At 41.7% G+C, this 288,358-nt stretch overlaps 1 protein-coding gene and 1 long non-coding RNA gene across 7 annotated transcripts; one reads left to right on the top strand and one right to left on the bottom strand.

Moving 5' to 3' along the window:
• Positions 1–20,532: 20,532 nt before the first annotated feature.
• LOC138755098 (uncharacterized) lies at positions 20,533–115,931 on the top strand. 2 transcript variants are annotated; one of them, XR_011352024.1, is made up of 4 exons: positions 20,533–20,814; positions 51,432–51,694; positions 55,495–56,242; positions 113,753–115,931. It is a non-coding gene; the product is annotated as an uncharacterized lncRNA (long non-coding RNA). The 2 variants fall into 2 exon arrangements; XR_011352025.1 differs by lacking the exon at positions 113,753–115,931 and adding an exon at positions 59,392–63,649.
• Positions 115,932–126,614: 10,683 nt separating this feature from the next.
• Positions 126,615–190,095, bottom strand: LOC138755096 (suppressor of cytokine signaling 6). 5 transcript variants are annotated; one of them, XM_069920387.1, is made up of 4 exons: positions 189,870–190,095; positions 141,702–141,814; positions 138,484–138,593; positions 126,615–130,125 (listed from the first exon to the last, which is right to left on the bottom strand). In XM_069920387.1, exon 4 carries the CDS (start codon positions 130,003–130,005, stop codon positions 128,392–128,394), a length of 1,614 nt encoding a protein of 537 aa, XP_069776488.1. In that variant the 5' UTR covers positions 130,006–130,125; positions 138,484–138,593; positions 141,702–141,814; positions 189,870–190,095; the 3' UTR covers positions 126,615–128,391. The 5 variants fall into 5 exon arrangements, with proteins under 5 accessions (XP_069776488.1, XP_069776489.1, XP_069776490.1 ...); XM_069920388.1 differs by lacking the exon at positions 141,702–141,814; XM_069920389.1 differs by lacking the exon at positions 138,484–138,593.
• Positions 190,096–288,358: the final 98,263 nt, after the last annotated feature.

Here is a 288,358-nt window from a genome sequence, read left to right on the forward strand (position 1 = left end):
TGGCCAGTCTGTGACATAGTCTCTCATTTTTATGGTGATGCTTAGGTCACATGACCTTATTTGCCTAATCAGCTTCTTCCTGCTGAGTCTGAATTTTTTAAAATCTTCCTGCCACTACTTTGGTCACCTGACCTCAATTGGCCAATCAGTTTAAACTGCAGGCCAAATTCTATCATATTATGATCACTGCCTCCTCAGGGTTCCCTTATCTCCAGCTCCTTTATCAAGTCTGGTTCGTAACACAATTCCCAATCCAGAATTGCCAATCCAGAATTGCCAGAATTGCACAGTCATAAGTTGTTCTAAGAGGCCATCCTGACAGCATTCAATTAACTCCTTCTCTTGGGATCCAGTACCAACCTGGTTTTCCCTGTCAACCTGCATATTGAAGTTGTTCATGATAATTGTAATATTGCCTTCTTTATCTCCTGCTGCAGTTTGCACACCACATCCTGGCTACTATTTGGAGACCTATACACAACTCCTATCGGGGTCTTTTTTTTTTTACCCTCACAGTTTCTTAATTCTACCCACAGGGATTCTCTATCTTCTGATCCAATACCTCCCCTCTCCATTGTTTTCTATTTTTAAACAGCAGAACTACCCCACACCCTCTACCTTCCATTTTGTTCTTCTCATACACTATGTATCCATGGATATTGAGTTCCCAGCTGTGATTTTCTTTCATTCACAACTCAATGACCGTCACAATATCATACCTGCCACCTTCCAGCTGCCCTACTAGATCATCAACCCTCATTTCTTATACTGTGGGCATTTAAATACAAGACCCTCAAGGCTGCATTCACCACCCTTTACAATTTTATTTCCAAAGCCCTCACTGGCACGTGGAACAGACAACAATCCAGAGATGACCTCTCTTGAGTTCTGCTTTATAGTTTTTTCGTAACTCCCTATATTCCCCCTTCAGGACCCCATCCCTACTCCTATCTATGTCATTGGTAGCAATGTGGACCACAACATCTAGCTGTTCACTCTCCCTCTAGAGAATGTAATGTACACCATCTGAGACATCCATGACCCTGGTACCTAGGAGACAAAATACCCTTTGTAAGTTTTGATTTGGTTCACAAAACCTCCTGTCTGTTCCTTTAACCATCGAATGCCCAATGAGTATAACTCTCCTCTTCTCCCCCTTCCCTTCTGAGCTGAAGGGCTAGACTCGTGCCAGAGACCTATTATGACTTGTCCATGTTAGATCATTTCCCCCTCCCCCACCCCGATAGAATTAAAAAAACAGCATACTTATTGTTGAGGAGAATTGTTAGAGGGGTGCTCTGCATTGACAGCCTATTCCCCTTCCCTCTCCTAACAGTTACCTGCCTCTTGCCTTTTGGATGTGACTGTCTCCTTATAGCTTCTGTCTATCACCTCCTCTGCCTCCCGAATGATCTGGCGTTCATCCAGCCCCAGCTCCCTAAGACGGTCTGCAAGGAGCTGCAGCTGGATGCACCTCTTCCACGTGCAGTCATCAGGGACTACATCTGCAAGAGGTTGGCTGTCCCAAGGTGGATAAGAATCCTTGCAAAATGGTAAGAAATTGTCAGTTGAGAAAGGTGTTGATTGAGTTTTGCTACTACAAGCTTTGGGACTAAATGATTGTTCTCAAGGGAAATTAAACTATTAAAAAATGCATACAGAAGATAGACTCCGTTTCTCACTGTTTGGGGTATAGCCGTGCAGCAAATAGAGAACATGACCACATTCTTAGATACTTTGAATAAATTGCATGCCAAAAGCATTCTTGGTGGAAGTATCATAATGATAAAGTACATGCAAAGATGATGAACATGCAATTAATCAGCACACCTTCCTGGGTCAACATCAGCAATACCCCTTCGAAAATATACATTCCATCCACCATCCTGTGTTAGGCTCACACAGATGAACTGGTGTCTGCAAATGGGAAATGGAGTCACCATATCTGCAAACATCACACTCTTGTGATGTCTTGTAGATAGAGAGAGGGGAGGGGGTTGTGATTCGATGCTGCCTTTCAGATATCCTCCTTTGTTGTGGTTCACTCATTTGAGGCAAGGTCCTTGACAGGAGCTCCCTGCACAGTGCCTGTTGGCAACATTTATGCTCTGTTACATATACCACTTTTTAAAAAAATGATACAAGATGAGGATGTGTAAAAACATTTCAGAATCCACGTCAGAGTTGAAGAGATAGAGTAGCGTAGGATTTTATGAATGTGCCCATCAGAATCAGATTTATTGTCATGAACAAGTCATCAAATTCGGTGTTTTGCGGCAGCATCAAAGTGTAAACATTCATATTATAACCATCTTAAGACATTATATATATAAAAAACAATAATAGTACATGAAGAGTAAGGCAGTGGCTTTGGTTCATTAATTATTCAGGAATCTGATGTCAGCGGGGAAGGAGCTGTCCTTGACCCGCTGAATGCTCATCTTTAAGCTCTTGTACCTTTTCCCCGATGGTAGCAGAGTGAAGAGGGCATGGGCTGCATGGTGATGGGGGTCCTTAAGGATAAAGGCAGCTTTTTTAAGACACCGCTTCATGTAGATGTCCTCGATGGAGTGAAGTCTGGTGCCTGTGATGTCGCAGTCCGAGTTAACAACCCTCTGGAGTTTATTCTTGTCCTCCATACCAGGCAGTGATGCAACCAGCCAGAATGCTCTCCATGGTACACCTGTAGAAGTTTACGAGAGTCCTTGGTAACATACCAAATCTCCTCAGACACCTCGCAAAGTATAGCCACTGCCGTGCCTTCTTTAAGATTGAATCGATCATGTTGCAATACAAACATGGAAAGAGGAAGAAGTGGATGAGGGCAAAATCTCAATCAAGAAGGGAAGGGAGAGAATTGGGGGAAGATCACATCTGGAGAGAAGTGAAAGCTCAAGCACAATATAGCTTTGTAAAAACACACCAAAATCCTGGAGGAACTCAGCCGATCTTTTCAGCACCTATAGGAGATCAAGATATACTGATGACATTTCGAGCCTCAACCCTTCTTCAGGGAATAATCAGAAGCAGGAAATCTCAGAGTTCAGACGATGCCGTCTGGGGGAGGAATCCACACCAACAAAAGGTTTTGCAATACAGCCTTGGGCTAATTAGGCACTGCAATCGTAAAGGATCAAAATTGAAGATTAACTTGTAAAGGAAGATCCCATGGGAAAGGAAGAGTTTTCTTTCTCAAGGGTGTTCATGCAAAATTACAAACTGTGCTGTTGGATTATGTTTTTTCTATTGTGCCATATAAATTCAAAGATTAACATTCTAATGTTCCCATTTGCTGATGTATTGAGTCAATGTATTGACATTGAATAGTGTTTCTTATTATGGCTTAAGTATAATTGTCAATATGTTTTCATGTACAGTAACTTCATGAATGCCACTATGTCACTTACTGCATGTCAATCATCTATTACCATCGAGAATTTATGTACTGCAGATCCATGAGGTATTGTGTCGCTGCATGGATTATTTGTACCATGTTGTAACTACCAAGAGTCTCCAGAACTCCGATGAGCTCTGGCTCTCTCCCAGATTGGGTGTACTATCACTAAGCTACATGCAAAAAGTCACCATCCAGGATCATTCTTTTGTAATCCTACTTTTGAGTGTAAAATGTATGTATGATCTTTGGAATATCATCTCCCCTATTCTGTTCAAGAATATTGTATTGCTGGAAATCAGATCTATTCCAATGAACCGAAGTCGATAGGAAGCTAAGCCATTGAACTATATATAGTTCAGTGACTAATTCAATCTCAATGACTAATTTTATGCTAGGTATACAGAATAATTTGCTCCAGTGCAAGAAACAAACTGCCAGACAAGCTCTGCATGGTGATCAGCATCTGTGGGGTGAAAGGAATCTTCAATATTTCGGGTCGAGACTCTGCATTAGGGCACATCGTCAATGATTTCTACAGTCATGTCTGATTTGATCTGTGATTTAATATATTATTATATTACGTGTGGTTTCATTGAAATTTAACAACCAAGTCAGTCTGAATTGTCTGAGGAGAGCTGAGTTCAAGTTCCTCAAGAGTAAGTGGTCAGCATCCTGATGAACCTTAATTAAAAGAGTAAGTCAAATAGGCACATTCAAAGGAAAAACGTTTCTTCACATTGCCTGCTTTGCAAAAGCTAAATAAAACAGACCTGGCAAAGCACACCACAGTTCTCAACTAGACTGTTTCCTCGAGTCAAATTTAAATTGAATCTATAAAGCAAATTAAAAGAACTAATCACTTCACCATCTGGAGTTTCCAACTGCTAGAAGTAATTTCCATGAATCTATGAGACACTTTCCGGGTGGGCTAAACAATTAGAGGTTAGTTTGAGACCTTCCTTGATTTATTTCTCTACACAATCTCCTTGCAGCTCCATATTGAAGGTCTAAAAGCTCTTTGTTTCTTTCTCAACAACGGACCCAACCAGTCCCCCACCCCTCTGCCAGACAGAACTTGTTTTTATCCTCAATAATTTCTCTTTGATTCATCCCACTTTCTCCAAGTCAAAGGGGTAGCCATGGGCCCTAGCTATGGCTGTCTTATTGTTGGTTGTGTGGATTTGTAGCGTGAATAAAAGCTCTCACGACTGGAGGGAGAACATGTGCTTTTATTAGCTTATAACTGAGGGTAGGGTCTTCAGAAGGGCTTAGGGTTTAGGCGGGAAACCAGGGTTATATATGGGTAGATGGGGGTGGAGCCAGGAGGCAGAGCCAGCCATCAGTATAACACACCACCAGTGAATCTCAGTTCAGTGCAGGAGTGTTCCATGCTAACGTTCACAGGCGAGGCTCCTCAACTCTTCCCCCACTATAATAATGATACCTTGCTCCTGCCTCTTCCACCCATGATGAGCTCTTTATCAACGTTATCCACTTTGCTCTAACTTTCACCACAACCACAAATTCACTTGGTCCATCTTTGGCAGCACTCTCCCCCTTCTTGATCTCTTTGTCTCTGTCTTGGGGGACAAACTCTTGACAGCCATTTTCTACAAACCCACAAACTCCCACAGTTACCTCAACCTGCCCTCTGTAAGGATTCTATTCCTTTCTCTCAATTCCTTCATCTCCATTGTCTGTGTCCCAGGATGAGCTCTTCAATTCCATAACATCTGAGATGTCTTCCTTCAACAAAAATTGTGGCTTCTCTTCTATGCCATCAACTCTGCCCCTACCTGCATCTCCACTATTTCCTACACATCTGCCTTGGACCCCACTCCACCCCTAGATGCAACGAGGACAGGATTCCTCATCGTCTCCTACCACTCCAACATCCGACACATTATCCTCAACAATTTCCACCTGCTATAGCATGATCACACCACCCGACACATCTTTCCCTCTCTCCACTTTCCGCAGGGACCACTCCCTCTGTTATTCACTCGCCCACCAATCGCCCCCCTCAGCACCTCACCCCATAACTGAAGGAAATCCCACACATTTGCCCACACATCCTCTCTCACCACAATTCTGCAAGGCTTACCTACTGCATCTCGTGCTCCTCTGTGGTCTCCTCCACATTGGAGAAATTGAACGCAGACCGAGAGATCATTTCACTGAGCCCCTTCACTCTGTCTGCTGCAATAATGGGGACCTCTCAGTGGCCAACGATTTCAATTCCACACCCCATTCGCAGACCAACATGTCTGTCAATGGCCTCCTGGGCTGCAAAAACAAGGCAAATTGGAGGAAGAATCCCTAGTGTTCTGCCTGGGCACTCCTCCTACCTGATGGCATTTACGTAGACTTCTCCAGTCCCCTCCCCGTCCTTCTCTCTCTTTCCCTATCCCTCTGTTTCCTTTCCTCCAGTTCCCCACACCTTTCCCTCTGCATTATCACTTCTCAGCTTTTTTCACTTTTACCCTCCCAACCACATCCACCAATGACCCATTAGCCTGGGCTCTTCCCCCTCCACCTTCATCCCTCTTTGCTCCATCTTTTTATTCAGGTGTCTGGCTGCTTTCTGCTCATAGCATGATGAAGGGCTCAGGCCCAAAATTTTAGATATGTACTGTTACGAGTCCAGAAGACCCCAAAACCTAGCAGCAATAGATATTCACCATGACAAAAGGTTACTTAAACAAAAGTTGCTTTTAATTATCTTTGATCATGAAAATAGAAGCAAACTTTAACTTTTCTCTATTGACTCACTTAATTTACTTAATTCCCTTCTCATTCTAAGCGCACATGTGTGTAATGTGTGTGTAAGTTCAGCAAAGTTCTTTGGTTCACAGTCCAATCTCAATGGTTGCAGGCAATAGTTATACTGTGCACAGAATTTAACATTAATAAAGTTTACCAGGCTTTGGAGCTTAACAGGTAAATGGTTACCATTCAGAAGGGTTCTTGTTGGTTTTCAGAGAGTTTTTTTCTTGTTCCAGGACATCCACAACTGATTCCTTTTTAATCAGCCACTCCAGTGTCTTGCTGACAAAACTTGCCCCCTTCAGGGTTATCCAGATTATAAGCTCTTTCTTTCAGATCATCACAGAGTTCCTTTCTGTTTCTCCTATTCCAAGGGAAACACCAGACAGCCAGTTCTCTCCTCCTGTATGAACCACAAGGACTTTGACCAGGCTGTCTTCCAAAAGCTTGCCAGCTTGTCCTGTCCAAATCCCATCTACTATCTGCTGGCTGTAACACTCTGGGACCAATGTCTGTGTCTCTCCTCTCTCCCTCCGACACTCTGAGAGCAAAGCCTGCTTTTTTCTCCTCTCTGCCTGTAAAGATCACATGTCCTTCCAGACAGTAAATTCTCTTTTTCCAGTCAGAGCTGCTACTGCCTGTTGTTACATTTGTTGCCTTCTGCAAACAACACTCCATTATTGAAGTCCCCGAACACTCTGCAAAAGCTCCTGGAACAACTCTGTGTTTTTAAAAAATATTTGTGTGTGACCTGCTCTCACAAACCTTTTCCAATTTATCTCCCAAAACACATCTATGTACTCTGTTACAGTATCTTTGCTTTCTGTGGATGCTGCGTGACCTGCTGAGTTTCCCCAGCACTTTTGTGTATTGCACTACAGTCACAACATCTGCAGACTTGACTGTTTAACCTTCATTTTGTTTCATTATCCCTTGTTTGCATTCTTGATATTTTTAAGTAAATGCTGACTAATATTTTTCAAATATATTTAAACATATATTGTATCCTTTGAAATAGAATTTAAGAAGTGCTTTGAAGGCAACATCATCTTTTTAAATAACATTTCTGTTTCTGGGCATCATAGGCAAAGCCAGCATTTTGTGCCTGGGCCTAATTGCTTTTGAGAAGGTTGCAGTGGCCCGCCTTCCTGGTTCGTAGTACTCCTTCTGGTGGAAGAACTCCCAAAGTGCTAATCATTAGGAAGTTCTAGCATTTAATCCCGGCCACAAAATGAAGGATCAGAGATAATTATTTCAGTCAGGATGCCGGCAAATTTGGAGAGGAAAGTAGAACATTCAAATTTATTGCCAGAGTACATTCATGACATCTCATACAACCATGAGATTCTTTTTTCCTGCGGTCTCGGCAGAATTTCTACTTGTCAGTAGGGCAAAAAGTCTGTACTCAAGAAAAGATGCAGATGCACAAGAGACAACTGTAAAAAAAAAAGCTGTGCAATATAGAAAATAAATATTCCGTAATAAATAATGTGCAAAGGAAGGGTCCTTATATTTGGAACAGATCCATGTCGCCTACAGGGACCCACGGGTGATGATGCTCCTCTGTGCATCCTGCCCGTGTCATTCTTGGCAATAGAGGTTACCAATTGTGAGGAACTTTTGCAATGGCCTAAACTACAGGTCATCTTGTAAATGGTTACACTGAATACATTGAATTGAATTGACAGGGATTAATAATGAAAGATTGTATATACTTATTATCACATAAAAGGAACTGATTCCTCTCATCAAACCCATGCTGGGCCACTCCCAGCTGAGCAATTTTATGATCTAATTTCCTTTGTCCTATTCCATTTATTTTTTTCTCTCTCTAATGCCACTGTCTTCTCCCTTCTGATCCTTTTGCCATCTGCCATTTCCACTAAAAGCCATTATAGGATGGATGCGGGTAAGATGTTTCCCTTGGTGGGTGAATCGAGGACAAGGGGTCATAGTCTGAAAATAAGAAGTTATCCATAGAAAGCAGAGATTAGAAAGAACTTCTTTAGCCAGTGGGTCGTGGATCTGTGGAACTCGCTGCCACATACAGCAGTGGAAGCCAGATCACTGGGAGTAGTTAAACAAGTATCTCATTAGTGAGGGCATCAAGGGATATGGGAAAAAGGCAGGAAATTGGAACTAGTGTAGAGCAGCTTAGTGTACATTTACAGAACAGACTCGATGGGCCTAGTAGCCTATTCTGTTCCTTTGTCTTGTGATCTTGTGAAAGGTCACCAATTAACTTCCCAGTGTGTCGTTGAGGTTCAGGATCACCCAGAGGAGTGTCAGCAAACTGCATTCAGACAGCATACGAGGTCAGTGTTCAACCCAGGTCCCTGAAACACTGTCAACAGCACTACTGGGTCACTCACATTGAGGTGCTAAGTTTCGAAGCAGAAATCAGAGAGCAAGATGACAGGCAGCCAAAATATCAATGTGTTGTCCATTCAATAAACCTACTTAAAGACATATTTTAGAGATTATTCCAAAGTCAAAGTTCAAAGTCAACATTCAAATTTATTATCAGAGTATATATACGGCATCACATACAACCCAGAGATTTTTTTCCTGCAAGCCAGGCAGAATACTTGCTTATCAGTAACTATAAACTGTACTCATAAAGAAAAATATGCATACAAAAGAGAAAAAGAATCATGATCATGTCACAAAATTTGTTGCTTTGCTGTTGCATCACAGTACAAACATTTATATAAACCAGCTTACAAAATAAATAAAAATAGTGCAAGGAAAAGAATAAGCCAAAGTGAGACAGTGTCTGTGGTTCATTTTTCATTCAGGAATCTGATGGCAGCGGGGAAGAAGCTGTCCTTGTGCTGCTGCGTGCTCGTCTTCAGGCTCCTGTACTTTTTTTGTGATGGTAGTAGAGGGAATGGCGAGGATGGTGAGGGTCCATGAGGATAGAGACTGCTTTCTTAAGACACCGCCTCTTGTACATGTCCTCAGTGGAGTGAAGACTGATGCCCATGTTATCGCAGGCCAAGTTAACAACCGACTGGAGTTTTTCTTTGTCCTGACCATTGACACTTCCGTACCAGTGATGAAACCAGCCAGAATGCTCCCCATGCTACACAGGTAGAAGTTTTCAAGAGTCCTCAGTGAGATACAAAATCTCCTCAAATCCCTCACGAAGTATAGCCACTGGCAATCCTTCTTCATGATTGCATCGACAGATCCTCAGAGATGATGACCCCAGTAATATGAAGCTCTTGACTCTCTCCACTGCTGACCTGTTGATGAGGACTGGGTCATGTTCCTTTGAAATCCACAATCATCTCCTTGGTTTTGCTAATATTGTGGCACCACTCAATGAGCTGATCGATCTTCCTCTTGTATTTTTCTCATTGCCATCTGTGATTCTGCCAACAACCATGGTGTCATCAGAAAATTTGTAAATAGCATTTGAAATGTGCCTACTCACAGTCATAGGTGTAGAGTAATGGACTATGTTGATCGTCAGTGAGGAGGAGACATACTGACTGCGGTCTTCCAATAAGAGATATGTAAACAAAAAAAGAAATGAATACAATGGAGCATCACAGTTAGCACAACACGGTCACAACCTCAGTGACTGGAGTTTGAAACCGGCACAGTTTGTAAGAAGATTGAACATTTACCCCACATATCTGTGTGGATTTCCTTTGGGTGCTCTGGTTTCCTCCCACCCTTCAAAAGAAATGTAGTTCAATTGGGTGTCATTGGGTTGCACGGGCTTGTGGGCCAGAAGCGCCTGATACCATGCTGTATATTTAAATTTAAAAAGTATTTTTTTAAACTAACAGTGTACAGAGAAAAAAAAATCAGTAATAAATAATGTGCAAGGTAAGAGTCTTCAAATGAGTCTCTGATTGAGCCCGATGTTTAGGAGTCTGTTGGTGGAGGGGTAACAATTGTTCCTGAACTTGGTGCTATGTCTTGTGCATTTATACCTCTTCCCTGAGGACAGCAGTGAGACCAGAGCATGTCCAAGGTGGTGTGGATCTTTGATGATTACTGCTGCTCTCTGACGGCAGCATTCTTTGCAGATGCTCTCGATGGTGGAGAGAGTTTTGCCCCCTCAGGGGTTTTGGTGTTCCCATACCAGGCGGTGATGCCTTCGGTCAGTGTACTTTCCACTACACATCTGTGGAAGTTTGCAAGGCTTCCAATGTCATAGTGAACCTCAGCAAACCGCTGAGGAAGGAGAAGTGCTGACATTAGGGTCCAGGATAGATCCTCAGAGCCAGAACACATGAAAGAGTTCCTTGAAAATATATTACGAGTGAATATTTCACATACAATAAGGTTAGGTTCAATTTAATATTTCAATAAATATAATTTATATATTTTTTTTATATGTATGTGTTATGTCTGTATGTGTGTTTGCATGTTTTTGCACTGGGGACTGGAGAACACTGTTTCGTCGGGTTGGACTTGTACAATCGGATGGTAATAAATTTGAACTTGAACTTGATCTTGAACAATAAAGCCATCCCTCAAAATTCCACAGTTATGCAATACTTTGAGGAAAATGTTGATTGATGATACTGGACAACAAAAATTTTGCTTCCTGAATACTTTTGGTTGTATTTTATTGAATTTGGGCTGCTTATCATGAAAATCACTTAAAATTCTCCTATTTTTTAGATATGACCTTTTATTTGTGATTTTCTATCATATTTTTAACATGATTCAAGCATACAAAACTATGAAGTGCAACATATCATTGAAAATTGATTTTCTCCATTCACCCTTGGACTTCTTCCCTGCTGATCTTGGAGCAGTCAGTGATGAACATGGTGGAAGGTTTCACTTGGACATTGCAATGATGGAAAAGCGGTATCAGAGCATCTGGAATCCATTAATACTTGCTGAGTATAGTTGGACACTGACATGAGAGGCATCAGATGCTAAGTACAAATGAAAATCAGCAGCAAAACATTTTTAGGTCAGTTAAACTAATGCCATGTGTCAACATTATGCAATTAAACATGTTAAATTCAATAAAAGTTAATTTAATGTCTCTCCAACTTGCTACGTAATACAGCAAATCTTTGTGTTCAGCTTGAAGTTATATCTATCATAATCCCTAATTTTCTTTTAAGGAAGCAAACCTTTTGAAAAAAATTGTCACCTAGTGTAATCCAATAGTAATGTTTACCATGGAGAGCAGTCAGCACTTTATACCAACTGATCGATTACAAGAAATATAGTTACTGCCCAATTCCATCCATCCTTCCAGGTTTCAAGGTCAGATGACTGGAGACAACCCCTCTTCTGTTTGTGTGCAGTGAGATGAGGGGGCCACTGGCAAGGCATGCATCTATTGCACTTGAGAATTGGGCTAGTGAGCTCTGTTCAGCTGCAGTGATAGTTGAGTGAGAATCAGGCCACTTCAGAGGGCAGCTCAAGGACAATGTCATTTTTTAAGCCAGCTGGGGAACAAACTGGCCAAACTGAGTAAGTCCACAGATTTTCTTCCTAAAAGAAGCAGTGAATAGGTGGAGTTTGATAGCAATCGGGTGACTGCATGTGTACCATTACTGATACTGCCTGTTATTTCCTAGCTCAATGTCTGGACCATAAATTCAACTTGAGATTTCTGCAATAATAGAACATAGAACATTACAGCACAATACAGGCCCTTCAGCCCACAATGATGTACCAACCTCTGTAAACAATCTAACTTTTCCCTAACACGCTTCCATTTTTCTTACATCCATGTGTCTATAATGCTGATGGATAGGAGGACTCCTCACTGAAATTCCAAACACCAGTTAGAAGCACTCCAGCCCTGACTATCCAGAGGATAAAGGAAGCACTTACCTTTTTTAAGGCCCCTGGACCTTGCACACTCATACATCTGCAAAAGATGGCAATTATTGGATGTCAGAAATAAACCAGAAACTCTTCAGTCATTAAATTGCATCTATCAGCCTTTAGCTGGGAACAATATTAGTAGTGAACTGAGGGGAAAAAAACTCACTTTCAAAAAATGCTGCCACCTGCCAGTGTGAGGACCAAACTTAAACCTATAACACTGGACAATGGAGATTTTGCTTCCTAAACAGTTTGGGGTGTATTTTATGTATTTTTGATTGCTGATCATGAAAATCACCTTAACATTATCCTATTATGTACTGCTTTTTAGATATAACCTATTTCCTGTCATATTTTAAGTCTTCTTCAAGCATACAAAACCATAAAGTATAACATGTCATTGAAAATTCGCACTTGGACTTCTTCCCTGCTGATCTTGGTGCAGTCAGTGATGAACATGGTAAAAGTTTTCACCAGGACATTGTGACTGTGGAAAAGCAGCATCAGGGCAACTGTAATCCATAAGCACTGGCCAACTTTTGTTGGACCCAGCCACAAGAGGCATCAGATGCTGAGTACAAATGAAAATCAGCAGCGAAGCATTTTGAAGTTGGTTGAACTAACGCAAAGTGTCTGCATCATTATGCGATTAAACATGCTGAATTCAATAAAAGTTAATTTACTGTTTCTCCAACTTACTACATGATCCAGAAAATATGAAATTATCTGTGTTCACCTTGAAGTTGACTATCATAATCCTCAATGTTTTTTTTTCAGAAAGCAAACCTTAGAAAAAAAATTGCTAGTCCATGGTATTCAGGTTTAAAAGAGACATCTGCATTATTTCAACTTTACTTGCATTGAAGTTCCAGATTCTGGGACATTTTTGTTTTGCTTTTTCAAAGGCGCTCTCCTTTTTTTTAGTTAAGTAAATATGCAGGAGAATGCTACATCTAATGGGATAAATTGTGTGGGATGTCATCCAGTCTAGTTTTAATTGAATTAAAGTTACAGCGATTTTACAGCATAAAATATATATTCGTTATTCCAGGATTCTTTAGTTTCCATGAAATATTAAAATGGCAAAGCCTCAAAAATAGTTGTAAAATCTCGATGATGAATGCTGTACGTGAATTCAAAGTACATAAAGGCAATCAGGAAGAATTATAACTGTGACCCCAATGACCAGACTATCGATACAATGTCAATTTAAATTCTTTTCTTTAAGGAAGACAACCTTGTATGTGAAGCAATCAATGGAAATCAAATACTCTCAGACACCTTGAAAATTTAAACCCTTTATAAATAGATATTAGCCATTTAATCACCTGTCAGTATCACATTGCTCCTTGACATTATGGTTTAAATACCCATTAATATTTCATCGCTCCCATCAGCTTCTAATCTCCGGTACAATGTAGGGCAATGTTTTGCTATTTCTCACACATTTCGTGCAATAGACACGATAGGAAATAATGCTAGGATAAATGCAAGCAGGCTTTTTTTCCACTGCAGTTAGGTGAATTATAGACCAGAGGTCATGGGTTAATGGTGAAAAGGGAGAAGTCTGGGGGGAACATTCGGGAGAATTTCTTCACACAGAGAGTGGTGGGAGGATGGAATGAACTGCCAGCTGAAGTGGTGACTGCTGGCTCAATTTTAACATTTAAGTAATATTTGGTCAGGTACATGAATGAGATGGGTGAGGAAGGCTATGGACTGGGTGCAGGTCACTGGGACCAGGTAGAATAATAGTTCAGCACGCACTCCGAAAGGCCTGTTGTCTGTGCTGTAATAATCTAACAAGCATGAATTATTGTAAAGGTAATGATAAACTAATGTAATGGAACTCTCCAAGTTTTGTGGAACAAAAAGTCAATACCCATTTCATTGAAAAGGATTAATTTAGTGTGTGGGGAAATGCTTTTGTGGACATATTACACATTGCAAAGTCACCCTCATCAAAAAGCTGATAAGTGCCAATGGAAGAATTTCATTTCATCTTTCTGAAATCACAGTTGACTAAATGGAGCAAAATTTTGAAGGTTAAGTCTCTGCTAAGGAGAGTGATGTTAGAGGAAATGTGGAGGTATATGGTTTCACTGTCATGGGCTGTGGGAGACGGTGTAAGAATGAAGTTTTGGCTTGAGGATAACATTATTTGTGCAGTGCCATTCTTATCACTAGCCACGTGCACCTCAAAGGTACCCATCTAATTACACATACCCTCCTCTGCACCAGCAATAGTGGGTGGTTCCTGCAGGTTAGATCATACAGCCATGCCTGTCCCAATGCTCTTGGGTCAGCTGCTTCTGCGGCACAAAATTCTTCCCATCTGCCATCAGATTTCTGAATGAACAATGAACCATAGACCTAACCATACTTTGCCTTTTCCTTTTTCCTGCACTGATGCACCATCAATGCCTCCCCCTTGCCAGAGGGAGACTGGAAGCCCCTTAGACCGCAGGGCTAAGAGGACGGCCATCTAGACCATAGCGATCTCCCTTTCCACCTGCCCGTTCCCTTGGGGTTTGCAGCTGGTGATCCTGCTCGTGACAATGCCCCTGGTCAGCAGGTACTGGCGCAGCTCATTGCTCATAAAGGAGGACCCCGGTCGCTATGGGGAGGGGGGGGCACGTGTCAAGTTTTGTGTATGTATTAATGGTTATCCTGTTCTTCTCCCCATTCCTTACTGCTACCACTTGTGCTCTCCAAAGGCTTGCGCTGGCCTCAGTGAACCTCTCATTAAGTAGATGCTGCACCTCTGCCAGCACTGTACCACCTACTTTTAGTGGTGACGGGTTTACGGATGGGAGGAGATTGGCGAACAACAGAAGGGGGTTGATTTTGAGCATGGAGACTCCACAGATCGTTCATGATGAGCTATTGGGGTTGCTAGCTGTGTGCAATTGGTGGGACGGGTTGCTGGAGGATGAGTGAAGCATAGTGGGTGATTTGAGAACTGCTGGCTAGAGACAGTGAGGGGTGGATGGGGCCGATCGAACTCCGTCGTCAGGCTTTTAAGGTGACATTGAAAATCCAAGTCCCAGTAGCACGGCAGCGCAGAGCTGTGGCATCACCAAAAATTTAAAGTACCCCGCACAGTCAGAGTCACTACGCAGTAGCCACGGACATCCGCCATGAGGCTAAGAAGACCTTTGGTTTACTGGCCAAACAACAAGGGAGTAGCGCTGCATTGTGTCAGGTTGAATAAAGCACTCTGTACCCCCACGATTTAACAAGAAACTCACATTTAACTTTTACTCACCTGACCGGTTACCTGAATGTCCATCACTGACCTAACGAGATGAGGCAGGTAGTCCAGGTCGGGTGTGATGGAGGCCAGTGCCGGGGTTTATCGCTGCAGCAGAGAGATCGTGCGCTGTTTTGGAAGATGGCAATGTCCAAGGTGGCGGCCACCATGGTAACAAACGGCACTGTTGAGTCCCGAAGATGGAGCCCAAGATGGTGACCCCCATGACATAAGTGGCACTGCTAGTTCCCGGTGATGGCGGCCCCATGGTCCACACATGGTGGTGCAGGGAAGGGTTTAGATCTACACACCTTAGCATAGTGTCCCTTCTTCCCACAGGTGCAGCAGACCGTGTCTTTCACTGGACAGTGTTTTCTCAGGTGCTTGCCCAGACCACAGAAGTAGCACTTCGGGTGCTCCCAGAGTACAGCGCCCGTGGTTTGGTCACTGATGGAACCTGGCGATAGTGGTAGAAGGTGCTCGCGGAGTACTGCCACCATGGTCAGATCATTAGCAAGATGAGGGGGTGGCAGCGTGTCCAAGATGGGAGTGCCTGGTGGAAACCACAAGGTGGCTGCCTTTTTGGCAGAGTGGGATTGCATATTCTGAAGGGCCACCTCCATTGAACCTGGGGGGTTGACGGTAATCGGCGGTGGCCAGCACTTTTTTGGTGAGAACTAAACTTTAATGCTGAAAAACCCTTCCCTGATTGTTTAAACACTGTTACAAGTGATTTTCTATTGGTACTGGGCTGTTTTTTAAAAAAATGATCAGTTCTACGAGAAAACAAGGGCCCAGTCCCAACCATTTCAGATAATCGGAGTTACATTGTATTTGCTATCAAGACTGGTTCTTGGAGCAGCAGCAAGAGGGGTGATTGGATAGGTTGTTTGGTTTAAACGAGCAAGAGTTGACCTCACTGACAAGAAGTTCTTCACAGTGTAGATACAGGGAAAATGATTCCACAGTTTCAAAGTAAGGACTAGACTATTTAGGATTGTAATGGGAAGAAATTTAGTGAATCTTTGCAACTCTCTATTCCAGAGGAGCATATTTGCATTCCAAGCTGAGATCAATATATTTCTGGATATTAAAGGAATCAAAAGAGGTATGGAGATAGGGCAGGAAAATGGTGTTGAGGAAAAGATCAGAATCTGATTCAAAATATATTGTCATGAACATTTGTTGTTTTGTGGCAGAATTGCAGGGGCACAAATATTAATTACAGGAGCAAATATTAAGCACCTGTAAATAAATTTGTGCAAACTGAAGAGAAAGCCTGTGGTTCAGTGTCCAGTCAAAAATCTGATGGAGGAGGGGAAGAATCTGCTTCTGTTCCATTGGGCGTTCATTTTCAGGCTCCTTGTTCTCCTTCCTGATGGTAGCAGTGCGAAGAGGGTGGTGAGGGATTTTGAAGATCGAGGCTGCTTTCTTAAGATACCACCTCTTATAGATGTCCTTAAATGGCAGGAAGTCTATATTATTGAAACATCACCTTATCTTGCACTAACTGTAACTGAATATTTATCACACAAATATATATATATATATATATGAATATATATTAAATGGATAGATAGATACAGGAAAGACAGACACTCTATTTGTAATGTATATACTTTGTGTACAGTATTATACAAAAAAGTACCTACTTGGCAAAAAATGGTAAGAATATTCGTGCATTGGACGTGCGTCTGACAATAAACTCATTCTCCATTTCCCAATGAAAGACCCATCACACAAAGAAAAAGGTAAACAATAAAAGAGTCAATGAAAACCCATTATTTAATTATCTCTCTTCGAGGGGAGTTCTGTGAGAGCTTCTCTCACTGTTCTCTATAATTCCTGCTGCTCTCAAACTCTACAATCATGTAATACCTCTCCCATCCTCCTCCCCCCCCCATCCCCGCTCCCTTTTATTTTTATTCAGACACTTTCCTATCTTTTGCTCATACCTTGACAAAGGGAACATTGGTTACCCTTTACTTCCTATAGATGCTGTGTCATGCCGGTCCTTGTGGTCACGCCAGTTCTTGTGTAGGCAGTAGAGCACCTGGAGCCAGATGGGAGACTGAACCCTGTGTAAACGTTTTAAGCTAATTAAAGCCTGTAGTATGGCCTTCGTAGTTTGAGCTTGTTTGCTTGCATTGGGAACAAGGAAAAGCAATAAATGAATGCAAGCGGGGCACCCTAGGTGACTGCCTTACATTACATTTCACAGCATAAATTCCTTTTTCATGGGTTGGAACAAATTCCTGTTGCAAAAATCTGTACAGGGAAGAGATGGGAGGAATCTATATTCTCTTTCACTTCCTCCCTGCTAGATTCAGATCCCATGGTAAACTATCATGCAAACTCAATTGGAAAATTGGTCCTGATGGATCCAAAATCAAGCAGAGGTGCTTGCCATTATATATTGTGGAATTGGAGTGGAAGTATCTCAGCTGCAGCTGCCAAGGAAGGCAGGAGATATTTTATAATGGAGTTTGTCCTGCAATTTCCCCATGAGACACACACATAATGTTCATAATGGTAGATTTGTAGAATTTAGTCCTTTTTAAGGCGAGCTGTCCAATTTAATCCCTCGATGAGCAAAGACTTGAACAATGTTGTACTGAGGCACTGTGCAAATAAAAGGATGTTTGTGTTAAATTGAGAATCAATATTGTTCAGTCATTGGCGATGTCCTGAAGGCATGACTGTGTACAACTGTGCTGTCTGAATTCTTAATGATATTTGATATTCTATCATAGTAATGAGTTCGGACAAGGAGTCCATAGATGAAAGGTTAACTTGTTGCTTTCTCAGCTTCTGATTTTTTTTTTAAAGTTAAATGAATTCATAGCCTTGGCTACCTTTAATCACTTCATTTCACACTATTCTCCTGATAATCTAATCCCTTCTCCCTCACATACGAATCAAGTCTCCTTCCACTAAACACATCTGTGTCTCCTGCTTCAACTACCCCAGAAATCTTCACAATCTCGCCCCTCTCGCTTTGAAAGCACTTGTACATGCTTTTTTTTTAAATTTGATCTGTTTATAATATCTTTATATTCCTCATTCCAGACCCACACATAATTGGAAAAAATTTTTAAAACATGTAAGTGGTAGAGGTCTTCAAATAACTTAAAGATCATCTTAAAACCATGGGGCGACACAGTTAACGTAAAGGTTAGTGGAATGCATTTACAGCACAAGCGATTGGGACCAGGGTACAAATCCCATGCTGTCTGCAAGGAGTTTGTACGTTCTCCCTGTGTCTGCATGGGTTTTCTCTGGGGGCTCCTGTTTCCTCCCATTGTTTGAAACATACCGGGGGTTGTAGATAAATTAGGTTTTGAGGTGTGTATTAAACCCTGAAATACACTAAACAGTTCTCATTGACCGCTCCCGGCCCGGGGCTCGGCTGCCAACAGTCAAGCTGTCTGGGCTGCCGGGGTTTGCCTGGCGACGGCGGCCTGTGTTCAGTGCTCGGGCAGCGGTGCAGGCAGGCCCAGTCTCGGCTGGCTATCTCTCCCCGCGATGCAGCCGTTACCTCAGGCGGACTCAGGCAGGACCTCGGGCCCCCCTGGGCGGCGGCGGGTCCTCGGGCCTCCGGCGCCGGCAGCAACAGGACCTCGGGCCCCTCGGGCAGCAGCAGGACCTCGGGCCCTTGAGTCTAGAGCTGGATGAGGTCCTTACCCGGGAAGAGACATATAAGGCAACTGAACAACTGAAAAGTGGCAAAGCAGCAGGTATGGATGGAATACCCCCCAGAGGTCTGGAAGGCTGGCGTCCTGTTTTGGAAACTGTCAAAATGTTTGGCCTGGAAGTCAGCCTGAAGAAAACTGAGGTCCTCCATCAGCCAGCTCTACACCATGACTACCAGCACCCCCACATTTCCATCAGGCACACAGAACTCAAAACGGTCAATCAGTTTACCTACCTCGGCTGCACCATTTCATCTGATGCAAGGATCGACAAAGAGATAGACAACAGACTCGTCAAGGCAAATAGCGCCTTTGGAAGTCTATACAAGAGTCTGGAAAAACAACCACCTGAAGAAACACACAAAGATCAGCGTGTACAGAGCCGTTGTCATACCCATGCTCCTGTTCGGCTCCGAATCATGGGTCCTCTACCGGCATCACCTATGGTTCCTAGAACGCTTCCATCAGCGCTGTCTCCACTCCATCCTCAACATTCATTGGAATTACTTCATCGCCAACATCAAAGTACTCAAGCTGGCAGAGTCCGCAAGCATCGAATACATGCTGCTGAAGACCCAACTGCGCTCCACTGGCCACCGAGACAGAGGTGCACCAAAGAAGAGGTACAAGGACTGCTTAAAGAAATCTCTTGGGCCTGCCACACTGACCACCGCCAGTGGGCTGATATTGTGAGAAGTGCCTTCACGTTCACAAAATATGCTCAAGACAAAAGTTGAGAGCAAAGAACAGTTATTTACATTTACAACATTGTAAGGTTGGGTACTCTCCCCCTATCTCCGACTTTCTCCTATCCCGTACTCACACCTCCTTTCCCCACCCCCTATTAAACAAGCTCTTCGTGTGTGTACGTGCATATTTCTTAAATTTCTGTTATCTTGTTTACTCTGTTCTGTTGTTTTTCATACGCTATTTTACACAAAGAACATTTTAGCTTTTTTCTTGCTTTTTCTTTCTTCCTTCTTTAACTGTTTCAGAACTCCTAACATTAAAATAATAACTGTTTCTAAACTCCTACAATATCACCTCCAACCGTGCATCTTGGGGCCTCACAGTTCGGCGGGCAGCAACCTCCTTTGAAGAAGACCGCAGACTCCACCTCACTGACAAAAGACAAAGGAGGAAAAACCCAACACCCAACCCCAACCAACCAATTTTCCCTTGCAACCGCTGCAACCATGCCAGCCTGTCCCGCATCGGACTTGTCAGTCACCAACGAGCCTGCAGCAGACGTGGACATACTCCTCCATAAATCTTCGTCCGCGAAGCCAAGCCAAAGAAGAAAGAAGAAAAAATGAAAGAAATTGGGCAGCAAGGACTTGTGGGCCAAAATGGCCTGTTACCATGCTGTAATTTAAAAATCTTCATTATTTCCAATATGCTCAATATTGGATGATGGCTGTTGTGGCACAATGTGTTAATTAAATATATGCTTATAAAAAGAGATTAGAATTGGGTTAGCTGTTAGGTTGCATGCATTTCACAGAACAGAAGGTTCTGGGCTTTAGCAACATGTGCAAGCAAAGCCTGGAAATTGCAACATTTGCAAACTGAAACCAAAAAAGTAATAGTGCCTGGAACATCAGGCAGAGAATGAGAGAGAAGAAGTTAGCAGGAGGTAGTCTGAGGAAAGGCTGGACAGAAGAGGAGCTGCTAAAAAGGCTTCCTTTTTCAAGACTGGACAGAGTTCTGATCTGGTAGCCTGAGTCCATTCTCTGTGGAAATCAGGAGTGGCAGCTTGTGTTCCCGGTATGGCGAAGAGGAGAAGAACTCTGTGAGGAGAACCTGGAAAGAAGACAAGTTTCTCCTGGAAGACACTCCTGTTTGGGGTGTCCAACAAGCAACAACCATCTCCACAGCTTTCCTGCCTGGTAATTCTAAGTTAAGCACTGAAATTTGCTCGAATGTAATGTCTGTTTGATTCTGTGCTCAGGATTGAAGATTAATGGAAACTGTAGCCTTGGAAACATGGACAGTAGAAGATTGGCCAGTAAAAAGGACCCCAGTAAAAAGGACTTTCTTGAAAGTAAATCACACACACTTGTGCTTAGATTAGGTTGGTGTGGGGGGGGGGGGTGAAGGAGGAGGGATTGTGTAAATAACTTAGTGTTGATAAATTAAGGGTTGATCTTGTTCTAAACTCAGAGATTTCAACTAATTTTGTTTAGTTTTGGTGTCTTTCTATTGCTGCTGGTATATGGGGTTCATTGAACTCATTACACTGTACACCTTCAGTTCCATTTTATTGTTTATAACTGCTCCAGTCAATACCTTTTTATTAAAATGAAGAATAGAATTACCAACAGTACTCTCTGCACTCTATCCATGTGGCCATTTACATGATCTCCCTGTTTTGATCTGTTGGCTTACATACTTTTTGAACAAATTTATTTAGCTTGCAACCTTTGTCTCCCTTACTTCCCCACCTAAACTATTGACTTCCCCTCTCCATAAGTGAGTTTGCTTCATTCTTGTTCCATTTGTCTTCTCACTCTGCAAAGCCCAATTATGCCTTTTATTGTACATTGGTTCACTTCTCCATATTATTCCTTTTCTTACCTGGGCATCTTCAAAATCTCTATGTTAAAAGAAAAGTCAAAATTCTGGCCATTCACAGCATGGGTGTGATAGGACCCTGAGCTTCGACTTTGTTTTTGATTTCAGAAACAGAGACACCTTTCTTTCTCCTTGATTTCTCCTTGTCATGTCTCTTAGCCATCTGGGCACCAAATTATATATCCTGTACTTGAAAATATAACCTGAGTTAAGGAGGCATAGAGTTGCAGAGGCCATGAAAATAGGTCCTTTGTTCCAACTTGTCTCGCCTGTTCCTTAGGATCATCGGTGGAGTTGGAATGGTAGGGGACGAACTCCTCTGGAACCACCAACGGTGCGCAGTACACGAGCTCCACAGATCGAGCTTGGAGGTCCTCCTTTGGAGTTGTTCTAATGCCCAGTAATACCCAGAGCAGCTCGTCAAGGCTGACTTGAAATGTTGATTAAATCTTTCCACCATTCAATTGGCCTGGGGATGATAAGCATTCATATGATGAATTGTTGCACTGAGCAAGCGAGACAAGGCCATCCACATCAAGGAAGTAAATTGTGGTCCTCTATCCAAAGTAACATGTTCCAGTAAACCAAAACGAGACACCCAGGAACTGAGGAAAGCCCAAGCACAAGCGTCTGTAGTAGCACCTACCATAGCCACAGCCTCGGGCCATTGCGTAAACCTGTCTATTACTGTTAAAAGATAACGGTATCCTCTTGAAACAGGAAGTGGACCAATGATGTCCAAGTGGACATGAGCAAAATGCCAAGTAACTGGCAGGAAGGACTGCAATGGTGCCTTTCAATGCCACTGAACTTTTGCTTTTTGGCAGGCAATACAGGACCTCACCATTTGTATAACCTCTTTTTTAAGACTGTGGCACACAAACCTGTCATAAACCATATGAACGGTCAATCTGATTGATGGGTGTGAGAGACCATTCAGAGAGTCAAATGCTCGACGTTTCCATGATGCCGGAACTACTGGGTGTGGCTGTCCCATTGATACATTACAGAGGAGTAGTTTGTCATTAAACCAAACTGGACATCTTTCAATTGCGGGTTCGTGATTGCTGTCCGATAAGCATTTATCTCAGGGTCATGTTCTTGGACCTCAGCCAAAGCTGTGTAGTCAATACCTTGATCTATAGACGAAACCTCGAGTGGAGCAGAGCGATAAAGTGCATCAGCTACTACATTGTCTTTTCCAGAAATATGTAGTATTTTTGAGGAAAAATCTGAAATGAATGATAATTGCCATTGTTGTTGAGCTGACCAGGCCTCCGCAACCTTGGAAAATACAACTGTTAAGGGCTTGTGGTTGGTGTGCAATAGTAAAATCTTTGCCCTCCAAAAAAAGTAACACAAGTGTCAAATAGACAAGTAAATGGCCAAAAGCTCCTTATGAAAAGCATTGTATTTCTTCTCTGCTTCATGAAGATGGCAGCTGAAGAATGCTGATGGTTTCCATTGCCCTTTGACATATTGATCAAGTGCACCTCCTACTGGAAATGTCTATAGAAATGGCAGTGCCTGTGGCATCGTTTCCCTCTTCAGTCCAAGAGATGGTTCTGGCATTTCCAGACAGGAAATTAAAAAGAAGCTTCATGATACAAGCTGCTCCCGAAGATATCAACGGTAAAAATTTACCATTCCCAAGAATTCATACAGGCTTTTAACTGCAGCAGGACTTTAGTATTTGGTAATGGCCCCAACTTATAGGATTAATATAGGATTAATTACTTGATGATATGCACAAGATCATGTGAATGATGCATTTTATTAGTTTGGATCCAAACCAAATATACTGCAGTACATCACATTCTTTTAAAAATTGAGACTTGAGTTCCAATCTTCAGTATGCTTGCACATTTTAAACATTTAGTTGCGTGTGGGGCAGCACAGTTAGCTTACGGGTTCGCGCCAGTGATCCAGGTTCGAATCCAGCTGTCATGGATTCTCCATGGTTTTGTGTGGCTTCCATCCTCTAAAACATCTGGGGTTGTTGGGTGTAATTGGGCAGCATGGGTTTAAATGCTTCTACCATGCTATAAATAATTTTTAATTTATAAATTGTACTGCATTGCAATATTTGAAAAGTACTCATATTCAGTTGAGCACAGAGAGGTACTAACCTAAAACATCATTCTAGAATCAATGTAGATTCGTGCATTACATCAAGATATGCACAGCTCTCTTGAAAACGGTTAAATTATTGATGTCCAAAAAACACAATTTTTAGAACTATGCTATTTAGACAGTGGTTCAATAAATCTCACAGATATTAGATCACCCACATACAAGAAAATCTGCCAGGGTGAGCTAAGTGCACTGTTAACTATTCCAAAGAGTAGACAGAGCCGAGATGGCTTCCATTTCCACCCACAGCCCCTTGTGTGGGGAGTCAACAGTGAGCTATTTCACTTCAAGTTCTGCAGTGAAATAAAATGGGGACAAGAAGTAACTTTATAATCATTGCCATAATTATGGGAATGTGGTAACACTCAATTCTGCACTCGGTTTCCCAACATTTCAACAAGCAAGGCTCCCTAGTGTAAATTAAGGCCTCCTTAAAGGGTGATGTTTGCTAGAAGATCGATATTACCCAAAAGATTTAAATTAGGCCCCATTGAGTTGATTCAGTAATATGTTTACAACCATGTCTATCATTTTAATGCCTTTTATTTTTTCCTTCATCTTTCAAAAGTAATTGTTTTGAAGCATTCTTGTCCCCAAATAGCTCCACAAATGTGGCCATCATCTGTATATTGTTATTAGCTTTGAAAGAAACAATATTTTTGTTATTTACATCCCCAATTTAGATCTTGCGAGCAAAAGATGCATTAGTCATGGGATGTCAAGCCTCAGGTGTCAACTAATTGTCAACCTCTTATCTGCACAAACAGATAGTAAGGATTCATTGTTATGTGAAAACATTTGAATTCATGTAATAGCACAGCACAGATAGAAGTCGTTCATCTGTCATTTTCAAAGAGCAATCCAATAATTCCACTTCCCTATTCTTTCCCTGTATTTTTTCAGTATTTTTCTCTCAGCCATTCCTTTTGAAAGCTACTGTTGACTTAGGCACAGCATTTCAAATCTTAACCATTCGCAAAGTAAAAATCGTTCTTTATCAAATTACCTTAAATTCAAGGTCTCCGTCCACTGGAAAGGGATTCTCTACGATTTTAGGCATTTATATTGAAGTCATGGCTGCTCCATTACAAAATGAACTGATCTTCTCCAACGTTCAAATTTATTGTCAGAGTACATACACAACATCATCTGCAACCGTGAAATTCTTTTTCTGCAAGGGGGCAGGCAGGATTTCTAATTACTGCTAACTGTAAACTGTACTCAAAGAAAGAAAAACTAAAAACAAATTGACATTGCAAATGCAGGTCTATAAATGTACAGTCATAAATAATACGAGCAAAATACGAGTCCTTAAGAATCTCTGAATGCGTCTATTGCTCAGGAGTCCGATAAATTAGGAGTAGCCACTATTCCCGAACCTGGTGGTGTGAGTCTGGTGGCACGTAGACCTCCTTCCTGATGGCAGCAGCAAGAACAGAGCTTGTGCTGGGTGCTGTAGATCCTTGATGATTGCTGCTGCTCTCCAATGACAGCGTTCCCTGTAGATATCATTGAATGGTGGGGTGAGTTTTGCCTGTGATGTCCTGCGCTGAGTCGTCTACATTTTACAGTATTTCCCTATCAGAGGTATTGGTGCTCACATACCAGGCCATAATGCAGCCAGTCAGTACACTTTCCAAAACATATCTGTGGAAGTTTTCCAAGGGTTCTAATGTCACCCCAAACCTCTGCAAACTCCTGAGGAAGTAGAGGTGCTGGCATTAATATAATGTGTCCAATTTTCATTAATACATTTAATTGCTTGTTCCAGGAACAATCCTTGTCAATCTATACTGTATTGTCTGAAAAGCCACTGATCATTCTTAAAATGCAGTATCTGTATTGAACCCAGTGGAAATAATGGCACCAATCTGCTGATTTACCATGAGTCAGCTTCTCTTTTTGAGAATGAGAAGTTTTAAAATATTATCTCTGTTTCTCATTCCACAGATTCTGCTGAAAGCTTCCAGAATTTCCTGCTTTCATTTTATTACGAGCTCCCATTTTAGTAAAATGGGATTATTTCTGTAAGGGATAGTATAGACAGGAGGGACTGAATGGCCACAGTTGGCATTTAATATTTCATATAAGCATAACACAAGTCACAGTCCAGTGATAATTTGATATATTGGAAGAAATGAGGGAAGGCTTGTCACTATCTGTTCCAGATTTGAATCATTTATATAACCATATAACAATTATAACATGGAAACAGGCCATCTCGGCCCTTCTAGTCCGCACCGAACCAGTACTCTCCTCTAGTCCCACCTGTTTGCGCCTAGCCCATAACCCCCAATTCCCCTCCCATCCATATACCTAACCAATTTTTCCTAAATGACAAAATGGACCCTGCTGCCACTACTTCTCTCGGAAGCTCATTCCATACAGTTACCTTTCTCTGAGTGAAGAAGTTACCCCTTATGTAACTTCTAAACTTTTGCCCCTTAACTCTTAAGACATGACCTCTTGATTCAATCTCTCCAACCCTCAAGGGAAAAAGCCTATCCACATCAACTCTATCTATCCCCCTCAATCCTAAATACCTCTATCAAATCTCCCCTCAACCTTCTACAGTCCAAGGAATAAAGACCTAATCTGCTCAATCTTTCTTTGTAATCTAGATTCTGAAACCCAGGTAACATTTTTGTAAATCTTCTCTGCACTCTCTCTACCATGTTGATATCCTCCCATAATTCGGTGACAGAACTGCACACAGTACTCCATATTTGGCCTCACCAATGCCTTGAACAGTCTCAACATCGCTTCCCAGCTCCTATATTCTGTGCTTTGATTTATAAAGGCCAGCATACCAAAAGCTTTCTTCACCACCCTATCCACATGAGATTCTACCTTCAGGGAATGATGCACCATTATTCCTAGATCTTTCTGCTCCACTGCATTCCTCAATGCCCTCCCATTTACTATGTATGTCCTGTTTTGATTATTCTTCCCAAAATGAAACACCTCACACTTATCAGCATTAAACTCCATCTGCCACCTTTCAGCCCACTCTTCTAAGCAGTCCAGATCCTTCTGCAATCTTTTAAAATCTTTTTCATTATCCACAATTCCACCTATTTTAGTATCATCTCATATTTACTAATCCAATTTACCACCCCATCATCCAGATCATCCAGATCATTAATGTAAATGACAAACAGCAAGGGACCCAATACAGATCCCTGAGCCACACCTCTTGTCACTGACCTCCAGCCTCACAAAGTTATCCACTACAACTCGATGGCATCTCCCTTCCAGGCACTGTTGAATCCATTTAACGATCACAAAGTTAATGCCTAACACTTGAACCTTCCTAACTAACCTTCCATGCGGAACCTTGTCGATGGCCTCACTGAAGTCCATCCACTGCTCTACCCTCATCAACATTCCTAATCACCTCTTCAAAAAATTCAACAAGATTGGTCAAACATAACCTTCCACACACAAACCCGTGTTGAGTGTTCCTGATCAGACTCTGTCTCTCCAGATACTTACATATATATATTATCTCTAAGAACGCTTTCCATTAACTTACCTACCAGAGATGTCAAATTTACAGGCCTATAATTGCTAGAGTTGCTCCTTGAACCTTTTTTAAACAAAGGGGAACCACATTAGCAATATGGCAATCCTTCGGCACTATACCCGTCTCTAATGAGATTTGAAAAATCATTATCAAAGCTGCTGCTATTTTCTCACTAACTTCTCAAGGTCCTGGGGAAAATCCTATCAGGACCTGGAAACGTTTCCACCTTTATATGCTTCAAAAGCTCCAGTACTTCCTCTTTCTTAATCACTATAGTTTCCATAATGACCCTTTTTGCTTCCTTTACCCCGCACAATTCAATATCCTTAAATTCTGAAGAAAAGAACTTGTTCAAAATCTACCCCATCTCATTGGCTCCACACTTTGATTCTCTAATGGACCAATTTTATCCCACACTCTCCTTTTGCTATTATAGAAACATTTTGGATTTATTTTCATCCTGTTTGCTAAAGCAACCTTGTACCTTTTTTTTAGCTTTTCTTATTTCTTTAAGATTCTTTTTACATTCAATGTATTATCCATGCATCTCCTTTATTCTTTGTTTCTTATATTTATTGTAGGTCTCCCTCTTTTTACGAACCAAGTTTCCAATATTCCTTGAAAACCATGGCTCTCTCAAACTTTTATCCTGACAGGAACAAATGTTTTGTACCCTCAAGATCTCACCTTTAAAAGACCTCCATTTCTCTACTACATCCTGCCCATAAAATAAATCATCCCAATCCACTCCTTGCAAATCCTTTCTCATCTCCTCTGAGATAGCTCCCCCCCCCCACTTGAAAACCTCAACCCTAGGTCTTGTCCTATCCCTTTCCAAAATTTATTTTCTTTTCTTTCTTTGGCTTGGCTTCGCGGACGAAGATTTATGGAGGGGGTAAATGTCCACGTCAGCTGCAGGCTCGTTTGTGGCTGACAAGTCCGATGCGGGACAGGCAGACACGGTTGCAGCGGTTGCAGGGGAAAATTGGTTGGTTGGGGTTGGGTGTTGGGTTTTTCCTCCTTTGCCTTTTGTCATAATTACATTGAAGCTAATGACACTATGATCACTGGATCCGAAGTGCTCTCCAACACATACCTCCGTCACCTGACCTATCTCATTCCCCAACCGTAGATCCAACACTGCCCTTCTCTAGGCGGTACCACTACTTGTTGCTTTAAAAAACTATCCTGCACACATTTTACAAATTCCAATTCATCCAGCCTTTTCACAGAATGGGTTTCCCAATCTATATTTGGAAAATTAAAATCTCCCACTATCACAACCCTGTGCTTATTACAAATATCTGCTATCTCCCTACAAATTTGTTCCTCTATTTCTCGCTCCCCATTAGGTCATCTATAATACACCCCTATAAGTGTGACTACCCCTTTCCCATTCCTCAATTCCACCCATACAGCCTCCCTGGACAAGCCTTCTAATCTATCCTGCCTAAGCATCGCTGTAATATTTTCCCTGACAAGCAATGCACCCCCTCTTGCCCCTCCAATTCTATCACAGCTAAAGCAATGAAATCCAGGAATATTTAGCTGCCAATCACATATCTCCTGCAACCATGTTTTACTAATCGCTACCAAGTAATACTGCTAAGTGTCTATCCACACCCTCAGCTCATTAACCTTCCTTACAATGCTCCTAGCATTAAAGTATATGCATTTCAGAGATTTCCTACTACTTATACTGTTTCCCCCTATCTTTAACAACTCTTTTATGTTCTTTTTCTTTCATCTTCCCTCCATCTTCGTAGAGAATCTTCCTTCTCTATCGGCTGCCTATCCACCCCTAAACTTTGTCTACAAACTTTCCCTGTTTACAATCTAACCTTCTCCTTGCTGTTCTCCTTCGCTTGGTTCCCTCCCCCCAACCATTCTAATTTAAAGTCTCCTGAGTAGCCTTAGCAAATGTCCCTGCCAGGATCCTGGTCCCCCTGGGATTCAAGTGCAAAGACATTGTGATTTTGCAATGGAGAACCATGCTGATGGCTGAAGAGAAAACAGCTCTTTGAAGCAGTTCTTGTGGCCAGCCATTTCTGTGGAATTCAGAGCAAAGCAGGCTCTGTGAATGACTGGGCCTTTTCAGTGGATTGACCTGTGCCAGGAGGGTCCTTTTGGGAAGCAAAGTGCTTCATTTTGATTGTAATTAACAGTGAAGGTCACTTGGAGAGACCCGTGCCAGTGTCTTGGAAGCTTCATGGAGGCCACCCAGCTTAAGTCTTGCCTATCACAGGACTAGGAGTCTGATGACCACAGCTCGTGTGGATGGACATTTCTTCAAAGGCAACGCCAACAGAATTTGTGAATGTATAGCAGCCACAAGTCCAGTCTTCCCATCAGTAACACTGTCTTGTTCATTGTCTATTGCTGGTCGGTATGCACGGTTTGTATCAATTTTTATGTTGTATCTCTATAAAGCCCTGAATCCAACATATTTTCAGAATTTTTTTAATGTCTTGCCCTGTCACCCATCAAAAAATTTTCCTTGAACATCCTCATCTTTGAATTCTTCCATATCCTATAAAGTGAGATTTCCTAATTTTCCTACCAAACTATATTTCTTTGCAATTTTCTCCATCATGTGTTTTCTGCCAATTTCTATCCTGAACTTAATTTTCTTGCTCAGTATTTACTGATCCTCCATGTTTCGTGTTACAATGCAAATCCTGAAACGCTGTTCCACGTCCCTTAGTGTCCAATTTCTACCTTTGTCTTCCACTGATAACCATTTGCTCTTTGTATTTAATCCTCCAACTATCTCTGCTTTACCAGTCCTTTCATCCTTTGGTTTTCAACTCCATAATAAAATCTATTGTGTAGTCATTTATCAAGCACCATCCAAAAGTGTGCATGCACATCAATGACACTGCTCTCAGCCTGCCCAGTTGCAAAGAAAACAACCCTAGCTTGTCCTCATTGCTACAGTTTTGTTGTCCCAGCAACAGCTTCATGGATCTCCTTTGCATAATCACAACCTTTTTCCACTGACGGCTCTCTGCCACTCTGGGCTATGTAGCACTGAATCCCACGCCAGCACAATTTCCCTGTTAATTCTACCTTGGTTAATAAAAAAAAATAACATCCTTTGGGCTTTTTATTAACCTGTCCTACTACTTGTAAATGACCTTTTCACATACAGTCCAATTCTTCTCTATTTCTGCATATTATTCAATACCTTCCCATTTATTGCCCTTGAAGGCAATACCTTTTAATTCTCTCAATTAAATCCTGCTTTGATATTTTTCTGGGTGCCCGTGAAAACCATCCAATTCCTTCTTAAATCTTAAGCTTCCCCCGCGTGTACAAGCACAGCATGCAACAAAAAAAAGGTAGAATTACACAGTTCATTTATCTTAGAAAATTTTTAACGGCTGGTGTTTTTGACCCAGTTCTTGGCCGTTCAGAATCTCAGAAATAATGGAGCATCTCCACGCCAAGGAGGTATTAAATCAGCAAGGCCAGCCAGTGACTTCAATGGAAGATGAAACAGCGAGGACAAGGTCTGAAAAGACCCAATAGGCAGAGTGCAACAAAATCAATACTGTAAAGAAAGGTTGCTTTGGTGCTCAAAGTAAGTTGTGTTAATGCAGTGTCATTGTTGAAAGATCAACATAAAATGTTGAATAAACTCTTTTTCACTTCTGAGTGAAACACAAAAGTCTGCAGATGCTGTGATTGTCGTAAAAACCCGGAAATGCTGGAGGAGCTCAGCAGGTCTCGCAGCGTCCATAGGAGGTGAAGATATATAACTGATATTTCTGGCCTGAGCCTTTTGTCCAGGCCTGCACAGATGCTTCTTAGTGTGCTGTGCATTTCCAGTATTTCAGAGATTCACTATCCTCAGTAATTTTCCTCTGTGACAAGTATCTCCTCAACTTTTTGTGCCACCTCAATTTTCTGGCGCAAAATAAAACACCCACACTCTTGCAGCTAATAATACTGCATCTTTATCTTTGACAGACAAGTCAAGGCCACAAGCAAGTTTACTGTGGAGTATGACTTAAACTTACTTGGACTTGTAGACTCAGAGGAACATGCCTGTATGCCAGCCAATTTGCGCATCTGAACTGAAGCATGTGACACACGACTGAATTAACTACGTGGAGACACACAGGAGACTGCAGCTGCTGGAATCTGAAGCTAAACAACTAGCTGGAGGCACTCAGGGTCGAGCAGCATCTATGGGAAAAAGAGAATAGCTGATGTTAGGGGCTGAAACACTTCATCTTCTGTCATCGTCTATATATGTCGGTGCTGGTTCTAGGGAAAGATGCAGTGAGGAAAAGACAACCACGCTCACCTGAAATCTGAATCAAACTCCTATCTCTGTATCGAACCAAAGACCCTGCAGTATATTTTAAATGTTAGCCTATCAAAGAATTTCAGAATCCTGCAGACAGACCAGGAAACTAACTTCAATTCAGAAGCAACTTTCCTGCCAGTTGACCAGACCATCTTCATCACCAGTGAGTGGATATCTTTCTCCTATTGGTTTCCACGGCACGGAAACTCCTTTGCTCAACTCATCCATACCAACCAAGATGTTAATCTAAAATAAACCCATTTTCCTCGATTCTCTCTCTAAATCCTTCCTGCCCATGTACCCATCCAAATGTATTTAATAGCTGTTACTAATTGGCCGGTAAAAGCTCGGGCTAGCCCAACCACTGCTGACACTTTCACCTGGACGCCTCCCCGGGACCCAGGCCATAAAGCTGCTTGTCCCTTACACCAATGTTGTGAACTGGAGAAAAGCAGTATTATATATTTTGTTAATGTTGCTTCAAAAAAAAAACACCCATGGATCACCCATTCTCAAATCCATTCTGCCCCCAACCCCTCTGTACTCTGCTCAAAGTTCATAGGTTCAGCACAAAAAAAATTTCAAAATTGTATTCCTTACTTCAGGCGGGAACCCCTAAACAGGGGCTTGATAAATCTAGAAAAAGATGGGAATCAGATTTGGATATAGAAATTGATCCATTTTGCTGGTCCGACTTATGTTGATTAATACAAGAGATCGGCTGGTGTAATATAACTTCTTGCATCAGCTATACTTGACTCCACAAAGGTTACATAAATTCAAATCAGAAACACCAGACCAATGTTTTCAATGTAGTCAAGAAATAGGTACTTACTTGCATTCAACCTGGTCATGCCCTAAATTGAGGCCTTTTTGGGAAGATTTAGGTAATCTCCCAGAAAAAAATAATTACTGAAATTCGATACCCTCAGGCATTGGAATTATTTTTATTGGGGAATTTAGAAGACGCCAAGACCTAAAATGAGGCTGTCAAAATATCAATTAAAATTCATTCAGCTCGCTTTAGCAGGAAATGCATAGCAGTTACTTGGAAATCTGATTCCCAACTAGGTTTAGCCCAATGGAAGAAAGACATGCATAATTATGTTCCCCTCAAGAAGATCGCCTATAACCTCAAACAAGATTATATATTTTCCAGAATATTGAATTCATACCCAAGGTTCATCAGGGTAAATCTTTAACGATCCCCCCCTCCTGTCTCTCTCTCCACACCCCTCCCCCACCCTGGTGCTCACAGCGTCAAGGACCCTAAATAAGTCAAGTTATTTGTCCCTTGATGGGAATGGGATTTATCCTGAGTGAAGCCAATCTTTTCTTTTTCTTGTTCTTAATTTTTCTTCTTGGTTCTTGGGCGGGGAGGGCGGTGAGAGTTCCTCTTATTTTATCTTTCTCTCTATTACCTTTTTCTCCCTTTTGTTCAACATGGACATTGAATTTGCATTTTTGTAGTATTAGTGTAATTTTTATTTATTTATAATAATTGAATAACATGTTGATTATTTTCTTTCTTTTTCTCACTTTCTATAATATCGACATGCGGATCGATATTTGCATTATTTTGTTAATATTATGGATATCATTGCTTCTCTTTTTGATTATTCTTTGTTTTGACTGCACGCAATACAATTTTCAAAAAAGTCCATTGGCTCCCTTCCCTGTGAAGCAGTCAAGTTTTGCTTTCTGCACTATTTCTCTCTACCCATGATATAAAAAACTTAAAAAAAAAATAATTTATGTTACGCGAGGTGAGAAGAAAACCAGGCTTTAAATGTGCCATGGCCCCACAGGTGTGAATGGCTGCCAGAGATAAAACACAAGAAACATTGCCAAACAATATTATTTTAGTTTATCTGGAACTCTAACCCCTTTTTATTTCGGAACGCAAATTGCTGCTCTTGTGACAAAACTGCTAATAAAGCCAACAATGCCAGATAAAATATGACAATTTAGGAATGGATTGTTGTAATTGGATGTCATTTATTTTATTACAAAGCAAAGGACTGGGGCAAATATAATTATATTTCTTTTTGTAGCAAACTGAAATTTGAAAGCACAATAAAAGTCCACCATGCAGTTTGAGGGACATACTTGGAAATTAGTTCTCCTAAGGGAGATTATAAAGCAATGCTGAAGATATTATGTACCTGAGCAAATGGCATACAAGTTAACAAAACACACTCATGACATTCGGAACCATCTTCGTTCTAAAGCTCTCCCTCTAGGTAATCTTAAGTGCCATGCTGATTTAATCTGTTCATAGAGAGCACTCAGTCAAAGATTAGTTCATATACAAATGAGGTCATAAACAAACTGCATTTTATAAAAGGAGAAAAGAACATAAATCGAAGTTAATACAGTTTCAAATCAAATAATAATAATGTTAACTGAGAATATTACACAGCAAGTCCTTCCAGGCTTTGTGAAAGGGAAGTAAAAGCGATGACAGTTTGTGAATCCTATTCTGTATTATAGCATCTATTCATGTGATGTTCTCACAGGCTTTTGCAAAAACCGGCTGTATTTTGTATGAGTTATTTGAGAAAATTGGATTGATTTGCTAAGGAAACAGCCAGTGTTGGCTAGCGGTCAGCGCCACGCTGATACAGTGTCAGCGACTCGTGTGGAATCTGCCGCTGTCTGTAGGGAGTTTGTACACCCTCCCCATATCTGGGTGGGTTTTCCTCTGGGTGCTCTGGTTTCCTTCCATATTCTAAAATGCACAGAGGTTTTCAGGCTAATTGGGGTGTTTGGTGGGGGGGGGGGGCAAAAGGGCCTCTTACCTAAAATCTCAATAAGAGGTTGCTGCAATAGCAGGGAATTCCCAGTGGCAATCCATTCCAATTCCCTGCCCCATTCTAACACCAACATGTCTGTCCGTGGTCTCATGCACTCCCAGACTGAGACCACCTGCAAGTCGGAGGAGCAACACCTCATATTCTATCTGGGCACCCTCCAACCAGATGGCAATAACGTAGACTTCTCTGGTTTCCAATCTCCTACCCATCTATCCCCCATCCTTATTTCTTCTTTCCTCAAGCTCCATCTCTCTCTCTTTCCCTCTGTCTCCTTTCCACCAACTTTGCATTCACACAACCATCCCCTCACCAGATCAGTTCTCACCAATTTTGCCTATTGGTCTGTGCTCTTACCCCTGCCCTTTCTTCCCTTCTCTCCCAGCCTTTTTATTGAGGTGTCTGAATTTGCTCATACCTAGAAGGGCTCAGGCCCGAAATGTCAGTTATATATTTACCTCCTGTTGAGTTCCTCCATCATTTTTCTGTGTGTTTTATTAAAAAAAACACAGTCAGTTTAGTGGTTCATATTTGGGCACATCAGGGTTCCATTCTCACCCGAAAGATCTGACAAGGAGGCGCGATGCTCTTTTCCATTAGTTCTGTCAATTCAGTGAGGTTACTTGAAGCCACCCAGAGTCCAGTCCAAACCATTGGCAAACTGAGCTCCCCATCTGAACCTCCGACATGGTCAGGGAACCTTCAGTGCTCTCAGCACCTCCTTGCATCCCAGTTCTGATACCTGGTACCTCTCTGGCCAATTCGAGCCGGTCTCCAGCAGTCTGCAGCCCAGTGTGAGTCTTCCCCCAGCGGTCTCCCACTTGAGCCCACACCTCCTTACTCGCCACCATTCAGGGGCCCCTGCAGTCCTTCCAAGTGAAGACAGCGGAGAAACTGGACACAGACCAGAAGATCACTTGAGTGAACACCTTTGCTATGTCCGCCGTAATAGCAGTTTCTCCCAGTGGCAACTCGCTTCGATTTCCCACCCCATTACCATGCTGGCATGTCAGCCCTCCATGCATGGCCAGATGGAGACCCCCTGTAAATTGCAGGAACAGTACCTCGCATTCTGTCTGGGCACCTTCAAACAGATAGCATTAAGGTTGACTTCTCCAGGTACTGTTAGCTACCTCCCATCCCCCCCCCCCCCCCACACCTTCCCCTATCCCTTTTCCCTTCAGCACTGAATTCACAGAGCCAACCCCTTCCCTGATCAATTCTCACCTCTCCTGCCTTCCAATACATGTCGCTTTTTACCTGACTTCCCCCCTCCCCCACCTCAGTCTTTTCATTCAGACACCTCCCTGGTTTTTTTTTTGCTCATACTTTGAAGGAGGGCTCAGGCCCAAAATGTCGGCAGTATGTCTTTGCCTCCTACGGATGTTGCAAGACCTGCTGAGTTCCTCCAGGACTTCTGTGTTTTAACTAACATCAGTGCCTGCAGACTTTCATGTTTTATCGAAATCAAAAGGTTGCGCTTGGTGTAAATAATATTCTCAGGTGCATCTATTTGAATGCAAGGAGTGTTGTCGGAAATGGAGACCAGCTTAGAGCATGGATTGGCGCATGGAATGATGATCATTAGTGAAATTTGGTTCCAGGAGGGGCAGGACTGGCAGTTCAGCATTCTGGGGTTCCATTGTTTCAGACACGATAGAGCAGGAGGAATGAAGTGGAGAGTAATTCCATTGCTTGTCAGGGAAAACGTCACCGCTCTGCTCAGGAAGGACAGACGAGAGGGCTTGCTTTTGAGGCTATGTGGGTGAAGCTGAGGAATGGGAAAGGTATGACCACATTAATAGGGTTGTATTGTAGACCACCCAATAGTCAGTGAGAATTGGAGGAGCAAATTGGCAGAGCGATAGCAGACAGCTACAAGAAACGACATACCGAGAGAAGGTTATTTGAACCTTCCACATATTAATTGGGACTCCAATACTGTAAAAGAGATGAATGATTTAGATCTTGTCAAATGCGTTCAGCAACATTTTCCAAATCAATAATATCGAGGTACAACTAGAGAGAATGCAATACTAAATCTCTTATTCGGCAAAACAGAATATGTGCTATTGAGGGGAATAGCCACAGGGGTGCCCTGGACTGACCCACCACCATGTCCCTTTTCCTCTCCTGACTGTCACCCAGTTACCTGCCTCCTGGGTATAAATGATTCCTTGTAACTCCTGTCCATCATCCTTGCAAATGACCCAGACTTCATCCAACTTCATCTCCAATTCCTCAACACAGTTTTTAAGGAGCTGGAGCTGAAATTGTAGCTGTAGTGAAAATCATCAGGGATACTGTTGGTTTCGCTGACAATCCAAATTCTGCAAGAGGAGCTTGTCCCTGCCCTGGCTGCCATTCCCACTGTCTACGTAAAAGAGAAAAAAATTAAGAAAAACATCCTCTTACCTATACCTCTTTGCTGACCCACAGAATTCTTGCTGAATCCTTTTTGTTCCTCGACAGGGTTGTCCTTGCCTCAACTCCTGCACCACCCTCTGCGTCCCAAAGCCTCCGCCCCTCTCTCACACCGGCCGCTCCCAAAGCCTCCCCCCAACTCTCACAGTGGTTGCTCCATTTAAACTCCTCTTCCCTTTATTGGCTACAGCTAATTAGCCTATAGAGAAATTTAAACAAGCACCTGCCTGTCCTAGTGCTTTTTAAATGCTCTTCTCATTCCAAGTCCCACAATCACATATTGGAGGACCTCCTCTGGGGCCAGCGCATTGAGATAATCATAAAGGAGGCACATCAAAGCTTTTTACTTTCTCAGAAGTCTGAGGAGATTCAGCATTATAATCGAATACTCTTTCAAACTTCCCATAGGAGTACCCTGCTCGGGGAAAGTACACTGACTGGGTACACTGTGGTCTGCTTTGGTAATTCAAGAGCCCAGGAATGCAGAAAGCTGTAGAAAGTGTCTTTGAGATTACTGAAAGTAGTACAAATTAACAGTTTTAAAACTGCATGCATGAATAAATATTGCATTTAATATGATTTTCTTAAAATTTATATACATTTTTTGTAACAAAATGTGCATGTAACAATAAAAACATATGTGTGAATTTTGTTCTTGTCCTGCGGCTCTCAAACATCTGAGCTTTATCGTTTGTGACTCTTACATTAAGCAAGTTTGTCCACCCTTGGTGTATAACATGAAACTCATGATCACATCTTAGGTTAGAATCTTGATGAGGTAAATTCCAAAAGACTATTGCCCCTCATTGGGGAATCCTGAACCAGGTCATGGTGACTGCTGTGATTCAGATTCAACAGCCATCTGTGGCGAGTTGGCACATTCTGCCTGTAAGCAGGTGGCTTTCCTCCTCAGTTGCCCTGGTCTTTCTCCACATTTTAAAGGTGTGCTGGGTGTTAGTTAGCTTGGTTGCTGTGATAACTGTTCATGGGGGTGAGAGAGGTGAAAATACTGAGGTGTTAATGGGGAAACAGGGGAAAATAAGGTGCAGGGAGTGAGGTAGAAGATTGTTCGGAGAGCCAGCTGAAACTCAGTGAACCAAGTGGCTTCCCCGGTACAAAGAAGACATGAAGCGGTGAGCGCAATGCTATTACGGTGACCCGGGTTCAAAGCCAGCACTGACTGTAACGAGTTTTTATGTTCTCCCCGTGAGCTGCGCGGGTTTCCTCTAGGTGCTCGTATTCCTCCCACCCACCAAAAACATACAGGGCCAATCTGTTAATTTGTACGTTTGGGTGGCTAGGGCTCGTGGGCCATAGGGCTGCATGTCTAAATGTTTTTAAATGCAAAACAAAATTCTGAACAGTAAAAGGTGAAAAATATTTCCAGAATAAAAGGTAGTTTAATTAAACAGAAGGATAGAAATGTCTTCTCTCAGAGAATCGTGAATCTTCAGAGATCTGTACTGCAGTATATCCAAGACTGATATGGACAGAATGTTGGACTCCAGAGGAGTCGAGGCCTATGGGAACTGGGAGCTGTGGTTATTGATCAGATCACCCAAGAGAAAAATTAAAGGCAAAGCTGGCTCATGGAACTGTTGATAATGGTGGGTTAAAAAGCACCATATGTTTCAGTCAGCTGGACGTTGTTTCATTGCCCAGAACGTAATGAAATCTGCTTCAATTCGTACGGACACTCACAGGTCGAGGCCACTAGAGGGAAGAGTTAGTAGCATAATCTTCCATCTGCGCCAAAGAAGAAAAGGTAAATCACAGAAATCTGTAGACACCGTGGTTGATGTAAAAACACTGAATGCTGGAGAAACTGAGCAGTTCAAACAGTGTCCCTTATGTTCAGATGCCTGCCGGCATTCTCTCATGCTTTGATGAAGGGCTCAAGCTCGAAACGTTGGTGATGTATCTTTACCTCGATACATAAAGGGCACTGTTTGATCTGCAGAGCTTCTCCAGCATTTTATGGCTTTACCTGCGCCGTAGTAGAGGCAGTTTTGTTCCTAATGACAGATACAAGCCTCTTTCACATGCCCGGCAACGTTGCCAAGTAACTCCAAGTGACACAGGAAACTAAAGTAACAGTATGGTCAAGAAAGTGAGGAAACCACCTAAGTGGTACTGCTGGCAATTCCTGCCAATTGAACAAAGATAACACAGAACAATGAACATAGAATATCATATCACAATACAGGCCCTATGACCCTCGATGTTGTGCTGACCTAGATATTCCTACCAAAAAATACTAAACCCTTCCTAACTACTATTTATCATTCATTCCTTTCCCAGTCTCTTAAATGCTCCTAATGTTTCAGCATCCACCACCATCCCTGAAAAGGTATTCCAGGCACCAACAACTCTCTGTCTTAAAAACTTAACCCTGATGTCTCTCCTAAACTTGCCTCCCTTCACTTTATACTCATGTCCTCTGGTGTTTGCATTTCCCTCTCTGGGAGAAAAAAAAGCGCTGTCTGTCCACCTTATCTATGCCTCTCGTAATCTTGTTCACCTCTATTAACTGTCCTCTCATCCTTCTTGGGTCCTAGCTCTGCTAACCTTACCTCATACGGCTTATTTTGCAATCCAGGCAACATCCTGGTAAATCTCCTCTACACCCCCTCCATAGCTTCCACATCTTTCCGATAGTGAGCACTGAACAAAATAAAGTGTGATCTCACCAGAGATTTGTAGAGTTGCAATATGGCCTCTCTACTTCTGAATTCAATAACCATATTAATGAACCCCAGCAACTTGTAGGCCTTCTTAACTGTCCTATCAACCTGCATGCTGACCTTGAGAGATGTATGCATGTGAAACCCAAGGTCTCTCTGTTCATCCACACTCTTAAGTATCTAACTATTAACTCTGTACTCAGCATTCTGGTTTGACCTAACAAAATTCATCACCTCACACTTATCTGGATTGAACTCCATCTGCCACTTTTCCGCCTAACTCTCCAATCTTAACTATACAATTTTGTAGCCTACAGCACTATCCACAACTCCTCCAACCTTCATATCATCCGCAAATGTACTGACCCATCCTTCTGCTTCTTCTTCCAGGTCATTTATAAAAATCACAAGGAGCAGGGGTCCCAGAGCAGATCCCTGCAAAACTCCAATCATCACTCATCTCCAGGCAGAATATTTTCCATCCACTACTACTCTTTGTTTTCTACATGCAAACAAGTTTTTCATCCACACAGCCAAGGTTCCACAAGATCATGAGAAAATCATTGCAAGCAAGACTGACATATAAGCACGCAGTATCAACACAGAAACGTGCAAAAGACATTGGTGGATTGGTGTATTAAATCTTTCTAATGCAGCAATGCTGAAGTTCAGTCCAGTAACCATAAGTGTTACAAGAAGATTCCTTTAATTTGAGAGTAAGCTCTTCCTCATATTACCAGAGCAACACCTCTCCTTACCACGTGAATTTTAGAAATAACATCACAGTATTCGAACAAATTTGGGAACCGTACATGGAACACAACAGAGAAGTCCTACCGCGGACCTCCACCGCCTAAAATGACAGAAGGAGAAGAAGACGAAATGAACTGACCCAGTATGTAAAAGTAGAAGACACAAATTTCTGGTTTATTTTCATTGTGTGATGACATTGTTTGATGGGTTTAATGTATCATATAGGTTGAACATTGAGTGGGTAGGAAGGGGGGAGGTGAAGGAGGGAGGGAAGAGAGGGGGAAAAAGGGAGAAAATGATTGTGTATATTCAAGAGGGAAATGTTTGTGTGTATTTTGGTTAATATGGTTCATAGTGTAAAAAAAATAAAAATAAATAAGTGACTTACTTTGAGTTAAACAGTAAAATCACTAAACAGTTTATCGGTGTATTCCAAAACTTATTGGGTAAAATCTTGATGAGTGCGGATCAGTGCAACAGTGATATTATTAGCTGTAATAAAATCCACTGTATCATATCAATCACCATAATCAATCCATGATCTGCACTGGATAAGCAGATATACACTCTGATAACAAACTGGAAAGTCTTTGCCTCAAACGCTGCCACCCACTCCAATCCCCACCCTAACTCCGATCCCCAGCCCAACTCTATCCCAGCCTAACACCAATCCACAATCCAACTCCAATCCCCATCTTAACTCCAATCCCAAACCCAGCTCCAATCCCCACCCTAACTCCAATCCCCAACCTAACTTCAATCCCAACCTAACTCCAATCCCCACCCTAACTCCAATCCCAAACCCAGCTCCAATCCCCACCCTAACTCCAATCCCCAACCTAACTTCAATCCCAGCCTAACTTCAATCCCCACCCTTACTCCAATCCCAAACCTCTCCAAAGCCCAGCCTAACTCCAATCCGCAATCCAACTCCAATCCCCACCCTAACTCCAATCCCCAGCCTAACTCCTTCCCAGCTAATGTAAGACTGAACCAGATCATTTGGAATCTTGCTCCTTGGATGAGCTTCTGATCCCACATTCTCTCCAACACTTCCAAAGGCCAACATTCCCCATCTCTAGGATTAAGTTCTCTCAGGATCTGATATTATTTTTATTGTTATTAGTATTATAAGACCTAAATTAAAATTAACTATGTATCGAACTGAATTTCTACAAATTGCCTTAGAAGTTTCTAGGAAATGTATAGCGATATCATGGAACTCATATACAGATTTAGGCATGGAAAAATGGCATACAGAACTTCGTAGATGTATTCCACTTGAGAAGATTACTTACAGTTTAAAAAATAAATATCATGGTTTCTTTTGGAAAATATGGTGCCCCTGTTTACAACATGAGGGTATGTATGTTTAATAGACTCTCTGAATACCTTATTTCTTGGTGACCTCCAATATTGTCTCAACTCATCTCAACATTACAGCAGAAAACAAGAAAAAAAAGACAAGCAAAAACAAGCCATGTTTCGAATTGCATTACTGTGGAGTGATGCATTCAATGATATTGACCCTCATGGACTGACCTTTTCTCTCATGGAAACTTCTCATTTATGCTTTTTACACAGCTGCTGCATTCCTACAAATTGTTCCAAAAATTCTGGAACGCAGTCTGTGTAAAAGGTCCTGAAGGTCAAATATCGTTCCACTATTTTACCTCCTGGACCCCGAGAGAATTTCACGGATGCCTGGGGTCTAAACACAATGCAAGCATTCAGCAGAAAAATGGGACATTATTGATGACATGTGACGCTATACATCACACATAGGTTATACATCGCAGTTGACGTCGACACGGGGGCGTCCCACGTCGACTGAAAATAATGCATCTGAGGAATTGAATGTAAATGCGCTGTGAGATCTGAATTTTTGGCATTCTTGTTGTTCCAGTGCGAATGGCCACTCCAGAAGGTAGTTGTGACAATTGTTGGTGATGGCAAAAATACGTCAATTATATGTAAAAAAACATATTTGTTAGCAAATATGTTGGGCTGAGAATAGGCTGATGGAATTTAATACAGATAAGTGTAAGGTGTTACATTTTGGAAAGGCCAATCTAAATAGGTCATATGCATTAAATGGTAGGCTATTGAGATGTGCAAAGCAACAAAGGGATTTAGGAGTTGTGGTAAATAGTACCCTCAAGGCTGATACTCAGGTAGATGGTGTGGTGAAGAAGGCATTTGGAATGTTGGCCTTCATAAATCGGAGTATTGAATTCAAGAGTAGGGAGGTTATGATGAAGTTGTACAAGGCATTGTTGAGGCCAAATTTGGTGTACTGTGTACAGTTTTGGTCACCAAATTATAGGAAAGATATAAACAAAATAGAGAGAGTGCAGAGAAGGTTCATGAGAATGTTGACAGGATTTCAAGGTTTGAGTTACAGGGAAAGGTTGTGCAGACTAGGGCTTTTTTCTCTGGAGTGTAGAAGATTGAGGGGGGACTTGATGGAGGTGTTTAAGATTTTAAAAGGGACAGACAAAGTAAATGTGGATAGGCTTTTTCAATTAAGAGTGGCGGAGATTCAAACTAGAGGGCATGGTTTAAGGTTGAAGGGGGAGAATTATAAGGGGAACATGAGGGGAAATTTCTTTACGCAAAGGGTGGTAGGGATGTGGAATGAGCTTCCGGCAGATGTGGTCGAGGTGGGATCATTGGTTACATTTAAGGATAGACTGGATAGTTACATGGAGAGGAGAGGACTGGAGGGGTATGGACCGGGTGCTGGTCAGTGGGACTAGGAGGGTGGGGATTTGTTACGGCATGGACTAGTAGGGCCGAACTGGCCTGTTCTGTGCTGTACGTGGTTATATGGTTAAATGTCTTCAAACAGATTTATTGCTCAGGTTTCTTCAAACAGCTTTCAGGAACTTTAAGACTGAGCAGGGTTTTATGAGAACGAGACTCTATTTTAAATTTAAAAAGTGGCCTCCAACTGAGATTCCAGCTCATCTCTGATATTTGAACTGGCTGCACAATACTTATGATAGAGGACAACTCGTGCATTATTTCCAGTAATTTTGGTTGCATTTACAGAAGTAACGTGAAAAATTTAAAATAAAAATTTCTTTATTCCATGGTGCTCTTGCAGTGATAATCTGTGCCATTGAAATCGCCCCCCCCAAAAATTGAAAAATAAACTTCAATATTAAAAGTCTCCAAAAGACCCTCAGTTTAGCCATTTTGTTCATTTGGGTAATTTAATGAATTTCATTAGCTAATTCATAAAGCCAAAGGATTTTAGATGACTATTATAGATGGATAAATGCAGAATACCACACACACTAACGTGGCAAGGAAATGGAAAAGAGAAGCTTGATTGCGGCATTGCTACAGCTGCAGTAATGGCACAGAATGGCAGAAAAATTGCTCTGCAAAGCCATACAGAGTTGGATATCATGAATGCATTGCCGTTGTAGAGGCATGGATAGAAAGGAAACCATGCAGCTACATTAGTGAAGCCAGATTCCAGACAAGAGTGAAACATGGAGGTCTGCAGACGAGGTGATTGTAGGAAAAACACACAGAATGCTGGAGGAACTCAGCTGGTCTCGCAGCATCCATAGGAGATCAAGATGTATCACCCTCGATACAGGCCTGAGACCCTCTTTTTTTTTCCAAACTAACCTTTATCACAAATGTTACAAATAATAAAGAATGTTCTGCATATGTACAAAAGAGAGCATATTGCAAAACACTGAGATTTTCAAGTATTATCAGATTGCCACTTAATTCAGATGGTGATTCCTCTTGCCAATCTGTTCATGGGTTAGGCTTGTCCTTCCAGTAAACTCAGTCAGACCATCCACGCTACCATGCAACATTCAGGAGCGTAAAGAGAGCAGGAGGTTCCTCAAGAGAAAAGTAGAAGAAGAACATAAGTAGAAGAAGGACTCAGACCCGAAACATTGGTTATATATATTTTCCTCCTGTTGATGCTTCGAGACTGGCTGAGTTCCTCCAGCATTTCTGTGTGTTTTTACAGATTTCAGACTAGCTTGGGAAGGTCAAGAATAGAGGTAGGGAACATCTACTTTCATTTTGCTGCTAAATATAAGATTGCTATAGACGCCTTGGCTGCAGGAACTTAGCTGGATTTTTAAAAATCTCCATCAAGGACATCTACATGAGGCGGTGTCTTAGAAAAGCAGCCTCTATCCTCAAAGACCCACCACCACCACCACCACCCAGGCCATGCCCTCCACACTCTGCCACCATTGGGAAAAAGTACAGGAGCCTAAAGCTGAGGCCTCAGCAGAACAATCAGGGCAGCTTCTTCCCCGCTGCCATCAGATTCCTGAATAATCAATGAACCAAAGACTGCCTTACTTTTCATACACTATTATTATTTTTTAATAATATTCTGACCGCCACCTATGACCTCTTACCTGTTAGCCTATGCTTTTCCTCCGGCCTCTTCCTCCTTCCTCTCCATTTCTCCCTTACTCTTCTTCTGTTCTCATCAGTGTAATAAAAAAGTAACCTGGCCAAGCAATAATAGTGTAAGATGGAGACTCTTGTCACAGAGATGCATTCCATTGACAAGATGAACAGAATTCAGCACCTCGGAGACACAAAAGCTACAGATACTGGAACAGAGTCTCGTTCTCATAAAACCCTGCTCAGTCTGAAAGTTCCTGAAAGCTGAAGAAACCTGAGCAATAAATCTGTTTGAAGACATTTGCTAACGAATATGTATTTTTTACATATAACTGACGTATTTTTGCCACTGGAACAACCAAAATGCCAAAAATTCAGATCTCACAGCGCGTTTACATTCAATTCCTCAGGTGCATTATTTTCCGTCGACGTGGGACGCCCCCGTGTCGACGTCGACTGTGACGTATAACCTACATGTGATGTATAGCGTCGCGTGTCATCAATAATGTCCCATTTTTCTGCTGAATGCTTGCATTGTGTTTAGACCCCAGGCATCTGTGAAATTCTCTCGGGGTTCAGGAGGTAAAATAGTGGAACGATATTTGACCTTCAGGACCTTTTACACAGACTTTCTCCCTCCCCTTTACGTTCCTGTTTACTCTGACCTTGACGAAGTGTTCAGGCGCGAAACATGGGTAACCCTTTCCTTCTTTTGCCTGCTGAGTTTCTCCAGCACTTTTGTTGTGTATTGCGGAAAAAAAATTAAATTTCCAATTATTAACTACCAGAAAAAAACTTCATTTTCTGCATCAGAGGACTTAACTTGCAGTCATTAGTATCACATTATTAAAAGGATACCCACCTTTATCATCAAGAAACCTGTCGAGCTGAGGGAAGTTTAATGGGCAATTAGTATGGAAATGTAGCAACATCATGAAACAAGGAGATTAATGCTGTGAATGCCATTACAATGTTAATGACTGTATGGCAGGAAATGTCCAGAAACATGACAGCAACTAACATCTTATGGAGGAATCCCTTCAGGATGATGTGCTTCATTTGCACACTATTACCTCTCCAGGGAACTGATTGCCAACCGGAGAAACACTCTGGGACAAGAAATTTTTATGAGAAGCCTTTATGTGCCTAAATGCAGATTGGGTAATCACTGCCGTTGGTTGGTGTAAATCTGTATCCAATGAGTTTAACATCCCTAACCATTCTGACAGCAAAATCCGTCTAGCCGCTTTCAGGTGCATTCTCCGCCAAGAATACGCCTGCGGAAGTGGACGCAGAGCTTTGGAACTGTCATTCAGGTGGCAGCCCTGAAAGCCTCAGAGTGCAATCTAGCTCCTGTCCACTGTAGCTTTCAGGCAGTTGCATTCAGATGCCTCGGGGGATTTCAGTGCTCCGGCGATTATGCCTCCCGGAGGAGGGTTTGAAAGTGCGCCTTGGAGGCGCCTCCTGCTCTTTCAAGCCGATTAAGGGTAGAATATGTGGCTTTACCTCAGGGTATTCTGGCCACCTGAAAGAGCCTTATGTCTCTCTCACACACATACACTCCCTCTCTCTTTCTAACCTCTTCTCTCCCCTTTCCAAATGGTTTCTCCATTTTGCTGTCTCTCTGCCTTTCATGCCTTCTGTTCAATATCACCTCTGCTCTCTTCCCCCTGTTTAAATTTAAATTTAGATATACAGCACGGTAAACAGGCCCTTTTGGCTCTCAAGCCAGTGCCGCCCAATTTACACCCAATTGACCTGCACCCCTAGTACATTTCGAAGGGTGGGAGGAAACCAGAATGTTCCCCCCCCCACCAGGGAAAACACACGCAGACATGGGGAGAGCATACAAACTCCTTACAGACAGCGTGGGATTCTAATCCCAGTCCCGACCGCAGGCGCTGTAAAGGTGTTGCGCTAATCGCTATGGCCGTTGTGCCGTCCTTGTAATTATATGTGTCTTAATCTTGATAAAAGGTTCAGACCCAAAACGTTGACTGACATTTCTACCCATGGATGTTGTCTGTCCGGCTGAGTTCCTCCAACAATTCTTGGCCTGCTTGAGGTTCCAGTATCTGTAGCTTTTGTGTCTCCGAGGTGCTGAATTCTGCTCATTTTGTCAATGGAATGCATCTCTGTGACAAGAGTCTCCATCTTACACTATTATTGCTTGGCCAGGTTACTTTTCATTACACTGATGAGAACAGAAGAAGAGTAATTTCACAGCAGTTTAATCATCACTGAAAATAAAACAATAGATTCTTGTTTTCTGTAAATTAATTTATCTTTGCAATCCAAATTTTCCAAAACTCTGAGAAATCTCAGCCACGTGAAGGTGCTTGCTTAAATAAAATTATATCATTTCTCTTGTATGTTGGAAGTGACTCAAACATGTTATATTGGCCCCACTTTTACAACTCTATGGAGAGGCAGACCAGCAGCACAAAAATGCATTGGTGACGAGGGCAATGCCTTAAAGCAGACATTCCCAAAATGGGCCATGGAAAGATTCAAGGGGGTGGTGGGGAAAAAGGGGGCGCGCCACGACATAGCCCTTGGCTGCCAGCACCTTCTTGAGAATGGCCGCGCTGCTCCTTGCCGCCACCGACAGGACGCACTCGATCACTGTGGGGCCTTTAGCTCCCTTGTGGCTCTGCTCCTGGTCGCCTCTGCTGCCACCCACCCCCCTACCTCTGCTGGGATCACCGACTTCTAGAGCCCTGGGGGTCCTCAGCCATGGCAAGTCCCTCTCTCTGTCTATCTCCTCCTCACTTGCTCTTCTCCCTGCTGCAGCCGAAAGCGATGGGAACTGGAGGAGAAAACCAACACCTTTATGGCCGGGAAGCAAATGGAGAGGAGAAGCCCTTCCACCATCCCACCCTCGCACCTTGGCCACCCAACTCATGTTGTGTTTCTCACTTGGAAAGTTGGAAAACCCACCCTCCCTGACCCACCAAACCTGCTACATGCCGACCTGTCAACCGCAGAGCATCGGAAACTCCACCTACATTTGCCAGAACTCAAACCAATCTCCGTCCAAAAACTCTTTGGGCGCCTTAAAAGTTTTATCCATTCCTCGTCAGAAATTGTACTCAATGCTTATTAATTATGTACCGTTGTTTATAGTGTTAGATTAGTTGTTGTCTTAAATTTACACATGGCCTAATACCAAGAAAGGGCTCTGTGTGTGTGTGTGCGTGTGTGTGCCAAGAGCACAGAGATATGCCTAGGACTGCAGCTGCATCTGGCTGCGGGGGTGGCGGTCACAGGGGAGAGGGGCTGGAAGTAGATGCAGTCGAGCTGAAGCCTTGGTCAAGAGTCAGATCATTCTCAGTTGGGCATTGGGGGTTTCAAATCGTGGTCCGTGATTAGGGGTCATGATGGGGGGCTGGTTCCCTGGTTTAAAGGGATTTAATTAGTATGATGTGCATGAGACACCAGTGAGGGACTTGGCTAAGATATTTGGTGCTAACCCAGCCTTTTCTCACTTGATGCTGGAACAAAGGCTTGTTGTTTTCTGACTATAGATTTTGCAGTCAGTCAAATGATAAGGACAAAATATGGAGATGAAGGACCATCTCTGAGGACACAGTAATATTCTGCTTCAAACTCAGAAAGATACCGTCGAAAACAGACTTCGTTTATTGATCAACGTTTGCATGGATCACCATGCAGGCACAACGTCAGGAATGCAGGACGTCCGCTTCCAACAGAGATCCACAGCAATTTCTTCAGCCATGTGGAATTTGTTGCCACAGGCAGTTGTGGAGGACCAGGTCATTGGGTGTATTTAAGGCAGAGTTTGATAGGTTCTTGATTAGCCAGGGCATTAAAGGTAATGGGAGAAGGCCGGGCAGGGGGCTCAGTATAAAAATGGATCACCTCACGACTGAATAGCGGGGCAGACTCAATGGCCTGAATAACATATTTCAACTCTTATGTCTTATAGAAGCAGATGCATTAATAGGTCCAAATAATCACTCAGGCAAAATAACTTACAACTTTCATTTAATATCACGCAGGAACATTTTAATTTGGTTAGGGACTTCAAGCCAGATAATACATCTGTTTGTCCTCTTAGAGCTATCAAAAGATTTAAACAATGTTCATGTTACCACTCCATTTAGCCTTTTACACATTCAGACGAGGAATGGGAAACAGATATCAGCTGCTGTCCTTTAGGACTCTGGTCTATTGAAAATGTTTTATAACATGTGTCGCAAAGGGTGTGCTTGTTTCAGGGGGACTGGCCATTAACTATCCTAGACACATAATTTTATATCCAAATATAGCATATAGATTTACACCGACCACCCAGAATCAGCTCCAATAAGTGTGTTAACAGTATAAATACAAAAATACTGGAGGAGCTTGGCAGGTTTCACACCTCTATAGAAGGTAAAGATATAGGAGTGACATTTCGGGCCTGAGCCCTTCTTCAAGGTATAAGTAAAAAGAGATAGGTACTTTCTTTCATTCAACATGGACTTGTCCTAAGGTTAAAAGTTTTTGGTTGCAAATTCAATTATTTTTAGAGCAGGTATTAAAAATAAATTTACCTTTTGACCCAATGTTGTTTTTACTAGGAGATATGAAATCAATAGCTTTAAGATTCAAATTGAATGTGTATCCATTTTTTGCACTTATCATTGGCGGTTTCTAAAAAAGTGTTTAGCTATTACATGGAAATCGGATTTGAATTTAAGGATGAAAAAATGGCATAATGAAATGAAAGCTTGTATTCCTTTAGAAAATATTACATATAATTTGAGAGATTAATATTTTTTTCTTTGCTAAAGTTTGGAGCCCATACTTGAAAACTATTGATGTTAAAATGTGAAGTCTCGGTCCGCTCCTGTAGTTGTCTCCGCTCCTGCAGCCAAGAACCTTTAAAGTTGTGGTGCGCTATCGAACAGAAGTAAACACACAAAACATAAAGTCTGTTCTACAGGCTTTATTCAACATAACCTTCCACAGAGCTGGTTGTGAGAGTGTTGTGCTGGCTCTGAGACTGTCCTTGAGGGGCCAGATGTAGCTTATGTCCTGGAGGTTGATTGGCAGCCGACTGGGTGGGGCTTGGTCCATTCAGGTCAGCTGATTGACAGCCGGCCAGGTGTTGCCTTGTCCTCCAGCGCTCTTCTGCAGGTACACAGGTTGCCCCCTGCAGGAGGCTAGTGGTGTACCACCACAAAACTTTTAAAACTGTTTGTATTAGATAATGATCTCCTTTTTCTTTCTTTGTAGTTGGGGGAGAAGGGAGGAGGGAGGGTATTAGTTGGGTGGTTGCAGAAGTTGGGTTTTTTTATATAAAAATGTTTAATCACATTATATATGTCTTAAATTGTAGTAACGATTGTTATGTTTTGTGATGTTCAACTTTAAATAAAATATATTTTTTTAAAAAGCTATGAGTAAAAAGCAGGCAGGTGCCTGAATTAAAAGGCTGGGGAGAAGGGAAGAAAGGGCAGGGGGAGAAATATGGACCAACGGACAAATGGGATGGAGAGGACAGGAGAGGAAAGGTGAGAAGTGATCAGGGAAGTGGGGTGGAATTTCCATTTTATGAATATGTTTGGCCAATGGATCGAACAGGAGTCTGTGCGGCTGCAGAGGCTGTGGGAGCACTGAAGGTGAACCTAAGTGATTCTGGGGGGAATCTCTTTTGCTTCTCTTTCTCTTATTGTAAGGGGCACTGGGCAATGCTAATGGCGACTCTTTGTCTGTCTCCTGGAAGGCTAAAGGAAATTTAGTGTAATATTACATTTTCTGTTTTATTACATGACAATAAAAGAATCTTGATCTTGAAGTCTTAAGCAAGCTGAGATTCACCATGAACATTGCCACATTTGGACATTGCAAAAACTAACTCATGATGGAAAAGACGTGCCAGAAACATTGTTTTGTAGGAAACAGATTTTCCCTTGTGTTTCACAGACTGGGTAGGGAGTAGGTTATGTTCAGTACATTTTTCTACTTGTAATATTAGCCATCAACTATTCTGTCCCAGGATACATTGTACTGCAGAAAGCAATAAGCTAAGTACAGGAAGTAATAATGAAATGAAAACCAATGTGTGAAAGGAACAGGATTACATACAAGATGTGAACAGCTGGTCTTAGATTTATGACTGTTGTGCCTGTCAACAAAACTTATCAACTAAGTCCACTGGCCTCAGTTATTATATTTTACAGTAATAATTTCCATAGCGCGTAATAATTTAATACAAAACCAAAACCTTTCATCTGCTGAATATTTTCAGCAACTTTCCTTTTCAGAATAATTTAATAACTTGGTATTCTGTATTTAAGATGCACGTTGGGGACAAAGGTATCAATATTAGAGCCCTAGCCTTTTCCTTCAACAAATTTATAAATTTCCCTTGGTCTCTGCCTGTACTGACGCTTCTAGGAATAACAAAGGCTGCTGTGACTCTAGATAGTGGATGGACCAAGGTTGCCAAAAATGCAACCTTTCCTTTCTCATTAAGATTCCAGCAAAAGTCCACATTTTACCATTATCAGACTTTATCTCCATCAAAAAAAAACAGAAAATGGAAGCATGACAAAAGTATTAAGCTTTCGACTCTGTATTTACCTTTGATTTCATCCAAAGGAAGTGGGCTTTTCCACCTCCAGCTGCTCACATATAACCCTGGTTTCCCGCCTAAACCCAGAACCCTATCGAAGACTACCGTGAGACCCTACCCTCAGTTATAAGCTAATAAAATAATTTGTTCTCCCTCCAGTTGTGAGAGCTTTTATTCACACTACAATTTCATTAGCTTATTCCCTAAACGATGAAAGCACTACTCAAGCCAGGTATACTACTGATAGACCCTCTGTCCCCCGACGCAGCTGAGTTCACATACTGGCTTGTCTGCTTCCAGGCCTACCTGAACTCGACCAGAGATGTCTTCCACACCAATGAACTCAGGAGGTCCACACTCGCTTTGAGAGTAGGAATGAAAGGGTATGCAGTCATCAGGGACTGCTCAACATATGATGCTGCTATTGAGGTGTTGAAAGCACGGTATCTGAAGCCGCAGAACGAGGTCCTAGTGAGGCATCAACTCGCTCTATGTTGCCAGCGGCCAAGAAAGACCATCGATGTTTACCTGCTGGACCTGTGGACGCTTGCCAAGAAATGCAGGTACGAAGCAGCTACGGGCCGTGTTCATAAGGAAGAACATATCCAGGACACTCTAGTTGTAGGGGTCCGCTCGAGATACATAAGGTAGCGACAGCTTCAGTTGGATAAGAAGGACTGGCTAGACTCGTCGAGCTGGCCAAATCGCTACAACAGGCCAAGCTCGAAAATAACGAACTCGAAGTTAGTGAGTTCACTCACCCAGGTGACCACTTGCAAGGACCAGATGCTCCTGCTACCCCTGCCCTGAAGCTGCCGCTTTCCATGCTAGGGAATGCTCCGCGCTAGGGAGTGCTTTTTCTGCGGCAAGAGCCAGCATCCCCAATCTCATTGCCCGGCAAGAAAGGGCATTGGGCGAGGGTTTGCTGTGCGAGTGAAAGCCTGGGGAAAGCCCATGGCCTGTACTGCTCCCGGATCCAATCTCAGCCCAAAGCCATCTGCCCCAAATTCCCCCAAACCCACTTTCTGCGCTACACACCGACAGAGGGTGGCAGTGAAGAAATGGCACAAAAAGGCTCAGCGGCCATCTTGTTGTGACTCATATTCAAATATGGCGCCATCATCATCAGAGGGGGAAGGAGGGCGGCCATCTTGTCGCACCACAAAGTCATCGCCATCTTACCCACGGGCAACCCAGGACGGTGGGGGCTGCTTGAGTGAGGAATATGGAGTCTCTGGGGTCCTAGCCTTGATGGTCCTAGATCAGGACAGACCTCACCAGCTCAGCAACTCCATTGTGACTGTAGAGGTCTTCCTTTGGCTTGGCTTCGCGGACGAAGATTTATGAGGGGGTAAAAGTCCACGTCAGCTGCAGGCTCGTTTGTGGCTGACAAGTCCGATGCGGGACAGGCAGACACGGTTGCAGCGGCTGCAGGGGAAAATTGGTTGGTTGGGGTTGGGTGTTGGGTTTTTCCTCCTTTGCCTTTTGTCAGTGAGGTGGGCTCTGCGGTCTTCTTCAAAGGAGGTTGCTGCCCGCCAAACTGTGAGGCGCCAAGATGCACGGTTTGAGGCGATATCAGCCCACTGGCGGTGGTCAATGTGGCAGGCACCAAGATCGTGACTGTAAAGGTAATATTCTACTAAATGCCTAATTGACACGGGCCCTACTGAAAACTTCATAGACTCACGGACTGTGCAAGAGTACAACCTAAAGATGTATCCTTCCAATTACCCCATATTCCTTGCATCTCATTCACACTCTATACATATTCAACAACATTATATAGTAAATTTGTTGTTTAAAGGGGGGAATTCTGTAAGATTCGCCTGCATGTACTTGATAAATTGTGTGCTCCAAAGTTGTTGGGTCTGGACTTCCTGTGTCGCCTTAAAAACGTGACCTTGGAGTATGCTGGTCCCCTCCCCCCCAGTAACAGTTTGGAATGGAGGGCCGCTAAAAACAGAACCCAAATGAAGCCTCTTCACAATGAATATTGACCCCCCCCCCCCACCTCTCTTCCTGAATCTGTCCTCAGACTGCAAAGCTATTGCTACCAAGAGCAGGAGGTACAGAACAGCAGACCGAGATTTCATGCTCTGAGACACAACATCTGCTCAATGAAGATATCATCGAATCTAGCACCAGCCCGTGGAGAGAGCAAGTGGTATGGTAAAAGGGGAGAACAAGTCCAGGCTAGTAATTAACTATAGCCAAACAATTAACTGGTACACACTCCTAGACACATATCCATTCCCTCGTATTTCGGACATGGTGAATAATATTGGGCAGTATCGGGTCTATTCGACCATCGACCTGAAAGCTGCTTATCACGAGCTGCCAGTCCATTCTGAGGATTGTCCATTTACAGCATTTGGGGCTAACAGTCATCTCTATCAATTCCAGAGGGTCCCTTTAGGTATCACTAACTGGGTTTCTTTCTTCCAGAGGCAGATGGGCAGAATGGTGAATGAGTGTGGATTGAAGGCTACCTTCCCCTACCTCAATAATGTCACCATCTATGGCCACACCTTGGAAGGCCATGACGCCAACCTCCAGAGTTTTCTCCACACGGCGAAAGACTTGAACCTTACTTATCACACTAACAAGTGCCTGTTCAGGAATAAACAGCTGGCTATTCTTGGCTATGTGGTGGAGAATGGCATAATTTGCCCCGATCCCAATAGTATGAGCCCCCTGTTAGAGTTCCCCATTCCAAGGATCACAAAGGGTTTGAGAGTTTTTCTCATATTACGCCCAGTGGATCTCTCAGTATGATGATAGGGTTCACCCTCTCTTAAAAGTCACTAATTTCCCCCTCTTGGCTGAAGCCCAAATGGTTTTAACTACCTCCGGAACCTCATTGCGAAAGCTGCTATGCATGCGGTGGATGAGAATGTACCTTTCCAAGTGGAAAGTGACACTTCGGGCCTAGCCCTGGCTGCTACCCTCAACCAGGCGGGTAGGGAGGTTACATTTTTTTCATGGTCATTACAAGGCCACGAGTGGAACCCATCTGGAAAAGGAGGCTCAAGCCATTGTAGAAGCCGCAAGGCACTGGAGACATTACCTGGCTGGAAGGAAATTCATGCTCCTCACTGACTAGCATTTGGACACATTCAGCTCTCCATCTACAATTATGACTTTACCTATTGGCCATGAGCCCATAATTATCCTCCAGATGCCTTATTCTACCTCTTCACACACCGGCCAACTGTGGTCTCTGCATAATGAGCTCTGCATCCGGGGGTCACCCGCATGGCTCATTTTGTCAAGGCACGCAATCTGCCCTACTCCATGGAAGACATCAGGGAAATGACCAGGTCTTGTCAGGTCTGCGTGGAGTGCAAGCCGCACTTCTACCGCCCCACAAAGGTGCACCTGATCAAGTCATCCAGGCCTTTCGAACGGCTCAGTGTTGATTTTAAGGGACCTCTCCCCTCTACAAACGGGAACACCTTCTTCCTCCCTGTCATTGATGAGTATTCCCACTTCCTGTTTGTAATTCCTTGCCTAGACACATCCACTTTGTCAGTTATGAAGGCCCTAGACTCCATTTTCACTCTGTTCGGGTATCCCAGATATATTCATAGTCACCGGGGCTCATCCATAATGAATCCATAATGAATGACAAGCTACATCAGTACCTGCTAGCGAGGGGCATCGCATCCAGCAGGACTACTAGCTACAAACCGCTGGGGAACATGCAGGTTGAAAAGGAGAACACCACGGTCTTGAAGGCTGTCAAACTGGCCCTGAAGTCAAAAGGCTTTCCAGACTCATGCTAGCAGGAAGTCCTTCCTATGGTGCTCCACTCCAACTGTGCACTTCTACATACCGCAACCAATGCTACTCCACACGAGCTCTTAGATAGAAGGTCGGCATGGGGAACTACACTCCCAATTTGGCTCGCCGCTCCTGGTCCAGTCCTTCACAGGAAGCATGTGAGGAGAAGCAAGACTGACCCCCTGGTGGAAAGGGTGAAGCTGTTCCATGCCAATCCCACGTAATCCTATGTGGAATACCTGGATGGCAGAGCGAACACTGTCTCCATTAGAGACCTGACACCCACCAGAACAGAGATTCCATTGACTCAAGTGCCCTGTGAGCCTCGGAGCTCATTCTCACCACCCCATTCAGGGCCTCGGGGGATCTGGTTCAGGAGAAAAGTGCATCCTCCTCCACTGTAGAGCAGGAGACCCAGCCCGCCCCTTCTCTCTCACAAGGGGACCAGGAGACCCAAGGAGTCCAAGACCCCCTGGTGCTAAGGTGCTCCACCAGGATCTCCAGACCCCCAGACTGCTTAAATCTGTAAATTTGTAAATAACTATATTTTTTGATTTTTTTTCTCTGTTTTCATTCACAGACCCTGAATTCTGCAGGAAGGGGTGAATGCAGTCAACTGGGATTCACTGGTAGGGTGTGGTGCTGATGGCTGGCCTCGCCTCCCAGCTCCACCCCCATCTGCTCATATATAACCCTGGTTTCCCATCTAAAACCAAAACTCTTCTGAAGACTACTGTGAGACCCTACCCTCAGTTATAAGGATCCATGGAGTAAGTTTTGCCAACCAAAATAGCCTACTTCAGAAGCTGTCTGAACAACCATTGGGAATTAATGAACATCTCATGACTATGAATCCATTTCATTAAAGGAAAACATGCCTATGCTCCAACTCTGGATGCTGAAGATGAAACCAAGATGAACTTCTATGCCCAACTTGATGACATCCTTTCTTCTGTTCCCAACAACGACAATATAATTCCCTTGGGAGACTTCAATGCCAGAGTTAGAAAAGATTATAGGCTCTGAACTGGAAAAATAAGCAAAGAAGGAGTTGGCAAGGTCAACGCCAATGGAACACTTCTTCTTGCCTAATGTTCTGAACACTACCTGGTGGGTTTGCGTATTGGAGTTTGGTTGATGGATGAGCGAGCGTTAAAGGTAAGATTTCAATATCATCAGGGCAATTAACTCTTGCGCATGCGCTAACCGTACTCCAATATGTGAACCCACCGAAGGCTCGTACATGCGCCAACCAAAGACACGCATATGCGCACAAGAATCAAGATGGCTGCGCCCAGACCCGAGAACCAGGAACACTGACTAACAAGGTAAGCATCGACCAGAATGTAGAAAGATTTGCCAAGGTTGATCGACATATTCAGTAAGCTTTAAGTTGCTATCATCAAATATGCGATGAAAAAAAGATTTAATTAAAAAGTTTGCTTTAAGACTCCATACCTGGGGGTACAATTCCGATTCAAATCCATTCCGAGATACAACTCATTTTTCAGTTCCCATTATAGTGGAAAGTCAATGGGTCCCCAACTATACCGACAAGATTCACCCATTGGTCAAAACTACCATGTTTCCCCTGCCAGCAGAAGCCCAAGCAGCCTTCAACAGCATGAAAGGCGACATTGCCAAGGCAACCATGTGTACCATAGATGAGTCCACACCATTCCAAGCTGAGAGTGATGCATCTGACTTTGCCCTGGCTGCCACACTCATTCAAGTGGGTAGACATGTCCCCTCTTTCTCACGAACCCCTGAAATTTGCCATTACTCCGTCGAGAAGGAGGCCCAGGCCATTGTGGAGGCTGTACGCCACTGGAGGCACTGCCTCATCAGGAAATGGTTCACCCTCCTCACAGTTCGCATTCATGTTCAATGATAACCAAAGGGGCAAAATTAAGAATGATAATCTCCTCAGGTGGAGAATCAAACTGTCCACTTACAATAATGACATTCTCTTCCAGTTTGGCAAACTTAATGAGGCCCTGGATGCTCTTTCCTGAGGAACCTGTGCTCGTGTTCAATTGGACAAACTGCAGGCTCTCCACTTTGATTTTTCCCATTTTATCAAATCTCAGAATTTACCATACTCTGTTGAGGAAGTCTGGACAATGACTAAAAACTGCCAGGTCTGTGCCAAAAGCAAACCCCAATTCTACTGGCTGGACAAAGCACATCTGATCAAGGCTACCCACCCCTTTGAGCACCTCAGCATTGATTTAAAGGGGCCCCTCCATTCCTCCAACCAGAATGTCTACTTCATTAAAATCATTGAAAAATACTCCATTTTCCCCTTCTCCATACCTTGCCCAGATATGAACTCAGCCGCATTTATCAAGACCCTCTGGAATATCTTCACTCTCTTTGGGTCCCCGGCTTCATCCATCATGTCCATGGTACATCACTCATGAGAAATGAGCTGCAACAGTACCTTTTGGCCAGGGGCATCACCATGAGCAGGACCACCAGCTATAATCCTAGGGGTAACGGGCAACTAGAAAGGGCGAATGCATCAGTGTGGAAGACCATCCTCCTGGCATTGAGGTCATGGGGTCTTCCTGTCTCCCAACAGCAAGAAGTCCTCTCAGCCACACTTCACTCCCTCCTGTCACTTCATGTATGGCCACCAACAACATTCCTCATGAACAGATGTTTGCCTTCCCCAGGAATTCTGTATCAGGCACTACACTGCCCACCTGGTGTTCCTCCCCAGGACCAGATCTGCTACAGAAGCACATCAGGCAATCTAAGAGTGACCCACTGGTCAAGATGGTCTGCTTTCTCCATGCAAATCCCCAATATGCTTTCCCTGATGGGCGCGAAGACACATTATCTATCTGAGATCTTGCTCCATCGGGGGCCTCCCTGATCACAACTGACTTTCAACAGAACCCCCCCAGCCACGTCAACCTCAGGGGTCCCAGAGCCTGCAGCTGACCACCCCCTACCCTAGGCCACTGTTGTTGCCAACAATGTACTTAACCTGTAAAATGTAGTTATCTATAGTTGTTTCATTTTCTCACCCCACAGGACTCTTCTTAAAAAGGAGGGGTGAATGTGATAAACCACTGTTGTATTATGATTGGCTGCTGCCAGTTGGACATGCCTCCCAAGACCTCCCCTTTCTCTTTGCTTCGATCAGTCAATGAGGTTGATAGTTGTTCCAATCTTAGTTAATAAAAGCCTGATAGTTTCACAATATCAGCCTTGCGTGATTATTGATGGTTCATCAACCTCATTACCTTTTTTAAATGAGTTAGTGGCATAATATTTAATCTCTTGTATCTAAACATCTGTGAAAATAAATGTATGAAGAATCATATGGCAAGCCTAAAGATGTCAGGGTTATTCCCATTGGAGGAGAGGACATTTGAGGGAGATGGAATTGTGTTGAAATTTATGAAGAGCTTTGATGAAGGAGTTCAGGTAAAATTTTTTCTAAGACAGGACAAATGGCAAATGGCTTGTGGATGGTGGGGTGTGGGGGGGGGGGGGGGGGAGGGAATATCCAGCAGTTATTCATCAATTTGGTGAGATTTGGCTCACTTTATTTATAGACAAGGTTGTGGAAGCAGATGCAATGATAACTTGCAAAAGGGAATGTGGTAGACGCATGGAAAAGAGGGAAAAGACAAAAGGGAATGAAGTACCAAATGAATAGTTCTTTCAAAGAGCCAGCATAGATATGTTGGGCTGAAAGGCTGCCAACTGTATGATATGATATAATTAAAATGAGTTATAACATACAGTGGTTCTCTGAACTTTGGCCTGTGACAAAATAGATGGTGAGAGCTGAACCTTCAAACAATGGGGAGAATCAAAGTGAAATTGAATGTATTGTGGTTGTAAAATTTTAAATAAGATATTCCAAAAAAAAGTGAAATTTGTGGATTTTTCTCCTCAAAACAAGCAAATTATATTAAATACATGACGCCTAATTATAGATTGGTGCAAGAGTCAAAACCCCGATGATCAACCCCACTGTACTTCCATTTCTGTTCTGACAATCTGGTTGTAATGTTCAGAACAGTGAAATAAATGTCCAGCTGTTGGCTTTGGCAGCTCGTGGATTTAGATATTCACAAAAACAAAAGACTGGGCCTGATAAGTCAAGACAATTCGCAACCCCCACTGAGATCGTCAAGCAAGCATACTCACACTCCCTGCAGCCCTGGTCCACGCCCAAGAAACCCGCACCAGATCACCAGCAAACCGGCCAACAATCAAATCTTTTCCTTCACACAAAACAGGCATTTTCTAGTGCTATAAAATTCAAAACTTGCAATATTTTTTTCAAAAATTAAACTTTATTCACAATAAAAATAATTTGCAAAAGACACCCCAGCAGAGCTTTATCACATCCTAAGTGTCATATCCGGACATTTCCATCGCTATGCTTTATCACATTCATTAGCGCCATTGCCATTGTAGCTCTGATAGTTTCTGCTCTTTCTGTTTTTTTTAGGGATATTCTCCTCGGTCTCAGCCCCTCAACGCCTGGCAGCAGAAAGGTTCTACACTGTGGTCCTTAACCCACACCCCACTTGTGTTGGCTGCACCAAAACTCCATGTGTCCCTCAGCGCGCACTCCTGCAGCCTGGAATGTGCCAGCCAGCAGCGTTCCCTCACCGACATGGGGAAATGAAGATAACTCTATAACAAACTTAATTTGATCACACACAGGATATTGTATCTGGTTCTGCTGTCCAGGTTCCAGAAAGGCTATTAAAGTAGTAGAAAGACTGGAATAAAGGACACTGCCACGACTGAGATTGTGCAGGGAAGGGAAAGTCCTTTAAATAGGGGTTTTTTTTGTGTTAGGATGAGGAAACCCTATTTTCACCTATTAGCCGTAATATGGGGTGTGATTAGAAGGCAGCTAATTAAAACAATTTCTGGGTTTTGCTGCCTCACAACTCCAATCTTGACCTCCAATAGAGTCTGCATCTATAACCTAAATCTTGTCACCTTGCATCTTGAATTAAATAAACTGAGTAAAGTAGGCCAGAATACTTAGACATATTTATTTTACACTATATTTCTATGTAAGTATGTGGTTATTATGTGCCGAGTGAGAAATGTACTCTGTATATGTGTGTACACTGTGTTCCAGAGAGTGACAGAATGTGTTGTGTTTCTTATTGTATATAGGTATGTTTTTGGGAGATAAATTGTGGCTGCTTTTTTTTTAGGAGTAGGTCACGTACAAACATTTCAGAACAGATCTCATTTAAAATACTGGAGCTCTACTCAAGCCAGACAGGGTCAGCTCCGAGTGTCTTTGCAAAAACTTTGAAGAGTCCCCAAGGGACTTCACTAATGGATGGTTGCTTTGAAAAGCAACAGATGAAAAAAACTTGGAGGATTACATTCGGAGCCACAGGCTGTCGGAGGGAAGCTTACTATTCTAAGGGGGTCATGTGGTTTTGCAAGCAGAGAGAGTAAAACAGGCTTTTCTCTGGGAGAGAGAGAGAAAGATAGAGAATTCAGTTCAGCAGCAGCAGCTGGGACTGGAGCAGGACAAGCTGGCAAGATTGTGGAAAAAACTCATTTTGAAGACATGTTGTGTGTGCTTAGTTCAGCCTGGTTAAAGCCCTTGTGGTCCATACAAGAAGAGAGGTTTGGCTCTTTAATGTCTCACTTGAAATAATGGAAACAAAAAGGAACTCTGTGATGACCTAAAAGAAAGAGGTTATCATCTGGAGAACCCTGGAGGGGGCAAGTTTCTTCGGCAAGGGATCAGTTTGTGTCCAGGAACAACAAATCTCTCTCTGAAAAATGACAAGAACCTTCTTGAGTGGTAACCATTTACCGTTCAAGCACCAATGCCTGGTGAACTTTATAAATGTTAAATTCTGTGCACAGTATAAGAATTGCCTGCAACTAGTTAACTTGGAGTGAGAAGTGAGATTGGATTGTGAATCAGAGAACTTATCTGAACTTACTCACACATTACATACACGTGTGCTTAGAATTAGAAGGGAGCTAAGTTAGGTTAGTTAAGTTAATAGTAATAAGTTAAAGTTTGATCCTGTTTTGATGTTTAAAGATAATTAAAAGCAACTTTTAAGTCACCATTTGTCTTGGTGAATATCTATCGCTGCTGGGTTTTGGGGTCCTCTGGGCTTGTAACAAGAGAAACATTGTTTCGTCTGGTGAAACAGTATATATACAGTCAGAAGATAGTGCACTTGAATTGAACTTGGTACCTTCTCTCCAACCACATGACTTTCCTTCGAATGCCTCCCACATCCCAAAAGACAGGCTAGCTGGTTGGTTAATTTGCCCCTCTATATTGCCACTTGAGTAGGTGAGAGGTAGAATAAGGGCAGAGTGAATGAGAGACAGGAAGAATTACATGGAATTGCTGTTGGATTAATGATTGATATTCAGTGTGATTTAGCAGGGTAAAAATCTAGTTTCTACACTGTTTGATGCTGTGATCCTTCACACAAGTGGCAAGAATCTGACAGTTCTTGGTCTGTATTCCTTGGAATTTAGGAGAATGAGTGGGGAATCTCATTGAAGCATTTTGAACGTTGAAAGGCATAGACAGAGTAGATGTGGAAAGGTTGTTTCCCCATGGTGGGAGAGTCTTGGATAAGAGGGCACATCTTCAGGATTGAAGGGCATCTGCTTAGAACAGAGATGTGGAGGAATTTCTTCAGCCAGAAGGTGGTAAATCTGTAGAATTTGTTGCCACAGGTCATTGTGGAAGCCAGGTCAATTGGTGTATTTTAGGCAGATGTTTTAAATTTTAAATTTGGACACGCAGCATGGTAACAGGCCATTTCGATCTAGGGGTCAGTGCCATCCAATTTACACCCAATTAACCTACAAGCCCTGGTACGTTTTGAACAGTGGAAGGAAACAAGAGGACCTAGTGAAAACTAACGCCGACATAGGGAGAATGTAAAAACTCCTTTCAGACAGCACAGGATTCAAACCCTGGTCCCGATCGCCGGCGCTGCAAAGGCGTTGTGCTAACCGCTGCGTCAACTGTGCTGCTAATCAAGAACCGTGGCAGGTTCCTGATGAGTGATGCATCAAAGGTTACGGGGAGAAGGCTGGGCAGTGGGGCTGAGTGGGAAAATGGATCAGCTCATGATGAAATGGCGGGGCAGACTCGATGGGTTGAATAGCTTCTTTCTACTCTTCTAGTGTCTTCTAGTCAATGAAGTCGTTGATGCAGATAGTTTTAATGCTGCTCAGGAAAGGTTTGATGCCAAACTAAGGGAAAGGAAATCTAAAAGTATGGAAGATGTAATTAGAGGAGGAGGTAGCTTGTGCAGGAAATAAATGCTGATGTAGATCAGAATAAAAATGGTTCATTCTGTGCTCTAAGACATGTAAAAAAATTGTATTCATACAAATGGGACTACTTTTCACTTAGATCACAAAGGAATCTAAATCATATGATAGTGAATGTTACATATGCTCATGTTAAACTAGGGCATGACACAACCATTGCAAATTTTCCAGTGATTGTTCTGCATGAGTTAAGAAAATCAATCAAGGGTCTCATAACCAAAAACTATGCAGTTGGAAGAAGACTTGTGTTTATTTTGGGATGGAGATACAATTGAGCATAAAATTACTCAGTTCCTCTGCTCAAGCGAAGACAAAAACAGGAATTAGGTCATTTTAAATGAATCCAGAGAATCATAGCATTAAGGGAAAGAGGAGAGAGAGAGAGAGAGAGAGAGAGAGAAGGCAGTGCAGGTTAGAATAGCAATAATGCAGCGCAGCGACCTGGATTCGGGGGTCAATGTCAGGACTTTGTACAATCTCCCCCGTGTCTCAGTGGGTTTTTTTTCTGGGTAGGCTGGTTTCCACCCACCCTCCAAAAGCGTACATGGTTTGTAGGTCAATTGATGTATTTGGGTGGCATGGGCTTGTGAATTACTGTGCTGTATCTCTAAATGTAAAAATAATATTAAAAATTAATACTTTGCATATATAAAAACAATCCTCAAGGAGAAAGGAAACATTCAGAGAAATAAAATGTGTATGTCACATTATTTGAATTATACAAATAGACTTGCATCTAATCCAATTACCTTCAGATATGTGGAGAAGTTGACAGGAACTGATATCCTTCAGGTTCCATTGTATTAAGAATTTTATTTGCCATTCACCGTTAATCAGAGAAAGTGCTGAGGCAGGAAGGGATCCCGGAGGTGGGCCTCGGGCGCGAGAGTCTTCCTGACCATGTTGGAGGTGTGGACCTGGAGCTCAGGTTGCCAAGTGAATCTGTGAGGCTGCAGAGGTTACAGGAGTGCTGGAGGCAAATCCACAGGCACTCAATGACTATGGGAGAGCTCCCTTTTGCCTCTCTTTTTTTTGACTGTAAGGGATGCCAGACAAGATGGTGAATCTTTGCCTTACATCAGACTAAATGCAATCTCATGTAATATTACATCTGTTTCATTACATGAAAATAAAAGAAACTTGAATCCAAAAAGGGTAACCTTCCACTTTATCTGCTCTGTGCAGAGATATTATTCTCCTCTGCTACTTAATCAATTGGCTATAATTATTGTTTCCTTTCCAAACATTTTTGTTTCTTTCATAACATGGTGCGCTCACAGTTTAATTTATTTAGCCAAACTTATTCTGCCAAAATGAGCCACAAGAGATGTCATTTATTTGATTTTATTTTCATTCTGTTGAAGTCCAAGTTCAAACTAAATCCAAAATAACAATGTCTGACTCTTTAAATCACTAATATGTAAATTTGAGCCTAATTGAAACAACCTGCATATTTCGACCCAGTATTTAGCTTGTAAAACAAAATGTTCATTGACATGAAAGATTGGGTAGACTAGGTCTTTATTCTTTGGAGCGTGGAAGGTTGAGGGGGCATTTGATAGAGGTATATAAAATTACAAAGGGGATAGATAGAGTAGATGTAAATAGGCTCTTTCCCTCAAGGGTAGATGAGTTTGGAACGAGGGGTCATAAGTTAAGGGTTGGGGGCAAAAATTTAGAGGTAATATAAGAGGGAGCTTCTTCACTCAGAGAGGGGTGGCTGAGTGGAATGATCTTCCGGAAGAGGTGGTTGCAGCAGGGTCAATGTTGTAATTTAAGAGAAGGTTGGATGAGTTCATGGATGTGAAGGGGTTGGAGGGTTATGGACGGGGTCAGGGAGGTGGGACTAGTGGAGTTCACTTAAATCGATGCGGACTAGAGGAGCCAAGTTGGCCTGTTTCCGATCTGCAATTGTTACATGGACATGCATTGAGGAATTTGTTTAGGTTAATGAAGGGAGTGATGGTGCTGATAGTGAAGGTGGTTATTTGGAAAACATTAAAGAAGGGAAGACGGTGAAAGAATCACCAGTGTGTCATTGTATCGCACAAAAGTCTGCAGATACTGTGATTGTGGGGAAAACACAGAAATGCTGGAAGAACTCAGCAGGTCTCGCAGCGTCCACAGGAGGTAAATAAGCCTTTCTTCAGGTCAGCCAGAAGTGTGTAAAAAGGAAAATCCAAATAATGGTGAAAATACTCTGTAGCTCAGTCAGCATCTGTGAAGGGAGAAGAGCTGAGATTTTGAATTGATTTTATAATTTGGCAGGGATAAAAGTTAGAGCTCTGTAGCAAAGTCAGTATGAAGTATACAGGAGAATACAGGCTAACCAAGCCCCAGTAGCTCTGTTCTGGGAAGACTCAGGTCTCACCTAGAAGATTCAAGTAAAATACTGCAGTTGCTGGAAATCTGAAATCAAAATAAAAATATGCTGGCAAAACTTATCAGGTCTGGCAACATTTGTGAAAAGAAACATAGAGTTAACATTTAAGATGAGAGCTTTGTATCGGCGACGCTTTCTAGGTTCTAGTATTTTCTAATTTCAAATGGTGTCATCTTTTTTTAATTTTTTTTTTATTTTTCACACTATGAACCATTTTAACCAAAATATGTACAAACGTATCTCATTAAATTTACACAGTGGTCTTTTCTCCCCTTTCCCCCCCCCCGCCACTCTTTCCCTCCCTCCCCTCTACCCAACCCCCTCCAAAACCCATAAATATTCAACATATACAATACAATAAAACCATAAAACAATATTTTCACACAAAGGAAAATAAACAAGAAAAATGTGTCGTCTATTTATTACACACTGAATCTAGTCGTTTTGTCTTCATATCATTTTCATATTAGGGAATGGAGGTCCTCGGCAAGCTCTCTCTGATATGTTCCATGTATGGTTCCCAAATTTGTTCAAACATTGTGACTTTGTTTTTTAAATTATGTTTTTTTTTCCAATGGAATACATTTATTCATTTCCATGTACCATTGCTGTATACTCATGCTCTCTTCCATTTTCCAAGTTGACATTATACATTTTTTTGCTATCGCTAAGGCGATCATAATGAATTTTTATTTGCCCTTTATCCAATTTGAGGCCTAATTCTCTACTTTTTATATTACTTAAAAGAAATATCTCTGTTTTTTTTTTTGGTGTTAATTTTTGTAATTTTATTTAGCATCTGATTTAATTCTTCCCAAAACGTATTTACTTTCGTACATGCCCAAGTTGCATGTTATATTGTTCCCATTTCCTTCTTACACCGAAAAAATCTATCTGATAATGTTGAGTCCCATTTTTTTAATTTTTGAGGAGTAATATATACCCTGTGTAACCAATTATACTGTATCCAGCGTAACCTTGTGTTTATTGTATTCTTCATAGTTCCAGAACATAACTTTTCCCATACTTCCATTTTTTATCTTTATGTTTAAATCCTTTTCCCACTTTTGTTTGGGTTTATAGCTTATTTCATCATTTTCCTTATCTTGCAGCTTAATGTACATGTTGGCTATAAATCTTTTGATTATCATTATGTCTGTAATCACATATTCAAACCTGCTTCCTTCTGATAATCTCAAGCTGTTTCCCAATTTATCCTTTAAATAAGCTTTCAATTGATGATATGCAAACATTGTACCATGAGTTATTCCATATTTGTACTTCAACTGTTCAAATGTTAATAAATTATTTCCCAAAAAACAATTTTCTATTCTTTTGATTCCTTTTCTCTCCCATCCTCTAAAGAAAAGGTTGTCTATTGTAAAAGGGATTAGCGGATTTTGCGTTAATAATAATTTTGGTATTTGATCATTCGTTTTTTTTCCTTTCTAAGTGGATCTTCTTCCATGTATTAAGTAAATGATGCAATACTGGTGAGTTTTTATATTACACCAGCTTTTTATCTCACTTATAAAGTATATGTTCCGGTACCTTTTCCCCTATTTTATCTAGTTCTGTCTTAGTCCAGTCTGATTTTTCAGTTGTCTGGTAAAAATCTGATAAATACCTTCATTATGGGGCTCGATAATAATTTCTAAAATTTGGTAACTGCAAACAACCTTGATTATACCTCTCTGCTAATTTATCTAATGCTACAAATTGGGTCTAGTGATCATAACTCTGTTAGTTTTAGGGTAGTTTTAGGGAAGAGCAAGGATGGGCCTAAAGTTGAGGTTCTGGATTGGAGAAGAGCAAATTTCGAAGGAACAAGAAGGGATTTGGGAAGTATTGAGTGGGACAGGATATTTTCAGGTAAGGATGTAAATGAAAAATGGAGGATATTCAAAAAAGAAATTTTGAGGGTACAGAGTAGATATGTCCCAGTGAGGAACGAAGGAAAGGCTGGAAGTCATAGGGAGGCTTGGTTTTCGAGGAATATTGGAAATTTGGTTAGGAGAAAAAGGGAGGTGTACAAGAGGTATAAAGAGCAGGGAGCTGAGAATTTGAAGGAGGTCTACAAGGAGTGTAAAAGGAATCTTAAGAAATAAATTAGAAAGGCCAAAAAGAGGCACGAAGAGGCTTTGGCAGACAGAGTAAAAATAAATCCAAAGGGTTTCTATCGGTACATTAAAAGTAAAAGATTAGTGAGGGATAAAATTGGACCCCTTGTAGATAGCGAGGGTAGGCTGAGTGAGAAGTCAGAGGAAATGGGGGAAATTTTGAATGATTGGAGGCCGGTGACCAGTGGAGTTCCTCAGGGATCGATCCTGGGTCCACTATTGTTTGTTATATATATTAACGATCTGGAAGTAGGGGTGGAGAATTGGATAAGCAAGTTTGCGGATGATACCAAGATTGGTGGTGTTGTGGACAGTGAGGAAGATTACCGTAGATTAAAAGGTGATTTAGGAAAGCTGGAGGTGTGGGCTGAGAAATGGCTGATGGAATTTAATACAGATAAGTGTGAGGTGTTACATTTTGGAAAGGCAAATCTTAATACATCATATGCATTAAATGATAGGGTATTGAGATGTGCAGAGCAACAAAGGGATTTAGGAGTGATGGTAAATAGTACCCTCAAGGCTGATACTCAGGTAGATGGTGTGGTACAGTTTTGGTCACCAAATTATAGGAAAGATATAAACAAAATAGAGAGAGTGCAGAAAAGGTTCACGAGAATGTTGACAGGATTTCAAGGTTTGAGTTACAGGGAAAGGTTGTGCAGACTAGGGCTTTTTTCTCTGGAGCGTAGAAGATTGAGGGGGGACTTGATAGAGGTGTTTAAGATTTTAAAAGGGACAGACAGTAAATGTGGATAGGCTTTTTCAATTAAGAGTGGCGGAGATTCAAACTAAAGGACATGGTTTAAGATTGAAGGGGGAAAATTATAAGGGGAAAATGAGGGGAAATTTCTTTACGCAAAGGGTGGTAGGGATGTGGAATGAGCTTCCAGCAGTCGTGGTTGAGGCGGGATCATTGGTTACATTTAAGGATAGACTGGATAGTGTAAGGTAAAACATCATGAGATGGGAATGTGTAGGGAGTTACCCTGTACAAGGCTGTAACAAGAAGGGGAGGTGTCCTTGTACTCCTGTTAGGTAAAACATCATGAGATGGGAATGTACGGGGCAGTAACAAGATGTGAATGCATCCTTGTACTTACAAGATAAGAGAGACATTGATGGATTGAGAGGCAGGAAGCTAGCAGGGAAAGGATAGCAACAGTTTTAGTCATTGGACAAGTAATGATATGATGATGTTCTAAGCACATATCCAAGGGTATAAAAAATCACCATTTTGCTGATAACGGCAGAATGCATTCTCCGACTAACATGTTTAGTCGCAAGTGTTACAATCCGGTAATAAAGAACAAAGAACCCTGATTTCGACTCAGCCTGGTGTTTGTCTCACTCATTCATGAACAAAGCAGACCTAACAATTGTTACATGGAGAGGAGAGGACTGGAGGGGTATGGACCGGGTGCTGGTCAGTGGGACTAGGAGGGTGGGGATTTGTTACAGCATGGACTAGTAGGGCTGAACAGGCCTGTTCTGTGCTGTAAGTGGTTATATGGTTATATGGCTATCCTTGGATTCCTCCCTTTCCACAATAATTTCCTTATTATTCTTTTTAGTTCCTTAAAGAATTTTTCTGTTAAGGGAATTGGTAATGCTTGAAATAAGTATTGTATCCTTGGGAACACATTCATTTTAATGCAGTTTACCCTCCCTATCAATGTTAGTGGTAATTCTTTCCAATGTTCTAAATCTTCCTGCAATTTATTTATTAGTGGCTGATAATTTAGTTTGTACAAGTCGCTTAAGTTATTATCTAACCTGATCCTTAGGTATCGGATTGTTTGTGCTTGCCATTTAAATGGTGATTCTTTTTTTAAATTCTGTATAGTCTGCGTTACTCATTGGCATCACTTCACTTTTATTTGCGTTGATCTTGTACCCTGATATTTCTCCATATTCATTCAATTTCTTCTGAAATTCTTTTACTGATTCCTATGATGCCATCTACAAATAAGCTGATTTTATACTCCTCCTTTATTTTTATCCCTTTTATTTTATTTTCTATTCTTATCAGTTCTGCCAAAGGTTCTATTGCTAAGGCGAACAATGAGGGGGATAGTGGACATCCCTGTCTAGTTGAGCTACTTAATTTAAAGTGATTCAAAACATATCCTTTTACTGTTACCTTCACCAACGGTCCAATATACAATGCTTTAATCCAATTTATATATTTTTCTGGTAGATTGAACTTCTGTAATACTTTAAATAAGTAATTCCACTCTACTCTGTCAAAGGCTTTTTCTGCGTCTAGAGCAAGAGCCACTGTTGGTTTCTTATTTCCTTGAACTGCATGGATTAGATTAATAAGTTTGCAGACATTGTCTGCTGTTCATCTTTTCTTAATAAATCCAGTTTGATCTTGTTTTACTATTTTTGCTACACAATCGGCCAATCAATTTGATAATAATTTTGCTATCATCTTATAGTCTGAGTTAAGTAGAGATATTGGTCTATATGTTGCTGGTGTTAATGGATCCATCCCTGTCTTTGGAATTCCTGTAATTATATGCCGCTTTAGTTGCCCATTCAGAGCCAGCTCTTCAGCACTTGACGTCCTGCTTTGCGGAAACTGCCAAAATGTTTGGCCTGGAAGTCAGCCTGAAGAAAACTGAGGTCCTCCATCAGCCAGCTCCCCACCATGACTACCAGCCCCCCCACATCTCCATCGGGCACACAAAACTCAAAACGGTCAACCAGTTTACCTATCTCGGCTGCACCATTTCATCAGATGCAAGGATCGACAATGAGATAGACAACAGACTCGCCAAGGCAAATAGCGCCTTTGGAAGACTACACAAAAGAGTCTGGAAAAACAACCAACTGAAAAATCTCACAAAGATAAGCGTATACAGAGCCGTTGTCATACCCACACTCCTGCTCGGCTCCGAATCATGGGTCCTCTACCGGCATCACCTACGGCTCCTATAACGCTTCCACCAGCGTTGTCTCCGCTCCATCCTCAACATCCATTGGAGCACTTTCATCCCAAACGTCGAAGTACTCGAGATGACAGAGGTCGACTGCATCGAGTCCACGCTGCTGAAGATCCAGCTGCGCTGGATGGGTCACGTCTCCAGAATGGAGGACCATCGCCTTCCCAAGATCGTGTTATATGGCGAGCTCTCCACTGGCCACCGTGACAGAGGTGCACCAAAGAAAAGGTACAAGGACTGCCTAAAGAAATCTCTTGGTGCCTGCCACATTGACCACCGCCAGTGGGCTGATATCGCCTCAAACTGTGCATCTTGGCACCTCACAGTTTGGCAGGCAGCAACCTCCTTTGAAGAAGATCGCAGAGCCCACCTCACTGACAAAAGGCAAAGGAGGAAAAACCCAACACCCAACCCCAACCAACCAATTTTCCCCTGCAGCCGCTGCAACCGTGTCTGCCTGTCCCGCATCGGACTTGTCAGCCACAAACGAGCCTGCAGCTGACGTGGACTTTTGCCCCCTCCATAAATCTTCGTCCGCGAAGCCAAGCCAAAGAAAAAAAACATGAATCTGGCAAGTTTTGTGTTTCTTCTATCTGGTTCATTACTTCCAGGAGAGGAGGAATTAATAACTCTTTAAATGTTTTATAAAATTCTATTGGAAATCCATCCTCTCCTGGTGATTTATTGTTCGGCTGTTTTTTTAATATATCCTGTACTCCCTCTATTTCAAATTCTTTTATTAGTTTGTTTTGTTCCTCTTCTTGCAATTTCAGCAGTTCAATTTTAGCTAAAAACTCTTCTGTTTTATCATCTTCCCCTCATTCTCAGTTTGATACAATTGTTCATAAAATTCCTTAAAATTTTCATTAATCTCTGTTGAATTATATGTAATTTGTTTGTCCTTTTTCCTTGATGCCAGTATCATTCTTTTAGCTTGTTCTGTTTTAAGATGCCAGGCCAATATTTTATGTGTTTTTTCTCCCAGTTCATAATACTTTTGCTTTATTTTCATTATGTTCTTCTCCTCCTTGTACGATTGTAATGTTTCATATTTAATTTATTTGTAGGCCAATTCTCTCCTTTTCGTTATATCATCCCTTTTTACTAATTCCTTTTCTGTACTTACTATCTCCCTTTCCAAATATTTCCCAATTGTAATCCTTCATCATCTTAGTTACATAACTTATTATCTGCCCTCTAAAGAAGGCTTTCATTGCATCCCATTATATAAATTTGTCTTTCACTGATCCTGTGTTTATTTCAAAATATGTTTTAATTTGACATTCAATAAACTCCCTAAATTCCTGTCTTTTAAGTAGCATGGAGTTTAACCTCCATATATGTTCTTGGGGGGATGTCTTCCACTTCTATTGCTAATAATAGGCGTGAATGATCTGATAGCAGTCTAGCTTTATACTCGGTTTTCCTAACTCTCCCTTGAATATGGGCTGACAACAAAAAGATATCAATCCTTGAGTAAGTTTTGTGCCTACTCAAATAATATGAAAATTCCTTCTCTCTTGGGTGTTGCCTCCTCCATATACCGATGTTTCATTTCCTGCATTGATTTAACCATAAATTTGGTTACTTTATTCTTTTTACTTGTCTTTTGTCTAGTTTTATCTAACATTGGGTCCAAATTAAGATTAAAATCCCCTCCTATCAATATATTTCCTTGTGTGTCTGCAATCTTAAAAAAAAAAAATCCTGCATAAACTTTTGATCCTCCTCGTTTGGTGTGTATATATTGAGCAAATTCCAAAATTCTGAGTATATCTGACACTTTATCATTGCTTACCTCCCTGCCCGATCTATTATTTCCTCCTCTATTTTGATTGGTATATTTTTGTTAACTAGTATGGCTACACCTCTAACTTTTGAATTATAGGATGCTGCTATTACATGTCCTACCCAGTCTCTGTTTAGTTTGTTATGTTTTACTTCAGTTAGATGTGTTTTCTGCACAAATGCTATATCTATTTTTTCCTTCAATAAATTTAGTAGCCTCTTCCTTTTAATTTGGTTATGTATTCCATTAATGTTTATAGTCATATAGTTCAACATGGCTATCATATATCTTGCATACACCTCTTTTCCACCTCTTCACCACCTCCATCCCCCTTTTCCCCATTTTCATCTCTTAGTTTTCTCTTATTACATTTAATGTACGACAACACATTTAAGACATAAAGTACCCCCGCAGTTCCCACATCCACTAATACCTTAACCCCAAATGTTCCCCCCTCTCTGAGTTTCCCCATACCCCTTGCCAAGCAACCACAAATCCCCTTTTCATTTGGATTGCAATCTTGCTCACAGCATCAACTGATTTTGTAGTGACTGTTATTCCCCCTCCACCCAGCCCTCTCCAGAAAACAGTTTTTAACACATATAACAAAGCTCTCTTTCTTCTTATTTTCCCCCATTACTCCCTTCCTTCCCTTCTCTTTCCTCTTTAGTTCTTTACATATACATTGTTTTTACATCTTTATATATACTTTATCACTGTTCTTCATTCTTGTTACATCTCTTCATCTCTTCCGTCGTGCAAACTTTCTGCGAATTCTTGCGCTTTCTCTGGATCAGAGAACAGTCTGTTTTGTTCTCTGGGTATAAATATTTTAAGCACAGCTGGATGTCTTAATATGAATTTGTAACCTTTTTTTCCATAAAGTTGATTTTGCTATATTAAATTCCTTCCTCCTCTTTAAGAGTTTAAAACTTATGTAAGGGTAAAACAATATTTTTTGATCCTTGTATTCAATGGTTTAATATCTTCTCTAATTTTATTCCTTGCCCGTTCCAGTATATTTTCTCTTGTCGTGTATTTCAAAAATTTTACTAAGATGGATTTTGGTTTTTGATGTGCCTGTGGATTTTGAGCTAATGCTCTGTGCGCCCTTTCTATTTCCATTTCTTCCTGGATTTCTGTCATTCCCAGGACCTTCGGGATCCATCCTTTTATAAATTCTTTCATGTCTATGCCATCTTCGCCCTCCTTCAGGCCCACTATTTTTATGTTGTTTCGCCTACTATAATTTTCCAACATATCAATTTTCTGAGATAACAACTCTTGTGTCTCTTTAATTTTTTTGTCACTTTCTTCCAATTTTTCTATTAAGTCATTCACTTCCATTTCTACAGCTGTCTCCCGCTCTTCCACATTTTCTACTCTTTTCCCTATTTCTGTCATTACCAATTCTAACCTTTGCATTTTATCTTCTGATCTTTTCATTTTCCTTTTAATTGCATTAAATTCTAATGATAACCATTCTTTTAGTGATCTCATTTGTTCTTCAGAAAAGACTTATTGATATTCTGTTCATCAGTTTTACTTTCTATTTCTCTGTGAAGATCTTGGTCTTCTTCCTCTTTTTCTGTGTCTGTATCTGTATTTGTGTCTTCTTCTTCTCTTCTTTCTGTCTGTGTCTCTTCTGTTTTTTCCTGATGAGCTGCTTGTATCTCTTTGTCGGGCCTTTTCTTGCAGGGCCTCTTGTTGCTGTTCCTCCCCTCCTGGGCTGCTCGTCTGTTGTGCCTCCTGACATTGGTCTTCTTATCGATTTTCTCTCCGTCTATCTTCCACGTCTGTTTCGTCACTCCCTCTTCTGCTGTCTTCCTTATCCTCCAGCTGAGAGCCCTGGTGTCGGGTGTCCTTCAGCTGCTCACTCTGTGATAGCCCACTCCTCAGCTGAGCCCCTCTCCCGCTGGTGTCTTCTTTCTCCTTTGATTGCACACGACGCACTTTTGTTTGGCTCCGAGAGCCATTTTTGTAGTGCTGGTGGGTCGTGACTCTGTAGGGCAGGCACTGACCTCGAGGGTATGGCGCTCCTCATCACCACAGCATCCTGTTCCTTCCTGCAGGTAAAGCCTTCTTTCTTCTCCAGTGACTTTTAAAACTTTTTTCCAGTTGTTCTTACTTTCTCCTTCTCGGGAGCCATCTTCTTTCTCTTCTCTGTATCTTTATCTTTTATTTTTTGTACTGTATTTTTGTTATGCTTTGCTTTTTCCTATCTTTTTTCCTATTTTCCTGGAGTGGGCTGGTTTTCCTGACCGGCCAATACTCCATCACGTGACTCCCCAAATGGTGTCATCTTCAAGGAAATATGGGGACTATATTCTGAATTAATATATGATTAATCCAATAGACCAAATTTTGTAGTTGCAGCTTTAAGTATCTTTAATTCATTGATAAAATAGATAAACATTTTGTACAACATTGCACTGAGATTTTCATAATGATCAATAAAAAAAGCATGTACTGTATTTAAAAATATAATGATATTCAACTTTAAAGAGATATGCAAGAAGAAATAAGATGAATTCAAAGAAAATTATCTTGAGCTCACGATCCCTTCATAGTTTGTCGAAGAATGCGGTGCAAGAATTTAGTCTGCTCGGATATTATGACATATTACATCAGAGTCACTATGGTAATACTACAAATAATAAAGAGACAAGCACAAAATTAACTAAGAATCAAAAACAAGGTTTTAACCTTTACATTTTGTCTGAACTGAGGAAGTAGGATAACCAGTAGCTTTAATTTGTAATGATGGTGGGAGGGATAAAATAATGGAATTATATGTGAAAGGGTGAGATCAAAGGATTAACAGGGGCATTTTGAGTGTGATCCACATTATGTACTGTTAATTACAGGGCTGTAGAAGATACACAAAGGGATAGACTGTTCTGCCAGGGAGAGAAAAACTGAACCAATATCACAGGTGGATGACTCACAGAGGTAATGGCCAATTCCAGGAGAGGCAGCAATGGAGAGTACATGAAATTGTAGAGCTTCAACACTAAGTCCAGAAGGCTGCAATGTGCCCGGGCAAGTGAGGAATTAATGCCAAAAGAGCTGGAGAAGCTCAGCAGGTCATCCCAGATGTCCTTCTTCTTCAAAGAACATGGCTTCCCCTCCACTATCATCAACTCAGCCCTCACCCGCATCTCCTTCAGTTCCCGCACATCTGTCCTAGCCCCTTCAACCCCTAGGCACAATAAGGACAGGATTCCCCAGCCTCCACATCCAACATATCATCCACTGGAATATCCACCACCTGCAATGTGAACCCACTACCAGACACATCTTCCCCATTCTGCCTACTGCAGAGACCATTCCCTCTGTGACTCCCTTGCCCCCTTGACACCTACCACTATGACTGCAGGAAAAGCTACACACATCCGTACCTCCTCCCTCAGCACTATTTGGGCCCTAAACAGTCCTTTCAAGTGAAGCAACAGTTCCTTTGTGAATCTGCAGGGGGCCACATACTGCATCTGGTGCTCCTGTTGTTGTCTTCTCTACCTGAGGAGAGTGGATGCAGGCTGGGAGATTGCTTAATTAAGCACCTTCACTTTGTCCGCTACAATAGCAGGGATCTCCCAGTGGCCACTCATTTCAATTCCCCACACCATTCTCATACCTTCATGCACATCCACGGTCTCATACACTGCCAGACTGAGGCCACCTGTAAATTGGAGGAAGAACACTTCATATTTTGTCTACACACATTCCAACCAGATGACATTAACACCAACTTCTCTGGTCTCCATTAGGCACTCACACACCCCCATCTCCTTCTTTCCCTACCCCTTTGTTACCTTTCCTGCTGCTAGGAACATAGGAAGTAGGAACAGGAGTAGGCCAAAAATGGCCCATCGAGCCTGCTCCGTCATTCAATAAGATCATGGCTGATCTAATTTATGACCTAGCTCCACCTACCTGCCTTCTCCCCATATTCCCTAATTCCTCTATCATGTAAAAATTTATCTAACCGAATTTTAAATATGTTTAATGAGGCAGCCTCAACCACTTCCCTGGTTAGAGAATTCCAAACATTCACCACTCTCTGGGAGAAACTATTTTTCCTCATCTCTGTCCTAAATCTACTCCCCCGAATCTTGAGACTGTGTCCTCTCATTTTAGTTTTCCCAGCCAGCTCAAAAAACCTTCCTACATCTATCCTTTCCATACCCTTCATAATCCTATATGTTTCTATAAGATCTCCTCTCATTCTTCTGAACTCGAGCGAATACAATCCTAGATGATTTAATCTTTCATCATAAGTCAACCCTTTCATCCCAGGGATCAACCTAGTAAACCTCCTCTGGATATATGCTTCCTCAAATATGGAGACAAGAACTGGACCCAGTACTCCAGGTGCAGTTTCACTAGTACCTTATTCAGTTGCAACATTACCTCCCTTCTCCTGAATTCAATTCCTCTAGCGATGAAGGCCAACGTTCCATTTGCCTTCTTAATAACCTGATGCATATGCAACCTAACTTTTTGCGATTCATGCACAAGCACTCCCAAGTACCTCTGCACAACAGCATGCTGTAGTTTTTCACCCTTTAAATAATATTCAGCTCTTTTATTTTTCTTGCCAAAGTGGATAACCTCACACTTACTAACATTGTACTCCATCTGCCAGACCTTTGCCCACTCATCCAATTTAACCTTATCCCTCTGCAGACTCTCCACATCCTCATTACAATTTGCTCTTCCACTCAATTTGGTGTCATCCGCAAACTTGGCTACACCACATTTTGTCCCCTCCTCCAAGTCATCAATGTAAATGATGAACAGTTGTGGGCCTAGCACCGACCCCTGCGGCACCCCACTTACCACTCTCTGCCAACCTGAAAAACTCCCACTTATCCCGACTCTCTGCCTCCTGTCAGACAACCAATTTTCAATCCAGGCCAATATACTTCCCCGGACTCCACTTTCCTGTAACTTACTGATAAATCTCTTGTGCGGCATCTTAGCAAATGCTTTCTGGAAATTCAAATATACAACATCAACCTGTTCCCCTCTATCCACCGCACCCATTATATCCTCAAAGAATCCTAACAAGTTTGTCAAACAAGATCTTCCCTTTCTAAAACCATACTGCGTCTGCCTGATTGAACCCTTACGTTCCAAAAGTTTCACTATTTCATCTTTAATGACGGCTTCAAGGATTTTTCCAACTACAGACGTCAAGCTAATTGGATGATAATTTCCAGTCTTCTGCCTACATCCCTTCTTAAAAAGTGGCGTGACATTTGCTGTCTTCCAATCTGCCAGGACCTGCCCAGAATCCAAGGAATTTTGGTATATGACCACCAATGCATCAACTATAACTTCTGTCATTTCCTTCAGAACCCTTGGATGTATATCATCAGGACCAGGTGATTGGGCTTTAGTCCCATTAGTTTCTCCATCATTACTTCCTTTGTAACAACTATTTTATCAAGGCCCTCCCCAACATTCGCATCCTTAACTCCGCACTTGGGCATGCTGGATGTGTCTTCCACCGTGAACACTGACACAAAATATTTGTTTAATGCCTCGGCCATTTCCTCATTTTTTGCTACCAGTTTTCCTTTCTCATCCTCCAAGGGTCCTATGTTAACTCTGGCCACCCTCTTCCGTTTTATATATTTATAAAATTTTTTGCTTTCTGTTTTTATATTTTGTGCCAATTTACTTTCATAATCCTTTTTCCCATTTCTTATTACCCGCTTTGTAACCCCTTGTTGTCTCTTAAAGTTATCCCAATCTTCCAGTTTCCCACTGCTCTTTGCAGCATTGTACACCTGCGCTTTCAAATTTATACTCTCCTTTATTTCCTTTGTTAACCACAGTTGTTTTTTTCCCTCCCTTGCTGCCCTTTTTCCTGACTGGAATATATTTTTGTTGAGCATTACAAAATATTTCTTTGAAAATCTTCCACTGTTCCTCAACTGTTTCATCAATTAGCCTGTGCTCCCAGTCCACTCTGCCCAATTCCTCCCTCATTCTATGGTAGTCTCCCCTGTTTAAGCATAATATATTAGTTTTAGATCTAACTATTTCCCCTTCCATCTGAATGAGAAATTCAATCATCCTATGATTGCATTCACATTCAAAGATCCCTTCCTCCCATCAGTTCTCAGCCTTTCTTTTCTGCCCTTCTATCCATGGCCTCTTGGCTGTTGGCCTGTGCTCCTCCCCCTGCCCATTCTTCCCTTGTTCCACCACTTTTAAATACTGGCACCAGGCTACATTTTTGCTCACACCTTAAATAAAGGCTCAGTCCCAAAATATTGGTTATATACCTTTGTCTCCCATGGACGCTGCAGGTTCTGCTGAGTTCCTCCAGCACTTCCGTGAAACACAGTGTCTCCATACTAGGTGTTTCACTCCAGAGAAGCGGTTGTTCCTCAATCAAGCATGATGCCTTTTTGTAGCAGATGGGACAGAGCATATAGAAATGTATTTGGGAGATATATTGGGAAAGGTTTGTGAGGGTAGGTCACGTACAAACTCTTTAAAACTGATCTTATTTAAAATACTGGAGCTCTTCCCCATGCTAGACATAACAGGGCCTCACAGCTTTTGCAGGAGCTTTGAAGAGTGCTCAAGAGACTTTACTAATGGATTGTTGTTTACAAAAGGTGACAGATGAAAGAGCTTGTCAGAGCCGCGTTCTGCCTGGAGATGTTCAAAGAGGGTCATGTGGTTTTGCAAGCAGAGAGAGTCAAGCAAGTTTTCTCCCTCTGTGTGTGTGTGTGTGTGTGTGAGAGAGAGAGAGAGAGAGAGAGAGATCAGTTCCACAGTGCTTACAGCTAGCAGAAGTAACTGGGACTGGAACAGGACAAGCTGGCAAGCTTGTGGAAAGCCATTTGGAAGTCAGCCTGGTCAAAGCCCTTGTGGTTCATGCAAGAGGAGAGGACTGGCCGTCTAATGTTTCACTTGGAATAAGTGAAACAAGCAGGAACTCTGTGGTGACTTGAAAGAAAGAGGTTATCATCTGGAGAACCCTGATAGGGCAAGTTTATTTGGCAAGACACTGAAGTGGCTGATGGAAGTAAATGTTCAATAAATCGCTCTGACAACCAACACGAACTTTCCTGAGTGGTAACCATTTGCTTTTTGAGCACCAAAAGCCTGGTGAACTTTATAAATGTTAAATTCTGTGCACAGAATAAGAATTGGCTGCATCCAGTGAACTTGGAGAAATGAGAAGTGAGATTGGACTGTGAATCAAAGAACATTTCTGAACTTACACTTAGAATTAGAAGAGGGTTAAGTTAGGTTAGTTAAGTTAAGTTAAAAGAGTGATTCTGTTTTCATGTTTAAAGATAATTTAAAACAATTTTTGTTTAAGTCAACATTTATCTTGGTGAATATCTATTGCTGCTGGGTTTTGGGGACCTCTGGGCTCGTAACACAGTACAAGAGGTCACAGACAGATCAGTCTGGGTGGGAGTAGAAAATTAAACTGGCAGGAAACCAAAAGCTCTGGAGCTCCCCTGTGTATAGAATGCAGGTGCTCTACACTGATATCACCCAAACTCCAATGTTGAGGAGACGACAGTGTGAACACTGACTGCAGGACTTTTGATTAGCAGATTGCTTCATCTGAAATACTGCTTGTGATACCAGATAGTGGGATGGCAAAGAGAGGGGTTATGTTTTCTGCAGTGGTATGGATAGGTATTTTAAGATGGGAGTAGTCAGTAAGGATGGAGGGTCCTTTCGAAATCATGTCAAGTCACGTTTATTGTCACCTGATTGTACAAGTACAACCTGACGAAACAGCGTTCTCCGGTCCTCAGTGTAGAACGTACAGACACACAACCAGACACAACGCATATCCAGACAAATTATACATATGCAGGATTAATATTCATATATACAAATAAATATAGTTTCATAAATAGTAGAGTCTCAGATGGTTAGTGAGAGCAGTTCCTTTGGTCATTCAGCATTCTCACTGCCCGTGGGAAGAAGCTATTTCTCAGTCTGATGGTGCTGGCTCAGATACCCCTGTATCTCTTTCCTGATGTGGTAGCTGAAAGATGGTGTGTTCAGGATGGAAGGAGTCCTCAATGATTTTTCATGCTCTCTTCAGACAACGATGCTGATAGATCATGTTGATGTGTGGGGGGGGGGGGGGGTTTGCTCGGGGAGAGACACTCCTCTGATCCTCTCTACCACTCTTATGGTCCTGAGGATTGAGCTCCGATCCATTTCTCTGCAGCAACCGTACCACATTGTTTTGCAGCCATTTTCTCTTGATAGAGCTCCTGTAGAAGGTTGACATAATGGTGGTCAGAAGCCTTACCTGCTTCAGTTTTCTCAGGAAGTGCAGCCGCTGTTGCGCCTTCCTGTCAAGTGAGGAGATGTTGAGTGTCTGTGATCGGTCACTCATTAAATTAACTTCAAGGAATTTTGTGCTCTCCACTCTCCTTACAACAGAGGCATTAATGTGTTGTGGATGATGGTCATTCCTAGTCCTCCTTCATCTTGACCATGTTGACACTCAGGTTGTCACTCTCACATGAGAATTTCCACCTCTTCTCTGGAGTGTCGATGATGAGTCCAACTAATCCTCAAAGGGTTGGAAAGGGATTACGGGTCTGGTGACAGGATCTTGCTGGAGCTGGCAGAGGAATATTTGCTGAATTCAGTGGCATGAAAGTGTAGATGAAGGAAACTGACAAAAGGTCTGAGAACTGAAACATTGGCTGCTTCCTTTCTCATGGATGTTGCCTGACCTGCTTTTATGATTGTTGAAATCTCTCTTTTCTTTCTCCAGGAGGAGATTGAGAGTAGAAATACATGACCTGGATGAGAAGCTGTCAGGAGTTTTGTCCAGGGGTTTTGAAGGGGAAGCCATGTTTCAGGAAGAAGGTAAACATCACAGAGGCAGATAATCGAAGCAACTGTGAACTAAGTGGAGGAGCAGGAGAGTGGAATGGATTCTTTACAAGAGACATGGTGGGCGAAAATGGTGCCACGAGTTTGTTGGTCTGTAATGGATGCTTGGGACAAACCTCTCTCCTGGAGATGGGGATGGAATGAGCAGGGAAGAGTCAAATCTATTTAAAGATGAGAATAGGATGGGCATTGGCAGCAAAGATATTGCAATTGTCAAGCTGTCCAAGAGTGCAGGAAGCATCATCAATGCAGTGGTACCAGGAAAAGTATTGAGAGAGGAGACCAGAGAAAGAGCGAAACAAAGACCATTCCGCATAATCGATAAAAAGACAGGTAGAGCTTGCAAGTTCCCACAGCATTACCTTTAATTTTGGCAAAGTGAGTGGATTTACAATTGCTCAATGTGAGAATGTGTATGTTTGTGTAGGTGAACCAGGAAGAGGTGGAGGGCCATCAGAGCCTTTGGAAATGATATGGGGATGTAAAAGGATGAACCTCTTGGAAAAAGTCCAAGTCCTATCAACTGACTGTACATATATAACCCAACAATACAGTATTTCTCTGGACCATGGTGCAGAAACATGCACACACAATCACACAATATCTTCTTCTTTCTTCTTCTTCTTTGGCTTGGCTTCGCGGACGAAGATTTATGGAGGAGGTAAAAAGTCCACGTCAGCTGCAGGCTCGTTTGTGGCTGACAAGTCCGATGCGGGACAGGCAGACACGGTTGCAGCGGCTGCAGGGGAAAATTGGTTGGTTGGGGGTTGGGTGTTGGGTTTTTCTTCCTTTGCCTTTTGTCAGTGAGGTGGGCTCTGCGGTCTTCTTCAAAGGAGGTTGCTGCCCGCCAAACTGTGAGGCGCCAAGATGCACGGTTTGAGGCGATATCAGCCCACTGGCGGTGGTCAATGTGGCAGGCACCAAGAGATTTCTTTAGGCAGTCCTTGTACCTTTTCTTTGGTGCACCTCTGTCACGGTGGCCAGTGGAGAGCTCGCCATATAACACGATCTTGGGAAGGCGATGGTCCTCCATTCTGGAGACGTGACCCACCCAGCTCACCTGGATCTTCAGCAGCGTGGATTCGATGCTGTCGACCTCTGCCATCTAGAGTACTTCGGCGTTAGGGATGAAAGCGCTCCAATGGATGTTGAGAATGGAGTGGAGACAATGCTGGTGGAAGCGTTCTAGGAGCCGTAGGTGATGCCGGTAGAGGACCCATGATTCGGAGCCGAACAGGAGTGTGGGTATGACAACGGCTCTGTATACGCTTATCTTTGTGAGGTTTTTCAGTTGGTTGTTTTTCCGGACTCGGTAGAGGACCCATGATTCGGAGCCGAACAGGAGTGTGGGTATGACAACGGCTCTGTATACGCTTATCTTTGTGAGGTTTTTCAGTTGGTTGTTTTTCCAGACTCTTTTGTGTAGTCTTCCAAAGGCGCTATTTGCCTTGGCGAGTCTGTTGTCTATCTCATTGTCGATCCTTGCATCTGATGAAATGGTGCAGCCGAGATAGGTAAACTGGTTGACCGTTTTGAGTTTTGTGTGCCCGATGGAGATGTGGGGGGGCTGGTAGTCATGGTGGGGAGCTGGCTGATGGAGGACCTCAGTTTTCTTCAGGCTGACTTCCAGGCCAAACATTTTGGCAGTTTCCGCAAAGCAGGACGTCAAGCGCTGAAGAGCTGGCTCTGAATGGGCAACTAAAGCGGCATCGTCTGCAAAGAGTAGTTCACGGACAAGTTTCTCTTGTGTCTTGGTGTGAGCTTGCAGGCGCCTCAGATTGAAGAGACTGCCATCCGTGCGGTACCGGATGTAAACAGCGTCTTCATTGTTGGGGTCTTTCATGGCTTGGTTCAGCATCATGCTGAAGAAGATTGAAAAGAGGGTTGGTGCGAGAACACAGCCTTGCTTCACGCCATTGTTAATGGATAATAATAATAATAATAATAATAATAATAATAATAATCACATATCTTAAATAAATATATATAAATATTTTGGGATGATTTACTCAGTTACAGGATACTGTTTGTCAATCTCACAGCCTGTGGGAAAAGGTTATTTCCCAGCCTGCATTCTTGTTTTTGATGCACCTCTTGAGCAGTGGGACAAAGATATTGTGTGCTGGATGTAAAGGGTCATCAATAATTCTTTAAGCAACATGCGCAAGAATCAGAATCCATCAAAGTAGCTAAAGGCATCCAGTATACACGCATGTAGAAAGTAACTGGATGAGAAGAGAAAGGGTGGTGTCAGATAGGTCTGCCCAGTTGTTCCAATTTGTTCATCCTGGGCGAGATGTAGGAACTTGGGCATCACAAGGTTGGAAGTGAAAGGAAGACCTTCTGAGGACTTCCCATGACTTCCGGGATAAAATGAACTGACATTCAGTGGTGGATCCATGGACCAGAGGGAGGCAGGAGGAAATGCCTGAGACTGATATTTACAAATGAGATGCCAGTTGGTCACTTCACAACAGCACCACCTTCATCAGCAGATTTCATGGCAATATCAGGATTGTCTCATATTGAGCGGATGGTTTGGAGTGACTGAAGGGAGTGGAAAGATCATGTTAGTCAATGTCACTTCAGCAGATAGCAATGAATAGATCTAGTGAGGGTAAGAGGGCAAAGAGTGGGGTGGGTCCGGATGTATCTTGAATTTCTAGAGCGTCCGCAGTATGGGCTGAGAAAATGGGCATGGAAGCAGAGGGGCAGAAGAGTCCAATATCATAGAAGGCTTGGAAATTGAGGATGAATCTTCAGCTGAGGATTTATTGTTTGGGATCAAATAAGAAATTAGAAGCCGTGATGAAAGCATGGCAGGTATTAGAACATGGGAGAGAGATGGGGGTCAAAAAAAATCATGCATGATAATGGAATCTGAGCAGTTGAAAATTGTGATTGTTGAGGTTTGAAAGGAATGATCCATTAACTTTCACAACTAATACCATGAACATTTAATTTTAAGCACAAAAGAACCCAACACCTCCATTTTGTTTTCAAAATAAGCTAAAAAAAAGTTACAAAACATATCTCTTTGGGAAAAGAAGTTCCTCCTCATCTCCATCTTAAATCATCTGCCCTGAATCTTAAGGCTATGTCCTTTAGTTCTAGGCTCACCCACCAATGGTAACAACTTACCTACCTCTATCCTATCTACACCTTTCATAATTTTGTATGTTTCCATAAGATCCCTTCTCATTTGTCTAAATTTCTGTGAGAACCATCTCAGACACTTAATATATCCTCATGGGCTAACCTCCTCATCTGTGGAACCAACCTGGTGAATCACCTCTGCACCACCTCCAAAGCCAGTTTGTCCTTCCTCAAGTAAGGAGACCAGAATTGTACGCTGAATTGTACTCCAGATTTGGCCTTACTAGTATCTTGTACAGTTGGAGCATACTCTCTCTTCTTCTAAATTCAGTCCCTCTAGCAATTAAAATCACTTGCCTGAGAATGCTTGGACCACGAGGCAGAGAAAAAAAATGTGCTGTGCATTGGTACAATGCTAATCTGTGCTTCTAGCTAATAATGACCCTAGGTGATTTAAATGAGCCATTGGCAAAGTGTGCACTAATGGGTGGCCGGAGTCCAACCTTCATTGATAGGTGATGTGACTTCCACATATGTTTCAAACACTGAGGACACGTGACCACCTGCAATATACACATTTCAAACAGGCAGGGATCCCACATTTCCTCCACACACAACAGAGGAGCAGGGGCAAAGCACAAGCCCACAGGCAGGAGATAACAGGTGTTTTTTTTATTTTTTTATTTTTCAGACTATGAACCATATTAACCAAAATACACACAAACATTTCCCTATTGAATATACACAGTGTCATTTTCTCCCCTTTTGCCCCCCTCCCTTCCTTCCCTCCTTCCCACACCCCACCAAACCCATTAAACGTTCAACATATACATTACAATAAACCCATTAAACAATGTCATCACATAATGAAAATAAATAAGAAAATTGCATCATCTACTTTTACACACTGGGTCAGTTCATTTCGTCTTCTTCTCATTCTATCATTTTAGGGGGTGGAGGCCCACAGTAGGCCCTCTTTGTTGTGTTCCATGTACAGTTCCCAAATTTGTTTGTATAATGTGACATTATTTTTTTTAATTATATGTTATTTTTTCCAATGGAATATTAATTTTGGTAGTTGGTAATTTGTTTTTTTTTTCCTTTCTATGTGAATCTTCTTCCAAATGTTGAGCAGAAGGTGCAGTATTGGTGTACTTCTATATTGCACCAGTTTTTCATCCCACTTATAAAGTATATGTTCTGGTACCTTCTCCCCTATTTTATCTAGCTCTAACCTGGTCCAATCTGGTTTTACCCTTGTTTGATAAAAATCTGATAGATATCTTAATTGTGCTGCTCTATAATAATTTTTAAAGTTTGGTAGCAGTAAGCCCCCTTGTTTGTACCATTCTGTTAATTTATCTAGTGCTATCCTCGGTTTCCCCCCTTTCCATAAGAATTTCCTTATTATTTTCTTTAGCTCACTGAAGAATTTCTCTGTTGGAGATGTACTACGTCAGGTTGGCGAACATTATGAATTACCTGAGTCTTGTTCTAGTGCTTTAATTATGGTAATTCCAAAGAAAGATAGAGATCCTTTGAAAGTATCTTCATATAGACCGATTTTGTTGCTGAATGTAGATTATAAAATTATAGCCAAAATTTTAGCGAATAGATTGGCTAAGTTTTTACCTAAGTTGATTCATATGGATCAAGCAGGTTTCATAAAGAATAGATATGCCTCGGATAATATTTTACGTGTGATTAGTTTGATTAATAGATTTCAACAATCTGCAGACTATCCGATGGTGATATCTTTAGATGCCGAAAAAGCATTTGATAGAGTTGAGTGGAATTTTTTGTTTAAAATTTTGGAGAAATTTAAATTTGCTCCTTTTTTTTACTGGTTGGTTTAAGGCTTTATATAGTAAATTGGTGTACTTGACAAATCCAACTCAATCACTTTTGCATTTGAAGGAGTGTTTAATGCAATATGGACGCCTTTCTGGATATAAAGTTAAATGGAATAAAAGTGAAATATTACTGGTGAGTGAAGGAGATTATTCATCTTATAAGAATATTCTTAATTTGAAATGGACAGATCGAATTAAGTATTTGGGTATAATTATGGATGTCCATTATCAATCTTTATATAAACTAAATTATGTTCCGTTAATGAAAAAAATTAAGACTGATTTGATTAAATGGAAAGATCTACCTATTAATTTATTGGGTAGAATAAGTACAATTAAGATGAATATCTTTCCACGTATGCAATATTTATTTCAATCTGTTTTGTATTTACTTGACAATTATTTTTTTTTCGAGATTTGAATAAAATGGTTAGGGAGTTTTTATGGAGAGGTACATTTTCAAGAATACCATTGAATAAATTAACCTGGAAATATGACCGAGGGGGATTACGGTTGCCACATTTTCGAAATTATTATGAAGCAGCCCAATTTAAATTTATTAGTTCATTGGTGGATTTGGAACGGCCCCCTAGTTGGGCCAAAATTGAGATGGCAAATATTTATGAATTTGAAATACATCTATTTTTGTTTAGATGGAATGTAAATTTGTTACAGCAATATAATGTGCCTATATTAAAACATTTAATGAAATTATGGACGAAGAAAAAGAAATTGATAGGTTCTAGTGGTGAATTGTCGGCTTTGACTCTGTTGTATAATAATCAACAAATTCCTATTTCAATACATAATCGGAGTTTATTACACTGGAAATTAAAAGGTGTGGAAAGTTTGGGAGATTGTTTTAAAGACGCTAAATTTTTATCTTTTGATCAGATGAGGGACAGTTATGGTATTGATAAGAATTCTTTGTTTCTTTATTATCAAATTCGATCTTTGGTAAAGCATGTGTTTGGTAGAGATATGATTTTACCTGAAATGACTAAATTTGAGACTTTTCTTATGAAGGTACCAGAGAAGGGATATATTTCAGTTATGTATCAAATATTACAGGATTGTATGGATAAAATGGGTTCGGATAATTCTAAAGCTAAATGGGAAGTGGAGATTGGTTTTATTTTTTTCCGAGGATGATTGTTCAGATATTTGTTATGATACTGTAACTAGACTGATAAATGCACATTATGCAATGATTAATTATAATTTTTTACACCAATTATACTTAACACCTGAAAAACTAAAAAAATATGGTTTTTATGACTCAGATTTGTATTTTAGATGTAGTAACGCAGTTGGAACTTTTTTTCATGTGGTTTGGTCATGTATAAATATACAATCTTTTTGGAAAAAATTTCAATTGTTTTTAGAATACCTGTATAAGATTAAAATACCTTTAGACCTGATGGTATTTTTATTGGGTAGTTTGCAACCTCTGAAAGGTCTGGGATTAGATAAATTTCAACTTGCTTTTGTATATTTAGCATTATCTGTAGCAAAAAAATGTATTGCTAGTACGTGAAAGGATATGAATATGATTGATATTAATAGGTGGCATAATGAGATGAAATATTGTTTAATAATGGAAAAAAATCACATGTTTCGGGGGATAATTAAAAAAATTTCTTCATAAGTGGTTGTTATATTCAGAATATTTACATTTTGATTTACATTGATTAGATTTTAATATGTTTGCTTCATTTTTCTTTAATTTTTTTTCATGGCTCTCCTTAGGAGAGTTGGCTGAAGGGGGGGGGGATTCTCTCTTTTTTTCTTTTATATAAAATATAAAATGTAATGTTCATGTCTACTTTATTGTTAAATATGTTACTTATTACCTGTATCTTGAGCGAATAAATAAAGTTTAAAAAAAAAGAATTTCTCTGTTAAGGGAATTGATAACGATTGAAATAGGTATTGTATCCTTGGGAAGATATTCATCTTAATGCAATTTACCCTTCCTATCAGTGTTAGTGGTAAATCTTTCCAATGTCTAAGTCATCTTGCAATTTCTTAATTAATGGCTGATTTAATTTGTTCAGAAGGCCTAGATTATTATCTAGTCTAATACCTAGATATCAGATTGCTTGTGTTTGCCATTTAAATGGTGATTCTTTCTTAAACTTTGTGAAATCCGCATTACTCATTGGCATCGCTTCACTTTTATTTGCGTTGATCTTGTACCCCGATATTTCTCCATGTTCTTTCAATTTCTTATGTAATTCTTTTATTGATAATTCTGATTCTGTTAAGTATACTATGATGTCATCTGCAAATAGACTGATTTTATATTCCTTCTCTTTTATTTTTATCCATTTTATTTTATTTTCTGATCTTATCAGTTCTGCCAAGGGTTCTATAGCTAAAGCGAACAGTGAGGGAGATAGTGGACATGCCTGCCTAGTTGACCTGCTTAATTTATATTGGTTTGATATATATCCATTTACTGTCACCTTTGCCAATGGTCCCTTATACAATGCTTTAATCCAATTAATATATTTCTCTGGTAGGTTGAACCTCTGTAGTACTTTGAATAAATAATTCCATTCTACCCTCTCAAAGGCTTTCTCTACGTCTAAAGCCATTGTTGGCATCTTATTTCCTTGTATTGCATGGATTAAGTTAATGAACACAGATATTGTCCATTGTTCATCTTTCCTTAATAAATCGAGTTTGATCTAGATTTGATATTTTTGGTACACAGTCAGCCAATCTGTTTGCTCATAGTTTTGCTATTGTCTTATAATCTGAGTTAAGTAGAGATATTGGTCTATACGATGCTGGTTTTAGTGGATCTTTCCCTGTCTTTGGTATTACTGTAATTATTACTGTTTTACATGAATCTGACATGTTTTGTGTTTCTTTAATCTCGTTCATTACTTCCAGGAGTGGAGGAATTAATAAATCTTTAAATGTTTTATAGAATTCTATTGGGAGTCCGTCCTCTCCAGGCATTTTATGGTTCGGTAGCATTTTTAATATATGCTGTATTTCCTCTATTTCAAATGGTTTTATTAGTTTGTTTTGATCCTCTTCTTGTAATTTCAGTAGTTCAATTTTAACTAGAAATTCATCTATTTTGTCTTCTTTCCCTTCGTTCTCAGTTCGGCATAATTGCTCATAGAATTCCTTGAAGTTTTTGTTGATCTCTGTTGGGTTATATGTAATTTGTTTGTCCTTTTTCCTTGATGCCAATACCATTCTTTTAGCTTGTTCTGTTTTAAGCTGCCAAGCTAGTATTTTGTGCATTTTTTTCTCCTAGCTCATAATACTTCTGCTTTATCTTTATTATGTTCTTCTCTACCTTATACGTTTGTAGTGTTTCGTATTTTTTTTTGTCTGCCAATTCTCTTCTTTTTGTTGTATCTTCCCTTGATGCTAGTTCTTTTTCTGTACTTACTATTTCCCTTTCCAGCTGTTCAATTTCCCAATTGTAGTCCTTCTTCATCTTAGTTACATAACTTATTATCTGCCCTCTGATGAAGGCTTTCTTTGCATCCCATAATATAAATTTATCTTTCACTGATTCCGTATTTATTTCAGAGTACATTTTAATTTGGCGCTCAATAAATTCTCTAAAATCCTGTCTTTTAAGTAGCATGGAGTTTAATCTCCATCTATACGTTCTTGGTGGGATGTCCTCCAACTCTATTGCCAATAACAGGAGTGAGTGATCAGATAACAATCTAGCTTTATATTCTGTTTTCCTAACTCTCCCTTGAGTATGGGCTGACAACAGGAACAGGTCAATCCTTGAGTATGTTTTATGTCTACTCAAATAATATGAGTATTCCTTCTCCTTTGGGTGTTGTCTCCTCCATATATCCAAGAGTTGCATTTCCGGCATTGATTTAACCATAAATTTGGCTACTTTGTTCTTTCTGCTTGTCTTTTGTCCAGTTTTATCCATCTTTGAATCCAAATTAAGGTTAAAGTCCCCTCTTATCAATATATTCCCCTGCGTATCTACAATCTTCAAAAAAATATCTTGCATAATCCTCTTCATTAGGTGCATATATATTGACCAAATTCCAGAGTTCTGAATATATCTGACATTTTAACATTACATATCTCCCTGCTGGATCTATTATTTCCTCCTCTATTTTGATTGGTACATTTTTATTAATTAATATAGCTACACCTCTGGCTTTTGAGTTATATGATGCTGCCGTTATGTGCCCTACCCAGTCTCTCCTTTATTTATTATGTTCCACTTCAGTTAGATGCATTTCCTGCACGAATGCTATATCTATTTTTTTCTTTTTTTCAGTAAATTTAATAGCCTCTTCCTTTTGATTTTATTATGTATTCCATTAATATTTATAGTCATATAGTTCAACATGGCCATTTCATACTTTATTTACATCTAATTTCTGCTTCCTCACCACCACCTTTCCCCTTTTCCCCATTTCCATTTCTCAGTTTTCTTTTTTTGAATGCACTGTATGACAACACTTCTAAAACATAAAATATCTCAACCATTCCCACATTTAAAATTCCCTTAAGCCCAAGTGTCCGACCCCTCTTGTAGTTGCCCCTAGTCCCTTGCTGGGCAACCACAACTCTCCTTTCCATTCGGACTACGAACCCATTCGCAAGTGTCAACTGATTTCGCAGTGACTGTTATTCTCTCCCACCCAACCCCCTCCAGAAAAGACTTTTATCTTCACATTACAACAAAGCTCCCCCTCTTTTCTTCTCTTTTTCTTCTTCTTATTTATTTATTTATTTATTATTAATTTTTTTTAACCCCTCCTCTTTTCTCCCCCTTACTTCCTTTCTTCTCTTTTCTTTCCCTCCTTTAGTTCTTACTTATACATTATTTTTACAGTTTTAGATGTAGTTTGTCATCGTCTTCATTCTTGTTACATCTCTTCATCTCTCTTTCTATCTTGCAGGAGTTCTGCAAATTCTTGTGCTTTCTCCGGTTCTGAGAACAGTCTGTTTTGCTGCCCCGGGATAACTATTTTAAGCACCACTGGATATCTTTACATAAATTTATAACCTTTCTTCCATCGGATCGATTTTGCTGCGTTAAACTCCTTCCTCTTCTTCAGGAGCTCAGAATTTATGTCTGGGTAGAAAAAATTTTTTTGACCTTTGTATTCCAGTGGTTTTTTTTGTCTTCTCTCATTTTATTCATTGCCTTCTCCAATATATTTTCTCTTGTCCTGTAGCTCAGGAATTTTACTAAAACAGATCTTGGTTTTTGTTGTGTCTGTGGTTTCAGGGCTAATGTTCTGTGTGCCCTTTCTATTTCTATTCCTTCCTGCATTTCTGGCATTCCCAGGACTTTTGGGATCCATTCTTTTATAAATTCTTTCATATCTTTGCCTTCTTCATCTTCCTTAAGGCCCACTATCTTTATATTGTTTCACCTACTATAGTTTTCCATTATATCCATCTTCTGAGCTAACAACTCCTGTGTTTCTTTAACTTTTTAGTCACTTTCTTCCAATTTTCTTTTTAAGTCATTCATTTCCATTTCTACCACCATTACACGTTCTTCCACATTTTCTCATCCTTTCCCTACATCTGTTATAACCAGCTCTATTCTACTCATTTTTTCTTCTGTACTTTTCATTTTTCTTTTCATTTCATTAAATTCTAGTGTCATGCATTCTTTTAATGCTTTCAATTGTTCTTGAATTTTTTTTATCTATCTACTGTCCATTCATTTTACCTCCTATTCCTCTGTGCAGAGCTTGGTGTTCTTCTTCTTCTTCTTCTGTATCTGCTCTTGGGTTTGTGTCTTCTATTTCTCTTCTTTGTATCTGTGTCTCTTCTGACTTTGTTGTTGAGCTGCTTGTCTCAGTTTGTTGGGTTTTTTTTTCCATGGTGTCTTGATGTTGGTCCTCTTCTTCTGAGCTGGTTATCTGCTGTGTCTATAGTTTCCTTTTTCTTCCTCACCCTTCCTGTTCCCATTGCTTTCTTTATCTTCCAGCTGGGAGCCCTGCTGTCGGGCCTCTCTCAGCTGTTCGTGCTGTGGAGTTTCACTCCACAGCTGGTTCCCCTTCACGTCGGTGTTGTCCTTGTCGTAGGAACATAGGAAGTAGGAACAGGAGTAGGCCAAAAATGGCCTATCGAGCCTGCTCCGCCATTCAATACAATCATGGCTGATCTAATTTATGACCTAACTCCACCTACCTGCCTTCTCCCCATATCCCCTAATTCCTCTATCATGTAAAAATTTATCTTACCGAATTTTAAATATGTTTAATGAGGCAGCCTCAACCACTTCCCTGGTTAGAGAATTCCAAACATTCACTACTCTCTGGGAAAAACTATTTTTCCTCATCTCTGTCCTAAATCTACTCCCCCGAATTTTGAGACTGTGTCCTCTCGTTTTAGTGCGCATCGCATATGTGCAATTCCTCGCGCATGAGCAGTTGCACACCCCTGTTTGGCTCTGTGAGCCATTTTTCCAGTCCTACGGTTAGTGGATCACGACCCTGCAGGGTCTCCACTAACCTCGGGGAGTGAGCTCCTCTTTCCATGGCGGGTCCCTGCTTTTTCGTGCAGGTCAGGCCTTCACCTTTCTCTTCCGGCATCTTTCTTTCTTCTTTTCTTCCCATTGTTTTTGGCTTTTCTTTCTTAGGTGCCATTTTCTCCACACCTTTATTTTTTATTTGTTGTGATTTGTGTGTCTGGGGCTTTGCTTTTTCTTCACTTTTTTCCTTCTTTTCTGGAGAGGGCTGGCATTCTCCTACCAGCCACTACTCCATCAGGTGACTCCTCAGGTAACAGGTGATTGAGGGAGTGGGGGCAACACAGAAAATGGGGGGGTGGTAGCTCTGTGAATGGAGAGGGAAGGAGGTGGAGAGCTTGAGGAAAGAAGACAGAGGAATGGGGAAGAGAGGGAGAATGGAGAGTGGTCTAGGAGAAATCGGAGAAGTCAGTTAATGCCATCTGGTTGGAGGATGCCCAGACGGAATATCAGGTGACACTCCTCCAGTTTATGGGTGGCCTCGGTTTGCAGTGCATGAGGCCAAGAACAGACATGTCAGTGCGGGAGTGGGGCGTAGATCTGAACTCAGCAGGTTGGCAGGCACCATTGAGATTAAAAGGATGTTCATTGGGCTCCAGCTTGAAACATTGACCATTCCTTTTCTCCCATTGATGCTGCTCCACCACTGAGTTCCTCCAGCAGATGTTTTTTTTTTGCTCTGATTCCAACATCTGAAGTCTCTCAGGTGTCTGTAATTTGCATTGACACTGCACAGACTGCAGTGCATGATTTATTTTTGATGGCATAGAGAAAAAGTCCAAACTAGCCCCTTTTACTGGGGCTACAATAGCAAATACCAGAGGACATTGTTCAGATGAGTGGATGAAAGTTGAGGGAAAATATCAGAGGTGTTTTTGCACATACTGTAGGGAGTGCCTGAAATGCATTTCCAGGCGTAGTGGCAAAGTGGACATTCAAGTGTCTCTTAGATAGACACGTGGATGCAAGAAAAATAGAAGGTTATGGGTGTGAGGTAAGGAAAGCTTGGATTGTTGTGTAGTACGTTTACATAGGTCAGCACAACACGGTGGGCCAAATGACCTCTACTGGGCTGTAAGGTTCTATGCTCTGAAAGATCAAGAGTGGTTCATTTAGTAGAACTCCTGCCTTGATGTATTCAAATGATAGTTTGATTAAATGAGAAAAAAAATCACTCCCATTTAAGGCAGTTCCACGCAGCAGAGGGATTCGATATGAAGCCATATGCCAGGTTTGAAGGATATACATCAAGTAATCAACCTGTAGCCTCTTGACTTGGTTGAAATGTTTGTGGTATAGAGGTTTTAAGAAGGAATTCCAGAACTGTGACCAAGGCATGGACCAAAGGAATGTGCAAATTTGCCAAAGGCAGAAGTTGAGGGATGAGCCTTCCAGGAGGCTGGTAGGTCGCAGGGATAGAGAAGGGTGAGGTCACCAAAGGATACAAAGGGCCACACCAATCACACTATCTCTTTCTGTTCTCAGTTCTGGTTTCAGATAGGTCGGTAAAATAAAAATGCCTGAGGCAGTGCCACTTAAAGCCAATGTAAAAAAAACAGTAGAGCTCACATTGCAATCTATTCTTTCTGAACTCTAAATGTCTGAATCACACTTTTTATGTTGCAATATGGCAGTTGGGATTTTAAAATGGGAGCTCTAAAAAAAATCCATGGGAGGACAGGGATCACTAAATCACTCTTAGTACACAAGCTATAAAAAACAACCCTCTGTACACAGTGAATCTACAGTTCAATCTCTTGATTTGCAGTCTCCATTTGTCCAAATTCCTCACAGAAATATTCTGCCTGGTCTATAATTGGCAGGAATAGAAAAAGTTGTAACCCATATAATTAGAACTTCTCCCATCTTTAACTTAGTCAGTCTTTCAAGGTCAAGGATGCTTTGCTCCCACTTTAGAACTGTCAGTTCTGAAGCACAGTCTGTCATTTCTTCCACCCTCTGTCAAAAAAGTACACACACACACACACACACATACGCGCATGCACGTATAGTGGAAACACAAAGAGGGAAAGAGAAAGAAAGAGAGGGAGGAGAGGTTATCTAAGGGAGAAAGTGAAAGGATATGAAAGGGAAAGAAAGGAAAAGAAAGGAAGAAAGTGAGAAATAGAGAGAGAGAAAGAAATAACAGGTAAAACAGAAGAACATGTGGCAATCCATTGGATATCAGCGACATGGAACATTTTCTATGAAAACTTGTATTAACACAAAGTCAGGACATTTTTGATAATTGGAACACCTTCATTTTAGTAGTCTGGATTTTATTCCAACATCAGTGCTGGTTTTGTTTGCAGAATCAATGTGCTACATACTATTTATCTGCAAATTCATCACAGCCTCATGACTGCGCTGAGTCACTTACACATACTTTCGCAAACCCATTGATAATACAGGAATTCTCTTCTAACCTTCTGTGATGTGAATCCAGGATAATGACAGCCCAATGAAATTACCAGAAATAGACAGCTCAAGGATACATCATTGAATTCCATAAATCCAATAAATGGAAAAGATCACTGTAAAATCCTTCAGGGGGGAAAAAAGCTCATCCATCTAATCTCAATATGCAGTTCAATCTTGTACAAATGCTGCACTCTTTTTACTCCTTCCCTTGTAATTATCAAATTGATCATTTATATTCATCTGTCACATGGCATTCAGCATCAAGGTAGAGATAGATGGGGACTTCTTCAATTTCTTTCACCACAATACTCAATCAATCTCTGCTCTGGAACTCAGCATTGACCAAGTAATTGTACATCCTTAGAGGGGCCTAAAAAAAACAGCTCAAAAATATATTACTTTATCAAGCATTTTACCACCTGAAATAACTCTCAACACCAGAACATTTCCCCCAGCCACTTTCAGGCCAATCAACTCAGCTGGAAAAGATCATTATTGATGGTCCAGAGTAGGCTAATGTCAAATATTATGATGCCAAGATAGTTCATGCGATCCTATTCATGGGTGGCTAAAATTAAAGAATAACAGTGTGTCAGGTTTGCCTATGAATGTCTGAATCACCATGCCAGTGATCTTAAGGACCAAACAAATTTCTCCTTGCTTTTAATAACCTTTTGAACTTTCAAAAGCCCAGATTTTTGCAGTTGATCTTAAAACTGCTGACAGTACAGAGACAATGTGGATGAGTTAAACCTGGAGAGTTTCCTAGCAACTTCCCTGTTGTGTCCCTACTAGAATATGTACCATTGCTGTTGAAAGATCTGGCTGAGACCTCTCCGCCCCAAAATGAACACTGCAAAAATCCTGCCAGATTCAGTGCCACTTTAGGCCTGGTACAGGAACTACAAGGTTATTCATTTAAATCAGTGGTTTTTAACTCTTTTCTTTTCACTCACATACCTACTTAAGTAATCCCTATGCCATCGGTGCTCTGGTGATTAGTAAGGGATTGTTTAAGGTGGGAAGGGAAGGTTGAGAATCACTGCTCTAGACCCAATTATTACTGAAATATTTTGCTTGAAAAAAATTGTCATTGGCCCATTTCCTTTGGAGTTATGAAACCATGCACATAATGTGTCAATGAGGTACGATAAAAACAGTGGTTTTCAACCTTTTTCTTCCTACCCATGCACCACCTTAAGTAATCCCTTACTAATCACAGAGCACCTACGGCATAGGGAATACTTCAGGTGGAATGTGAGTGGAAAGAAAAAGGTTGAAAAGCACTCTTCATTGCTGCAAAGAAGTAAGCTAAGAATTGTTTATATTTATTTAGTTATTTCTGTTTCTACTAATGTTTTTTGCGATATTGAAGCATTAAAAGTGGGTTGAATTATTTTGTTTTTTTATTAATTTGTAGCATTTTAACTATTTAATTTTCAAAGTTTTTAAAATACTTATGATGTCAAGTTTATTGTCATCTGATAACACAAGTACAACCCAACGAAAAAGTGTTCTCCAGTCCTCGGTGAAAAACATGCAGACACACAACCAGACATAACACACATACAGACAAACAATACATACGCAGGACAAGCATTCTCATTGCCCATAGGAAGAAGCAGTTCCTCAGCCTGGTGGAGCTGACTTTGATACTCTGATACTCCTCTTTACCGATGGGAGCAATGGAAAGATGCTGTGGGCATCTTCAGACCATGATCCCATATATCACATCAATGGGGGGGTGAGGGGGGAAGGAGACCCCAGTGATCCTTTTTGCCACTCTTCCGGTCCTGTGAATCGACCTCGGATCTATTTATCTGCAGCAAACGCACAACACTGTGATACAGATGGCTAAGACATTGTTGATAGAGCTCCTGTAGGAGGTTGGCATAATGGTGGGCCGGTAGCCTTGCCTGCTTCAATCTTGTCAGGAAGTGCAGTTACTGTTACGCGTTCTTGACAAGTGAAGAGATGTTGAGTGCCCACGATAGATCACTAGCTAAGTAAACTCCAATGAACTTGGTGCTCTCCACTCTCTGCACTATAGAGTTGCTGATGCATAGTGCAGGGTGGTCATTCCTGGTCTTCCTGAAGTCCACAATCTCATCTTGTTTCATATCATGAGATTTTACATCTCTTCTATGTAGTGCGACTCATCGTTGTTGCTGATGAGGCCAACAACTGCAAACCTGATGACACTGTTGGAGGTGAATCTGGTGGTGCAGATGTAGGTCAGTAGCATGAAAAGGAGCAAGGTGAGCACACAGCCCTGAGGTGCGAATATCAGAGTTATTCAAAGCATTGAAAATCTTGACAGCTGAGCAAGGGGCATGACATAGTTACAGTATCTCCGAGGAATGTCACGGGTATGTGTGTGTCCTGACCACCTTCCTTAATTGCAGCCCTTGACTCCACGTTAAGCATTGCCATCAGCTTCAGAATGAACTCAAGACTTTAGCCAGGCCCAGTGGGCAATAGTAGCATGGTTCTGCAATGAATAAGATTAGTAAGTCCACCCTCCTAGAATTTAAAATGAGGGCAAAAACCTGTTTGCTTGCCATCTGAAGTGAAACCAGCAATGTTCAGTCTGCCCGGCAGCATCCACAGAAAGAGAAATGGATAAAGTCTCAGCTTGAAGTTCTTCATCAGAACTCGGAAAGCAAGAAAACAAGGTAGTTTTCAGTAGCAGTAGAGACGGGAGAAGGATAGATAGATCCAAAGCAACAGAGGGGAGTGTGGTGAGCTTAGCAGTTAGTGCAACACCATTACAGTGCCAGTAACCCAGGTTCGAATTTGCAAGAGGTTTGTACATTCTCTCCATGACTGCTTGGGTTTCCTTCGGGTGCACTGGTTACCTCCTGCATTCCAAAGACGTGCGGATTAGTAGATTAATTGGTCACATGGGTTTATTCAGCTGGCGCAGGCTTGTGGGCCAAAAGGGCCTTTTGCTGTGCTGTATCTCTAAATTTTCAAAACATATTCCTGATGGAGTCAGGACAAGGTCACATTACTTGTTTTAAAAAAAAATTTTTTTACAGATTAATGAGAAAGAAAAGAAACAAAGGAGTGTAGAAAAGATGTGAAATCCAGGTCAGAGATGTGGCTGAGATCAGGATCCAAAAGGAAATTGCTGCAACTGGCTGTTGTCTACTCAGAGGATGCCTTGAGCCCAGTGCTGCACATGTCTTGAGCTGTTGTTCTTCATGGGCATGAAGCCATGCCATGTCACAAGGAAATAACCTGGTTATCCTCACCTACATGAAGCAAGGCAGTGTTACAAGGCAAGAGCTTTACAGACAAATACTGGAGAAACTCAGCAAATTATGGCACGAAGATAAAGATACATAATCAACGCTTTGGGCCAGAGCCCTTTATCTAGGTATGAGCTTTAAACAAACAGGCACCTGAATGAAATGGTGGGGGGAGGGACAGGGGGAGGAGCACAGGGGGATATAGGTGGGAGGGCACAAGAGGAAAAAAAAAGCTGAGGTGATAGCTCTCTGAATGAAGAGGGAAGGAGTAGCGGGCTGGAGCAAAGGGGACAGTGGGATGGTGACAAGAGGGAGTCAGGGGAGTGGCCTTAAAAAAAAGCGGTGAAGCTGATGTTAATGCCACCCAGTTGTGAAGAGTGTCCAGACAGAATATTAGGTGTTGTTTCTCCAATTTGCAGATGGCCTCTGTTTGGCAGTGCATGACACCATGGACCAACATGTCACTGTGGGAGAGGGGGCAGAATTTAAATGGTCAGCCACTGGGAGATCCCTGTCACTACTGTGAACAGAGCAAAGATTCTCCAGGAAATGTTCTCCCAGTACATCTGATGTACAGGAGGCCGCAACGGGACCACTGATGCAGTAGATGACCCCTGCAGATTCACAAGTGAAGCTTTGCTTCACTTGGATGGATTGTTTGGGGATCCAAACAGTGCTTCGCTGACAGCAATGGTGGGGACGTCCCTGTGGCCATTCATTTCAATTCCGTGCCCCACTCCCATGCGGACAAGTCTGTTCATGGCCTCATGCACTGCAAAACCAAAAGCACCCACGAACTTAATGTGCAACACCTATATTCCATCTGGAGACTCTCTAACAGCATGACATTGACATCAACTTCTTTAGTTTGCATTTGGTCACTACCTCTCTCCCTCTCTTCCCCATCCTTCTGCCTCCTTTCCTCCAGCTCTTGACCACCTTTCCTTTCCATTCAAGGAGCCATTCCCTCCCCTATCACTTCAGCTTTTTTCTCTTCCTCTCCCCTTCTGTCATGCCGTCCTCTCGTATCCACCTGTGAGGCTCAGCTGCTCCCCTGCCCCTCTCCCCACTACTTAATTCAGGCACCGCCTGCATTTTGCTCATGCCTTGATGAAATGCTTTAGCCCGAAACATTGGTTAGGAGTCTTTATCTTGGCTGTATAAAGAACACTGCATGACCTGATGAGTTTCTCCAGCATTTTGTGTAAAACTACAAGAACAGTGTCTGCAGACTTTCTTTTCTTTCATCATAAGGAAAGACGCTGGTTATCCCCACCTACATGTTAAAAGCAAATCAGTAAGTTTGACTAACAAGTAGACCCTGTGAAGATAATAGCAGTCCCTGTCAAAAAAATGGCTCGCCACGAACTATACTTTGTTAGGAGTTTGAGGAGATTTGTGTAAATTTAGACATACAACACAGTAACAGGCCATTTTGGCCCATGAGTCCGTGCCGCCCAATTAACACCCAATTGACCTACAACCCCCCCGGTACATTTCAAATGGTGAGAAGAAACCAGAACCCCCAGGAAAACCCACGCAGACACAGGAAGAACGTACAAACTCCTCACAGAGGTACGTCAAACTCCTTATTTTGGTACCTCTTACAAATTTCTGACTGGTTGCATCATGGTCTGACGTGGAGGTGCCAATGCGCAGGACAGGAAAAGGTTACAGAGAGTTGTGAACTTGGCCAGTGCCATCAAGGCACTAAGGGCATCTACAAGAGGAGGTGCCTCAAGAAAACAGTCTCTATCTTCAAGGACCCCCACCACCCTGGCCGTGCCCTTTTGTTACTGCTACCATCAGGGAGGAGCCTGATGACGAACATGCAATGTTACAAAAAACAATTACTTCCCCTCCGCCATCTGATTTTTGAATGGACAGTGACCCACAGACAAGACCTCATTTTTTTTCTCTGTTTGAACTAGTTGTTTATTTTTAAATATTGTATTTATGGAACTGTAATTGATTGCAATTTTGCCCCTGTAATGCACAGTACTGCTGCCTGCCAAACAACAAATTTCTGACAATAAACCTTATTCTGATCCTGATATCATATTTTCACACGTAAAACACTCTACGATGTTGTGCATTACATGTAGGGTAGGACCAGAAGACATGCATTTGGCTGTAAATAGTGGAGATAATCAAGCAGCATAGAGAAACTGTTAATGGTGAAATTTTGTCAGAACCAAAAAATGTTTGGGAAGGAGCGGGAAGTTCAGGGGTGTGGAAGTGCTGGAGGGAGCAAAAATAAAAGAAAGATAAGTGTGTGACAGGATCGTAGGCAGAGCCAGCGGAATCATTACCAATATTGGAAGTCTGTTAACATTGGATAAGATTTGGTTTTAGAATATTGAGTCTGAAATGCACCTGTTTGAATGATCTAGTGTTGCTACTTTAACTGCCATTGAACTTCACTGGAACCAGTTAAAAAAAACACACACCAAAATGCTGGAGGAACTGCCAAGAAATAAGCAGAAACTCAGGGCTCAGGCCTGAAACGTAGGCAATATATCTTTGCTTTTTCTGGGTGCTGTGAGACCAGCTGACTTCCTCCAGCATCTTGCTGTGTTTTTACTACGATCACAGTGTCTGCAGATGTTCGTGTTTCACCTCATTGGAACCATGCAGAGAGGTTGGAGGGGCACTCGAACAGAGGAGTGATTGGAAGGACTTGATGACATATCAAGCAGAGGTGACCAGAAAGTGATCACTCAATTTGTTTGATCTTCTCAACACGGAAGAACCTGCTTCAAAGGTGGCAGATCATCTGAGTCACACTCATAGAGTGTGACAGCATAGAAGTGCCAGCGACGTGGGTTCAAATCCAGCACTGTCTGAATGGAGTTTGTATTTTATCACTGTGTCTGCTTGGGTTTCCTCCAGACACTCCAAGTTTCCCTTCCTCCTTTCAAATCATATGGGGGTTGTAGGTTATTTGGTTGTTTTTGGGCGACATGGGCAAATGGGCCAGAAGGGCCAGTTACCGGGCTGTATGCCTAAATTTAAATTCAATTTAAAAAAACAGATCCTTCCACCCATGTTCATGTGGGCTAGGCTAGTCCCATTTGCCTACCTTCAGTTCATATTCCTCGAAACCTTTCCCATGCACGTCTGTCCGGCCATCTTTTAAACATGACAATTGTCCCAGCCTTTACCGCTTCCTTTGGCAGTTATTTCAATATACCCACCATCCTCTGTGTGAAATCACTGTTAAATCTTTCCTTTCTCACCTTAAACCTATGCCCTCTTATTTATGATTCCCTTACTTTAGAAAAATGACTATAACTATTTGCCTTATCTTTACCTCTTGTGATGAATGTGGTGCTATGATGTTAAACTATGTTTCATATTTATGTCTTAGTAAGGTTATTTTTAGGGGCATAAAGACAATACATATGTATTTTAAAAACAGAGAGAGAGAGAGATTCTCGAAGATGGCAGCTGGCATCACCTCAGAGATAGAAATCTGTTATGATGATAGTTGAAGCAGAGAGATAAAAAGATTTTATGATAGTTCTTGAGAAGAGAACAATGGGCTGTTTACTCAAGAAGCCATTTTGCTGATTACAAACAGCTCGGAAGCAACCGCTCTTGGAGAAGAGAAATATCAAACAAAGACAATTACTTTTATAATGTTTGGGAAGACAAAGGTCAAAATATGCTTTTTAGCATGAAGATGTTAAAAGTTTCGAAGAAGCCAAAGACTGTTGTGATGTCATACCATGTGACATGAGATTTGCAAGAAATATATTATCGAAATCGCAGACAAAGGGGTCAGTTGAAGAGAAGCCCATCCTGATTGACAGGATTGAAAAGGCAGCCATTATTTCCTTTAAACGAAGGAAGGCTGCCTGCGTTCTCCTTAATAAAAGAAGGAACCCTAAAGGTGGTATTTTAAAAGAAGTACCCACTCCGATTGCCTCTAAGAAAAGAGGGCAGCCTCAAGTGTCCATGGAAAAAGGTCACTCTTGATTAAGAAAAAAATCATCATGGAAAACAGACTCTGTAACTCTTAGGCAAGATAAGAGGGAGTCTGTGAAATCACTCGTATGAAGAAATCTCTCTGAAAACCAGCGCATCAAGAAATTTGTGAGTTTAAAGAGGTCTGAAGACATGATGTTTCAAAATGCTTCATAATTACTTCTGAACGGCAGTTTTTAAATCTTCAAGTTCAATATGAGATGTTTGATGGTGAAATTTAAAATTGAGTTTTCAGAATTATGCCTAAATTTTAATAGTTGGGGATTTGGTCACACTCACATACATTTTAAATTTATAGGGTTAAGGAAGTAATTAATAAAATTTATTATTTTGAATTTACCATTGTCTGGTGAATTTTCCATTGCTGTTCCTTTGTTAGATCATAACAAAATTTGTTAGCTTGTAACACTCTAAACTAAGTGAAAGAAGTGCGCATAAATCACTTCTAATAAAATGATGACTGGGGCTCCTTGGTGATGGAGAATGACAAAATTAAAGGACAGATATTCCCCCTCTTGTACTTGCATGGGAAACTGCCACAAGGAGGTAAAAGGGTTTTGGTGGAGTGGCCTGTACAGGAAGAGGTGCCTTTGTAATGCTTGTAATGGGAGGGAAAAAGGGAAGGCATGTTTGGTGTTGGCATTGTGATGCAAGCAGTGGAAATGGTGAAAAATGATGTTAAATGCAAAAGGCGGTGGCATGCAATGTGAGAACAAGAGAAGACAGTCATAATTCAGTCACCTCAGGAGGAAATCCTTATAATCCTCATAAAAGTTAGTGATTTGATTAGAAAGTTTGTTTATTATCATCTGATTGCACAAGTATGACCTGAAGGAACTGCATTCTCTGGTCCTCGATGCAAAAACATGCAGACACACAACCAGACATAACACACATACAGACATACAATACATGTGCAGTATGTATATACAAATATTAAAATAAATAAATAGTAGAGTTTTGGAGGGTTTATATGAGCTTCAGTCGTTCAGCAGTCTCACTGCCTGTGGGAAGAAGCTGTTTCTCAGCCTGGTGGCTCTCACTCTAATATTCCTGTATCTCTTTCCCGATGGGAGTAGCTGAAAGATGCTGCATGGTTTTGCGAGCACTCTTCAATCAACGATCCCGATAGAGTCAAGCACAGATTAAAAATAGTGAGCTAATATTTATATGATACAGTTACAAGTTTATATACTTTAATAGTCATGCATCAGCAGGGAAAAACAATTTACTTCTATGTGTGTATTAAACACAGATTCTAGAATCAACAAATGATTACCACTTGGTAATTATTTGTTCAGATGTGCTCGTTTTAGCTCCCAAGTAAATTACAAATGCTAATGCTAATTAAACATTACGATCAATTTTATTTCAAGTTTTGGTTTCCAATATTTCCCTTTTCCACAAATCTCCCAAGGCCATCGAGTACCTATCGTCTAATGGACAGGTTCTAGTACTTACTACGAGCCATTATTATTCTGTAAGCCTTGGTTAAACTGTAAACAAGGCTGATGATGAACAGCTGAACATGGTTTGGCAGGCACCCAAACACCACCATACACATTAATACAGCATTTGTGTAGTAGAAATAGGACTGGATCTTTCCATAATTTCCTTCTTTGGAGACGGGGGCTCATTCCAAACCAGCACTGCCTCCAAGACAAAAACGCAGCCTAGTTAACAAATGAACCCCCATTCACAGTTTGTGTAAAGCTTCTGATATCCCAGAGAACGTGTGTTTAATTTTAAATAAAATAGAGACAGCACTACACGAGCATGTTGACTCACAAAACCTCCGCCTTCATTAATGTCCTCCCTGATAATTCCATATGATTGGCAGCTTCATTTCATGTAAATTCTTGGCTTAACACTTTTTTTTAAATGGAAATTTTTTTCTAAATAAACTTATTCAGTTAAAACTTTCAGAAAAATTAAATACCAAACCCTAGGTGTAATTACAATTTGAAACTGCAATGATTTTAATGTTCTCTTTTTCAAAGCAAATTTACTATTTTGCTTGAATTTAGCAAAGGAACCCAGCCAACTGCAGTCTCACACAACCGGAAAATATATTATCCAGCAATTACAGGGATTGATAGAGGCCGGATAAAAATATTTTCCGGTTGCGTGAGACTTATAATACCTAACTAATACACCTGAAGTAAGAATAAAGAGTTTTAAAGACAAAAGGCAAAAAAAAACCTTGTACTTACATTGAACCAACCTCATTTGCATGAATTTATAAACCTTAAGGCATTTTACTTTATTTTCAGTCACATTCTTTGAAAACATTTAACTCCCCCTCCACGATCTGCATGAAAATCGAATAATAACATCATGGATAATTAATAACCCCTCCTCTAAGTTTACAGATAAAGCCTGAGATCGGGGCAACTTTTTCCAAGCAGGGATAAGGAGACACTTTAAGAGAATCACCCAATGCAAGCAGCATCAATCAGCTCTTCATCCTGGGGACCCCATTGCTGTTTCACACAACTTTATTCAAACAGCCGCTACAAGCAAAGCACCGACGAAGGCCCTCCGCTGGCTGAATATTTGCTCCCATCGCCACCAAAGGTTTACGAGTTACTTCAGAGAACATTTACAATTTTAAAGCATTGCTTTTTTTTAATCTATTACTTTATCTTTATTTATTTTCATTTTTAAAATTGATTTTCCTCCATTTTTCTTTGCCAGTTGCTTGAGGCTAATGGGTTCCTTGAATCTGGATACCAAGGTTTTACTGTACTTGTGTCACCAGAATGAAGAAATACAGAACATTATATTTCCTGAATTGGAAGAAGTAATTTTATATTGTATGCCCTTTTGTCTGATGTCTCATTAATTCATTACAGCAGTGATCATGGATTCAGCAGGCCATGTGAGTGCTGTTCATTTCCCTCTGCAGCATTAGCTTCGATCATAGCTTTTATTTTGAGGTGCTCCACGTCCTCCCTCACCACTATTCAGGGCCCCAAAAAGTCCCTCAAAGTGAAGTAACATTTCACTTGTGAATCTGTAGGGGCCAACTAAGGCATCCGGTGCTCCCACTGTGGCTTCCTCTCCATCGGAGAGACTAGGAGCAGACAGGGAGATCACTTCATTGAGCCCCTCGGCTCTGTCCGTGTGTAGAGCTCGTCGAAAGAATCAAAGACTTGTTGATCCAAACCAAGGCTTTTATTAGCAAAAGTCAGAAGCTCTTCACAGGTGGCCGACCAGTCCGGAATGATCCGACCTGACTAGGGACACAACCCTTTAAGGCCTCTCAGCCAATCGCTGTAAGCACAGTCTAGATACTGTAACTATATACACTATATACATTGGTGATAGATCTGTACTATCACACCGTGGCAATAGCGTGAATCCCCAGTAACCTACCTGCTGGGGAGCAGTGGTTATCCCCAGGGGTCAGTGTTGGGTCCACTGGCTGCTGGTGACCGGTGGTGATCCCCAAGGGTCAGTGTTGTATCTACTGGCTGCTGGTGACCGGTGGTGATCCCCAGGGATCAACGTTGGGTCCACTGGCTGCTGGTGACTCATGGTGAAGCCAGTGGTCAATGATGTGGCCACTGCCTGCTGGTGACCAGTGGATATCTCCAGGGGTTATTGTTGCAGCCACTGGCCACTTGACACCACTGGTGATCCCAAGGGGTCAGTGTTTGGGCCACTGGCTGCTCATGATCTGTGGGGATCCCCAGGTGTCAGTGCTGGGTCCATTGGCTGTTGGTAACTGGTGGTGATTGTCAGGGTTCATCGTTGGGTCCACTGGCTGCATGTGACTGGTGGTGATCCCCAGGGGTCAGTGTTGTGTCTACTGGCTGCTGGTGACCGGTAGTGATCCTCAGGGATCAGTGTTGGGTCGATTGGCTCTGATGACCGGTGGTGAACCCCAGGGAATCATTGTTGGGGCCACTGGCTGCTGGTGTCTGGTAGTGATCTCCAGGGGTCAACATTGGATTCACTGGGTGCAGGAATGAGAAGTGAGATTGGACTGTGAACCCAAGAACTTTTCTGAACTTATACACACATTACATGCGCGCTTAGAATTAGAAGGAGGTTAAGTTGGTTAGTTAAGTCAATCGTGATAAGTTAAAGTGTGATTCTGTTTCATGTTTAAAAATGATTAAAAGTAATTTTTCTTTAAGTAATGATTTGTCTTGGTGAATACCTATTGCTGCTGGGTTTTGGGGTCCTCTGGGCTTGTAAAATTTTATAGGGGCTCGTCCGGGATTTGAACCTCTCGCACCCCAAGCGAGATTCCTAGTGTAGAGGACCCCAAAACCCAGCAACAATAAATCTGAACTTTGAAGCTTGTATACACTTATTCAAAACTCCAGCATTGATTTTAGCATCATCATGAAGTTGGATCCTGTTAATAGAAAGAATTTCTCTTATGGAGTGGCTTTCACAGACTCTAGATGTACCAAAATTCAAATTACTTTTTGAAGTTAGTAATACTGTAGCTAATTTGCCAACAGCAAGTTCTTACAAATAGCAACATGACAATGAAAAGCTAATCTGTTTATAAGTAAGGTTAACTGGACAAATATTACACAAGACACTGAAGAAAGCTCCCCTACTCTTTGAGATAATCACAAGATGCTTTATGTCATCGCTGAAAATGCTCAGCTAATCAGGTAGCATGTATGGAAAGAAGCTCATCATCTTTGACCTAAATCTCTTGGTAAAGATATGCGGAGGTTAACATCTTTGCAATGTAGATAAATAGCACAATCAAACAGGATACAATACTCTGACTGGCTTGTGACACGCAGTAAATAACTCAAGAGGCTGGGACTGGGTCACTGATCTTCAGGCTTTTATTCACAATGGACAGGGACCTCATCCTGTGTGGTGACCCAGCCTTTCTGGTGAAGGGTCAGGGTGATGGAAGCTTTAAGAGGGAGGGGCCATAGGTACAGTCACAGGATGAGGCGGAGCCAGGTAATCAGGAATACAGTTTGGTTTAGCATTAAAAATAATTTGGACAAACACTTTAAACTTGAGCACCAAACATCTGTATTGGTCTTTCCTCAATTTGTCATTCAAATGCAATCAAAAATAACCTATCCAAAGTTGATCGGTTAATACTGCAATTCCATTGAAATAAGTTGAATGAAACCTAAACAAATGATTCATGGTTTTTAGACTGCAGTCATGTAACAGCACAATCGAGGAATTTTCCCGCTACACGGGCAGTCTAAAAAGGAATGTGCAGGAATTTTGAGTCAATTCCTGCCCCGCGATTTATCCTGCGGGACCCCTACAACTCTTTGGAGGAAGCCTGCAGTGTAAATCGCACCGGAAAAATTCATTGACAGTCATCCACTCTACTGCAGGTCCAACCCGCAGGACTGTTGCACTCAGGTACTTGCAGTCGAAAAAGTTACCCGGTGAGAATGACCACACGAGCAGTAATTATGTTAATTTTTTCCGCAATTTCCCCAACATTGCAGTCTATAAACCATAAAACCCACACTTGGTCACAGACGCAGCTGAGGGAGAATGATTCCTGTTTAATGTTTTCACTTGAAATTGATACATTAACATGAGGCATCTTCCACCCATGCTGTTCTAGCACATCTTAATGGATGGACTGAAACTTGCTGACATACAGGAAATGTCCCATTGGTAATGCAGAACTAATTTACTACATTCAGCTGTCCTTTGTGGCATCTTTTGACATTGAGTCATGACTTTGTGGTGAAGTAGCCATTTTCTTGTTTATTGACTGCTGAGCACATTCCTGAGCAGAGGTGATGAAAATGTGTTCTCAAAGAGGGAGTGGAGGTTGTTACATATCAGTCCAGCAGCAAGAGAAATTCACCAAGACAATGGTATCTTCAAAACAATCATTTTTATTAATTATTATTTACATAACACTTCTTACTTAACTAATTTAACCACACTATGCACAAGTATTTGTGTGCAGCAGGACCCAAGACCATTACAGTTTAGACACAATTATAAAAATTCAGTCAGTTTTATGTTGAAACTCAGATTCATTAAATTGTTGCTCAAAAGTAATTATGGAGTAGATGTTAGGCCTCAGACTTCTCAAAATTCTTGTAGAGTTGTTTTCTGAGTATTGTTTCCCTCTCTTGCATGGAGGTTTCAGAACTTGTGTTTTCTTCCCCAATTATTTCACAAACCCCGGCAAGGGTTGAACGAAGTAACCCTTTAAAAATGGTTATGTTTCAAATGCAAGATTAATTTTGCTTTCTTTCAATTACAAAGTGACCAGTCACATTGGACACAGCAGAACTGTCCTCTCTCTGTTCAGGAGAAAGTTGAAAGTGGCCATTTTGCTCAAACCCACTGCTTCGGTGTTCCTCCCATCTACAAGAACACAAGCAACCGTTCTTCTCCAAGGATTGTGACTGCATTTCTGGCCTCGATTGAAATTGGTTCAATACTTCAAATGCAGCTTTTCAAATGTATTTAATCATGTGACTTGACATTACTGTTGTCTGAGAAGTTTCTTCAAAACCACTTCAAATTTATGTTAAAACCTAATAACTTTGTCAGTTTACTGTTTTCTTTCAGCTTCAGTTCCAAAAAAAAGTGTATAAACAAGCAAATGGTCTCACCAAATACCCTTGTTCAGAAAACATCAGTGACTTTAGTTTTCAATGAACCATTCAATTCTAATTTTTATGGTTGGTTTCAGCTTCCACTGAATAATGAATTTGTAGACAAACAGACTTCGATATTTGTCAGCTGCCATCTCAAAGGGTTCTGTGTGTAAGTGGCTTGCATCCCTGTCCAGTCCACAAATTCCCTTTACTAAGAAATATATATAATTACTAAACATTAGCAAAACCACAATTCCATCACAAGGAGCATCTACCGGTTTCTAGTGTTGATGGGGTCTGTACTTTGTGAAGTTGCCGCAGAAGGGTGACTTTGTTTGAGCCTTTGGAGAATGCACATGTCAGCCCGACAATATCTGATCCAGGGTCACTCTTGGCCACAGATAGATTGGAGCATTCATGGGACCATTTCAAAATGGTTAGAGGGAGAAGCTTCAGACATTGAGTCACCGATACTAGCCTGCTGTCTTTCTATGGCTCGGAAGCCCTGAAATATAGGCCAAGGTGGTTCATATAATTCTTCTCATACACAACATTCCTTCCCAGCTGCGTAGGGTGATGGAGGTGCTAATGCACAGGACAGGAAAAAGTTACAGAAAGTTGTGAACTCGGCCAATGCCATCATGGGCATTAGTCTTCATTTGATTAAGGAGATCTACAAGAGGTGGTGTCTCAAGAAAGAAGCCTCTATCATCAAGGACCCTCAGCACATAGGCCATGCACACTGCCACCATTGGGCAAGAGGGATGGGAACCTGAAGACGAACACCTAGCAGCACAAGAACAGCTTCTTCCCCTCTGTCTTCAGATTTCTGAATGGACAATGAACCACAGACACCTCCTCACTTTCTCTTATTTTTGCACCAATGTATTTATTTTTAAAATGCAATTTTATAGCAATATTTGCAATGTGATGCTCCTACAAACAACAAATTTTGTGACACGTTCATGACAATAAATTCTGATCTAAAAAATGCGCTTATGGAGGTAATACAAAATTGGTTGGAAAAGAAAGGTAAAAAAGGTCAAAATGCAGAGACAGAAAGGTTAATGGAACAGGCAAGGTCACACACAATAAGATATATGAAAGCACGAGGTCATAAGTTTTGATTGGAAGCTGAGAAAACAAAACTCAACATGTAAAGCTGGTAAGTGTTGTGACATGGGAGGATTCTTGCGTATAAATCCATGAGAGAGGTAATAAGGAGAGCAAATGCTGATCTTGTGCATTGAAATTGAAAGCAAATGTGGGAGTAATTCTGAAAGCAAGGAGTTTGGCGGCCTTCATTTTAGGAAGTTTGGCGTAAAAAATAGTGATTATTATTCAAGAATTAGATGATAATCTCATTGGAGAACTGCGCACATGTCTGATCTCTGTACCTGAAGAAGTAATACTGACAATGAAGTCATTGCAATTCAAATCCACCAGGTTGATTTTTCCTGGGATGTAAGGTTTGACCGGAGATTAGATAGAGAGAGTTCAAGGAAGAGTCTCAATGGAAATTTAGAAGTATGAGAGACTATTTTAATTTTTAATTTAGATGTACAGCAAGGTAACAGGCCCTTCCGGCCCATGAGCTCGTGCCGCCCAATTGCACCCAATTGACCTACAATCTCGGACATGAGGAAAATACATGCAGAAACGGGGAAAACACATAAACTCGCTGCAGTCAGCACTGGATTTGAACCCCAGTCGCTGGCGCTGTAATAGTGTTTTGCCAACCACTACACTAACCATACTGCCCAAAATCATGGGAGAATCTCACATTTGACAGCATAGAGGCTGAGAGCTCTTACCTCCAGCTGGAGAGCTTATCCATGCTGAGAGGGAGAGAGAGAGAGAGAGAATGTGTGTGTGTGTGTGAGAGAGAGAGAATTGTGTGTGTGTGTGTGTGTGTGTGTGTGTGTGTGTGTGTGTGTGAGAGAGAGGGAGAGAGTGTGTGTGTGTGTGTGTGAGAGAGAGGGAGAGAATGTGTGTGTGTGTGTGAGAGAGAGAGTGTTTTTAGGCTGCAGGTACGTAATGATACAATCAAGGAATTTTGCCATTACACAGGTCCTCTAAAAAGGAATGTGCAGAAATTTTGAGTCAATTCTTACACCGCCATTTATCCTGCAGAACCCCTACAACTTTTGGGAGGAACCCTCCAGTGTAAATCATATCGGAAAAATTAGTTGACATTCATCCACTCTACTGCACGTCCAACACCTGGGACTGTTGTACTCAGGTATTTGTAGTCTAAAAAGGTGCCCAGTGTGAATGACCATACGGCCAGTAATTATACTAAATTTTTTCCTCAATTTTCCTGACATTGCAGTCTAAAAAACCATTATAGAGAGAGACAGGGAGAGAGTGACAGAGACAAAGATAGTGTCAGGGAGGGAGGGAGAGAGAGAGAGAGAGAGACTGGGAGACAGAGAGAGAGAGAGAGAGACTGGGAGACAGAGAGAGAGAGAGAGAGACAGACAGACAGACAGACAGACAGACAGACAGACAGACAGACAGACACAGAGGTGAAGAGAGGGATCGATCCAGGGGACATTGGAGCAAATAGTCATGAGGCAGGAAAGTGGATATAACCATGGGATCAGCTAATGATAATGAATAGCAATATACACCTGAGGGACATTCCATTGAGTGCCCTAGCCACCATGTACATTCAGATATGACACAACATATGTATGTGCACTATTAATCTCTTACACTTCACTTTCACAAAAATATACCATTTGGCAACTAATCCAAAGATAATGTAGAAATCTCTAGGAGTATCATTTCTTGATAGATCATTGTACAGTCCCGATCCTGTGGGAGACTTGTTGAGCTCTCATTGGGAGGAAAGGGATAAAAACAATGTATTGACGGGCTGAGACGAATTAGTGACATTCTCCTGTGGAAATTAATCATTTCTGGGTCAATTTTTCTGCTGGATTCTTGGAAACAGGAGCTTGTTTCACTCCCTATTGAAAGAGTCGGCTGGAAAATTTATACTTACTACCTATTTTGCTAAACTATTCATAGCATGCTGTAATAAGCAGTCCATATCATCCAACACTGCTCACACATTGTAGAGCCCGTCGAAAGAATCAAAGGCTTGTTGATCCAAATCAAGGCTTTTATTAACTAGGAGCCTATCACAAGCAGGCCGACCAGTCCAGAATGACTTGGTCTGGCTAGGAGCAACCCTTTAAGACCTGCAAGTAGGCGTGGCTATGCTCTCAGCCAATCACAGTCATCCTAAACGACCATCTGTACATAGACACATTGGTGATAGAATCTTTACTCTCGCACACTTTTTATATTGATGTGCTTTTGCGGTCCTCTTCACAATAATCTATCCAGACAGACTCTGTTCTCACCTCACCTTGTGGACAGAATCCCATAAAGACTATAATTCACTAGAGAGAGGTTTAAAAGAAAAGGCCAGAATAATTCTTGTCATCCAAAGATTTTGAGGGGTGAAAGATTTGCCATTAGAATAAATAAGTCATGATCTTTATACTATTATCTTTCATCAAAAGATGTATATCTAAAGCAATAGGGTTGCTTGAATCAGATGAAACATTTAAATATTCATGTGGACAGATGTTAGTGCATAAGTTCCTTCTTTGAGATGAGTTAGCAATCCAAATTTTGGGAAACCAGCCAGATTTGGAAAGTTAAGGCAGAAGAGTGAAAAATTTGAAGTCAACAACGACTGTTAATGACATCCATTTGTAAAACTTTGCAATATTATCTCATTCTGATGACCTTTTTATCACAACCAGGTAAGGACAACACATGGACAGCGCACTCCTGATTTTCCTTCCCTGCAAGACTCACCACCCCTGCTTAAGAATGCGTTCAGTGGTCAATAAACAATAAATGGCTATTTTCTCCTCTTAGCATCACTTCATGATAAAGTCATGGCTCAATGTCACAAGAGGCCACCAACGCCAACTGAATGTCACAAGTTAGTTCTGCCCACCATTGGGACACTTTCTGTATGCCTGCAAGTTCCAGTCCATCCATTAAGGTGTGCTGGAACAGCATGGGTGGAAGATGCCTCATGCTAATATGTCAAGTTCAGGTGAAAACAAACAGGAGTTGTTCCCCCACCAGGCTACGTGTGGCTTTGATGACTGGGGAGAGATCAGGATTACAGACTGTAGCCTCTTTTAAAATGCAGCACTTGGGTAGCCTTCATGGGACCCAGGGGCGATTACTGGGGCATAGGTGCTGGAAGCACCTTTTAAATTGCAGGGGAGATCGACCCATTATATCTCCACCCTGGAAATTTAAGTGGGATCCATCCCCCGCAATGACGCATCGCGCAGTCACTGGAAGTACCACAGGATGTTCGGATGCTGGCTGCCTTGTGACACTTGTACTCCATCACTGACGTCACCGGAATAAGTGGGCTGGCCATTTTTGTTTTCAAATCGCCTGTGGGCACAACCTAGGTAAGTTTACCTCTGAGGTAGGTCAGGGACCTGGTTGGAATCTGACAGGGTTGACCAGGTCAGAACCTTTCTAACTGTAACATAACTGGGGCACTAACCGGGCAAATTGCCCAGTTAACCCCATTTTACATGGCAGTTTGAAAGGGCCTAGTGTGTCTACTTAGACCATGTGGAGGATCAGTGTTGATCCTCAGTCCAGATTCTGGGGTTAGGTCCCTATCAACAGTTTACTCTCTTGAGGAATGAAGGACTCAGACATTTCTTTAGACAATTCCCTTTTATCGTGACACAAGCCGGTGGAAGGTCCATCACCTCTAGAGAGGATTAAAGAACTCCCTGAACATACAAATGTATGAGTTTGTATTCTCTGGTACAATCTGATGTTAACCAATCACAAAACAGGCTTATCCCATTTGACTAGCATTACCTTATCAGATACACATGATTGATTCATGTAATGAATCAATCACGTTACCTGGTTCCCCTTTCCTCAGACATTGTGCTTGTGAGTCACCTAATATGGGGAACTCCAGGCTGATGGAAATTTACTGAGTTGGCTGCGGTTCTCTGGCAATGCAAGTCATGGGGCCCCTCACTTCTCGGAATATTTACAACTCTCTGCATTCTTTTACAAAGCAGCAAGGTACATGTAGGCTGTCTGTCTCGCGGGGCTGCCGCTACCTCTTCACAATGGCAGACCCGCTGGCCAGAGGCAACCCCCCACCCCCACATTTCCGCAGACACTTGTGCGAGAGCTTTTCTGTCCACCTTGGTCTCCCGTTTCGGCATCCCGAACATGGTGCTCAGTTCATGCCTTCATTGTGGACGGAATTGTCCAGCCTCCTGGGCACACAACTTATAACCCACAGTCCAATGGCCTGGTGGAGCAGTTCTGTCAACACCTCAAATCTTCCCTCATAGCACATCTCGAGGGTCCAACCTGATTGGACGTGCTATCCTGGGTGCTCCTGGGGATTCACACTGTCCCCAGGGATGACTTGCACTCTTCCACTGTAGAGTTGCTCCATGGCAGGCCCTCACCATCCCAAGACAGTTCCTGCCCCCTCCCACCGACCCAGCCCAAGACAAAGGGATGCCACACTCGTGCGTGTCCGGAAGAAATTGGTGTCCCCCCCCCCACCACCCTCACAGCATGGTCAGTCCCCCACTCTTGTTCCCTGCGATTTAATGTCTTGTTCTTATGTGTTTGTGTGCAGGAGTGGACACAGAGCGCCTTTCCAGCATCTCTAAGAGGGACCCTACAGAGTGCTCCGCAGACTGACCTCCAAATTTCACCTTGGATATCGGGGGCAGAGAGGAATGTTTCTCAGTGGACCACCTGAAGCCAGCTCACTTGAATGAGACCCAGTCCGTCCAAGTACAGAAGCCAGCACACAGAAGCAGGCCACCGAAGCGCCAGGACAACACCGCTGCCATTTCGGGGTGGGGGGGGTCACGTAGAGGCACGCAACTCTGTTGTGATGAACCAGCCCCGCTTGTTTCGTGAGGACATCAGCGTGGCAGCGCAATAAAGATGGCGATGCGCACACGGCTCTTCTGCTCCAGAGCAGAAGTTGACATGTACACTTGCATCAGTGTGGCGCGAGCGGTGGAGCGTACACGTGGTCCAACTGCTGGCCTGATAAGCAACCACTCAAAGTTTAAAGAAACACTCTGCTGTGACACTCGAGCTAACAACCTGTATCTCCAGTCTGTTCCACCGGTCTCACACAGCACACTGCAATTAGTTACTTTCGAATTGCAGCACCCGGGTAGACCTCCTGGGTCGAGGGTGCAGAATTCACCTTTTAAAGCGCGGCCAGACCTACCTGATAAATCGCCAACCCGGTGACTTAAAGGGGATAACGTGACGTGTCATGCAGTCAGTTCCATTTCTGTTTTAACGTTCTACTAAATGCCTCCCCTTGCTCCGGCCGTCAGTCGCAGCCTTCCCCCCCCCCCCCCCACCACCCACCACCACGATGTGCCGCTGCGGTGAACGGGGAGGAGTATGAGGGGAGGTTGTTGCCGTGATGTGCCGCTCCGGTTCGTGGTGACGGCTCAATATGACTCTGCCGGTGCCAGAGCTGTTTCAATGGCATAGGGGATTATGGGTAAGGAAAATGGCCATTGCTCCTACACTCCTGCATTGAACCATTGCCACAGACCGGAGTGGCATGCTGTGGCAGCAGCACCCTCCCCATTCGCGGCAGTGGCACTTCATCCAGGGGTTTCCCTGTTACACAAATACGCACTGATGTGATCAGAGTAACTGAGTCGGCCATTTCCCCTTACAATTCGCCATAACAGGACACCCAGGTAAGTTTTACTGGGTCCCATGACCACCTGAGGTAGGTCTGGGACCCAGTTGGACCCATTCAAATAGACATGTACCTGGTTCGTCAATCAAGCAAATTGCCTGGTTAACCCCATTTTACAATTTGAAAGAGCCTTTTCTTCCACAACCAACCTGTTGTTGTGTGACCTCAGAGGAGAGGTTAGCTATCAGATTCCACTGATTCTACTGTAAAGGTTAAAACCTTGTGTTTTTATTTCTTAGTTAATTTTTTTTCCACCAGCATTGTCTCCGCTCCATCCTCAACATTCATTGGAGCGACTTCATCACCAACATTGAAGTACTCGAGATGGCAGAGTCCGCAAGCATCGAATCCACGCTGCTGAAGATCCAACTGCGCTGGGTAGGTCACGTCTCCAGAATGGAGGACCATCGCCTTCCCAAGATCATGTTATATGGCGAGCTCTCCACTGGCCACCAAGACAGAGGTGCACCAAAGAAGAGGTACAAGGACAGCCTAAAGAAATCTCTTGGTGCCTGCCACATTGACCACCGCCAGTGGGCTGATATCGCCTCAAATCGTGCATCTTAGCGCCTTACAATTCGACAGGCAGCAAACTCCTTGGAAGAAGACCGCAGAGCTCACCTCACTGACAAAAGACAAAGGAGGAAAAACCCAACACCCAACCCCAACCAACCAATTTTCCCTTGCAACCGCTGCAACTGTGTCTGCCTGTCCCACATCCGACTTGTCAGCCACAAACGAGCCTGCAGCTGACATGGACGTTACCCCTCCATAAATCTTCGTCCGCGAAGCCAAGCCAAAGAAAGGAAAAGATAATTTTATGACTATCCCTTTAAGTAAAATTGTTGTTTGTAGTGTTACCATTGTTACTATGACATCATAGGCTGTAATACCCGTGCGTAAAGAGCTTGCTTTCATTCTTCGAAAAACTATGGAGGAGGCGTAAGCATTGAAATACTTTTCTTTGAATTCATCTTATTTATCTTAATCATCTATCAATCATCTTATTATCGTCTTATATCAGTCTCTAAATATAGCCAAATGCTTTGTTTATCCATCGTTATGAAAATCTCAATGCGAGGTTGTGCAAAATGATTCTATCAATGAATTAAAGCTACTTACAGCTGAAAATATGAAGCTTTGTTTATTGGATTATTAAGATGGTAATTCGGAATATCGTCGCTTACGTTTCAGTGAAGATGACATAGAAACATAGAAGATAGGAGCAGGAGTAGGTCATTCGACCCTTCGAGCCTGCTCCGCCATTTAACGAGATCGTGGCTGATCTTAAAGTTCAGCACCCTGTCCCCGCCTTCTCTCCGTAACCTTTAATACCCTTATACTGAAGAAATATATCTAATTCCCTCAAATATATTTAATGAACCTGCCTCCACTGCCCTCTGTGGCAATGAATTCCACAGATTCACCACCCTCTGGGTATAGAAATTCCTCCTCATCTCGGTCCTAAATGGTTTGCCTATTATCCTCAAACCATGGCCCCGGGTTCTGGATTTTCCCATCATTGGAAACATCCCATCTGCATCCACTCTGTCCAGTCTTGCCAGAATTTTATATGTCTCTATGAGATCCCCTCTCAATCTTCTAAACTCCAGGGAGTACAATCCCAATTTGCGCACTCTTTCCTCATAAGTCATTCCTGCTATTCCAGGTATCAGCCTGGTGAATTGCCTCTGCACTCCCTCCATTGCAAGAACATCCTTCCTTAGATAAGGTGACCAAAACTGCACACAATACTCCAGGTGTGGTCTCACCAAGGCCCTGTACAGCTGCAGTAAGGTATCCTTGTTCCTATACTCAAACCCTCTTGATATGAAGGCCAACATACCATTTGCCTTTTTAACCGCCTGCTGTACCTGCATGCTCGCCTTCAGAGACTGATGTACAAGTACCCCTAGGTCTCTCTGCACTTCCCCATCTCTTGCCATCTATTGCCATTCAAATAGTAATCTGCCCTCCGGTTTGTATTACCAAAGTGGATAAGGCCGATAATTCCCCGCTTTTTCTCTACCCTCCTTTTTAAATAGTGGGGTAACATTAGCTACCCTCCAATCCATGGGTACTGATCCTGAGTCTATTGAGTTCTGGAAAATAATTCTTAAAGCATCTGCTATCTGAATGGCCACTTCCTTGAGTACCCTAGGATGTAGATTATCAGGCCCTTGGGATTTATCTGCCTTCAATCCCATCAATTTCCCCAAGACCATGTCCTTAGAGATACTGATTTCTTTCAGTTCCTCCCTTGCATTAGTCTCTATGTTTCCCAACATCCTTGGGAGGTTATTTGTATCCTCTCTTGTAAAAACAGAACTAAAGTAAGAATTTAATTGGTCTGCCATTTCCTTATTCCCCATTATATATATATATATATATGTTTTTCAATTGGGAAATACGAGAGATTGGAAAGGGTCATCTACATCTACAGCTTGTAGATGTCTTTCCAATATACAAGAAATCCATTCTCCAAGCTATTCCATTTCCACTGCATCTCACCTGGTGATTCAACTTTAATCACCAATGCTGTTAAGATGCAATTATTTTTCCTTTACTGTAGCTTCCCTTCTACCAGTAGACAGGACTCTCTTCTGTATTTCACATTGATGCCCTTAGTGTCTCTGCCCTTAGCCAGAGGAAGAACTCACATTTTGCCCATTATTACTGTATATTTCTGTATCTGCATTTTCAGTTTGTTCACATTTCTTTCTTTTTCAATTTCCTATGACCAGTAATTAGAAATTCCACCTGGCCTGCAAAAAAAGAATCTCAGGGTTGTACGTGATGTTGTGCGTGTACTCTGAAAATACATTTGAACATTGACTTTGACCTTTGCCTAACAGCCTCAACATTCAGAAACAGAATTTATTGTCATGAACATGTCACAAAATTTGTTGTTTTGTGGCAGCATCAGGTGCCAACATTTATAAAAACCACCTTACAAAATAAATAAATATAGTGCAAGAAAAATAAAAAGATAAAGCAAAGTGGTGTCTATGGTTCATTGATCAGTCAGAAATCTGATGGCAGCAGGGAAGAAGTGGTCTTTGTGCTGCTGAGTGTCATCTTCAGGCTCCTGTACCTTTTTTTCCCTGATGGTGGTAGAGTGCAGAGGGCATGGCTTGGGTGGTGAGGCTCCCTGAGGTTAGTGGCTGCTTTCTTAAGATGCTGCCTCTTCTTGATGTCCTTGAGGGAGTGAAGACTGGTGTCTGTGATATCGCAGGCCAATTTAACAAAAACTAGCCCCCCGCCCCAGAACCCTCCATTTCCCGCTCATCTGCCCTAGCTCCCCACCCATAGATCCTCCATTTCCTGCTCATCTGCCCTAGCCACCCTGCTTCTAGAAACAATAAACACAGAATTTCCCCTTGTCCTCAACTACCACCCTTCCATCCTACGCATCCAACATATTATCTGCCAGAATTTCTGGCACTTATTACAGGACCCCACAACCAGACACATTTTTCCTTCTCCTCCCGTCTCAGCCTTCCATGGGGTCCACTCCCTCCATGACTCCCTTGTGTACTCTTCCCTCCCCACCCATCGCCCCCCCCCCCCCCAGCACCTTCCCCTGTGGTCGCAGGAGGTGTAATATCTACACCCACACCTCCTCCTTCACCAAGGTCCAAGGTCCCAAACAGACCTTTCAGGTGAAGCAACACTTCACCTGTACCTCCAAAGAACTCATTTAATGCATCTGGTGCACCCTCAGTGGCCTTCTCTAAATGAGAGAGACCAGTCGCAGATTAGGAGATCGCTTCGCCCAGCACCTCCTCTCCATTCACAACAAAAACGACCTCCCCATAGCCAACCATTTCAATTCTGAGTCACACTCTCAAGCTCACACGTCTATCCATGGCCTTTCACTCTACCCCACCCTGACTACCCGCAGAATGGAGAAACAACACCTCATTTATTGTCTGGGCACCCTCCAACCCCAGGGCATGAACGTTGAGTTCCCCACATTCCACTAATCAGCTTGCCTTTCCCCCCCCCCCTCTTTTAACTAGTCATTCCATTTCCTACTTCCTTTCTCTCTCCACCTACCCTAGAATCTTCCCCCTCCCTCCTCCACCTATCATCTCCCTCCTTCCTCCACCTATCATCTCCCACCCTCACCACCCCCTCCCTCTTTATTTCAGACATCTCTCATGTTCCCCCACATCTTGATGAAGGGTTCAAGCCCAAAACATTGGTCATGTATCTTCACCTTTGCTACATAAAGACACTCTTTGACCTGCTGAGTTTCTCCAGCATTTGTGTCTTTTCACTCAAACTCTGGGCTTTTTATTTTCTTGTCCTGAGCGTTGGCACCTCCGTACCAGACAGTGATGATGTGACCAGAGAGAATACTCTTCACAATACATCTGTATAAGTTTTGGAGTCTTTGGTGATATAGCAAATCTCCCCAAACTCCAAGTATAGCCACTGACAAGCTTTCTTCATGATTGCATCAGCATGGAGGCCCCAGGACAGATCCTCAGAGATATTGACACTCAGCAATTTGAAGTTCTGTTGAGCTTCTCATGTTCAACGGATTGTGCTCCTCAATTCCCACCAGCCACAATAGGAATCCATCAAGCATACCTCCCTCAATCCATGTGAGCATTTGAAAGAACTCTTCACTCTGCAGCTCTCTAGTTCGTTCTTCTGTCATTACCAGTCACCGTCCCCCTCATGGTACAATCCCATTGGAGACACAACATTTGCAAGTTGACCTGTTATGCTCCCTCCACCCAATGACCCAAACAATCCTTCCCGATAATGCAGCAATTCACTTCCAATTCAGTCCACTATTAATGGTGTACGAGATATGGATTATTTTTTATCTTCTTTCCTTTCTGTCCCCAACTGCTGCCTTTAAAACCAATTATTACCCTGACAACTTTGATCGTACACTATCACTGATATTCCCTCTGTCCTTCCTATTCCTACAATTTAAAATGCAGTAAAATTCCCATTATCCGGAATTCAAGCATTCAGCAAATAAAAAAAAATCACAGAAAATAAATAAGTGAAAAAATACAAAAGTTTAAAATTGGCACCCCTAGCAGTTAGCTTGCCAATCATGGAACACGCACTATCGAGCAACTAGTAAATAACTAATCCAACAACTACCAATCCCAAAGGTGCCGGATATCAGGGGTTTTACTGGAAACTCGGTTGCTCACCTTTCTGATTCTATCAAGACGTTATTGGCCTGAAGCATCCAATATTTGTCTCCTTGCTACAGATCTTGACTGACCAGCCAATTTTAATTCCAATTTGGAAATGGTTGCTGGTGTGTTCCATTAGTTTTTAAAAAATGCTTCAATGCACAATTCTGATCAAAGCAAAAAACAGTATTTACAATTGAATTTTCTGAAAGTAAAAGCTACTCTCCCAGTTTTCCATACAGGTTAGCATGATCAAATTGAGTTTCCAGTCCACCCCTCTCTGCTTTTCACAAGGTCTGCTCACACCATGACTCCCATTTCCGCTCCTCCCTCCCTACCAATCGTTCTCTCGGTACCTACCCCTGTGACCACAGGAGATGCTCCACTTGTAATGGCGCCACCATTCAGAGCCCCAAACAGTCCTTCCAAGTGAAGAAACATTACACTTGTGAATCTGCAGGGGTCATCTATTGCATTTGGTGGTCTCCTCTACACTGGTGAGTCTGGGCATACTCCAGGAGATTGCTTTGTCGAGCACCTCAGCTCTGTCCACCACAATAGCGTGGATCTCCCAGTGGCCACCTATTCCAATTCCCCATCCCATTCCCTTGCACTGCAAGACTGAGACCACTTGCCATTTGGAGGTATAAAACTCATCTTCCGTCTGGGCAGAACATGATGGCACTGACATCAACTTCACTGGTTTTCTTTAAACATCTCCCCCCAACCCTCCTTCTTCCCCCATCACCTTTCCATAAATTTCTCTTCCCTCTCCTCTTATCATATCCAATTAACATTTATGTTGGTCTGGACTCTTTCCCCAGCCAGAACTCTTTATTCGATGCATTCCTGTTCTTGGTTTATTCCTTGAAGGGCTCAAACCTGAAACGTCAGCAATATTTAAAAAAAAAATCTCCTATGGATGTTGCAAGACTGGCTGAGTTCCTCCAGCATTTTGTGTGTTTTACTACAATCAGAGCATGTTTCCCTCAGGATAATGGGTTGCAACAATTAGTCCAGGCAGTGTGTGAGAATAGGAGGGAGGTGAGGGAAAGGAAAACAGTGGTGGGGGGGGGGAACAAAGATAAAGATCACCCCAGGATAGCAGTAGGTCTAAGTGTTAGGGTTGTTGGAAGGGGAGAGGGTTGACTGGTTGGTGTTAATGCACTGAGACATTCACTTGGCTGTGGGATAACCCCTGTTAAATCCAATAATAGCTTAATTTGCTTTAGTACTGACCTTACATCATGTTAAATTTTATATAAGTATGTTATCCATTCCCCTTATTTTGCTCTGTAGGGTTTAGAGGAAGGTTAACTGTGCCCATTCCTTCCAACCATCGATCAATGAGAAATAAATGTCTGGAACAATTAGCAGCAGGAGACTGAGAACATGGGATGCCGGATGGAAATGGAATCCAGAAAGCTGTATTAAGAATAGAGAATTGTAAGTGCTTTTTAAAATTCATTTTCACCAATATTTCACTCCTTTAGTGAGGTGAGAGCTATGGCATACAGTTCTAGGCACCATACGACAAAGGACATTTAAATGAGGCATACGAAATTCCAAGCATGAGAAGTGTTAAGAGAAAGGATACATTCCCAATAGGAATCAGTAACCAGAGGTTTAAGTAAATTGGCGAAAGGATTAAAGAGTAATTGAAAAAATATTTTATTCAGTGAGTGATGGCCATTTGAAACACAGTGCCTGAAAGGTTATGAAGGCAGCAAAAACATATCACATATTAAAAACCCCTTGAAGAGCTAATGCATGCAGGGCGATTGAACAAGAGCTTTAAAAAAAAAGTGGGGTTAACCTGGATGAATTTATGGGATGAAAGGATGCAGATGTATGTCATGCTCTATTTTGATTCCAGAGTAGGTTTGCAGTTAAACTCTGTATCAAATAGTTGTCAGTAAATTACCAGTTAATTTTCTGTGACATTTAACATTGAAAAACACTGATCCAGTATGCACTGAAGTTGTACTACAGGAGATAATTGGTGGAAATTTTTGCAGGGATTTTCCCCATTGGCAATTTGGACGTCGGGTATTTCAAAGCATTTATATAAAGGATTATTGCTAACCAGCATATTTTTATTAGGAAATTGATACTTTAGCTGAGTAAATCATTGCTGTACTGCAAAATGATTAGAGACATAGGTTCATATTTCAACCCATCAGGATTTCTCTCACTGCGGAGTTTTTTTTGTTTACAAAGGGATAGATTTATACTCTATTGATATTCATTTATGTTCAATTTAGCAACATTTAAAACATCCAACAGTTAATGAACACCTTTCTCAATCTGATAAGAATTTACTCTGCCACAGTGACATCCACATCGCCCATGCATTTCTCAGTGCATCATAATCACACCCTAATCTTTGTCCATCCTGCCCCTGCGATATTTTAAGAGACTGGACCCTGAATACTCCTGCCCCAGCCATTCCAACAGGTGCAGCCCCAGAATTGACATCTGTATCTGATTTCTTTTAAATCTCCAGAAACTGCAATTTTTTTCTTCTTCTTTACCTCAGCAAACTCTTGTTTGGCCCTCACAAGGGTCTCAAGTATTCAGTCTGCACACTTCCAACCGGATGGCATTAACAGCAAATTCTCCATTTTCTGTTAAGCATCTCTTTTTTTCTTTATTCCTCTGCATTCAGCTTCCAACCCCTTTCCCTCTGTTCAAAGCTACCCCCTCCCCTTTACACTTGCTTTTTTTCTCTCTCTTCTGCCCTCCCCATCATATCCACCCATGTGGGCCTGAATTCTTCCCCTGCCCCACCTTTTTATTCGGGCACCTGCCTGTTGTTCATATCGTGACAAAGGGCTCAGGCCTGAAACATTGGTCATGCCTCTTCATCTTTGCTACATCAAGAACGCTGCATGATGTGGTGGGTTTCTCCAGCATTTTTGTGTAAACTGAAACCTACTTGTTTTCAGCTTTCTTGTACCATTTCAGAATAGTAATGAACTTTCATAAGATGATAGATTATCAATCTGCTTCTTTTTCCACAGATGCTACCATGTAATTCTGACATTCCTGCTTTTATGGATATACAGTAAAATCCCTGGTGTCCCGAATTCAATCAATCAGCAGCCTCAAGCAACCAGCAAAAAAAAACAAGGAAAATAAATTTTAAAAGAGTATGCAAGTTTAATCCTCTCTGAAGTACACATAAACCTCTGGTGTAGATGGGAGCAAATATTCAGCCAGCAGAGGGCCTTGGTCGTGCTTTGCTCGTAGCAGCTGTTTGAATAAAGTTGTATGAAGCAGTAATGGTGTCGCCCAGGATGAAGACCTGATTGATGCCGCTCACCATTGGGGTGGGGGACTCTCTTAAAAGTGCCTCATTATCCCTGCTTAGTAAAAGTTACCCCGGTCAGAGGAGTGGGGGAGAGGGGGGTTTAATTATCGATAATGTTATTGTTCATCTTTCGGGTGGCTCTGTGGAGGGGGAGATACCTGCAGATGGCGCAACGGTTAAATGTTTAAGAATGTAACTGAAAATAAAGTTAAAAGGTTTAAAGTTTATATATTCAGGCAAGTGAAGTATGTTCAATGTAAGTACAGTGTAGTACTTGCTTTTTGAACTTGTTTGTTTTTAATGCAAGTGTATTAGTCTCAAGCAACCAGAAAATACCCTTGCCTGGCATCTACAATCTCCATGGGTGCCGTATACCAGGAGTTTTAGTGTATTTTTTTTACAACTTGCATTCAAAGGGAACACAATCAGAGCAACATTTGCTGGTTCCCAGGCTCCAGGGACATTAAGATTATCCCATAAAGAAAGAGAAAAGGTTGCATTTAAGTACAATCCACTGTAGATCAAGCTATGAGCTCCCCCAGCCATTCATGGATGGCAACCTAAGTTATCAATCACAACTGCCATTATATCTTTTTTTGATTTGCAACCAGACAATGACACCCACGCTGAAATAAGGCTGACAATCATCACTTGAAGTTGACAAGCAACAATCCTCGATGAGATCCACGTTTGGTTCATGTTGCAGTGAAATTCTCTTTATTGTTTAAGATGAGAGGTTGCCTTGGGATCTCGATCCTTCTGATTATTGAAGCAATTTAAATCTTGTGGCTGATAGAAATCACCAGATATACAGTATAGCCTTTTTTTAACACTAAAAAGCTGCATTATTGCCGTATACATGACCCATCTTGCTTGTTCACGCAGAGCCGAGAAAAGCCTGCTTCGTTAATCCAATACTCTCCACCACTGAAACTACCTACCTTGGTGGATTGAAGCCTGGTAAATCCTGACCCCTTCCAATCCGCCTTCGATGCTTTCACAATGTGCTCGAAAGACAGATAAAACCTAGTTTTCAAGTGCTGTGTAAAAGGGGGCTAGTGATTTGGAGTGAATTTTAAACAATGTTACAGATATGAAACAATTAATTGAAGTCAAAAGTCTTTCAGGGAACAAAGTGGATGTCACATTCCCACACATAGCAAATGTGAAATAAATCTTTTTTAGTCATTGATTCATCTGACAATAATTCCAAGATGAAAAAAATACAAACACAATTTTCTCATGAAGCAGTAACTCCTTAAAGTGTAGCTTATGTTTAGGGCAGCACGATTGGGCCTAGCAGTCAGCGAAATGCCTTTATCACGGCAGCGATTGGGACTGGAGTTCAAGACCCATGCTGTCTATAAGGAGTTTGTACGATCTCCCTGTGTCTGCATGGGTTTTTCCCCGGGGGGTCCGGTTTTCTCCCACCCTTCAAACGTACCAGGGGATGTAAGTTAATTGGGTCTAAATTGGGCGGCAAGGATTCATGGGCTGAAATGGCCTGTTACCGTGCTGTAAATCTAAATTTAAAATTAAAATATATGATACAATAATTGTCTTTGCAGCAAGACACGGGGCGCCATGGATAGATTGGCAGGACTTAAGCTTAAGCAATCAAATGTCCTCTCCAACTGTCCTTTTACTTGCTACCCCGTAAAAACATGAATGATGCACGATCAATGACAATAGAAAACTTGAAGGTGTCTTTATTTGTCATTGCCATTAATGACCTGTGAAAGTTGAGCAGTAGGAAGGGGTACTATGGGAATGTGGCTGTGATAAGGGAGCTTGAGAGACTAAAGATAGATGATTGCCACCAGAGTGAAATCAATAAAACAGATAGATGAATGGTGTTAAACTGGAAAGTCTGTAGTCCCTGGGATTGTGTAGCAATACACAAAAGTGCTGGAGAAACTCAGGAGGTCACACAGCATTATAGGAAGCAAAGTGTAACCAACATTTCAGGCCTGGGCCCTTTGTGGTTGAAGTTGGCTGAAGATAGTTACAGAAATGGGATGCATCAAGGAATTTGTATTCAGTGGATTTGAAAACACCACAGCTCAACTGAATAGAAATATAAAATGCTGGAAATACACAGCTGTCAGGCAGCGTACATGGAGTGAGAAACAAAATCTAATTCACCAAAAACAGTGCCAAACTGCATGGCTACAATTAGTAGTGTAAAATTCATTCTTGAACACAAGTGAAAATCAACAAATATTGGCCTTTTGGCCTTTTTTTTTAGTGCAGAGTAAAAGCAAATTATTTGGAAATTATCTTCAATATAGGGACTCCTTAAGGTGTTTAAAATCCTTTGATCCTTGAATTTCTGAGCGCAATTTTTGAGTACAGAGGATTTGACCATGTCACGAAAGGGTACTCCAACTTGACCTCAGCAACTGTATCAATAAGTTTTGATTAAGACCTCCCTCTTCACATTATCAAGCAGAACATTGAGAATATTATGAAATAGCTGAAAGAAGCAATGGGCTGCAAGAAAGTGTACCATGGATACTTTTCCAGCACCCAAAATCAAGTGGCTTGACAACCTTATCCTTTGGTCACATAAAGAATCAGCTGCTTCTCTATTTCAGAGATGCGCTGCAGATATAGGGGAAATGTCATTCCTTTTCTGTCTGTGCTTAAGTTTTAATTGTTCCTTACAGCAATGTTCAATTTATGTCGAACAAGCCTGATCTTTCAGTAATTACATCCGTTCCTGCCTATCAACAGATTGCGAACTCTCCATCTCACTCACTCACTAAGCACCAACTTTTTGTGAAATTGGACTACAACTGTTGAAATTATGGTTCAATCAGAGTCGTAGCTTTTTTGTCTCATGTGAGAATAGAGGAACAGCGTGGTATTTTCACTGATTTCTAAATAGACTAATTTAACAGGCATTCTGCAATAATTGCCACTGCACTGAGGAAATGTCAAAGCGACAGGTCAAATTGGAGATCTCCTACCTTAACTGAAGAAAAAGCAAAATTGTGGGTGTAAAAAAATTGCTGAATTAATCATTGAAAACTGAACGTTATTGAGTACTGAACATTTTGCACAGTGAATTTCATCATTGCTGAGTTTGAAGTGAAGCCTGCAGATAATAAAATTATATTTTCCAACTGGTTGGTCTTAATATTGTGATTTCAGAATTGATGAAACCTGAATATACAAATAGGCTTATCGCTTGTGTGACTCTCAGCCTTTAGTGGATGATCAAAAAGCAGCAATATATTACATTGAGTGATGAATGACAAAGCACACTAAGAACTGGCATATTACAAATGATTTTATAGGGACGATTTTGCCTGTACACTACAGAAGTTTTCTATATGGCAATACAGGGAATTGTGAAACTGAACACAACCTAAAAGTGCACAAAGTACTTGAACAAAAGGAGAAAAATTAAGACAAGAAATGATTGATAAATTTCATTGTTGCTCTATTGAAATACAAATGAACTACAGGAATAATATGCCAACTGATTAACACAAAAAAAAACCCCATCAAATTTATCTCATTTGTATGGTTCATCAATCTTTACCTGATGGCTACAAGGACACAGAGATATTGAGTAATTATTCAAAGCCCTCCATCATGATTTCCAGATGACAATTCACATATCTGAAAACAAAGGAATTCTGTATTACCCCTGTACCTCATAGAAATTAATGCTGATTCTCGTCAACTTTCAACCCAAAAAAATGCACAAAACCTGAAGAATGCACATAAAGTTCAACAGTTCCCTTTAAAACCAGGGACAATACTTATCAATATTACTGATTTCAATGTGGTCTCCCACTGAATTTTAAACCACTACTCAAACCCTTGTCATAATGGCCCTTTACAATATTGGTCCTGGCCAAACAAATACAAACGAGCACGAGAACCTTATGTGCAAACCGGGGCGTGCGAAAATGTTTTGTGCTCGACCATAAAAAGGCAATTGGAGGCAATTTCTCACACCAAACACAAAATGTGAACAATTGTAAACATAAAAGGACAGACAGAGTTGGGTCATTGTTACTTAGAGAAGAGCAGATTTTTAAACAAGAATAAAAAGCAATTCCAATCAAAGAAAAAGCAGTATTTTTGGGTGTGCACAGTTCTGGATAAGGAATGGCTGCAAGAAAGAGAAACAGAGTACATTGTACGCAGGGAAAGTGGCACAAGGTGTGAACTTTCAGGCTGCCAGCTACTGTTTGGCTAAGTATGCCAACACAAATAAACAGCTAATTGTACATGGACCAATGATACCGCTGTACCATCTGCTGCATTGAACACATTGTGTTGTTGTTTTTCTCCATTACACATTTTTGTTTTTAATTAAAAACAAATCATAGCTTGATTTTAAAGCAGATAAATTCACCAGGGATTACATCATTTGGTGCAATTTGTCCTGGGAGATCACTTGTCTGAGCACAGGCAACTCCAAATAGAAGCACTAACCTTAACATGATGGGACTAGGTTTTTTAAATGTAATATATCGAGAGTATGTCACGGTAATAATTGAATTTCAATGCATAGATGTAATGCTAAATAATTATTGGCCAAACCTTCAATATCATTGATATAATTTCCAATTATAGGGAGTTAATTGAAAGTGTTTGAAAAACACTTGCATTGAACTATAGTAGCATTTAGTTATCTGGCAGCTCCTGGGAATTTGTTCACCAATTCCGGTATAGATCCAGATGGCAAGGACGGAAACCAGCAGTCAAAAGTGTAAAACATACAAAGAATGGGCATGGACAGGCCTCAGAGCGCTTTCATGGACGAGAAAGTATCATTCGACCGTGACACGATGAATTGGGCAATTTCACTTTGCAAATAAACTGGGCTTGATTTTGGGTGAGCACATGGTACATGGACTGGAGCTCACAGGTAGTGGGGCTTGATTAAAGAGGCCTGTGATTACAAAAATCAATGAACACCTTCAAATAAACAAGGATTTTTTTTTCAGCTAATTTTCGATAAATTATATTTAAAAAAAATATTCCAATGCATTCCAGTTCCAAAAGTGCAATCTGCAAGACTTCAAAACTTTTCAGTAGTGCTTCTCCTGTAAATAATCCTTCATTTTGTTTGGCAGAGGCAATTTTTGAATTAAGTCTATTCGAGTGTACTGACGAATAACAAAACGGCAGAGATATTGTAGTGAACGGACTTGCATGAACCGGGAAACTGGGTTTGTTAGTCTTACAGGATAGGTTGCAGAGCCAGGCAGGCGAGACCTAGAATAACAAAATGCTCCATTTTCCGAGTCTTTAATTGAATGCTCAATCAGCTCAACAATAGATGTGTGACCTTCCACATCAGGCTGTTCATAAAAGCTAAATCTGCCATTCGAGTGTTCTATTCTAGTATGAAGAGTTTTGCCTTGTGAGCGAAAACTCAGGCTTAAAAGATATCGGTCATCGGAACTATCACGCACAAGGAAAGATCCATCAGGCACATTGGCAAGCTTCTCCTCTGCCTCCCACCGTGTTATGGGGCCCCAGTACCAGCCTTGTTTTGCAAGCTTTTTCAGCTCTTCAGTGAGACTTGTGACCACCATTGGACCATTATTTTGCACAGAATCATAAACTCTTCCAACTCCAGGTGCAGAATTTGGATCAAAGTTCAAATGGTGCCGAACTCTTTCTGCTACTTGGGCTGCTGTGCTGACAAACCCGGGAAACGTCAGCTGCATTTGACTGGAACCTGGAGGTAGGAGTGGAGACAGTGGAGGGATGTCAACGTGGTTCGAACTCGAGTTCTGCAAGATCACACCCGTTGTACCAATCAGAAGACCATTAACAGGTGGGTCCAAGAATATATCAGAAGCGACTACTAAATCTGGAACCATATGCGCTTCATCCGCTTGTAGTGTGCTACTGCATACGTGCGATGGCACTGAAGCAACTTCCATTGGCAATGGATTGTCAAGACAATAGCCACGTGACCCTTCTAGAGGATACATTCCCTCATCTAAAGGCATTGTGTACTGAATGTAGTTCTGAGGCATCAATCCAATTACAACAGGAACATGACAAGATTCATCAAGAGTCGGATGGGAGTTGCCATTTTGAGAGTCAATTTCTTTGATTGTGTTGTTCTGTACCTGAAACACATTGTCGGTCTGCATGTCCTGGAACTCCTTACGAACTCCATTTAATGCTTGGTTTGGGCTATTATTATGGACCAATGCTTTAACCTTACCCTCCATCTTAATGCAGGTCTCTTCAGAACTAGTTGATCGCAGGGGCCAAGGGGTAGGACTGTAATGATGGCCACGAAGTGATGTGGACCTTAAGGGTCTTTGAGCTTTTAAATCATTAATGCTGGCCGGGGTTGAAGAGGAGGAAAACCGATCATCCTCCACAAAGCCAACAGGAGGCGAACTCCCTTTGGACTTCTGTTTCTGCTTTGCAGAAAGCCTCCTTTTCAGGGTACACATTAAACCTTCGCCTTTTGCTTTATTTTTTGGCCCTTTGTCATCTTCTTCAGTTTTGTTTAAATCATTGCCAGCCAAATCTTTCCCGTAACAACTGAACAGAGAGTCCTCTTTCCCAAAATCATTCACGAGTGATGGCTGCTGCATCACCACAAATTCATTTTCATCTCTGCCTTTGTTCAGGTTGAAGGATTTTTTGATTGTTTTAAGGCTGATCTTCTTCATGCTGTCGAAGGCGCACAAATCCCTTTGCACAGTAATAGCTCCAATGATGCTCTTTGGATCAGTCTAGCCGACGTGCTCTTCTTCATCTAAAACACAGATAAACACCACCATCTCCATTTCCTGCAAAGGAACACAAACATTTCAGCACAATTTGACATTTGACAATGAACATTGGGGATAGAATTTGAGCATGTCAATGTTTTAAGCCCACCCCCAATACTAAATACAACAATGCACGTACTTAACTTAAACCTCTTCTGAGAAATCCGGACAGGCTAGAACTTCTAAAATTGCGCAGCAAAAGGCTTTAGCTTCCCCTCGTGAATAAGTAGCTACTGAGATTTCTGATGTGGCTTGTCAACAATGACGCTGCTTGGGACAACTGCTGAAATCAATACATAGTAGACTATAGGTGGTACTTAGATCAAATCAAACCCTTTCGCCCTGCATGAATGAATCACTTGTAATGTAATATTTAGTAGACCTCAGCAGCTCAGCGGCACAACACAGCCAGCTCAAAAGAGGTGGGAGGATTTTTGTTAACTGAAATGAAGGCTCAAGTCCGCAGGCCCGAGTCCTCTTCTGCCACAAGACTAATCTGCTGAGAGGAAGCGAATAAGTTGCCAGCATGATAAACCACAGCTCACCTTGCAGAAAATGAAAGGTGTCTGGTCCAAACCCAGAACAGTGTGTTCGGTGCAGGCGGAGTCAAAGACTAACATTTTCAATTTCAAAACAAAAGCTGGTTTTTTTCTGGATTGAATTATGGCAACTGTGAGGGAACTACAAATTAATTAACCCACTGGAGCCCTCACCAAACTTGTCTCAATAAGTTACAAAAGGTTCAGCAAGTAATTTTAAAAAAGGCTATATTTTTTATCATTTCCACTGGTACATATTTGGCGATTTACAAAAGGAGCATTTTGTTTTTAGCAACCGCCCACACTCGGCTTCAAGAGAACCTGACAACTGCCAGCCCCCCACCAATTTCTATTAAAATAAATGAGGGGCAGTCTACGTACTGGGAAACAAGCTGCCGTGGATGTGAACACAAGGATGCATTTTTGATCCATTCACGCACTGCACAAGAATCCCATTTGATGACTGGACATTTTTCCAGCAATGGAGCAACTTGATAAATGACTAGGTGTATATGTGGCACAGCTTATGTCCAATTAAGTTTCCAGTCACTGTAGTGTTCCTTGATGCCTAAAATATGCTTTCACGGTGACTGAAAGGCAATACATTCTCTACTGATGCAACAAAAAGTAGTAACAAGGATACAGAAACACTCCAAGTTGTAGCTCAGCAGAAAATGCAAAGCTTTGTTCCCGCAGAAACCAGGTTCCTTTATTTGGCTGCAGTGAAGACAAGATAGGTGGATCTGGCTATGATCGACTGGTACATCCAAATCAACATCAATTGATGGCATTTATGAAGAGTCCAGTTGTTACTTGAATCTTCCAGCACAGAAGGCAACTGACCAAGTGCTGGAAAATGGGATTAATACAGTTGCAACCAGGACGGCATAATAGGCTGAACAGCCTATACGATTCTTTGTCAATCAACTCTACAAACAGAAGGGTGAAGGTTACCCAGATTAGAAACACACAGCTCATTCAATCTCCATCTGTGTTCCTTCTGGGGATATCAATGTATCGAGTGCTAATGAAGGATTTAACAATGAATTTTAATTGTAGAATGATAAACTATGAAATTGTAGAACCAGGGGACCATGAGCAAAATTTAATGTCATAAATGTTGTTTTGAAAAGATGTAACAAATCAGAATAATTGATGATTAGCACTTCAGATGTGAGATCATTCATCAAAACTCTGTTGACTAGAGGGAGTGAATTTCACCCATGTACATGCATTAAGCATGTTCAACATTATGCAACGAAGCAGAATGAAATTCCCAACAAAAGCAATAAAATGAAATTGACTACAGTAATGGACAACATTATGGTGGTTTGAAAGTGTAGAAAGAAGAGGGAGATGGGAGGGAAAAAAGAGAGAGGAGGGAGAGGGGAGGGAAAAAGAGAGAGGAGGGAGAAGGGAGGGAAAAAGAGAGAGGGGGCAGGAAAGAGCGCGCGAAGAGGAGGGAAAAAGCATAGGAAATAGTGAAGACTGGAGGCATTTTGTTGTCAGTTAGCCCAGCTCTGGCTCTGGAGGCTGAAATAACATTATAGGCCCTTTCAGATGGCCTGAACACCCCCTTGTAAATCTGCATAATCTCCCCCCCCCCCCCATGCAACTAAGGACATACTCACCTGAATGCGCCGAGAATGCCTCAGAGGCTTCGACATTAACCCTCCTCTGGAAGGGATAATCGGCGGAGCGCAGGGTGCGCCGAGGCACCTGAATATGCAGCTGCTGTAAGCGGCTACTTAGGGGTGGGCTGATGACTCTATATGCCCGTGACCCAACTCCCCGCCAAAACATCGCAAGTTAACCAGCTGCCGTTAACAGCATTGTCGTCAGGAGATCTAAAATCACTTTAAATTGACTCACCAAGCAGAGGAGTGGTTTAATTTAGTGACAATTACTGGACCTTTGTGCTTGCTTTGTTGCAGTGGAGACGTTTTAAGTGCAACAGAGAAGGCATTACTTTGACAGCAATTCTAAAATGCCAAATCAATCTACAAACTTAATATATCGTAATTTTCAAACATCATCAGGTAGCGGGACAGGGGACTGTCAGGCAGCAACTTCCCGCTGACTGACAGCCCCCGCCCCACTGGGGAGGGGTGACCGGCAGGGGCCGACATAGCAATGGCAGTCTTCCTACCCATAATCCCCCACACAGCTGGAACTGCTGTGGGAAACAGACATTGCTATGTCTCATATTATGACAGGTGGTGCTGCGGCACCAGTCCAGAGGGCACTATGAGGCGCCTCTGGTTGAATAGACCTTCAGGTGGACCAGGTAATGCTGCAAGCTAACTCAAAGGTGAGTTAGCAGTTTTAAATCCGCTCCTGCCGCTGGCCTCAAGGTGGAGGGTATTCCTGAAAGGCCTTATGAGGGGCATCAATAGGGTGGAGAGCCAGAACATTTTTCCTGGACTGAGCATAGCAAATGCCAGACAACATTTGGACAAGTTGAAGACAGGAAAGTTGAAGGCAAGTTGCTTTTTTAAAAAAAAAACAGTGTTTCGAATGTATGGCCAAGGGTGGTGGTGGAGGTTGGTACAATGGGGGCATTTAAAACACTCTTAGGCGCATGAATGCAAGAAAAATAGAGGTTTATGGTTGTGAGGTAGGGAAGTTTTAGATTGTTGAGTCGAATTATATAGATCACCAGAACATTGTGGACAGAAGGGCCTGTACTTTGCTGTGCTGTATTGTTTCATGTTCTATGTTCTAATGGGGGAGCAGAGCAAGTATACATCTACCTAGTCCCCTGGAGTTCATATATCATGCAGACAAGACCTTAAGTAAGTTAACTTTCACTGCAACATACAAGGCACCTGTGACCCACAGGCAGACATTCCATATCTGGTCCCGAGCAACAATCTGAAACGAAGTCAAGGGAAAGTGCCCCTTGTGTTTCCTCACCAATGTCTCCGTACACTTAGAAATCAAAGGGAGCAACTTCAGCTTCAAACTGAGCATTGGGACTTTTGTTTTAAAACCAAAGTTCAGATTTATTGTCAGAGTACATCCATGACATCACATTCAAACTTGAGATCCTTTTTCCTGTGGGCCAGGCAGAATTTCTACTTATCGGTAGTGCAAACTGTACGCAAGAAAAGATGCACATACAAAAGTAAGAAATGCAAACAAACTATGAAAATAAATATTCAATAATAAATAATATGCAAGGGAAGAATCCTTAAACGAGTCCTGATTGAGTTTGTTGTTGAGGAGTCTGATGGTGGAGGGGAAGCAGCCGTTCCTGAACCTGGTGGGGCGAGTCTTGTGGCACCCACACCTCTTTCCTGATGGCAGCAGCGAGAACAGAGCGTGTGCTGGGTGGTGTGGGATCCATGATCATTGCTGCTGCCCTCAGTTCACGATGAACTGGGCTGTGTCCACTACCTTTCGCAGGACTTAATGTAATTTAATAGAAAAGATACCAGATATATTGAAAGTCACTGCGTTTTTCAGCTGTTGTATTAATTTTTTTTCCTATTATAAATTATTCTAAATGCAATCATGCTGTGGGAATCCATCTCGTTTCTGGCAAGTCAAATTTTTCATTGCTCGGAAGAAAATGACATGACTGCGGCAGCTTAGGGTCTTTGTTGTGACATTACCTTGGCTTAAAGGACTGCTGCAAATTGGCTGCATCGAAACAGCCACAAAATGATTTTGTCAGCAACTACGAACGAACAAACAAACAAGGCCTGTTTGTTTCCATGCATTCAGTCGACTTTGGAAGGTGCCGGGCAGCTGAAGCAAATTCTGAAACTGTCCAGACATGTCTCCTGCCATCAAGCACCGAGTCCCAAGTATAACAAAATAATGCAATGGAAAACAAGAACATAATATGCCGGTCAGGCCGCATGTGGGAAGAGATACAGAGTAATGGATTCAGATCAATAGCACACTGAAGAACATGGCCCATTTCACCCAGAAAACGCAAATCCGCACAATCCAAGTCGACGTAAATCAATTTTATGCTTTTAACTTACAAAAGAAAACAGGTGCTAATGGATTTGATTTCCAGGCTTGCATGATTTGATTAAAAATCTTGACAAATATCTCATAACTTTTCTCTATTCAGATTTTGAACATGCTATATATCTTAAACATTTTTAATTTTGTATTGCAGCCATGACAAATGGGTATTGTGACAGAGTATATTGATATGTTTTTGGGAGATACATTGGGAAAGATTTGTTAGAGTAGGCCACATACAAACACTTTAAAACAGATCTTATTTGAAATGCTGGAGCTCTGCCCAATGCTAGACATATTGGGGCCTCACACCTTTTGCAAGAGCTTTTGAAGAGTGCTCGAGACTTCACTAATGGATTGTTGTCTACCAAAGGCAACAGATAAATGAGTATGCTGGAGCCGCTGCTGTCTGCAGGAGAGCTTGCTGATGAAAGAGGGTCATGTGGTTTTGTAAGCAGAGAGAGTCAAAGAGAGAGAGAAGAGAGTCACTTGACAGTGTTACACCCAGCAGAAGAAGCTATGAGTGGAACAGGAAAGCTGACAAGCCTGACTGGAAAACGGCCTGGTCAAAGCCCTTGTGGTTCATGTAAGAGGAGAGGACTGGCTGTCTAATGTTTCGCTTGGAATAAGAGAAATAAGAACGAACTCTGTGGTGACCTGAAAGAAAGAGGTTATCATCTGGAGAACCCTGACGGAGCAAGTTTTGTCAGCAAGACACTGAAGTAAACTGAGGGAAGTACATCAGTTGTGGGTGTCCAAATCTCTGAAAACCAACAAGAACCTTCCTGAGCGGTAACCATTTACCTTTCGAGCACCAAAGCCTGGTGAATTTTATACACGTTAAATTCTGTGCACAGTATAAGAATTGCCTGCAACCAGTGAACTTGGAGGAATGAGAAGTGAGATTGGGCTGTGAACCAAAGAACCTTTCTGAACTTACATACACATTACATACACGTGCGCTTACGGGGGAGGGGGGGGGTGTTAAGTTAGTTTAGTTAATAGTGATGTTAAAGTGTGATTCTGTTTTCATGTTTAAAGATCATTAAAAGCAACTTTTGTTGAAGTAACCGTTTGTCTTGGTGAATATCTACTGCTACTGGGTTTTGGGGTCCTCTGGGCTCGTCACACTATTTTCTTTTGTCTTGTTTCAAGGATGCAAGATGCCTCCCAATATTCACTCATTCATTTGTAATGTTACCAGGGCACAAACACACAGTGTTACCTGATTGGAAAATATACAAAATCAAGTCGTTTATTGACATCTGATTGCACAAGAACAACTCGACAAGATAGCGTTTTCCGATCCTTGGTGCAAAACACAGTCATAACCAGACATAACACAGAGATGAACAATACATGTGTATGACAAATATTACGTCAAAACAAGTAAATAAATAAATAACTCGATACTGTTTTGTACATACAAGAGTCTCGGGGGGGTCAGTGTGAGCAGTTCCTTTGGTCATTTAGCATTCTCACTGGCTGTGGGAAGATGTTCCTCAGCCTGGTGGTTCTGGCTCTGACACTCGTGTGTCTCATTTCTGACAGAAGCAGCTGAAAAGCTGCTGTGTGCAAGCTGGAAGTGATTCTCGATGATTTTGCACCTTCTCTTCAGACAACAATCCTGGCAGTTCACTTCAAAGGGGGAGTGGGGGAGGAAGACCCCATTGATCACCTCTGCCACACTTATTGTCCTGTGGCTTCTGATCCATTTCTCTTGATGGAGCTCCTACAGAAGATTGGCATAATGGTGACTGGTAGCCTTGTCCACTTCAGTCTTCACAGAAAGACTGCTGCACCTTCCTGACAAGTGAGAAATTGTTGAGTGGCCTCGATAGGACACTAGTTAAGTGAACTCCAAGGAACTTGGTACTTCCCACTCTCTTCACGACAGAGTTGTTGATTTGTGTCATGGAGGGTGGTTGTTCCTGGTCCTCATGAAGTCCACGATGATCTCCTTCATCGATATAAATCAAACTGAAAACATTTAGACTCATCCTTTGTGGGCACAGAACATATAATGTTTACAACACTTGTGAGAAAACTGCAGAAATTTGAATCCCATAATGTTTCAATCTCCAAAATTGTTGTGTAGTTATTGGGCCATACCATCTAGTTCAAAGATCATTCATGGCTCAACTTGAGTTCTGGCAGCATTGTATGCCATTTATCGATTTTTAGCAAATCAACTCTAAATCTAAAAGTGAACCTCTGAGAAACTCAATCATTTATCAATCACAAACGGATCAAAAAGCTGAGATGAAAGTGACGACGCTTGACATCAAGAGTGAATGTGGCATCAAGGCAAACTGATGAAGTGTGATCAATGGGCAGTAGCAGGAAAGACCTCCAGCCCTGTTGTCAAGAGTTCCAGCTCTAAACCGTGTCAATTCCTCCTCCCACTGATAAGTTCCTCCAGCAAACTAAGTGTTGCTGCATTATTAAGTTTCTAGTGTTGAGAGAAGGGATCTCTTTTCTGGCAAATGGCTTCTGTTTCTTTAATTTAGACATGCAGCACGGCAAAAGGTCCTTACAGCCCATGATGCCCGAGCTGTCCAATTACACCCAACTGACAACAACCCCTGTACGTATTTGAAAAGTGGGTGAAAACCGGAGCACCCAGAAGAAATCCATGCAGACACAGGGGAGAACATACAAACTCCTTATAGACAGCCCCTGCTGTAACTGCGATGCACTAACTACAACGCCAATCGTGCCACACCAACCGTTCTCTCTCTACAGAAGCTGCCCGATCTTCTGTACATCCCCAGCAGCAGATAAAACAGGCATGCCATCTAGGCATGGGGACGTGGCTATTACACCCTTGAGCTAATTTTATTACATGTACAAAATCTGCAGTTAAATGCAAACAGCTAAACAAGAATAAGATTTCAGGTTCCTGAAGGCGGCGGCAGCATGTCAGAAGATGATCATGGTGTGCGGAGAAGGGAAAGCCAAATTTTCCCTTGTTGCTGCCCTCACTCCTGGCGAAAACAAGCCAAAAAGAAAAGTAAATCAAACCAAATTGGGTCTCTTGTGTATCCATTCATTGCTTACTCTCCTTGATGAATTCAGCACATTGAGAGTTAGGCAATCAGATAAAAAAGTTACATAATACAGCATACAATAAAGGTAGTTCCGTCCTCATAACTAGCACTGCAATTTAAAATATAGTCAAACTCAATTCCTCCACTTTATCTCCCACTTTTACAGTTTTATTTGGTCTTTCATGAGGCAGCGTGGTTAGGGTAACACTATTACAGTGCCAGCGACCCGGGTTCAAATTTGGCGCTGACTGTAAGGATCTTGTATGTTCGCCCCATGTCTGCATAGGTTTCCTCCCACCTCCAAAATGTAGGGAGGTTGTAGGCCCATTGGGTATTTGACGGCATGGATTCATGATGCGGAAGGGCCTGTTAATCTCAATTTAAAATTTAATTTTCTAATTCGCCCTGAAGTACATTTATGGTATTTGCTTCAGCTACCACCCTGAGATCCATTTTCTCAACGCTCTCCAGAGAAAAAAATCTCTTCTGAATTCATGATGTGATCATCTGTGGCAATCTTCCATTGATCTAGCTTTTCTCTTCTCCAGAAAAGTAAACATTATTCATGTCAGACCTATCAAACTAATGATCCTTTCATGATGGATATAATATCTTATTTCCAACATCACCCATGGAAATCTTTTCTGTACCTTTCGAAACTCTCCATTTCATAATACACATTATTTCATACTGTACAGTGTGATCTACGCTTCAAAACAATTGCAGCTCAATATCATTTGTTCTCAGTTCTACACTTTACAAGTTCTTCACAACTCACTGTCTTCTACTTATGAATATTTATTCACCTCTCATCTGATGGAAAAGCCTTGGGCACTGCACTTTAAAATGGAAGGTGCATAAGCATACAGCAAAGAAGATGAATGCTCAGTCGTTACAATTATCCTTTCACGCATGCCTATTTGAAAAAAAAAAATTTTTTAATGACCAACACGTACAATTTTAATAAAAAGGGTACACAAATATCCTACCATCAGTCAGACTGCTTCATTTCATTTTATGAGATGCAAAATTGCTACTAAACATTTACCAGAAGAATCTTCAGATCTGGATAAGGCCTCACAACTTAAATCACGAAGATAAACTACTGTAAACCCATTCAGCCAAATATTCATTCTATTAGCAACAGTGACATGTTTTATTAGTGCCTTCAAATGTGTTATGGATTGGGCTGTTAAGTTGCAATTTGAGCAATGTATTTGCATATGAATAGATAGAAACAATGTTTCTTCAAATGTGACCCATTTCAAATCCTTGCCCATTCCCTTGCTGACATGTCTGGTCATGGTCTCATGCACTGCCAGACTAAGACCCCCTGCAAATTGAAGGAACAATATCTCCTATTCCGTCTGGGCACCCTCCAACCAGATGGCATGAACATCGACTTCCCCTTGCCCTCTGTCCCCTCTCCTCCGGCTCTGCCTTCACAGAGCCGCCCCCCCCCCCCCCCCATCAATTTTCACCTTTCCTCTCCTGTCCTCCTATCCGTCCAATTATCACCTTTTGTCTGTTGGCCTGTGCTCCTCCTCCCACTCTTTCTTCCCTTCTCCCCCAGCCCTTCATCAAGCACCTACCTGCTTTATGCTGACACCTTGAACAAGGGCTCAGGTCTGAAATGTCAGTAATATATCTTTACCTCCTATGGATACTGCAAGACAGCTGAGCTCGTCCAGCATTCTTGTGCTTTTAATACAATCACAGTGCCTGTTAGACTTCTCTGATTATTCTCTGTCACTGCCAAATTACAGCAGATCAATAATTTGTTTCAACCTCACCTTCTCAAGACCAGGTTAGATTTTAAATCAAAAATGATCATCCATTCATTTTCTTTTTGCACATTTTGCAAACACCTAACTCTATATTAAAACAGCAAATATCCAAAGGACAAAATGATGCAATTTTCCAGCCTTGCAATCTGGAAGTAATAAGAGTCATGTTGCTTTACATTAACCTGCTCAAAAGGAATATTTTTCCAAAAATGTATAGACTGACAGATTATTTGAATTGGCTTGCATCTTCATTCAGATTAAATGGAACACAAAGTATTGAAAGAAACCATGGCCGTTAAATACTCCCCGTCACAAAAGATCACCTTGATTGTCTTGTTCAACAATGAGAGCACATAAATTCACCTGGAGATTACATGTAGTAAAACTTGTATTGGCAACAAATCAAATAGGAAATAGAAATGTGTATTAGCTGTGGTAGAAGGTAGTACTATCATCATGTAAGTCATAATGCTATGGGTTCCTGTGTCAAAGGTTTAGCCACAAAAGTCTGTAGACACTGTGATTGAAGTTACAACACAATGGTGGAGAAATTTAGCAGGTCAAACAGTATACTTTATGTTCTTCTTCTTCTAGCTCCCATCCCATAAGATGATGATGGTTCCTTTCAGTCAGTTTGTGGGGTTTGGAATGAGGATACCCCACTCCTTAGAAAGGATCAGCATGTGTGTGGACGGATTTAGGTGAGTAGGGGGTTGCACAAGTCCAGACCCACCCTCTCGACATCCCCTCCCGGATCCAGCGACATGGTGAGGTCCAAGACGGTTGGGGAAGTTGTGTTGCAGTGTTTGGCCAGACCAAGCTTCGATGCAAGGGATGCCTTCATGCGTTTCACGGCATGTATTTGCTGGGTGGCTGTTGACTCTACGCGAGGGTTCGTCCGCCCTTTGACAGGTCTTGTTTCTCATCCTGCAGGGTGTCCGGCCACCCTTTGCACCAGGCAAACCAGAAGGGAGAGCTGGTTTGTTCGTCGGCCGCCTGACAGGTAGAACTGGGTTACATGGTACCAGTAGTACTCAGATAAGTGACCTGACCATTGATGTACTTTATGCAGCAAATAAAAAAGATACAAAACCTGGTTCAGGTGTCTGCCTAGATTTTGCACATAGTAAAATCACACAGAAACATTTGATGAAGGGCTCAGGCCCGAAACATTAGTTTTGTATCTTTATCTCTGCTGTATAAAGAACCCTGTTTGACCTGCTGAGTTTCTTCACCATTGTGTTTTTTTCATTCTAAGGTCTTCTTAGCCGGTTACTCCAAAGCCGTTCTAAGGAATTATTGCATCTTTATTCTTCAGACGTGACTTTAAAGAAACTTCTTCATGAATTAAAAAATCCTACACCATTATTCTGGACAGCGATGGTGCTCCCCTATCCAAATATGATGTCAATATCTTGCCACTATCATTAAAGCAAACTGTTTCTCATTATCACATTGCTCTTCGACTCATCGGACTGTTGAAAAATTGGCATCCCCATGGACTGCAGAAAAAATAATGTAATCATTGGAATGTAATCTCATATACACCTCCCCTATTCCTTCTCCATTGTGTCGATTTCAAGTAAATATCCAATTCCTCGAGCAATACTCCTGTCGAGTCTGCTTCCTTTACCCCTTCAATAGTCGATTCCATGTAAAGTCGAGTCCCCTATCTTTGCCCCAGAATCTAGTATTTTCCATATATCGTGTGTAAAAGTCGATCTCCCTAATTTTGGCCCCAGCTGCCCACCTATCTGATCTTCTAACGTCTTGACTGCAGACTTTCGCCATCCAACCTCCCGATACCCCAACCGCGGACTCTCATCTAGCCACAGAGAGACTCCAAACATTATTAACAGGTGTTGCATTCATTTGCAGCCATTGATGGCTCACCCCAAGGTAATCAAGAATCAAGGCAGTCACCAAAATAGAGTGAGTGACATTCAGAAATGTTCAAAAACTAACAAGATAAAACTACTTCTGCATCAATTATGAATTCTTCGGGGGGGGGGGGGGGGGCGTGGCAAGATGGCGTAAGGAATAGACTTGCCTTCCAGTCCTCTCCTGACTCTTTGTTATTGTTTTGTCTATAAGTGCCCGTTAAGACTTTCTAAACAATTTGTAAATAGTTAGAGGTGTTGAACTAGCTTCTAATGGTACAATGGCTGAAAAAAAAGTAAAAGAAAACGGCAACAGATCGCTAAGAAATTACATTTCCCGAAGTTATCTGAGCCTACCTGTTTACAAGAAGCCAGGACTCAGCGTGGAATGGATCCAAGAGAAGTGGAGGATTCGGCAAAGGAGCTCCGCTCTGACCCGGTAGGGCTCTTTAAAGATGGTGCCCGGCAGCCTTTGGAACAAAGGGCGTGTATTTCAATCAACGCCCGCTATGAGCGCAGTCACTGAACTTTTGACACTTGAAACAGCTGGGACACAGACCCGACTTTAAAGAGACGTCCACCGATCGATGTAGCGGTGGCGCTGCAAAATCCACCACCAGTTATGAAGGCTTCAACAGTTCTTCATGTAATGTAGGCTTTTGATGTAATATGGGTTAAGGATAACCCTGACTACCAGTCTTCTGATATTGCTGAGGAGGTTGTGGCAGGGGTTTCTACACGGAGTCATACTGCAAGAAAAGCAGTTAAACTAAGGGAAGGATTAGAAGACCCTCTGGTTACTCAGAGACAGCAGGATCCTATTTTGCCTGAATCTATTTCAGTTGATATGCTTACTAAGAATCTTGAATTTAAGTTATCTTCTTCAATCAAAGAGATAGGTAAATTTTTGGTTCAAGTTAATACTAAGCTTAATACCTTGGTGTTTATTAATACTCAACAGATGGTTGATTATGGAGCTTTTAAGCTTGAAATGAATGAAAGACTTGATGTTTGTGACCAAGGTATAGTTGAGGTACAAGACCAAATACAAGACGTAAATAAAACAATTGAAACTTTACAAATTCAGAATAAAAATTTAGCGAAAAAGGTTGATTATTTGGAGAATCAGTCTAGACGAAACAATGTAAAAATTATTGGCTTGCCAGAAGATATAGAAGGACCAGATCCAAGAAAATTTTTTACCGATTGGATTCCACAAGTGTTAGGACAAGATAAGTTCCCGGAAGGTTTAATACTGGAACGTGCTCACCGAGCTCTGAGAAGAAAGCCTTTTTCAGGACAGAATCCAAGACCTGTTCTGATCCGTTGTTTAAATTATTAAGATAGAGAGACAATTTTGCGTATGGCTATTAGAAATGCGCAACAAAGTAGATCTCCTTTGATGGTCCAGAACAATCGTGCTTTTTTTTTATCCAGATTTGAGTCAAGAAGTTATGTCTCAACAACGTGAATTTAATCTTGTGAAAGTGCTATGGAAAAAAGGATATAAAGCAACATTTAGATACCCTGCAGTATTGAAGATTTTCCAGGATGGATGCCAGCCAAAATTTTTTGATAATCCTAAAGAAGCTATGGACTTTGCTCAATTGTTACCAATCACGCAATTCCTCCATGGTCTCCAAAGAGAGTGGAGACACAAGATGCAAATCGAATTTCAAGAAGAAATGGAAGCAATGGTGGTTGGAGTGACAAAGCTGATTAAAAAAAAATTTAATTTTTTTTTTCCTGAGAAGATTTAGATAATGATGATAGTTTAATGTGAAATGGGAGTTAGGAGAGGGAACTGGGTGGGCATTATTTTCCAGAAGTCGTCAGCTACGTGTGAGTTATCTCACACCCAATATTTTGTGGGAGTTACCGCATTGTGCGGTTCAGACAGGAGGAGGTAGTTGTAACCTCTTACCGGTTTTTTTTATTAATTTTTGGATTAAGGAGTGAAGTTTCTTTTTATTATTTTTATAAAAAAATAATTTCCTTTTTTTTGTTGTAGTTTTAAGAGGGGATAAGGGGAGGGGGTCTTTTTTTTTCTTTTTTTGTTTTTTTTTCTTTTTTTTTCTTGTTATGTTGTTGTAAGAAAGGTCTGAACTAAAGTTTGCTTCTCTTAATGTCCAGGGTTTAAATAATCCTACTAAGCGTAAGAAAGTATTTGTTTACTTAAAAAAATTAAAAGATGATGTGGCTTTTTTTTTGCAGGAAACTTAATTAACAGATAAGGAACATGTGAAACTTAAACGTGAATGGGTTGGACAAGTTTTTTTTAAATTTTTCATTTAATTCAAAGGCAAAAGGAGTGGTAATTTTGGTGCACAAGAATCTACTATTTCAGTTACAGAATGAAGAGAAAAATGGTGGAAGATTATTAAAACTGAATTGTACAATCTTTAACGAGGCTTGGACTTTGCTTGATGTTTTTGCTCCAAATGTTGAGGATACAACTTTTGTTGTGGATATGTATTTATTACTTGGACAAGTAAATTCTAATGTGATGATTGGGGGAGATTTAAATGTGGTATTGGAGCCTTTATTGGACAAGTATTCAAGAGTAATTACACCATTATATAATAATCAACTTGTTCCTTTTACACATACTGTTTGGTTTTGTGATTGATTGCAACAGTTTTGGAAAGGTATTCAATCTATTTTTAATAGTTTACATAACATCTATGTTGTATTAGATCCTGATATATTTTTATTAGGGAATATGCAATCATTAATTGAATTAGGCTGAATTGATTATTAGATTTATTGTATTTATTTAGCCCTAGTGGTGGCCAAGAAATGTACAGCGCTTACTTGGAAAGATAGAAATATACTAACCTTAGATAGGTGGTATTTAGAGATGAAGTCTTGTTTAATTATGGAAAAGATATCCTTTTCAATTTAAGATAGGATGTCTTTTTATAAGCTGAAGTGGACTCCATTTGTTAAGTACATGTAATTAAGTTTGACTTAAATATGTTTTATGTGTGATATTTTAGATTTGATAACTTTTTTTATTAGTATTTTTACCTGTTATTTTTCTTTTTGTTTGTCTATGAGTGTTTTTTTAATATATAATATTATTAACTCTATTAATTCTTCACTCTTTATTTTGGGGGGGAGGGGTGTTTTTTTAAAATATATATATAGATTCTTTTTAGTGGCCGTATATATGGGGGGGGGGGGGTTAGACTAATTTAAGTTAGGTCATTAATGCTGTGTTGTAATAATTACTTTATTTTTATTTTTTTTATGTATTTTTTTTTGTTTTATTCATGTGATAAAATCTTTAAATAAAGTTTATAAAAAAAATTATGAATTCTTCAAACATTTAAATAATATCAAACACTGGAATATGATTATATAAAAATATCATACCAATCAAAACAATTCGATGAAATTGACTCACTCTTTCGTCAGTGGCAGTTTTGTCTCAATGAAATGAACCATCTATCTGAACATTCGCCAGGAGGTTTGGATGCCCCCCGGTAGAGTCTATGACGTCTGCCAGAGGACCACGGATTTAAATGTTAAGCGATCAATGAACTGAATTCTGAACTCAGTTTGGTGGACAGAAATTGGAAGCTCTGAGTGAAGAGCTGATCCAATAATCAAATGCACCAAAGATCCAGCAAGATGTTGCTTTGCATCTCATACATAGTACAAAAGGACAGCACAAAAGTGCAGAGTTACAGAGAGAGAGAGAGATCAGTTGACACAGAGCAAAGGCAATATTTTTGTTACTAATTAGTGGATCATTCAGGAGTATGCTAACGGTGGGAGAGAAACAGTTCTTGAATCTGGTGATACGTGATCTCATATGTCTCTTCTTCCCGACAGGGGGGTTGAAGACAGTGTTGCTGGAGTGGGATAAGTCTTTTATGATATTGGCAACTTTTCTGAGACAGCAGGATGTGTAGGTGGAATCCATGGAGGGGAGGGAGGGTGATATTAGTGATGGCCTGAACCACAGACAGTTGAAATTCTGAATGTTAGTTATCTCAAATCTATGACCAGATTTAAGCAGTTAACCATACTGCATTAGTTTTGCTTTTTTGTTCTATCAAAATTTTGTACAACTATAAATGTCACAATTAAATCCACCCTTCACTGCTCTGATGCAATATTCCAAAGACAATTGCACATCGCTCAATTTATTTTGCCCTTGATAGCATTCCAGTAAATCTTCCCTCTGCATTCTCTATGGCCTCGATGTCTTCCTAACTATGAGGAATGCTGAAGTGAATCCAATTGCCCAGGTTCAAATATACCAATGATTTACAAAAGCCTTCAATTATACTTAAGTTTGCAAAGGCAAATGTAAATAATTTAAGCAGTTCAATCTTAGAACTGTTGGCGAAACAGAGAGGCTGTGGGTCAGGTCCCATTTGAGGAAAGCCACTGAATACTTCCCACAAGGTAGAATAGCTATGAACCACTTTTGTCTAGTGCTCATCTATTAGTCATTTTTGTAACCAGCTGTCAATGCCCCGTCAATCTCATTCATTTCAATCCTCCAACAAGCCTTCATCAAAACTCCTTTTGTTCATTATGTTGATTACAGCAAGAAACTTCTTATTCATTTGTTCTCAAGGGGGCAGTGCTGCCGGAGTTCACTGGAGTGCTGCTCTGCAACCTCAGGGGGCAGCTCTGACACCTCAAGGGGAGGTTCCAGTACCTCCTTGTCACCGTTTTTGGTGAGCTTCGGCACCTAAAAAATTAGCACTGGACCCCTGTTTGTTCCTGTCAGGATTAAAGGCAAGTTAACAGGCATAGGGAACCTTGGTTTTCAAGGGATATTGGCGATCTGGTTAAAGAGAGGTGTATAGCAGGTATAAGCAACAAAGAGAAAATAATGTCCCCAAGAAGAGTATAGAAAATGTAAAAAAAACTTAAAAATGAAATCAGGAAGGCAAAAAGATGTGAGGTTGCTTTGGCAGATAATGTGAAGGTAAACCCAAAGGGTTTCAACAAGTATATTAAGAGTAAAAGGATAGTAAAGGACAAAATTGGTCTCCTAGAAGATCAGAGTAGTCGTCTATGTGTGGAGTCTCACAAGAGGAGAGAGATCTTAAACAGTTTTTTTTCCATCAGTATTTACTTGGGAAACTGGCATAGTGTATAAGGAAGGAAGGGAAACAAGCAGTAGAGGCATGGAACATATAATAAAGATTAAATAGGAGGAGGTGCTTGCTGCCACAGCAAATAAAGGTAGGTAAATCCCCCAGGCCTGATGTGATATTCCCTCAGACTTTGAGGGACACTAGTGTAGAAATTGCAGGGGCCCTGGCAGAAATATTTAAAATGTCCTTAGCCACAGATGAGGTGGCGGAGGGGAGGGGAACTCATGTTGTTCCACTATTTTTAAAAATAGGCTTCAAAAGTAAACCGGGAAATTACAGACCTGTGAGCCTGACATCAGTAGTAGGTAAACTATTGGAGGGTGTTCTGAGAGATTGGATATACATGTGTTTGGACAGCTAAGGACTGATTAAGGAGAGTCAGCATGGCTTTGTGCATTGTAGGTCGTGTTGAATTAATTTTATGGAGTTTTGAGGCAGTTACTGAGAAAGTAGATGAAGGAAAGGCAGTGGATGTTGTCTGCATGGACTTTACTAAGGCTTTTGACAGGTTCCCACATGGGAGGCTAGTTCAGAAGGTTCAGACACTAGCTATCCATGGAGAGGCTGTAAAATGGATTTGAAATTGGCTGAATGAGAGAAGACAGAGAGTGGTAGTTGATGAGGCCTGTGACTAGTGGTGTGCCTCAGGGATCAGTGCTGCCACAATAGTTGTTTGCTGTCTATATCAATGATCTGGATGATCATGTGGGAAATTGGATCAGCAAGTTTGCTGATGACACTAAGATTGGAGGTGTTATGGATAGCAAGGGCTTTCGAACCTTGCAGAGAGATCTGAACCAAACTGAAAAATGGGGCAGAAAATGGCAGATGGAATTTAATGCAGACAAATGTCAGGAGTTACATTTTTGAAGGGCAAACCAAGTAAATAGTAGGGCACTGAGGAGTACAGAGGAACAAAGGGATCTGGGAATATAGATACATAATTCCCTGAAAGTGGCGTCAAAGATCGATTTTGGCCTTCAAAAATCAAAATAATGAGTACAGGAATTGGGATGTTATGGTGAGATTGTAATAAGACATCAGTGAGGCCCAATTGCATGCAGATCTGGTCAGGAAAGATATCAAGATTCAAAGAATGCAGAGAAGATTTACTAGGATGTTGCCAGGTCTTCAGGATTTGAGATACAGGGAAAGATTAAACAGATTCAGACTTTATTCTTTGAAGTGTAGAAGAATAAGGGGAGATTTGATAGGTTTACAAAATTATGAGGGGCATAGAGAAAGTAAATATGAGTAGGCTCTTTACACAAATTAGGAGATAAATACATGGCTTTAGGGTGAAAGAGGAAAGGTTTAAGGGGAGCATGAGGAGAAACTTCTTCACTCAGAGAGTGGTGGGCATGTGGAATGAGCTGCCAGCCGAGGTGGTGAATGTGGGCTCACTCTTAAGTTTCAAGAATAAATTGGACAGATACATGAATGGGAGAAGCCTGGAGGATTATGGAATGGATTCAGGTCAGTGGGACGAGAAGGCCCAAATGACTTGTTTCCGGTGCTGCAATGTTCTCTGGTTCTATGGAGGGACTGGAGTTCGTTGAGCACATTTTGCCTCCAACAAATCTGTTTGTCATTTATTAATCCATGTTTTCTGAACTTTAACCTCATGAAGCTTTTTTGCTGTATTTTTTTGCTGCTTGCTATACTTCCAATCTCTCTTGAATCACTCCCTTATCCATGGAACATTGGGAAATTAGATCAAAGTACAAAACAGTGTATTTGCATTTTCCTCAATTCCCATGGCACCCTGAGACTGCATCTCAAACTGATTAACTAACTTTTCTATGATTCAGCTACTTTGTCTTTTTGACGCTATCCAATCTCCCTGACCTTTCTTCATTGAGACTATGCATTTACTTTTACATGGAAAAAGACTGTACCAAAGTACAAACTTCATTCTCAGTATGAACCCTGCCTCTAACACACTATTTCCTTTCTGCGTTCTTCCCTTCATTATTTTCTTCCACTTATGAAAGTCTTCACTGTCCCCATAACTACTTACTCTTCCTCTCATTTTCTTCATTTCTCAAACTGCCCAATTCTTTACAATGTAATCACCTAACTGCAGGTTTTCTTGTTTAACTTCATTTGGCTGCTTCTCTTTGAAGTCCCTTTGAGGAATTTGTACCACGACGTTCTCCGTCTATCTACAAACGGAGTTTTGAGTCTCTCTGACTACTCCCCATTATCCCTGCTGCACTCAAGCCTTATGACCATGTGATCATCCAACCCTCTCCCCATCAGATCTTAGCATCCTCTTTTAAACTGAAACACCTGTTTAGCCCTCCTGGGACCCAGGGGCGATTACTGAGGGAAAGGGGCTGGAAGCACCTTTTAAATTGCAGGGGGATCCCATCCCCACAATGACGCATAACATACTCACCGGAGGGACTGCGAATGTTGGGATGCTGGCTGCCCAGTGACGCACGCACATAAGCAAGGACTTCAACGGAAGAAGTGGGTTGGCCATTTTCGTTTTCAAATTGCCTAGGTAAGTTTAACTGGGTTCCCTACCTCTCAGGTAGGTCAGGGACCTGGTTGGATTCCAACAGGGTTGACCGGGTCAGATCCTTTCTAACTGCCGCGTAACTGGGGCGCTAACCAGCAAATTGCCAAGGTCACCCCATTTTACACAGTAGTTTGAAAGGGCTTAGTTTATTTCTCTTCTACCCTCCTACATGTATCCACCCATTACTTCTTCTGTACTCCTAACCCTTCCTCACTCCTTCTCCCCCACCTTTTTAAAATTGGGTGTCTACCTGTTTTTTCCCCACATTCTTGAGGAAAGGCTCAGGCCTGAAACATTCATGGCCTTTTACTTCCTCTGGATGATGTGTGACCTGCTGAGTTTGTCCCGCACTTTTCTGTACTGCTTCACAAAAAAATCCAGCATTGGGTCTTTGCCTCACTTTTTCAACTTTCATTCCAACTTCCTCCAGGTAACTCCAGCATTGGATGCCTTGCCATTTTCCCCCACCCTGTCATGACAATGTGCCTAATTTGCATTTCTTCCATGAAGACCTCCCATCAGTTTTAGCTGATGCACTCTGATTATATCCCACCAAAGCCAGACCAATTTTAACTTAATAAAAGGAGCCTCTTTCAGGAATAGCTTCAATTTGATCCACAGCTACTCTAAAACAAATCATGTTGCGCTATTTCCCAGATGCTCTCTAATCAAACTATACCCTTGCCCTATCACTTTCTCAGCATTGTTCTCTTCTGTCCTCCTACCCATATCCACCCGTGATCTCTCACATGTTAGTCTGCACTTCTCCCCACAACCTTTTATTCAGGTCCATGGCTGCTTTTTGCTCATACCTTGTCGAAGGGCTCAGGCCAAAGATGTTGGTCACCCTTTACTTCCTATGGCTGCTGTATGATCTGCTGAGTTTCTCCAGCACATTTTTTCTTTGTACTGCAATAAGCTCAGCATCTGAATACTTTCCAGTTTAACAATATGCCCTACTTTGTCCATAAACTTTGTGGATCTTTCCTTAGAGTTTCTTAAAGTTCAGAAACAAAACTGCTCTTAAGGTTCTTTAATCTAATATTCAGTGAAGGATCATACAAACATCCACATTTCCAGGTGGACATGATCAAACATGCCAATTCCTTCCAAGGAAATTAAAACTTTAATGGCAGATTTTCTAGCACCTGAAGGTGCATCTGACTGTGAATCAAGGTCTACACAATATCAGCTTCAACTATCTCTAAATAATTATGAATGGTTAGATGTTTTCACTCAAACAAATGGACAAAAACAACTGAAATCTGCAGTAATTAGTCCTACTGCTATCTACAAATTTGCCAACGACACCACAGTTCTCGGCAGAATCACAAACGGCAATGAGGAAATGTACAGGAGGGAGATGGATCAGCTTGTTGAATGGTGTAATGACAACAACCTTGTGCTCAACATCAGTAAAACCAAGGAGATGATTGTGGACTTCAGGAGGAAGTCAGGGGAAGGTGACCCTGTCCTCACCGAGGGCTCAGAAGCAGAGAGGATCAAGATCCTCAAATTCCTGGGTGTCAACATCTCCGAGGATTTGTCCTGGAGCCTCCATTTTGATGCAATCATGAAGAAGGCTCATCAGGAACTATACTTTGTGCGGTGTCTGAGGAGATTTGGTATGTCACTGAAGATTCTCGTAAACCTCTATAGGTATACCGTGGAGAGCATTCTGGATGATTGCATCACTGCCTTGTATGGAGGCACCAACTCTCAGGACAAGAATAAACTCTAGAGAGTTGTTAACTTTGCCTGTGACATCACAGGCACCAGACTTCACTCCATTGAGGACATCTACAAGAGGTGGAAGCAGCCTCTATCCTCTAATCCCTACCACCTAATCCACGCTCTCTCCACTCTGCTACCATCAGAAAAAAGGCACAGGAGTCTAAAGACGAGCACTCAGCGGCAGAAGGACAGCTTCTTCCCCGCTGCCAACAGATTCCTGAATGATCAATGAACCAAAGGCACTGCCTTACTTTTGGTGCTCCATTATTTTTATTATTTATAGTAATGTCGTAAGATGGTTATAATAAGAATGTTTGCTCTGTGATGCTGCCATAAAACACCAAATTTTGTGACTTGTTCATGACAATAAATTCTGATTCTACTGCTCTTACCAAGTTGTGTTGTGAGAGTAAACAATTCAAAACTGAAGGCAGGAGTGAAGGTTTTACCTTCAGAAACCTTACATGGGTACACTTTTATTTGTACTTGGCAAGTATGAAAAATAATTGTTATTGGTACAATAGAGAGATTTTTTAAAAATCTTAACATAGGCGCATGCATGTTAGAAAAATCGAGGGTTATGGACTGGGATTGATGTGGAGCAGGTTTAAATAGGTCAGCAAAGAAATGTGGGATGAAGAGCCTGTACAGTGTTGTTCTATGTTCTATATTTCACCATTACAGCACAAAGTTTTCTGTATCTAAATGGAATATACAAACTAAATTTGATATCGAAAGATTTTAATATAAGTTAACTGAGTACACGTTCTATAATGATGTTAAACATTGACCATTTCCAGTCATTCTTGCTGGCAATAAAACTCAACTATTACAAGTCTAATTTTCTCACGTTTTCAGAATTTTAAAATTGCAAATTTTAAACAATTTATCATTCTTTCATATTTATTTGCATTTCTGATTTAGCAATCGGAAAAAAAAGATGGTGCCCTACAGCAGCAACTCTTTACGTGCTCTGTATACGTAAAGCACAATAATGCTGCCCCAAAGTAACAACTTTCATGACATGTTCTCATAGCAATAAATTCTGATTCTGATACCATCCCTCTGACTAAAAATCATTGTGTAACTTCACAATTCTACAACATGACAGACTAAGAAACTTGCTTTCTCTGTTGACTCCGGGAATAGAATGTCTGTGGCTGCTCTCAGCTACTCGAACAATAGTAATGTTCACTTCAATGCTTGCTGGGTTTTTTTGTTGTGATATTCGCGAGTTGGGGGTGTGGCGTGATAGCGTAGGCAGAAGATGTGAGAAGACACGTCTCCCGACAGAACCATTAAAAACCCAATTTTAGAAAGTTTTTTTTTAAAAACATCAAATATTTTTTTAAGAAGTAGCATTATCAACACCAACAATGATATTCACACACTTTCAGCAAATAGGGGAGCAAAAGAGAAAACTAAACAACACAAATTGGTCTAATATAAGTGCTCCCGTAGAAAATTAGGATTGTTTGCGCCTGTCTTGACTGTAATGGCACCAGGATATAACTTTATTGGAGACCAGCAATGCATGTTTACCATATGTCAAAATACCATGTATTTATATCACTGTAAATATACAATGACATTTTCGTTCTTTGAAAAAAGTTTCATTTATACAGAAGTTAAGGTTTCAGTCCATTAACTGACTTTCTCAGGAACTCAGACATCCTGTACTGTGTTTGGGTCTTCAATCTTGTAATTGTTTCTTATTCTGAATTCGCGACATCTCAGAATACATTGATTTCTTCAGTGGTTGATTCTACGTCCACTACTGGAAGAAAAGTACCATCACATATTTCATCCGTGAGTTCTTTTGTTTCTTCCTGCGATTTTTTTTTTGGTCATCAATTAAACTTCTTAATTTTCTTCCAAGATGCATATCATCCAGTTTTGCAGACTAGTGCTATCTCACCAATTTATCACATCTCACAACATTCAGCCTCATTGTTCTTAATACTCTCACTTTGTCTTGTCCGAATTGCTTCTCTTTACCTCTTTTCAATAGGATGTTGGGGTGTAAATTAAGATTCTGTTTTTGTTTCAACTGCCAATCGCTCCTCCATATTCAAGACCCATTTAAGTTTATGCTGCATCAATAGTTGCTAGGGTGGATAGAGTAGAGGAACATAGAAGTAAGTTATATTGAACTTCAAAATGACTCTTCAGTGAACATTGTAGTAAAAGCACAAAAATACCGGAGGAACTCAGCAGGTTTTGCAGTGACCACAGGAGGTAAAGATATATAAAATCGACGTTTTGGACCCGAACCCTTCAACCTTGAGGAAGGGCTCAGAGGCGAAACAATGGTTACATATCTGTACCTCCAATGCAAGACCTTCTGAGAGTTCTTCCATCATTTTTGTATTTTTACGACAATCACGGTATCTGCAGATTCGCTTCATTGAACATTAAAATTATTCTTGATCAATTGCATCACATAAATCTTTCAAACCTATAAGATAAGAACAAGAGTTCTCATCACTGGGTGACATTAACTCTTTGGACATACCAGTTATTGAAAATATCCCTCTCAGCTTTTAAATTCTGCAGTGTTCTGCTCAGGAGGCTAATATTGTATATTTAACTTCAATCCATTTCAAGTGCACATCAACAAGGTTGACAGAGATGTTGCTGCCATTCAGACAAAGCATAAAGTGGTTGCATCAGGCATATCCAGGTCTTTAATAGTTTGGCTCCACACTCTTGACAGACTGCAAACATTGACTGAGTTAAACCCAAGTCTTTAGCAATACCCTATCAATAGACGAACAGTCTATTGAACAGTCTTCAACTCTATAAAACTCTGGTTAGACCACACTTGGAATATTGTGTTCAGTTCTGGTCACCTCATTGCAGGAAGGATGTGGAAGCTATGGAGCAGGTGCAGAGGAGATTTATCAGGATATTTCCTGAATTGGAGAACATGTCTTATGAGGTAAGGTGAGCAGTAAAGATTGATAAGTGGTGACTTATGCGAGGTGTAGACAGAGGGAACAGCCAGCACCTTCTTCATGCGACAAGAGTAGCAAACACCAAAGGACATCTGTACAAGATGAGGGAAGGCAAGTTTAAGGTAGATGTCAAGGGGAAGCTGTTGTTCCTGTTGCTGCTTCATTTAAAAAAAAGACAGAGAGTAGTGGGTGACTGGAATGCATGGCCAGGGCCAGTGATGGAGGCTGATACAGGAGAGACATTTAAAAAAACTTAGGTAGGCACATGGATGTAAAAAACATAGATAATTATGTGTGTGAGGTAGGGATGGAGGTTGGCCCAACATCGTGGACCAAAGGGCTGTCTTTCACTGCAAGATTCCATGTTCTGTGTTGAAGTTTACAGTACCAGCAAATGTTCAAAATTGTCTAGTTCAGAGGCAATAATTATTCTTTTGATGATCAAACATTCAAATACAAATCTGTATTGGCTAAGACATGAGCATGGTGTGCAACTGGTAAGCTATTACCTACGAACAGCAAAACCATGTTTTCTAGCAACACTAGAATAAATCCAATAGCCTCGTTTATAGCATCAACAATGGTACTATGTTTGGAAGACAGAGACTAATTATGTAAACCTACAGGCTGCCACATTTGGAGACACCGAGTTAGCACCCAAAGTGTTGATTGTACAGATAAAAAAAAATACAGTTAAAAACCTCTGCTGTCCAGAATTCAAGCAGCTGACAGCCTCAAGCAACCAGCAAATAAATTGTGGAAAATAAATAGGTAAAAAGTAAAGGAGTTTAAGATTGGCACCCCATACCTAGCAATCAGATTGCCAATCTCAAGCAACCGGCAAATACACTTATCCGGCATCTACCAATCCCCATAGGTGCCTGATGCCAGGGATTTTTTTCTGTATTTTCAACAGAAACTGGTGAACGAGTTCATTTTAGTGACAATAGCCAGCATTACCTATGTGTAACTTCCCTCATTTTGGTTAAAAATGCAAGATGTAAATATGATTTCTTTCCTCCAGCCATCATCCAGGGAATTACCGATAAAATACCTCATCCATAGTTACCCGAGCCTGTGTGTTATCAGTAATATAACTTGGAGAGGAACAGTTGCTGCCTCCATCCGCACACAGAGATTATGAGATGTCAACAATAGGGAATCACTCTCCATTACTTTGTAATCATCACACGATCTCACTAAATACCACCACAACTGGAGTTGCCCGTACACTGGAGTTATTTTCACCACAGCAAAAATCAGGCCCTTTTCCATGCACTTTTCAGCCAAACTCACCCATGCAAATCAAGTTGGCATGGAGAAAATGGCATTCTGGGCTAGTTCCATTATTTACATTTGGTTCATAACATTTTAAATCCTTCCTCTCCATGTATCTCCCCAAATATCTTTTCAACATTGTAATTGTACTTCTTTCTTGAGGTGCCAGAGAAAGCTAGTCACAGGTACAGACTACTCTGAGTGAAACAGTTGCCCCTAAGGTCCCTCTTAAATCTCTCCTCTCTCACCAGGAAACCATGCCCTGTGGTTCTAGAATTGGGAAAAAGATGGCGAGCGTTCACTTCATTCATGCCGCTCATGATTTAATATACCTCACCTCTCCGCCTGCCAACCTGGAGGGAACAAAATATACTGTTAACTTGAGTCTTCCAGCCTTGGCAACATCCTGGTGAGTCTCTTCTGCACCTCAATCAATATCTTGATATATCAAACGAGTGGATTTTGAAACCAACTATGCTTTCTGCCAAAGCTAGCTCGCTAAATTTTCTGCTCTATCCTTGGCAAAATAGTCCAATGGTGCATTAATCAGAATTTCTATCAACTGAATATTGATTAGTACTGTGATGTTAAAATATGTTTGCTTCCAATATTCCCATTAGTATTTTAAACAAAAACACTGGAGAAATTCAGCAAGTCACACAGTGCTCCATGTAGCAAAAGATAAAGATAACATAACCAACGTTTGGGACCAGAGTTAAAAGGAGGCAGGTGTCTGAGTAAAATGGTGGGAGGAGCATCAGAGGGCAGAGGACAGGCAAGAGGTCAGAAGTGGATAGGGATGAGAGGGCACTAGAGAAAAAAAACTGTTGTGATAGAGACAAGGTATAGCTCTCTGAATTGATAGGGGGGGGGGAATATCGGTGGGAGGTGGAGGGTTATGGTAGTCAGGGGGGGGTAAAGGGTTAAGGAGGTGCAGGATATAGGTGCCAGAGGGAATTAAGGAGAGATGAAAGGATCTGAGGGTTACGGGGGGGGGGGGGGGGGGGGGGCTTTCACCTCAAATTCCCATTAGTAACACAGAGACATCACAAGCTATTCTGCATCAGATTCAATGGAATATATATTGACCCATCCTGTATTTTCTTGTCTTGGCAGTAAGGAATGTTTGCTTGCCTGAGAATTTCCATCCCTGCCTGTGCAGAATCCACAAATAGCTTGGCTCCGGTAAGTTGCTGAATGTTCATTCTTATGGCATCTATAATCCTTTAGGTTTGACCCTTTAAGCTAGTCTACAGCAAGGTGCTGATGTGTATCTGAAATGCAGCAGCCTTTCAAACACCATCAACATCACGTTTTTACACCTGGTGATGAATGAAATTTCAAAGCATTTTTCACTGCCTTTTCCATCAGGGTTTCAATTTTCACAAGCCAGATCACACGAATGTCTGTATTAAGCGACACACAGATGCCTCAATCAATAAAAATTCAGAATTATGATGATTGGATATCTCTTTCAATTCAACAATATGTACACTGGCTGTTTCATTCAATTTCTAATTCCACGTGTTTATAATTCTCAAATGGGTTGAAAGAGCCTCCACATTCTGTTCTACTTTGTGAAAGGAACATTTATGGCTCTTTCTGAAGCTACTGGATTAGATATCAGAGCCAAACTCCTGTCCATTGAATAGCCTACTGATTGTTTTTGTTTTTAATCTGTTCTCAAGGTGATCCATCACTTCAATTGTCCGGAGGAATCCATTACCATTCTCTTTCTGCTGCACAATGGTAGAAAAGCTATGATCAGAATTTAAAATTATATCTATCACAGATCTATTTCCCAGAGTCCAAAGAGGCAGACAAGGCTGTGTCATCACTCTATTCTTTTCAATACAAATCATGGTATCAAACACACTTTCAATTAATTTTCTTTTAAACCGGATGTGGATATTGCTGGCAAGGTTGACATTTATTGGCCATCCAAAATTACCTTTACCGTATAGGATGATTCTTGAAACAAAAATTTTACCAGGTCGTCCTATACAGAGGTTCTAAATTTATTACTTTGTCGATAAAGTTCCAATGCAATCGTGCATTAGTTATTTGCGAAGTCTCAACGCTCCTCCACAGGGTTTATTTGCCCGGTTCGACTGCTGTCGGCTCTGTACAGGCTTTTAACTGCCTGTTAAAGAAGCCGACAGTGATTTATTTCAAAACATACAATAAAATTTAAACCTTTAAAAGATAATTTGTTATTGAAATATTGTGACTTGCTTTTTAACAGTATCCACTGAACAGCTGTAAGTCCCAGATTTTTTTTTGGTGGGGGGTGGAGGAAGAAGTGGAGAGGTGGGGGGGTTGTCATTTTGTACAAAGGGTATCACTCAAAACCAACATTTTTTCTGGAAATTAGGTCGTCCTACACAACAGCACATATGGTAATTAAATGTTTTATTAAGTTTGGGAGTCAGCAGGGTATCAGGCCCTTCTAGCCCATATGATCCAAATACGTCCATGTTACCAATCAACCTACTAAATCTTTGCAATGGTGGGCATCCAACCTTTTCAATGATGAAACCACCTCTCACTACCATCTCCAGTACCCAACAACTGAGAAAGTTTATTTGAAGGTCAAGACCTCAATACAAACACATGCCTAGTTTCAAGCAGGAGTTATTCCCCCTTCCCATAGGCTTCAGTCATAGACAACTCAAAGTACTAAGGCACCATCAATACAGTTTCAGATAAATTCTATCCTTGCTGATCTACTTGTAGCCTACAATCCTCATCATCATTTCTCATCACTCAACCTAATCTACCAATCTACATTTGTATATCCAACATCTGATTTGCAAAACAAACACATCAAAGGAATAGAGGAAAATAAAGAGAACACTTCATCGTTCAGGTTTCAGATCACAAAATGTAACATCTTCATCGGCTTGTGGGGTTGTTCAAAAGGAGAGATCCAACTCACAGAAAGGAGCAGAATCTACCACAATGGGAGCACATCAAGCCCAGACACAAACACCAGAAACCTTTGTAAACTACATCTAACCCACCCTTGAGGAAGAGTCTGTGTATCAAATACAGGGCTCTTCCACCACTTCAGAACCACTGGTGTGGAAGCGAGATCGTAAACCCCAAAGAACTACTTAAATGTCCCATGAAGAACATTCCCATTCCCTTCCATGCGCGTCATGAATGTCTCCCACCCAAAACTGCATGCCTCAGCTGCCAATGAAGCCTCCAAGTGTCTGCACCTTAATTTCATCCCATTTCTGACCAAATAGCAAGCTCCTGCACTCGAAGCTCTCATCCGCTTAGGTTTCAAGTAATCAGGCTTCTTCAGCACAATATAAATTACAATGATCTTTTGGTTTCAGTTCTTCAGGTCTGGCAAGGTCAGTGATGCTTACTCAGGACCCAGAAAGCTCCACTAGTTCACTGAAGACCCAGGAAAATTTCACTAACATTTCCTCTCAACTGCAGAGCCCTGAAATCCTACGGTAAGCTCCGCCAACCAGCAATGCTTAGAAAGTGCAGAAAACACTTTCATCCAACTGCATTTTATCGATCAAGACAGATATGATTGGTTATTGAGAATGATTGTCTCGCTTTACTATGCTCTATAGAGTGAGTCCTATGAACCAATTTTGTGGTGCTGGTACCTTCTAACCATAATAATCTCAAGAACAACACAAGCTTCAAGTATGTACTTCTTTACAGACCAAAAAACAACTAACATGTCATAATATTGCCATCACACTCATTTTTATCTACAGATAAACAGCACTAAAAATACAGTCATTCATCTCTTGACGTCAACGATACATTCTGTGAAATGAGACGTTATGCGATTTGGACTTTGTGTGAACACCATATTATCTAGCTACATCTAATCAGAGAACGGGATGTAACAAATGTAGTAATCTGGTCATTAACTCATATTCAAATTGCAACACAAAAATTTGCACACCATCCATACAGAAATAGGCAATGGATAATTTATTATGAACTTATGGGACCACGGACATGCTGTTTATGCGGTTGGACATTGCCTGAATGGACATTATGCGGAGAATGACTGTACTTGAAATGAGTAGTGAGGATGTGGTAATCTGTATCACTATGAGTCACCAACAAACAGTGATACCAAGATACGCACAAGTAATTCCACACTCAACAAATATTGTGGAGCTTACACAATACTTTTCCTGAAAGTCAAATCAGCTATTCAAAATACATTTTTGTGTGTTGATAAACGAGGTAACAAGATGCTACTTTATCTAAACATGACAACCCAAAACATAATCCAAAATTGAGTAGACCAAAAAATTATTTCAGAAACAAAGCAAGGTATTAATGAACTATAAACAGGATAAAACTACTTTGGATGAACATTGGAAAGCAACGGTGGACCCGCCATTCCATATGACTGGTCTGCCTCAGGCTACCACCTCCAATGATACAGCCCAGCGGTTCTCCACCCTTTTCTTTCCACTCACGTATCATTTGAAGTAATCCCTAAGCCATCGGTGCTCTGTCATTATGCTTAAGGTGGGATGTGAGTGGGAAGGGAAGGTTGAGAATCACTGCTCCAGACCCAATTGCAACTGAAATATTTTGCTTGAGAAAAATGGTCATTGGCCCATTTCCTTTGGAGTTATGAAACCATGCACATAACGAGTCAATAAGATACGATTAAAACAGTAGTTCTCAAACTTTTTCTTTCCATGCACGTACCACCTTAAGTAATCCCTTACTAGTCAGAGAGCGCCTATGGAATAGGGAATACTTAAATTGGAATATGAGTGGAAAGAAAAAGGTTGAGAACCTCTGATTTAGCCTCCAACAACTGGGATAGAGAATTTGAGGGATTCACCACCTTCTGAGAGAAGAAATTTCTGCATCCTTTATTTTTAAACAAATACCCCCTTTATCATCGGAGGCATCAGAAAAATATTGACATTTAATTCTAATGTTGATTTGATCTCTGCTTTTGCTAACTCAAATCTTTTGAAAACAAGGAGGAATATTAAGCAGATTAATGATCGATTTCCCTTCACATGGACTTGTATTTTATTTAAATTGTAGAACTTTAATTTAATTGAGGGAGGCACAGTTGGCGTAGCGGTTAGCACAACGCCTTTACAGCACCAGCAATTGGGACCGGACCTGGGTTCGAATCCCGCACTGTAAAGAGTTTGTATGTTCTCCCTGTGTCTGAGTAGGTTTACTCAGGGGGCTCCAGTTTCCACCCTCAGTTCAAAAAGCGTTCCGTAGGTTAAGGGGGTGTAAATTGAGCTGCATGGACTTGTGGACCAAAATGCCCGATATGTCTACATTTTTAAAATAAATATAAAAATTTTAAAACTACACAGTTGGTGGTTAGTAATATTTCGGATATTACAATTGGATTCGATGAATAATATGAATTACTTCTGGAGTAATACACAAAAGTCAGCAGGTACCGTGGTTGAAGTAAATCCACAAAGCTGGAGAATCTCAGCAGGTCATACAGCGTACTTTATATAGCAAAGATAAAGATTCATATCCAATATTTCAGGCTTGAGTCCAAGGTACCTTCTCCAGCATTGTGTTTTTACATGAATTACTTCAGGACAAGATCATTCCACTGGGCTCCACAAAGCTTCTTTGTGCACATTATACCGATTGATACTGTAACCCGAAAAATAGTAAATCCAGTTTGAATTGAAACTTGCAAGATAAATTGCTCACTATCATCTAACAGTGTTTAACAGACTCAATACCAAATCCTGCCATATAAAATACTACAATAATTTGCAATATTTTAGTCTTCACTTTCCCACATTCAATCTGTCTATTGAAAATGTCAATTTTTTTTAAAGGAAACTCATCATTTAAAAACACCTCAAGATATGAAAATGGCAACATTTCAGATTCATTAGGAGCAAATCAAACATTTCCAAACATCAAAGTGGTCCCATTTATATTGGAATAAATAATAAAGTAATGAAGGAATTCAAGCAACCTCACATTCGTCTATTCTTTTATCACTATGAGCTGCATGTTATTTCAGGTGATTTTTTTTTTGCATTCCTGAACAGTCTGCTGAATGCTGGAACTGTTTACAAACTGAATTTCCTTTTACAATCCAACCACGATTATCCAAAATCCTCAGTTGGCTGGAAATGTTTTGAACCCGGAGAAACGTCATTTCCACCTCCAAAAAATTTTGGAAAAATGAGGATATCCAAAACAATCAAAAATCCTCAATTATCCAGATTTAACATATTTTTGTCCAGGTTATATAGATTGGTGAGAATTAAACATTATTTCATAGTTAAAAAGCCCTGCCTTCTTGTTTTTTGTTGTTTAAACACCGCTGCACTGATTTGCTGTTGCTACTGGACTGTTTTATTTAAAAAGTGACCAGTTTATCATTTATCCGAAATAGGCCCGGTCCCGACCATTTCAGGTAATCGGAGTTTTACTGTATATGAAGAAGCTTTCAAGTGTGCTTCAGGAGAAAAATACAAAAAGCTAAATTTTAAAATAAATAATTAATCTTGACTATTTACTTTTCCACTTTGGTTAGACGACCGTCAACTATGTCAGAAAGCAAACAACTACAATCAGAGATGAGTTTCAATTCTGCAAAAAGACTCACATGCTGCAGTTATGAGGTGGTCCAGATGCTATTTGACACCACATGGTTTGACTTTAAGTTGCACTTAAACATATCTTTTTCACACAATTTATAAATATTCTCAGCAAAAATTTCCAAAAAGGAATTGGTTATAGAGTATTTATACAAAAACACTCAAGAGCTCCTGACAACAATATAGGGTTTGAAAAAGAAAATCAGACCAGGAGATTAGAGAAATATAATGTCTCAAACTTGTTCCAAGATACAAATCCTGAGTTGATTATGACATGCGATACAGAAACAACACTAAAACATCCAACCCAACTACAGGAAAACACCTGGTATCTAGAATTGAAGCAACTTTCTAATAATATAAAAGCATAGATGCATGATTTCAAAAGGAAAGTGAGCCAGAATGTAGTTGTTTTCAATGCGTTGCACAACCTCTCCAGTTCCTCCATTTTTTTTTTAATTTTCAAAGTTATTGATGCAAGTACATTATTTAATTATTACTGATGCAACCAATAACTGGTAACTTGACACAAATACATCAGAAGTTAATGAGATAAAAAGAATCTCAGATTCTGGCAGCTTTCAGACCAATATAATTCATAACGGAAAAATCATCAACTTCTTTGTTACATCCAAGCCCGATATCATTGCAGGGCTTTCAGCCCACAAACAAAAACAAGGCAACATTACGTAGAGAGTATGTCTTGCACTTGTATATGAAAAATGAAATTTGGAAGCAGAGCAATGAGTATCACTTTCAAAAGGCTTCTTCAGGTTGATTCTCCGCTAAGAATGCGCCTGAAGAGGAGGAAGCAACCCTTTAAATTGTCATTCAGGTGGCAGCACTAAAAACGCGGTGCTGGCCACCTGAAGGGACAGTTGCGCATCTGAGTGCACTCCGGCTCCTGTCCCTTGGGCTGTCAGATTTGGGATGGGTGGCTGTCAGAGCTGGGACACCCAACACCCTGATCCCGCTGCCCCGCTCTCTCCCAACAGCCCGTTAACACACAGTTAAAGCACGTGCGGAAGCATCTTGTGAAGATTTTTTTAAATTTCAGTCTGCTTTTTTGGAATGTAAACGGCAAGTGGCTTCTAATACCGAAAAAGTGTTGAAGGTTGAAAAATCAGTTATCGAACTGGGAGAACGTGAGAAGGAGTTAGATAGGAAAATAACTGGAGAATCAAAGCAGAAGGAATAATGCGAAAATCACTGGTTTGCCAGAAGGTATGAAAGGACAAGATCCTCTTTGTTTTTTTTAAAGACTGGATCCCACAAGTACTAGGGCAAGAATTTTTTTTCTGGAGGCTTGGTACTGGAAAGAGCTCACAGAACTTTAAGAAGAACACCTTTACCTGGTCAACCACCGAGACCTGTAATATTTCGATGTTTGAATTATTTGGACAGAGAAGCAATACTTCGACTCACAGTGCAAAATGCAAGACAACGACAAACTCCATTATTGATTCAGAATAGCAGAGTTTTTTTTTAAAACCTGACTTGATTCAAGTGGTCACTCAACGTCAATGTCGATTTAATCCAGTTAAAGAAGTTTTGTGGCGTAAAGGTTATAAGTCTACTTTTCGCTACCCGGCAGTGTTGAAGGTGTTTTATGGAGACCATCAATTTCGGTTTTTTGAGAATGGTCGTGAAGCAATGATTTTTGCTGATTCATTGCCAGATATAAGAGGACAAAGACGTAGTCCACCATTGTCTCCTAAAGAAAAATCTGGTTGTTCTGGAAACAGAAGAAATGGCAGAAATGGGAAAAACAGGAATGGAAAGAGTCCAACTTCTTCTGAATAATTTTCTTATTCTTATTTTACTTTCTAAGTTATTATGATATTTTGATGTTATTCATTGTTTGGCTAGGGAGGGAGAGATTTGCTCTAAGTTCTTTACTAGTCATCAGCCACTGGTGGGTGACCCAAACCCAATTTTTGTTTAGGGATTACTACCTTTTGGTAATTTTTTTGGGGGGGAGATTTTTTAAAAAATTTTCATTCTAGTTAGCTTTTAATTTGTGATTTTGTTCCCTCCTATTGGAGGGCCTATATACATTGGTTTGAGTTTTCATATAAAGATATTATTGGTATTTAGTAATATTAGTAGATATGTCAAAGTTGAGGTTTGCTACTTTTAATGTTCGAGGTTTAAACAGTCGAATTAAGCGTAAGCGAGTCGGCGTATATTAAGAAAATGAAAATTGATGTTGCCTTTTTACAAGAAACACATTTGAATGTCAAGGAAAGAATGAAATTAAAGAGGGACTGGGTTGGGCATATATATTCTTCTTCATTTAATTCCAGGGCTAAAGGTGTAGCAATTTTGATACATAAAAATTTATCTTTTGAATTACAATCAATGGAGGAAAAGGCTAAAATATTAGCGAATAGATTGGCTAAATTTTTACCTAAGTTGATTCGTATGGATCAAGCAGGTTTTATAAAGAATAGATATGCTTCAGATAATATTTTGCGTGTGATTAGTTTGATTAATAGATTTCGACAATCTTTAGATCACCCGATGGTGATATCTTTAGATGCAGAAAAAGCATTTGATAGAGTTGAGTGGAATTTTTTTGTTTAAAGTTCTGGAGAAATTTAAGTTTGGTCCTTTCTTTATTGGTTGGATTAAGGTTTTATATAGTAAACCGGTAGCTAGAGTATTGATGAATGGCTTGATTTCGGAACCTTTTAAATTGACTCGATCAACTCGTCAAGGTTGTCCTTTATCACCAGCTTTGTTTGCGTTAGTGATCAAACCTTTAGCACAGCTGATAAGGCAAAATACAGAGATACAAGGTATGAAAATTTTAGATGAGAAGTATAAAATTAATCTATTTGCTGATGATGTATTGGTATATTTAATAAACCCGGCTCAGTCACTTTTGCACTTGAAGGAGTGTTTAATACAATATGGACGTCTTTCTGGATATAAAGTTAATTTGGAAAAAAGTGAAATATTATCGGTAAGTGAAGGAGATTATTCAGTTTATAAGAATATTATTAATTTGAAATGGACTGATCGAATTAAATATTTGGGTAAAGTAAATGGGAAGCGGATATTGGTTTTATTTTTTCCGAGGATGATTGGTTAGATATCTGTTATGATAGTGTAACTAGATTGATAAATGCACGTTATGCAATGATTAACTATAATATTCTACATCAATTATACTTAACACCTGAAAAATTAAAAAAGTATGGTTTTCATGAATCAGATTTGTGTTTAAGATGTGGTAATCCTGTTGGAACTTTTTTTCATGCTGTTTGGTCATATACAATCTTTTTGGAAGAAAATTCAATTGTTTTTAGAATACCTGTATAAGAGCTATCCTACTGTATTTTTATTGGGTAGTTTGCAACCTCTGAAAGGTTTGGGATTAGATAAATTTCAACTTGCTTTTGTATATTTAGCTTTAACTGTAGTGAAAAAATGTATTGCTAGTACGTGGAAAGATACAAATATGATTGATATTAATAGATGGCATAATGAGATGAAATATTGTTTAATAATGGAAAAAATTGCATATGTTTCACATAATTATAGTTTTTTTGTTTAATAAGTGGTTGTTATACTCAGAATATTTACATTTCAATTTATGTTGATTAGATCTTAATATGTATGTTTATCTTAATAAGTATGTTTAATTTTTCTTTATTTCTTTTTTCTTTCTTTATGGCTCTCCTTAGGAGAGTTGGCTGAAGGGGGGGGGGGGGTTCTTTTTTTTTATATGTATAAAAAATAACATTCATGTTTATGGTTAATTGTTGTATATGTTATATACTATTTGTTTTTTGAACGAATAAATAAAGTTTAAAAAAAATTTGAACAAATTAAGTACAAATATGGAATAACTCATGGTACAATGTTTGCATACCATTAACTGACTATTCTTGAGATAAATTTGATCTGGTCAGTGAGCAGACTCTCCAGCATAAATGCTGGGAAAATACACAATTTACACTCTGCCATTTGGTGTATAAACCAGATATACTCTGGAAGAAATTTGCCATTCAAGATTTTCACTTTGGCTTTGTTTTTTCAAATTTGCTGTCACAGGGCAATATCGGCTGATCAATATGGAGCAAGAAACATTTTACAGCATGTTCCAACTTAGGAGTCTAAAACAAAATTGCGAAGCTGAGGGCCAACACTGGATTATTAGAAGGAGGCAAGTTGAGCAACATGAATTTTATTGGATGAAACACTGATGTTTCGTATTTTAGAGCTATTTTAACCTAAAAAAAACCCAGTAGGTATAATTTGCTGAGGATTTTATTGTGAATGCTGAGAAATCACTACAGGACCTCAAAACAATAGTTTTCTAATAATGGCAAGTAGGGTTAGTGGCAACAAGAACCCAGAACCAGAAGGTAATGGGTTTTGGAGCATTATAACCTGGCCTGACACCTCATGCTGTTCAGATGGCCCATAACCAAGGGCTCATCTACTAGTGCAAACTAATGTAAAAGATCCATCGTCATCATTCTAAAACAAGGGGATGTTCAAATTCTCATGCCCACCATTTATTCCTCTATGATATGCAGGTTAATTCATTTTTATTCCTTAAATGCTATTCAGTAGACTTCTCTATCATATGTATGATCACGGACGATTGAATTTTTTCAGCGATTTAACTGACATTGGTACATCCTGTTAACCCAAAAGGCATTATTATCAATGTATTTCCTTCCTCCAAAGATGTCTTCCTTCCTCCAAAGATAATTCTTGTCAATAAAGAAGAAAATTTGCAGTTATTATTAATAGGTCTGGCAGTGGCATATGTACAACTCATTTAAAATTAAAAAAATATTGCAATTACCAAAATGAGGAATTACAAACATTAACCCGGAAATCATTTCAGCTGGCACCAGCACTTTTAACACAAGTGGTCGGAACAAACTGCCGCTAGCATCCCAACTCATTACTCATCACAGCCTGGTTTCCGAGGGAACATGTGGACCAAATTTGAACAATATGTCAATTAATTTGGCTTCTACAAAAGGATTATTCAAAGTTGCTTCATCTTGAGGGATTTTGTCATGCTTTAAAAAAAATAATTCATTATGCTAAAAAGCTATGCTTCCTGTAAAGAAGGCCCCACTAAAACAGTTAAACAAAAATTGCACTCTTGGCAACATTGCAAAAAAAATCATTAAGAGCATAATATATTATGAAAGGAAAGCTACAAATATGAGTAAACTCTCTCAGTGCAGCCACCCTCAAAAGAAAATAAAAATGCAGCGATCGTTTGACCATGAAGGTGAAAATTTCGTTTGTAACAAATCATCAAAGTTTGATCCTAATTCACTCCTAACTGTTGATTGGAATTTTGACTGTAAAATAAGACCTCAAGACATAGAAGCAGAAATAGGCTATTCAACTCATCAAGTCGGCCCCACAATTCAATCACAAGATGATCCATTTTCCCCGTATAGCCCCACCGCCTGGCTTACACCCCTTTGATACCCTGGCCAATCAGGAACCTATAAATTTCTGCCATAAATCCACCCAATGACCTGGCCTCCACAACTGACTGTGGCAACAAATTCCATCCATTTACCACCATCTGGCTGAAGAAATTCCTCCACATCTGTCCTAAGCAGATTCCCTTCGATCCTGAAGTTGTGCCCTCTTGTCCTAGACTCTCCCAGCATCGGAAACATCTTTTCCACACCTACTTCATTCATGCCTTTCAACATTTGAAATGTTTCAATGAGAACTAGCCCCCACCCCCCGCTCTCATTTTCCTAAATTCCAACGAGTACAGTCCAAGAACTGACAAACACTTCTCACATGATAACCTTTTCATTCCCGGAATCAGCCTCAAACACTCTCCAACATCAGCACATCCTTAAACAAGGAGCCCAAAACTCACAATACTCCAAATGAGGTTTTACCAGTGCCTTATAAAGCCTCAACATTACATCCCTGCTCTTATATTTTATTCCTCTTGACTTAACCTACAATTTTACCTTTTGTCTATCCTGAACAAGGATTCCTAGGTTAGTCTGCCAATGTAGTACTGTAATTTTTATTATCTTACGTTTAATCTTTTTACTGTAACTTTCTATTTTATTCATGTTATAAAATCTTAAATAAAGTTTAAAAAAAAGGATTCCTAGGTACCTTTGTATCTGCATATTTTCAATTTTCTCCCTACTTAAAAAAAAGTCTGCCATTTATTTTTTTCTACCAAAGTACATGACTGTACACTTTCTTACATTGTATTTCATTTGTAGAAATTTTAAATATTTTTTGGTGTTATAATTCCCAGTTCCGGATCAGGGCTTCACTATGCTTCTAACTCCTCCCTTATAGAGAGACCATAAAAGCAAAAAAAAACCAACAAGACAATTGTTCTGGAACTAGTTTCAAAACGTATGCGGGCTGAAGGCTAAGTGAGGTACTTGGGTGGCATATGCTCGTGGGCTGGGAGGGCCTGTTACCATGCTGCATGTGAAAACTAAATTCAAGCATATTTTAGATTGTTTAGTCAAGCACCTGCGATCAATTACAGTAAAAATTTTGCTGCAAACCAGTTACTAGGAAGATGAATGGTTAACCTTCACTGTACATTACAGACAATTGCACAGAAACACGACAAGGTCACAAGATTGCTCCTTCAGCTGGAAAACACGGGAACTCAGTCAGCTGTGAATGGTCATAACCAGCCCATCTCACCAATTCTCAGTCAGCTGTGAATGGTCATAACCAGTCCATCTCACCAATTCTCAGTCAGCTGTGAATGGTCATAACCAGCCCATCTCACCAATTCTCAGTCAGCTGTGAATGGTCATAACCAGCCCATCTCACCAATTCTCAGTCAGCTGTGAATGGTCATAACCAGCCCATCTCACCAATTCTCAGTCAGCTGTGAATGGTCATAACCAGACCATCTCACCAATTCTCAGTCAGCTGTGAATGGTCATAACCAGCCCATCTCACCAATTCTCAGTCAGCTGTGAATGGTCATAACCAGCCCATCTCACCAATTCTCAGTCAGCTGTGAATGGTCATAACCAGCCCATCTCACCAATTCTCAGTCAGCTGTGAATGGTCATAACCAGCCCATCTCACCAATTCTCAGTCAGCTGTGAATGGTCATAACCAGCCCATCTCACCAATTCTCAGTCAGCGTTACAGGAGGGGGGACATTCCAGAAATTTTCACACCACTGGGTTAAAGTTCAGATCGTCAACTACATCACATTTCCTGAGTCATGCCCTAGTTCATTTTATCTCTAGGAGCAAAACAATTTGCATCTGAACAGCTTTCGCAATAAAGACAAATGGTAATAACACCTAATAAAAGGAGAGCAAAGCCAACTAGATTTTTTTGAACAACCATCTCACTTTGAGCACCACTCTTTTTTTTAAAGACAAGCAGCACGGTAATAGCCCCTTCTGGCCCGAATACCCCAATTAATCAGACAAACCCCTCCCCCCCATATGTTTTTGGAGGGTGGAATGAAACCAGAGCACTCAGAGGAATCCCATGCAGGTTAGGGGGAAGAACGTACAAACTTTTTACAGTCAGCGCTGGTTTCAAACCCGGGTCGCTGGCGCTGGAAATAGTGGTGGATTAACTGCTACGCTAACCATGCAGCCCTATCACAAATAAAGACAGAATAAAGACCACCAGAAATAAAGTTTACACTTGGGCTTTCATCTACAAAGGAACAGTCTCTGTCTGAACCAAGAGCAGCCACACATTTTGCTAAGTACCAATATTAACCACCAAATGAATGCAATATGGTCTTACTTCTCAGATAACATTCAGACCACGTAGTTGAGATTTAATGTACTGTGACACAATGTACAATTTTAAACTTGTTGCCCAAGTTATGAATTTTCCCAAAAGTGCTATTTTCCAGTGATAGGATAACTCAATGGATTGAGTCACCCGAGTAAACATGCTCAATCACATTCCTTTTTTTCCCCATTCATACATGATTTTGTGCTAAGAGCAGATATTCCTCATATTCACATCATAAATCAAATTAAGATTTCCCACACAACGCAAGTCACTCCTTAAGATTTGTTTTCCAGTAAGATGTGTTGATGTCACCCTATGAAAGTTAGACTTCGTTCTCAGCTCAGAACTCGATTCACAATTACAGTACTTTCTCAGTCACCAGATATTAAGCTGCAAGATGAAAGCACTGTTTAAAAAGGATGAAGGCAAAAGGCATGTTACGGTAACTGTAGTTGGGACATACCCCTCCATAAATCTTCATCCGCGAAGCCAAGCCAAAGAGAGAGAAAAGAAGAGTTGGGAAAAATGCTTGATGCTATGTGTCAACCATCCGGATAGAAATTGTTCCATTAAGCAGTCATTGGATGGATTCATAAATGGTATATTCTGCTTGACAAACTTTACTGCAGTTCTTTGAGAATGTAACAAGCACAGTGGATAGAGAGGAACAGATGGATGTTACATAGTTAGATTTCTAGAAGGCACTTGATAAGTTGCTACATAAAAGACATTCATAATATAAGGATGCATGGGATTGTTACAGTAGGAAGCAAGTTGGGATAAATGGGTGTTTCTCAGTAATAGAGAGGGTCAAGAACTTCAAATTCTTGGGTATTAACATCTCGGAGGATCTCTACATTGATGCAATCACAAAGAAGCCTTGCCAGAGGCTATACTTTGTGATGTGTCTGAGGAAGTTCAGTATGTCACCCAAGACTCTCGTAAACCTCTACAGGTGTACCGCGGAGAGAATTCTGGCTGGTTGCATCACTGCCTGATATGGAGGCACCAACTTTCAGGTCAAGAATAAACTCCAGCGGGTTGTTAACTCGGCCTGCAATGTCACAGGCACCAGACTTCACTCCATCAAGGACATCTACATAATAAAAAACAGTCTCTATCCTCAAGCACTCCCCACCGCCCAGGCCACTCTGCTACCATCGGGAAAAAGGTACAGGAGCCTAAAGACAAGCACTCAGCAGGACAAGAAGAGCTCTTCCCCGCTGGCATCAGATTGTGAATAATCTATGAACCAAAGACACTGCCTTATTTTTTGTGCACAATTAACTTTATTTTTTTTAATAGTGATATCGTAAGATGGCTCTCAGTAATGTATGTTTATAACGTAGCTTCACATTAAGTCACTGCATTTATAACAGCAGCTAAGAAAATCAAAAGTACTTGATGTTGACCATGTAAAAAGCAGAACAGCCAGTCAATACCCATTAACAGTATCAGGGTTATAGCTTTCAGTCTAAAAGCAGCCTGCAGTGCAATCGACCACAATAATAGTTCATGAACAGTTCAAAAGTCTCCAAATACAAATGATAAAATGAAGCTCAAAGTCTTGACTAAACTAATTTATTACCAGTGTTTGAAATTTTCTCAATGTAATGTAAAAGCAATAAAGAATCACAAAAATAGTTGCCTCATTCTCAGAGTTAAATTAAAAAAATATATTGCAGCAATGATGGAGGAAAACAGCAGCTTTGCCCCTTTCCTGAGGTGTCCAAATGCAACAGCAAAACTCCAAATAAGACATAGGCGCAGAAATAGACCATTCAGTCCATCAAGTCTGCCCAGCCATTTAATCACGAGTGATCTATTTTCCCACTCATGCCCATTGCCTACCCCTCTCCTCAAAACCTATGCTGTCCTGGCTCATCAATAACCCGTAATCTCTACCTTAAATGTATCCAATGACCTGGCCTCCACAATCTCCGACAGCAACAAATTCCACAGATTTACCACCCTCTGGCCAAATAAATTCCTCTTCAATCCTGGTTGTTCCCTCGTGTCCTATACTCTCCACCATAGGAAACATCCTTTCTACATCTACTCTCTCCATGCCTTTCAACATTCAAAATGATTCAATGAGACCCCCCCATAATTCTCCTAAGTTCCAAAGAGTACAGCCCAAGAGCTGTCAAAAGTTCGACATACCCTTTCATTCCCAGAATCATCCTTCTGATTGCTCCGATCCTTCTCCAATGTCAGCACATCCTTTCTTAAATGAGGATCCCAAAACTGCTCACAATGCTCCGTGAGATCTCACCAGTGCCTTATAAAGCCTCAGCATCACATCCCTGCTCTTATATTCTATTTCTCTTGAAATGAATGGTAGCGCTGCATTTGCCTTCTTCACCACAGACTCAATCTGGAAGTTTACCTTTTATCTGTCCTGCAAGAGGGCTCCCAGGTCCCTTTGCATCTGGGTTGTTTTCATTTTTTTCCCCCATTTAGAAAACAGACTGCACTTTTTTTTCTCCTAAAAGTGCATGACCATATATTTTCTGAAATTACATTTCATTTGCCACGTTTCTACTCAATTCCACTAATCGGTCTACGTCCTTCTGCAGGTAACCTGTTTCCTCAACGCTACCTGCTCCACCACCTACCTTCATAGGATCTGCAAACTTGGCCACAAAGCCATTGAGCCATTCATTCCATAATCCATACTATATAAAAAGAAGCAGATCCAACACTGTGGAATACCACAAGCAAATGGCAGGCAATCAGAATACAATTCCTGTATTCTAACCCTCTGCTAAACAATTAACCAATGCTATACCCATGCTAGTATGTTTCCTGTTATACCATGAGCTCTTATCTTGTTAAGAAGCCTCATGAGCAGCACCTTGTCAAAGGCCTTCTGAAAATCCAAATAAATAACATTCACTGATCTCTTTTATCTATCCAGCCTGCTTGTCACTTCTTCAAAGAACCCCAATTGGTTTGTCAAGCCAGATTTTCCCTTAGGAAACCATGCTGGCTTTGGCCTATCTTGTCACGTGCCTTCGCCTATTCCGTAACTACATCCTTGACAATCGACTCCAACATTTTCCCCACCACTGTCATCAGGCAAACCAGTGTATAATTTCCTTTAAGCTGCCTTCCTCCTTTCTTGAATACTGGATGACATCTGCAATTTTCCAGCTCAGTGCAACCATACCATAACCTAATGATTCCTGAAAGATCATTATCAAGGTCTTCACAATCTCTACCACACTCTTTCAGAACCCAAGGGTACAATCTATCTGTTCGGGAGATTTATCCACCCTCAGACCATTCAGATTTCTGAGCACCTTCTCCCTTTAAATAGTAACTGCATTCACTTCCCTTTCCAAATACCCTTCAATACCTGGCACATTATTGGTTGAGGATGGGAGGACCCCCCCCATCCCCCACCCAACACCAAATTTCTGGGGAAGACAAATTCCCAGAAATTTGGACCACAATGTGAAAGATTCAGGAGGTCCTGCAATCCCAGGAATTTCACCAGTTTCAAGTAGGGTCACCACTCGCCAGCATTGTGAAAAGGCCTAGTGATTAAGTATTTGAAGCAAGTGCAGGCAAAGAGTCATCAAGCGCTCCTCATAACATTAACTCTCTCATCCCTGGGATCATTCCCTTCTCTGGACGATCTCCAGCCCTAGTACATCCCTCCTTAGATATAGAGTCAAAAGTGCTAACAATATTCCAAATATGGTCAGACAGTCTTATAAAGCCTGCCAAACATTGAATGGGTTGAACAGAGTGGACAAGGAGATGTTTCCAGAAATGAGAGTCTTGGACAAGAGTGCCCAGCCTCAGAATAAAGGGAGATCCTTTAGAACAAAGATGAAGGGCATTTATTGCCACAGATAGCTGTGGAGGCCAAGTCATGGGGTCATTTTTAAAGCGGAGGTTAATAGGTTCTTGATTAGTAAGGGCATTAAAGTTTATGGGGAGAAGGCAGAAGAATGAGGTGGAGAGTTAAGAAACATTAACCATGATTCGAATTGTGGAGCAGACTCGATGGTCAAATGGTCCAATTCTGTTCACACGTCTTGTGACGAGAGCAGCAGTTGACTGTGATATGGACCGGGGATTTTCCAAGTAAAAGCCCTTCTTCCCCTCATGCATGTGCAACTTGCAGGATTGCAGCATGTATGATGATTGTCGTGCAGTGGCCTTGGTCAGAATAGGATTTACAATTGACAGTGCAGTCTTTAACCAATGAAAGACATGAATGTTTGAAGAGCATCACCTCAAACTGTACAAAACTAATGATCTACTGAACTCCAGAACTTCCTGCCCTCTAGTCCCAAGGCTTGTACTAACTATACCAGAACTTTCTTGATCCCATAACAAACCAACATCAGGTGTTCCTTCTCAGGACACCATCACCGACACTTATTATACTTGGCTAACATTTATTATCCTCAGACAATGTCATTTCCAGTCCCCAGACTTCCAAAGTAGATTATTAGTGAAGGCACGGCCAACATGTTCACCCTCCGACAAACTCTGAGACACAGGGAGGCAGTGTAAAAGTGCTTAGGAAAAGTTCTGTGCAAACGACCACTATAGAGGTAAGCATGCAATTTTTTTTTTTAATTATTTTATTTTTTTACAGAATTTTTCCTTTATTTGTTTGTAAAAATCATAACTGATTGTGAGACAGGAGAGATGGCTCCACTTCTTTTTTGCTCCCTATCAAAGGTTGGCAGGGTACATTGAGCAGCATCTCAAATCAGATTCAGGTCCCAATTTATTGTCAGAGTATATACATGACATCACATACAACCCTGAGATTCCTTTATTCCTGTGGGCCTGGCAGAATTACCACTAATTGGTAATTGGAATCAATTCAGCAGCTGCTGAGGCTGATTCTATCTCATCATCCATTTCAATGACTGAGAACCAGAACATGACCATCAGAAGAGAACTGGGTCAATAAAGACACTATTGGGTGGGGAATGTAGATTGGGAGGGGCTGGGATGGCCGTAGTGGGAGGGTGCAATTTTTTTTTTTAAAAATCCATTCTGCAGGTTACAACAGCCACAATCAAACCCATGATTTTTAATTGCTGCAATGGTTTGTTTTAGAATTTTTGTCATCAACCAAAGGCAGGCTTATTGGTCCACAGATTCTCATTTTTTTAAAAACCATCCTTTCTTTAATCGTGGTGTAACTTTGCTATCTTGGAATCAGTACATCACACTCACTCTCATTTCTGCACTAATGTCCTCCGCCCCAATTTAAATGAGTAAAGATTTAACTGCCAAATTAGATCTGAATTGACAGTTATAATGGTGGGAGATCTGGCAATTCACTTTGCTCAATGCCGTCTCTCGCCCCTTTCGTAGGTCCATTGACAACACACAGGCCTATCTCATCTGCATTTCCTTCCATCTTTTAGTTGTGACTCTGCTTCTCCAGGGGTATGCACAAAGGAAGTGACCTCAATTGCTTCTGCCCAATCCCAAGTCATCATCTAAATCGAGGTATATGTACTCACACTTGTTTACCCTCCAAAACGATGCTCCTCACATGCTACAATACTCATTTGAGTATTGAATAATAGCCAATATTTGAATGAGATGCAATTTATTTCAAATAATATTTGGGTAAAACAAAGCTATTGTGTGTTTCAAACTTATGGCTCCTCTTCAGTGATTCCATTCCTGCTAGATTACCTAATCTAAAATGATTCCAAAAACAGTTGGCAACTTGTTCTTCCCATCATTAACAAAGTCTACACCTTCATATATAACATCATCTGTCTCCACTTACCTTCTGCTGAAATTCACATTCGAGATCTTTTCACTCAGCAAGTGACCATTCAAAGGCCCTTGAAGATGATCTCCTCTTCTGCACACCATAAACTTAAACTCAACCAAATATTCTGCCACAATATCCTAATGTTCACTTCGTTGTTCAGTCTTCATGTTCAAAACAAAATTCTCCCTCTAGCGCTTAGCTCATGCCATGGTCCTGTCTGAAAACTTCTCAATCCCTACAAGTCCAGATGAATTCCAACCTCCTCCTATTGTTATGTCTTGCATACACCTGACCTTTCAAATTTGCTGACAGGTTTTTGCTCCGAACACTGCAATTCTTTTTTCATACTTTCCAATATTATCTCCTTCTACGTAACGTTCTTTAGAACCCAAAACTTGCTTCCTTAACTGAACTAATTATCACTGTAATAATTCATTGGAGGTGTCAAGTTTTCTTTATTACATTTGAAGCACCTTAAATTATTAGGCAGTCCAAATATGCGCCGCTTTCTCCAAACCTGTCACAAATAATTACATATACAGTATAATTAAAATAATATTACACTTTTTCTCACTACATTCATCTCATGTATTTAAAACTTTGGGCAGGGAAATAATTGGAGTTCTGGCTCCATGCAAGACATCTGGTAAAGGAGCTGTACCAGCAAGGATAATTGGAAAATTCTAGTGACAGTTAACATCTGCAGATGGAGGGGGGTGCAGAAATGTGCAAATAGTGAGCGGCTGATGAAACTCAGTAGGTCAGGCAGCATCGAAGGGTAAAAATGGTCGGTCAATATTTCGGAGGAATTATAAGGAGCATTAGGTTGGATAGTGATCACTCTATATTGTAAATGGTAATAGAGGCAAAGAAGAGACTGAAAAAATACAAAGCAAATTTAAATGTATTCTTATAATGACATCGGGAAAGCAACTCAAAGAATTAGCATGGTTAACCAAAAGAAAGCAGAAAATTGGAGTACATGTGTGTTTTTCTGGTTAGCCATCAGTGGTGAGCAGGGAGCCGCAGGGGTCGGTGCTGGGCCTACAACTGTTCATAGCATACATAAATGATCTGGAAGAGGGGACAGAGTGTAGTGAATCTAGATTTGCTGATGACACTAAATAGAGTGGAAAAAGAAATTGTGCAGAGGATATGGAGAGTCTGCAGAGAGATCTAGATAGGTTATGTGAGTGGGCAATGGTGTGCAGATGGAGTACAATGTTGGTAAATGTAAGGTTCTCCATTTTGGAAGGAAGAATGGAAGATCAGCATGTTATTTAAATGGCAAACGGCTGCAGCATGCTGTTGTGCAAAAGGATTTGAGAGTCCCTCCATTTTTACCCATTGATGCTGCCTGACCTACTGAGTTTCTCCATGAATCGCAAAGGGTTGGTTTGGAGGTGCAGCAAGGTATCAAGAAGGCAAATGGAATGTTGGACTTCATTGTGAGGAATTGAATTTAAGTGCAAGGAGGTTATGCTGCAACTGGTCAAAGTACTGAAGGCAGTTCTTAAGGAAGGCTTTGGAGGCAGTGCAGAGGAGGTTCACCAGGTTGATTTTGGCCTATGAGAAGAGATTGAGTTGCCTGGGACTGTACTCACTGGAATTTAGAAGAATGAGAAGGGGATCTTATAGAAACATTAAATTATGAAAGCCACTGATAAGACAGAAATTAGAAAGTTGTTTCTATTGGTGGGGGAACAACATAGCCTCAAGATTCAGGGTAGTAAATTTAGGACAGAGATGAGGAAAAACTGCTTTTCTCTGAGGATGGTGAACCTGTGGAATTCGTTGCCCACTGAAGCAGTGGAGGTGACCTCAGTAAACATATTTAAAACAAGTTTGGATAGATTTCTACATAGTAAGGGAATTAAGGAATATGGAGAAAAGGCAGGTAGATGGAGATGAGCCCATCATCAGATTAGCCATGATCTTATTGAATGGCGGAGCATGCTCAATGGGTTGAATGGCCTACTCCTGCTCCTATCTCTTATGTTCTTAATTAACATGAAATTCAGTCCTATGTTGCTTTATCACCCTCACAATTCAACAAAAGGAATAATACCAATGCATTTTCACTCCTATTATAGCAAAAGTTGCAAATACATAGCAATAAATTCAGCTAAAGTAGGTCATCAGACAAAATCTGTACTTCACAGTAAATATCTTTGAAATTCTGTGGTTCCTTCATTTTGGGTCTAACATAATTTTCACAATAAATCACTGATCATCATCCATAATGCCATTCCATTAAAACTCAGCACACAGAATATCTCTATTTCCTCGGAAAATAGGATGCTCTGGCTGCCTCGTCTCTTGCAGTTCAATTATGGTGGCTCTGGTGGCAAAAATTAGACATTCCCACCACTCTGGAAACCATTTTTTCCTCAGTTTGGCCATACGAACTCTATCAAAACATAGCAGTCATACATGTTCATCCCCAAATGTATAACATAATGACTTGACTCAAAGCCTACTTGGTGTGGGCTAGATAACAGAAACCACGGTTATGATTATAGCATACTGGTACATTTAGCAGGCAAGACGAAATCCGACATAGTCAATAACAGTAGTCATTTTTTTTTGTCCTGCCCAAATTATTAGGAAATCTTTCAGATTGTACTGCTCTATTTCAGTCATTCACGTTTCTGACATGCAAAACACCATTATGGTGAACATACTGCTGAAGGAAGGAATCTTCAAAAGCATGTTCAAAAAATAATTTGCAGATTGGTCAAGCCCATGGAGAAAGCATTGCAAAATTCTACTTCAAAAAATTGCCTCATTATTTTGGAGTAGATGATGAGGACGCAATACTTTAAAATTTAAAGGTGCCTTCACAGTTCCCCAATTGGATCAAGGTAAAAAGCCTCATACACAAGTTTCTTACTGGTATTAAGTGGGTGGTTTTAATCATGCGATGGTTAAGATCCACTTCTGTGATTTAAAAAAAAATTAAAGCATAAATATGAAAGCATTACTTCTACAGATTTCCTCTCCTTCTGTTAGACTTTCATTTTCCATTTTATTCTTTCAATTTCTTGAACTACGGCAGCTCACGTGACAGGGATACATTTACATCAGATACTACTAGGTCGTGAATTAAGAATGTTCATCCAGTCACAACAAAAAAAAAGCAATAAATGACCAAATGAAAATAGTATATGACCCAGAAATGACTGAATTCCTTTCTTTTGGTTTGGAAAGGATGGCTGAAGAAACTTTGCTACGGTGTATTCTGCTTGGCTCCATAAACAACAACCCTCGTATGTCAACAATAAGATGATGAATGCTTGAAGCAGGGATGAGGTGTGTATCACTCAGACGGTCTTGAAATGGACACCACTGAGGTTCCCAAAGGAATACAGGTGCAAAAGCACTCATCTTGGGAAGTACATTCCAGAATGCTAAAATCTGGGGCCTTTAATAGGGATTTGAGAAGTGAGCCTCTATTCACAGCAGTATATATGTAGCTAATCTAGTTGATCTTGTGGTTAATTTTGTTATCAGGATGTTGAAAGTGAAAAATTTCTGTGATAGTTTCAAGAAAGAGTGGGGTTGGGTTGTCCTCTTGTTGAGAGATGATCATCCTCCAAAAATTGCGGGAGGGCTGGAGGCAAATCACTGGACACTCAATGTCTCTGAAGGACTCTCTTTTGCTTCTCTTTCTCCTCTATTAGGGCACCAGGTAATGCATGCCATGACTTTTTGTTTGCCTTACGATAGGAAAGTTGAAGTATATCGTTTATTACATTTTTAATATGTTATTAAATGACAATAAAACGAACCTATGAGCCTTGAACCAACTATGACTTGACAGAAACTTTCCTTTGATCAACCAAAGGCTGAATGTGTTGCAGGCCAGTACAGTTTGCTTCATCATAAGAGAAATTTTGAATTGAGTTTATTTCTAAACCTGTCAGTAAACATCCCTTTCTCTTATCATTTTGTGACACAACAGATCACTGAAAAAAAGCAGCTTAAAACCCCAATCTGTGGGACACTTCAGTGTTGACCTCAAGCTGAGATACCCACATCTATCTTTATTTTATTTTAGATACAACACAAGTCATGAAGAATTTTCCTTCCAGTTAACATTAACTTCAATTTAACTCATGGTGCAAACTCAACTGAATGTTGCCTTGATGTTGAAAACAGTGGCACTCAGTTTACCCCAGGAATTCAGGTTATGCATTTATGTTCGGATCAAGAGTTCAGTCAGGAAGGATGGTGCGCTACAATTTTGAATGAGATCATTTTAAAGCTTTACCAATCTAGCAAAAAAATGTATTGCTAGTAGGTGGAAAGATACAAATATGATTGATATTAATAGATGGCATAATGAGATCAAATATTGTTTAATAATGGAAAAATTATGTATGTTTCGCATGATAATTATAATTTTTTTTATTAATAAGTGGCTGTTATATTCAGAATATTTACATTTCAATTTATATTGATTAGATTTTAATATGCATATTTAACTTTTTTTTAAAATATCCTTTCTTTTTTCTTTTTTTATGGCTCTCCTTAGGAGAGTTGGCTGAAGGGGGGGGGGGGTTTCTCTCTTTTCTTTTTTTTATATATATATAAAAAAAGGTTCATGTCCATGTTTAATTGCTGTATATGTCATATATTATTTGTTTTGTGAACGAATAAATAAAGTTTAAAAAAAAGCTTTACCAATCTCTTAGCAATTGCTGAATTGGCTCAGGGGAAGACAACACGTCCAATAAAAGGCAAATGAACCCATGAGAGAAATGTTGTGGTTGATAGAAGCTATTTACATAAGAACATAAAAATTGGAGCAGAAGTAGGTCATCTAGCCCATCAAGCCGAAATCCTAAATCTACTACTGCACTAAATCTACTATGAATCTTTACGCTATGTCCACTAGTTCTGGTCACCCTACCAATGGAAATTGCCCACTTACTTAACTTGCAGACTCTCCGTATCCTCTGCACAATTTGCTTTTCCACTCAATTTAGCGTCATCAGCAAACTTAGATACATTACACTCTGTCTCCTCTTCCCGATTGTTTATGCACATTTGTTGGCTCAGTACTGACCCGTGGTGCACCACTCACCACCGATTGCCAACCAGAAAAACACCCCTGTACCCTAACTCTCTGCTTTCTATTGGTTAACCAATCCTCAATCCATGCTAATGAGCTCTGCTCATCTTTATCTTCAGTCCATTCTTTTATGGAACCTTTATCAAACGCTTTCTGGAAATCCAGGTAAACAACGTTCATCTGCTCCCCTCTATCTACTGCGCTCGTTAAATCCTCAAAGAATTCCAGTAAGTTTGTCAAACAGGACCTGCTTTTGCTGAATCCCATGTTGCGTCTGCCTGATGGATCCATTTCACTCCATGTGCCTCGCTATTTCATCTTTAATGATAGATTCAAGGATTTTTCCAACTGCAGATGTTGAACTAACTGGCCTATAGTCCCCTGCCTTTTGCCTACACCCTTTTGTTTTGAATAGTGGCATGACCTTCACTGTCTTCCAATCCATTAGGACCTGCCCATAGAATGTTGGTCAATTACATAATGCCTATTAATTAACAAATAGGGTCATCAGAAGGCTGAAACAGCAACCACTGCATCACCTTAAAAATAGCCTTCTGTAATATTTAATTAATAATAGTCATCCTTCATGTCTCCAAGGGAGACTTTGACAAATTATGTGCAATATAGTATTCAAAATTGAACAGAGGCAACTCATCTGTTTTCTCAATCTCAAAGCAGCTGGAATTTAAATTAAAATTTTTAAAACTTAAAATTTAAATTTAAACTTCCATTTTTAATGATCATAATGGATGATGCCTCCATGAGATTTATAAATAACCTGGACCCTGAGTCTGCCTATTAAGCAATGCAAGAGCAAAGCTGCATTTTTACTTGAAGTACCTCTGCCTGTACTTCTCAGAATTTCCCACTGGTTGCTGCATTTCTTCAAAGTCCATCATCAGTATCACTTGGAGCCAGCTGGCAAAACATACAAACCATGAAGCCTGAACCCCTCAATGTTCACCAGTTCCTTGATTACCGTAAATATTTATGTACAATGTGTTTCGTGTATAATGCAACCCCCCCCCCCACCTTTTTTTTGAGGGGGAAAAGGGAGAATAATTTTACGCCGTGTATAATACGACCTCCCTTTTTATTGGTCCAAAATCAGCCATCATGGAAGTGCCACTTTGACAGGTTGTGGAAGAAAAGTGGCGTGTGCTGAATGAACTTACAAAATTTTCATAGTAAACATAATTTATTGTTCAAAATATAAAAGAAAAACATTATTTATTTTAAAATCGATCAAAATCAGACTCATCGTCATCAGGTGCTCCAAAAAGCACATCCCATTCTTCTCTGTTGATCTTCCCATCCGTGTCCCAGCCTGTTGTGCCTGTTATTTCACATTCAGATTCATGTTCATAGTCTGAAGTAGTGATGGTACTTGCATCAGCCCCTAAATCATCTTCAGTCCCCTCCATTTTGTTGCTGATTCCGGTCTTTAAAAAAACTCAGAGAGACCATATTACTTGGAAGTGAATCCCAGGCCCGCTTCACCCATGAAACAACAGTGGATAGGTCTGGTTTCTTGAGATTTCCCCCTGCTGTTTTCTCCACTTGGTCTGAGGCCATCCAGGAAATCCAATCTTTTCTAACATGGTCCTTAAATGGCTTATTAAGCACGACATCAAGGGGTTGCAGTACACATTAAGTCACCAGGAATAATAGCTCGGAGTGTCTTGAATCACTTAAGCTGCTTCTTTACCATTTCTGTCAGATGGGCTTGAAACTGGTCCCACACTAACATAGACGGTTTCTTTAAAAGAGATCTCGGTCTTCTATTCCACACCTTCTTCAACCACAGTTTGACACCCTCTTCATCCATCCACCCTTTGGGATGGCAGAGTACAAGAACGCCTGGTGGGAACTTTTCTCCTTTTGCGATGGTCTTATGCTTAAAGATCACCATTGGCCGTAACTTGGACCCATCAGCTAAGCAGCACAAAACGACGGTGAAATGGGTCCTTTCATGACCTGTCGTCCTTACATAAACCGTCTTACTACCCACTTCGTCACTAGTTCTGTAACCAGGCATATCAAAACACAAGGGAATTTCATCCATATTGCAGATATTATTCATATCAAAGTCATGCTCCGTCCTTAACTTAATCACAAAATTGTGAAAACTAACTATCTTGTCATTTAAGTCACTGGGAAGTTTCTGTGATATCTTGGTTCTCTGTCGCGTGGCCAGGGAGTGCCTCTTCATAAACCTCTTTTGGACACCTTGAATGTGCCACTCACTCCATATTTGCGATCTTTCTGCAGTTTCCTAGCTTGAAGTTGGATATGGAAACAGGTGACAATGTAGCTATCTTTTCTCCACCTTTCTACCCAGTCAACCAGTGCCTTCTCCAGATCTGGATACAGAGCCTGCTTTCCCCTACGAGCACGTTTGGCCGAGGGCAACTCGGCCATCTCTGATTTCTGCTTCCTCCAAAGCCTGACGTTATTCTCAGCAACGCCGAATTCTCTGGAGGCTGCAGTTGTTATTGCTTTCAGCTTAAATGATGCAGCATAAGCACTGCGTTTTCTCTTCGTTCCAAGAGAATACATCATGGATAGAAATTTCTTCTTTCTTTGGCTTGGCTTCGCAGACGAAGATTTATGGAGGGGGTAAAAAGTCCACGTCAGCTGCAGGCTCGTTTGTGGCTGACAAGTCCGATGCGGGACAGGCAGACACGGGTGCAGCGGTTGCAGGTGAAAATTGGTTGGTTGGGGTTGGGTGTTGGGTTTTTCCTCCTTTGTCCTTTGTCAGTGAGGTGGGCTCTGCGGTCTTCTTCAAAGGAGGTTGCTGCCCGCCAAACTGTGAGGCGCCAAGATGCACGGTTTGAGGCGTTATCAGCCCACTGGCGGTGGTCAATGTGGCAGGCACCAAGAGATTTCTTTAGGCAGTCCTTGTACCTTTTCTTTGGTGCACCTCTGTCACGGTGGCCAGTGGAGAGCTCGCCATTAGAACTACAGCAAAATACGTGTACCTAGAATAACTGTTATTTTCCCGTTTAACATCTGTTTATATAAGCGAGCAAATTGGTGTCTTTTTTAAAAAAAATCTTGGTTTCATGTGACCATGTACCACCAACGTAAACAAAATCACATGGTAAATCAATCTTACTTATCGTTAAACCTGGCAATTTTAAAAAATTTTTTACTCCCATGTATAATGCGACACCTCCCCCCCACCCCCCCCCAAATTTGAGCTCAAGTTTTGGAACAAAGTCTTTTGCATTAGACTCAAATATTAACGGTAGTTATTTCCCAGAGAAGCATGGCCAAAGCTTGCACTAAACTCCACAATCAAAGTACATTTTGTTTCGATTGTTCATTTCAAGGAAATTATACCAGGTCACGAGCAACAGGATCAATGCTTGTCCTATCCAAGATACAGTGCACTTGATCCACCACTTAAAAAAGATGACGAACTTGCAGGAAAATAGCTGAACTAACTGCAACACTATCCATTAAAGCCAACTCATCAAGCAAGTTAAGTAGTTAAGAGTTGCAGTGCGAGTTGCACATCTCAAGTACTGGCCAATACAAGCTGCTCTGCAATTTGCTTTCCACAACTGGAGAAGTTAGTAAACATAGCCAAATCTATCACAGGTTCCAAACTCCCATCCATTGAGGTGATCCATGTGAGATACTGCATCAAGGCAGCCAACAGCATACATGACGCCTATCATCCTGGTCACAACTTCTTCTCACTGTTACCTTCAAGCAGAAGTACAGAAGCCTGAAAACCAGCACCTCAAGGTTCAGAACAGTTTCTTTCAAAGATCTATCAGACTCTTGAACTCTTGTTATACGAATCAGGGAGTGCTCCGACACAACTCAGTCTCTTTTTTCCCCCAATGGAATAATTGAATATTATCCACCATTTGTATTTATTCTCTCTTGTTAATTCAATTGTATTCCGTTGCAGTTATTTTTTTTAAACCAAGTACCCATTCAGTTGTACAATATGTATGATGATAAATTCATTATCATTTTCACCTTTAGCCTTCGAGTAGCATAAAACTAAAAGTGGATTAGCTAGTTACCTCCATAGCTAACATATTCAAGAAGACATAGCCTGTTGGTGAAGTGAAGTTGACTGATGCAAATCCCCCTGACAGATAGCCAATAAATACCATCATAAGGTAGAATACCTTTTACCAATGGAAAATGAAAGAACTCCAAAGGTACTTTACCTTCAGTGTAATCTTTCATTGGTTAATGTTTTGGGTTTCGTATCCCTGACCACCAGATGCAGGCAAGTTAAGAGGCTTCATCCTCTTCTGAAGGTACAGTGGCCTTACTTTTAACATCTCATCTGAAAGGCAGCAATTTTATAAGTGTGGCATTTCCTCAGAAACTAGCAGCAGTAATTGGCCAAGTGCATAGAAATACACTATGGTCTTGTATTTTTAAGGCATCTTTCCTGTGAAATGTGCTCACCTCCAAAGCACATATTATTGTCAGTTTAGGTGCAGCAGCAAGCATGCAATTGCTGTAAAGTCGTCACTTCATATTGCATTTCTCTCTCTTTTCACCAACTACTCAGTATTTACAAAACTTTCCTGAGGCAATGTGCTGAGTACCCAGAAATAACCTTGGTACAGGATACGGCACAGTTTTCTGTGCCATCCTTTCAAATATAAACGCTAGTTAAGTCTCCCCAGTTATAGGGGCACGTACTTGAATTAAAAATTTTAATTTTGAGATACAGCACATCAACAGGCCCTTCCATAACAACCAATTACATCTCTGTGCAATTGAGCTACTAACCGCATACATCTTTGGAACATAGGAGGAAACCAGAGCACCTGATCACAGGCAGAACATACAAACTCATTACAGACAGCTGTAGATTCAAATCCAGGTCGCTGACGCTGTGATGGCATTGTGCTAACCTCTATGTTAACCATGCCAGCCTTCTTGGAATACAAACAAACTTTAGTGGATCAATCTCCTGACTTGTGAATTGAACTGTTTTATTGTAACACACACTCAAATTGAGTAAAATACTCCACTCTTTTTATGCTATCCAGACAAATGCAGGTAGCGTAACAATGACAACTAAAAAAGACGACAGTCCAGAGGGAGTAGTATTGCAATTCTAAATACTTCAGGGAATAGAAAAAAGGTATAGAACAGTTAAAAAAGCTTGCGAGGGCATCACCATTTGCCAGTGTGAGATCCATTCAAGAATCTACTAAGAGCAGGAAGAAACTGTCCTCGAATCTGGATTTCCATGTTTACAAGCATGTGTGTCTCCTGCCTGAAGGAAGGGGGAGAATAAGTATGATTGAAGTGGGAGAAGCTCTTTAATTTGCTCGCAGCTCTCCCGAGACAAGGGAAAGTATAGATGGAGGCTGGTTTTTGTGATGGCTTGAAATGCATTTCCCACTATTTGCAGTTTGGCAGGACTGGCATCAAACAGACCATGGCTAGAAAACTAATGTGACTGGTATAATGCAGTGCTGCTAGTTAAGGGAAAATACATTTAGTTTAATGCTGCTGCTCTTTTTTTTAATTTAAACTTTAAATTTAATTTAGACATACAGCACAGTAACAGGGCCTTTCAGCCCAAGAGCCTCCCAATTGACCTACAAGCCCTGGTACGTTTTTGAATTGTGGAAGGAAACCAGACCCCCGAGGAAAACCCACACAGACACAGGAAGAATGTAAAAACTCCTTACCGACAGAATGGGATTGTGATCGTTGGTGCTGTAACAGCATTGCACTAACCACAACGCTAACCGTGCCACCCCACTCTCAGACTCTCATGTACTGATATTTGTTAATTGCCTCATGAGATTAACACCATTAAAATTGGCTCCTTTTCCACAAATGATTCAAAAGTCCCATGAAAGTCTGGGTCAAGAATAAGACAACTGGATTTCATTGTCAAGAATCAATCCAGTGAACTCCATAATGTTTGGGACAAAGACACACTTATCCTTTATTTGTCCCTGTCTCCACAATTTTTGTGTTGTTTTAAATTTGTAATCAAACAATTCACATGTGATTAAAGTGCAAATTTCAGATTTTATTCAAGGTTATTTGTATACATTTTAGTTTAACCATATAGAAATTACAGAACTTTTTATACATAGCTCCCCTCATTTCAGTGCACCATAATATTTGGGACATAGCAAAGGTATGTATATTAAAGATGTCCTGTTTAGCACTTTGTTGCACCTCCCTTCCCTTGCATGCAATGACTGCTTGAAGTCTGTGATTTATAGACATTACCAGGTGCTGAGTATCTTCTCTGGTGATGCTCTGCCAGGCCTCTACTGCACCCATCTTCAGCTCCTGATTGTTTGGGGGCTTGCGCCCTTAATTTTTTTCTTCAGCATTTGGAAGGCATTCTCAATTGGATTTAGATTGGATGACTGACATAGCCATTCAAAACTTTTCCAGTCTTTAGTTATGAAAAACTCCTTATTTGCTTTAGCAGTATATTTGGGATCACTGCCTTGCTGTAGGATGAAGCGCTGGCCAATGAGTTTGGAGGGATTTGCTTAAACTTGAGCAGATGTTTCTATACACCTCAGAATTAATTTTGCTCCTGCCATCAGCAGTTAAGTCATCAAGGCGCCTGCACCTATGGGAGCCATACATGCCCCCCAGGCAATAACCCCCCCACCATGTTTCACCGATGAGGTGGTATGCTTTGAACAGTTTCTTTACACCTCCACACTTTGCTCTTGCCCTCACTCTGATATAGATTAAGCTTGGACTCATCTGTCCACAAGACCATTTTCCAGAATTCTGCAGGGTCTTTTAAATACTTCTTGGCCAACTATAATCTGGCCATCCTGTTTCTGTGGCTGACTAGTGGTTTGCATCTTGCAGTGTAGTGTCTGTATTTCTGTTCATGAAGTCTTCTGCAGACAGTCACACCAGCCTCCTGAGGCTCTTTCTTCTTAATGATGTTCCACAGTTGATTTTGATGATCCTAACGTTTGAGTGATGTCTCTTACTGTTTTATTCTTATTTTTCAGCCTTATTATGGCTTCTTTGACTTTCATTGGCAGAATTATGGTCCTCTTGTTCAAAAATGGCAACTGCAGGCTCCAAAGGTGAATTTTTTAAAAGTGCTGTAATTTCGACATGGTCAAACCAAACTGCACACAAATACCCTTTAATAAAATCTGAAATAGGCACTTCAATTACATGTGAATTGTTTGATTACAAACTTAAAACTGGAGCACAGGGACAAATAAAGGAAAAAAAAAGTCTTTGTCCCAAATGTAACTAGTACAATGCATTGCTAAATGAGGGAAATTACATTTAATTTAATGTGGCTGCTCTTTCATGTCAGACTCTCAAGAATGATATTTGTCAACTGCCTTGCGACACTAAAACCCTTAAAACTGGCTCCTTTTCCCCAAAGAATTCAAAAGTCTGGGTCAAGAATGAGAAAGCAAGATTTCATGGTTAAGAATCAATCCAGGGAAAAGAAACCAAAGAATCACCTCTGCAAAAAAAGCACATTCATGATTAATCTTTTCTGGCGTGCTAAAAATAACACAGATAAAACACGTTAAAATGCCACAGACAAACTGCACTTAAGCCGAAGACTGATACATTTTCACAATCAAAGCAGAGACTAATTCTTTCAGGGAGGAAAGAAAAAGTCTTCTTGAGTTTTCCTTTCAAAATATGGAACAATTTTTTGACTGACAGTATGAACATCTACTATCATCTACCAGTAGGAAAGGCAATAAGAATTCCTCCTCCACAGAAAATAAGCATATATGAATACTAGTAATCTGAAATAGCTTGACGAAGGGTCTTTGATCTGAAATATTAACTTGATTTATTTTTCGTTCTGCAGATTCTTTCTGCCCCACTGAGTGTTTCCACCATTTTCTCTTCATATTCCTGCGTAGTGGTCATAATGTTTGCTATTATGCAGACATTTTTAACATGACTGTATCTGCTATGGTTATTGGGTTTACATAATTAATGGTTATCCAAATTAAAAATGATACAAATTGAAAGAAATGTTGATAGGCTAACTTCAGCTGACATCCATACCTGATCCATTCTTGTTTCTTTACATTGTTGAGGGGGGGGGGAATATAGCAGATAGCAGTTGCCTTAAGCCTCTTTAAGATGTGATTATCAACTTCAAAAAATAAGGTTGTTTTCTAGCTCGCTTAAGCAAAACACATTCCCAACAAATGATTATACAACATCTAACTAAAATACACTACCTTGTTATTTCACTAAATACTGTTTCGTTGATATTAAATGTGGAAGAACACAATCAAAACTCAATTTTCAAATAGCCCAACCTTAAAATGACACACGAGGACAACCCAGAGTTTGCCTGTCTACTCAAACATTTCTTTGCCTCCAACCTTGTACAACAAACGACCACCAATCAGGTTACCAATTTGTAACCAGGAAGGGTCCAAAATGCTTGGTTCTCATTTTAAAGAAACATGACCCAATCAAAATAGCTGCAATTTTTTAAAAAATGGTCTCATGAAAAATGCAGATGAGGAACATTAAACACAACAAAACAAACTTTTGCTCTTTGCCCAAGTCACAGCTTAAAACAGAAACAACCAGAGAGAAGTCTGACTTGATTTCTGCAAAGCTTTATCTGACACAATTTGGCAGGGGCACAGTTTTAGGATCCAAGTCATTTTTATCAGGACTGGAAAGAGGGTGGAGGGAGAGAAGATAAAGGGATTTCAAAATGCATATTCAAGAACAAATTAATTTTCTGTCAACAGTACTCTGGGAATACTTCAAAACTTAATTTAGGAATGCACTCAACTACCAATATACATTGAGATTCAGACAGTTGTTGCAGTCCGTAAGGTTCAAGATTATTTTTCTTGAGACAAGTCAAGTTCTTTTTACAAAGACTGCAACAAGAACCAAGTTATTCAGTGGAGTTTCTTCCCCCTCTTTTTTTAAAAACATTCCTTCAGGACCCACGCACAGCTGCAATATTTGGCACTTGGTCCCAGAATAAATTTGACACAAAAACTCCCCCCACCCCCCTCCCCACACACACATCCTCTCCCTCTCCTGGGTTTGGTGCCCTCTTCCCTTCCACCGCCTCCTCTCCCTGGGGTCGCTGTTCTCTTGGCCCCCACCCCACATTCCCTGTCCCCATCCCAGGATCGGCACCCCACACCCGGATCAGTCCCCTTTTCACCCCTGTCCCCACCACCTCTCCCTGAGGCTCAGTCCCCTCTTCCCCTTCTCTTCCAAGGGTTGAGTCCCTCTCTCCCCCAACCCAGGGTTGATCCCTCCCAACCCCCTCCTCAGGGTCGATCCTTCTAGCCCACCCCCCTCCTCGGGGTCAATCCCCCTTCCCTCCCCTCCTCGTAGTCGATCCCCTCTACTCCCCCCCACCTTAGGGGTCGATCCCCTCTCGCCCCATCCTCGGCGTTGATTCCCTCGAATCCCCCCCCCCCCACGAGGTCGGTTCCCTCGATCTATCCCCTCTCCCTTCCCCCCCCCCCCCTCCCTCGGGGTCGATCCCCTCTCCAGTCCTGGCTCCCGTGGCCGGTCTCGGACCATCCCCCACCCCCAACCCCACCCCGGCCCCCTTCCCCGTCCGCGGACCAGGCCCGCGCCTCCGAAGACGAATTGAGCGGCAGGCCTACGCGGAGGCCCGGCCTCGCCAGGTCGGTGACCCAGCCTCGGCGCTCCCACACCCGCTGACTCCCTTACCTCGTCTCAGCCGCACAGGCTCGGCTACGCCATCTCCTCGGTCCGGGAGGGACGGAGACAGGCCGGGCCGGCCTGGTCCGAGACACCCGGGCACACGCAGCCCAGCAGCCAGAGCTGCAACCGAGTCCGAACCGCCGGCCGAGTCCTCCCTGCAGCTGCCTGCCTGTCACTCACTCCCTCCCTCCCTCCCACACACACACCTCTCCTCTCCTCTCCCCAATTCTCCAGCTCAACCTCGCAGAGACATTCTCCCTCCCCCACTTCCCCTCCCTCTCCCTCCTCACCTCCTCCCTCCCCACCCACACCTACCTCTTTCCTCCCCTCCCCAATTCTCTGGCTCAACCTCCCAGAGACATTCCCTTCCCCTCTCTCTCTACTTCCTCCCTCTTCCCCTCTCTACCTCCTCCCTCTTCCCCTCACCTACCTCTTCCCTTCACTCTACCTCCTCCCTCCCTCCCCACCCACACCTACCTCGCCCCTCCGCAATTCTCTGGCTCAACATCCCAGAGACATTCTACCTCCTCCCCCCCTCTCCTCCCTCTCTCTCCCTGCCCTTCCCCCTCCCCTCCTTCTCTCTCCCTGCCCTTCCCCCTCCCCTCCTTCTCTCTCCCTGCCCTTCCCCCTCCCCTCCTCCCTGCCCTTCCCCCTCCCCTCCTCCCTGCCCTTCCCCCTCCCCTCCTCCCTGCCCTTCCCCCTCCCCTCCTCCCTGCCCTTCCCCCTCCCCTCCTCCCTGCCCTTCCCCCTCCCCTCCTCCCTGCCCTTCCCCCTCCCCTCCTCCCTGCCCTTCCCCCTCCCCTCCTCCCTGCCCTTCCCCCTCCCCTCCTCCCTGCCCTTCCCCCTCCCCTCCTCCCTGCCCTTCCCCCTCCCCTCCTCCCTGCCCTTCCCCCTCCCCTCCTCCCTGCCCTTCCCCCTCCCCTCCTCCCTGCCCTTCCCCCTCCCCTCCTCCCTGCCCTTCCCCCTCCCCTCCTCCCTGCCCTTCCCCCTCCATCTCCTCTCTCTACCTCCTCCCTTTTCCCCTCCCTCCCCACCCACACCTCCACTCCCTTCCTCCTCTCCCACTCCCCCCTCCTCCCCCCACCCCCCTCCTCCCCCTCCCCCCCACCCCCCTCCTCCCCCTCCCCCCAACCCCCTCCCCCACCCCCCTCCCCCCTCCCCCACCCCTCTCCTCCCCCCACCCCCCTCCTCCCCCCACCCCCTCCTCTCCCTCCCTCCTCCCCACCTCTCCCTCCCTCCTCCCCCTCCCCTCCCCCCCACCTCTCCCTCCCCTCCCCCCCACCTCTCCCTCCCTCCTCCCCCTCCCCTCCCTCCTCCCCCTCCCCTCCCTCCTCCCCCTCCCCTCCCTCCTCCCCCTCCCCTCCCTCCTCCCCCTCCCCTCCCTCCTCCCCCTCCCCTCCCTCCTCCCCCTCCCCTCCCCTCCCCTCCCCCTCCCTCCTCCCCTCCCCTCCCCCTCCCTCCTCCCCTCCCCCCTCCCCTCCCCCCTCTCCCCTCCCTCTCCCTCCCCTCCCCCTCTCCCCTCCCTCTCCCTCCCCTCCCTCTCCCTCCCCTCCCCCTCCCTCCCCCCCTCCCGACCCCCTCCCCTCCCGTCCCCCCGTCCCCCTCCCCTCCCGTCCCCCTCCCCCCCTCCCCCCCCTCCCGTCCCCCTCCCGTCCCCCTCCCCCCCCTCCCCTCCTCCCCTCCCTCCCCCCCCTCCCCTCCCTCCCCCCCTCCCCTCCCCTCCCTCCCCCCCCTCCCCCCCTCCCCTCCCTCCCCTCCCTTCCCCCTCCCTCCATCTCCTCTCTCTACCTCCTCCCTTTTCCCCTCCCTCCCCACCCACACCTCCACTCCCTTCCTCGTCTCCCACTCCCCCCACTCTTCCCCTCCCCCCACCCCTTCACTCTCCCCCCTACATCCCCACCTCCTCTCCCCCACTTCCCCTTTCCGCTCCTTTATTTATATAAATAAAATTTGTGTGCAACTAATTGACTCACTCTTTTCCTCTCCTTTCAACTCTGAAACAGACCCTCTCTCTCCCCCACTCTAATAGATTATCATTCTCTTTCTCTCCTCACATTACTGACCAAATGATTTCTCTTTCTCTCTACCAATTCCTGTAACTGTGTTCTCTCTATGCCTGTTACCAATTCTCCCCTTTCCAATTCCTTCTGCCCGTCTCCCTGTTACTATTTCCATAATTTGTTTCCGTGACTGATTTGCCATTCCTTTCTCTGATTTCCCTTTCTTTTCCTGTTGCCTTCTCACTGATTATATCTGTCTTTTCAATTAATTCTCCTTTTCCCTGTTACTGACTCTCTATTATCCTTTTCCTTTGGTCTTTTTATTTTTCTCTCCATGTTTTTAATTGTTTGTCACTCTCTCTCACATAGTTTTCTAAAACCCCTAGTTTTCTTCCTCTTTCTTTACTCTGTTCTTCTAATAACTTCCTTTATTAATGGGTCGAGGAGGCATGTGCTGCCCAGATGCATGGAACAATGTTTTCCTCCTCTTGCCTTCCCCCTACTGGTTAACAGCTTGACAGCCAGCACTTCACCATGAACTGCAAATGCAACCCATCTGTAAGTTATGAAAGAATTTCTTTTTAACATACATCCATGTTGATTTTTCCATTAAGTCGGAAAATACAAAAAAATTATTGAGATTTTAATCATATATCCTTAGTAGTCAGAAGTTGACCTTCTGAGGTTTTTAGATATAACCTAAGTATTGCAATGAATGGCATAAAAGTGATGAGAACAGTTAGTTAAATGGAAAGAAATGCTCATTCATTGGGATGAGCATATTTTAAATGTATTTAAACGTTCAGACATACCAAACGGAAACAGGCCCACAAGCCCGTCCTGCCCAATTACACCAAAATGACCTTCAACACCCCCCACCACCCCCCCCCCCCGTACGTTTTAAATGGTGGGAGGAAACCTGAGAACACAGAGGAAACCCACGCAGACACGGGGAGAATGTACAAACTCCTTACAGACAGCACCAGATCCGAACCCTGGTCCCAATACTGGAGCTGTAACAATCTTGCGCGAACTGCCACGCTAACCGTGTCATCCGTTATATACCAACATTGAACTTTTGAACTTAATTTTATTGGAGCAAACATGTACAGGACTCCAGGGAATGGTCTGTATACAACATTCCTCCCCATTAGATTAAACCTCCCTAAGTCAGAGAACAATATAAAGGCACTGGAGAAACTCAGCAAGTCACGCAGGATCCACAGGAAGAATGTTTTGAGCCTGGGCCCTTCACCCAGGGCAGAAACGTTAGGCCCTTTCATGCAGTGGAAAAAGCCTGACTATAAAGGCGAAGGTTCTCTGCCCTTAAGTCAGGAGACTTACCTCTATGAATATGCCAATTGCAATCCCTCTCGGGGAAGGATCATTGACGGACTACTGCGTTCCACCGCCTCACATGAATGTATAGCCGCTGCAAGCAACTGGCTAGGGGTGGGCTGATGACATCGCAATGATGCTGTCAGCCAGCAACCCACCTCCCCTCTTTCTCCCACCCATTTACCCCTCTCCCTCCATGACTCCCTCAAGGCATGGGGAGCCGGCGGAAGCCGTCAGGTCATGGGGAGCTGGCAGGGGGTGGAGGGGCTGGCGGGAGCCGTCAGGGCAGGAGATAGCTGTCAGGGCGGAGGCCACCGGTGCGGGCTGTGACAGCCCTGCCGGCTGCTCCGGCACCTCACCGGGCCACTTCGGCCTTTGGGGCCACTTGTCACCAGCTCAAAATGTGGCAGAGTAAATGGCCGTCTTCTCAACCCCTAATTCCCCCACAGAGAAACACAGAGTGGTTCTAGCTGCGTGAAGGATTAGGGGTCGGGAAGATGGCCATGTATTTATGACGGGTGGTGCTATGGCACCTGTCGCCCCACCTCCATCAGCTCCGGAGGGCGCTACAAGGCGCCGCTCAACATGAATGCAATGCAGGAGCAGCCTTTTGGCGCTGCTCCATGAAAAGTAAGTTTATGTTTTCCCTCTGTGCTTATAGCCAGCCTCCACCTGGTATGAACGGGCCTGTGGATTAGCCTTACCTCCAATGGCTGCTGAGTAACTTGCTGAGTTTCTCCAGCACGTTTGTGTATTGCACATCTGCATACTTCCAGATTCATTGTCAGAGTACATACATGGCATCACCTACAACTCTTCTTTATCCTGTGAGCACGGCAGAATTACCACTAATTGGTAGTGCAAGAGAAACTTATACAGCGTTTACATGTAAACAAATAATGAATGTAAACAAACTGACTGTGCAATCATCATCATGGCCCATCCCTTTACAAGCGAAGATGAACACGGTGCCTTGTAGCTCTTCAGCCCTCACAGAACATTTTGCAGTGCTTAGCACATTGTGATGTGTCACTGCGAATCGCGGAGCGCCATGCAATATGATTTTTTTTTGCGAGGTCCTCCCAGTCAGTATGGTTGACATGGAATGACTGGAGATCGCGCTTGATTAAGTCTTTGTAGCAAAGACGTAGGCGGCCAACAGGGCAGGGAGCAGCTGGTACCCCACCATAGAGGACATCTTTGGGCAATCGGCTGTCCTCCATACAGACAATGTGGCCAGCCCACTGCAGGTAGCGAGCGCGGATGATTGAGTTTTCCATAGAGCTTTGAGTACCGTGTGCCAGGGTAAGGACTTGGAGGTGAGTGCTTGCCCAGGACAAAGACCTCCCTCTGACCGTGCAATACAGAGAGAATAAAAAAGAAAATCAATGAAGTGCACAAGTAAGACTTCTTAAATGAATCCCTGATTGAGTTTGTCGTTACACACCATGACACCGTTACAATTCCAATGCCATCTACAAGTTTGCCGATGACACCACAGTTGTCGGCAGAATCACAAATGGCAATGAGGAAGCATTAAGGAGGGAGGTGGATCAGCTCATTGAATGGTGTAACGACAACAACATTGCACTCAATGTCAGCAAAACCAAAGAGGTGATTGTGGGCATCAGAAAGAAGTCAGGGGAACACAACCCAGTCCTTATCGAGGGCTCAGTCGTGGAGAGGGTCAAGAACTTCAAATTTCTGGGTATCAACATCTCTGAGGATCTGTCCTAGAGTCTCCATGTTTTTTTTTAATTTTATTTTTCACTCTATGAACCATATTGACCAAAATACACACAAACATTTCCCTCTTGAATATACACAGTGTCATTTTCTCCCCTTTCTCCCCCCTCCCTTCCCTCCCCACTTCCCTCCCTCCTTCCCACCCCCCTCCCCACCCACTAAACGTTCAACGTGTACAATACATTAAACAATGTGATCACACAATGAAAATAAACAAGAAAATTGTGTCATCTACTTTTACACACTGGGTCAGTTCATTTCGTCTTCTCCTTCTGTCATTTTAGGCGGTGGAGGTCCATGGTAGGACCTCTCTGTTGTGTTCCATGTATGGTTCCCAAATTTGTTTGACTACCATGATGTTATTTCTTAAATTATATGTTATTTTTTCCAATGGGATACATTTATTCATTTCTTTGTACAATTGCTGTACTCTCAAGCTATCTTCTGATTTCCAGGTTGACATTATACATTTTTTTGCTACAGCTATGGCTAGCATAATAAATCTTTTTTGTACTTCATCCAAATAGAGGCCAAGTTCTTTACTTCTTATATTACTTAGAAGAAAGATCTCTGGATTTTTTTTGGATTTTATTTAATACCTGGTTTAGATCTTCCCAAAACTTTTCAACTTTCTCACGTGCCCAAATTGCATGTACTGTTATTCCCGTTTCCTTCTTACAGCGAAAACATCTATCTGATACTGTTGGGTCCCATTTATTTAACATTTGGGGCATGGAGTATAGCCTGTGTAACCAATTAAATTGTATCATACGTAACCTTGTGTTTATTGTATTTCTCATAGTTCCGGAGCATAGCTTTTCCCATGTTTCATTCTTTATCTTTATGTTTAGATCTTGTCCCACTTTTGTTTGGGTTTACACCTTATTTCATCGTTCTCTTTCTCTTGCAGTTTGATGTACATGTTTGTTATAAATCTTTTAATTATCATTGTGTCTGTAATCACATATTCAAAACTGCTTCCTTCTGGTAACCTCAGCCTGCTTCCCAATTTGTCCTTCAAGTAGGTTTTCAGTTGTGGTATGCAATTATTGTACCGTGAGTTATTCCATATTTGTACTTAATTTGTTCAAAAGATAATAAATTATTTCCCAAAAAACAATTTTCTATTCTTTTGATCCCTTTTCTCTCTCATTCTCTAAAGGAAAGGTTATCTATTGTGGAAGGGATGAGTTGATTTTGCATCAATATTAATTTTGGTAGTTGGTAATTTGTTTTTTCCTTTCTACGTGAATCTTCTTCCAAATGTTGAGCAGATGGTGTAGTACTGGTGAATTCCTATGTTGCACCAGCTTTTCATCCCACTTATATAGTATATGTTCAGGTACCTTCTCCCCTATTTTATCTAGTTCTAATCTGGTCCAATCTGGTTTTCCCCTTGTTTGATAAAAATCTGATAGGTATCTTAATTGTGTTGCTCTATAATAATTCTTAAAGTTTGGTAGCTGTAAGCCCCTTTGTATGTACCATTCTGTTAATTTATGTAGTTCTATCCTCGGTTTCCCCCCTTTCCATAAGAATTTCCTTATTATTTTCTTTAGCTCATTGAAGAATTTCTCTGTTAATTGAATTGGTAACGATTGAAATAGGTATTGTATCCTTGGGAAGTGTCACATTTGTGGCCCGAAATGTGAAGTTAATAAAACATCAAACACAAGCTTTATCATGTAAACTTCTCAGTGGCTTTATTCTCCCAATTCCTTTGTTCTCCTGCTTGAGCTCTTATCTCTCTCTCATACCACGTGACTTCCGGTACATCTCATACATATTCATTATCATGACATCCCTCCTTAATCAGAAATAAACTTTACCTTGACTTACCAATATCCCTCGGAAACCTACAAACATCGTAACTAATGGTAATACTATAACTCAACTACATAAAATTTACTTCCTACAGCACTCATACATGCACATTATGATATAAGATTAAATACTGTCCCAAAGTATGGCACAAAGTCTTCCTATCGTTTGGGCGCTTTCCGGTTTCGTTTCGGCCTGCCTGCGATATTGTCGTCGCTTCTCGGTTGTTCACTCTCAGCGTCGGAAATACTGCTCGCCACGGCTTCGGGTGTTTCTGGCGCTCTAGTCACTTCATCAGGAGTGCTGGTAACTGCCGCTGGAACATCATCAGGTCTCTCAGTTTCAGCATCTCGTATTGGCCTTTCAACCTCTTCGCTCGATGTATCTCTGGAGAGGTACCTTTTTACACCTGATACATTTCTCTTATACAGGACTCCAGTCGGAGACTTGACTGTCACCATACTGCCACTTCTGGATACGACAGTTGAGGGTTGATGGTAATAAGGTGTATCTAGCTTACCACCAGTTTCATGCCTCACTAGAACATTATCTCCTGGCATGATGTCTGAGTACTTGGCTCCACATTTTGAATCTGTGTACAGCATTGCTGCACCTTTCTTTTCAGCATCGCGGTCCCTCATCTCCTGGTCGTCTCGGATTTCCTTTATTTCTGGCATTTTTGTACAGATTTTTCTCCCAAAAAATGCTTCTGCAGGACTTTTTCCAGTGGTTGCATGAGGCGTTGCTCGATAGACAGCCACATAAGATAGCAATGCTTCTCGCCAATTTTGTCCTTCTGAGTGTGCAATCCTCAATCGTTTTTCATTGGACTGATTTTGTCTCTCTACTTCCCCGTTGGCTTGCAGCCATTTTGGAGTTACTTTATGATGGTGGATACCTGTGGTCCTCATGTATTCCGCAAATGTCTCTGAAATGAATTGTGGACCATTGTCAGAGTATAATGTAACAGGTAATCCATATCTTGCGAATATCTCTGCTAATGCTTGTATTGTTTTTTCAGTGGTTGTGGACTTCAACACCATGTACTCATAGTATCTGCTGTAGTAATCTATCACTACCATAATTGATTCACCCGTTGGTAAAGGTCCAAGAAAATCAACAGCTACGTCGATCCATGGTCCTGTCGGAAATTGCGTACTCCGGATCGGTTCTGGTGGATTACTCCTACTTGTGATTTGACATCTGTGACAAGTTTTAACAAATTTCTCTGCGTCTTTATCACAACCTGGCCACCAAACCTTGGTCCTGAAGTTTTGCTTGGTACCAACAATACCTAGGTGTCCTTCATGCACTAAGGATACGATCTTCGGTCTCAATCTTTGCGGTATCACCAATATGCAACCTCTTAATATACACTGTCCGATGCAACAAAGTTCGTCTCTAATGGGAATGTAAGCCTTGTGAGTACACTTGTCCCATTGTCTACTCTGTATGCATTCTCTTACTTCCCTGAGTTCTGGATCACGTTCGGATTCTCTCTCGACTTCCTTCGTAGTCACAGCTTTCGGTGTCGACTGAATAGCTACGAAGCATACAAAGCTCTCTGTTTCTGTTCCCAATTCTGACTTGGATTGTGGACATCCATCCTTCACCAATCTGGACAGTGGATCTGCAATGATTGCTTTCCCTGCAATATGGATTACTTTATATTTGTAGGGTTGTAGTCTGAGTACCCATCTCTCTATTCTGGCACATGGTTTGGATCTAGGTGCATAGATCACCTCTAATGGCTTATGATCTGTGATGAGTTCAAATTCAATGCCGTATAAATATGCATGGAACCTCTCACAGGCCCATACAAGTCCGAGTGCTTCTTTCTCTGTCTGAGAGTATCTTCTTTCCACATCTGATAACGATCTGCTGGCATAGGCAATGATTCTTGGTCCTCCATCATGCATCTGGACCAACACGGCTCCTGAACCAACCAGGCTGGCATCCGCTATGACTTTGGTTGATGCCGCCGGATCGTAATATCCAAGAATTTTTGTATCTATCAAGCTTTGCTTCAGCTCTGTGAACGCTTTCTTCTGCTCAGATCCAAAATGAAATGCCTGGTTAGTTTCCTTAGTGGTTCTGCCACTGTAGCGAAATTAAGAATGAACTTTGCACAAAAATTGACCAATCCCAGGAAACTCCTCACCTCTGTTGCGTTCTGAGGTGCACGTGCCTCTGCAATAGCTTTCACCTTGGCCTCTGCAGGGTTTAGTCCTTCCCGTGTAAGTCTGTGCCCCATGAAGTCCATTTCTGACACACCGAACTGGCACTTGTTTCCATTCACGGTAAGGTCTGCCTCCTGTAGCCTAGATAGTACACGCCTCAACCGTTTGTCATGCTCTTCCTTCATTGGTGCATGGACTATGATGTCATCAGAAATGTTGGCAACTCCAGGAATGCCTTGAATCACTCAATGGATTTCATACTGGTAGATCTCCGAAGCTGCATTAATTCCAAATGATAGTCTCTTGTAACGAAAGAATCCACAGTGAGTCACAAATGTTGTTACATCTCGGGAACCTGGATCCAGCTCTAATTGATGATAGCGCCATTTCAGATCAATTTTTGAGAATACCTTGCTGGTAGTTAGTTCTTGAAGTATTTCCTCCACTGTTGGTATAGGGTGTCATTCTCTAATTATACCTTCATTGGCCATTCTCATGTCAACACATAGTCTTATGTCACCCTTTGGTTTGGGCACAATCAGTACGGGACTGACCCATTGTGTCGAATGTTCCACCGATTCAATAATGTCTTGTTCGATCAATTCTTTAATTTTGGCTTCGACTTTCCCACGAAGTCCAAACAGAGTTCGGCGCATTGGTTGTGCCTTGGGTTTGACCGTTTCATCTACCGCTAGCTTCAATTGTCGACTTTTCAGCTTTCCTACTCCTTGGAAGACTGCGGGGAATTCTTGCTTCATATCCTTGTATGACTGAATTGAATTGACACAAGCTCCAATATGAAGTATTGCCAGGTCTTGCGCCTACTCAGCAATGGTTCTCCCCTCTCTTCTATGACCATAAACTCTGTTTCGGTGTACTTATCTCCAGCTTCAACAGTTGCAGTAAAACATCCAATGGTCTGCAATGGCTTGGTTGCTGTGTATGGATACAGTTTCTTGGAACACTTCTTTGAGGTACAGATGATCTTTTTCTTTTTCAACTTCTCCCATAAATGTCGATCAATCACATTACTGTCACTGCCTGAGTCTACAATGACCTGCACTGTCACTCCACCAATGATCACTGGGACCTTCTCATGATGTACTTCATTCAACGTAAATTGGTAACAACTCTGTTCCTCCTGGGTATCATCATTGTCACCGTCTATCTGGCGAATGGTATCTTTCTTTCCAGGATACTTTCCTTTCCCCCAGGCTTTGCCTTTGGAAGTTATACTCTTCCTCTTCTGATCTGCATTGGACTTGCTTTTGCACTTCTTTGCAAAGTAGTCCTTACCTCCACACTTTCTGCAAACTTTGCCTTTGGCCGGGCAATATGGGTCTTTTCCAAAGTGACCTCGGTTTCCACATCGATAACACTCCACGTCCTGTGTCGACGTATATCTTGGCTGATTATGGCAATGTGAGAGCCTCTTAATTTGCTGGCTTGAGTTGTCTTTCAGGGTCATGGTATGAAATTGCCCTTCAACAGCCTCTAATGCAGCAGCAATGGTTAAAGCATCGGTGAGTTCCAACTCACTCCCTCTTTCCAGTAGACGTCTTCTGAGTTTATCTGAACTGCAGTGCTGTACGACTTGATCCAATAATTGGTTGTCCAAATCAGCTGGCATGTAATTGCATCCAACAGCTAGCTGGCGTAGTCTCGTCACGTACTGAGCAACTGTCTGGGCATCTTCTTGTCTCATTCTCCGAAACAAATGGCGTTGTAATGTAGCATTCGGTGTCACTACATAGTGTGCATTTAATGCATCTACCGCTTTCCGGTACTCATCCTTTCTTCCAGTATTCAAAAGTGTCTTAAATGTTTCCCGAACTGCAGGACCAGCAGTGAAAAGAAGTAACGCCCTTCTCTGCGCTTTTTGTTCAACTGTACCGGTATCTAGAAATAGGCCACGACTGTCGGCATAGGATTCAAATTCTTCCAGCCATGCCTTCCACTTCACACTTACAGTGCTTGCATCACCAGTCGGGTCAAAATAAGCAATTCCACTATGTGTTAGAAAGTCACCATCTGCCCCAGCCATGAGGAAATATTCCAGCCCTAAAAGTACTGAGTCAAAGAGAAAATTCTTATCACCTTGAAGTTGTCTGTAATCCTCTGTAATCTTGTTTAGTCTTTAATTTTCTTCAAGCTTCTTTCATCCTCGTCGCCAATGTCACATTTGTGGCCCGAAATGTGAAGTTAATAAAACATCAAACACAAGTTTTATCATGTAAACTTCTCAGTGGCTTTATTCTCCCGTTTCCTTTGTTCTCCTGCTTGTGCTCTTATCTCTCTCTCATACCACGTGACTTCCGGTACATCTCATACATATTCATTATCATGACAGGAAGATATTCATTTTAATGCAATTTACCCTTCCTATCAATGTTAGTGGTAAGTCTTTCCAATGTTCTAATCATCTTGTAATTTCTTCATTAATGGCTGATAATTGAATTTGTATAGATGGCTGAGATTATTATCTAGTTGAATACTTAGGTGGATTGCTTGTGTTTTAAATGGTGATTCTTTCTTAAACTTTGTGAAATCTGCATTATTCATTGGTATCGCTTCACTTTTATTTGCATTGATCTTGTACCCTGATATTTCTCCATATTCCTTCAATTTCTTATGTAATTCTTTTATTGATAGTTCTGGTTCTGTTAAGTATACTATGACATCATCTGCAAATAGACTGATTTTATATTCCTTCTCTTTTATTTTTATCCCTCTTATTTTATTTTCTGTTCTTATCAGTTCTGCCAAGGGTTCTATAGCTGACGCGAACAGTGAGATAGTGGACATCCCTGCCTAATTGACCTGCTTAATTTAAATTGGCTTGATATATATCCATTTACTGTCACCTTCACCAATGGTCCCTTATATGATGCTTTAATGCAATTAATATATTTCTCTGGTAGGTTGAACCTCTGTAGTACTTTGAATAAATAATTCCAATCTACACTGTCAAAGGCTTTTTCTGCGTCTAAGGCAACTGCCACTATTGGCGTCTTGTTTCCATGTTGATGTAATCACAAAGAAGTCTCACCAGCGGCTATACTTTGTGCGGTGTCTGAGGAGATTCGGTATGTTGCTGAAGATTCTCGCAAACCTCTACAGATGTACCGAGGAGAGCATTCTGGCTGGTTGTGTCACTGCCTGGTATGGAGGCACCAATTCTCAGGACAAGAATAAACTCCAATAACTTGGCCTGCGACATCACAGGCACCAAACTTCACTCTACCAAGGAAATTTACATGAGGTCGTGTCTTAAAAATGCGGCCTCTATCCTCAAAGACCCCCAGCACCCAGACCATGCCCTCTTCACTCTGCTACCATCGAGAAAAAGGTACAGGAGCCTAAAGACGAGCACTCAGTGGGTCAAGGATAGCTTCTTCCCCACTGCCGTCAGATTTCTAAATAATCAATGAATCAAAGGCAGTGCCTTACTTTTCGTGCTCTTTTATTTTTTTTAATATTGCTGTAAGATGGTTATAATATGAATGTTTGCTCTGTGATGCTGCCACAAAACACTGCATTTCATGACTTGTTCATGAAAATAAATTCTGATTCTGAGGATTTTCTTGTTTAACTCTAATTACAGACTGCCCACTGATTAGGAAAATCCAATTATGGACACGGTGCACATAATAAAGCTCCCATAAATTTTACTTCATTCAAATGGGAAATTTTTTAAACCAAACATGTTTGCATGCAATCTTCCCACAGAAATCAATTGCCATTGTCCCTTCAGAACAGAGGTTGACAGTTTCACTGCAGGAGGCCACAATAGGAGATTTGTTTTGGAAACTGATAAGGCAATCCATACTACAGATTCAGATTTATTGTCTTCAACACCTGCCTTTCAAAACACCTCATCACTATTGATGTAAGTGCCACAGGTCGATAGTCATTAAGGCAGGTACATGTGCAACCATATTCAAATGAGGTATTTCAAGGCCAGGTATTTAAATTTTAAATTTAGACATACAGCACAGTATCAGGCCATTTCAGCCCACGAGTCCAATGCCTCCCATTTTACACCCGATCCTCGATCAATTCTCACCTTTCCTGCTTTCTTAACCACAGTGTAGCGGTTAACACAATGCCTTTACAGTGCCAGCGACCAGGACCAGGGTTCGAATCCCCCACTGTCCGTAAGGAGTTTATACATCCTTCCTGTGTCTTCATGGGTTTTCCCTGGGGGCACCGGCTTCCTCCCACCATTCGAAAAGCACAGGGGGTGTAGGTTAATTGGTTGTAATTGGGCAGTGGGGCCAAAATGGCATGTTACCATGCTGTATGTCTAAATTTTAATTTTAAAGTGGGATTGCTTTCTCTGGGGTGTCGCAGGCTGATGGTAACTCTGACATTGGTAGGATAGACAGTCAGAATCTTTTTCCTGGACTAAAAATGTCACAAACTAAAGGACATACGTTAAAGGTGACGGGGGAGGGAAACATTTAGAAGTGAATTGTGCAGGGAAAGTGTTTTTTGTACACAAAGAATAGTAGGTGCCTGGAACATGCTGCCCCAAAATAATGGAGGGAGCATAGAAGGTCATAAAATATGAGGTTTCTGGATAGGTATGTGGATGTGCAGGGAATACAGGGATATGCATCATGTTAAAACAGCAGAGCTTTTGGTTTAATTTGGACAGAATTTTCAGCGCAGATGGCCAGTTCCTGTGATGTACTGTTCTATGTTCTTTGTTCTATTCACACCATTGACAGGGTTTGACTGAAAGCAAAACAGAGCCAAAGCTTTGTCTTGTTATAGCTAACAAACAATTTGATCATTTTTAAATCTGCCAGATATTCAGACAATTGCCAAAATTTATGTATTTGATAGCAAGTTAAAATTTACAAAAAAAACTACAAAATATGTAAAGGTGCATAATTCAAAATTAAGAAAAACATTAAACAAGAGAAACAAATCCATCAAAACAGTGGTATTGTTGAGAAATCTCAATAGCAGGGGTTCCGCAGAAGACTCCTGTGACACACCCTCATGCAAAGGAATCTATAGTTAATTCTCTGGCCTATGTAGGTCTGCATATGATACATACTTCACATTTACCAGTCAAATGGTACTTAGGTGACAATGTGATAAGTATATATGGGTAAAGTAATAACAGGTTTGGGGAGGCTGAGTAAGACTGACGTGACCAAATGGTCTTTTTCCATTCTATTTTCAAAACCATAGTCTGGGTTCAAACTCTTTACACAGTTGTTCGTATTCAGATTGGTTGAAAAGCATTAATTTTACAATGTTAATGTTCCTAGGATTGGATTCTTCAGCCCCTTTTCCACTGGCATCCCAGTTAATTGGCTGTGAAGTGTCCCAGGGTAGGAAGCCCTGTGAGCCGTTTCCACTGGGCCACCCTTAACTCGGCCCACTAATTTATTTTCCACTGAACACCATTCATCCCCGGGGATCAGAGTGTTCTACCTTGAATTGGAAACAGGTAACTTTCTGCTCTCCCTTTTCCATTGGCTTTATTACCACGCTGGCATCAGCAAACGCTGGGGATATGAGTTGGGGTAGGGGCAGTTAATCCCTGGCATGAAATGGCATCTCTTGCTGCCAGCATTCGGACAGTGTTCCTTTACCATTGGACCTTGTCCCAGTAAATTCCCAGTTCATTCTTGGAACAGGGTGCCAGTGGAAAAGGGGCTTCTGTTAAGATTGTACTTGTGTTTCCTTCAGCATCATTAGAATGTGCTGAAAGCACGAAGGTGTTCATCTGAAGTAACATGGAATCCCTTGGAGTTGCTGATATTAAAAATAAGTTATTTCATGACCATATTTACTCTGATTCTTCTTGTTGTATCCAGTCTAGTTTATCCAGTGTTATCTTTTATTCCATCTTAAATATCTTTGATTGCATATGATGTCTTCTAATTCTCATTCTTTTATCATTTTTTTAATTTTGTGAAATAAATGTCTTTAGAATTGTAATCTCTTCAACAAAAGTCTAGATTTTGTCATTCTCTTTCTTTATTTTCCTCTTTTAAAATTGTAACAAGGTAAATTAATGATAGCATATATTAAATCATATCATACATATCACATATTAATTGTAAATTAGAAGCAGAACCAATAATTATTACATAACTTATTTAGTTCAGGACATTAAATTCTATAATTATAATAATTAATCATATGTGCACCATGCCCAAAAATAATATTGAATACAAAAATTATACAAATAATACATAAAATTCCCTATTCTTTTCTGATGTGATTGTGTTGTTCTGTGATATGATCCATGATCTGTAGTTATTATTACTTATTTGTCTTAATAAAAAGGGGGAAAAAAATTCCTACCAATCTATCCCTGCCTCTTTCTTTATTTCCATGAAATATAATAAGAAACAAAAATCGCTCGTTCTTCGATTGCCCTGCCAGTGATCTTTGGCACTTCTGACTGTTGCAGGAATTGAACCGCACTTGTATTGAACTTTTAGTGGAATGCTGCCAATTGGGTTTTTCTCCCTGGTGTTTTTGTTTGAGTAATCCCATTTTTTTCTCACTCCAGTCATTTTATTTTCTAACGACTCTTCACAATTTCTCCCTGCATTTTCACAGGGCCCGATTTACTCAGTTCAAATTAATGATGACTGGGGTTGGCTATTATATTTTATATCCAACATCTGGCTTGACAGTCTAATTTGGTATAATATTATTCATTTCCTTCAAGAAAATATTTGCAGTCTCCCCCCCATAGATCTTTGCACTTTGCCTGTGGGAGATTGAAATCCAATATGACTATCAATTATGTTCTCCTGTGTTACCTACATGCCTGGACAGTTCACAGTTCATCTTGTGCTGGCAGTTAACCATCTTTAATGCTTTTATTCTTTGGCTGTTTCATTACTGACTTTGAGACAAATTGCTTCTGGTGCCAATATTCCTTCTCTTTGAGTATATTATTCCTATACTACCAATGCTTCAGTTGTAAAATAGGTTTATCTTCTTTTGACTTCCTATCATTTCTTGCCATCATCTCTACCATCTCAGTATGATGCAATGCTCTATTTAGTCACTAATTTCAATGTGCTACTTTCTGCTTTAATTTATTCCGCCCTTCCTTCCCAAGGCTGGAAGACATGAGCAAGTTTTCTTTACATTTTAAATCCTACTGTCTTTTAAAGTTTGCATTGGGCATCACTCAAACACATTATTATTTACCTTAATTTCTCCAGTGGTCTTTTCAAATCTTCAGCATACTTCATAGGACGTATCATTGTCTCCAAAAATTGCCTCAAAACTCTATGGACACAGAAAGTGCATTCAGCTACTTGGTGAACGTGGGAAGGAATTGGAGCTGGATGAGGTGAGGATTGTCTGAGATGCTGAGGAAGTCATAGTTTGCAGCTATAGTGATGTGGTCGTACCTAAGACAGGCTAGGAAGAGTAAAGAGAGAAGCAGGCCGTGCAGAGCTCCCCATTGACGTCCCCCTCAGTAATAAGCATACCGCTGCTGAGAAAGATGACCTACCAAAGGGTAGCAGCAGTGGCTACACCATTGACAGAAAGATTGGTTCTGGGCCTCAGATGGGAAGGATAAGGTCAGGTGGGGAAATGGGGGTTAAGACTCCATTGTCAGGTGTTTCTGTGGTTGCAAAACAGACTAGAGGATAGTGTGTTGGGTCCCTGGCTTCTGAATGGGTACAGGACATTTTGAGAGGGGAGGTAGAGCAATCAGAGATTGTGGTCCATAAAGCTACCAATGATGTAGGTATGAAGGGAAATGTGCTCCTACAGAATGAGCTCAGGGAGTTACATAGAAAGCAGGATTTCCAGGATTACTACCTGTGTCATGAAGCAAGAAACAGGCAGAAAGCACATGGCTAAGGTATTTGTGGAGGAGGAAGGGATTCAGACATTTGGATCATTGGCCTTCCATGTAAATTGGGGCCTATACAAGAGGGATGGGTTACACGTGAACTGGAGGTAGGCCAGTGTCCGCACAGGGAGGATCGCCAGTGCTACCGGGGATGGTTTAAATTAGAATGGCAGGGGGTTTGGGAACCTGAGCTGCAAGGCAGCAAGTGGAAGAGATGGCAGCTGTTAGGACAAGTAAACCTTAAACAAAGGATGGGAAAGGATGAGTGAATAGTTGCAATGAGACTGATGGGCTGGTGTGCGTATTTTAATGCAGAGTATTGTGGCAAAGGAAAATGAACAGAACCTGGATTGATTCTTGGGATTATGATGTGGCCGCAAGAGTGACAGGATTAGCAGCTCAGCGTTTGTGAGGTGTTGTTTTAGATGGGATAGAGAGAAAGGTAAAAGAGGTAGAGGTTTTGCATTCCTAATCAGGGAGAGGATTTAATGGTGGGCTGAACACCTGAGTCTACTGTGGGTAGAGATCAGAAATAAGAAAGGTTCAATCACACTGAGAGGGCTATAGTATAAGGCCTCACAATATCCTAACATCCATGGTAAATGGTAGTGAAACTACTGGAAAAGTTACTTAAGGGTAGGATTAGAGGTTCTCGACATGACTTTGTCATGTCGTGCCAATTTGAGATTTTTGAGTCAGTGACAAAGATGGTTAGTGAGGGAGGACAGTAAATGTTGTATATGTGAACTTTAGAATGCCACTTCACAAGGTGCCTCATGGTAGACTGGTTCAGAAGGTGCAGATTCTTGGGATCCATGGTAAATTGATAGCTTTAATATGAAATTGGCTTGGCCCATAGAAGATACAAGTTAATAGTGGAAGGCTGTCATTTGAGCTGGAGGCCTGTAACCAGTGGTGTTCCACAGGAATCAGTGTTGGGGTCCCTGTTACCTGTGATATGTGCAAATGACTTGGTTGAAAAAAGTAGGTGGGAGGGTCAGTTAGTTTGAAGATGATAGAAAGATTGTACCTAAATTTTTGTATCATTTTCAATCTTTCCCAATTTTTATTCCTAAATCCTTTTTGGATTCACTTGATTTGCTTTTATCTTATATATGTGGTAAGGAAAATGTCCCCACTTGAATAAAGTCCATCTCCAAAAATCAAAAAGGAATGGTGATTTGGTGTGCCTTAATTTTAAATTTTATTATTGGGCAGTCAATATATGAAACTTGATTTATTTGTTGCAATTTGATTTTAGAGATGATTGCCCCACATGGGTAGAAATCGAATTAAATTTTTACTAAGGATATTTCCTTGTTGGCAATTCTTGGATCTTCTCTGTCTTCTTCTTTATATAAATTAACTGATAACCTAATCATTAAACACATTTTTGAGAATATGGGCACAATTTATGATTTTTTTTTTGATTTCAGAGTTTTTCTCTTATTAGCCCAAATATAGCCAATTACCTTTTTCAACCTTCTTTGCAAGACACAGTTTTTAATGAATGGCATAGATTGGGTATTAAATGTTTTAAAGACCTTTTTGAATTAACAACAATTTTGCATCCTTTGAATAATGGGTTGTAAAATTTAACTCAACTAAAGTTAATTTTTTTAGATATTTACAAATTAGACATTTTATTCAATCCCAGATTCCTAATTTTCCTGGAATTCCCGAAGCGAATATTATTGTTGCGTTTTTTTAACTACAAACCCTCTAAAGCACACATGTCAAACTCTGGCCTGCGGGCCAAATTTAGCCCGTGATATAATTATATTTGGCCCGCAAGATCATTTCAAAAATGTATTAGAGGTGGCCCGCCCTGCAGCGAGAGCCGATGCTGTTTTTTGGTAATGTCACCCCCACCATCCTCCCACTTCATTGCACATCCTTCCCCATTGTAACACGAGAAATTGTAGCACGAGAAGTCTGTCGATGTCATCAGCCGGCAAGCCAGTTGGAAGGCTCCCCGCACAACCAGTCACTTCTCCCACCTGTCGAGCAGTGCGGCGGATGGGCGAGCGCCTGTGAATTCCTGTCGGCGCGACGGGCATGGCAGGCTGCGCACAGCCCCCGGGCAGCGCGAGCCCCGCGCGACTGGCACCGGACGGCCCTTCCACAGCGCGTGCGCACTTCTCACGGTCGCCATGGCCTTCAGCGCTTGCACCCACGCGGACCCCAGGGACGGCTGGTTTGGCCCTGCACGTGAAGAGAGAGATGGTGGCTGTCTGCAAAGTCTGATCGGCAGCGCGCTGGGCCTGAGTGGGTGGGTAAGCAGGGGTGGGCAGAGGGTGTAGGTGAGGAGTAATGGGCAGGGGAAGTTATGGTGGTGCGAGGGGCAGTTAGAGGGAGGGATGAGTAGAAGGAGGGGTGGATAGGGAAGAGGTAAAAGGGGAAAGGCAGGGCGAGTAGGGGAGGGGTGATTAGAGAGTGAAAGACGGGTAGAGGGAGGAACAGGTTGAGGGGAGAGGCAGTAGAGGGGCGTGTATAGGATGGGGTGGGTAGAGGCAGAGCGAGTGGAGTGAGGGGTGAGTAGAGGTTGGGTAAAGGACTGGTCAGGTAGAGGGATGGTGGGTCGAGGGTGAATAGAGGCCTAGAGCCTGAGGAGTGAGCAGGAAATGCTGAGTCCTGATGCAGGCCAAAATGGACACAGCCTGTGAATGCTGACTACATCTCCACAGGGACCAAATAGGTTTCCCTCAGGTCAAGCAAAGGGTGAACTTGAGCTACCTACTCCTGACCTGTAACATTATCCTCCTAAAGTTATATCCTAAAGTTTAACATTACATATGTTGAAAGAAGAGAAAACATGCAGATGTTGTTGAAAATTTTCAATAAATATTTAGTTCGGCCCTCGACTTAGTCCAAGTTTTTAATTTTGGCCCTCCGTGAATTTGAGTTTGACACCCCTGCTCTAAAGGCTTAATATCTCTTATTTATGACAAAGTGGCTAATTTAAGACAAGCCTCGTTAGTTAAAACCTAGAACACCTTGAAGCAGGATTTGAACCTTTTAATATCCAATGTGGAATGCTATTCTTAAACTGATTTTGTGCACGGCATTGTCCATTACAATTTAAAGTGGTTTATAGAGCATATATGCCCAAAGTTAAATTGTCTTGTTTTTATCTGAACATAAATCTTTGATGTGACAAATGTAAAACAGCTGGATGCCTCTTTAATTCACATGTTGCGGACCTGCCGTAGCTTAGAAAAACTTTGGAAGGAAGTTTTTCAAACTTTATTGGTTATTTGTAAATTAAAATTGGAACTTAACCCTTTCATAGCTCATTATGGAATACTTTGTGACGATGATGTTATACTAACTTCAATTCAATGTCACATTTTATCCTTTTCATTGTTAATGACCAGATGTGCAATTTTGATTAAACGGAAAGACAATATTTCACCTCCACAGGTGCAATGGCTAATGGATACGGTGTCTTGATTAAATTTGGAAAAAAATAAGCAAGCTGCTATTGATTCAAATATCAAATTTCAAATTATATGTGGTCCATTTATGGACTACAATCATAACCTGAAGAGTTAGTGTTGATTTCGATTTTTGGCATGGTGCTCTCTCTCTCTCCAAGATTATGCCATTTGAAATTATAAAATGTCAACTTTTCTTAGGAGAAGGGATGTAGAATTTATCCTTTTTTTTGTTAGAGTCTAATGTAACATTGTTGTGAGTGAGGAAACAGGTTTGGTAGGTCTCAAAGGCAAGGACTCTGAACACAGTTTTGATGGATTTTATTTACAGAAGGCAACTGATGCAGAGCACACACACAACACACAATGAACTGGCACATACAATGATCATGGAAAAATCACTACAATGCCCCACCTCCCCTCAACTCAGTGCAGGCACGGCTCTATGCTACAAGGGACACTAATTAAATGCTCCCAACCCTTTTAACAGTGCACATCTTACCAACAGTTTCTCCAGCACCCTTCCACATTTCTAGGCCTGGAGTGAAGCAGGGTGGTCCCAAGCTGGCAAAGAGAGAGAACAAAAGAGTACATGGCACCTTTATAGTGCTGGAGGGGCAAGCCCAGATCATTTACCGGGGGGGGGGGGGGGCAATAGCTCAGTGGCAGGAGGGTTAATTTAATTACAACAGCCAATGGCCCAAGGGCAAGTACAGGCAGGCTGGAGAGTGCAGTCCAGATAATTTACATGTGACCAACAGCAAGGTGTGCATTAGTGGGTGGGGCAGATCCAAACCTTGAGTGTCCTCTGACTAGGTAGGGGGTAGTACTATTACGTAACAGCCACAACCCTTCCCAATACAAACATGTTTGTGCAATTGTACTTCTGAAGTTTTTTTTTAACCATCAGACACAAAGCAGAAAACCTCGACATGCCTCTACATGCTGCTGGTTCATATCCAAGGCAGGTATAAGGGAGGAGACTAGGGATCTCAGCTTTGGGTGGAGCTACACGGATGAAAGGTGGGCCAGCCTGCCCAGTCCAGCGAGGTCATGCCTGCAATACCACATTCCATGACACACATATCATAATTTATTGTATTTTTAAAAATCTATTGTACTAATGTCAATAAGTACATTTTAAAAAGAGAGAAAGATTGATGGAGTCGTGGAGGTGTAGAGGATTATCAAAGAATACAACAGGATAGAGATCAGTTGCAGATGTGGGGAGAGAAATGGCAGATGGCATTTAATTTGGATAAGTGTGAGGTGTTGCCCTTTAGGAAGTCAATGGAAAGGGTTAATGGTAGGACTTGTAAAACTCATCAACGTGGAGAGAGATCTGGGCATTGAAAATGACCATGGGTGTTAAGGAAGTATGGTGTGCTTGGCTTCCTTTGGCAGGAGATTGAGAATAAAATCAAGGAAGTCATGTTGTAGCTATATAAAATTTTGGCTAGGCCACACTTGGAATAATGTGTAGCATTCTGGTCGACCCATTACAGGAAGGATGCTGATCATTTGGAAAGGGTACAGAAGAGGTTTGTCAGGGTGTTGCCCAGTTGACAGGGTATGGGGAGAGCCCGGACAAAGGTGGGTTGTTGTCTCTGAAGGGTGGGAGGTTGATAGGCAACCTGATAAAGGTGCATAAAACAATGAGGGGCATTGATCGTTTGGAGAGTGAGAGTTTTTCCCCACGGCAAGAACATGACACACTGGAGGACATGCATTTGAGGTGAAGGGGAGGAAGTTTAACGGATATGTGTGGGGCAGATATTTTACACACAAAACAGTGGCTGTCTGAAACAATAGTGGTGGAACCAGATACAATAGTAGCATTTAAGAAGCTTCTGGACTGACACATGAACAGGAAGGGGATGGAGGGATATCTATGAAGTGCAAGCAGCAAAGAGTTGTAGTTTGATTTCGACATCAAGGTCAACACTGATACATGGGCCAAAAGATCTGTTCCAGTGCTTCAATGTTTTTGAGAAAATGTAATAACTATTACTCTCATTTTCCATAAATACAATCTTACTGGTGAATTTGAATGATCAGAGACTCAAATGTTTAACAATTCACATTTTAGTTGTCTGTTACATGCACCCCCTCAATCCTCCGCAATGCCATTCTTATGTTTTCTGGTTATCCCATTCTCTGTTAAATCAAGCATTTAATTCTTTTGCAGGTTGCAAACACCATTTGGTTAATCATTGGATGTTAAATCCACTCGATTCAAATGTTTGTAATGAACTTTGCGATCAACAAACTTGATACGTCCAGAATTTTTTATTTCTAGATAGTTGTCTGTTGTCAGAGTAAACAAATGAGCCCTGTCTTGTTATACTGATCATCTCACTGTTTTGCTTTGTCACTACATTTAGAATGTTACATACAGGAACTTCTTTAACTTTTGTCGACTGTAAGGCAGACAGAGAGTCACCACTTTGTCCAGCGCCCCTCACTGAAACCAACACCAGTGGTGCTCCGGGGCGGTCTCCCCTCCAGGTACTGACCAGGCCTGAGCCTGCTTAACTTCCTAGATCAATCTCAGGTGTATTCAGGTGATTAGGCTATTAGGCTTAAACACAGAAATGCTGGAGGAATTCAGCCTACCTCACAGCACCCATTGAAGGTAAAGATATATTACGGACCTTGAGCCCTTCCTGTTTTACTTGCTTTCTAAGTAAAATCACCCTCACATTTTTACATTTCAATATTTACTGACACATTACTAAAAAATATGATCTGATATTGTTAGACCGAAAACATTAAGTTGTCTGAACTAAAAGGATGGTAATCTGCTTTTCCTTAGCAAACAAATTAAGTGATTTTAAATTTAACATTACATCGACAGAAAAGAACATGAAGTTAAGGGGTGGATTTTATCAGTGTTTCATGGGGTACAGAGAAAGAAATATATTGATCATTTATGGAATGAAAAGACACTGAAAGGAACCCATTGGCCTGGCTTTCTTTCTATTGCTGCCTGACTTGTCCTGGCCTCTTCAGTTTTCACTATGTAGAAGCCATAAATGTTCTTTGAATGTCAATGAAAGCCAATCCGGATGTAACTAAAGGATTCCCACAAAGGCTTTCTATCCTGGCATCATTACCTCTGGAATTCTCTGATGATTTGCCCACGACACCCCTTCTACTCTTATCCAAATACTGCCCTCAGGGAGATAATCTGAAGGCATGGCATGACATTCCATCTGTAAACTAGCATTCTTTCTTTGTGTTGCCAGCAGACATGTTCAACCTCCAGTCTCATTATTTGGAAGCTTGTCATTTTACTTCAAGACTGTATCTCTGCACATCTCTTCGAGCTATCTGGAGGTGTTTATCCAATCCAGCTTGATTTGCTTCAGTTAGTTTTTCCCTGGTCAAGTTGGCCTGATTTCATTTGTTTGCTACAAAGATAGAGAACTGTTATCGCATTGCAACATGCATCACTTTTGCCTTATTTTCTGTAAAATGATGTTTGATTTTTTTTGCATTAACAGTACAAGAGTAAATTACTAAGATAGCTTGATTCATTACTAAACAGTTTGTGGCAATATCACTGCACTGATAATTAATCAACACTTTTATTGAAAGGTGTTAATTGGCAATCAGTGCATTGATGGTTGCAAGGCAAGTTTGTACACTGTTACCATAGAGCAGCTGATGGTGGAGACACTGCAAAATTCCAGCTCCTCATTGTCTGAACGAGTTGTCAAACAATGAAAAAATTATTTCCAATCACTGCTGAAATTGCATTTGTTGCCTTGGATTTGCAGACTGTCAAAATGTGTCCTTCCTTTTGACAACTCAATCAATTGGCTATTTCATACTGACAATAATTCAGTGAATAATGGCCACTGCAATTACTTGACCATTGAGCTTGAATTTGTAGCTTTAGGCCTTGCTACGGCTTTGGCCTACTTCTGGTGGATGCAGTTCTCCCGTGCTCTTTATCATTCCAATCAAAGCAGTAGTTTTACCTGCACAATCAAAACACCAGGTTTTAGTTGCTGAACAGCTTTGACTCTCTTCATCCCTCCATCAGACTGCACATGATCCAGAAAGGCACCAAATTTCAAATCGAGGAACTCTTCCTAAATGAAACAATCTATTCATAAGATGTCTTTTGCTGCTTCTGGCTTTCAGTCACAAACTTGGAGCTTTCAACTATCCACAATACTTTTGGATTAAAGTTATCTGGTTTCACACATCTTGAAACAAATATCTTTCTCTTCCTGTGGTGCAAGATGATGTGTGTGTGATTTACTTCTTGCGAAGTCAGTATTAGGATTCAACTGGCCACCTCAAGGAACCGGCAAAAAAAAACACCGAAAATAAATGGGTAAAAATTGTTTAAGTTTAAAATTGGCACAGCTCGCCGTTAGTTCTCCACTGACGTAGCATGCAGTCTCAAGCAACCGAAAAATTTGCTAATCCGCCATCTGAAAATCCCCATGAGTGCCAGATACCGGGGGTTTTACTGTGTCATTTTGGCTCTCATGGCATCATCTTCAGCCAGGTATTATTTTTTTGACAAGTGAATTCGTTTGATAGAAGAAGAGAATGGTTTCTAAACTTGATCACCCATGGCTGGGCTTTCAGTATAGCTAGAAGGGACAGCCATGTTTTCCGTTTCATTTCAACAATGGCAGGATACATGTGGTAGTGCAGTGATACGTCAGCTCTGCTATCCCTCATCATTGAGACATACCGTGCTATGTATACTTGCCAGTTCACAAGTACAATGAGATCCCATACTAATGGTCGAAGAAAATAAAAGCTGCAAACAAAGAAAAACATTTTTGATGCTACCTGACCAGTCATCAATGACCTTTAATGAATCTGAAGAAAAAAAATAGCTTCCTCATTATCCCATATGCTTTCAGAATCATTTGAGAGATAGAAGTTTATTAACTAAACAGCACATTTACTATTTACCTATTGGGTCTTTAGCATGTTTCTGGAAAAGATGAAAGGATTACATTGTTTACCAAATAGACACTCCACACGATCCTGCTTTCCAATAAGTTCACAACATAAACAAGGGTCAAATTAGGCCCAGCATTAACCTTAACACACTGTAGCGAAATAGAGACTCTGGTTCAAAAGGGAAGCAAAAAACAAAATTATTTCAAAACTATATTCCTTACTTCAGGCGGGAACCCCTAAACAGGGGCTTGATAAGTCAAGGCAAAGGTGGGAATCAGATTTGGGTATAGAAATTGATCCATTTAGCTGGTCAACTGATGTTGGGACGTCATGATTAACATGATCAATGTAAGGGATCAGCTGGTGCAATATAACTTCTTGCATCAGCTACACCGGACTCCACAAGATTACATAAATTCAAATCAGAAATACCAGACCAACGTTTTTGACATGGTCAAGAAATAGGTACTTTCTTGCATTCAACCTGGTCATGCCCTAATAGATTTGAATAATCTCCTGGAAAAAAAAGGTTAGTGGACCCTAGATACCGTCAGCTACTGGAATTATTTTTATTGTGGAATTCAGAAGTCGCAAGATCTAAAATGAGGCTGTCAAAATATCAATTAAAATTCATTCCGCTCGCTTTAGCAGTGGCCAGGAAATGCATAGCAGTTGCTTGGAAATCTGATTCCCAACTAGATCTAGCCCGCTGGAAGATAGAAATGCATAATTGTGTTCCCCTGGAGAAGATCACCTCTCACCTCAGAAACAGGATGATGTATTTTCAAGAATATGGAATTCATACCCAAGGTTCATCGGGTAAATCTTTAATGATTCCCCCCTTTACTGTCACTTTCCCCCCCCCCCCCCAAGTGTTCATAGTGCCAAGGACCTAGATAAGTCAGGTTATTTGTCCCTTGATGAGTGTGGTGTTTATCCTGGGTGAAGCCAATCTTTTTCTTATTCCTTCTCTTTTCTTGGAAGGGGGGGTGGGTGCGGTGAAGATTCCTCTTATTTGGTCTTCTTTCTCTATTATCTTTTTCTCCCTTTGGTTCAACATGGACATTGAATTTGCATTTTTGTAGTATTAGTGTAATTTTTCTTCCTTTATAATAATTGAATCACATGTGGACTCTTTTTCTCACTTTCTTTAATATCGACATGCAGATTGATATTTATATTATTTTGTTAATATTATGGATATCAATGTTTTTCTTTTTGATTATTCTTCATTTTGACTGCATGTTGATTGAAAATTCTCAAAATAAAAGTTAAAAAGAAAAGTTCACAACATAAACGTGCACAGCATCAAAAACGTTAGCGTGGTTCATGCTGAAAAAAAAATCTTTTATTTAAGAGAGAGACAATTTCAAACTGGACAAGATTGTTCAAGGAATATTTTATCTTATTTTCCACAGTCAGCAGTTCTACAATCACATCTTTGCTCTTTTTAACTTTAAATCCTGCTTCAAAAATGTAAGAGATGCATATCTGTGTACATTTCTTTTCTATTAGTTAACATTTTATTCAGGCTTTACTCACTGCGAGCGAGTTTACTTGTTTGATCTTCAGATGATGCAGCAAGTCTTTTTTTTTGGCTCTTTAAACTGAATCAAAATTCCAATTCAAAACATGTGAGTGAATTCCTTGGCATCCATTCACTCTTCTCCACTAACTGCTGCTTTCTCCAAATTCAAATTGCACTGTGCATTGTTAGAATTCTTTACCATTTACAAACATTGCAATTTTTTGCATCTTATGAAATATCCATTTTTTTAAAAATCTTCTTTCCACCCTTACATCAACCCAGTGTACAAGACAGCATTTAAATCTTTAAAACGTCACCCCAAAACCAGGAGTCATCTTATGGTATAATCCAAACCTTAACAGCAAAGTCTCAGCGCTCCCCCACTGAGTCCGACGACTGTGGACTCTGTACAGACTTTTAAAAAGCTGGTGGTTTATTTTAAAATATACAAATACAATTTAAATCAGGGGTGGTAAACCTTTTTTTTTTAAAGTCACATTCCACCTTGCTTAAGGTGGTACGTGGGTGGAAAGAAAAAGTTTGAAAACCACTGTTTTAATCGTACCTCATTGACTCGTCATGTGCACAGTTTAATGGGCCAATGACAATTTTTCTCTAACAAAATATTTCAGTAACAATTGGGTCTAGACCAGGGATTCTCAATCTTCCCTTTCCACTCACCTACCACCTTAAGGAATCCCTTACTAATTGCAGAGCACTTATGGCATAGGGAATAGTTAAGGTGGAATGTGAGCATTAAATAAAGGTTGCTCACCCCTGATTTAAACCTTTTCTGGGTAATTTGCTTTTAAAATATTGTGATAGTGTGGCAACCCACTTACCAGCAAGTGAACCGGCTCCTGTAATGGTGGATGTGCTGTGGAAAAATGCATGAAATTGACCTGCATCCAGCACAGGTTTTTATCTGAGCTGATGACATCGCTGATGATGTCACTTCCTGTCCATGTGGCCGAAGCAGTGGTGAATATTAGCCCAGCATGCCACCCTGAGCTGTTAATCTTGTATTAGATGCCATAGTTTGTACTTCAACTTGACAATGTGTACACTGATGTCTATAGTAGCTCAGTATAAAATAATGGCATCACTCCACTGGTCAGTGCCAGACTTATAGTGGGTATAGCTCAAAACCTCCATTATAAGTTAAAATTCCAAGGGCTGTTTGATACAGAGTTGTCTTACACACTGAGATATATGGCATTTTTAAAAAACTTATGGCTTTGTTTCTTTTTCACTTTTCTTCTGTCTTTGTGGATATTTAGAGATATCTATCCTGTTTTTATGTTATTTAGCCCTACCATTCCACAACTGATGTTGTTTCCACCAAAATGTTATTCAGTTTACCACATATTTTATGTTTTCCTATAACACAACTTTGACCAGTTTAGTTATTTGGGCTGAAAAGTGTGTTGGGACACTCCTATGTTATGCACACTACAATGAGAATGCACTTCCCTATTTCTGTCTTTCTTCTGCCTTTTTATTTCTAACTTTTGTATCTTCAAGTTTTTCTTTCAACCTGGATAATTGTTAGTACTTCTTGCTGACTTAACAATTTTTCCTTCATTGTGTCAAGGGTCAAAAGTGCCAGGAGCCTTTCATCTAATAAACTCCTGCCCATTAACCCCAATGCACTGAAATCTCTGTTTGTTAAAAATGGCTTACTTGATATATTGTTATACCCATGAGAGTGAGAAAATATTTCAGGCAAGTTGGCAAATGTATGAATGTTGTGTACAACTATTCATTTCCTACCTTTTAAATTGGTAAAAATTTAAAATTTAGACCTGCAGCGCAGTAGCAGGCCATTTCGGCTCACAAGTCCGTGCTGCCCAATTTGCACCCTGTTTTGAATGATGGGAGGAAACTAGAGGCCCCTTTGGGGGGGGGGGGAAAACACATGCAGACATGGGGAGAACATGCAAATTCCTTACAGACAGCGCAGGATTCAAACCCCGGTCTGGTCCTGATAGCTGTCGCCGTGAAGATGTTGTGTTAAATGCTACACCAACAGTGCCACCCTATTTGTAGAGATCAGCTGCAACTTTGATTTTTACCAGTGAAAGTCAAGCTCATATTTCAGTTGAAATGAGCATAATTAAGCATTGAGGCAAAAAGAAGTACAAATGCCATTTACTTCATCTCCATGTGGACAGAAAATCAATGTCTAGATATGTATTAATGACACACATTCAATATAACTGTTTATCTAACAGATCCAATCATTGGTAATTCATAACTTTAATTGACATAAAGAAATGGTAACAGCAAGGCCAGACCCCATTCACCAGTCATATATTCAATGTTCCTCTTTGTCCACATCCACATCTGAACCAAGCCGACTATGGCATTACTATTCTGCTTTGAGTTGAGCATCTTGTTCTCTGTCACTGAGTCTTTCTTTGCCAGCTGTGACAACTGTCTCATTCCCTATCTAAACCCGCTAAATCCCCTGTCATCCCTTTGTCATTCATGGCATCTCACCTTTCATCTTCAGTCAAATTTAACCTCAAATTTCTCCTGTCCATGTGATCACCCATTCCAAGCAGTATTCAGCCTCAGTATCTCTGTGAGAATTATTGATCACTGTACTATTCACATCAACTTGTATAAGGAACTTTGAGATACTGCTGGTATTTCTAGAATAGGAAGCAATGAGTGAGTGTCAATGTTTTATTGGGGATAAAAACCAGGAAGTGTAGGAATGTGTAACACCCACTCAAAGATGATGATTATAGATGAGCCTAAATCACAGTTTTTAAAATCTTCATTAATTTGGTTACAAAATCAGCTTGAATAAGAACTGAGCAGAAATAGGCTATTCAACCCTTCGAGTTTGCCCCACCATTTAATCATGAGCTGATCCATTTTCCCCACTCAGCCCCACTGCCCGGCCTTCTCCCCATAACCTTTGATACCCTGGCTAATCAGGAACCCATCAATCTCTGCCTTCACCACACCCAATGACCTGGCCTCCACAACCGCCCATGGCAACAAATTCCACAGATTTACTACCCTCTTGCTAAATAAATTCATCCTCACCTCTGTTCTAAGTGGATGCACTTCAAACTTGAAGTTGTGCCTTCTTGTCCTATACTCTCCTAGCATGGGAAACAACCCTTTAACATTTACTCTGTCCATTGGCAGAATGATGTGATCCAATATTAGTCAGGCATGGTTTGTTACACTTTTGTTATGTTCATTATGTTCAAATCCTTTCCCGAACTTGTGCACATAAGTTGGACTGACACACAAATGTATGAACTAAGGATTATATTGGCAAAGTAATTTACTATACATACATTTTTTGGGACTGAATGGTGTCAAGTCAGTTGTGAGCCTATTCTGTACATGGGTGATTTTTCTGAATGAGACCAATACAGGGTTTTGACCTGAAATGTTGACCATTAATTTCCCTCCAAAGATGTTGCCTGACCACTGAGTTCATCCAGCAATTTGCTCAGGTCCAAAACATTGGTGGCCCTTTACTTTCTGTAGATGATGCATGACCTGGTGAGTTTTTCCCGCAGTTTGCTCAGGTCCAAAACATTGGTGGCCCTTTACTTTCTGTAGATGATGCGTGACCTGCTGAGTTTTTCCCGCAGTTTGCTCAGGTCCAAAACATTGGTGGCCCTTTACTTTTTGTAGATGATGCATGACCTGCTGAGTTTTTCTAGCACTTTTGTGTATTTCAATACAACAGCATCTGCAGACTTTGCTCTTTGACTTCAAACAATTGAAAAGGGGCATCTGTACCATAAGGTAAAGGTTCCATTATTGTCATGTAATACTACGTTTAGAATGTAATGTACATGAAATTCTTTAACTTTGTCTGCCGTAAGGAAGACGTAGAGTTGCAATTTTTGCCAAGCGCCATTCACAGATATGAGGTGCCAGTGAGGAATGGACTTGCGCCCCCTGGTTTGCAAAACCAGTGCTCCAGCCACTGAGCTCTTGGAGTCTGCATATAATATTGAAATGTATGGTTTGACATAAGCAGCAAAGAAATCTCTTCTATTTATGTCAATGATCATTTTATAAGTTGTTGAGTGATAAGTTTTGTAGGCAGAAATAAAAACTATTTTTCATACACTGTCTATTTTTGCTTTGATGGGGAAAATTGAAGGCAATGAAACGTTGTGGCTTGTTAGAGAAAACAAACGAGGACCAAACCATCTGGTGGTAAAAATTGCAAAAGAATTTTATTACGCATTTTTTTCCAGCAAATTAAGTGTTGTGGAATTATTTCTGAATATACAAGGATCTGTCATTTTCATCCTTTCCCCAGGCTAGTCCTCCGATATATAATTGCCTCTTATCTGCAATAAGCTTTCTCTAGAAATAATTGTAAATCTTCGATATCAATAGTTGGTTGTTGCTAAAATCCAAGACTGAGTTGTCAGGGCATAATTGCTTTCCAAATATTTGTGGGAAAGTAATGGGGGTGGCATATTGTTCATTGAAAGCATTGTGCTTTGAGAAAGGAATAATTGTTCAACGGATTGCTTTCTTGCAATGCCTGGGTGAACAAACAGCAGCTTTTACACAGTAAAGAGTCAGCTAACTTCTATTTTTGCCAAGTTAAATGAACATTCAGTTAAATTTGGTCAGGGTGGGTGTGGCAATCCCTTTATGATTTAATATCCCCATGCCAATTGCTATAGAATCAACTCCATTGTGAACATTGTAAAGGGATATAGCTGAAAGAGGTCTGGGAACAGGCTGCTACCTGGCAATTTATGCATACAATCTGACCTCTGAATAAGTAGACAGGAGTGGCAAATGCTGCAATTAATTTGCCAGTTATTGGACTAATGAAGCATTTGGTCTGATCTGTAAAGTAGATTTTTAAAAAATCATTTTTATATTTTTGCCAATTTTTTGCATGGTTGATAATAATTTTATTTGCACCTGGATCTGAATGCAATTCTTTCCGAGATAAAATCTGTCCCAATTCAAAATTCCTGTATTTCTGGAAACATGTTTCACAGATATTAAATCAATTGCTTTAAAGAACTCAACAGGCCAAGCAGCATCAGTGGGAGAAAAAGATTTTAATATTTTGGGCTGGATCCCTTCATCAAAGACTTCCGAACAGAACAGTTGAGCAGTGAGAGAGGGACTCCAAAAACTGTCAAAGAGAGGGGGAAAATTTTCTTCAAATTCAGCAAGCCTCTGAAGGCTTCGAACCACAGAGCATTACACAGCAGAGGAACAGGCCTCCTCAGCCCTGTGCTCAACCATTTTGTTTTGCCTAGTCCCATGGCCCTCCATACCTCTTCCATCTATATACCTGTCCAAATTTCTCTTAAATATTAAAATTGAGCCCCCATTTATCACCAGCTCGAAGCTTATTTCACACCCTGTCCTGGGTAAACTTGTACCTCTCACTTTGTTCGTTTTAGATTGGTCACAGTGTTTGAGCTACCGAAAGAAAACAGACACACACACGCCGAGAGCACTTCAGTTTCTGCAAATCTTGTTACAAATTCTAAAGCTGACATCGAACTACAATATGCAAGCCCTTCCCAATTATACTTATCAACGCCTGAACTGGTCCCATCTGCCGAAGCGGGGCAACGACCGCACACTTGTAGTAGGTTGTCGGGGTGCCGGTAGCAGTTTCTCCACCTCCCCCGACCGGGACGTTGGTTGGACTCTAGAAGTTCTTCTTCTTGCTGAGAGACGTTGCCACCCCTCAGAGAGTCTGAAACTTCAGCAACGGGACCACGGCTGATATTACCCATTCTAGCTTATCACTTTGAATACAATGACTTACTTAGCTTCAAGGCCTCACCTGACAGTCTGCGACCAACAATCCCATCAATCTCAAACAGCAACTGGCTAACAAGCAGGAAGATTAAACGCTATTGGTACCAGATGTCTTTATGTCAGCTAACTCCATCTCTGGGCCCCATGGTGGAATTTAGCTTATGCCTGCTAATTCTTACATTATTCTCAAAGTAGGTTACTGATACTCAGCCTTGCATAAGCAAAAACATGGTCTAAATCCTCCATTACACACCCCCACCACTCTCTGTGTGAAGAAGATTCCCCTAAATTTTTCCCCTTTCACTCTTAACTCACATCCTCCAGTTTGTATTTCACCCTCAGTGGAAAAAAAAACCTGTGTATATTTACTCTGTCTAGACCCCTCATAATTTTAAAATCCTCAATCAAATCTCCCCTCATTCTTCTACGCTCCAGGGAATAAAGTCCTAACCTGTTTAAACCTTTCCCTGTAACTCAGTTCCCGAAGTCTGGGCAACATCCAAGTAAATCTTTTCTGCATTCTTTCTATCTTATTGATATCTTTCCTGTAGTTAGGTGACCAAAACTGCACACAATACTCCAAATTTAGCCTCACTAATGTTTTATACAACTTTACCATAACATCCCAACTCCTGTACTCAATACTTTGATTTATGAAGACCAATATGCCAAAAACACTCTTTGCAATCCTATCCACCTGTGATGCCACTTTCAGGGAATTGTGTATCTGTATTCCCAGATCCCTCTGTTCTACTGCACTCCTCACTGACCTACCTTTCTTGGTTTGTCCTTTCAAAATGTAACACCTCACAATTGTCTGCATTAAATTCCATCTGTCATATTTCAGCCCATTTTTCCATCTGGTCCAGATGGAAACCTTTGAAAACCTTCTTTGCTGTCCACAACACCTCCAATCTTAGTGACATCTGCAAACATGCTGATGCATTTTACCACATTATCATCCAGATCATTGATATAGATGACAAACATCAATGGTCCCAGTACCCATTCCTGAAGAGCCTTGCAGAGACTTTGGAGTGGAGTAGTAAACTGAAGACACAAAAGAGACTATAGATGCTGGAATGTGGATCAACAGACAATCCGTGGGGCAAGCAGCATCAGAGGGAGAAAAAGAAATTGGTCATCAATTTGGTCTTGATGAGGGTTTTGGTCGAACTGCTGATTGATTTGTTTTCCCCCATGATGCTGCGCAACTCAATGAGTTCCTCATGCAGTTTGTGACTCTAGATTTCAGCTGTGAGGCTCTGTTATATTTTTTAATATACATAAAGTTAAAATAATAAATAGCACTTCTTTTTAAAATATTTTATTGAGTTTAACATATAAATCCTACATGCAAAGTCTTTTAATAAAACAAATAACATGTCATACCATTGATGCATAAAGACTGAACTTCCCGAGACTGAAAGGTTTTATTTATGAAATGGAGAGCATCCCTGTGTTGGTTGCTCACACTGACGCGGACAAACTGGGGGCAGGCTTGTGGCATGACAGCCATTATGGGGAAGAAAGGGGGAGGGGTCACGAGTCGGCCAGTGAGAGCAGCGTCAACCAGGAAAGGTCATGGCATTTACCTATGGCATGCAAATATATACAATATGGTTTCACCACAATAATATACATATGGATAGAAAATGCGTACAACCACATTAGACAATCCCTTGATCTAAACCAGTGGTTCTCAACCTTTTTCTTTTCACTCACATACCACTTTAAGTAATCCCAATGCTATTGTTGCTCTGTGATTAGTAAGGGATTGATTAAGGTGGTACCTGGGTGGATAGAAAAAGTTTGAAAACCACTGTTCTAATCGTATCTAATTAACTCGTTATGTGCACAGTTTCAGAACTCCAAAGAAAATGGGCCAATGACAAATTTTGTCAAGCAAAATATTTCAGTATCAATTGGGTGTAGAGCAATGATTCTCAACCTTTCCTTCCCATCCACATACCACTTTAAGCAATCCCCCACTAATCACAGAGCACCGATGGTATAGGGTTTACTTAAAGTGGCATGTGAGTGGAAAGAAAAAGGTTGAGAACCACTGGTCTAGAGCAGTGGTTGAGATTCTAAACAAAGGGTAAATTCTGCCTAATTTAAATGATATGATCTATGACACCCATATTTAACAAGTTAATCTAAAAAAAAGAATAATTTTTTTTTAAAGTGTACTTTGGTTTCTCTTCAAATCTTTTGCTTTTTAATACATAGCACTCTGTCCTCTTGTTGCAGATTCTTCCACCATCTCAAAACTGGCTCTGAATTGTGTTTAACTATAGATTTTCTTTCTGGATTCCGCACCATTGCCTCTTACTTGACCTCACTGTAGCGCTATCAATCAACCACATTAGACAGAGAGTTGTGATTAATAGACTTTTGACACCTTAAAACATCAACACATCTCACATGTCACTGGCCCGGTTCCAAGGGAGGAGTTTGGGCACAATAGCCTTTATAGGGATTTCCTGGAGGGAGGAATCACAGGTTCAGGGGGCAGGCCAACGCATACAATGCATACATACAGTGGTTACACCACATTCACATAGGTGATCGTAGGATTAATTAACAAGAGGAACCTCCTACCAGTTAAAAGGACGATGAACTAGTTATCGGCGTATTGTTGGTTGATGCTGCAATTCTACACGCTTTGTGTTAATATATTAGAAGTCATTTCATAAGTCTACAGGGAGTATCATGCAGGTGATGAAATCTATTTCTGCTGACTCTAAGGTTTGCCCACACTGTTTTTAGTTAGTTTCTATATTTAAGCTTTGGAGAGATGAATCAGGTACCTATTAATCATAATAGAACGGGCAACACTGTCATCGGGTCAAAAAAATTCTTGCTGGAATTGTAAACCCAGGCATTCCCCTGCAGAGCAACATTTGGCAAATCCAGGTCAAAGGCCAAAGGAATGGCTTGTAAATGGCAAAACTGAAGAGAGGAGGAATCAGTCAGATTACCCAAGACAATGAAAAGGTATAACGAAGGTGCCAAGTGATGGAGTGAAACCCAAAATTCTGCAGATGTTGTGATTGTAGAAAAACACAGAAATGCTGGAGGAACTCAGCAGGTCACAGAAAGTAAAGATCTATCCCCAATGTTATGGGCCTGAGCCCTTCTTCAGGCCCCTTTGTGCCTGAACAAAGACTTGAAGAAGAGGTCAGTCTCGAATGTCGGTTTTGTATCTTTACCTCCAATGGGCACTGCTGAGTTCCTCCAGTATTTTGGAGTTTTACCAAGAGATGCAGAATTGTAATGAGAAAAAAGTTTGTAAAGGCTTATAAAGAACAACATTAAAGTTGTTTATAAATAGACAAAGAGAAAAATAGCTGTTTGTGAGTAAATGCAAGTTATTTAATGATAGTTACTGATAAAATCATAATTTGAAATCAGGAAATGGTAGGCTTATTAAATTTTATATTACTTCAGAATAGAGGCTGAATTTAAAGTATCAGCTGAAATTAAAATAAATCATGGTTAACAAATTACTTGGGAAACAACAGAAAGATGAAAATTCAAATAAATTCAATAAGATTAAAGATAGACAAAACTGCAAGATCACTTTTTTTCCAGTGGGATATGAATTAAGGAACTGAAAAATGTGTCAGGCATGATCTTAAAAAATTCCATGCAGGAATTGTCTGCTTGGATTGAAAATTTCCCCATTAGTCTATTACCGTATATGCTGGTGTACAAGACAATCCTTGAATATTAAACATGTCACATCAAAGCCAGGAGTTGTCTCATACACCAAGTTTAAAATACAAACATTCACAGCAAAGTCTCAGCGCTCCCCCAAGCTAATTTTAAAATCCAAACCTTAACAGCGAGTCTCAGTCCTCCTCCACGGGGTCCATCCGCCCAGTCCGACTGCCATCGGCTCCGTACAGGCTTTTGTTAATGAAGCTGACAGTGATTTATTTTAATATATGTTCATAAAATTTAAATCTTTACTGGGTAATTTGCTTTTAAAATATTGTGAATTAGTATATTAAATGAGCCAAGCTTAGCATCACTCCACTGGCCACTGGTAAATGCCGGAGTGGCTGTGGTCTTATACTAAGAGTTAAGCTCAAAATCTACATTTTAGGTTGAAATTCAGGAATACGCTGATGTGAATGGTATTGAAAAAGGGTAGAAAATACAAATTAAGGATTCAGAGGCTAATTTTGTAGCATGGGCTATTTTACTGGGATATATAACTTAGGATTAAGTGGTTGAGAATTTAGACAACTACAAAGTCAGAATAATTTGGATTAATGAAGGATGTGCTGCATCTAATCTCATGTCTGCATCGTCGCATCCATCAAGTTTGCAGATGACACAACAGTCGCTGGTCTCATCAGCTTCAATGATGAGTCGCACGACAGAGAAGAGGTGGAAAATCCCATGATATGGTGTGAGAGTCTCAACGTCCACGATAGGAAGGATATAAACAGAGTGGAGAGAGTGCAGAGAAGGTTTACCAGAATGTTACCTGGGTTTAAGCATCTAGAGTATAGGGAGAGATTGGACAGATTAGGTCTTTATTCTTTGGAGCTTAGAAGGTTGAGAGGGGATTTGATAGAAGTATTTAAGATTATGAAAGGGATAGACAGAGTGGATGTGGATAGACTATTTCTGTTAAGAGGAGGAAAGATTAAAACAAGAGGACATGAGTTAAGAATTAAGGGGGAGAGGTTTAGAGGTAACATGAGGGGGTACTTCTTTACTCAAAGAGTGGTAGCCGTGTGGAATGAGCTTCCGGGAGAAATAGTGGCGGCGGAGTCAATTATTTAAGAAAAGGTTGGACAGGTATATGGATGAGAAGAAGATGGAGGGTTATGGGCATTGTGCAGGGAGGTGGGATTAGAGAGGGGTGTTTGGTTCGGTGCGGACTAGAAGGGCCTAATGGCCTGTTTCTGTGCTGTAATTGTTATGTTATATTATGATTGTGGGCTTCAGGAGGATCAGGAATGACCACCCTCCACTACACATCAACAACTCTGTAGTGGAGAGAGCACCAAGCTCTTTAGAGTCCACTTTAACTAGACACGTGACATCTCCTCACTTGTCAGGAAGGCGCCACAGTGACTGCACTTCCTGAGAAGACTGAGGCGGACAAGGCTCCCGGCCACCATCATATCAACCTTCTTCAGGAACTCCACCAAAAGGGTCCCAGGCAGCTGCATTACAGTGTGGTATGGTTACTGCAAAGAAATGGATCCACGGGACCATAGGAGAGGATGACTGGAGTTTCACCCCACCCCATCAACATGATATTATCAGAATTGTTGTCTGAAGAGAGCACGCAAAATCATTGAGGACTAATTCACCCCTACACACAGCATCTTTCAGCTGCTCCCACCAGGGAAGAGATACAGGAGGATCAGAGCTAGCACCACCAGACTGAGGAACAGCTTCTTCCCACGGGCAATGAGAATGCTGAATGACCAAAGGAGCTGCTCACACTGACCCTCCAAGATGCTCATATTCATGAAACAATATTTATTCATTCATTTATCTGTATGTATGAATACTTGTCCTGCATATATATATATATATTTTTTGTGTTCCATTATGTCAGGTTGTGTGTTTGTTGTGACTTGCACCGAGGACCGGAGAACACTTGCTTCGTCGGGATGTACTTGTGCAATCAGATGACAATAACCTTGGCATGACTTAATGAAGTTAGTTGAATTTTCTTTGGAGCAGCTCTCTCTATTTGGTCTATGGAATTGAGAGCAATTTATCAGCATAATTAGGGAGATAGGAAACAGAAGAGAGATTAAACACAAGTACCAAGTACAGACAGGGTGCCACATGTGATCTTTATTAGGGCCTCAGCCTTATTCTGAATGATTGTAACAAAAGATTATGGAGCCAAATATTTCAGGTTGGTGATGAAACCAAGTTCAATGATATATTAACAAAGATGGAGGAGCACTAAAAAATGAAGAGAGTGGGCAAAACCACGGCAGATAGAGTTCAACATGGAAAAGAAAATGAGGTAATAACTGTATTGTAAGAAAAATAAATTCTAATCTATGTTTGAAAGTTAGGAACCATTGTTGTAAGCAAAGAACAGATATCACTAAAAGTTATTACATGGGTACAAAATAATTGATAAATAATTCAAACCTATCCAAGTCCATCTCAGGCACCTTTATGAAAGATGTTAATTCATGCGGCAGCCAATGTGCTTTTATAAATGACCTGGATGAAGAGGCGGATGGATGGGTCAGTAAGTTTGCAGATGACAGGAAGGTTGGAGGAGTTTTGGATGGTACTGAAGGTTATCGTAGGAACAAAATGATACAAACAAGATGTAGAGTTGGATGGAAAAGTGGCAGATGGAGTTCAATCTAGATAAGTGTGAGGTGATGTATTTTGGAAGGTCAAACCTGAAGGCTGACTACAGGTTTAATGGTCAGTGTGGAAGTACACAAGGACCTTGGGGTCCAAATCCATACATCATGATTGCCGCACAGGTTGATAGGATAGTTAAGAAGGCCTATGGGATGCTGGGCTTCATTAATCGGGGGATTGAGTTCAAGAACTGAAAGGCCATTTTGAAACTCTACAAATCTCTAGTGAGATCACACTTAGAGTATTGTGTTCAGTTCTGGTCTCCTCATTATAGGAAGGATGTGGAAGCTATGGAGAGGGTGCAGAGGAGACTTACCAGGATGTTGCCTGGATTGGAACATAAATCTTTAAAGGCAAGGTTAGGAGAGCTGGGAGTTTTCTCTTTGGACTGACGAAGGATGAGAGGTGACTTCATAGAGATCTACAAGATTATGAGAGGCATAGATAAGTTAGACAGACAACATGTTTTTTCCCAGGGTAGGAGTAGCAAACACCAGTGGACATCTGTACAAAGTAAAGGGAGGAAAGTTTAGGGGAGACATCAGGGGTATGTTTTTTTTTACACAGAGAACTGTGGGTTCCTGGAATGCCTTGCCAAGGGTTATGCTGGAGGCTGAAACATTAGGGCATTTAAGAGACTCCAGGAACATAGATGAAGGAAAAATAATGGATTATGAAGTAGGATGTGTTTAGTTTTTTTTTGGTAGGAATATATAGGACAATATAAGATCTAGGCCCAAAGGGGCTATACTGTGCTGTTCTATGTTCTAACATCAAGAAGTGCCTTCATCATGCTCAATTTCAAGTTTATTTATCATTCGGGGGCGTGGCAAGATGGCATAGAAGAAAAACGTGTATTCCACCTCTCCCCAACTGGATCATTAAATACCCAGTTTTTCAATTGTATAAAAGTGGTTAAAAATAAGATTTACAGTTATTTAAATAACAGTGCTTTATGATGACATCTAATGTGAAAAAATTTAAACCTCAGCTTCAGAAAAAAATGACCATATAAAAGTGCGGAAGAATTGAGGCCTACCTGCATAGCTGAATCCATGGAATAGTCGCTGGGAGTCTCCAAGCCTCAGAAGACTCCATCCTGTTCGAGTCTGACTCCGGCACCGATCCTGCATCTGCAAGATGGCGGTGGCACATTGGGGAGCTTGGCCATTGCCAACCCATGTTCATGTGAAGCCGTGCGCGTGGGCAGCACGGCCAATAAGGGGACTCGCGACCTCGCTGGGTGGCCCAGTGGTGCACAGTGTAGTGTCAGAGGGCGCTTCTGCGCATCTGATGGCTTTGCCTGGCCTGCGTGGGGCATCACAGGTCCGAGAGCTGCTAGAGAAAGTCTGTGCTGTGGGGGAAGCCTGAATACCGGCATTCCAAAGAGGTCGGGGTGCCGGCGTCGGGTGTCCAGACCCGCAGCCATTCAGCCAAGGGACCTACGATGACTGAGGAAGAAGAGGAACTTACCTTATTGGAATTTGTCCAGAAGGAAGAGCTTGCAGTTAAAGAAGATGGCTCTCAAAAAGTGGAAGTGGAATCTGAACTGGATTCAGTGTTTACTGTTTTGGAAGGGTTTGTTTGTCAAATGCATGAAATGCATAATATGTCAAAATAAATATCAAATGAATCAAGAATTTATGTAGATGAAAATAAAAATGAATACTTTGTGTGATGAAATGTCAACTGTGAAACAGGAAATGACTGCAGTTAAAAGTGATATTAATAAATGCGTAAAATCAGTTGATACTGTGCAAAATAATTTTAAGAACATTGAAACAGCTTTCTCAAAGTGTCAAATTCAGGTAGAACATAATAGAGCAAAAATGGAAAAAGTGGAAGGTTCTTTTGTAGATTGGGGGATTCAGAAAAGAGATTTAATGAAGAAGATTGATTCAGTGGAAAATCAAAGTCGAAGGAATAATGTGAAAATAGTTGGTCTCCCAGAGGACATTGAAGATGCTGACCCTCTAAAAAATTTTAAGCACTGGATCCCAGAGGTGCTGAGTAAAGAGCTTTTCCCTGAAGGCTTGGAATTGGATAGGGCTCACAGAGCTCTGAGAAGAAGACCACTTCCAAGACAAACACCGAGAGCAGTCTTGATTAGTTGTTTAAAATATCAAGATCGAGAAATGATTTTATGTATGGCAGTGCAGAACGCATTGATCTCCATTAATGGTTCAACATAATAGATTTTTTTTAATGCTGATTTGAGTCAAGAGGTTATTAGAAGACCACAAGAATTCAATATGGCTAAAGATGTTTTGTGGCGAAAAGGCTACAAGTTTGTTTTTCGTAATCCTGCAAATTTTGAAGGTTTTCTATGGAAATTTTCAATCTCAACTTTTTTGATAATGATCATGATGCTTTGGTTTTTGCTAATTCTTTGCCAGAATTATGAAGAAGTGGATCATCTCCTCCATTATCTCCTAAGAGGAGAGTGAATAGAAACGGGAATGGAAAGTATGGAAAGAATGGAAAGAAAGAAGAGTTGACACAAAGTCTTCTTGATGTTGAAGATCCGGAGCAGTCATTTGGCTTGGAATCATTGGGCTGAATATATGGATTATATTCGATTGTGTTTGATTAAATAATAAGTATGTATCTGGCTGGGGGGAGGGGGGATGACACTGAAAAGTTTGATAGTCATCTGCCGCTAGTGGGTTCACCACACCCAGATTTTTAGGGTATTACTACCTTTGGGTGTTTTTTTTTTTAATTTTGAGGGGGTTTTTCTTTTTTGCCTCATGTCGTCGGGGTCGCACAGCTAACTTTGGCTACTTGTGCATGCCCCCACTTTGCCTTCCATATTGCATGAGATAGTTCAACACTGGCTGACTGACCTTAGTGCCAACTTGTCTCCTGGCTTGAAGGCTGCATCTTGAGCTCTGAGAAGTGCCTATGTTTTTGCATCCAACCATGGTTTCTGGTTTAATCTCCATTAAATCCTCAATGTACTTGCTAAGGTAGGCAGTCACTGAGCTCGTGTACTTCTCTATGTTTACATGGCCAATGTAGGTGGCCGCCTCCCTGAAACAGCTCCACTCCATAGTCTTAAAGCAGTCTTGTCGTACTGCTGTGTCTCCATCCCCCCCCCCCCCCAACACTTCGTCCCGGCCATGTCCTGATCTCCCTATGGACTGGCTTCGTCCATTTTGCTAGTGGTCTGTATTCTGGGGTTAGCTGGATGGATAGGTAATCCAAGTATCCAAGATGGAGGCAAGGGACATACCAGGAATGTTGGTGTTGGATGATGTTCTCTCCTCTGGTGGTGTAGTTGACATGCTGTTGAAACTGTTTTAAGACCGTTTTCAGCTAGGCATGATTGAAGTTTCTCCCTACAATCATGGCACCATCAGTGTGGGACATCTGGACTTTGCAAATGGCACATAAAGCTTGTTCATCGCTTCACCCTCATTTTCCGAAGGCAGAACATATATTGCGGTAATCAGCATATCCGTGAATTCCCTGGGAAGATAGAAGGGTCTGCATTTCACCATTAGGTACTCTATCTCTGCTGAGCAATAGGTCTTTATAACTGAGATATTGGTGTAAATGCACAGACCCTCCCCCCACGCCCCCCCAAGTCTTGCCAGAAACAGTAGCATCTCCGTTTGCTCTGATGGTAATAAGGCCATCCAGCTGAATCGCTGAGTCTGGAATGGTGTCCTGAAGCCATGTTTCTATAACAACCAGAGCACAGCAGCCTCACAGTTCTCTTTGGTTCAGATGCAGCCTCAGGTAATCAATTTTCTTTTCCAATGATCTTACATTTCCAAGTAAAATTGTCAGAAGTGCAGGTCTGAACAGGTAACTCTCAGTCTAACTCCAATGCCACACTCTGTGTTCTCACACAGCAACTTTCGACGGCCTCCCTCCCTCTCATTTCTAGCGATCTGCTCCATGGTTTACTGCAGTCTGGATCTCTTGCAAGTTAAAACTATTCATTATCTTATCAGTTCAATTCTCTAGTTTGAAATTCCAGTTCGTGTTTCTTATATCTTTTAGTTTCTTGATCACAAACAAAACGTTGTACAGAGCTGAAGTCTGATCATAATAAGTCAGTGGTTCTCAACCTTTTTCTTTCCACTCACATACCACTTTACGTATTCCCTATGGCATCAGTGCTGGGTGATTTAGTTAAGGATTGCTTATGGTGGTATGTGAGTGGGAAGAAAATGTTTAAAAACCATTGTTTTAATTATACCTCATTGACTCGTTATGTGCACAGTTTCATAACTCCAAAGGAAATGGGCCAATGACAATTTTTCTCAAGCAAAATATTTCAATAACAATTGAGTCTAGAGCAGTGATTCTCAACCTTCCCTTCCCACTCACTTCCCACCTTACGCAATCCCTTACTAATCACAGAGCACTGATGGCAGAAGGGATTACATAAAGTGGGATGTGAGTGGAAAGAAAAAGGCGGAGAACCTCGCAATAAGGCTTAATCATTAATCACTCTGGTAATAATCACCTCCCATGCCACCTTCAGGGAGAAGGTATAGCATCTCTATGTTCAAGAGAGTTTTTTTTGCAACAGTTAACCATATAACCATATAACCATTTACGGAGCGGAAACAGGCCATGTTGGCCTTTCGAGTCCGCACCAGTTAACTGATTTTGTGCGCCCTCTTCGGGCATTGGTCCCGGTAGATTTTCATTCAATAACGATGGACGAATTCAATGCAGGTGGAATCAGTCGTAGAAATGTTTGTGAAACGTGCAGTTGTCAGGCTCTTGAACCTCCCTGTCCTACCCGAACCCCCACTATAACCTACCCCAGAACCACCAAAAGATCTGTTTGCAAAAGTGAAACATCATTTTTGTTGCTGCACTAACTGCACTCTGAATATTTATTTATCTATCCTTTTATATTTATTATCTCATTTTCTATCTTGACATTTTGTGGTAATTTAATTTCTACAATGGTTGCTGTACCTGTTTGGGTACAGCAAGTAAGAATTTTGGTGCTTCTGTCCACATCTGTATTTATGTAGTTACAATACACCTCTCATCTCATCAAACAGGCTAGGAGAATGGTGAGTTTCATTTAAAACAAGGTGCAATTCGAATGGGCAGTCTATATCAAAGTTACATAAAGCTCGGATTAAACACAATTTAGGACACAGCATTCATTTCTGAGCACTACACTACTTAAAGGATATACTGGCCATGAATTATTTTTTACATTTAAAAAAAACTATTGAAGATTAATGAGCTGCCTGCTGAACAAGGTCAGTGGTGATGGATGCCATGTGATAAATTAGCAGGAGTACAGGTATGCACCGCTAATGTCCACGATATATTCTGTGAAACTGGGCCTTATGCGATGTAGACTTTGTGTAAATACCATATTATATGTGCTTAGCAAAGCTATATGGGATACTGTAGGGTACCTGTAAACCTTTATTTGTAAGTAGGGATCAGAGTGGGGACTAACACAGGGCTGTGGGGAGAGGGCGGGGCAGTGGGATCAGTGTGGGAACTGAAATGGGATTGTGGGGAGTGAGCACACCAGTGGGATCAGTGAGGGGACTGATACAGGGATGTGGAGAGAGAGCGGGGCAGTGGGATCAGTGAGGGGACTGAAATGGGATTGTGGGGATTGATACAGGGCTGTGGGGAGAGTGCAGGGCAGTGGGATTAGTTGGGACTGATACAGGGCTGTGGGGAGAGAGCAGGGCAGTGGGACCAGTGTGGGGAATGCAACAGGACTGTGTGGAGAGAGCAGGGCAGTAGGATCATCATGGGGACTGATACAGGGCTGTGGAGAGCAAGCAGGGCAGTCGGATCAGTGCGAGGACCAAAAAGGGACTGTGGGGAAAGCGGGGTAGTGGGATTAATATGGGGAGTGATACAGGGCTGTGAGGATAGAGGAGGCAGTGGGATGAGTGTGGCGACTGATACAGGGTTGTGGGGAGAGAGCAGGGCAGTGGGATCAGTCTCCTTTAGCTAGCAATTGTAATGATAGTAATCATGGTTGGAATATAACTAGCAATTCCTTAAGGATTATAGCTCCTGTTTGATTAGACTTGGCTGCCAGCAGGGGGCTGACACAGAGCAAAAGACAGTATGCATGATCTGTAATGGAGGCTTGCAGCCTCATGGCATGCCTCATGATGCTGTTTACATCAACTTTAAAGAAACTTTTCCTTCATCCATGTGTTGTCTAAGAACTCACACAAATACAAAATGAAACAGCAATCGCTTTTTCTAAATTGCTACAGACTTGCTCGTGGTAATTGAGTAATTATGGGACCACGGACGTATATGCAATCAGATGTTACCCGAACAGACATTAAGCTGTGCTTTGCTGTATATGAAAACACATTTGAAAAGTGTTGCCTTCTTCTTGAGATGCCAAAGAGATGCTGGGAGAGTGGTGATTATCCTCTGGGTCAATCCAGTGAAGATCAAGGGTATCACCCTGGTGGGATTGAAAAGCATTCATCCATTACTTCGTTTCACAACAGAAACTGCACAGATTTTCTGCTGGCTCTCCAACAGCATTACAAGTTTTGAGACTTTGAAATGCTTTATTCCCTGCAAACTATTTTGGATGTCCTGATATCGAGAAGGATGCTACATTAATTCAAAGACTTCTCCTCATCCTACCCATCTGACGATATTGTTCAGTCTGTCTTTAGAAAGGCGGTGGGTGTGGGAATGGGATGCTCATGAAGGAGAGAATGTGATCCCGTTCTTGATTTACATAGGGGGTGGAATTTCACGTAAAAATAAAATGGGTACAGTAACCCAAATCAAGAGGGGAAAATGCAGGAACATTCAAAAAAGAACTTTGGCATCATAACGAGACTGGAAGATAAGGAGCTGGAGTACATTACAGCTTTTTATCTCTTAAAATAAAATGTGCTTTATGCCAAATTACACCTAGCCCAAAAAATAAGTTGGTTGTTGATGATTCACCAGACAAAAATAAGTCAACAATTATCTATGGTTAAAACAATGAAATTATATTAAAATAATCCTAGTTATAACCAGAAAGAGTGACCAGGTGATGTGGCTGCAGCATTTGAGAGTGAATGAAGTCAGCAATGAGCCACATCTGCTATCTCCGAGTTAATGCTTCCAGCACAATTAATTTTGCCTCAGAGTGAAGGCATTGCTGGCTAAGTTTTGGACATTGAGCAATACTTTATTCCAGGAGGTAATTTGCATTCCTTAGGCTAAGCACTTTAGTGGTCAAGAGTACGAGTATGACGAATATGGGGATATAGAAGGGAAAGACAAAAGTCTGCAGACACTGTGATTGTGGTTAAAAACACCCACAGATACTGGAGGAATTAAGCCGGTCTCAGCGTCTATAGGAGGTAAAGACATTTTGGGAATTAACCCTTCTTCAAGGTATAAGCAAAGAACAGGAAGGCATTATAATTAAGATTGAAGACTGGCAGGGGGAGGAGTCCAGACCAACAAAAGGTGTTAACTGTATATGATAAAAGGAGAGGCGAGAATCGATTTTGACTCTGTGAAAGGAGATGGAGGGAAGGAAATAGAGAGAGAGAGATACAGAGATAGAGACAGAAGGTGGTTCCATGTTGAGACTCCGCCTCGAGGCCGGCTAAATTAACGGAGAAAAATTCAAATGTACCTTTTCATAGACCAGCCCTAAAAGGCTGAACTTGCGCTGCTTTCATAAAGAGAGGGTTCTTGTAATTTCCTCTGGAGACAATGGAGGCGGTGTGACTGGTGTCGAAGCACCGCCTGCCGAGATGATGTTATTTACATGCGTTGAGCACAGAAAGTGCCCTATAGTGAAGAATGGCGACCCCAGTGCAGATAGGAAAGTTGATTGGGATGTTTGCAATAAATCCCAGTGTCCAGACAGAAGTGCTCGGCGTTTTAAAAATCCTGCTCCTGCGTCTCAGGCTGACGACGTCACCGTGACATCATCAGCCCACTCCTCACCAGCTGCTTGCGGCGGCAGTACTTTCATGATGCATGGCAGAGTGCTGCGCTCCACCGCTGACACTACCTCGAAGAGGGATTGGAGTCTGTGCCTTGGAGCTGGACGGGGCACGCACATGCATGAAGGTAAGTTTTCTGACGTGAGGGCGGAGAATCTCCACCTCTACGTTTGGAATTTTTTGCTTTATGGAAGGGCCAACAGAGAGACAGAGTTGGGGGAAAGGCAACATGAGGAAGAAGAAGGGGTAGAGTTATCCAGTAAATAGAAGTAGAGAAACCTTTGTTCTTGCATTCATTTAATCTGGACCTTTTGAGGCCTGGAGTTAAGACCGCAGGCTAATGAGTAAAATGATCTAATCGTGAGATCCTTTCACCTTGGAGTCAGAATGAAGATGATAGCGACAGAGGGCAATACAGTGAAAAGGATAAGTTCCATCTAGGGATTGGAGAATTGTCAAGTTTGCAGCAATTTACATGCACTTCTGTTGATTTTGTATTTGCTATGCTTCTTCTCAGTGGGGAGAACAAATATAGTTTGGAGGTGACATTCCTGAACCCTTTCATTTAACACTCAAACAGAATCCCGAGCTTCAAGAAAGAAGCTATTTTAATTCATCCCATTTCAAAACACATTTCCCCTTTCATTAAAATATGTTAATTCTGTTTAATTGGAGCTATGATCCTGAGAGAGATTTTATATATATATGTGTGTGCACAACATGGTTAAGTGAAAAAACACACAAATGCTGGAGAAACTCAGCAGGACATATACACACACACACACACATATATATATATATATATATATACTGACTCAAATGTATATATATATATATATATATATATACATATACATACATATATATGTGTGTGTATATATATATATATATACACACACACACACACACACATACATATATACAAACATATGCACACACACACACACACACACATATAAACATAGATTTGGATGTGTATATATTTTCTTTCTTTGGCTTGGCTTCGCGGATGAAGATTTATGGAAGGGTAATGTCCACATCAGATGCAGGCTTGTTTGTGGCTGACAAGTCCGATGCGGGACAGGCAGACACGGTTACTGCGATTGTAAGGGAAAATTGGTTGGTTGGGGTTGGGTGTTGGGTTTTTCCTCCTTTGTCTTTTGTCAGTGAGGTGGGCTCTGCGGTCTTCTTCACAGGAGGTTGCTGCCCGCCAAACTGTGAGGCGCCAAGATGCACGGTTTGAGGCAATATCAGCCCACTGGCGGTGGTCAATGTGGCAGGTACCAAGAGATTTCTTTAGGCAGTCCTTGTACCTCTTCTTTGGTGCACCTCTGTCTTGGTGGCCAGTGGAGAGCTCGCCATATAACACGATCTTGGGAAGGCGATGGTCCTCCATTCTGGAGACGTGACCTACCCAGCGCAGTTTGATCTTCAGCAGCGTGGATTCAATGCTGTCGGCCTCTGCCATCTCGAGTACTTTGATGTTGGTGATGAAGTCGCTCCAATGAATGTTGAGGATGGAGCGGAGACAACACTGGTGGAAGCGTTCTAGGAGCCGTAGGTAATGCCGGTAGAGGACCCATGATTCGGAGCCGAACAGGAGTGTGGGTATGACAACGGCTCTGTATACGCTAATCTTTGTGAGGTTTTTCAGTTGGTTGTTTTTCCAGACTCTTTTGTGTAGTCTTCCAAAGGCGCTATTTGCCTTGGCGAGTCTGTTGTCTATCTCGTTGTCGATCCTTGCATCCGATGAAATGGTGCAGCCGAGATAGGTAAGCTGGTTGACCGTTTTGAGTTTTGTGTGCCCGATGGAGATGTGGGGGGGCTGGTAGTCATGGTGGGGAGCTGACTGATGGAGGACCTCAGTTTTCTTCAGGCTGACTTCCAGGCCAAACATTTTGGCAGTTTCCGCAAAACAGGACGTCAAGCGCTGAAGAGCTGGCTCTGAATGGGCAACTAAAGCGGCATCGTCTGCAAAGAGTAGTTCATGGACAAGTTGCTCTTATACACACACATATGCACACACACATTCTGCCCGTATATTATGAAGCAGGGTTCTGTTCTCATGCCTATTACATTATTTGTAATTGTTAGGGATTGAAGCTTTTGAATGATTTTCATTGCAGGCCAAGTGACTTCTAAGTTTCTGTTAGACTTCGTCAAAATCAATTAATTTTGTTTATTAAAAAAGACTGCAGTCAATAGATTCATTAACTTTCTTTATCTTTAAAATTTTTTTTATTGAGTTCAGTATAATAATTTCACATATATATTGTATTAATATAGTAGAAGGAAAATATCATAATATATGCATGTATAACTGGTAAAAATGCACTAATTAATAACTTCCAATTTTTGTAATTAATTATTAATTAATATTATTTAAATTAAAAATGAAAATCACATGAATAACCAATCTGCTCATAACTAGATATAATATCAACTAGGTAATAATACAATATCAAATGCTGTTATGGTCTAGTTCAGTGATTCTCCACCTTTTTCTTTCCACTCACATACCACTTTAAGTAATCCCTATGCCATCAGTGCCCTACAATTAATAAGGGATTGCTTAAGGTGGTATGTGGGTGGGAAGGGAAGGTCGAGAACCACTACTCTAGATCCAATTGTTACTGAAATATTTTGCTTGAGAAAAATTGCCATTGGCCCATTTCTTTTGGAGTTATGAAACCGTGCATATAACGAGTCAATTAGGCATGATTAAAACTGGTTTTCAACCTTTTTCTTTCCACCCACATACCACCTTAAGCAATCCCTTACTAATCACAGAGCACCGATGGCATAAGGAATACTTAACGTGGTATGTGAGTGGAAAGAGAAAGGTTGAAAACCACTGGATCTAGGACCATCATATATAAACCCTAATTATTCAGTTCATTAAAAAATAACAAGAAAAAAAAAGTTAATCAATGCTAATTTAACCCCTCCCTTTAATCAAGGTTTCTTATAAGAACAAAAAGAAGAGAAAGAACAACAAAAATGTTCTTTCACGTATTTACAATAATATACTGGATTTAAGACAATCCTCAAAGGTTAAGGCTAAAAAATGACTGGGAATGGGATCTTGAGGACTGACATTCCACTCTAAGCTTGATTAATAATTTGTCATTTTGTTCTGGACAGTGTTGATTACAATTTAAAGTGGTACACAAAATATATATGTCCAACTTAAATTTATAGCGTTTTTATGCAGATGTTGATCCATTGTGTGAAAAGTGTAAAATGTTAAGAGGCCTCACTAATCCACATGTTTTAGGAATGTCCCAAATTAGGAAGTTTTGAGGGAAATATTTTTCAATATTTTTAAAACTAAAATAGATCCATGATCATTGGCGATCAGATTATACCTTTGTTGGTGTCTCAAGAGAAGGTTTTACTTTTAGTATGCTGATAGCCAAACAAGGTGTTTTAATGAAGTGGAAAGATGAACTTCACCGACTCATGGGCAATGGGTACATGATGTAATGGCATATTTGAGTTTGGAAAAAAAATAGATACAATATGAAAGATAAAAAGTTCCAGTTTGAAAAGATATGAGGTCCAATCATAGAGTATGATCAAGGTAGGCAGTTTTAGGTGGTTTGCTCTGTATGGCTTCTGGAGGTAGTGATCTGATCCATTTTCATTGATTCATTAATTTTCAATCACATTTGGCCTCAAAAAGAATGGTGTGATTAATGTACTGACAACAGGTCCAATCAAAATTATCAGAGAAGGGAAACTGCAAATTGGCATTAGAATGTTGTTGGGAATTCGCATTGGAATGTTGAACAGTATGACCCAGGAAAAGGCGCTTTGACCCACGATGACTGCTCCGAGCACAATGCCAAATTAAACTAAAATTATTTCCCATTTACTTTAAGTTTGATCAACATTAGGTATGAACGGATGCACAAGTGTAGAAAGCCATCTATTTTTCAGCTCGTAACAAGCGTAAAGTTTTTTTTAAATTCAGCAGGTTTATAAATGTTTTTGTCAACAAAGAGGTAGAGGTACCACAAGACCACCAGGTTCAGGAACAGTTCCTACCCCTCCACCATCAGACGCCTCAACGACAACTCAATCAGGGACTCACTTAAGGACTCTTACTTTTGTACTTGATCGATTTGCCTTTTTTTCTCTGTATTGCCCAGTCAGTTCATGTACAGTTCTTTATTTGTTTACAAGTGTTTTTTTTTGCACTACCAATAAGTGTTAATTGTGCCTCACCTGCAATAAAAAGAATCTCAGCGTTGTATGTGATGTCATGTATGTACTCTGACAATAAATCTGAAGTTTGAACTGAAATTAACACAAGCCATTTTTAAGACCTATGACAAATGTTTGCTGTCAAGCTGGTCCAGGAAAGGTCCTCTGAGATAGTTAATGTCAGGAATATAAATATTCTTCCCCATCTCCACCTCTGATTCTCCCAATGATTACTGGATTGTACCTGTCTAGTTTTCCCTTCCTAAAAGGTAAAGTTCATCTCTCTCTCACTCACTCACTTGCTCACTCACTCTTTCTTTCTTTCTTTCTTTCTTTCTTTCTTTCTTTCTTTCTTTCTTTCTCTCTCTCTCTCTCTCTCTCTCTCTCTCTCTCTCTCTCTCTCTCTCTCCAAATGAATTACAAGAACCAAATGCTGTCCATAATCATAGTTCAACATGTAATAACTATTGCATCTGATCAAATTGAAAGTTGAAATTATGACAAAATACAATGCAACTACATAACAAGGGCAGTATATCCTGTTTAAAGAGAAAATCAAATAAGGATAACCAACTAATCATATTTAGCCATAATGTAATGCCTTCATTAACACTTCGATACACAGGATTTTTATATATATCTATAAAATCAAAGAAGAACAAAGTAATTTATTGAGTAAAATTAAAATATTGAGTCATTAAATTGTGGGTACAGATAGAATGTCTGTGACATAAATGTACTATTCAGAAGCATTGAGACATGTGAATCTTCTTTGCAATACGATCACACTGTGAATGCACCCTGGATACAGAGAGCTCTGCATATTTAATGGAAAAGATGGCCAGGAGAAACAGTTTATATTATTGACATGTAAAGGAAAATATTTACATTTTTCAAAAAAAGCATAACTCAGAAGGTTTAAAAAACATTTTAAAAGCTAATCCTTGTTCATATCACCAATTGTCAAGAACTTTGATTATTAATGTCTAATTGTAAAACTACTGGTCCATGAGGCAGACTTCTGCTACACACAGCTATTCAAAATATTTATCAAATGCATGACTGTTTGAAAGCTAGCAAACAAACTCCTGTTAAATGTGCTGCAAAATGCATGGAACATTTGGTACAGAACGCAACAAATATGTGTATCCAAAGGATATTTCCTAAAAATCATATGTGGATGAAATGTATGTATATTATCAGGTGGCACAGCTGGCATGGCGGTTAGTGCAACACTGTTACAGCACCAGCGATCGGGACCTGGGTTCGAATCCCGCGCTGCCTTTAAGGAGTTTGTACGTTCTCCCCATGTCTGCATGGCTTTACCCTGGGGTGCTCCAGTTTTCTCCAACTGTTTGAAACGTTACAGTAGTTGTAGGTTCATTGCGAGTAAATTGGGTAGAACAGACTCTTGGGCTGAAATGACCTTTTATCTTGCTGTATGTCTAAATTTTAAAAAATATATTTTTTATGCACAAAACAATATTTATTTATTCATGAATATTTGATTTAAATTTCCATACATGTATTAATATCCAAATACAGAAAATAATAGTCATATATCCCAAATCAATTATACATGTTACATATTATCCTCCTAAAATAAATTTAATTTATTGATGCAGCTAAGTATGCAGTGTGGTATCCCTTGTGAACATTTTAGATGTACATAAGGCCCCAAGAAAGCCCGTGAATAGAATGGACCAAGTGTACCTCGAAAATGGTAGATTGGAGCTGGCTTTAGTATACCTTTGATGAGAAGTTCAAGGCATCTATGTGGATCAAGGCAGATATCTTGTGCTTCTGTGTGGCATGGTTGGTGTAACGTTTAGTGCAACGCCTTTACAGCGCCAGCGATTGGGACCGAGTTTCGAATCCCATGCTATCTGTAAGGAGTTTGTACATTTTCCCTCTGTCTGCATGGGTTATCCCTGGGGAGTGGTGGGGGGGGGGGGTCCACTGTTCAAAACATACCAGGGGTGTAGGATAAATGGGTGTAAATTGGGCGGCACGGACTCGTGAGCCAAAATGGTCTGTTACCGTGCTGTATGTCTAAATTTACATTTAAAATGTTAATTTACAAATTTAAATTTTAAAAAAATGCTGTCCCACTTCCATTCTGCTAACACCCTCAGACCAAACTATATAATTTCCACATCAGTCACCACTTCACCCCAGGACATCACCCAGAATAAGTTCCACCTCCCACCCCGAAATATATCACCAGCCTTTGACCCATGGTGAGGTTTTAAGAGATATCCTAGAAAGCGATCAGCGTAAGAGTTGAAGGGGAGAATTCCAGGGTTTCATGGAACATTTAAAAGCATCTGCAGGAAACCAAACCGTGAAGATTGAAAATGAGGTCTTTAGAGCCGACAGGGTGACCTGGAATGGAGAGGCATGAAGCAATGTAAGGATTTGAAAACAAGAATGAGCATTTTAAAATTAGGCCATTACTTTGCTGGGAACCAATCCAGGTTGAGAATCATTTTTTGCATGTTGTGACATGGGCAGCAAGGGTTTGAATGATGTGTGGACAAATAAAAGGCCTCCCCGGGAATGGGTTGAAGGTCACAAAATATTAAATACGGCTAAACTGCTAATTGAAGGATCGCACAACCAGATAGGTTGAGTTCAGTAAGCAAAACTGATTTATTGCAGGCTGCCTGGCTGGTCTTATACTCCCAGCCCGGACCTGGCTGAGAACGTGCTGAGGAGGCCCTGACATCACTGGGGCGTCACGTGGGTCGCCAAGCGCGGGCTTCTGAGCCCAGTGCCAAGGTCGGGAGGAAACCCCCGATGGCGCCATTTTGGCCGGCTGCCCCGCCACGTGCGTGACAAGCAGGGCCGGTTTGTCTGCCTAATAGCATACCGCCACATAGCCCCCACCCCAGAACTAGCGCCAATGTCCTTTTTTTGCCGGGTGGCCTCGCTTCTTGGGTTGGGCCACAACTACTGGCTCGGTGGGGTTGTGGTGGGATGGCTTTAACCTGTCCACTATAAATAGTTCCCTCTTACCCCCGATATCCAGTGTGAAAGTAGATCCTGAACACTGGATGACTTTGTATGGCCTTTATAGAGGTGTTGTGGCCCTGCCTGATAAAAATGTACTCTGCGGAATACAGCTCGCTGGGGACATAAGAGACCCATGTGCCATGTCTGGGCGGCGGTAGGGGTGTGAAGGAGTCCAACTGGGCTCAGAGGTGGGGAAAGTAGGTTACTGCTGGGGGTTGTGAGCTGTGTTGACGAGCTCACCGGGTAGGGCTAGTGGTGCACCATAGACAAGCTTGGCTGATGATGTCTATAGGTCTTCTTTGGGTGTCGAGCAGATGCCCAGGAGCACCAAGGCAGTTCATCCACCCAGTTGAGGTTGGTGAGGCGGGTCATAAGTTCTGACTTAAGGTGGCAGTGCAATCGCTCGACTAGCCCATTGGCCTGTGGTGTGATGTTGCTCGATCCCCAGCCTGTTGGCGAGCTGTGCCCAGAGTGCAGAGGTGAACTGGGCGTCCTGATCATTGGTGAGGTAGTTCGGGACGCCGAACCGGGTAACCTAACCGTTCAAAAGCACTCAGGAGCAGGAGTCCATGGAGGCATCTGGCGTCGGGATCACCTCGGGCCAACAAGTGGTGCGGTCTACCTCTGTGAAAAGGTAACGGTTACCTCGGGAAACGGGTAAGGGTCTGACGATGTCCATGTGTATGTGGCTGAACCGTTCCCGGACGTGTTTGAAATCTTTTATGGGCACTCTGGTGTGCCTGTGTACCTTGGAAAGCTGGCAATGGGTGCAGGTTCTGGCCCAGTCCACAATCTGCTTCCGAAGCCCGTGCCAGATGAAACTTTCTGCCACCATATGGACCGTGGACCTGATGGAAGGGTGGGAAAGGTCATGGATATGGTGGAAGACTTGCCTGCGCCACTTCTGGGGAACCACTCATCGCGGGGTGCCCATGGAGACATCACACAAGATGGTGCCCTCACTGTGAGGAGTCAGGAGGTCCTGGAGCCGCAGGCCTGTGATGGCAGTCCTGAAGGCCCACGTCTCCTCATCGGACTTCTGGTCCCGGGCGAGCTGGTCAAAGTCGAGGCCGGGTGTCAGCACACAAATGGCCGGTCATGAGAGTGCGTCGGCAACCACCTTCTCTTTCCCCACTTCGGCCGAATATCGGTGGTGAACTCCGACACAAAGGAGAGGTGACACTGTTGGCAAGCTGACCAGGGATCTCTTGCCATAGCGAGTGCCTGAGTGAGGGGTTTGTGGTCGGTAAAAATGGTGAAAGGCCTCCCCTCCAAGAAATAGCGAAAATTACGCACCGCCAGGTACGTGCCCAGCAACTCACGATCGAAAGCTCTATACTTGCACTCTGGCGGGCGAAGAAGTCAGCTAATGAATGCCAGTGGTTTCCACTGTCTGTTCACCTGCTGCTCCAGGATGGTGTCATTAGCCGTGGCAAAAGGATAGATGGAGAGCACCATATGCAGGTCGGTCCGTGGGTGGACGAGCAGGGTAGACTTCACAAGGGTATCTTTTGTGGCTTTGAATGCCCTGCTGACCTCTGGAATCCAGGCGAATGTCTTGTCTTTGGCCGTGAAGAGGGCGAAGAGTGGCTGCATGATGTGCGCAGCACCTGGAATGAAGCGGTTATAGAAATTGACCATACCTGCGAACTCCTGTAGCACCTTATGGTTGTCTGAGCGTGGGAACTCCCTGACTGCAGCGACCTTCGTAGCAGCAGGTGTAGTTCCTTTGGCCATGATAGTATGGGCCAAGAACTGCATGGACTCTTTCCCGAACTGGCATTTGGCTGGATTGATCATTAGGCCGAAGTCAGCCAGTCGGGAGAAGAGGGTGCGCAGGTGAGACTTGTGTTGTGCCTGGTCTCTGCTGGCAACAAGGATGTCATCCAGGTAAATGAATACGAAATTCAAATCCCTGCCCACTGTGTTCATAAAATGCTGAAGATCTGGGCAGTGTTCTTGAGCCTGAAGGGCATGCATAGGAACTCGAACAAGCCGAAGGGGGTGATGATGGCTGTTTTGGGTATGTCCTCGGGGTGCACCGGGATTTGGTGATACCCGCGCACTAGGTCGACCTTGGAGAATACCCTCACGCCATGCAGATTGGCTGTAAAGTCCTGGATGTGAGGGATTGGGTAACGGTCAGGTACTGTTGCGTTGTTAAGCCGTTGATAATCTCCAGAGGGGCGCCAGCTGCCGGAGGCTTTTGGGACCAGGTGGAGTGGTGAGGCCTAAGGACTGTTGGAGCATTGAATGATCCCCAGCTCCTGCAGATGCGAGAACTCTTCCTTCGCTATCTGGAGCTTATACGGCAGGAGCCGGTGTGCCTTGGCATGAACCGATGGGCCTTAGGTGGGGATATAATGAATCACCCTGTGGCATGGTGAAGCGGTGGAGAACTGCAGCTTGAGAAGGGACGGGAACTTGTCCAGGATATGCTGGTACTCATCCTTAGGCGTGCTGACCGTGCTCATCTTTGGCTGTGCTGTGTGGGAGGCATTGAGGTGAACGGATTGGAAGGTACGGGCATCTACTAGTCGCCTACCTCGAATGTTGACCAGGAGTCCGTGGACGGGGAGGAAGTCAACAACCAGGATGGCGGTTGGAAGGGACAAAACGGTGAACCTCCACGAGAACTTCTGCTGGCCGAGCTGGAAGTGGACGGTCTTGTCTCCATACGTTCAGATCTCCGTCGAATTGGCTGCACGGAGGGGAGGTCCTCAAGGTTGGTTCTGGGACTCGATGACTGTGGCCGGGAAGACGCTGATCTGGGCCCCGGTGTCGATGAGGAAGCGTCAGCTGCTGACTGAATCCCACAGATAGAGAAGGCTATGTTCTTGGCCAGCCGCCGCAGCCATTAACTTCGGCCGGCCTACTCGTTTCCCTGGAATGAGCAGGGCTCTAATGACACTTCCGAGCCTTGGCTCCCAGCATTGGTAGAAGAAGCAGAGACCTGAAGTGGATGGCTTGCTTCTGGCTATGATCTTTGAGGCCCCTGCAGGGGCCGGGTGTTCCACTGCAGCACTAGAGGAAGGCTTGTTATGGTCATGCCTGTGACTCGTTATCTGCTGGACTGCTGAGCACTCTGGGAATCGTTCAAGCCATAGCTCCTGAGCCTTTTGAGTGACCTTCCTAGGGTCGACGAAGCTCTCCTGGGACAGTAACGGCCGGATGTCTTCAGGCAAATGGTCGTGGAAGATGCACTCGAAGAGTGGGCAGTGGGTGTGATCACCCATGAGCGTGAGCATTTCATCCATCAACTCGATTGGAGTTCAGTCCCCCAAGGCATCGAGGCACAGCATCAGAGCAGCATGCTGGCACCTGGAGAGGCCGAGGGAGCCGGTGAGCACCGGTTTGATGGTTCCATATTTATCTTACGCGGGTGGGTGCTGAACAAGGCGCAGCACTCGTTTGGCAGTGGCCTGGTCCAGGGCGGTGACCACATGGTCAAATCCGATGAAATCTGACAGAGGTGAAACTGAGCCTCTGCGTGGCTGAACCAAGTCTCCAGGTCCTGAACCTAGAAGTCAGGAAGCTTAATGGCTATAGCGTTGATCGAAGGGTCGTTAATGTTGGGTTCAAAGACGTTTGAACCTGTCGGGGTCACCAATTGTAGCGGTGGCTACACTGCTAACTGAAGGATCGCACAACCAGACGAGTTGAGTTCAGTGAGCAAAACTGATTTATTGCAGGCTGCCTGGCTGGTCTTATACTCCCAGCCCGGACCTGGCTGAGAACTGCGCTGGGAAGGCCCTGACATCACTGGGGCATCACGTGGGTCGCCAAGTGCGGGCTTCTGAGCCCAGTGCCGAGGTCGGGAGGAAACCACCGATGGCGCCATTTTGGCTGGCTGCCCCACCACGTGTATGAAAGTGGGGCCGGTTCGTCTGCCCAGTGGCGTACCACCACAACGGGTTTCATCTACAGGTGAGCTGAGTCCAGCACAAATAATGGAAATAAACAGTGAAAACATATTTGGAGCAGAGATCAACAATGGGCCTGAAAGGATTGCAAATCATCTAGTTCAAACTCAAGCAGTGGCCGGGGAGAGCGGGACATGGACTTGCTGATTAGGAATGAAATCTGTGGAATTGTCCAAAGCAAATTTCAATAATTTTGCTTGAAGATCATTTCTGCTCATTTGTTACTGAATTTTTTATGGGCAGTTGAAGATTTAGAAACAATTTCACAAACTGGTCGCACGGTTAGCGTAGCAATTGGCAAGATGCTGCTGCAGCACCAGTGACCCAGGGTCGAACCAGGCACCGTCTGTAAGGAGAACTCCACATGTCTGCGTGGGTTTTCCTCCCATATCAGTAAAAGTAGAGAATAACATGAACAGCTCCTTTAGGTTGAGATTTTGAATCTTATTTGGAAAATCTATTCTTTCTTTTAAAATAATTCTTGATGTATTCAAATATAGTGTCCCAGAGAAGTCCCATTAATAAAGACAATTGAACCTCCATTTGTAATTGATTGAAAACAGAAGGAAGTGATTATGTTCATAAATAGCAATCACTTTTTAACTCGATTCATAATGAGTTAATTGCCATACACATTGTAAAATGTAGATATGCACTGATTTTTTTTTCTTGCTTCAGCCAGACAGGTATTGGTCAAGAGAAACTATAATGGTAACTTAATTGAATTAAATTAAAAGAGTCAATAAATACAAAAGAACCAGAAGAGATGACCCACAGGATAGTGATGGGCTCTGAGGTTGAAGAACACATTGGCAGTGACCATTACTGACTTCAGGTGAGGAACTCGTGCAGGCTGCTGGTGACCATGGTCAAACTACCTAGCACCAGCCTGGAGACTGGCTGAAGAGGGATCAGGTATTGGAACTGGGGTGTGAGAGGGTGCTGAGGGCTTCCTGATTGTGTCAGAGTTTTGGACCTGGAGATCAAGTTGTGAAGACTGTGGGAGGGTGGAGGTGAGTGGGAAAGTGAGGGGGGGGTGGAGGTGAGTGGGAAAGTGAGGGGGTGGAGGAGGGGGGGTGTGGCAGCGAGCGGCGGAGGAGGGGGGTATGGCGGCGAGCGGCGGAGGAAGGGGGTGTGGCGGCGAGCGGCGGAGGAAGGGGGTGTGGTGGCGAGCGGCGGAGGAAGGGGGTGTGGCGGCGAGCGGCGGAGGAGGGGGGGTGTGGCGGCGAGCGGCGGAGGAGGGGGGGTGTGGCGGCGAGCGGCGGAGACACTTTTTTTGCTTCTTTCTCTGTCTATAAGCGGCACTGGTAAGTTTTTTGCTGATGTTGAATCTTTGCCTTACATAAGACCAAAGTAATTTCAGGTAATATCATGCTTGTTTTATTACATTACAATAAAATAATCTTCAATCTTAAAAATAATAAATATTTAATATACAATCAATAACATTAAAATGTATTATAATACTCTATACCAAAATATCTTTAAAAGCATTGTCAAAATATTGCCAATTGTGGAAGAATTGGCATGGATGATTAATTTTATCACTCCAAGGGAACAGATTCTACAAACTCTATGGGACATATCCTTGAAATTGCACAATTTTTTTTCTTCTGTCAAATTCAAGCAACGTTGTGTTAAAGAAAAATAGATGACATTCCAGTGGATATTCTTCTAATCTTGAAATCAGTTTACCCCTGTTCAATTTTGGCAATAAAAGTGAAGACTTTGCAGCCAAATGTAGAGACTAAGCTGATTAATTCACACATTCTTCAAGCAAAATGTGATGTGCTGAGCCAGGACATACAATTCCAAGTCCCTCTCTCCATTCCCATGAGACAAATTGCTGCTAAAACAATTGCGACCACCCATGTCATGAGGACCTTTTGCATTCTTGATACTCTGTGTTGGAGAAAGTACAACACTGACAAAAACCAGACTAAATTCCGACAGTGAGGCATATTCCATGAACCTCACCCACTCAATCATTTGGCCCCCCCACCCCCCATTAACTTTGCTCATGTGCCTTTTCCCCTGCAACTATAGGAGTTCTGAATTTCCAGAAAACTGGCCTCCTCTGCATCAGCAAAACCAAGTGTAGACTTGTTTTGAGAAGGGGCTTGTGATCTACTTGCTGTGATCTCCAAAGAGCTACTAATTTCAAGATTGCTTCCTTCAGTTCATTGCCAAAATGTTTGTGTTTACTGTAAATTCTTAATATGTTACGACTTGGTCGAGGAGCATTTTCTCCACTTTCTTTACTCACTGAAATACAGTCTGTGAATGCAATGCTCCTTCAAGACATGAAGCCTGAAGGTCCTTATTTTGCAAATCTTCCCTGCACTTACTCAAGGACAACACATTCTTCCTGTGAAACAGAATACAATACTCCAGATGGAATTCAATCAAGGCTGAGTTCAACTTCCTCTGCTTTGTATTCCAAAGCATGAAGATTAAAAAAAACATTTCCTTAGCTTGTTACAAGCATACACTGGCTTTAAATGATTTATATAGATGGACTTTCCAAATCTGTCTGGTCCTGTTTATCAACATTTAGAACGTACTTCAGTATATGTCTGGACAGACCCCAGGTAAATACCATTTATCACATTCTTTCAATTTTATTGCATATCGTTTCCCTAACCATTTATCCTTTTAAATGTAGCAAAACCAGTTGGAAAGGCATTTGTCAGCATAGGGGCACCTCATGCAGTTGGGCAGCTGGCACCCCAAATCCCAATATGGGAGTGGATGGTTCTAAGCTGTCAATCGCAACAAATTTGCAGTTGCTGGCATTCGGGGGGTGGGTGGGGGGGGAAATCTGAGGACCGAGCCACTTGTACAGTGAGCTCTTCAGATGGAACTACCAGAAAAACCACCGAGGAAGCTTGTAAGCATTATAATTCAGGAGATGTCTTTGAAATTAAGCATTAACACCAATTTACCCCTTGCATTGAACCTGTGGGGGGGGGGGGGAGGGAGCAGAAATTGTGGTGGGGGAAGGAGAGTAGGATAATTTCCCCTCTTGTAGTGAAGGAGTATTTTCATCTTGCAATGCTGTATCAATGAGCTGAACCATGATACCAAAGTGTGCCAGTTCCATGAGAATTATTTTAAAAAATGCCAAGCAGAGTAAGTATATACTGTTATTCATCATCAAGACAGTTGGTATCCCCTCTGGAAAAGAATATAAAATGCCGAACACAATGGACATTTGCATGGGGAGCAAACGCATGAAAAAGAGCCCCTAGCTTGAAAGCATTTGAACTATTTGATCTTGACGGTAGTTACTGGGAGATTATCATTTGATACTTTGATTTTTGTATTTATTTAAATTAGTGTCTGAAAGAAAGATGATTTGCTTCAGATCACAGATGGCAGTTGAAAGGAAAGTTAAACTGCAGTTTTGATGAAATGCATGTTTGGAAACTGGGAGCTGAATTGAACCAGAATTTACTCGAAGGTGAAATTCAAGAAGGGTCAAAGTTGTGGAAATACATATAGGAAAATCTACGTCACCCAGAATTCAAGCAACCGGCAAAAAAATAAATAGTGGAAAATAAATGTTTTTAAAAAGTACAAAAGTCTAAAATTGGCACACCCCTAGTGGTCAATCTCAAGAAACCAGAAAATAGACTTATCCAGCACCTACTGATCCTCTTGGGTGTCGGGAGTTTTAGTGTAGTTTATTATTGTACTGAACAGGAACATGCCCCTGTCAGCAATTTGTAGTTAATGATTTAAAGTCAACACATTTGAACATTGATAATATCAATGAAGAGATTTTTTGGTATGGACCTTGCCCACTCCTTTTGAAGCGGACTATTTTATCCTCTGGAAGATGTATACTTTGCGATTTGGAATAAATGTATTTCAATTTTTATTATTATTAATGCTTGCATGTATCAAGAAAAGTGGAATTGGAACTTTTTAAAAGGAAAATGACATAAACATGAAGAAGGTAAAACAAAAAGCACATGAGATTGGAGCTGTAGTAAAACACACGCAATGCTGGAGAAGCTCAGCAAGTCAATCAGTGTCCTTTATGCAGCTAAGATACATGTACGGATATGTTTTCCTCCATTATATAGCCCTTACCAGTTACTATATGAGGCTGGCCCACCCACTAATGAGTCATCCCTTAAGTGTCCCCCTTTTGCCTTGGCCATAAATGTTGCATTACCTCCCCCTTTCCAGCAGTCCTTTACCTGGATCCAGGCCAGCCAAAGTCATGTGCGCATTAAATTGATAGAGTCGATCAATAACCACAAAGTCTTGTGTGCATTAAAGCCTATTGTTCCTGCAGCCTATGACTCTGTGGTTATTGGTGGAGCCTATCAATACATAACTGATGTTTTGGGCTTGAGCCCTTCATCAAAGTATGAGATAATTCTGGCAAGCATCTGAACAAAAGAGTTGGGGGAGGGGGGTGGGGATGGCAAGGCAGGGGATGAGGTGGAGAAAGGAGGGAGGGGACAGCACCAATGAGGGGGAAGGGGGTTTTGCCACCCCTCCTCCCCCCTCTTTTAAATTATTCCATTTATTTGTTGGTGCATTAGTTGAGGATTGGGAGCCAATATTGCGGGAAACAGAAATCACTTAAAAGTACCAGTGCTACCTAAATTGAACTTGCACCTTTTCAAATGGCGATGTCTGGCTGAGCAGGTGCTAGTAGTTGGACAGGAAGTGTTGAAAGCCCAAAGCTGGAGAGAATGGGAACAAGATGTTCAGAACCTGCCTTCAAAGACCTGGTTTGATGAAGGAGAGATGCTTTATCCACAGGAGGATCAGACACTGATGGTGGTAGATAACCTGGAGGTCTGGATCAGGCATGAAAAGCTTAGAAATTCAGCAGCCCCCCTCAAATGGTCAATCTCAGTGAATTCCGTACATCACCGACTCCATCATGAACCTTCTGCATTGTACAATTTGCCACCAGTTTGGTCTTGATCCCAATGGTCATACACAGGCTCCTTAATTTGGAATGTTGGCCTTCATAAATCGGAGTATTGAATTCAAGAGTAGGGAGGTTATGATGAAATTGTACAAGGCATTGGTGAGGCCAAATTTGGAGTACTGTGTACAGTTTTGGTCACCAAATTATAGGAAAGATATAAACAAAATAGAGAGAGTGCAGAGAAGGTTCACGAGAATGTTGACAGGATTTCAGGGTCTGAGTAACAGGGAAAGGTTGTGCAGACTGGGGCTTTTTTCTCTGGAGCGTAGAAGATTGAGAGGGGACTTGATAGAGGTGTTTAAGATTTTAAAAGGGACAGACAGAGTAAATGTGGATAGGTTTTTTCAATTAAGAAAGGGGGAGATTCAAACTAGAGGACATGGTTTAAGATTGAAGGGGGAAAATTATAAGGGGAACATGAGGGGAAATTTCTTTACGCAGAGGGTGGTGGGGATGTGGAATGAGCTTCCGGCAGATGTGGTCGAGGCGGGATCATTGGTTACATTTAAGGAAAGACTGGATCGTTACATGGATAGGAGGGGACTAGAGGGGTATGGACCGGGTGCTGGTCAGTGGGACTAGGAGGGTGGGGATTTGCTACGGCATGGACTAGTAGGGCCGAACTGGCCTGTTCTGTGCTGTAAGTGGTTATATGGTTAATTGTCTTTATCATTTAGATCAATACAAAGGATAAACTCAATAATATATAACTTAACAAACCACTCAAAATTATGCAATAAATTTTAAATTTTCTCCCCTCTCCCCCCAAAAGAAAGAAAAAGAGAAAAACAAAAAGAACCCCTACTTCTACATATAATATTTATTGACTTTTTAATAATTACTAACTGAGAGGGGATGCAAGTTGGAGGATGTGGATGGATTTTTATTCATAAAATCCATATATGGTTCCCAAATTTAATAAGCTTTCAATTTGCTTCCTTAAACTATAAGTAATTTTTTTTAAAGGTATACAATTTTAAATTTCAATATACCTACCATCTGTCTTTTTTACCAAATTCTCAGTTTCCCTCATTACAGTTATACATTTCTTTGCTGTCTCTGTCTATAATTTAAAAAGAATTCTTTATTTATCCAATTTCAATTTTATATCTTGTACATTGCCAAGTAAAAACTTTCTTGGATCTTTTTGTATCTTTATCTTCATAATTTGTCCTTGCAATACACTCAAATCTTTCAAAAATTGATCCACTTTCACACAGGACTAAAAAGGTCCCTATTTCCTTGTTACTTTGAAAACACATCCGGATAATTAGAATTAAGCCCATTTAATTTATGTGGAGAATAATATAGTTGATGTAGAAAATTATATTGAACCATTTGATGTTGAGCATTAACTGTATTTGTAACACTCTCTTGACACAATTTTGACCATATCTCCTCTTGGATTTGTACATTTAAATCTTTTCCAATTGTAATTTTGATTTATAAAAATCTTCTTTTAGTTTCATATTTAAAAAAGAAATTGGGAATTGATTTGAGACTCCGGTACAAAGTCAATTTGAATGTACAATACAGATGCATTTATTATCAAGAAATTTATTACTAATATGTATATAAAATTATAAGAAGCTCATACACATTCTCCATTTTGGAGACAGTTTTCTTACCTTGAGGAAAGGCTCAGGTCTGAAACATCGGTAATATCTTTACTTCCTGCAGACACTGAGACTGGCCAAGTTCCCATTAGCATTTGCAGATCTTTGTGTTTCCCCACAACTCAGTGACTCAACCATGGCAGCCTATTCACCAAAAGTGAACAACACTTTCATTTTACGAATGATGAATGCTTTTCCCACTGGTGCCTCCAAAAATTTCCCTCTTCCTGAAATGTGAGTCTCCCTCCCCCACCCCCCCCCTTAACGGATGGCGCTCTCAACCACGTTACTTCTATTTATCACTCGTCTCCTCTCATCCACTCTCCTCCAAGACAGAGCAAGGATATTGTTCCCCTGGGAATCATCTTCCACCCCATCAGCCTTTTTGCATTTATCCTGATGAATTTTCATCAGCTCCAATACGATCCCCTTCTCCTCTTTCTGCATTTTACCAGGACTGCTGCTCACTTCACGATTCCATGATCTACTCTCAGGTCCCCACCCTATCCGATGGCATCTTGAATGATATGACCGTGTAATTATGCACCCTTTTCTTTCCCCAACTACCTCATTCCTCTTCCATGTCCTGGTTCCAGTCAGAAGTGGAAAGATAGTAACAATGAATAAATATCAAAAATCGCTTTCACTGCTGCAGCTTAGCAGCCTACAGGAGGGAACTGACAGCTGATTCCAGTGCACTTGCAATATTTTCATCTGCCTGAAGACGTGAGAAACTTCCCAACTCCACCTTGTCCACAGAAAGTAAAATAAATCAAATCTGCTCACTTCCATCATCATCAAGAGCAATCAAGCCATACTTGCAAACATCCTACTCCGTGCTGCTCAGTTTTGCCTTTAAATCAAATTGGGAGGTGCAGTTAGCGTTGCGGTTGGAGCATCCCTATTGCAGCGCCAGTGACCTGGGTTCCAATCTGGCGGAGTCTGGAAGGAATTGGTTTTCCCTTGGGTGCTCTGGTCTCCTCCTACTTGCCAAAATGTATGAGAATGGAGGTTATTTGAGTGCAATTGAGTGGCATGGAGTTTCAGTGGCTGGAATTGGCTTTGACTGTGCTGGAACGTTGAATCTCGTTTCAGCCTCAGTCCCAGCATGGAAAGCTATGATGTATTTCAGAACTGAGCTGAGAGTTGCATTCTTATTGTAGTGCCCAGGAGTCCCAATAAAATCGAATTATGGGAAAATGTCCTGCAGAATGGTGTCAACCCAAACACAAGGTCAAGTGTTGTTGGAATACTTTACTAATCCACGTGCAGTCCAGACCTACAGGCAAACTGCTCTCTGAACCAGTGCAACAAGCCACTGCTGGAACAATCGTATCTCAAGATGATACCTCGTTCATCGAATGAAAATCAAAGAATGCTCCCTTCCTTCCACCTTCCTTCCACGAGTGAACTGAGAGCGACTCAGTCTGAAGGAAAACCTTCCAAGGAAGGTGCCACAATTCCATATGTAACTGTTGAGCACTATCAGTTGCCCCAATAATTGCAATGACAAAGACTTGAGGGGAACGATACGCTTTACTGCACAGAAGACTTGAGCTGGCCCAGATCCAAACTAGGGAAGTGCAGGGAAGGAAAAGGTGACCTGAACTTTATGGCCTGGGCCCCAGGGGAGGAATCCAGGTAAGAGTCTCTGTGTAGGTCGTGCAGATTCGGATGGCCTGGAAAGCCATCAGGCAGATTCTTGCCTGTAGGACCTTTAGCCTCTTTTCGCCCAAATCGACCACTCCAGCAGCGGCCTCCAGGAAGTTGTTAAAGTAGTTGATCCACTGCTCGAAGACCTCCGATGCACCCAGGACTTGGGGATCCACTTCTAGCCAATTGGGGCGCAGCCACTTCTCCATTACTGGAGACGTTAAACTCTCTGTGAAATAAATTGTTGGGCACTGTCAGTTGCCCCATTAATTGCAATGACAAAGACTTGAGGGGAATGATGGGCTTTATTGCACAGAAGACTTGAGCTGGCCTGGTTCCAAACTAGGGAAGGGAAAGGTGGCCCAACCTTTATGGCCTGGGTCACAGGGGAGGAGTCCAGGTAAGAATGTCATCAGGGGGCGGGCCAACCCAAGACAATTAGCATATACAATCCATACCATTACAGTAACATCTGTCTGGAAAATTACATTTGTGATGGCTTGTGGTTCAGCCTTCCTTGGCAAGCTGACAGTGTGATGATTGAAAGCATGGTGAAGGAAATGTTTGGGGATTAGAGGCTTACATACAAATGTTTTCCCGGACAGTCAGTGTGGAAAGGCTTTTTTTTTTTGTCTGCCTCTTCCCTACTTATCTCTACCTACAGAGTTGATGGTAAGGGCAGTTCTAGAATTGAATGATCAGTCAGAAAAATTCATCTGAACAGGGGAGCTGAGGATCATATAAATAGCCCTCCTGAGTACAATACCATTTGCCAGAGCTCTGAGTTTCAAAAGAAAAATCACATTGTTGAGATTGAATCACAACTGGTCGACATTCCCAGCCTGCACCCTAACATTCTCACCACCTGCTAACTCACAACACAAGTGTGTGCATCTCATTAATGTCAAACAACTGTAAAGGCATGTGTAGCACACAAAAAAAAATGTGGCAACACTTCAAGCCTTTTTCACACCACCCAGAGTTCTTAGCACTGCAGTGAAACTAAACGAGCTGAAATTATTTATAGGAAAGGTACAAAAAGTTGAGGATTGGTATATTTGTGAATATTTAACCTGGAGAGGACAGTTGAGAGCATTCTGAGTGGTTGGATCATTGTCTGGTATGGAGGTACCAATGCACAGGATAGAAAAGGCTCAGACAGTTATGAACTCGGCCAGTGCCATCGTGGGCATCAGTCTTAACTCCATCAAGGACATATACAAGAGGCAGTATCTTAATAAAATAAAAACACAAATCTGGAGAAATTCATCAGGTCAAAGAATGTCCTTTATATAGCAAAGGTAAAAATACATCACCGATGTTTTGGGCTTGAGCCCTTCATGTCAGCAGGAGTCTGAATAAAAGAGTCAGGTGGAGGTGTGGTCACAAAGACAGGAGAAGGGAGGGTGGAGACAGCAGCAATCAAGGAGAGGAAGGATGGCTGGATGAGTAGAGGGGGAAGAGGGTGGAGAAGAGCTGTTAGGGGGAAGGGGGAAAGAGAGGAGAGCAGATTAGCAGAAAGTGGAAAAGTCGATGTTAATCTCATCTGGCTGGAGAGTGCCCAGACAGAAAACCAGGTGTTGTTTCTCCATTTAGTAGGTGGTCTTGGTACATAAGGCCATGGACAGACATGTGAGTATGGGAGAGTGACAAAGAACTGAAATGGTTGGCTACTGGAGGTCTCCGTCCACACTTTTAAAACTTTAAAAATCAACAAAGAATAATGAAACGAGCAACAAAGAGAGGGAAGGTAGATGATTTTTAAAAAATGAACACAAAATATAAAAACAGACAGTAAATATTTTTATGTGTATAAAACAGAAAAAGAATGGTCCTTGGATGAGAAGGGGGAATTGATATTTGGTAATGAGGCTGAGGCTTGGAATGGTTATTTTGTGTCAGTCTTCATGGTGGAGGATGTGTCCATGTGCCTGATAGGTACTACCAGTAACTACAGAGACTAGACTAAGGGAACAATAGGATTTAATAAACAGAAGAACCTTGCTGGCCCGAATCCAGGTACAGGAATGGAAGGAAGGAAGAGGTGGCTTGACCTTTATGGCCCAGGATCATGGGGGAGTAGTCATAGGGTATGAGTCATTAGTGGGTGGGCCAGCTCCATACCTACAGTAGTCAACAATAACTATTCACAATGGAGGAAAAATATCACCTCAGTGCCAAACATATTATGGATGTGATTGGAGGTGAGGATCTGGATGTAGAGCTCATCGAAAGAACCAAAGACTTGTTGATCCAAACCAAGGCTTTTATTAGCAAAAGACAGGAGCTCTTCACAGGTGGCCGACCAGTCCTGAATGATCCGACCTGGCTAGGGACACAACCCAGACAATAGGCGTGGCTTAGCTCTCAGCCAATCGCTGTAAGCACAGTCTAGATACAGTAACTATATACACTATGTACATTGGTGATAGATCTGTACTATCACACTGGATGCAATAGCAATCACTAAAATCTAAGGGTTTCAAGGGTGTCAGTGACCAGGAATGCATCCTAGGGCACTAAAAGAAATGGTAGAATTTCTAGTGGCGGCTTTAGTGATTATTTACTAAAATTCTCTGGACACTGGGCAAGTCCTGGCAGGTTGGAGGATGGTGAATGTCATGCCACTATTCAAAGAAAAAAATGATGTAGGCAAAACACAGAGAACTATAGGCCAGTTGGGAAAATGCTTGAAGTTATCATTAAAGAAAAAATTGCAAAGCATTTGGAGCGAAATGGATCCATCGGGCAAACACAGCATGGATTCAGCAAAGGTAGGTTCTGAGTTAGCTCAGAAGATAGAGGGGGGAAGATGGATGTTGTTTACCTGGATTTCCACAAGGCATTTAATAAGGTGCAGCATAAAAGACTGAAACACAAGATAAGGATGCATTGAGCTGGGGGTAATGCATTAGCATGGATAGAGGATTGGTTATCCAATAGAAACTAATGGGTGTTTTTCTGGTTGACAGTCGGTGGTGAGCGGGGTGCCACAGGGGTCAGTGCTGGGCCTGCAACTGTTCACGATATACATTAACGATCTGGAAGAGGGGACAGTGGAATGTGACCAAGTTTGCTGATGACACTAAATTGAATGGAAAAGCAAATTGTGCAGAGGGTATGATGGGTCTGCAGAGAGACATAGATAGGCTAAGTGAGTGGGCAAGAGTACAAAGGTGGTAAATGTAAGGTTATCTACCTTTGGAAGGAAAAATAGAAGATCGATTATTATTTAAGTGGAAAGTGATAGCAGCATGCTGCTGTACAGAAGGACGGGGGTGCTTGAGCATGAATCACATAAAGTTGGTTTGCAGGTGCAGTCGGCTATCAAGAAAGTAAATGGAATGTTGACCTTCATTGCTAGAGGGATGGGATTTATGTGCAGGGAGGTAGGGCTGTAACTGTACAAAGTACTGGTGAGGCCACATCCGTAATGCCTGCGGGTCTGGTCTCCTTTCTATAGGAATGATGTACTGGCTTTGGAGGTGGTGCAGAGAAGGTTCACCAGATTGATTCCAGTGTTGAGGGATTTAGCCTATGAGGAGAGATTGAGTCATCTTGAACTATATTCACTGGGATTTAGCAGAATGAGAGGGTATCTTGGAGAAATGTATAAAATGATGAAAGGCATAACCTAGGAGATAGGAAATTTGTTTCCATTGGTAGGGGAGACTAGAACAAGGGGACATAGCCTCAAGATTCTGGCTAATAAATTTAGGACAGAGATGAGGGTGGACTGCTTTTCCCAGAGGGTAGTGAATTTATGGAATTTGGTGCCTATTGAAGCAGTGGAGGCGACCTTAGTAAATATATTGATTTTCACATTGTAGAGGAATTAAGGGTTATGTGGAAAAGGCTGGTAGGTGGGGATGAGCCTATCATAGATCAGCCATGATCTCATTGAATGGCAGAGCAGGCTCGAAGGGCCAAATGGCCAACTCCTGCTCCTGTTTCTCATGGAAATATTAAGTCCATGCCCTCCTCTACATGACCAGGGAATGATTACAGTCCTGTCCCCTTGGCATAAATTACAATGAACTGTTCTTTTAATGACTCCTCGCAGCATATTAAAATATTATGAACTTGGCTGATTTTGTGTTATAATAAGGCATTTAATTCCTTCACAAGACTATTTCAATAAATAGTTCAAGTTCAACTTCATTATCATCTGATTTTACAACCTGACAAAACCGCCTTCTCCGGCCATCGGTGCAATAACATGCAAACATACATCCGGACAAATGATACACATGCAGTATGTATATACACATAAAAAACTAAATCAATATTTTTAAATAAATAGTAGTCTCGTAGGGTTTGTGTGAGCAGTTCTTTTCATGTGAAATTGTATTTTCACGCCCAAGGAATATTTCCATTTTGAATATCATAGGTATTAAATGTTCAATGGCAAATTCACAATGTGAACACCTAGAATAGCAGTTCAATTAGTCAGATCTCACTGATGTCAATCAGGGAAACCAATCTGCCACACTTCAACAATCTGGCCTCTATGTGCCTCCATGCACAATAACACCATTAATCCTTGGTTGCCCTCTAAATACGCAGCTCTGTTAGAATGCTATGGAGGCAGAATGGAACAGTTTAAGCAGATGGCTCCACCTGCAAAAGAGTAACAGATTATAAATGCTGCTTTTGCGCATGACAAAGCAAATCAGAGCTGGGACATTCAGGCAGAGATCTCTATTACTGGGCCAAAGAGGGGGAAATTGATGATGAACTTGCTTCCTGGTGGGTAGGTGGGTGTGGGAATGTGGAGTGTGTGTGTATGGGTGGGTGCGGGGGTGTGAGTGTCAGGTAACTGAGAATCAGGGATTAAATATAGCAATAAACATCTTTCCAGGTGTGATGTGAACCTGAAAATCCATGAATGAAGGGAACAACAACAGAAATTCTCTAAACTAATGCAATAAACAGCGAATCCCAATCCAACCTGCTTCCCATTTACAGTCAGAGTACTACCCTTGCACACCTACCAGTGCAAAAGGACACACACAGACTTCAGCCATTTGTTCTCAAACATTCATGAATCAATAAATCACTGTGGTTTGACACTACTTCCTTTCAGTTCCTTCATCCAGGAAGCCATGTTAAATTCATTAATGTAACCAGGCAAACTTTCAAAAATAATATAGAGGGCTGGAACAAATCAGTGGGTCATTTACAATTAGGTCCATAAAATTACTGTGATGCCAACCTAATAGGTGGAGACCAGAGGAAAACTGTACTATTAAAAGTGGTAAGTTGTTTTATGTTCAAAAGATACCTTTAGCTGCACATCAATCACATAACAAGATCAATATTCCTTTATTGTCATGTAATAGTACAGTACATGTAATATTACAAGAAATTGCCTTCTGTCTGCCCGTCATCAGAGTTGAATCTTTCTAGGTGTAGTTATGGACTTCAAGGATCATTGTTTCAGAAGAATCAGTTGTTTCCGTTAAGTGTTCCTCAAGATTCCAATCAAGTACATTAAATGATAAAATTTAAAGGCACCAAACTTGATTGGAAGAGTCAAGATTCTTATTGTCATCTAATAAAACAGATGTAATATAAAACAAAATTGCATTTAATCTTCTGTAAGACAAACATTCACCATCCACCGAAATTGCCAGGTGCCCCTTACTATCAAAGAGAGGCAAAAGTTAATACCTTCAGAGACACAGAGTGTCCGTGGATTTGACTCCAGCACTCCCCCCAACCTCTGCAGCCACTCAGACTACCTCCAAACCATTGGCAACCTAAGCTCCGGATCCAAACCTCCAATGTGATCAGGAAAGCCTTCAGCGCCCAAGGCCCCTCGGCTGCCCTTCCCACCCTCGGTTACCCTGGTTCCGATGCCTGTTACTGTTCAGCTGCTCTCAAGCCATTCTCCAGCAGTCTGCAGCCTGATGCGAGCCCTTTGGCTGCAAGTCGCTGGCAGCCTGCATGGGTTTCTTGCCTCCAATTGCCAACAGCTCACTGCACGTGTGTTTCAAAGTGGACTGAGGTTGCTCCTTCCTTTAACAGATCATTGCTAATAAAATGAATTATGTAATTCCTTAGAAGCAGGCTTTGATTCATGCAAACTATAAACAAAATAAAGAAAAATGTATTCATTAATGTTCTAATTTACCACAGTCTTAGCATAAATTAGAAAGAAGATTGAAGTGAGAAAAGATTATCTATAATGTGTTCACTTGGCATTGAGGTGCTTGTCTTACAACACTTGTGTCATTTGCATGCACAAACACACATTAATAGCAGGTGAAGGCTACTCAATGGCTTCAGAAGATCATGGGATATCTGATTTCATCCTTAAAAGTCTGCATTCCTATTTAGTCTTTGCAAATCAAGAATACCCTTACCTCCCATGTAGAGCTCCATTTCAGGAATTTCAAAAACGAAGCAATCTCTTGAGAAAGGTTAAACAGGCTTTATTGTGGGAGTGTAGAAGAATGAGGAGAGATTTGATAGAGGTATTTAAAATTATGAGGGGGGGATAAACAGAGTCAATGTAGATTGGCTTTTTTTCCAGGGTAGGTGAGGTACAAACCAGAGGACATGGGTTCTGAGTGAAAGGGGAGAAGTTTAGGGGAACATGAGGGGGAACTTCACACAGCGAGTGAAGGAACAAGCTTCCAGCTGAAGTAGTGAATGTGGGCTCTATTTTAACATTTAAGAGGAATTTGGACAGGTACATGGATGGGAGAGGTCTGGAGGGCAATGGTCTGGGTGCTGTTAGTGGGACAAGGCAAAAAGAATGGTTCAGCACAGACTAGAAGGGACGAAGAAGCTTCTTTCTGTGCTGTAATCTTCTATGGTTCTTGTGTATATGATGATTCTGTTGTCGTGTCAGTATCTTGGGAGTGGCTTTGCAGAGACGTGCACTTTACAGTCATTCATGTGTCACAGTATTAGTCATCTGAAGGAGTACACAGTGTTGGAGGCAAAGTCATTAGAGCAGATCCACTGACATGGCATTATTATATTTTAAATAATTCTGGAAGCAATTAAAAGAGGATTTAGGAAAGCCAAGGAAATTAGTTGATGTGCTTTGCTCTGTCTGAACATTCTTTGTAAATTAACTTTGAAAATAAGCATTGATTATCGCAGCCAGGAATACTAAGTGTCCATTCTGCTTGGACTTTGTATACCAGTCTGGTTTAATGGTTCAAAATTAAACAATCTAAACTAATTGTAAACATGCTACGCTTAACCTGTGTTGATTGTGGTTTTCCTGTTCTTCCACGACGACAATACATTGCCTTCCCTTCCATGGTTATGGGCAAGACGTATCTGTGCCTGATGCAGATCAACTCCAGAATGTCCATCTTCTGAATGCTGCAACCTTCCTGCCCCATTCAGGTTGGGCCAACCTTAGTGTCCAAATATGACCAGACCAGAGAGATGGTCTTCAGATATATCTGTGGAATTCATTACCACAGGCAGTTGTGGAGATCAGGACATTGGGTGTATTTAAGGCAGAGATTGATGGGTTCATGATTAGCCAGGGCATCAAAGGTTATGGGGAGAAGGCCGGGAGGTGGGGCTGAGTGGGGAAAATGGATCAGCTCATGATTACATGGTAGGGCAGACTCAATGGGCTGAATAGCCTTATTTCTGTCTTATGGACATCTCTCTGAGCCCTAAGAACTTCTAGGTGGCACCTCTCTGTCTCTGGAGAACACCAAAGTCATTGGCAGCATTTCTCTATAGATTCATGACATGATCTATTCCTGGCTGACAGGTAACAAAGCTCTGGTTTGATTACCCTGAGATCCCACTGTCACATGGGTTTGAATGGCCTCTGTCTGTATCTCCATGAAGGCTGTAAAACATAAGCCATCAGCCAAAGGGTAGCAGAGATGTAGTGGGAATCAGGCAACATTGAATGTGCTCCTCCCCTATTGAGCAGCCACATTTGATTTCTTCTTCTGCTTCTTGCATGGTAACAGTCCACTTTGTGGTGGTCTTCTTTGTGAAGCAAGCCTCCAACCCAGAGGTGGGCAACCTGTATTTAAAACTTGCATACCACTTTAAATAATCCCTCTGCCATCGGTGGTCTGTGATTACTAAGGGATTGCTTAAGGTGGTATGTGTGTGGGAAAGGAAGGTTAAGAATCATTGCTCTAGACCCAATTGTTACTGAAATATTTTGCTTGACAAAAATTGTCATTGGCCCATTTGCTTGGAGTTATGAAACTGTGCACATAATGAGTCAATAAGGTACAATTAAATTAGGGAGGGGTACGGAGTTTTCTCTTTATTTTGTTTTCTCTTTTTTTATTATTTTTTTCTATCTTTTTTTCCATTTTTAGTTCCTTTTTTAAAAAAACTATCTGAATTATGAATTATGGATATGTTTTACAAGTTTTGTTTGTTTTTGATATCTGATTATATTCATATTTGCAACTATTCATATTTCATTGTATCGTAGTATCGCGGAGTTGCTACTGCCAAGTTATACCTCACAGTTATAACTCCTCGACATAGGTCAAGACTCGCGGAAGAAAGAAGGCACGCACACTACTAGAGTGTATTTGACACTGGGTTTACTCAGGGGCAACTCTGCCTTTTATAACGAGCTTGGCCACTGTCTGAGCTAAATTCTATTGCTGCTGTCTGGGTTCATAATTTTCTCTGTGGATCCATTTGATACTGACATCCCCAGCTGTGCCTTGCAATTTAAAAAAATTATATCTTTCTTTTAATTTCCTGCCTCAGTTTTGTACTTTGCTACCTTCAGTCATGTGTGCTGGAAATCATTAGTTAGATTTGGGAATTGAACAATGGACATTGCTCCTGTAAACAGAGAAGCCAATGAACATGGGCTTCAGGGAGGAATATTGCAAAGCCTTCCTATGATTGATGTAGGTGGTGTGGGGATAATTGTTCATAGTTGTGGAATAACTGGGCTTTATTGGATATTTGGTCTTTCCAAGGTTTTCTCATGGTCCTCTGTTCCATCTGTAGTTTTGATAAAACGAGGGCTGTATTCACAAATGATACACATTGAAATGAACAACACGGTTAGCGTAGCGGTTAGCACCACTCTATTACAGCGACCACGACTCATGTTCGAATCCGGCGCTGTCCATGACAAGTTTGTACGTTCTCCTCATGGCTTCCTGGGTTTTCCCCGGTTTCCTCCCAACCTCCAAAAACTTGTGGGGTTGTAGGTTAATTTTGGGTGTAATTGGGCTGTATGGGTTTAAATGGCTGAAATTGGCTTCTACCATGCTGTAAATAAATTTGAAAAAAATGAATACTTGTGCAACTGTTATTCTGGACATTGGTCTCCAGAACATTTACTGAGTAACATGGCAATACTTTTGTATATTTGTTAGACACGTACGAAAAGCCACATATGGACTCCTATGAAGATCTCAGTACATTAGCATCTTAGACTTTATTGTTTTTCCTTTGGGTAAAATTCATTCATTTTTTTAACACTGGAATGAAGGATCCATAAATTAAGGATATAATGGCTTTTGTGCACTCCTTACAGTGTGATCCCAATATGTGGGGTGCCATGTAGTTTTAACTAAGAACAGAAACTAGAATCCATATCCTTCCATCTCAACAACCAAATGCCGAAAACCAACAAGAATCTGCAGCCATGTCGCTGTTAAATCCACATCCTGCACTTCTCTGCTTCAACACTTGCACTTTTGACACTAGTCCTTGTCATCTCTCCACACAAAGCCATCTCCATCCATTCGTTGACCTTCATTGGCTCTCAGTTCAACCTTATCTCTGTTTTAAAACTCTCATCGCCATGTTCAACCCCTCCATGGACTTGTTCATGGACATCCTTGTAAATCTTCTGGCTACGACCATCTGAGTTGTCCTTGACTCATTGAACTTGGCCTCTTTTATGTGCTTCCATTTCATAATTCTGTCATTAGTGGCTGTGGCTTCACCAGCCTTGGCTCGAAGATCTGGAATTCCTTCTCTAAATACCTCCACCTCTTGATTTTTCAGTTCACCTTTCAGATGTTTCTTAAAACTGACCTCTATTCAACTGCCCTAATACCTCATGTAACTGGTGGAATATTGCATTTAATGATGCTCCCAGGATGTGCCCTTGGGTATCTGACTATATCTTTGATGGTAGATAAACATTGGAGAATTTACTGCAATGTTTCCAACATTGATTTAAAATGCTGCATTCCACCTTTTAAGTAATGAGTTCAGCATCAAAATAACTCATCAGGGGAAAACGTGGCAGCTCACAGTTGTCATGCTTTATATCATCTTGTGATTCATCATTTTGCAGATTATTGCAAGAGAAGAACCATTCTGCAGAATTCCTTCTCTGGAGAATGCATGAATTTCAGGGAAAATCTGACACTCTGAAGACTCACAAATTATTTAATCTCTGCCTGCAACAGGCCACAGTTACTACTTGCTTCAACATGGACCCATCAGAGCAGTCCTGAAGAAGCACGCAATAATGGACCTAAACGACTATCAGCTGGTAGCTCTGACCTCCACGTCATAAAGTGCTTTGAGAGCCTGGTCATGGTGCACACTAACTCTAGCCTACCAGCCAGCCTTAACTCTCTTCCATTTGCCTACCATCCAAACCGATCCACGGTAGACACCATCTCCCCAGCTCTCCACTCAACCCTGAAACAGCTAGCTGCCAAGGATCCCTATGTCAGACTACTGTTCATAGACTACAGCTCTACCTTGAATATCATAGTACCTTCCCAAACTTTAGGAGCCAAACACAGCATGCTGGAAGAAGTCGGGGTGGGGGGTTGGGGGTTGGTGGGGGGAGGGAGGTAAAGCAACATTAATGGGAGTCAAAGAATGTTCAATGATCTGATCCTGACAAAGAGCTTTGGCTACAAATCTTTCATTATTCTTTTGCTCTAACTGAAGCTGTTCGACCTGCTGAGTTCCTACGGCAGTTTATGTTTGGCTTCAGATTTCAGCATGAGCACTCTCCAGTGTGTCTCCTAACTTCAGGATCCAGGCCCCAGAACCCCCATTGCAATCGAGTCTTTGGCTTCCTGCTTAACAGATCGTAAATGGTGAAGATGAGTTACAACATCTCCTCCGTGATCATACTCAACACTGACTGGCTCTCCTCAAAGAAGTGAATTTAATGCTCTATATTCCCTCTGCGCCAATGTCTGTACAGCCAAATACCCTTCCATCTCCATCTTCAAATTTGCAGACAACACCATAAAAGTTGGCTGGGTATCAAATAATAATAATAAGGAATACTGGGACGAGATTGAAGGTGTTGTGGTATGGTGCCAAGTTAACAAATTCTCTCCCAACATCAGCAAGACAAAGGACGTGATCATTATCATCAGGAGAGGGGACAGAGTCTCATATCCCTGTCTACATCAATGGTGCTGAATTGGAAAGAGAAGTTAGCTTCTTGAGACTAAACATCTCCATTGGCCTAACATGGACCAAGGATACTGACATAACAGTCAAGAAAGCACACCAATGCCTCTACTTGCTTAGAAGACTAAGGAAGTTCAGCATGTTCCTGCTTGTCCCTCAGCAATCTTTACAGGTACACCATCATAAGGTTGGATGCATCATGATGTGGCATGGGAGCTGCTCTGCTCAAGATCAGAAGATGTTGTAGAAGTTAGTGAATGCATCTCCGAACAGAACACGAATTTCCCTCCCTTCCATGGACTCCATCCCCCTCTCCTGCTGGTTAAGTAAGGCAGCCAACCAACTGAAGACTAATCACACTCCCTTCTCCCCCTCTGCAAATGGATCCTTGACTTCTAGATTGGAAGACCACAGTCAGTACGAATTGGAAACAATGTCTCCTTCTCACTAACTATCAGCACAGGCGCCCCTCAAGGATGAGTACTTAGGCCACCGCTCTACTCACATATACCCAGGCACAATTCCAATGCTATGTAAAAATTTTCCAATAACACCATGGTTGTTGGCAGAATCACAAACGGCAATGAGGAAGCATACAGGAGGGAGATAGATTAGCTCTTTGAGTGGAGTCACACTAACAACCTTGCACTCAATGTTAGCAAAGCCAAGGAGATGATTGTGGGCTTCAGGAGGAGGTCAGGAGAACACGATCCAGTCCTCATCGAGGGTTCAGCAGTGGAGAGGGTCATGTATTTTAAATTCCAGGGTGTCAACAGCTCTGAGGATCTGTCCTGGATCCTCCATATTGATGCAATCATGAAGAAGACTCACCAGAGGCTATACTTTGTGAGGTGTTTGAGGAGATTTGTTACGTCACCGAAGAATCTTGGAAACCTGTACAGGTGTACCGTGGAGAGCATTTTAGCTGGTTGCATCACTGTCTGGTACTGAGGTGCCAATGCTCAGGACAAGAATAAACTCCAGAGGATTGTTAGCTCAACCTACAACATCACAGGCACCAGACTTCACTCCATCGAGGACATCTAAAGAGGTGGTGTCTTAGGAAAGCAGCCTCTGTCCTCAAAGACCCCCACCACTCAGTCTGCCACCATTGGGGAAAAGGTACAGGAGCCTGAAGACGAGCACTCAGCGCCACAAGGACAGCTTCTTCCCCACTGCCATCAGATTCCTAAATAATCGATGAATCAAAGACACTGCCTCACTATTTGTGAATTATTATTTTTATTGCTTAAAATGTCATAAGATGGTTTTAATACAAATGTTTGCTCTATGACGCTGCCGCAAAACACTAAATTTCATGACTTGTTCATGACGATAAATTCTGATTCTGGTAAGAAGTTACCCATCAATAGTGTATTGAGTGAAACCGTGTTCTACTGATTGTGTCTTTAGGTTTATTCTAACCTTTTAACTTCAAGGCCTCTCTCCAGTGCAGTCCCATCTGGATTACAGTGAGTGAGAATGAAAGAAATGCATTTCCAGAGCCATCTTTTCTCTACAAGATATTGCTTAGCGTGACGTGGAGTACTTTGAAATGTGTGAACAGTTTTATAAGGCAGAAAGTTTGTGCATCGCCAGATGTCACAAACAAATGAATGGGTTGTTACACTTAATTTCCATTTGTTGGTTCAGTGAAAAAAATTTAGACAAGACATACAGCCTTGATTTATTGCCAGGCATATATGGTGAGTCTGCAAACAGTCGATTATTTTTTTAAATTGTTTGTTCATGTCCTCTAGTGGTCAAATATTGATGTAGAGACACAGTAAAATCCTTGTTATAAGGCATTGCTAATTGCATTGCAACCATGATCTCAATCACTACAAACTAGATATGATTAAAACAGTATTTTTCAAACATTTTCCATCCATATACCACCTTAAGCAATGTCTTATTAATCACAGAGCACCTATGGCATAGGGATTACTTAAAGTGGTAAGTGAATGGAAAAAAAAGGTTGAGAACAACTGGTTTAAGTGTTTTCTGGCTTAGCAACATTCTTGAGGGTAAAGTGTAGGCCAGTAGTGACTGAGAAGAAATTCACTGGCTGGATCATCTTCATAGTCTGCACCAGTGGTTCTCATCCTTTATTTCCCCCCACCCACATAGCACCTTAAGTAATGTGGTTAGTAACAGATTACTTAAGGTGGTATCCAAATGGAGTAAAAAGGATGAGGACCACTGGTCCTCATCTGACAATTAAAAATTCAATTAATAGATGTACTTCTCAGACCTGCATCAGAGTTTGTTGATCTGGGTCTCAATTTGCTTTAAGCATTATGAGCACTTCAAATTCCACAAGTCTTTGTGTGAGTTGGACAATTTGAGAGAAATGCACCAAATGAACACATTTTTTTCCATTAAGCTGGTTTCATGGTAAAATATTTACCAAGACATTGGGGTGCACATCCAACCATCCCAAGTTCCGTGAGATAATGTGTATCCACCTGAGATGGCAGGGGACAACTCAGTACATGACCCCATCTGAAAGATGGTAACTCCAGTGGCTTCTCACTCTCCTGGTAGCACCCTGTCAGATGGGGTTGGTGCCTTCATTCAAGAAGGGCTGCATTGTTATAGGCCTATGAATACAATATCAATTGAAGGGAAGTTATTGAAAAAAAACTGAGCAACAAAATTAAATTTACACTGGGATAGACAGGAATTGATGAGGGGTAGTCATAAAGATTTTATTGGTAGGAGCTCCTAATTTGACTGAATTATTCAGTGGTAGTAAAATATGTTGACGTGGTAAACTGGCCTGAAGGTGGTTAAGAAGGCCTAGAATATAAAATCATGGAGATAACGGTAACACTTTAGAAAACATTGGTTCTGTTATCCACACTATAGGGAGGTTGTGATGCACAGGAAATGGTGCAGGGGATATTCCCCTCTATGTTGATAGAGGAGCCTTTCATTTATGAGGAGAGACTGGATAGGCTGGTTTCTAAAACCAGAGGGCGTAGATCTAAAGTTAGAGAGGAAAGAATTACAAAGGACCTGAGGGGCACCCTTTTCACATAGAGGGTGCCATATGCTAGTGGAAGGAAAGGTTTCAGGGATATGGTCTGATCACAAACAGTATGGCTAGATTGGCTAGACAACTAGTTGAAGTGACTGCTTCCATGCTGTAAAAGTCTGTGACTCTATGGCTCTTCAACTCTCTTGCTCCATGATGCCCCATTCATTCATTGCTCCTATGCTTGATGACCCATTGATTGTCAGTGAAGTAATATCTCAACTTCTGAATCTTTCAATTCACTGCATGGTCAGGAACCCCCCCCCTCCCCACCTTCTCCTCTTCTAAAACTACAACCTTATGATATTTGCACTCCCCCAATTACAGCATTACATGGTCACAATTTTAATCACTCCATCTCATCAGCAACATTTGTCCCATGCTTCAGAATCCCCTCCCAAAACTTCTCTTACGCAAAAAAAAAACACTTCAAATCCTACCTCTTCCACAAAGTTTTGTGTCAACTGCCCTGAAATCCAATATTCTGTTTGATAACAATTCTGGAAAGAGTTTTGGGATAGTTTGAAATTTCAGAGGAATCTGATAAAGTTGTCTTTGCCGTTGAATAAGGTGAGTTTTTTTTTTGCCGAATTGATTTGCCAATGTTCTAGGCATAAAGTATGAGGGTGAAATTGATTTTTTCACTCTTACATAGTATCACCACAGGTGAACTGGGCTGAAAGACCTTGGTCTGGATTGTGATATGCAATTTTTTTTTAGTTAGCTAAGGAGTGGTCAGGGGAATGGTGGTATATTGATCGCATTTGATACTTTATATGGCTGTGCTTTCACTGTATTTTTGAGGACTGAAGCTACCTTGCACAGATGCTGGTACATTGGCAGTGATGGGATGAACTATGCGATTCTGCCAGACTGTTTGATCTTGTTGAGAATTGTCCTATCTTGACTTGGAGAGAGGAAGAAGTAGTGTCAAATTCTGCAATGGAGCAACACTTTGTGCAAGTCCACGTGGAAGACAATGTCTGTGCTGGGCAAAATAATTGACTTTATTCTCACTTGATTTAACATTGAATTTTGTAGAGCATGAGCAGGTGAGAGAAAATTCTTTTTATCTATTAGTTCCTGGAATTACCTTGTTGATGTACTAAAAGGTTTGGACTTTCTTCTGAAATGCATAGGGGACAAAATTTAATTCATTTTCACAATCACTTAGATAGAATTTAACTATTACACGCATTTTGGCTTTCTAATCAATAATATGCCATGTAGATTATTATCATGTTTGTTCTTTTCCACGAAGCAACAATTGTCTGGTCAAAAGGTGCAAAGTTACTTCATTGCTCTATCTGAAGCCAACTGATTCAACGTGTACAGAAAATGCATTGAGAGACTTACATGGTACATGAAAAGTTAGCAGAGCAAAGGAGAATGAATACATTTTAATTCAGTGGTTCTCAACCTTTTTCTTTCCTCTCACATGCCACTTTAATCTTTATGTCATGGGTGCTCTGTAATTAGCAAAGGATTGCTTAAGGTGGCATATGAATGGGAAGGTTGAGAACCACTGCTTTAGATCCAATTGTTACTGAAATCATTTTCTTGAGAAAAATTGTCATTGGCCCATTTCCTCTGAAGTATGAAACTGTGCACATAACGAGTCAATGAGGGACAATTAAAACAATGCTCTTCAAACTTTTTCTTTCCACCCACATTCCACCTTAAGCAATCCCTATTAGTCACAGAGCACCTATGGCATAGGGAATACGTAAAGTGGTGTGTGAGTGGAAAGAAAAAGGATGAGAACCATTGTTTTAATTTATCTGTGATTTCTGGAGAGGGCACAGGAGTAATTTGTGCGAGAATTATAGAGCTGCGCACATTTAAAAATTATATCAGAATTAATGGACTTAGCCTGGAGAATAATAGCTCTCAAGAAACTTTACAATTAAAAATGGAGATAAAGACAAACATGATCAGGGAGGGAATGACCTTCTTCAGTTTAATGCAGTGGTATTAGCAGTACTTTAGATGGCAGCATACTGTGTAGAAAGTTAGTAGTTTGAAGCCCCACTCCAGAGACTTGAAATCATAAATCAAGGTGGGCACTTCAACGTCAGCACAGCCAGAGGATCGCCTCACCTCTCTCATGAGTTTAAACAATCCCATTATTTTAAAGCAATTACCTGATTGTCCTAAATACTTTTCTCTGGGTCAACTTCCCCAAAATGGACCTTTATTGCATTGCTTATTGTGTGATCTTCAACTTTATGCTGCTGCCTAGTTTACAAAACTTCAAAAGGTCATCATTGACCATAAAACACTTTGGGGTGATCTAGAAATAGAACCTTTCTTTTTACATTGGTGGTGTTTCTTTTCAGATAGCACTATTGTGGGGTTACGTGTGACTGAAAATAACAATGGAATCAAGAGCAAATCACTTGGGGGACCATGGCCAGCGGGAGTGGGAAGAGGAGCAACTCTATTCCCAACCACGATTGTCAGCAGAATGACAGATATCAGTGAGGAAGAATACAGGAGTGAGATGGATCAGCTGGTTGAATGGTGTCACAACAACAACCTGGCATTTAATGTAAGCAGCACTTCCTCTGGCTGTATGGTTCCTTTCAGTCAGTTTGTGGGGTTTGACATGAGGATACCCCACTCCTCAGAAAGGAACAGCATGTGCGTGAATGGATTTAGGAGAGTAAGAGGTTGCGTAGGTCCAGACCCACCCTCCCGACATCCCTTCCCAGATCCAGCAGCACGGTGAGGTTCAAGACAACTGGGGGGAAGTTCTGTTCCAGTGAATGACCAGACCAAGCTTCGATGCAAGGGATCCTCTTTCCAAGCTTCATGGAACCTGTTCGCTAGATGTCTGTTGACCCTACGAGAGGGTTCATCCACCTTTTGACAGATCTTGTTTTTTATCCGCAGGATAGCCAGCTACCCTCCTCACCAGGTAAGCCTGGTGGGGGAGCCAGTTTAGTCACCGACCATGTAGCACTGGGTTACATGGTACCAGTAGCACTAAGACGAGTGACCTGACACATTAGCAACACTAAGGAACTGATTATGAACTTCAGGAAGGGGAAACCAGGAGAATATAAATCAGTACTTACTGTGGAGTAAGCAGTGGAAAGGGTTAAGAACTTCAAATTCCTGGGTGTCAACAACTCTGAAGATCTGTCCTGGAGCCTCCATCTCAATGCAATCATAAAGAAGGTTTACCAGGGGCTGTACTTCATTAGGAGTTTGAGGAGATTTGGTATATCACCAAAGACTCTTGGAAATTTCTACAGTATTACTATGGAGAGCATTCTGACTGATTGCATCACTGTCTGGTATGGAGGTGCCAATGCACAGGACAGGAAAAAACTCAGCCAGCACCATCACGGGCATCAGTCTTCACTCCACTAAGGATAGCTACAAGAGGCGGTGTCTCAAGGAAGCAATCTGTACCATCTGGGACCCTCACCATCCAGGCCATGTCCTCTTCTCACTGCTACCATCAGGAAGGAGGTGCAGGAGCTTCAAGACAAACAGCTTCTCCTCCTCCATCAGATTTCTGAATGGACAGTGAACCACTGACACTCCCTCACTTTTATCTCTTCTTTTGCACTCATTTATTTATGTTTTGAATAGCTTATTTACAGAAATGTAATTTAAACCAATTTTTGCAGCTGTAACACACAATAACGCCGCTGCAAAACAACAAATTTCATGACACATGGTCATGACGATAAATTCTGATTCTGTCATGATAGATGAGAATGGAGCCTTGCAAGTTTTGGATCTCCCAAGTTTTGGAAGAAGATATTGAGTTCATCTCTGATAAAGGCCACAGACCGCTCAAGAATGATGGGGAGAGATAGACTGCATGCGTCTGAGTCACAGTGCTGAGATTGCTGAGTTTGCCCTGGTGCTAGAACCAAGCTGAAGCTGCCAAATGTGGGGGGTCCTGTGGCACAGCATCTTCATAGATTGTATGGGAAATTGGGTTTGGCGGTGACTCTGTAATTTGCACAGACAAATGAGCCAAGGTCTCTGATATTTGAAAGTGGATGGAATGATTGGTGTAGTGGTTAGCGCAACGCCAGTGATTGGGACTGGGGTTTGAATTTGGTACATTCTCGCCTTGTCTGTGTGGATTTCCTCCAGGGGCTCTGGTTTCCTCCCACCTTTCAAAATATACTGTGAGTTGTCGGTTAATTGGGTGCAATTGGGCAGCATGGGATTGTGGGCTGAAATGACCTGTTACCATTTAAATTGAGAGAACCTAAGAGAGAGCCGGGAAGACAAGGGAGTCAAACTGGGAGAAGAATGATCTATCTGGAGGAACACTGTTAGGCAGAATATGTCACCCACTTGGGTGGAGGATGTGAACTAATTGTCTGCAACAAGGTAGCTCTTTGACATTTATATCCAGAAGTGGCTTCACATGTCACTCGTGTGACACCACACTATCAAATCTGCTTTTCATCTCAACTAATCAGGTTGTTTAAAATGTGAGCTGATTTGATCAGTTTAACTTTTGCTTCCATTTGGGGTAGCAGAGCATCACGGAAGTTCTTATTTCCTCGGCTTCTGAACATAATGAACATCCTTTCAGTCTTTGACTTCTGAGCTGCATTGGGCAAGTACACATAATCAGAATTTCTTTCCTGAGTGCATGCTCTCGATGTGACTGAACTAGTTTCAATGTCTTTCATCCATTCTGACTGGGGTTTCCACTGAATTTAAAAAGTCTAATTGACTCTGTTGAGGAGGTAACGAAGGTATCAATCTCAAAATCCTTACTGCACAGTTGGATGATTTGGAACCTTGCCTCTGAATTCATACATTTCCCTTGTAAGTTGAGGCCAAGCTCTTCTTTAAATATTCACAGCCATTGACTGAGCCCACAAATAGAATCTGCACATTGCATTCCCTTAAGTATCAGATGTGGCAATAAATCACTTCTTCTCAAGCAAGGATTGTATGACTTACAAATCTCATTTATAATTCTGTGGGCCACACAATGTCGAGTCAGCGCTATCCTGGAAACATTCAGTGTCATCATTTTCTTTCAAAGCAGGGCCAAGTTATAGTTCTACAATGTTCGTTACATTTATTTTGGAGCATTACACTGAATGGCAGGAAGTAGTGAATGCTGCACTGAAGGGACAGGATGAAAAGGGACAACAATTTTTCTTCATTCATTCATGGGCCATGGATGTTATTGGTAAAGCCTTTACCTGTTGCCCATTCCTAATTGATCTCAAATTGAGTAGATTGTAAGGATGTGGGTCTGGAGTCTTAAATGGCCAGCCAGCTGATTGATATTACTGAAGGACTTTAGTAGACCAATCAGAGTTTTGTAACAATTCAATAGCCACTTTCCTCTTTATACATATGTATGTATATATATATATATATATATATATATATATGTATGTATATATATGTATGTATATATATTCATTGGAGCGACTTCATCTCCAACATCGAAGTACTCGAGATGGCAGAGGCCGACAGCATCGAATCCACGCTGTTGAAGATCAAACTGCGCTGGGTAGGTCACGTCTCCAGAATGGAGGACCATCGCCTTCCCAAGATCGTGTTATATGGCGAGCTTTCCTCTGGCCACCAAGACAGAGGTGCACCAAAGAAGAGGTACAAGGACTGCTTAAAGAAATCTCTTGGTGCCTGCCACATTGACCACCGCCTTTGGGCTGATATCACCTCCAACCGTGCATCTTGGCGCCTCACACTTCAGTGGGCAGCAACCTCCTTTGAAGAAGACTACAGAGCCCACCTCACTGACAAAAGACAAAGGAGGAAAAACCCAACACCCAACCCCAACCAACCAATTTTCCCTTGCAACCGCTGCAACTGTAACTGCCTGTCCCGCATCGGACTTGTCCGTCACCAACGAGCCTGCAGCAGACATGGACATACCCCTCCATAAATCTTCATCCGCGAAGCCAAGCCAAAGAAGAAGAAATATGTGTGTGTGTGTGTGTGTGTGTGTGTGTGTGTGTGTGTGTGTGTGTGTGTGTGTGTGTGTGTGTGTGTGTGTGTGTGTGTGTGTGTGTGTGTGTGTGTTGTGTATATATATATATATATATATGTATGTATATATACTAGGAGGGGAGGTAGGCCCCTCCAGCCCGGGTAAGAAACCTGCATAGGAGAAGGCCACTCCGATATAAAACCTACGACCCAGGACCTCGCTGCCACATCCCAGCTTGCTTGGCCACGGCACACGAACCATGGGTGTAAAGGGTGGGGCCAGTACTGTGTACACTTCACGCCACCTAAAAGCTCCTTTGCGCAGCCCCAAGGACAGGTCCACGTCCTCCCCCTCCACGTCCTCCCCCTCAAAAGATGCTCACAAACTCAAGCTAGCATGCTGGAACATCAGAACTATGCTACACAAGGCTGACAGCCACCGAACTGAACGTCGGTCTGCCCTCATCGCACATGAACTCCTCAGACTTGACATCGACATAGCTGCTCTCAGTGAAGTCCACCTTGCAGATGTAGGCAGCCTCCAAGAACACGGCGCGGGCTACACACTCTACTGGTCTGGCAAGCCTATGGATGAACGACGCCTATCTGGTGTAGGCTTCATGGTCAAGAACTCCATTGCCTCCAAACTCAAAAACCTCCCGACAGGCCACTTGGACCGGATCATGTCCATGCGACTCCCCCTTCAAAACAAGCATCACATCACCCTCATCAGTGTCTATGCTCCAACCCTCCAGGCAGAACCAGCAGAAAAGGACAAGTTCTACACTGATCTGCGCAACCTCATTCAACGCACCCCTACAGCCGACAAGGTTGTCATCCTTGGCGACTTCAACGCTCGCGTCGGCAAAGACTCAGAAACCTGGCCAGGAATCCTGGACAAGCATGGTGTCGGAAAGTGCAACGACAACGGGCGCTTCCTGTTGGAGCTCTGCGCAGAACAGCGGCTTGTCATTACAAACACCCTTTTTCATCAGAGGGACAGCCTGAAGACTACCTGGATGCATCCCCGATCCAAAAACTGGCACCTCCTGGACTATGTCCTAGTGCGAGAAAGAGACAAACGAGATGTGCTCCACACCAGAGTAATGCCCAGCGCGGAATGCCACACTGACCACCGGCTGGTTCACTGCAAGCTCAACCTTCACTTCAAGCCAAAGTCCAGGAACAGTAAAGCCCCCAGAAAGAGGTTCAATGTTGGAAACGCAGTCAGACGAAGTGAGAGGAAACTTCCAGGCAAACCTCAAAGCTAAGTTCGAGGATGCAATCCGCCTCACAGACTCGTCCCCTGAAACCCTCTGGGATCAGCTGAACACTACCATACTGCAATCAACTGAAGAGGTACTGGGCTTCTCCTCCTGGAAAAACAAGGACTGGTTCAACGAAAACAACCAAGAAATAAAGGAGCTGCTGGCAAAGAAGCGAGCTGCCCACCAGGCTCCCCTTGCAAAGCTGTCCTGGCCAGAGAAGGAACGAGCCTTCCATTGCATATGCAGCCATCTTCAACGCAAACTCCGGGAGACCCAAAATGAGTGGTGGACTAGCCTCGCCAAATGAACCCAGCTCAGCACGGACATTGGCGACTTCAGTGGTTTTTATGAGGCTCTAAAGGCTGTGTATGGCCCCTCAACCCAAGTCCAAAGCCCGCTGCACAGCTCAGATGGCAAAGTCCTCCTCAGTGACAAGATCTCCATCCTCAACCGATGGTGAGAACACTTCCAATCTCTTTTCAGTGCCAACCGCTCAGTCCAAGAATCTGCCCTGCTCCAGCTCCCTCAACAGCACTTAAGGCTAGAGCTGGATGAGGTCCTCACCTGGGAAGAGACATATAAGGCAATTGAACAACTGAAAAGTGGCAAAGCAGCAGGTATGGATGGAATCCCCCCACCCCCCAGAGGTTTGGAAGGCTGGCAGCAAAACTCTGCATGCCAAACTGCATGAGTTTTTCAAGCTCTGCTGGGACCAAGGAAAGCTGCCTCAGGACCTTCGTGATGCCATCATCATCACCCTGTACAAAAACAAAGGTGAGAAATCAGACTGCTCAAACTACAGGGGAATCACGCTGCTCTCCATTGCAGGCAAAATCTTCGCTAGGATTCTCCTAAATAGAATAATACCGAGTGTCGCCGAGAATATTCTCCCAGAATCACAGTGCGGCTTTCGCGCAAGCAGAGGAATTACTGATATGGTCTTTGCCCTCAGATAGCTCCAAGAAAAGTGCAGAGAACAAAACAAAGGACTCTACATCACCTTTGATCACCTCACCAAAGCCTCCGACACCGTGAGCAGGAAAGGGCTTTGGCAAATACTAGAGCGCATCGGATGCCCCCCAAAGTTCCTCAATATGGTTATCCAACTGCACGAAAACCAACAAGGTCGGGTCAGATACAGCAATGAGCTCTCTGAACCTTTCTCCATTAACAATGGCGTGCAGCAAGGCTGCATTCTCGCACCAACCCTCTTTTCAATCTTCTTCAGCATGATGCTGAAACAAGCCATGAAAGACCTCAACAATGAAGACGCTGTTTACATCCGGTACCGCACGGATGGCAGTTTCTTCAATCTGAGGCGCCTGCAAGCTCACACCAAGACACAAGAGAAACTTGTCCGTGAACTACTCTTTGCAGACGATGCCGCTTTAGTTGCCCATTCAGAGCCAGCTCTTCAGCGCTTGACGTCCTGTTTTGCGGAAACTGCCAAAATGTTTGGCCTGGAATTCAGCCTGAAGAAAACTGAGGTCCTCCATCAGCCAGCTCCCCACCATGACTACCAGCACCCCCACATCTCCATTGGGCACACAAAACTCAAAACGGTCAACTAGTTTACCTATCTCAGCTGCACCATTTCATCGGATGCAAGGATCGACAACGAGATAGACAACAGACTCGCCAAGGCAAATAGCGCCTTTGGAAGACTACACAAAAGAGTCTGGAAAAACAACCAACTGAAAAACCTCACAAAGATTAGCATATACAGTCGTTGTCATACCCACACTCCTGTTCGGCTCCGAATCATGGGTCCTCTACCGGCATCACCTACGGCTCCTAGAACGCTTCCACCAGCGTTGTTTCCGCTCCATCCTCAACATTCATTGGAGCGACTTCATCCCTAACATCGAAGTACTCGAGATGGCAGAGGCCGACAGCATCGAATCCATGCTGCTGAAGATCCAACTGCACTGGGTAGGTCACGTCTCCAGAATGGAGGACTAACGCCTTCCCAAGATCATGTTATATGGCGAGCTCTCCACTGGCCACCATGACAGAGATGCACCAAAGAAGAGGTACAAGGACTGCTTAAAGAAATCTCTTGGTGCCTGCCACATTGACCACCGCCAGTGGGCTGATATCGCCTCAAACCGTGCAACTTGGCACCTCACAGTTCGGCGGGCAGCAACCTCCTTTGAAGAAGACTGCAGAGCCCACCTCACTGACAAAATACAAAGGAGGAAAAACCCAACACCCAACCCCAACCAACCAATTTTCCCTTGCAACCGCTGCAACCGTGTCTGTCTGTCCCGCATCGGATTTGTCAGCCACAAATGAGCCTGCAGCTGACGTGGACATTACCCCTCCATAAATTTTCATCCACGAAGCCAAGCCAAAGATATGTATGTGTATATATATATATATATATATATATGTATATGTATGTGTGTATATATATATATGTATATGTATGTGTGTATATATATGTATGTATATGTATGTGTATGTATATATGTATGTATATAAGTATGTATATGTATATGTATGTATATCTGTATGTATATATGTATGTATGTGTATCTATGTGTGTATATATATATATATATATATATATATGCATGTGTATGTATGTATGTGCATATATATATGTATGTATGTGTGTATATATGTTCTTTGGCTTGGCTTCGCGGACGAAGATTTATGGAGGGGTAATGTCCACGTCAGCTGCAGGCTCATTTGTGGCTGACAAGTCCGATGCGGGACAGGCAGACACGGTTGCAGCGGTTGCAAGGGAAAATTGGTTGGTTGGGGTTGGGTGTTGGGTTTTTCCTCCTTTGTCTTTTGTCAGTGAGGTGAGCTCTGCGGTCTTCTTCAAAGGAGGTTGCTGCCCGCCAAACAGTGAGGCGCCAAGATGGACGGTTTGAGGCGATATCAGCCCACTGGCGGTGGTCAATGTGGCAGGCACCAAGAGATTTCTTTAGGCAGTCCTTGTACCTCTTCTTTGGTGCACCTCTGTCTCGGTGGCCAGTGGAGAGCTCACCATATAACACAATCTTGAGAAGGCGATGGTCCTCCATTCTGGAGACGTGACCTACCCAGCGCAGTTTGATCTTCAGCAGCGTGGATTCGATGCTGTCAGCCTCTGCCATCTCGAGTACTTCGATTTTGGAGATGTATGCCCTTCCACCTCATGAACCCATGTTATCCAATTAACCTGCAACCCCTGTGGGAGGAAGCCAAAGGAAACCCACGTGGACATGGGGAGAATGTACAAACTCCCTATAGGCATCGCCGGATTCAAACCTGGGTGGTCGGTGTTGAAATGGCTTTGTACTAACCGCTATGCCAACTGTGTCACCCTTCTGATGAGAACTTTTTCTAAAATTTCTGATTTGTTTGCCAACTGAATTTAGCAAAGCAACTTTTTGCCCTTCCTGGATAGCATACAAAACTTTAATCATACATATGATAAAAAGTTTTTTTTTTAAATTTTGAGCTGCAGAATTGTATCCCCAGATCATTTAATTAGCTGCCTGGATTACATACGGAATAATTCAGATCTGCAATTAGAGATGTATCGAATATTCGCACCACTCATCACTTGGCGCTGAATGTTTTTACAACAGTTATTTGGTAGGAATGTAAAGGAAGCACTGTGAACATTGGTATTATGAGCAGGGAGAACTGACTTTGCCAGAAGTCATTTCAACAGCTGCAAGATGGATTATTAGCTGTTCTAGGAATTCAGCCTGTGTAGAAATGGGCACCTTCAAAAGAAAAAAAAATCTTCTGCTTCATCTTTGTAAATAGATGAAATCTTGTTTCCTGAAGAGACACTACATGACAAGTTAACTCGGAAAGAACAACAACTATTCTCAAGCAAATATTTCATTGCCCACAGAAAACTGATTGCTGGAAATCACTAAAAATGTGTCAATTCTTAAGAGCATAAATTTTAGATGCTTGTGTTCCATCATATGCTGTACACTGTAAATAAACAATTGACAAAGACAAAAAGAATCAAACTTTATTTGAAATAATCTTGCACTCCATGTATCGCATCGATACAATAGATCTAGTTTGTCAATATCATCTGGGGATTATCAATTGAGCCGGTGTCTGAGTTGTGAGAAGCAGTTAGTGAACGATTGTCACTATCTGGCCTCTCTTGTCGTCATCTACATCAAAGGGTTAATCGGTTCCTGGCTGCGTCCATGTCTTTCAACATCTCAATTAAACGTGCAGTCACTTGAAAAATATGGTCTCTGTAACTCATTGTTCCTCCACAAATGCAAGTCATAATCCCAAGTGATTGATTAGCGCTGGACACTTAAGCAAGTATGGGGTTTGTGCAATGGAATCTGAACTTTGACATTTACACTGCTCTCTTTTCTTGGCAAGAAATGCCCAGGGTGGTGTTCCCATACTTGGGAACAATGACTTTGTTTTATAAATGCAAGGGCACATTGTTGTCAAGACCTTATTGCTTAATATGTTTTGTCTATTTTCAGTTATATTGTTCATGTTTTAGTAACTTGCTCAACAAACATTACAAATTATAAATTACACCTTCAGATTTACAGGATGTCAATATCGATCATTTTGAGATTATTTGTGAAAGCAGCTTTTCAAACAGTTACTAAATTTTTAAGGTATTTTTTAAAATTTGGTCAAATAGCAGAGTAACAGGGCCCTTTAAGCTCACGAGCCCATGCCGCCCAATTACACCCAATTGACCTACAACTCTCAGTATGTTTTTGAATACTGGGAGGAAATTAAAGCCCACCCCCCGGGGAAAACCCAGACACACCTGGGGAGAAGACAGAGAAGAGAGCTTAGGGTTCGAGCCTGGTCCCGATCGCTGGCACTGTAACAACTTGGCGCTAACCGCTATGCCAACCACGTCACCCTAGATGTGGATGAGACCATTCCTGATTGTGGTTTGACGGAGTGGTTTATGTTATCCTGTGCTCTGAAGCATAGTCACCTCCTTAGCTTAGCATGAGAGAACCTCGATGCTGGTCTCAATGCTGAGACCAGCAATGGTGTAGGATGTCCCAGCAACTGATCTTCAGCCTGTCTCTGACGTCTGTGTTACAACATGCAGACATTGAAGTTTGAGAGGAGCTGACCTGTGCGCAGCACCTTGCTGGCAGTTCCCTATTAAATTGCTGGCAAAAGATACATACCATCTTTGACCCTTAAACTGCATCTGCTACTTGTTTAAACTCTTCATATTTTTGAAGATGCTATATTAACTTTAAGATACAAGTCAAAGGTTTGTGGGATTACTTAAGATGACCTTCACTTAATTTAGCAGGAAGTGCTGGTTAGGACTAAAGGGATCAGTATTCTGTCCACTCTGGTGTCTGACATAACTGTAAACCTAAGAAGATTACCACTTCAATCATGGCAACACTAGACTTTTATGAAGTTAGGGATCCATTAAAATTACCTCTCTATCGATATCTGTTCTAATTTGAAGTCATGATCCACACCAAAATATTGTGAGATCACAAATAGGTCTTTAGGACCTAAGCTTTGATGGATCATTATAAATTTGTTTTTTTTTTCTCTAGGGGGAACATCCAGTGGTCTTGTCACTTATTATTACCACAAAACTAATAGCTGTTTCTGGAGAACAAATATATTGAATAAAAATGGAAATCCAGGCTTCTCTGTCAATGGTTCTGCTCTTTCCCAGGTGGAGCTGTGGAGGAGGCCTGTCCTACCTCAATCATCGGGTCATCTGGTGAGTTCTTCCAAGCATTTACACTTTGGTCTTGCTGTTAAAAAAACTGTTGAGAGTTTTCCACTTGTTTACATGCCATTTGTGAGTGTTCAAATATTCCAGCTTAATATCCTCATCAGGCCGTAAGACTTGGCAGCAGAATTAGGCTATTCAGCCCATCGAGTCTGCTCTACCATTTAAATCATGGCTGATGTATTTTTTTCCTTTTAATCTCATTCTCCTCTCTTCTCCCAGAGCCTTTGAAGCTCTTACTAATCAAGAACCTATTAATTTCTGCTTTAAATGCACCCAATGACATGACCGTCACTGCTGCCTATGGCAATAAATTCCACAGATTCACTACCCTCTAGCTGAAGAAATTTCTCATCTCTGTTTTAAAGGGATGTTCTGTTATTCTAAGGCTGTCCTCTCTGGTCCTAGACTCTCCCACAAATGGGATCATCTTCTCCCCATCCACTCTATACAGCCTTTCAATATTCGGTATGTTTTGATGGGATCCCCCATTGATTCTTTTAAACTCCATTGAGTACACACCCAGAACAAACAGTATTCTTCTCTTAGAGAGAGAGAGAGAGAGAGAGAGAGAGAGAGAGAGAGAGAGAGAGAGAAGTCAGTTCTACAGTAGCAATTGAGGTTGTAAAATGACAAGCAGGCAGGCTTGCTGAAAACCTCATTTTGAAGACTGGTTGTGAGTTCTGAGTTCAGCCTGTTGAAAACCCTTCTAATCCTTACAAGAGGAAATGGCTGGCTAGAGTGTTTCTTCTGAAATAAGGGAAACAAGAGAAACTCTTTGGTGACCTGGAAGAAGAGGTTATCATTTGGAAAACCCATCATGGGACAAATTTCTTCGGCAAGACACTGAGTGACTGATTGGAGGAAATCAGTTTGTGTGTGTCCAATGAGTAACAAATGTCTTTCTGAAACCAACAAGAGCCTTCCTGAACAGTAACCATTTAAATTTAAGTGCAAGAGCCTGGTGAAGATGCATAAATGTTAAATTCTGTGCACAGTATAAGAATGGTCTGATACCGGTGAACTTGGAGGAGTGAGAAGGGAAAGATTAGACTATGAAACAAAGAACTTCCTGAACATATACACATCACCTACATGTGCACTTAGAATTAGAAGGAGGTTAAGTTAATAGTAATAAGTTAAAGTTTGATCTTGTTTTTATGTTTAAAGAAAATTAAAAGCAACTTTTGTTTAAACAACCCATTGTCTTGGTGAATTTCTATTGTTGCTGGGTTATGGAATCCTCTGGGCTCACCACAGTGTAAATTGGGCAGCAAGGACTTGTGGGCGAAATGGCCTGTAACTGTGCTGAAAGTCTAAAAAAAAATTTAAAATTTAAATTTAGTGAGGTGGATTGATGGGTTGGCATGTATTAGATGCTGGGTAGCTTTATCATTCAACCTTATTACCTTGAATGACTCTAAATTAACCTTGTCGATTGTGACGCCATCATGGTCTGTTTCATTTTAAGGTCTTTAATATCCACATTGCAGCCTGCCAGAAAATCTCATAGTCAGGTTGTCAACTCAGCAAAGTTATGTTGGTATGAAGAAGAAAATAGAAAATAGCTGTTTACGAAGTTTCACGAATCATTTAATTGAAAGGCCACGTTAAAGCCAAAGGCTCTTTCTGGAATTCATCTTTCCCAATATCAATTCCTGTTGTTTCTGCAGGTGCAAACAAACTAAAGACTTTACTAATCTATATGATTAATGGTTCTTATTAAGGGAAAATGTATCAGTGCAGGAAAATAAAACATTAAATTTCAGTTTGAATACCTCATTGCAAAAATTCAAAATCATATAACCATATAACAATTACAGTACGGAAATAAGCCATATTAGCCCTTCTCGTCTGCACCAATTTAAGTGAACACCTCTAGCCCCACCTACACACTCCCTGTCCATAGCCCTCCAACCCCCTCACATCCATGCACTCATCCAACCTCCTCTTAAATGACAAAATTAACCCTGCTGCAACCAACTCTTCTGGAAGGTCATTCCACTCAGCCATAATGTTTCTTTATGTGTCTACACTAATATCAATAGAAAATGCCACATTTACTCAATCCCATAGATAAACTATTTGGTGCATGAGCCACTGAATTATTATCCCCAACAAAAAACATTCATCATTTAAATCTAGATTTTAAAGCACACATTGCCTATCGCCTTTGGTCAAAACAACAATGGGTGAATTCCAGTCATTCTAAAAACTGTAGTTTTTTTTCATAACTTTTTATTTATATACAAAAGACAACATTCAGAATTCAATGAACTTTTATTGTCAAGTCTTAAATCAGATGTAATATTACAGGAAATTGCATTTTGTCTGCTGTAAGACAAACAAAGATTTGCCATCAGCAGAAATTGTTCAGCATCACTTACATTCGAGAAAGAGAAGCGAAAAAGTGTCACTGAGTGTCCATGGATTTGCCTCCAGCCCTCCCGCAGCCTCTACAGCCACACTGGGTTCAATCCAAACCATCACCATCAGGAAGCTTTTAGCACCCAAAGCTGACTGGGAACCTCTCCCACCCTCGGCACTCTCTCACATCCCCATTCCAAAACCCGGTCCCCCTTCAGCCAGTCTCCAGGAGTCCACTGACCGCATGGGTTCCTGGCCTCAAGATGTCCATCTCTGGCCCGCTGTCATGGTCACAGTCTCAGAGGGTCTTCTCCTCTGTTTGGCCTTCCCAAACAGTGGTTGCTCTCCAGTTTTCTGGTGCCCTGTGCCTGTCCTTTTGCTTCCCCAGAGATTGCAACCCCTCAAGGTCGCTGCCAGCACAGGAACTGCCATCCTGGGCCCAGACCTCACGGTCTCAGGATTTCAAAATAAAACGCTGTTGGCTGCTTTAACAGGCCATTTGAAGCCTGAGCAGAGCTGTTGGTGGTAGAACCCTGCAGAGGAGTGCTGTGTCGCCGCTCCCCACTTTCCTCAAGCCCTCACCAGCGGCAGCAACAACATTTTTTTGGTGATGCTCATTAAATGTGTAAATTGCATCAAGTCTTAGTGCTTGTGCAGAGTAATGACTGTTACCACTTTTGCCCAATCCACCAACTAATTGCTGGTTTATTTAGTCATTTACAGCTTGGAACATGATATCCAGTGGCTGTGGTTACTTTACCATTCACGTTGTAAGTCATCTTACCAGGAGGCAAAAGAAATCAGAGAAACAAATCAGCCCTGTTCTTACAATGGACAGAGGCTATAAATACATATTACTGCTAAGGTATTGCTTCACGTGTGTTGAAACCTTTTCAGAGCTCAGCATTGTTGCCTTAAATTTCAATGACTGTATAAGACCCACTTTTTTCCCCAAAACATTTCTTAAAATTATCCCTTGGGTCTTGTATGCAAAGTTGAAATTAGGGTAATAATGGTAACGCCAACAGTGGTCATTTGTCGTTGCATGGATCACCAGCATCGTAGCCATCTATGGTTGGGGACTGATGGCTGCCGTCATGAGACTCTCTCAGTGGCCTGCTGTCAGTCCCATACTGATCCTGCTGCCCTGCTCTCCCACCCCTCCACCCCGCCAGTCTGGCACTAGCCCCCAAAGCTCCCGTTCCCACCCCCGACAGCCCAGCACCAGTCCCCACACCGATTCCACTGCCCCACTTCCCCCCAACAACCCACCACCAGTCTCCACACTGATTCCACCACTTCACTTACCCCCCCTCCCAACAGCCCACCACCAGTCCCCACACTGATTCTACCGTACGCTCCCTCCGACAGCCCAGCACCAGTCCCCACACTGATCCTACCGTACGCTCCCTCCGACAGCCCAGCACCAGTCCCCACACTGATCCTACCACCCCGCTTCCCTCGACAGCCCAGCACCAGTCCCCACACTGATCCTACCGTACGCTCCCTCCGACAGCCCAGCACCAGTCCCCACACTGATCCTACCGCCCCTCTCCCCCCGACAGCCTGCCACCTGTCCCCACACTGATCCCTCCGCCCCACTCCCCTCCCCCCATCCCCAGTGGGACCAGCGTGGGGACTAACAGCAGGCCTCCAGTCCCCAATGATAGATGGTGGTGATGCTAGTGAGCCACACAGTGACGGTGATTGCTGTTGACATTACTCACCATTAAATACTTACCTGTAAATACACTAAAAAATTCTTAGTATTCCCTGCTGAAATTAGGGGACGGAATCATATCCTCAAGGGTCTTGTATGCCATCAAATACGGTAATTGACTCAGGCTCAAATGATGGACCTGGGCCCACCTACTGGCAGGATAGTATGGCACTAGTTGTAATACAATACAACTATCACACAAAGCTTGCTTGTCTTATACTTCACGTTGAGTATGGACAACGTGATTTTTTTTTTTACTGAGCCAATGCTCTAAGATAACCATTCCCGCCTCATCCCCACTGTTGAACTGATAATCAAGTCCACCAGATTGACATACACTGAAAAGACCAGAGTAAAAGGCAAGTAGTACTTAATGGCATCTGAAACAGGGTAAAGTATTGGAGGCTTGGATTTAGTTACGATATGATAAAGGAAGGAATTTTACAAGTTTTAGTCTGCTGAATGAGAGAACATTTTTAAAAAATTCAGCGCATTTTCGTCAAAGGGCGACACCGTTACCGTCGTTGTTAACGCAATGCAGTTACAGCGCCAGTGACTGGGGTTCGAATGTGGCGCTGTCTGCAAGGAGTTTGCAGGCTCTTCCTGTGTTTGCGTGGGTTTCCTCCAGGTGCATGGTTTTCTCCCACTGTACCAAAAAGTGTACTGGGTGTGAGGGCCATTTGGGTGTAATTGCGCTGCATGGTCTCATGGGCTGAAAGGGCCCGTTACCGAGCTGTATGTCTCAATTAA

Source organism: Narcine bancroftii, chromosome 2 (assembly GCF_036971445.1).
Source record: "Narcine bancroftii isolate sNarBan1 chromosome 2, sNarBan1.hap1, whole genome shotgun sequence".
NCBI lineage: Eukaryota > Metazoa > Chordata > Chondrichthyes > Torpediniformes > Narcinidae > Narcine > Narcine bancroftii.

Coding starts and splice junctions, on each gene's coding strand:
- LOC138755096 (XM_069920386.1), bottom strand. CDS start 130,005: ATGAAGAAGATCAGCCTTAAAACAATCAAAAAATCCTTCAACCTGAAC.